Source organism: Carassius auratus, unplaced genomic scaffold, assembly GCF_003368295.1.
Source record: "Carassius auratus strain Wakin unplaced genomic scaffold, ASM336829v1 scaf_tig00034501, whole genome shotgun sequence".
In the NCBI taxonomy this organism is placed as follows: domain Eukaryota; kingdom Metazoa; phylum Chordata; class Actinopteri; order Cypriniformes; family Cyprinidae; genus Carassius; species Carassius auratus.
Genome location: NW_020526153.1, coordinates 7,501 through 294,757, shown reverse-complemented (window position 1 = coordinate 294,757; position 287,257 = coordinate 7,501). Strand labels below are relative to the sequence as shown.

Below are 287,257 nucleotides of genomic sequence, written 5' to 3'. Positions count from 1 at the left end.
GGAGCGCGTGTGTGGGCGTCTGAAGCGGAGGACAGTTCTCAAGGTCCCGAGGCTACGATATTTATAACCCTGCTGCTTCACCCTTGCTCTAGCTTGCTTTCTCTTGCCTCGTAGACGAAGAAGCATCTTAATCCAGGTCACTGCACAATTCTGAGAGATGCCAGGCTATTTTTAGCTTTCTGCATGAGAGGATAAGGTGCACATTTGTAGCCCTGCGTTACCACAGATTTGCACATTTTCCATGACCATGCAAATCCTGACATAACTAAAACAGGAGAGTGTGTAATTTAGCTTATATCACTATTGCTTGCTTGCGATGTTTAATTAGAATGTGTTGGTCCACTCGAGCCAGCACATCCCTGATGTAGTTGATTGTCCTACATTAGAACCATCTCTCCACAATCATCTTGGTAATCTGCATCCGATTGTTACTGGGTGGGGTCATCACTGCCCTGCAGGGTCCTCAGTCTGCCACATTGATATGAATGCTTAACACGAGCATAATAGATGGGTGATGATAGTGATGAACCATTAATGAGTGATCCCAAGGCCAGTATCTTCTTTGTAGAATCTTTTGTTGATTTGGCGGTAAAAATATATATATAAAAAACCCTGCATTTAATGCTAATGAAATTGGCACTATATTCAGTTTTAGAATTAATCACATTTCTGAGATTGTATTTAAATTTCAAAGCAGAGAGCAGAATTGGTTTAAAATGGTTTAACTTGTTAATATCTATTTTTTTTGCATCATAAATGTAAATCTTTGTTTATTCAATGTAATTTTTTTTTTTTTTAAATAGGAAATAACCATGTTTGTTTTTTTAGGCTACTTATTTACAATGAATCTGCAGTGAATCGGATTTCGTGGACACTTTTAGCCAATCTGCACATGACCCTGGTTCACACATTATCTAAAAACCCACAAGTTAAAGTGGATTCAGCATGAAAAAGTAGTCTAAAACGATAATCAAGTGTAGTTATATATGTAGTATATGTAGGATTGTGAAACAATGATTTCACTGCGGATTACATTTAGTGACCTTGTCTGTCAAGTATATGTTGATATAATCAACTCTCACCACATTTAAAAAAAACCCTCATGATTACCACAGATTATGCCATATCAGTGATTAATTTTTGCATTTGGTATTGACTGATTCGGTTATTTATTTACAGAGTTTAACTAGCACTATTTTCTTTATTAATCACAGACAATAGCCTAGCTATAGTAAACGTACAAAAAATATAGCCTAGGCCTATAGAATAACCAAGCATTGCATATCCACAAAAAATAAAATTAATTTACAAATAAAATGTTTGAGGGGATGTTTTTGAAAACAAATCAGTTTAGTACCTTATTTAAATATTTCAACAAATATTTCAACAAAAACAACAACACATTTTTTTTGTGTGTGTGCACATTTTCCTTGTATTGTATGAATCTAGGACCTTTATGTAAGATTATATAATATCTTTATATAAATTAAAATCATATTTTTGTGTAAGAGCATAATTAACATTCCCAGTGATAAAGTTGGGCTTTTTGTTGCAAAAAAAAGCAAACAGCACTGCATTGAAGTACAACAAAGGTAGCATTTTGTGCTTTCTTTTTGTTTAATACAAACAGATGCAACAGAATGACATATACTGTACAAGGGCGCAAGACAATATTGTTGCCTACCTTTTGAACAGATTCAGTTTGTACTTTCTTATAAGTAGAGTCAGAAATCAAACACATATAGAATTTTAAATATGTACAGAAAATTTCTATAGAAAGACTTACACTTGCTAAATTTACCTTTACGTAGCCTATAAAAAATGGCCTAAGCCAGGAACCAAATAAAAAAAAAACATATGACTGTTCACTCTCATGTGTACAGGCTATCCTAGAATATAATTTTCATACTTCAAAGATATATCAGGAATTACACCACGGAAAACCCTCGATATGTGTTTCAAGAGATTCTTATTATAATCTCAATACCAAAAGAGGTGAGACAAACAACAAAGGTAGAGCCAGTTCTTTCTGCACGTACAAGCCTGTGACGCGACGCGACGCAACGCGATGAGAACACGCCCTCAGAGATCTGCAGTCACGTGAAGACTTTAAACTGGCGCCATTTTCTGTGTAGACTTCTGTTCTGCAACAGCCGGCGTCGAGTCCTGCAACCCTTTTGTGTCTTCGAGAAAAAACTGAGGTGAGAAATACTGCATTTCTTCCAACGTGCTCGGGCTAAAACAAAACCTTGTATTCTGATTCTGTATTATGTTCATGTATAGTATGTAATGGTGGCTCATTTATTGCTTTTTTCTGGTGTTCTAATTTGAGAAATGTTAAAGTAGAAACGTTGTGCAGGCGTTTTTTATTGTATTCGCTCTTTTACTTCGAATGCAGTGTGTACATGGAGCTAATTCTGTCGAATTGTATTGGATTATTTGTTCTTCTTAAAGTACAGCGTGACCTAACCGTTAGTTCTACTGACCTACTTTAAACAAAGCTTGTGAATGGAATAACGAATTGTTATTTATTCATGCAATATTTAAAACCCAATTCGGTGAAGATTTGAAAACGTAGATTTCAAAGGGTTTAATCTGGTAAAACGTGTCTTTGTGGTAAAATGGCTGCAGCATGCTGTGAAGAAGACGGGTAGAAAATGGCGTTTCCTTGTTGCGCACTTAAAAAAAAATGTCGAGTGTTAAGCCGGCTGTTAATTTGAGTCTCTTCAGACCTTGTGATGTTTTAAAAAAAAAAATCAAAATGTATTTAAATAACTTTGTTTTATGATAAATATTTTCCCAGCAGGTGATTCAACATGTCTGACGAGGGAAAGCTCTTCATTGGTGGTCTGAGCTATGAGACCACAGAGCAGTCCTTGGAGGAGGCTTTCTCCAAATATGGGTCAATTGCCAAAGGTTTGTTTTAAGCAGTTTTTCATTGAAGTTTGTTGAAATTAAAGATGTCAAACACATCTTTATTGATTATGTTGTTGTTTTTGCTCCAGTTGATGTCATCCGGGACCGTGAGACGGACCGTTCCAGAGGCTTTGGCTTTGTGACGTTTGAAAATCCAGAAGATGCCAAGGATGCAATGGCTGCAATGAATGGAAAGGTAAGATCAACACCCTCTAAGGATGCAAATTTGTAAAACTGGGTGGAGGCCTAAAGTGAGTTTTCTAACCATAAAATGCTTCTTTTTGCAGTCTGTCGATGGCCGCATGATTCGTGTTGATGAAGCTGGCAAATCTGGTAGACGTTCTGGTGGTTTTAGAGGAGGTTCTTCTGGTGGTAGAGGGTTCTTCAGAGGAGGAAGAGGTAGAGGTTGGTATTCTTAATCTTGAAAGCAGTTGTATTAACCGATGGCTGTATTTGCATTTCAAGTATCCTTGGTGGCTTGTAATTATCATGACAAAGCTGGTAGACCACCTGGATGGATGCATGTTGTATTTCTTGCATGGGTTTTATTTATCTAACTTTGTTGTTGTTACACAGGTGGTGGAGGATATGGTGGAGACCGAAGCTACGGAGGTGACCGAAGCTTTGGTGGCGATAGGGGCTATGGTGGTGGTGATCGGGGCTATGGGGGAGGAGAGAGGAGCTATGGTGGAGGTGACCGATCCTATGGTGGTGGCGGATACTCAAACAGGAGTAGTGGATACTCGGGTGGCAGCGGCGGTGGATACAGGGATAACAGGTAAGGGATTGAAACATGGAACAATTTTGCAAAAGGAACATTTTTACGATCATTGTAGCCATGAACACTTTAAATATGGCAAATATTACTTTTGGTTTTAGAAGCCAGAGTGGATATGACCGTTCTGGTGGATCCTACAGAGACAGCTACGACAGTTATGGTACGTATTGATTGTTCAGAATTACTAATTTTAACTAAATGACTGCACCAGTATATGTCAGCCCACTTGTGGGGTTTTAAAATAATGTCTATAGACCCAAGCAGAAAAAGACAATTGCCATTTACGAACTTGAGTTCAGTCAACTTGGTTGCCTTTTTTTATCTTGGAAATGACCACAATCCAAAAGCTCATTTTACGAAAGTAGTGACTAAAGTCGGTTTTGTGCTCTTCTTCAGAATAGTCCATAAGACCTTGTTGGAAAAGAATCATGTCTTGGTGTCAGTTCACTGTTTGGAAAAGGATGTTCACAATGCTCCAGTGCCTTTACCCTTTTGCCTACTTCTTGTCCTCAGCTTCACACGAGTAAAAAAAAAAAAAATCCTGATTGCAAGATCATCCCTTCGCTGGCTGTATATAAAAAGATGCGCTCTTGGAAGACCTCTTTTGTTTTTACTTTTTTTTTTTTTTTGGTTCTGGTTCAAATGTTCTATTAAAGAGAGACTCCTATTTTACCGTGTCAAGTATCCGCAAGAATGTTCCTCTCATTGAGGAGCTGCCTATTATCCATGAGCATTCACTTCCTGTAAGAGTTTTCAAGCCCTGTGAGGCTACCTGTATCTGACATTTTACCTTGCGATTTGTGTAATAGATGCTCACAGAGGTTGGAAATTGTCCTTTTATTAATTTTTATTTTCAGAGTGTGTGTTTTAAGAAACTGTCTCTGAAACCATGCATGAAAATTATCCTGTCCAACACAGCCTGATAGCTTCTAAAAACCAATTTCCTCCAAGATCTTTGGACCAATTTCTAAATATCGGCTCACTGAAAGTGCTTCGAGGGGCATTTGAACAATTTTTAAACGGCACCTGAAAATATTCTAATCTGATCCTCCAATAGAAGCTTGATAAGCTGTGATGTGTTCTTTATTGCTCCTTGCCACCTCCATTTTGTGATTCATTCCTTTAGTGAAGCAAGGCAGGCATGTTGCATTGGAGTTCTCTCCGGCAAACCTCCTTGATGTTGCTAAAGATCTGTAAATATGAATTATCCAAAGAGTAAACCACTGAAGTGGGTCATTCTGCCTCGCATTAAGACCGTTGACCCAAAGTACTTTACTCTTTGACCAGTCTAAATTAATTTAAAAGTATGCTCAACTGTGGACTGAACATATGTCAAGATTTTGTTCCTCCTTTGGAAAGAAATGTGCTCTGTTCTGTATATCAACACCTCCGAATCCTTTCTTTTTGTATTAATCTGGATTCATGAAGCTCATTAAAGAAAAATGGTTGGAAAATGCTCTCTCTTGCCTTCGATATTAAAAAGCTCAATACAAGCCAAATGAATGTCTTGGAGTGGATAAGCTGGGGTTTTAGCATCTGGGATCCGAAGTATTTTCCATTAGACCAATAAAACTTCAGATTAGATAAGTTGTCAAAGATGAAACGTTGTGGTGTAGCAACCAATGGTTCTGAATAATGCTTCATTGGATCCAAGAGTTCTCTGCTAGCAATTACGGAAGTCAACAATGTCCTTGGAGAATGAAGTGTTGTGCCTTCCGACTCAAGAATCCTGAGATGAAAGCTGCTCTCTTGACTAGGTCATTTGTGGAGATAGGCCTGTAATGTGAGGTAAACCCTTTTGCTCTCCTGTACGCATCCTACAACCGTTATCATTGTCCATGTTTTCTTCGAATGTTGCTTCGACCAGTGATAACATCTCCAGAATCTGTTCAATCCCGATCCACAACCCACCCAAAAAAACAAAAAACACTTCCTGTTCCTCTAAAAAGCATGACAACTTTTAATATACATATATAGTGTGTGCTTGTGTTTGGTGGAAAGTATCTCATGTGGCCTCTGAAAAGAGTTAAAAGTCCCTGTTCTGATTGCAAATTTTGTCTGCACCAACTTTAAAGATTATTTTGGTCAGTTTTAAGTCGCCCATGTCAAAAGTTTTGAAGTTGATGTAGCTTTTTTTTGCCACATCTTGAGTGATTAACTATGGAAGCTCGCTAAAAGTTTGGCCCTTTGTTTTAAACGATAACAATTTTTTTTTATATATATATTTTTTTTATCTAGAAGTGTTTGTGTAGCATTATTTTGGAAGATATTTTAAATGCATGTTTTGTCCTATGATGTTTACATCTTCTGTAAACTAAAATAACCTTTTATTTTTCAGACTGACTCCCTGGATGTGTTGTATTTGAAAACTAGAGGAGCATGACCTTTTGAAATGACCTCATTTTCATGGCAAAAACACAGAGGTATGGATTTACTTGTAGAATCAAATTACTAATAGTTTGATGCGAGTAATCGAAGTTCTGTTAAAGATTAAAGTGATAGTTTACCCAAAAATGGAAAAATAAGACCTTTAATTATCCTCATGTCTAAACCCATAAGACCTTTGTTCATCTTTGGAACACCAAATTAAGACCCTTTTGATGCACCCCTGTGAGCTCTTTGACCCTCCATAGACCGCAAGGGTATCAAGGTCCAGAAACATATCAAGTTAAAACCATGCAAATGAAATCTGGGGTTCAACCATAATTTTACGAAGCTACAAAGATATTTTTTGATATTTAACTCCTCTATTCAACAATTTGTCTCCTGCATCACACTGATCCGTTGTCTGTTATTTGTGCTTGGATCCCAGTTTAAATGTTTACATTCAGTGGATACTCTCTAATTGTTAAGCACCGTACACTTGACTTGCATGCATGCTTGTTTGATTGTTTTTCTTTCTTATAAGGGCTTAAGTTACTTGGCTTTGCATTTCAGAGCTCATGGAAATCCCTGCTGTGCAGATGAACCCATCTCTCCCAAAAGAAAGCAGAGAAAGTGTCAAAACACTTGCAAGATGATCAGTCTTCGATCTAGATTTAAGTTTGATTTATTTTGCTGAAAGCAGTGTTTCTGTATAAAGGTGTTAACTCTAATTGTTGTGAGAATGACATCAATTCAATAAAGCTTTTTTACATCTGTTTTGTTCAGTACTTTGAATTTATTCGCACTGGTTTAGTGGCAATGTTGCAGTACACTTTTACCACAAGGCGGCAGTGGTGGCCAGCTATAACACAGGCCCAAGAAAATGAAACTTATTAGGCTTTAGCAGTACGAGATGGGATTTATAAAGTTTTAAGTTTTCAAATTTAGACAGGTTGGTTTAGTTTTTAAATACGATTGGATTAAACAACTACTGAAGTTTATCTAGCTTGCTGTTTGAAGGATTCTTTATAGGATTTTTTTTTTTTTTAGATTAAAGGCATCCTTTTTTATTTTAATATCCACTTATTTTGAAAGTTTAATAATTTTACCCATTTATTGACTAATATTGCTGATCGGTTCATTGATCAGTCGTTTTATTTTTCTGTTGCAGTTTAATCTTATGCTCTTGTGGCTTGTCTTGACATGAAACAAAGTGTGTCTTCATTTCTAGGTTTTTAGCAGTGAGCAGTAATTTTCCATCGCGATATCTTGTATAACAATTCTGAGCATTGAAATATTAGCACAAAGAAATATTCAATAAGTTACATTGCATTATCTCCGCTTTGTTAATTTTTGTTGGGTTCAGGTATCAGACAAACCACTGCTAATGGTTTTTGGTGTTTGGCATCTGGGGTTAGATCTAATGTTCCTGGTTTGGAGACTTGATCTAATATGTTTGGCATGTCGGATGACATGATCTGAAGAATCCATGGAAGATAGTGGGAAATATGTTTGTGTACTGTGAGGTAATATGCATTTCCCTTGTTTTTGGAAAATCAATTGCAACTCATCCACAAACAAGTTGACCCTCAAAATCTGTCTGGATTATATAATTTGATAATTAATATATCAAAATGTACTGATACTCTATAGATAATTTGTGAGTGGTGCCACTTGAAATACCTGTGCTGCAAAAGTAAAAGTGTATTCGTCAAATGTCAACCAACCATTTCCTACCACGAAAGGCATTTTTTCTAGTTTTAAAGGTAGTGAAATCGTTCAGCATTATACATTTCCTTTAGAAGCAAAGATGTCTGTTCTTATATTGAATTCTGGGCATGGAAGGGATCTACCTCTATGCCATCAGGTACAAGTTAGTTTCACTGATCCCCAAATCTGCCATGAGATGACTTAAAATTAAAAAAAAAATTTTAATATCTTCCAGACCAGGTTTACAAAGTTATTAATACATTTAAAATACAGTGATATAACCGCCACTTCGGATAACAGATTTCACTAGTGTAAAATATTCTGGAATACTGATATGACTGCAATGATAACAACAACTTAATTATGGCTATAGTTTTCTGTAGAGCTGCTGAATTGAACTTATTTCAAAATAGATCAGAATTAGCTCTCTTCGCTTATGTGTGTGCAAACACAAGGAATTTTTTTAAGGTGATTCTGATACACATAACACACATATTTGACATGAGAACAGAAAAACACTAATACACTCAATAACAAGACTTCACAATAAATAATGTGTATGAGTCTGGAACATTAGATTTATGTACAGACTTTACAGCATTATTTACTCTATTTACAGCTGTATAAATAAAGAGCTATGCATTTGTATTAACATAATCCTTGAGAAGGAAATAAAGAAGTAGAATGAATTACAGAACACAGGTTATGATTCATGTGGATGTACAACCTCTGCTGGGCCTTTTTCACGATGTGAATGTCCCACTTCAGGTCCTGAGGGATGGTGGCTCCTAGGAACCTGAATGACCCCACTGTAGTCACAGTCCTGTCCATGAGGGTGAGTGTGGGGAAAGTGTGGGGTTCCTCCTGAAAGCTACGATCATCTCCAGAGTTTTGAGTTTTCAGCTCCAGGTTGTTGTGACTGCATCAGACAGCTGCTCAACATCTTGTCTATAAGCAGACTCATTGCCATCCTGGATGAGGCTGATGACTGTGTTGTCATCTGCAAACTTCAGGAGTTTGTCAGTAGAGGTGCAGTCAATTGTGCAGAGGGAGAATAGCAGTGGGGAGAGAACATAGCCCTGAGGAGCTCCAGTGCTGATGGTGCAGCTGTTGGATGTGGGTTTTCCCAGTCTCACTAGCTGCTGCCAGTCTGTCAGGAAGCTGCTGATCCACAGACAGATGGAGGTAGATGAAATTTACACTGTTATTAACTGAACTGAACCAACACCGAACTGACTTGAGCTGAAAAATGACACTGTATTACTGCATAATTTGCATCATCTCCATAATTAAGTTTACGTAACTGATTTTATCTTACTGTTTGTAACTGTGAAGCTCTTTTGTCAGATTGTACACCATTTCTGAATAAATTATTAAATCTGGCAATTTAACCTGCCTTCGTTTACAGTGGACAGCTGTCATCAAATAATCCTTTCTACTTAAAAAAAAAAAAAAAAAAACACCCACAAGATGCTTGTTTTGATACCTTGTCACGAAAGTAGTCTAAAGGTTGTTAGAGCTGTGATTATCATCAACTTGTTGATTCACAACTAACACTGTTGGGTAACACTTTAGAATACTGTTTCTTACTTACTGCATAACTAATAAACAATTATTAAAGAACTAACAGGTAATTATTCATTAACACTTAACGTACTGTTAACTACTAAGGAAGATGTGTTAACTAATCAATTTGTAATACAATTTTATGATTGTGTTAAGTAACACTTAGCTAATCAATAACTAATGTATTCTGTCATATCTCCTGAATAACTATATTAATTATCTAAGGTTGAAGAAAAATAACTATGAGATAACTACTAATGAACATTTATAAACAAATACATTGAATTGTGACCCTTTCATGTTCATGTTACTAGCAGAAGTAGTAGTAGTAGTATGAAAATGCAATATTAATACATGCTACAAATTTTATAGAGGATTTTTCTGTGTAGTGAATTGTTTTTTGAGAAATCGGCTTCCGATAGGAAAACCATCCCCACTCCTGTGCCTTGCTTAGTTTTTATATTTTATATACAGTAATGTATGTGTGCCTCCTCAGCATATACCACATGATCTATTCGTTCAATTCCTGTATGTAAAATACAAAACACAGGTAACCAATTAGAAATTAATAAAGAATTATCAAATAATTCTGCAGGGCTTATTTCGAAACTGAAACAGTAGGCCTATTCTAAAGTTAAAATATTGGAAACCTGTTAGTAATTAATAAATAATTACTAGATAATTCTGCAAGAATTACTTAGAACCTCAAACAGTATTCTAAAGTGAAAACATAGGGAACCCATTAGTAATTAATAATTATCAAATAATTCTGCAGGACTTATTTCGTCACCTGAAACAGGCCTTTTCTAAAGTGAAAATATAGTGAAGCCTTTAGTAATTAATAAAGATTTATCAGATAATTCGGAAGTAATTACTTAGAACCTGGGTGAGTATTCTAAAGTAAACCTATAATTAAATAATAATTACTATAATTTTGACTTAAATCAAACATACACTCTAAAAAATTATAACTTTTTATAAAGTAATCATAAACTTTGTAAAATACAAGACAACTTGTTTACGATCTTTCAGATGAGAACATTCCTTAATACAGCATATTTTATTAAATTTTAACATGTATACTCCCCACAATTAAACTAATTTAACAAACATTTTATAATCAAAAGTTAAACATTTACAGTAGAAGCAAACAAATTGCATATTTCATTTCCATTATAGGTTTATAAGTGGACTGTAAAAAAGTTGTTGTTGTAGTAGTACTTTGTACTTGTCCTTTTGCTCAAGTAATTTTGAAAATGAATAGGCTACTTATAATTTTACTGGAGTAATATTGTATTGGGGTGTCTGTACTTTTACTCAAGTACTTGATTTGTGGGACACAGCCTGATTATTATAGTGACTACTTGCGTATAACTGTTCAGTAGTAGTTATTTCATAGTTATATTTCTTGAAACTTAACTAGTAGATAATTAATTGTAGTTCTTCAGGAGGTATGGCAGAATAAATTAGTTATTGACTAGCTAACTGTTAATTAAAACAATCATAAAATTGTATGACATACCGATTAGCTGACACATCTTTCTTAGTAGTTAACAGTAGTGAGTTAAATGTTAATGAATAATCACCTCTAAGCTTAGAGCTTCTGAAAGGGTGTGGCGCAAGTCCAAAAATACTACTGACCTTATTGTGTATCAGTCACTCCTATCTTCTTTCTCTGCTAATGTCTCCTCTGCTAAAATGACATACTACCATAACAAAATTAACAATTCATCTAACTCTCGCATGCTTTTTAAAAAAATATTCCTCACTTCTTTGTCCTCTTCCTCCTGCTTCATCTCTAATAGCTGACGACTTTGCAACGTTTTTTCATTAATAAAATTAAACACATTAGTGCACAATTTTCCACACCACTATCAGTCAAGCTCATATCACCAGCAAACTTACACTCATTTACATCCTTCTCTTCACTCTCTGAGGCAGAAGTCTCAAAACTCATCCTTTCTAATCACCCTACAACTTGTCTGCTTGATCCTATTCCATCTCATCTCCTTCAAGCCATTTCTCCTGCAGTTGTACCTTCACTCACTCACATCATTAACACATCCCTCCACACTGGTGTTTTTCCCTCATCATTTAGACAGGCACGTAAGAAACCCAACCTCAACCCATCTCTTTTAGAGAACTACAGACCAGTTTCCCTTCTTCCTTTTACTGCAAAAACACTTGAACGAGCTGTGTTCAAACAAGTCTCTACATTTCTCACACACAACAATCTCCTTGACCGCAACCAATCTGGCTTCAGAAGTGGACATTCTACTGAGACGGCCTTGCTCTCAGTTATTGAAGCTCTAAGACTGGCAAGAGCAGAATTCAAATCTTCAGACCACATTGCTAAAACTGTCCGATCCTGCAGATTTGCTTTATTCAACATCAAGAAGATCAAACCCTTTCTTTCGGATCATGCTGCACAACTCCTTGTTCAAGCTCTTGTTCTGTCCAGGCTGGTCTATTGCAATGCTCTCGTGGCAGGTCTTCCAGCCAATTCTATCAAACCTTTACAATGATTTCAGAAGGCGGCAGAAAGATTAATTTTTAATGAGCCAAATAGAAAACACGTCACACCTCTGTTTATCAATTTGCACTGGCTTCCAATAGCTGCTCGCATAAAATTCAAGGCATTGATGTTTGCCTACAAAACTACCACTGGCTCTGCACCCATTTACCTAAATTTGTTACTTCAGACTTATGTGCCCTCTAGAAACTTGCGTTCTGCAAGTGAACGTCGCTTGATTGTGCCATCCCAATGAAGCACAGTCACTTTTACGGACTTTTAAGTTAAATGTTCCCTTCTGGTGGAATGAACTCCCCAACTCAATCCGAGCAGCTGAGTCCTTAGCCATCTTCAAGAATCGGCTTAAAACACATCTTTATTTGACCATCTAACTTTAACACTCACTGTTCTAATTAAATTCTTTAAAAAATCTAACTACCTTTCTAATCTTTTTGTATTGTATTTTCTTTTCATTTATTATGCAATTGTATATGTATGTGTGTGTGTATGTGCAAAGACCTCTAACTAGCTTGCTCTATTCTTTTTTTATTTTTTATTCTGTTTTCTTTTTATTTATTATATTATTTAAAATCCCATGCTACGTGTACTGTGTTAACCTAACTGAGACTTGTTATAGCACTTATATATCATTGCTTTTTTTTTGTTGTTTTTTGATTGCTTCCACTGTCTTCATCTGTAAGTCGCTTTGGATAAAAGCGTCTGCTAAATGAATAAATGTAAATGTAAGTGCACACTAGGGGCAGTCTTGATAGTTGTGAGAATATCATTATCTGCAATTTTTGCAACTTGTCATTTTTACGCATAGTGGCCACTTTATCAGGTACAACCTTAACAAATAATCTCAAGTCTTTGTGGCATGGATTTAGCAAAGTCTGATCTCTCTCTCATTTATTAGCATTAGCATCTTTCTGATAAGACCCTTTTAAGTTACTTTTCTTTCCAGAGCGATCGATCTGATGTCTAGATTCAGGTTTGACTGTGCTGTATTTAGCTGAAAGTGGTTTTTAGCAACATACAAATGAAATTCCTATTAGACTTGTGTAAAAGGGTTACAAATAAGCCTTTATTTTAAAACTTGCACATTTAATGATTGGTGTAAAACTGAACCAAACATAAATGATAGAACGTGCATTGAACCAGACAACTAAATGAGTTTATCCAGCTTGCCCTTCCATGTTTCATATCGCTGCTGAGTAGGTGGTATCATGTTGTCATGAATCCATGCAAAGAAGTGGGAAATATGAGTGTACACCGTGAGTAAATCTGCATTTGTGTGGTTTTTGTAAAATGACACGATTCCCTGTGCAACGCCTCCGCAAACAAGTGGACCCCCAGAGTCTCCCTGTGGATTATATCAGTTGATTATTAGTATATCACAATGCACTGACACTGATACTAATAATAATTTGTGTGTGGTGCGACTTGAAATACCTGTGATGGTCCAGTTTTTCCCTCATTGCACAGAGTGTCAGCCGGGCCACAGTTTTCAGAGTCTATCAGAGTCACGTTTGCTTCTTTGAGCACATTTGAAGGAGACCCACGCTGGTAATCTTGCCAGCCCCAACCCATGACCATGCAGTCCTTTGAGAATTGTTCATTCCCAGGCAAAGCGATAGTATTCACCGTTTTGTTTAAAACTGCAGGGGTTTTGAGCTGGAAGAGAAGATGCAAAGTTCCTGATTCAGTCGATGACCGCTACATTTCATTCAGTGTTTTTAAAGATAGGCTATTAAAAATGTTATGCTGATCTTAAGTATATTTGGTAAATGTTAACAATTTCCTATCATACAATAATGTTTTTTAGGCATGATACCAATGCATTCGTTTAATCTTATGTTATTACCTTTAGAAGCATGATGTCATGACCTTTCTTGTTCATATTGAATCCTGGATGTGGAATGGGATCTACAGCTACACCGCCAGGTAAATGTCTGGTGTCATCGACTCCCAAATACACCATAAGATTACTAAAATAAATAAATAAATAAATAGTTATCGTAGAGGCCAGAGTAACAAAATGGTTCATATATATTTACAAGAAAGACATGCCTTTGGATGTTAAATATCACAAATTTAAAAGACTCAGATTTTCAGTAATATTATCAGTATGTCTGCCCTGATACCAGTGGATGAGAACAAAACTCGTTCTGAATTAAACTGTAAGTTGAAAAAACATTGAAGTGATAGCTACCTTATCTGAATTAGACTTGTTTCAAAATGTATCATCTTTACACTGAACCGAATAATAACACCATTTTTTTTTTTAGAGCTTTCCATAGTTAATTCTGCTATTTTCGTGTTTATTACTGTAAAGCTGAAATGATCTGTCTTATATAAAGCGCTAAAGAAATGAATGTCACTTGACTTCAAAGTAGTTTTTTTTTTTCATACCCCTTTCATACCCTTATAGTCAGTTTGTATACTCTTAATTTCTTTTTGATTCTAAAATATGATAATTTCACCTACTTTCTTCTGCAGTGGGCGGCTGTCATCACATAATCCTCTCTTACCAAAAAACCACCACATGTTGTTTTTGTAACGCTGTCACGGATGTAGACCATGTAGGGTCGACTGTGTGGAACGGAGACTTTACCACCAACAATGCCATCATCCATGGAAAAACCTAAAAAAAAAAAGAGTTTAGTACTATTCAATAGCATATTCTGGGACATATTCTGAATAAATAAATAAATAAATGACCGCTGACATGATTACATAATTGACTATCATTACTTTACTTAATTAGGATATTTAAGTTATCTCAACAAAAAAAAAGTACCATTTAAGTAAACTAATTGCGGAAACGTAATTTTTTTTTTACTGTGAGACTGTTTAATTACTAATGTAGACTGGATGTAAATACCTGGGGTGCAGGAAGGCAGCAGTAGCAGACAAGTGATTTGCCAACGGATGCTCATTGTAGACAGCTCAGTTACACTCAATGTGCACCACAGAGATGTTGGGCTCTGCTTTTATAGAGTGGCCCAAACCCGGAAGATAATAGCAGAAGCTGCAGCATGCTCTGCATTCAGCGTTTAAGTTAGAGACTGTTAAACGAAGATTTGATCATCATCAGCTTAAGTTGTTTCGCAACTAACACTTTGGTGATAATATCAGAACTTGATAGTAACAAGATAGTAACGAGAATCTCGTTATATGTAATGTTTGCAGCTTCTGGTACGTTGACTACCATAATTCATGGCCATTTTTGTTTTATGCATAGTCACCACTTGATCCGGTTCATACTACAAACCCGAGAATGACCTGATTTCTTTGTGGCATGGATTTAGTAAGGGGTTGGAAATATTTATTTTTAGAAAGTCTGGTGTCTGTTGAGATGGTAGCATGATACAGTTGCTGCATATTTATATGACCTGCACATTCATATCAATCTGCCCTTTCTCCACATCCCAATGGTACTCTTTTGAGTTTTGGAGACTGTGGGAGTCGTCTCAGTACAATGAACCTCTCGAGTGTGCGTGCATTTTTTATGCACTGAATGTTCTCTGTTTTTCCTTGTTGCTCAAGATGTTTCACAACTTGTTTAAGTGTCTTCGTCTCTTGTGGTGGTATAGAGACACCCTGACATTTAACTTCTTTGTGTGTGTTTTTTTTTTTTAATGGTTAGATTCCTTGGAGAGATGGAGATAACAGGTGACAGTTGGAGTGAAATTGAGTTAAAGATGGTTGATTTATCACTTGCTTAGTCAAGAAGTTTTTATGTAGCATCTTATTTAAAAAAGTGTTTTCCCCCTCCATCTTTTGTAAAGTATAAAATACAATTTAATTTTTCAGACTGATGGGAAATGGTGCATTTCCAATGTAGAGCTAACCTTTGATGAAATTACTTTATTTTTCATTGCAAAGATGAGAGGCATGCATTTTCTTTTAGAATCACTTACTATTAGTTTGATGTGGGTAATGGCCAGATGTTCTGATATGCATGATGCAATATTTGGCAAACAGAGACCTTTTGTGTTTCTACAGTAGCTGCTTGAGTAGCATTTATTTACTGACTATTTTGTTTAAATAAAATGGTTCTTCTTGTCAGTGTGTTCATTTAGCATTGATATCTTTCTAAGATCTTTTTGTAAGACCACATTTGATTGCCAGCCCCAACCCATGCCTATGCAGTCCTTTGAGGTTTCTTCGTTCTCAAGTTTTGGCAAAGTGATAGCATTCACAGTTCTTTTCAAAGTTGCAATGGTTTTGAGCTGAAAGAGAAGTTGCAGAGTTCTTGCTTGAGGTAATAACCCCTATATAACCCCTCTTCCCTAGTTGTTCAGTCCACTAAGTATAACCTTTCTGCTAAAAGTATAAAATATAAGAATTTTGACACCTTCTTTTACAGTGGGTGGCTGTCTTTACAAAATACTTTATTTACAAAAAATAAATAAATAAATAGTGATGCTTGTTTTGATACCTTGTCAGGATTCTAGACCATGTAGGGTTGATTGCGTAAAACAGAGACTTTACCACCAACATGTTTGGTTCTGCTTTTATAGAGTCATTCAAAGGACCCAAACCCAGAAAGAGTTGCAAAGCATTTAAGTTAGAGACTGTTAAACAGGAAAATACACTTAGCAGAATAATCCACCAGAAAATTTGACTATGACCTGGAAAACTGAGAATCTTCACAATCATATTTTTTGCATCATGTCACCACATTGAATTCAAAAGTAATTTGCATTGTAATGCGCCTACTGGGACAAAACGGTACAGTTAAGATAAGTTACGTAAACTCAAGGACATTTATAAATATGCAAATAATATGTTCAGTAAATAACTGTGCTAGCGCAGAGTTTGCGTGATCATCCTTCAAGCATGCTTGTTTAAAAATAATTGTTCAGCTGTAGAGTTCATTGGGCCAGAGGTTTTGTAGCTCCTTTTAGAGTCCTCCAAAACAGGAAATCCATTTTCATAGCTTTCATTACACGTCTTTGATGGATGTAGTAAAATGCACATTCAACAGAAACGCTGTTTTGAATATTTCGATATTAGCGATGCGGTCGCATAGTTCCTAAAGGCTGTAATGCTATATGCTTGCTTTAGCCATGCAAATACGCCAAGCAGTAGCACAGGAATGCCCATTAAGAAACTTCCTACGTCTAGACTGAGGTATGTTCTTCTCATACCTGAACCACAAGACGTTATTATAATTATTGTGAATGAAGCGCAACCAAGGTTTCTGAGAGAGAGAGGGATGGTGGGGAGTGGGTTGCATGCAGAAGACTGGGTTGTGAACAGTAATGGGTATTACAGGAGGAGGTTTGGAGAGGCCGAGCAGAAGGGGGGTGTCCAAAAGAACGTTTACCGGCAGACTGTCAGCTTTATTAGAACCAGGGGGTTGACTTTGGGATGGTTAAGCAATTAGACGTCATGACAGAAGAAGGGAATGAAACGAGAGTTGTAAAAAGTCCATCAATCACTACACAAATCATGATTATTAGGAATAAAAGGAAATGACAACAGTGTGTTTCCAAAGGAGAAGGTAGCACACTGCGAGGTCAGGATCTAGGATTGGGTTTGTGTAATACATTTAATCACCCACATCTTCTTTGAGGGATCTCAGTTGATATTTGCTGTTCCTAACTTCATATATGTTTTCCCTGCTATCTTGCATCGCCTTCAGCTCTAATCAGTATCTCTGCTCATGGTATCATCTACTCACACTGAGGACATGTCAAGTTATTTTGCAATTCTCAGAAGATCACCAGATAAAGCCTCCACCCACAGTGTTACGTGCGTTAAATTGAGTATGTGTGAGTACGTGGTTTTGTGCAAGTCTTTTGATACACAATACGTGTCTTTGACCCTTTGTATGGCTCCCTGGAGCTGATCTCTGTCCCGGTTGAGACCAAAGAAGACAGGAATTAAGAAGGCAAGACGAGCATTGACAATGAGTTCCAGACGTGGTTAAAAATCTATTTGTCTGAGCACTAAATTCTCCTTTTGCTGCTTCCCCAAAAGGACTTTGTAAGTTTATATGTCCCTTTACTACATTCATAAAATGGATCACGAACTTCTGTCCAAGAACAAAGAAAACACAGCACAACTTGTGCACTATATTGCTATAATGTGAGAAAAAAAACAGTTACATTTATTCCATTATTCACTGACATAGCTATTATATGGTTTATTTCGTCAATGAAAAGGGTGTTCATTGATGAGCTTTTTCCCCATGACTAAAATGAGACTATGACGAGATGACAAAAAGGTCAGTAAACAGTATAACTGTGTCTATGTCAACATGCAAAATTGTTGACGAAAAAAGTAGATACTAAAATATGTTTAAACTATTTATTTTTTTCCATTTTCAAGTTTGAGTTAGCTTGAGCTCTGTAGTTCCAATTCGCAAATCAGAGCATCTCTGTTAAAAGGACATATTTATATATTTATATTTTGCAATCTGGCAACCATGTGCACACGCTCGTTATTCATCGTGGAAGTGCCGACGTTTATTAGAAAGCACCGTCAAACTTACAAACAAGTAAGCTGAAGTTTCGTTATCTTTTCATCAACTAAAACTAAACTAAAATGCTCTGACATGTAGTCGACTTAAACTTGACTAAACAAAAAGAGGACAAGGTTGACTAAATATGATAATAACTAAAAAGTGCATTTGACACCAAGACTAAGATTAATTAAAAAGTCTAAGACTAAGACTTAATCAAAAATGGCTGATAAAATGAACACTATTTAAGTCTATATATGGCACACATTTTATTGTTTTATCGTTTTGGTGGTGCATGATGAATGTCCCTATGATTTACGTTTTCGTATGTGTGTTTCCTCATAAGAAGAAGCCATTTAATTTGAACTTGTTTTCTCAAATGCTAACTTGGACTTGCGTGCATTCATTTTGGCTCTTTAACTTTAAGAAGAGATGAATTTTTGCTTAAACCCTCATCCTGTCTCAAATAACACCTGCTGTTACCGTGCTTGTAGACCGAGTTCTCACGAGATGGATATGCAACATGGGAATACGCTCCCTGCCAACAAAATTATATCTGGTATTTTGATTGCGAATAAAACAGATGAGCATTTATTTTTAAATCTAAAAGCCAATGTACGTCTGACAGAAAGCAGAAGTGTTTTGCAGTTTGCTACATACCCACAGTGTGCTGACACTAGTGAACCCTACATTCATCCAGCACACAAGACCTTTGGTGTAACACATACACCAGAGTTTGATATCCCTTTTCACTTGGTCAGACAGCCAATTAAGTGCCTTTTCAGGATTACAGAGTATTTCATGAACACTGAGTCCCCTTGACTTGTGGTTCAGGGTGACTGTAATTTGCATAAGTGCTGTGGTAAGCTGTGTAGTGGAAGTCACCAGAGCTACCACAAATAAAGCCGATACCATTGAGAAAAAGTTATTTGGTATTGCTTCTGTTTCAAATCCTATTGCACTGCTTTAATACATTAAGCCATTATATGCACTGAAGACAAGAGATGAACAATGTATCAATACCATTTTATATAATAAAAAAACAACAACATTTTATCTGCATTTATTGTGCATGGTCATTTCTCTATTTTTACATCTAACGCTCACTTAAAGTGCACTATTAAAAAAAATAATTTAATAACACTGTAAGTTATAATTTAGATAACATCTAAAAAATATATAATTTAATATATACAAAATATGTCTTATATATAACAGAATTGTACAATTTATTATGCATGGTCTAATATCCTTTAAATGTCCTTAAAAATTCACCCAGTTACAGTTAGCTATTAAAACAATGATATTTAGTAACACCTAAATAAAATTAAGATAATATATATAAATATAATTTAACATTTGTTTTAAAATATATAAGTGAAATATTACAGCAAAAATATTAATTATTTATTAACTTATTATTTATATTTACTATTATTAATTATATATATATATAATATATACACCAATATACACATAATTATATATATACACAAACGCATTGATTTGCTTTTCAGGAGGACTTTGTTCAACAACCATCCCCCAACCCCTGGGGGTGTCTGAGACATTTTTATTATGGATGGGTGATTTTTATTTAATTTATTATGGACTGGAGCACAGCAAACACCAGCAGAGTGCCATTAAAAAGCTTTAAAGATCAAATAAACATTTTAATATAACGCTAATATTTAATATTAATATAACTCAATTTTTAATATAACTTTAATGTAACGTCTGAAAGAAGAAAGCCACAGTCACCTAGGATGACTTGAGGGTGAGTAATTTATGGATTTTTTTTTTTTTTTTTTTTTTTTGTGGTGAACTAACCCTTTACGTTAGCAGAATTGCACAATCCCAGAATGCATTGCAGCTCTGGAAAAAAAAAAAAAGAGAGAAACTGATTTAAATAATACTTATTCACTAAATAAGAATTGAAAGGAAATTGCAAGAAAAATAGTGCAAAGTAACAAATAAATGACTATTTCATACAAGTCTTCCATCAGCTACACGTGTTGAGTGCTATTTTGTATGATGTACAGACTTCCTGCACATGTAAAGCGTTTCAAATCACTCACTTCCATTACTTATGAGACAGTAGGCAGCGAGGGAGCTCACTAGGTTGTGGAACAGAGCTATTAAGTTTATCCGGCAATCCGCCTGACAGTTCAGTCATACATACCGAACCAGAAAATAAGATTTTCTTTTTTGAATAGGTTCTTCAGCGATACCTGGGATACATTCAGTAGCTATGACAGAGATGAAGCAATATGTGGGCTGCCAAAGCACACTGGGATGATTTTTAATGTTTTGTACATTTTTATTGCTTTCCTCTGGACCATGACACACTTTCTCTTATTCACCGATCTGTCTTTCTCTCTTCCTCTCAGAGAGATAAGACATCCATCACAAACTGCGGTTGAAGGTCTGATGTTACAAAATGAGTACATCAAGTGCATTTTTATTAGCTCTGGCAAGGATCGAATGTGCAACTGTGCATGATCTCATGTCTTTAATAATGGCCCTGTAAACAGAGAACCTGCTTCATCTGGTTTTTCAAACTGGTACACCGGGTCCAAAATTAACAGTCACAAGCACCAAATGGAGTAAAAACTGGCTTCTAGGAATTGGCTGGTAGGAACTTTAAGGAAGTCAAACTGTAAGATTGATAGTCTGATCCTCGCTGCCCAAGTCATGTGAGCCAAAATAAGTTATTTTACCTTACTGGAAAAATTTAATCTAGGAAGCCTATACTGTAAGTATCTTATAAGTAACTTGTGGTTATATACAGAATATTTTTTACATAAAAAAAGAAAGAACAAATATAAATGTTGCGTGTGTGTGTGTGTGCATATATATATTAGGGCTGTCAAATGATTAAAATTTTTAATCAAATTAATTAGAATTTTCAGTGGATTAATCATGATTAATCACTATTTGCAATTACACCTGAATCCTAACCCTTTTTTTTCTGAAATGCATACCAAAAGATAAATAACAGGACACAGATACATAATTTTCATGTATTGATTCATCAATATGTGGTTCTTTTTTTCAAAAGTTTAACATTTACTTAGATCAAATTTACCTGAGCACTATATCAAACCATGCCATTTAACTACAGATAGTGTAAGAGTTTTAGGTGAACCAGTGGTTAAATATAGCCACATATCTATGAAATTATGCATAGAGAAACTCGAAAGAATGAACTCAGAAACACAAACATGCGCCATCACATACGCAGCACTCTGGGCACTCTTGTTTTTGGGAGGTGTTCATTTGCTCTGCCACAATACTTTAGGATCGATATTTTCACGTTCTGAAGGCTTCAAGTGCCAGTAAAGCCAAGTAAAAATGCATATGCTTTACAACAGCTGTAATTTTCGCCTCATTGCATGTAGGCGTTCTGCGCATGTGCAGTGTGAAACACAGGACACTATAACAGGAAGAAGCTCCAGCATATCAACTACCAAAGTCGTCTCTGTTTATCGAGCTTGGCATGAATGTATTTGAGAGTAACTGAGGTAAAACCTTAAGCTTCTTCGGTGTTTTCGTCGTGGCGCTCGCCGCTGTTTTTTACTATCTTGAGAATTCAGAGAGCGACGAGACTTTCCTGACCTGAATAATTTGTCACTGCGCATGCGTGAAATGCGTTAAAAAATTTGACGTAATTAACATCAAACAACTAATTAACGCCATTAACGCGCTATTTTTGACAGCCCTAATATATATATATATATATATATATATATATTTGATAAAAATACTGCATTATTGTAAAATAATTATGGCAGTAAAAAAATATATTTATGGCTGGTAAATTTTCTCAATTCCAACACACTTTCATGGTGAATTATAACTATTTTTAATTTCATGAACTTGTGGTAAATTGTTATGAATTTGTAACCTCATTGGTATTTCGTCACACGCACACAAAATGGTTGGTGGTTAGGTTTATCATTGATCACGAGATTGGATTACTCAATTGTCATGACATTGGCAGGAGTGGCAAAAATGTGTTAATATATTATTTTAAGATCTCCTTGTTACTCGTGTTACATGAACTTACTATTACAATAACAATAAATTACACATATTACATGCAAATAACCCTAATGCCAACCATATAGTAAGTGCATATAGTTAATTACATTTATCTGACGCTTTTATCCAAAGCGACTTACTCTTGCTATATATGTCAGAGGTCGCATGCCTCTGGAGCAACTAGGGGTTAAGTGTCTTGCTCAGGGACACATTGGTGTCTCACAGTGGATTCGAACCCGGGTCTCTCACACCAAAGGCATGTGACTTATCCACCCACCCAACAACACCAATAATTAATATTACTCAATACTTAAATATGTGACCCTTGACCACAAAACCAGTCTTAAGTGTCAATTTTTCAAAATTGGGATTTATACATCATCTGAAAGCTGAATAAATAAGCTTTCCATTGATGTATGGTTTGTTAGGACAGGACACAATTTGTCTGAGATACAACTATTTTAAAATCTGGAATCTGAGGGTGCTAAAAAAATCTAAATTCTGAGAAAATTGCCTTAAAGTGACCTGTGACTTGTTCAAATGAATTCTTAGCAATGCATATTACTAATCAAAAATAAAGTTTTGATATATTTATGGTAGTAAATTTGCATGATCTTTACTTAATATCTTAATGATTTTTGGCATAAAAGAACAATCTATAATTTTGACCCATACAATTTTTGTATTGCTGAAAATATACCCCAGCGACTTAAGACTGGTTTTGTGCTCCAGGGTCACATATATTATTACACTGTAACAGGGACACCTTAAAATAATTTCAGTGAAATTTAACATCCATCAAATGTAAATAACGTAGAGATGTATGAAGCACAGGTCGCACAGAAGTCAGTTTTAAACCAAGCATGGCAAATTAGCAAAATTCCAGATCATTTATATTCCTATTTCACCTTTAAAAAATTTACAGAAAGGTCTGCACCTTTACAAAAGTTGGACCAGCATCTGTTCCACTGCTTGCTTCAACTGAAACTAACAAGGCTGGCATTGATCTAATCACACGGTGCCAAACGTTTTCAACTGTGAACATGTAGAATGTGTTCATGACTTGCATGCAAGTCCTCACTGTGGTTTAAGACAAAGATGCGTGTTACATTCACTGGAAATGATGATGCTCAATAACAGAAACTCCTGACTTTGCCAAAATGAAGCTTTTCTAGAAAGCCCTCGAGACCACGAACGGAGATCAACGACATGTTAGAGTGGAGAGGTATGAATTATGCAGAACACTTGGATGTTCTACTCTTCCGAATTTGATCCATAAAACATATGGTGTCTGCCCGCATCAAAGGCCTTCATTTTAAAAATCAATCAAATGATGACCAAAATGACATATTGCAAAACAATTCTCAGTCATAATCCCAAAGCCTATTGAATTAGCAAGACTCAAAGTCTCCAACAAGCCCCAACCTCTGCACCGAGACACACACACTAACTAAGGGAATGTAAAAAACGCAAAAAAAAAAAACCATCCCCTCGTCTTCCTGCAGATGTTGTTCTTCTAGAAGGTGTGGGTTGATTAGAAGCACAGAGCTAGGAGGGAGATGAGATAAGAGACAAACTGCCAAACTTTCAAGCATTGCACTTATGTTTCAACTTAATGCGATAGACATGGAGATGAAACACACTCATCTCAAAACCACAAGATAATGGCTCAGAGTTCAAAGGCATTGTGCAACGCGCATTCATTCCTGCGACAGACATACAGCAGCCTAAAAAGAGCTCCCTTTTGAGTTCACCATCGTAATTTGTAGTTTCCCCCTTTTTGTGTAGTTTGTGAAGCATTGGATCATTATGAGCCAGACTATGGAGAAAACAGTGGAGATAGGGCCTGAATTTATTGTAGGGTTGATTGAATCACTTATCTATTAACCAGACTGACTGTGGCCATGAGCTTGTAACTGGAGGCGTGAGAGTCAAGTGTTTTATTTTTAGAAAGTCTGCAAGGAGTCGCTGGCAATTATTTGGTAATGTAAGCCGATATTTTTAGACGGTTCTTTCATCATTGTTCGGACCAGGAGGGTAATCGTTTGTCCAGATGTGGTCTGGACCAAAAAAATGTGATCGGTAAAGGATTTCTATGTATGGAGGATAAAGCTGTCGCTAGTTAAGCCAAGGCTGCTGTACAGACAGCATACAGTAACCTATGACTCAAGCCCATCAATGACACATATCGTAATATATGTTCAAATGCTGGGAACTTGCTGGATGAGACAAGCTAATAATGTCAAAACTGCTTGGGTTAAATTCAGTTTGATAACATAATGTCGTTGGGTTGTGCAAACCCTGTCCCAAACCAGCATTTCCTTTGACTTTCATACAGGAAAGGCAGATAACAGACTAAGAGTTTCATGAACAAATCTTAAAATTATTTTAAACAAGAAAGATTTACTTGAGAAATAAAATGAAGAAAATGAGACATTAGTTATTAATTAAAAAAAATAATGGTTCTTTATTGGTTTGGATGGTTCCATGAAGAACTTTTAATGACCAAGGAACCTTTCCATTGCACAAAAGATTATTCATTGTGGAAAATGGTTCTCTAGATATTTAAAATGTTCTTAACACAATAAAAAAAATTAAGATAAAGTAATTAATTAATAATTAACGGCTCATTTTTGTTAATTTCATTTTTGGAACCTTAATTTTAGTTCATAGTGAGTACATACTGACCCCAAAAAACATTCAGGATTTCATGCATCATATAGCACAATATCAAGCTATATTTTGAAGGTTTATCAAAATATCAGGATAATTTTCTGGTTGTCAAACATTAGTGCAAGTTAGTTCTGATTAGTTTTATTTACCCAATATACTTTTCTCTTTTTTTCATAATGTGGACTTCACAAGTATCAAGTATCACAAGTATCTCCCACAAGTATCTTTTCATTTGAAACAAACAAAACCATATTTATAATGGAGTCTTTTACGTGGGAAATCCAGGGAACAGGTATTCTGGGTATTTGGACAGGAAGAGCAGATATTTAGGAATAAAACGCGAATGAGTGGAACAATGAAGAATGGATAATAGTATTGTTGGGGGCGGAGGGAGGGGTCAGGCGAAGCAGACAGTCTGCGTTGGTCATTAGAAGAAGGAGCGGATGGAGAAAACAGACTGAGGCCTTCAGTGGACAGTCGTCAAAGAGTCTGCTGATGGGAAGAACGCTATGTGCTTCAGTTCCTCGGCAGAGATCTCCCAATCACTTCCCTTAACCTTGTTATTGTCGTTACGATGGACGAAAACATGCTCTTATGTTTCACTTCATAATACATCAATCAAATCACACATCCTAGACTTTGGAATGCGGTGCGTGACGACGATGTGTTCTTAACAAATCACTTCATTTCAAAGCATTGACAGATAGAATACTTGGGATGATCCTTGAAAAAAATCAAATAAATGAACGATTGACTTTTCTGCCATTTTCAAGAATGATTTTCCGTTTGGACCATGACAAAGAAAAAAAGACTATTTGACTTGGAGCGGATTTTGTTCTTTAGTCTGTATTATAGGTCACTTTGGTAAGGAACTGTCTGCGAATGTAATGCTTTTAATATTGCTCTACACTTAAAAAGAAAAGCAATGTTTAAATTTGAAAAAGCGTATTGTTTATGGAAGCATAATTCAGTGTAACAATGTTGAGGCTAGACATCGGTCCGACAAGCCGTCACCATATGTAAGTGCTTCTGTATTTGATTTCAGTGGGTACTTCTTATTAGTAACTTTCTGTCCAGCGCACACAAACCTTTGACTAAAATAACAACTCTTGTCCCAATGGAAGGACAGTGGAGAATTCATTATTTTATACTGTACTTAAGAGACTTGTTGCCTCAGGCCTATAAAGCATTTTGCATGATCCGAAAAAGTAAGGCCTGTTACCGAGGAGAGGTATGTATTTCATTGGTGTTATTGTTATATTTTCCAAATTTTACTACGTAACTGTACCCCGTGTTGTCATTAGATGATTCATACCACAGATGTTTGGAATTTCTGCGTCTCACTGGATTTTCATTCCCATGTTGATTGGGGACAATGGTATTAGATATACACTGTGTCAACACGACGCGCCAAAACGTCCAGAGGCTGTCTACACTGGATGCGTCAAACCAAAGTTACAGAGCGCCAGATGTTTGGAAACTTCAGATACAGAGCAGGGCATCCGATTACATTCAGCGCTTTGAGAGCAATGCAACACATCCAGTTTTAGGCTCCATCCGCATTAATCCAGATAAGTTCGAAAACTGCATTTTTGTTTCAAAACAATCTTCATCCACACTCGCGTTTTTATGTGCTTTCCCAAAGTATGGAAATTTTGCAAAGTAACATCTTTAGCAACACTGTAAGTGCACAGCACATAACATGCCGGTATAAATATAGATGCATAAATAAACATGCATCATTGTTTTCAAATGCCTTCATTTTCGCCGTTCATTCTACCAATGCAAAATATAATTTTCAAAATTTTCCACAAAAAACACGTGGAATGCATGCAAATATACATAAATATATAAAAAATATGCATTTTTAAATTTGATGAATATGATGCTGGAATTGTAAATGTTGGTAAAGAAATTTGTGAAAAAGGTCAAAAGTTCAGCTTAAGCTAACATCATGGAATCCTTAAGAAGTCTCTATGAAGGCAACTTGAATGAAAATAGATAGAAAAAATTTTTTTAAAGTCAAAGTGTGAGAAAACGTCAGCAACCAAACAAACTTTTTCATACAGATAGTCATGTCTAAATTTAATGTACTGAATAATGAAATGACAAAATATTCTTTGCTAAAACAGGAACCAGCGTGTCTCTGGTGTGTTCACATTTTGGTTTAGTCAGCATATTATGTGGATCAACATCAGTCATTTGATCAAAAGGTTTCGAAACACTTTTTTCAAGGGGAAAATCTATCATGCTCGATCTTAGCTCATCAGAAACCTCAGATGCTTTCTTATCAGCATATCCTGTAATGATGATGCCGATAACTCAAAGGAAATGTACTGGGTAGAAAACAAAAACAGTTGCGTTCAAAAAACTTTTGAGGAAGTTCGATTGTATTGGTACATTAGCATACACATATGTAAAATGTAAACATTTATTTGATTCATTAAAATTTGGGATATAAATATATACTGATAAAACATATTTTATATTTATATCCATCAAAATGCACAGATACTTTCTAAAGGCCATCAATAGAGGAGAAGGATTTTTGCAGGCAGATGGTGTAGTTACAACATCTACCAGCAGGGGTTAAAAGGAACTTGCTCACTAGTAAAACTTGACCCCTGGGGCAGAAAACTGTAAGAAAACTGTGCCTCATTCAAAAATGATGAATTGAATAAAAACATACATATGTTAATGCTATTTGGGAATTTAACAGGGTGTAACTGTCTGGAAAGCAGTTCCAATATTTTTCAGGGCATGTTATAAAAATGGTCACGGAGGCTTTGGTTTGTACCCCCAACAGAGACGAACTGCTATTCGGGTGAGAGAAACTATCTTTCATTTATCCACATCTGAGAGTCAGATGAAGCATTGGGGGGGCTGAAAAGTTGCCCAACTTTAGCATAGAAAGCCTTGTTTTGACATCTGTCTAAGGCCTGAGAAAAATGAGCTTGGCCAGACGACTGGAATCAAATGAAGAAGTAAAATAAACTTCTGAGGCTAATGTCCTGTCATTCTCAATTAAGTCCAAAGCATGTCATGTCACAATGGAAGATTATTCTGATCTGATTGACACAAGGCTGTTCGTTCGGGTTTATTTTGTGCAAGAGCCAGAACAGAGAGCAACAACACAGGCAGGTTTACTCACCGTTTAACTAGGGAAGTGTTTAGGAGTGTACCTCATTTGTGCACGGGACAAAATGGGATTATGGGATTATTAGAGCATGAAGTAGGATAGAAAAGTAATTTATTAATACCTTGGGGAAAATGTTGTTGATACAGCAGGACAAAAATACTAAATATAGTGAGAGGATAAAATAGAATTTAAAAAGTGTGCTGTTAATAATAAAAAAGCCAAATGGTTTGTGAATACATTAAAAATTTAAATAAAATAAACTGTTTGATATAAAACTTTTAGAATTTAAATTAAATGAATAGTTATTTACTTTGTTGAAGTACTTTATTTCACTGAAACATTAATATGACATCAAAAAAGATTAATGTTATTTGGAAACCTGAATCTAAAATTTTCATTAAGTTTTACATTAAAAACCTATTACTTCTTAAATTAAAAAGAAAATAAACTGTGCGATAAATCATTTAGAAATTAAATTAATACATTTTCAATTTATTGAAGTACCTAACTGTGCTGAAACATTAATATGAAAACAAAATATTAGATTTTTTTTATGAACCCACATTATTACTTTTTTTAAATATAGTAATAATCATTAACTTACATAAAAATTAATAGATTTGTAGAATAACAATATAGAATAGTGTGCAAAAATTATGTAAAATTAAATTGTATGTAATTAAATGTAATTACTTATTATTTAACAAATTAGTACATTTTATTGAAACATTAATGAAAACATAAAATATTTTAACTTTTTTTTAACTTAATCCTCATACAAGTTATTCAGAAAACTCAATGGTGTGTAAAATAAAATAAATTTACATTAGGTTAAATTAAATGTAAATAATTTCAAAATTAAATGAATTAAATTATTTTTAAAAAAACAAATGCAACTGACAATGCTATCTGTCACATAATGCCAGATTATATATATATTTGAATGGCTATCAGCAGAGAAAAGATGCTCTTTGTGTCATGGTGGTGTAGTTACAGTATTTGCCAGCAGAGGCTAAAAGGACCAATCTTGGCAGCATTAATTGCTTAACCAAAAACCAACCTCTTTTTTTCTAGCTTTACATATTTGTGTTGTGATTTCAGTCAAGCTTTTCAAATGCTACCAACAAAGAGAGATAATTGTGCTCAGGCTGATCGCCGAGATTTTCACGCATAAACCAGAATAACAATCATGAATCATGTGTGCCAAGATGAAAGATTTTGGTTGAAGCGAGGCTGGCCACCTTTGGGAATACGTACAAGGCTCGAGGGCTTGTGTGTTTATTCCACTTTCATCTTCTGAATGTGTCCTGCTCTGATAACAGCCTCTTCCAGACAAACAAGCACTGTATCTGGATATAATTAAGTGAAGACATGATGGGACAGGGACGCACTGATCATTTCAGCAGACGCAGAGGTCAGGGGATGCCTGAGAATGAATATCCTCCACACATGCGTTCAGCATCTCCCTTAAGAACATTTATCAACATCCACACTTCCTCCTTTCTCCAGGGCCCAGTCAATATATCCCGACAACAGCCCAGCAGGCACTAGCAGCTGTGGCCCATCATTCATGCTTGATGGGGTACAAAATTTGGCACATTTTAACACCCAGAATGTACAATGTCTGGTTTGTGTGGCTATTTGCGACCTCACAATTCTGACGTTATTTTCCACAGTTTTAATGTAAATCGTACAATTTTGAGTTAACATTTGAATTGCGAGATGTAAACTTAGAATTTCAAGGGAAAGGTTGCTGTTAACTCAAATTCTGAGTGTTTATCTCACAGTTTTGAGTTAACAATGTAACTGTGAGATGTAAACTCAGTAATATATATATAAAGAAAATAGTCTGAATGAAAAAATGTAAACTCAAATTATGAGACACAAACTTAAAACGGAGAGAAATACATTTTTGTATTGTAAACTTGCAAAAAAGTTACAAAAAAATTGCCAACTTAGACCTTCAGATATAAACTCAAAACTGAAAAATTATAAATTTATAGCATTATAAATTTGCAGCTCTCAAAAAGTCAGTCTAAATTGTTATATACAAACTCAGAACTGCAGGAAATAAAATGAAAATTGTGTTATAAACTCAATTATGACAAACTTTGACAAAATTTTTCAAAAAATACACAAAGTAGAAAAATTATGCTAATATAGATTCTAAAATATGTTTATTTAAATTTAAATTCTGTTTACTTATGTGTTTTTTGTCCATCCATTTTATATATATTTTCAGTATTGGAAATTGAAGATATGTTCTTCACTGTTTACAACATATATTTAGCATATTTTTGGAATGTAGTTTGGAAAGAAATGTTTCTTGCATTACGGGTTTCAAGGTTCAGTAGTCTCATGATACCGTTTATGTTAACCACAAGAGTTATCCAAAAGAAAGATGTATCGGCCTGAGGATCAGACCAACAAACCCTCAAATTCTCTGCGAGGAACTTTGTATCCAAAACCCACTTAGCAAGAAAGGCTATTGAGAAGTGACACAAGTGTGTGTTTCAACTTCTGGACAACATACACATGTGCCCAGGTTGAACCCTAATCAGCTGGCTCTCCATGGAACAGCTTTAGTTTCTCGCAGAGCCATACACCAAGTTCAAAGTTGAGCTTTGTTTCCAATGGAGTTCCCCTTGCATCCCAGTCTTGTCTGGATGAGAAAAGTAATGGTAGAACGGGAAAATGGATATCACTATAATTCTCCAGCGCGTCAGGGATAAGGGGGACCTTAACCTTTTTAAACACCGGACAGGTGTTTTAGGGAATGATTTGGGCAGATTTCAATCAATCTTACCCGCTGGGCTGCCACACTAATTTCAGATGAGAAATTTTGGCGGGAAACAAATCATGCTGTTGACTGATTTTTTTTTTTTGAAATGCTTTCAGCAGGTCTTACATAAATGAAAAACACATTTTTTTCAGGGATCGCAGTGTCCGCGCTGAGCTAGAAGATTAGGAGACTTTTGAGAATAAAGGTGCTGGAGGAACAACCAAATTTTGCATCATTGGCTCCTGCACAGCTTCAGTAAGTTTTGCCTGAGCTGCCGTATTGTGTCATTAGGAGCATTTTCAACAAGGCCAACTTGCCTGCGGGAAGTTACTCATGAGCTTTTCTGTGCAAAAGGCATTTTGTCTGTCTGGCATTTTTGTGTTGCTATATCATCAGCTTTAAACCATCTAAAAAACACAGTTCATTTTTAACTGCCAGACTTGTGCCTTGGCATGATGTCAGTTCTATGACACCATAATCACAGTCCTCATAAAATAATGTAATTGTAATAAAGCATGCAATGGTGAACTTTTGAAAAAGAGAAGCAGAAGTGACACAATGTTTCCAGAATCATATTACTGCTGTAAAAAAATAAAATAAATAAAAAAATAAAAGATTAGGGTAAAATAGGTCACAATAGGTAGGATCAAGCATGTTAATGATATTATTTATAATTAAATTGAAAATTCATATTTGACTGAAAAAATTATTTTAAAATACATTCAAATAAAAAATATATATTTAAAATTATCGTAATATTTAACAACATTACTGTATGTTTAAACAAATAAATGCAGCTTTGGTAAGCATAAGAGACTTCTTTTGAAATCATTTTAAAAACTTTACCAAACCTTTGGCTGCCAGTGTGTAAATAGCATCACATGAAAGTGGAGGAAAGTATTAATAAACGCAGACCTTATGGCTTATGTGCATATTCAGAGCCGACCTTTATGAAGGATGATGTCATTTTTTGACTTTGAACGAGTTTGAACTTGTTTCTATTTAAATGGAAGCCAACAGGTTTATATGACTGAAATATTAAGACTGACAGTACGCTGTGCTCGGAGCATTCGTTTGACAAATGACATCATGTTGCAGTCACATTTTGAGCTTGTGCAAACCTATATTTTTTAGATATAGCTCACTGTGTAACTAAACATTATATGGGAGAATATTTCGAGCAACAGGCCAAAAAAATATTCTCTCACACAGAATTATAGTGATTGGAGTTTGGTTCTTGAAGTGGTGTGGGCACAGAATGAGTCACTTTGTGAAACTGTACCAAGCATGGAAAACTCCACTCGTACTGAGGTTGCTTGCGTGCCAGAAGGCTGGTGCAAGTCCCTGGTTTCTCTCAAACAATGGAAATTCTGGGCAACAAATAATTGTACTAAATACAATCAGAACAATCCTCATTTAATGCAGTAAACAGCATTGTTTTGAGCTTTCGCAATAGTTGACAAATGGATATAGACAGGATGTTCTTTTCAACTTTTTAGGCTAAAGATGAAATTCTCAATAAATCTTATAAAGTTAAAAGTGGCGTGTTTGTAAGAAACAAATCCATCATTGTTTGAACTTTAAACTGTTGCTTCTGGCCAAAATATGAGTCCATAAGGAAGTGAAAAGGCCATCCATGTTGTTCTCTCGCATTACAATCCAACAACATTTATTGTTTAGAACCGTTTTGGATTGTTCTTGCTTAAATGGTGCTTGGTCTGTGTATATTTCTCTCCCGATTCAAACAAGACACCTTTTTCAATGGAGGACTCACCTGGAAGCAAGGGTTAAAAGTTATGAATGTCTTAGTGATGGATTTGTTTATTACAAAAATGAAACTTTTCACAAGACATAATTGATATACTGTCATGTGGTTTACGATTATTGTTATGTTTTATCAGCTGTTTGGACTCTCATTCTGACGGTACCCATTCGCTGCAGAAGATCCACTGATGAACAAATGATATAATGCTAAATTTCCTCAAATCTGTTTAGATGAAAAAACAAACAAACTCATCTACATCTGAAATAGCCTCAGGTTGAGTCCTTTTTTTTTTTTCAGTAAATTTTCACTTTTTAAATGAACTGTTCTTTTAATAACTGGTGACAAAATAATATAGTTAATTTGTTTTTACAATATGTAAATTTGTGACCAGATTATTTTTGAAAGTAGCCATCATTTGGATAAATCCAATATAGCCTATTTAAATTGCATATATAGAGTAGAAATTGTATGCTCTTAATAAAAGAAAAAGTCAAGAAGTTATCAGGTGAATAAAATTAATGCTGTCAAACGATTAATCGCATCCAAAATAAAAGTTTTTGTTTACAAAATATATGTATATGAACTGTGTGTGTGTGTGTGTGTGTATGTGTATGTATATGTACACATACAGTCAATATTTTCTAAATATTTACAGGATTAACATGTATACATTTATATTATTTCATATTATATATACATATATTGAACATTACATTTTAAATATATACGTGCGTTTGTTGTATTTATATATACATAATAAACATTATACACACATTTTATGTAAAGGTCTATCAAAAATATATCTTGCTCCAAAAGAAGATAATGGGCTGAAACATCTGGTCTTGGTCTGCTTTTAAAACACCCTGCACTTCTGTCATTTTTTTACTTTTGCAAATGAAAAACAAAAGACATATTTTCAGATAGACCTTTTTTGATCCGATTGCATGTTTCCAGTGTTCGGACAATTTCAGCTACCTAATTACGTATTTCTAGCCAGATAACAGATTTTTTAGTTCATCAAAACTTTGCTTGTGTAGTTCACAGTGAGATAGGAGGACAACTTTCTACTTGAAATTTCTGTTTAAAAAAGCTAAATATGACTATTTAATTTACATAATAGATTCATAGATACTTTTTTTTCCAGATTATTAAAATTACCAATTACAACATGACTCAACATGGGTTTTGAAAATCCTTAATTTGAGGAGAATGAGTATGTGAAGTGCTTTTAATGATAAATAGGCTTTGAGTGTTTGTCTAGAGCTTGGATGTAATTGACCAGAGAGCCTGTTAGTCTACATTTAATGCTCACGCTGTGCTGCGTGAAGCTGTCTTAGCACGGTTTCAGAACGCTTCTCTCATTTAAGTAGGTCTTTTCACCTCACTCGCTATTAAAGTTTAGAGCAAGGGAGTGAGACAGTACAAAGCTTTTTGGACACTGGCCTTCCCCTTTTTCCATAGTGCTCGACCAGATGTTCAGTCACCTTGCATCCAGCAAGCAACTTGTATTAACGTAAATGCAACCTGCACTTTATTAGCACGAATAAAGTCTTTATTTGGTGGAACAAAGATGCATTGTGGTTTATAGTGATGCACAATGTAGGCTACTACTTTTTTTGCATGTCTGTTTATGCTTATGAAACTAATCTGATTAAAAAAAAAACTTATGCTGATTATAAATAATACAGACAAAGATGAGTGACACATATTTGATTTAAGACTAGATGATTGCGTAACACAAAAGTGGACATCCTAGCTTTGTGAAAACAGCAAGGACGCCATTGTGAAATAGCTTGATCTGTTTTTCTTCTTTTTTTTGTTCTCTGCTGTAATCACTGAGGGCTTTATTCTTTGATTTTGAGTTATGTTTATTGTAATAAACCAGTCATTGTTGGCCTATCCTCAATATTTTAAGTACTACCAGAACCTTGTAAGCACCTTATTTTTTATAATCAGTCTGCATGATCTAAACACACCTTTTCCTAGTTACATTGCTCAGTTCAAACGTTTAAAATCAAAAGTGATTGTCAATATTTGCATAGAAATGTCTACAAATTGTGATAAGGTCATTTTGGGGACCCCCCTTCGGCGACAAAGTGCAGTACAGCCTCCATGAAGCGACAACCCAGTGAGAGCAGCGACTGTCAGTGAGGCGAAATTGATCGCGTTTAGATAAAACAAGAAATACAGCACGTTAAATGCCCTGCTTTAACCCACCTCTATGACTTCTCCAGAAGATGAGAGTGTTCCCTGGAGGCTAATAGGCCCTGTGTCGGAGCTGTCCAAGAAACAATGCCGACTGATCTATTCGTCTGAGGGACGCGACGCGGATGTTTGCCTGTTTCAGGTGAACGGGGAATTCTTCGCGATGGACGCTCGCTGCGCTCATTCGGGTATGACCACGAATTATTTCACATTTTGTTTGCTTATGTCGATTCTTAAGCGTTAAAACGGGCTGCAAAGCTAATTTAGCTAACAGAGAGCTACAAACAGCGACAGAAATGGCACATCCTTCGTAGTTTTGCCGTTTTGCGATGTTTTGCTTCAATCTTTACGCGCCCTGTCATTATCTCCATGGTAACCGTAGTTACCGCCTAAATGTAGTTTAAAATACAAAGCGGTTCTAACTGTAAAACCATTTCAATATGTGATCTACTGCAAACGTTACGGACCGTCTCATTCTTGTTTAACGATGGAGTTAATAAGGATAATAATAATGGATGATAATAATGATGATTTCCTTACAAAAATTACATTTTACTACAAGAAAAAAAAACTATAGTGAAACTATGGTAACTAAAAATTTACCATGGTTTTACTACAATAACTATAAAACGGTGGTAACATAAATGTTAATCCGTCAATCCAAAAAAACAAACAAAAAAAAACTACAATTTTGCTATAATAAAACCATGGTTCATTTTCATAATGGTCGTGTTATCGATTGTAGTGGCGGCAAATAAGAAGTTACCACAATTTTGTAGTAGTGCTGAAAAGAGAACAGCATGCAGGTTAGGTATGTTTTGACACTGGGATGCTGGTTTATGCTGGTAATTTTTCTGGTTTATGCTGGTTCTTTGCCAGCACATGACCAGCAAAAGGACCAGCATAAACCAGCAAAGGACCAGCATCCCAGCGTCAAAACATACCTAACCAGCATATTCTGGTTTTTTTTCAGCAGGGTTGTGTCGTGATATAAAACTGATGCCTTTTTATTTTTTTATGTGGTTAAATGTAAATTTTTGTATGATTTTAAACATTCTGTCAGATGAGTAGAATATGTTTATGTGGTAAAATGCTTTGACTTTCAGGAGGTCCGCTGTGTGATGGAGATATCGAGGAGGCCGATGGTGTTCTTCAGGTTTTCTGTCCTTGGCATGACTATGACTTCAATCTCAAAACGGGGAAATCAAGCACAGGTTTACAGGTGAGACACTTTGTGTCGTTTTAGCTCATTAAAGGAATATTCAAGGTTCAGTACACATTATGCTCACTGACAGCATTTGAGGTGTATTGTCGATTACCACAGAAAATTGTTACCTAAGCAAAAAAAATCACTGTTTCAGTTACAATGGAAGTAAATTGGACCAGGCAATAACCATTATGTTAAAGTACACACTTTGTGGTTTTAGCCAAAAATATTGCTAAAATATTATACGTCAACATGGATATGAGGGAATCACTTCGTCATCTTGTCCAATCTTTCATGGGACCTCCCATACAAGGATACCAAGAATGATAGTGATGTTACTCTCTTACTTACGTGGAGTTAAGTGGGTAATTTGTTCTCTTTAATAAGAAACACATAAACTTGTCTTCTACATTTATATTTATATCCAGTAACGAAAAACAAAAGTGCAGAAATGGTTTAATTCATTTTTAAGCCATCACACCTCTATTCAACATTGCAGATAAAAAACTAGGCCTAGAAGTTTTTTTGGAGCAGTAGTCCAACTGTAAAAATGAAAAAGTTCTACCTTTTTAAAGGAAGAATAAAGTGCTTTAACAATAATCACATTTCACCCTTTGCACTGTTCACATCGTTTTTTAAAACTAAGGGATAATTATATGTGGTAACTGACATTATACAACAAATGCAGTTGAATAAGCCTACTCGGTATTGAATCCAGAAGATTCATTGAAGTTAAATCAGATTAAAGACATGATTATGTTTTGATAGAAGATCTATTTTGCTTTCTGCTATCATCGATCTTAAATGAAGCTCCAATAAAAGGAGCATTCTCTTTAATCAGTGAGATGCCTGAATGTTCCTCCTAAAAAAATAAATGTATACACCAAATTTCATTACTCAGCAGTAAAGGGGCAGTAGGCAGCCAGATGAACAAGTTAACTTAGCCAGTGATTCAGGCGATGATTCAGCTTCCCTGAAAACGCTTGTATTTTCGTATTAAAACCACATTTGTTGTGCCGTCACTTTAACTCGGTATGGCACCAAACATTATCTCACACGGTAATGGATTGCACATCACCAGAAACGTACAGAAGTAGGTGCTGCCAAACAGACAGACATTTGGAAAGTCTCGTTCCTAAGAATTAAACTGCCCTCATTTTAGCACATTTCAATTTAGCCAAACGTCTGCTTTTTTAAAAAGCAGATTAAATGTGTTCTCCCATGCTGCGAATATAAATAATAGGGCAGTTGGACGTGACAGTGAGCTTGGGCCAGTCAATATAAGGCAAAGACTATGTAAAACAATCCATAATTATGACAGTCATCCTGGGGGACTCGACACCTTGAAATGTTCAGTAATTAGACACCATTCCCACAACCGGTTAACATCCACTATACTCGAATATCAAAGTTCCTTCCTAGCTGTAGGCTTATACAGCTGTCCAAGCAGAAATAGAATCAGATGTATTGCATGCGTGCTTAGCTTTATTTCTTTGTCAAAATTTACAGTTTTTCTCTTTTCTTGTCTTAGCAACAAGTTTTTGAAGTGAAATTGGAGGACGGCAATGTATACGTCAAGCACGCAAGTGAGCTCTCGTTGCAACCTTTTGGCCAGGTCAAGGAAAACTGAAGTTGTTGGTTACGGCAATGTTTTGTTCCCTCAAACTAAAACATCTGCTTGGATCTCGTAATATTTGAAAAAGATGCAGAATTTTAGTTGAATAAACTTTCCTGTTCCCAGTGGAGCAGCTGTTAACATTTGTGACAATTTGTATATATACACTACGAATCAAAGATAAATTGTTCTTTAATGTTGTAAGCAAATTACTTCCAATGAACATTGTTTTCTGACATTTTAATTATATATTTTATGTTTTATTTCAATTGTGAATTTCTTAAAATGTAAGTTTGCAAAATGTATATGCAAGATTGATTGAACTCAGGGAAAATGGGGTTACAGATTTAGTTAGCTGTACATTTCAGCGGTTTAATTAGTCGTAGTTTGAGATTCAGAATTGTTAGCACTCCAGAGATGTTAATGTGTTTCTCTCTAGGGCCATAACAAATGTTTGAGGTTGTAACTTTCCATAATCATACTTTCTGAGATCCAGCCCTCTTGAGTGTCAGGTAGACTTTTACCACTGGGGGAAAAAATGAAAAAATATATTTTCTATTTAAGTTTAATGGAATAAAGCAATGTCAACAGAACATGTTTACAAGAGATCTTTATTTACAATCTGGGAAAACTGACCGAAATTGTAATCCACAATTTACACATAAAACTGGCTTTTGAGATTGCAAGATGGGAATTTTCATTCAGCATAAGAAGTTACAATATGAATTGCATAGGTTTTCAGGATGTGTTGTATGTAACTTGTTTGAGAAGCAAGCATGAAAAGCGATTTCCGAGAGTGCAAAGGCAACTATTCAACTCACTTTGTAGTGTAGTGGTAGAGTTATCAATGCACATTTTGTCAGAAGATATTCCTGGAAAAGTTGTAGTCTCCCTGAGACCAGCCAGACAGTTGAAGCAAGGACAAACACTTTTAAAAGCTAACTGGAGGCCAACAAAATTTTAGCACCATATTCATCCAATATCCAACTCCATCTTTCCTCTGAAACAGAAATGCACAGTATAGCTAAATATGCTACATGTAAAAGACCAAAGGTTACTTTAACTGGATATATTACAAAATTACAGAAGTTTAAATTTATTCAAGTTACAAATGTGACTCAACATCACTTACTCACATGTAAGTGATGTTGAGTCACATTTGTAACTTGAATAAATTTAAACTTCTGTAATTTTGTAATATATCCAGTTGTCTGGGATAAAAAAAAAAAAAAAAAAAGTTTTAAGTGTGTACTTGGCCTAAACGCAATGTGTTTTATAGTTACATATCTTATTTCTTCATTTGTCAGCCATGACTGTAAATTTTCTCCTGTTAAATACACATTATAACACATTTTTTAAATATTGCAATGTTATAGAAAAAATCTCAGATTTTAATGACTGATTACAGTTGGTCTGTTATGAGACTCAGCTACTTTGTGTTCAATCAAAAAATGTGCCACGGTATTATAAATTTCTCTATATTGGATTATTTCCCAAAGACTTTATTCTGTTCATCTAACTTTTATTCAGGCTGATTTTCCAATTAATCAACTTTTTTGGGGGGAGGGGGGTGGGGGTGGGGGTATATTCTTTCTTTGAAGATTTGAGTTTAGAATATTGTTTTAATATTGTTTATATTCTACCTGCATTGGGCCAGCTGTACATCTTTGGATACACAGACAAAATAAACATTTGCACCATTATCTATTAAAGCATACACTTTAATCCCTCAACTCAATTAACTTTCTGCTTTCAACCAATACAGAATACTGGAAGCATAAGGGATTAGTCAAATCAAATCAGAATTACCATAATGAAATCCTGTTTGCAATGCTAACTACAAAATATACTTCAAAAGATACAAATGTCCATCTTATGCAGTTCCACATGTTTTTTTATGGTCCATTAATTGTTGAAATCACACAGTTAGATTTGTGTTACTTCAGGGTGGAGTTAAAACTCTGCAACTGCATTTATGTTGCATTGTCAGCTGGCTATATGAGAGGAGGTTGAATTGGATTAGCAAACTCAAATTCATTAGGATTAGGTTTTAAAAAAACAGGTGCTATGTAATTTGAAATTCAGATATGCAATTACTAAGGAAATAGCCCAACATTTTAACAGACCTATGGTTGATTGGCTCATAACATAGGACATTTTTGTCAGGACTCTCAAGTCATTATTGGAACACAATATTGCACATTAGGAGACAAACAGAAAAAAAATACAACCAGTTTACTCTAGACATCATAGACTGAGATACTGTATTAGTTGGATTTCATATCAAAAGAAAGTTTGATTAGGCCAGCCATATGATCAAAAGAATGAAGAGGGCATTAAAAAATTAAGCATTAATTTGTGTTTGAAGTTAGGGCCATTATATTATTCTTTGTCTCACCACAGGTTTGTTTAGTCTACCTAGGCGATCCATTCTGTTAAGGGATGCTATTCTTGGCAGGGGTCTGTCATGCTTTGGTCAGACCAATAGTTGGCCAAATCACAACTGGAATGGCGATGTGGAAAAGGAGATGAGACAGAACGAGCATCTTTGCTGCCTCGGGTCTTGTTCATTACATCCAACAGAGTAGAATATTTGGTTGATGAAAGGATTAGCAGCTGTCACACTTGACCTCAACCTATACAGACCTGTCTCACCTATTTAGTCTATCATCAATGGAAGACACTGATCAATTAGAGAAAATTAGTGAATAATTACAGATTAAAAGTAGGACGCTCCACATAAGCAAGTTTTGACATCGGAAATAAATAAATGACATCAGTCTGTATGGGTATTGTAGATTATTTGGCCTAATCACTAAAAATAAATGTCTTAAACCATGAAGTAAACTTTGAGGAAGTATGAGAGGACAGTTTTCCATACACAAGTAGAAAGAGTTTAAATGTGTTCGGATAAATCAGGTGAGGATTTTGCTCCGCTAGGACAGAGCATCCAATATCACCCGGCTGGCCAAGTTTGGGATTTCCATAGCAGGTTTTTTTTAGTCTTTTTTTCTTCACTCTCTTCAACCCAAAAAACCTGCATGAGGATGGAAAACATACACTTGATTTTCATCAACATCTTGAAATTCTTTTTTTTAAAAGTGCACTCTGAGAACTCACCTAAAGAAAGATCTACTGTCTTGGTTCTGTCCTAGTAGCTGGTCTCCTTCTGTTATTGTTCGTGGCTCCGCGGTTCTGGCTCCTGCCCTGCTGGCCAAAAGGGTAGGCCACCATTTGGGTTGACCCTCTTCTGACTTGCAGTCCCTGTGACTCCCTCATCTCCCGTGCCATCTGTGTTAGTGTTAGGCCAGGATTTGTTTGCAAGCGCTGGAATAAGCTCTCACGATTCACAGTTCTTTTAGGGCAGCTGAACGTCAGTGCCACTCCAGAATCTGACTTCATCTCCCTGGAAAAACCATCTGAAGTTCCATCAAAGCAGCGGCCAATGGCAATCTCTTTAGCAACGCGTGGGTTCTGGTCAGTGACAGTGTATATTCCATAATTGTGTCCAAGTGGATCGACAGGAGCTAACATATTGAAAGCATGCGATTCATTGTTCTGAAGAACAGGGGGATGCTTTATCAGATACTCTTGGAGGAGACCATTGATGCCTAGACGACGACAGTTTCCTTGTGGGATGACAGAAATTAGTGACCTATCTACAATACCTTGATCAAAGAGCATCCCGCTGCACTTGAACTCAAGACAAGCAGCAGAGGTATTAGGATGGTGTAAGTCACGGGTACTACGAATGTCTCTAATGCCATACAACTGACCTCTTGTCTGAGGATGTGTCCCACCCATGTTTCTTGACCTTACCATGATTTCTGTAGCTCCATGAATCTTAACTTTGATGTAGCAAGCCCTGAACTCTTGTGGATTTGGCCACCAGGAAAGATAATCTCCAGTCCAAGACGTGAGGTCACTCTCCTCAAAGGGTACCACATTGTACTCATATTTATCTTTCTCGACACGGAAGAAACGAAAGTGGTTGGCATCAACAGGTGCATTTTCACATGCAATTAAACTCTGATAAGGATAGATTGGTCCGTTCGTTTCATCAAAATTGTTAGGGTTTGGTTTGGATAGGTTGATTCGAAAAGCTGTTTTCTTAAGTGCTGGATCCTCATGATCGGAGCGCTGGTAATCTAACTTCCCTAAGTACGGCTGAGACACACCAATAATGTTTGGATTCATTTTTGGCATTGAGGGGGCTGCTTCCAGTTCCTCACCTCCCATTATAGCTGTGACGTAAGCCGTGTATGCGTCAGCCCTCTGAGCATCACAGAAAGCTGGAAGACAAGCACCGTTTGGTCCTGTTATCACACTATCAAAGCGTCCCCAAGCCCTCGGATTTGACGAGTAGCCTGGCTTAGGCTCCAGGTTTATCAAGTTTATTACCACTCCTTCTAGTTGCTCGTTGGGCAGGAACTTGTCGCTCATGTACGCCCTCACTTTGACATAGCACCGGCGATTCTCAGGTACATCGAGATTGAACAACCTACGCTCCCTGATTTCCATATTCCCTATCAGGAAGGTGCGCTCCTCTCGTTTGTTCCTCCCGGTGCCAGCAATAGTAGTTTGTGTGGGTTGAAAGTTACTCTCCTCCTCCCAAATGCCTGTATCGGGATTGAGGGACCAGAGTTTCATAGCAGGGATGTGCTCCTGCATTTTTACATGCTCTGTATCAAGGAGAACCTGGACAGCACCAGTTCCTAGAACCTCCTGGTTTGCTCCATCTCGGAAATCTACTGAAAACATTCCATATGTCCTAAGAGGTAGCATGTCTCCTTCATTGTCTACAAAGTTGAGATCGCCAGGAGCGGCAGCAGCCATAGTAATATTGCGAGGGTCAAGGAACGTGACGCTGGCCTTAACAGTCCCTTCGTACACTTCCCCTGTGTTTTTATGGAAAGAGTTTGGAGGTATGACCAGTTGACCAATAGGGTCCTCATCTTTTATTTCACCTAGGTAAATGGTATTGCTTTCTGCAGCGTTTATATCAACAGGTTCCTGCTTCCTCATCACTTTTACATCATGATAGACAGAACCTCCTCTCTTGTCAAAGATAAAAACCTTGATTGTATCAATGAACTTCTGAGAAGGGTCAACAAAGTTTACAACAAAACGCTGTGTATCTGGAGACACCTGGATTGTGAACCCACCCTGATATCCTGTTGTACCTATCCGTTCCTTCCCTATGTAAATATGTCCAAAGCGCAGGGGTTCATCATTGTCTGCTGACACCACCCTTCCCCGTACAAGAATTTTGGGCTCCACACAAGTCTGGCAGCCACACTCACTAACGACTTTGATAGGCAGAGTGTAACGGCCACAGTTGATCTTTCTAGCGTTCATTTGTTTGACCCCACAGCAGAAGCCAGATCCATCCCTGCAACGCATGTCAAAGTCCAGCGATCCAGGGCATTTGTTGTGTGGACAGCGACCTGCATTGTAAAACTTGGAGTCTGTTCCAGGCTGCTTGCAGTCTAATGGCAATTTTATCAGGTGATCGCCAGGTGTCGAGTTGCATGCTGGTGTTCCTTTAGCTGTGAAATAAAAAATGTGAGATCAGTGTGCTACATTTTCATTTTACACACATTGCAAAAATAATGTTGATTTTCAGTAAAACATTGTATTTATTTGGGAAGAAAAATAATTTAAACATTTATTTATTTTATCCCAATGGCTTTTTTCTTCCTTTTCATAGATTTATGCTTGAAAAACAGAAAAAGAAAACTATATAAAATACTGTATTTATCTTTTTATATTGTTACGAAGTTACTTGTTTTGAAGTAAAAAGGATTTAGAAATATATATTTAATCAGATCATTGTGAACAAATAAAACTGGGTCACTCAACTTGGAAGCTTGAAAAGGAAGTCTGATGACTTGCCAAAATATTGGTTCTGTTTAAAACTGATGATCTCATTGTGTCACCATATTAATGACTGCAGTCATTATTGTCACATTACCACTCTATGGTAAATGCTGCTCATTTATTCAAAAGAGCACTGTGTTTCCTTTAAAATGACACTTATTGGAGAGAGCAACCATGTAATCTTATTTGAGGTTGATGAAATTTAATTTATGGAAAACTTTTCTCCTGTAGCTGTTGTTTAAATGCAAGAGTGAATACAAAACACATTAATCATCCTCCATTAAGAACCCTGCTGTGACAGGTGTTAGTGTTTCATTCAGCAAAGCACATTTTGTACGCCAAAATGATTAAAAAGCAAAGAGATCCCTCAGACAAAGTCTAGGACTGATTGCTTTAGCACACGTTTCGGCAGACTATTTCTGACAATCTATATCTTGGATAACAAGCATCATGGGAATTTTCATAATGTGTAGTTATGTGTGCAAATGTGGAAATGCATACTTGTCTGAAGATGAAAAAAAGAAGGATTTATTGACAAGGTTGGATTTCACATTAATATGGAAAGCGGGTGGGATTTAAGGATTTTAGTCTGCCCACCACGACTTCTTGCCAGTCATTCCTTGTTTACAAAGTGGTAATTTCTACCAACTTAAACATAATAAAATATTGCACTGCAGATGTCACTAGACATTATAGACTTTAATATTCCATTGGAGACCACAATATTTATTGAGGTTATATTTCTTCTTTAGGGACAATTTGCAAAATACTGGTAAAATACTGTTGACTGGTAAAATGGTTTTGCACTTACCGAAAACAGTGAGGACAGCTGAATTAGACTTTATGCTGCCTGTCAGACTAGTTGCTTTGCAGTGATATTGCCCTGACTGCTCTGGTTTCAGGTCTCGCAAAATCAGATCTTCATCATACTTGTATATTGTGCGATTCAGTAAGGTTCCGTTGTGATACCTTTGGATCGAACAAATACATTTTTATGTAACTATAAGATTAACGGCATTTGTCAGACAAACTATAAAGAAACTTCATTGCTTTTTACCAGTAATATTTGTCCGGTTTTGGCGATCCTGTGGCTCTACAGCAAAGGGTTGCACGTTGTCCCTCATAACGCACTTTGTCTTCTGGGTGCTTCTCAATATACGGCTTTTCTGGAAGACATAAAATACAGAAACTAACAATGCAACAGTGCATGAAATTATCAATGTGGGATCATCCATATCCAAAAGCGTATTCTTTTTACCTGAGGATCGTAAGATGGCCCGTACCCAGAGTTCATCAGTGCTATTGTTGGAAACAGGGAGAGTGACGGGTGCAAATTTATCCTTTTCTATGACCACTCGGGTCTGTGGGCTGGTGCACAGTCCATCAATCTTGAACTGGCCCTTGGCATCAGTGTGGGCACGGACAACCTTGGCTTGGCTAGCCAGAGCCACTGTTGCATTTGGCACAGGGACACCTGTAACACTGAAGACCTCCCCATGTAGTATTTGTCCATCACAGATACAGTAGCTACAGTCCTTACTGGGACGTCCACCAGGACAGACACGTTTGCATGCCACTGTAAAAATAAAATGTTTTTTATTTATTTTTTATTTCATTGAAGAAAAAAATCCATGTGTGTTTTCTAATGCACAATACCTGGACATGGATTTCCACACTTTTGGACCTCCACAGGTCGTCCTGTACACTGAATCTTAGTAGAAGATCTGTGACATGTCCTACGTCTTGTTCTGCGGCCCTTCCCACAGGTCACTGAGCAAGCACTCCACAAACCCCATTGGCTCCACACAGCTGTTTAATCAACATTTTGGGGGAAATAAGTGGTTTATTAGCAATCATAGTGGCAAGTTTTCAGAAACCATAAAAAAAAGGTGAAGATCATCCTACAAATGAAAAAAAAATCATTATCTTTAATTGTGTTATTTTACTATTTAAATATTGTGTACTGAAATGTCAGTGAGTGCATTCTGACATCTTTGCTAGTGTGATTACATTGATTTTATGATCAAAGACAGCAAATCTCTGTACACACAGAAACATGTTTGGGTTTAGCCAGCTAATTGGGCACCACATGTGTCATGTAAATGTCAGCAGGATGTGATTGCTCTCGAGAACTATGAGTGGGAAATAAGCCTCATTTCGGAGTTTGAGTGTCAAAATGATATGGGTAAATCCGAAATGCGATAAAACAAGTATTTGGCAGCATCTGATATAAAGGGCACACAATGAGCTTTTGACACCTCACTGCTCTGTAAAAATGTTTTAACCATTCTAAGATAAACCATGTTAACACTATCTAGGTCAGATTTGGAGATTAGCTAAACTAGATTAAACCAAACCAAAATATATTTGGTTGATAGACGTTTTTTTTTAGGAGAGTCTCTAGTAAATCCTGCCAGTCAAGTCTAGGAAATGCACTTTATATTAGGTAAAATGTAATTATTGTCTCCAAATTCATATTTGTTCTTTATTTACCTTCGCATGGCGGGGTTGAACACTCTCTTCGTTCAATGTGGGGTCCCACACAAACAGGCGAAAGAAGCAGTGGAAGAGGTTGTGTGCTCATGCATTTCCTCTGACGGACTTGGATGCCAACATCGTTACAGGCAGTGGCAGAGCAAGGCGTCCATTCACTCCAGTCAGTCCAGTACGAGTGGACTTGAAGAAACAAAACAAAGAAGATTTTTACACACTCATATGTTAAAATGCATATGCCTCCATATGGAATACACTTCTGTATTTTGATGGATTGTCTCTTGACTAATTGTACCTGGTGGACACTGGAATCGCACATGGTAGTTGGAACAGATGCGACCAAATGGCTGCTCCTTATTGATACACCAGAAGCCTTTTTCCAGACTGGAATGGACCACCTCCCCCGTGTCCGCGGCTGCAACCCAGTCCGTGGTACGGGCCTCGATGGCTACAGGTCGTGAGCAGACCCTTTCTCGGTAGTAGAAGCGGATGGCTTCTAGCCTCTCGTAGTCACCGTTTCCTCCTGGATGGTCGATATTGAACCAGGATGTCCACTCGGTTACACCTGGGTTGCACAAAACAAAGATCAGAGCAAGATGTTTTACGAGAACAGAATGCTCTTGCCAGTGACCCAAAGATGAAGAACAAGAGTTTCCAGATTACGTCAAAATTTCTGTTGATTTTGCTGGGTTTACTTCAAAAGATTACTCCAGCATTTTGCATCACATTAACAGAATACAATAAGTGTCCCACAAAAGTGCTTGTTGCTTTATGTCGGGAAATCCCATAGGAGGTATGAATTAAATGACAATATTTAAGGCAAAGACAGCCATCTACATTGTATAAGAGACAACATAGTCTCTTGCTTTAATTAAGAACATGTGTAAACTCATTTACACGTCCATGAGTCAATGTCTTATTGTTTCAGCATTGCAGTGGCTATATGTCTTCATCATTAAAGCTCACATTTTATGAAGACAGATGACTCCAGAAATCATTACATCACATTTTTTTAGCAACACAGAGACCCACAATGCGGTTTGGAACAAGCAGGACACCACAAATTAACTGATTGCATAAAGAGAGCATGTTAAAATATCCATAACTACCTGTGGTCTTTGGATCCACGAGGCTGTTGTAAGCCAGCTTTCTGTTCCTGTCGGTTTTGTTTAACCTCTGAAGATGTGAGCTGTCCCAGATGGGTCCTGTGGGAATGCAAACTTTAATACAGCGCACTCAACAAAGGTGCTACCAATGAAACGTTGGCTGCAACTAAATCTTGAAGAAACACTGACCTCCCCAGGGACTAACTAAATTTGGTCTTAAAAAGTTGGACATGAAATTTGTTTGATCTATTACAGTGCAATATAATTTGCAATGTAATAGATCAGAACAACTTATTCCTTGCACGTTCCTTAGGTTGCAGACATGTCTGTGAATGTGATCGGAAAATCCTGCTTGGCTTTGCAGTAAATGGAATGTGTGCAAAAGACATTCAATATTTAAGTACTGACTTTTTTTTGTCTATTGCTGCCACCAGAGTCCAAGTGCCCTACTTTTATCGGCTTAGCATCCATTGGCGTCCATGGCCCTTCTGAACCATGTCCAACCAGTTTTGAGTTAACACCTGATATCTGATCTCATGATTGGCCTGAGGACGACACATTTGGTCCATTTCTCCACTGTATCTGTTTCCGTTCCGTCTGGTCACATCAGGAGATGTTGCGCACATATGGAAGTACAGCACGCATGATGGTCTGATCCCCAACATCAATTCTCAAACTAATCTGGAGACACTTACTAGCTAGAGCCCCAAAGGAGAAGATAGAGTAATGGGAACAAACACATGGCGTCTCATGCTTTATAGATGAGACATTACCAGAAGATGCACTCCCACATCCCAGACAGAGGACAGTGGGCCTCCGGTGTTTCGTGCGAACTGTCCTGCCTGCAGAAGGTGAATCCCTGAACCACTTTCCAGAACTTGCTTATAGTGTGCTGTGATAAGGAAATCACAGACTGAAGGATTCATTCACCAATGTCATTTTTTTTTTTTTCAAATGTGATGTGTCCCACAGATGTAGCCAAGCCTAACATCCTCAAGCAAGAACGGCACAGTGTCTTTACAGTGAATTGTTACTGGCACTATTCGATGCTCACACACTGAAGTGCTTATCTGCGGCAGAAGTGTCAGTCACCGTAGAAGCTCTGCAGGACTTATTCCAAGCCACCATTACTGTTATTACAGTATATCCCTCTCCTATACTGCATTGATTTACCATGCAGGTTCAGCTGAAAGAGTGTCATTCCCAAAGTATTAATTTGCAGAATATGAGATGTCATTATTCCAGTTATTCACTTATCTTGAGTGGCCTTCTGAGGCACGGAGTCACTTTTCTAAAAAACATACTTAGCTCATGGTGACTGTGTGTCACTACGCTTTTCCTGGTCATGATGTTTCCCCATTTCCCCCTTTCGATAAAAAAAATAAAGCCGTTAGATGTGAATTTATATCTGAAGATCCTGAAGTGTAGACCTTTGCATTTTACTTGCAATTTATTACTACTGTGCCAAGAATAAAGCCAGAAAGACTATGAAACAACACGAATGCACACGACCACTTCTGTGTGTTGAACTAATTTCTTGCGCACCTCATAAACCCTCCACTGAAAATTTCAAAACTTAATTTTAGAGCTAATAACAGAGACTTGGACCATTGATATGCAGGCTAATGCAGTTATTAATGCAGTCTAACATAGTTTTTTACATAGTATTACAGAGAGAGAGACAGAGAGAGAGAGTTAAGTGTGTGAATACCTGCTTATGTGCATCTATCAGCAGTGTTCAGCAGCAGAATCTCTAATAGTGAATCTTTAAGTTGAACTCGCTACTGAGATATGTCACTTAGCTTTTCAACTGTGAAACTATTTTACTGATAAATCGCAGGGCAACAAGTTTCTGTTTAGTCTCCACATGAGCGAGTGCATGTCTTTTACTGTGTGCGCGTCTATGAGAGAGAACAGGAGAAATAAATCATGATGTTCGTGCATAAAAAAGGTGGAAAACAGAAATAGTTTGTCATTTTTTCCCTATTGTCTGTTTTATTTATTTGCTTAATGTTTTCTGGTGTTTTGGTTCTTTAACTCTTGTTAATAACCCATCGTATAACAAAAAAAAGATATCTCTTCATTGTGCTTGGGCACCCCTGGACTAGCTAGCATAGGCACGTGCCTAGGATGGCTATGCATAAATTACACAACCTCCATACTCAAGGGGGCGATAAAATTTACTTTAGTTGTTAGCAACATATATTTATTATTCAGGTAGCTAGTTAGATTCATATCAAGGACAGTAACTATAACAATATTACCACAGCTATAACGACAACAACACAGAGAACAATATAATTGAAATCACTTTTACATATATATATAAAATCTTGAACAATAAACCTTTATAACACCTACTAAGGCCACCAATATAATTAGCAATAACCACATCGCATACTGTAGTCTGCTTTATTCCAAGATAGAAGAAGCGTGTGTCTATGACCTCAGTGGAACCTTCTAATATCTGCACCCAGTAACAGGGCATTATTAGGAACAGATGTTAAAAAAGCATATACTTTGAAGTGGAAACTATAAGTTAACAACATCTATAAATACACACCTATCTATATATCATTGTCATCCCAACATAGAATGACACCCTGCCCTCCCATAACAAACCAAGTTTATTTTGGGAGATGGCTCTCAAACAAAAGGGTAATTTAAACTTGGTACAGCTATTCTGTGATTATTTTGTACCTATCTTATTGCCAGGGGTTTTACCCCACAATATAAAGTGCAGTATCATTACCCTTTTAGACTTCTAGCGTCACCTCATAAAGTCTGCACAGTGTCCAATAGCCTCAGACAATTAATCCATTCAAGCAAACAGTCTGTGGCCTTTTAATAAGACATTCCCCCTTTTTAATGTTCATTTTGGAGCATTGCTACCCAAGCCAGAAGCAAATCAAAATACATGTGATGGTTGAGTTTTAATAAAAGAGCTACGTCAAAGCTGCAGCGGAGTGGTTAGCGCACATGCTTTTTCTACAGGAATCATTTTTCGGTCTGTGCTGTCTGTAAATAAAAAGGTTAGACACAAAAACATGCCAAAATGTAGCTGGCATTCACCTTTCTGAAAGTTTTTCCCTTGTTTATCCAAAATGGAAAGGTAAATCATTTTGGCATGTTATGTAATCCCTTTGACAAAGCGCTATAGTGCTAACCCACATACTCGTATGTATTAGGGCGACTGTGATGGCTTTATTGCAGTATATGAGGTTGGTAACAAGTAGGGATTTGTTTGAAATCAGAGGCATTTCATTTAAGGCGGCAGTGTGCCCGGGCAGTGGTCTTGAAATTGCATTCCACATCCCATCGTGTTTTAATGAATGCAAATGAGAGCTCCAAAGTGGTTTTATCTGTGTGTTTACCCTGCGTCGGCAAACATGTGGAAGTAGTTTTGTGCATCTGGCACATGTCCTGGCTGAGGTGTGCTCGAATGGAAGATGGTGAGCTCTGTCTGATTGGGTTGAGAAGAAGATTAGGAGACAACGACTGTTCCATAGACTCTGAACTGGGATGCATCTGTGCTCCATTATTCTAAACTGAACTGCTTCATTGTCACTGCATAATAATGAAGCCCCAGCCAGATTTGTGTGTGTTTAAAATTATCTGGATTGGTTTTCCTTGTCTTTGAACCGTTTCATCCAGAAAGTGGATCTTAAGTGTCACTTTTAATGTTGAATACTCTAATACCCTGGAGAAGAGTAGTTTTCTAATTCAAAAGACACGAATAAGTCCTTTTTTAAAACTTGTTTTCTGTTAACAGGATACTTACAAATTCTTCAAACAATATAAAACTAGGTCGAATATTCTTAATAATTAAATCTTGAATATTTTTTATAGATCGTCATAAACTAACGTAAGTGAACTAGTGTTAAAGACACCTTTGAAAACAAGTCTTACAAAGCATTGCTTCTAGAGTAAACATATGTTTATATATTTTAACGAATTCACTTTTTCCTGCTGTGACTTTACCTCTCTATAAGGGGTGTAAAGTGGAGTAAAATCACGGTAACCAAGAATCGAGGTCTACGTTTGATAAAAATTAAATGGCGGCGACAGCACAACGACCAAGGACTCTAATGTTCAATAAACAACCATTTCCCTGAAATCAGTGCGTCCAATCAGAATTACGTTTTTTTTTTAAACATTCAGTTAGCGCTCATGTAGCGGCCACTCACGGAAAAGAGCTAAACTGAGACATCGCACATTACCTTTGATCCCTCTTTCCACCCTCTTTTTCACTTCAAAGCATCAGAAATCGATGTACCGGGCAGCTGAACTTCAGAGCAAAATGAAACATCTGGAGAATAAATCGTTTGAATGGAGCAGATTAGAAAGGGGCAATATTTACTTTGGAGCGTTGAAAATGGCTTCGGCGTGCCCTGGATGAAGCTGGCACGGACATGCAAGCTTGCAGCTCATTACCGGATGACTGAGCGACATCTGGTTATTCAAAACCAAAATTTGGTCCTAAAGGTTTTTAAAAGGCTTGACTTAGAGCTCAGCAATGTCAGGCGCTATTTTCTGTGCATGCTGTCTATGCGTGTTGGGAAACAGGTAATAAATTCCGTGGAGAGGGTGAGGTGGGCCAGAGACAGTGAATGTAATAGAGGCGGATGAAGCGGTGCTGCTCCAAATTTCAGTCTGGGTTGGTGGGCAGTTTCCCAGTATTCATGACACTCAGTCATTCAAATTATGAATTCCTCAACAGTCATAGGTTACATAACTTTTCCAGTATGAAGACTTTTGGGAGGAATCAGAAATAGTTTGCATTACGTTTAAATATAATGGTGCTTTGTGACACACTCACTATTCTGAATAAGACTTTTGAAAGGAAATTACATAAATAACTTTCTGTTCTGCTCTGTTTTAATGCCCAACTATTAGTACTGCAGTTGTTTACTGCAATAAATAACAGCTGGAGCAGTTAGTTAACATTCACATTCATCACCTACATCTTTTTGAATTTGCATAATTAGTAAAAACTTTACTTTCAGAGTGTCTTTTAATAGCAGTGAGACAAACAGAAGCAGTTCAGTATGAAAAAAACTGATTTACTAAACATCACTCCATCCATGTAAGCTGATTAAGCTCTTACAAACAAACAAGCTCTCACTGTTTTTTTTTCCCCTTAGTCTTAACGTGCTGACAGCTCCAAACTGTTACATAATGAATAACATCCTTACATGTTCTAATTAAGACAATTATGAGATTATTTAAATTACATTACCTTGTGCCAGAGACACTACAAAGACGGTAGACAGCGCCAACGTCCCGACTGTGAAGTCCCACATAGTGCCACAGCCACTGATGGCCAGCTGTTGGTAACAAAAAAAATAAATTAAAGACACACACCAAAAAAAGTTTGTCAAGTTCTTGAGTGCCTTGAGTGAATCTGTTTCCCCCCCGTCCTTCAAAATCGAGTCTGATAGTTTCGTGAACTTCCCAGAGTTTTAAAAGACAGGATGGAGTGGAGAGTGGTCCAGACCGGCCCCCTCCTGCTCGCCATTGGCTAATGCACTAACATCTGTGTTCTTATATCATTCCAACAGACGAAAAAGAACACACAGATGTAGAAGAAAGGTGAATGTTGCATCAGAACAGTGTTATGTTTGTGTTTTAAATCAAGATATTTTGGATCACTGGGTGTTTTATTATGTTCTGCCCGGTTACTTCATTTCAAGCATGAATGAAGACGTTGATGTAATGACAGCAGATGAATATAATAAAAAATCTGTTTATTTCACAATGGATTTTTCAGGAACACTTCAGAATAGGGAATACTTATTCACTATTAACTAAGACTTTTCCCTCAATAAATTCCTAATCTGCTGCTTATTAATAGTTGGTAAAGTAGATGTTAGGTTTAGGTATTGGGTAGGATTAGGGCTGTAGAATAAAGTCATGTAGAAAAAGGCATTAATATAAGCTTAAGTAGTACTAATCAATGGTTAATATTCTAGCAATATGCATGGTAATAAGCAACTAGTTAAGAGCCCCTTAAATAAAGTGTTACTGATTTGTCTTATTTTACTCACATGCATTGCAGGAATGTTCGTCCGACATTCAGTGACTCGACAGACAGTAAAAAGACTGTAATGTGTCGCACCTGTTGCATACAAAGGGAGTTGTAAACAGCCAAAAGGTTTCAAATGTATAACTGTCACAGAAACTGATCCATAATAACTATTTCACATTGCTTAAAGGTGAAGTGTGTCATATTTTTTCTTTAAAGGAAATAGTTTATCCTAAAAGGAAAGTTTACTCACCTTCTGACCATCCATATAGATGAGTTTATTTCATTGGACAATATTTGGATAAATTTAGCATTACAACACTTGCTCACCAATAGATCCTCTGCAGTGAATGGGTGCCGTCAGAAAGAAACATATCTCACTAATCCACAAGTTATCCACACCAAATGTACCGCACCAGTACATTTTCATTTTTGGGTGTCATATTACAGTAAAGATAATCTAAATGTAAAATCAGGAGAAGTTAATATGCATAATGAAACGTCCAATAATTGTTTTTAATTCTTCAGAATTCCAGATATGGTATGAATATTGTGCATCCCATTTTAATGTCATTTTCAACTGTTTGATGAAGTAGAGAAATATAGGTTTCAAACCAGAGTGCCACACAAAACGTTTATTGTTAAGTCCAAACGTTGAAGTCTAACTCATGGTTCATGAGCAAATTGTGTTTAACCATTTGTAAATATTCCCATGCATGCTACATGTACAGTCCTGTTCCACTGTCTAGGATCATGCACGACCAGCACATCCATGACGGGGAGATGCGTTCACTCGCCAGTCCATGGTGTCGTCCAACATTTCGAGTCATTTTTGCACAGCTGTTTTGAAAGCCTTTTTTGAAGCACAGCAAATATTTCACTAAATGGGTCTGACAAAAAAAATCAGGATCAGAAGTCAGAAAAATCGAAGATTACAGGGAATTGCGGTATCAAAACAGAATAAACAGCCAAGAAAAGCACATATTTCCCCCCAATTCGTTTGCAGTCTAAACAGATTTTCATATTTTCCTTTGTCACCATATTGAGTGCATATGGCTTCTTTTGCCCGTTACCTTTGTGGAGCTCTCTATGCGTGTTTAAAGACAATAAACATACTTTTTGGCCTTCTATGAGGTGGACAGAAATGTAAAATGTTTATTGGCAGAATAAGAAATATGATCTCCGGATGAGTTCATGTCCACCTTTTGATGATTATATCTGAGTTTACACAATGTCCTAAAATGGCCTATAATGTGTTAGTGATGAATCGGTATTCCTGTCCACATACTGTAACTGTTGTTGCTTTAGACAGAGACATTCCTTTATATCACCCACGCTTTTTCCTGACTTTTGAATAAATCTCTGGGAAGAAATAATATACTGTATGGTCTAAAGAATATCGTTGCTACCTCTTGTTCCCAAATATTGGCTAATGGAGCACATTTTCCAAGGTTTGGCTAAATAATAACATCCGTGGGTTTTCAACATCCCACGTTTCTTTAAACACCCGACTTTGGCATCTCAATGAATAAACTTATTTTTTAGAATACCTTAATTTATTCATTCATTCAACTAAGAAAACACATGTACATTGAGCAATGTATAGTAAAAACAAAAGGATTTACACACGTTTGCCATCCTGGGATTATTATTATACTACACAACCTTTCCAATAAAGTACAGATAAATAAATTTTGTAATTGGAGTAAAACTCCAGCAGAGATGCGTTGGGTTTGTAGGTGTGGTGCACATTAGACTGGAGGCACTATCAGGGTAATGCACTTTGAATATATCTGACATTAAAAAGACTTGGCGATTTTTGAGGACTCAACAGTTAGACACACTGTAAATGTCAAACATTTGCAAAAAATAAATAAAAATAATAATAATAAATGATTCTAAACCCATTTCTTAGGTCTCATTGCTTGTTTCTGCCACAAGATTAATTTAAAGAAAAAATTTAAAGGCGATTCCGATTTTCTTGTAATTGTGAGAAAAAAAGTGAGAATTGCGAGATATAAAAAACAGAATTATGAGGTTATAACTCGTAAAACGAATGATTCTGAGAAGAAAAGTCAATTCATTATTATGTGAAAAAAAGGTCAGATTTGTAAGATAAAAAGACACAAATTTATAATTTAGTATTTTTTAATCCCGTAACACACACACACAAAAAAAAATCGGAATCAGTATCGTGTGATGTAAACTCTAAAGTGTGAGAAATCTTTTTTCGTTTTTTCTTTTCTTAGAATTCCGAGTTTATACAGCCGGACTGTGAGATATATACTCAAAATTTCAAGACAAAAGTCATTCTGTAACAGAAACAAGCTTCCACAGAAAACTCACCTTAACTATCCAAGGTATCTAGTCATATTTGTCAGTAACTGAATGCCACAGAACAATCTAGAAAATACAAAAAGGGGAAAAACATCCTTGTTATTCAAAATACAAGTCTGCATAAATGGCTACAGTTCTATAACACATTCCGTGCCGGGGAATTCTGGCAGATTAAGTTCATATTTTTTCTGAATGTCATAGGGCAGGAATCGTCCCGCCAGAAAATGCTTTCCCGAGAACCCCGTTGCGCACTTTTTGGGAGCTGTCAGAGAAATGAGAACTTCTGGATTTATCCCATCTTTTGCTGGTTCGTCAACATCCCAACCTTTAGGAAAGAGATAGACAGAGTGAATCCTTTCTCGCCATCACAAGCCACTGGTTATTAACTGAAATATAGCAATGTTTCTATATTCTTCCAGATATGATGTGGAAAACTGGCTCGTAGAGATCATTCATCACACTACTGTCATGTGGAAAGAGAGCACAAAAATTACAGTGTGTCAGCCATTAGATGCAGTTTTCAAATATGGTCTCCCGATGACGTAACGGCTGTGAGTTTTCTTCAGTTTGATCATTTGACTGTTTCGCAAACACTTCAGGTCCGGTGCAACACATTTGCACATTAAGGTCTCTGGTCAGCTCATTTATCAGAAAAGTTGGCTGCATAAATCAGATTTCATCAGTTGAAACTCCTTTGAGGCATTAGTAACCCATTTTTCAATAATATCCCAACTATTTTGCATGCTTACAAAAATATATCTACACTTGTTTTTGTTTTTTTAAGTTTATCTAGTATTCCGTTTACTTATTCTACACAATTAAATAGCTAGTAGCTATTAAGTTTAGAACGTGTCAGTAATCAATTTCTCAACAATATGATGACTATTTTGCATACTTACAAAAATGTATCGACAATCTTTTATTTTTCAAATTTTTCTAGTATTCAATTTGACTTATTCTACGTAATTAAGTAGCTAGTAGCTATTAATCTTGAACTTGTAAGCAGGTTTAATCAATGTCTTAATACAGTATGACAACTATTTTGCATGCTTACAAAAAAATTCTCAACAACCTTTTATTTTTTAAAATGTTTATCAAATATTCGGTTTACTTATGCTATGTAATTAAGTAGCTAGTAGCTATTAGTTTTGAATGTGTTAGTAATCCATTTCTTAATATGATGACTGTTTTTCATGCTTACAAAAAATTTCTCAATCTTTTTTTTTTTTTTTTCTAGTGTTCAGTTTGACTTATTCTACGTAATTAAGTAGGTAGTAGCTATTAACAAGGGTAGCTAGTAGCTATAAGTCTTGAACTTGTTAGCAATCAATTTCTCCCTGATATTTTTACTATTTTAAATACCTGTAAAAATGTCTCGTTTTATCTAGTATGTGATTTGCAATCTAGTATTTATGATCTAGCAGCTATTAGCCAATGCAGCTAATAGCTATTAGCTATTAGCTAATGTTAAAGCCAAAGTAATTTCTGTGCCACTTCCATGACCAAACTAAATAAGTTTTCCCAACACTTGAACAACAACATTTAGTGCATAATCATGCAAATGAAAATTTTGTTGTATGCTAACATATGTGGCCAATCCGACTTTACAGTGCACATGCTTAGCTGTGAAGAATTACACAAATGATGTTCAGTGTGTAAAAACAGGCACTTACGATTTGTTTTTGATGTGTGTGTTAGCGAAGAATGCTAAAGCTAATGCTTTCATGTCTTGGCAAAAATAACCTAAACCTTCCTTTGAACAGATTGAGACCTTTTTCATGAAACCTTTTCTTTTTCTAGCAAGTAGCTACTGTATTTACTGAATGTTTTAATTGTGGTACTGCACACTAACGAATGCCAAGGGCAAAAACACAAAAATGTGTTTAATGAGCAAATACCTGAGGGCACGTCCACACTAACGATGGGTATTTTGACCTGTTTGAGAGTCACCAGCATCCCAGCGTAGGGCTCTTTGACCTCCTTGTGGTCGGTTTCTGGTCCCAGGATGGCGTCGATCACCAGATTGTAGGCATCATTTAACAGCTGGACCTGGTCGTGGGGTTAGACAGGATTAGATTAAGACTGACAGATGTCCAGAAGAGTGAACATCACATTGACATCTCTCTCCCGATGGGCTGAGCTTCAGTGTTCAAGATTGACACTTACCTCTGTTGGAAGGTAGGACAGGAAAGGGATGTCCATTTTCTCGCACTGAACGGTAAAGTCTTGGTGCAAACTCTGAGGAGAACGTTTGGGATAGAAAATGGTGGGCTCATATTCCTACATTAAAGAGAGATGAGGAAGATGATTATTAAATATGTCCGTTACTTGTGAAAAACAGATATGAAAATTGCCACTCATGAACTAGACAGTTCGTGATTAGATTTCTGTTTTTTTATGTAATATTTTGTCCCCCTGTGGATCTGCAGGGGGATTTTTGAGTTCATAAATCACAAAACATAATTACCTCATAATTTCATTTCAGAAGAATGTTAGAAGTGATTAATGTGGACTAAAATGTATGGTTTTGTACACTTAATTTGCTCGGGATGCAGGATAAAGTCCATACAGTCTGGATAAGTTGCCGGGTAAGTTCATTACAATCCTGCAGTTAAACTTAATGTATTTCTTACACAATGTTGGTACGAACACAAGAATCCATGCAGTTGTACGGTGGGAATGTATAAAACAGCTGCCATCATGTGATGACCCTCTATTGTTCGTTTTTTTCACTCCAAGTTTTTTATTCATTCTAAGAATCTCATATTGTAAACTGGCCAAATCTGGACTGGCCAAACTTCACTCTATCAGAAAGGAAGGATAACTTTAACAGAGCATACGTTTATTAGACAAATACTGATGCGCCATAAATCTAGCATCACAGAAGAAAATGGTGGATCATTTTTTTCTTATTGTTTTTTTTTTTTACTACTAAAATCTGGAATTGGAAATGCTGTAAGCTGAATTTGAATCCCAAATGACGAGTATATTCCCTAACTGTCAGGGCATAGTTTTACATCACATCTAACTTTTTGTCCGTTAGTCGATAAGCAAATAGCCCTTTGCCACAAAGAATACGAAATTAAGGTAATTTAAAAAGACTTGTGAAGTAATTTGAAAAACTTTCAGACATATAGACTCAAAATTGCAAGATATACACTTACAATTCTTAGAAAAGTCTGCATTGTGATATATATACCTGCAATTGCAAGGGAGAAAAATAAACTTGGAGGAAAAAGTTAGAATTGTGAGATATAATTTCAGAATTTTGAGATACAAATAAAATAGTTTCTAATAAAATCGCTAATTTTTATCTCGCAATTCATTTCATTGTGGAAATAGGCTTCCATACAAATGAGATGCAATGTTTCCTTCAATAAAGATGCATTTAACATCAACATCAACAAAAGCATCCGCACATCCATTTTACTTTTGTAATGTGGCGTATTTCTGGCTGAAACAGTATATTCAATAACAAACATTAAGGGCAGGGCTTGATTTTATTTATCAAATTAGATTTTGAAAAGTAGTTTCTATGTGACCGGAGGGGAGGGGCTAAAAACTAAGAGAACTTGATAATGTCATCAGAATAAAAATTTGTTTCATACGCCAAGCAAGCAATTATGTTTTGATGAACAATTACAAACTAAAGTAAAAATCTATACCGACTGGCCCGACTGAAAAGAAGAAAAAAAAACTTAACATTGAGCCCTGAATATGCAATGAACCATACACAATAATACCAGGAAAGCGCATTAAGAAAGTAAATAGACTCAATTATGATTTCTTGTTGACTTTAAATAACAATAGAGCACCCCATTGGTATCCATTGTTTCTCCGTGCCCTTCGGCACAGTGCTCTATACTTACAAACATGCGCAGATGGCGGGCACACACCAAACCAATGGAGCCATTCTGCTCAGGACCACAAACAACCAGCAGGGTGGGCTGCTTTTTACTCAGGGAGCTCAAAGGAAAAGCCTGGAAAAAGACAGAGGGAGAGAGAGACAGTTCATTAGAGAGGTAGACATCTCATTTCAGTCCTTTCTGCATTTTCAGAGGTACAGTTCATCAGAATAACCCAGCAACAGTTGCAACAGTATTAAAGAGCTGTGTAGACACTTCCACAGGATGCAGCCTTAAAATAACACACTTTCTGACCGGTTTCTAAACTGGACCAGTGCTGTTCAAATTTTCCGAAGCGTGTACACACTCACAAAACTAAGTCTGTAAAGGTGAGGCGTGTAATTTCTGTTACTAAACAGAACTGAATTGTTTTCAAATAGGTTTCCATCTGCTATTGGTCAGCCAAACGGATAACCACGCCCCCAGATGCACGCCATTGGTTGAGCTGTTGCTATGCCTGGCTGGTTGTGAAATATAAACAAACAACGTTTTGGTAGAACCACAGAGAAAGTGTTTATTCTCTTACCTTCTTTAGGAAACTCAAACTACAAAGGTCTTATAAGTTTTCTACGCATATGCTGGAATTGAAGACTGAAATATTTTATATTTTAAAGCCTTTGCAGTCAAGTTGTAAATATATTTGTTCCTCATTTACCTGATCTTGCCCTAAAGATGATGTTATGAACAGACTAATGAAGTAAAAGCAACAGTTAAGGTAATGTGCATGTTATATTCATCTCCAATTAACCGCTTCTGAAATATGGACCCCGGCACAAGCGTGGGAGTAATTGCAGACTTCCGAGAAAGAGAGGAAGCGAGACGCTAATGAAGCTAATGGCACTTTGGAGAGAAATGATCAGCTGACATGGATGTTCCATTAGCGAGCTGATGAAGTTTAGATTACATTATCATCGCTGGTTGTCTTAGTCACAGCGCCGGGTGAACAAGAGTTGAATGCGTGTCTGAGTGTGGAAAATGAACATCTGTCTCCATCTGTTGTCATTTTAAAGGGGAATCCAAGTAGGAAACTTTCCTATTGGCCAAAAGCGAGCTTGTCGATGAAGTTGATTATAATGGGCAGTGTCTGGGAGTGACTAACTAAAAGGTAGCAAAGCTGTTAACTACATTTCAGATGCGTGACTGTAGCAGTTTTTTTTAAAATGGTTAAAATTGGATTTTGAAAAGTGGTTTCTGTGTGACCGGAGGGGAGGGGCTAAAAGCTAAGAGGGCTTGATGATGTCATCAAAAAGAAAACTTGTTTCAGGGGCGGAGCAAAACTATTATGTTTTGATGAACAAGGTCTAACTCTTCAAGCACTTGAATGGAGAAATATACACACAGTTATTTTTTAAAACGCCTGTCTTTTTGAGTATACTTGCAATTATTTAGTTATTTATTATTATTTAGTGTTCCTGTAGCTCAATTGGTAGAGCACTGCACTATCAAGCGCAAGGTTCAGGGTTTGATTCCCCGGGAACACATGATATGTAAAAATTGATAGCCTGAATGCACTGTAAGTCGCTTTGGATAAAAGCGTCTGCTAAATGCACAAATGTTTAATTTTAATTTAATTTAAATTTAAAAAGACTAAACGTTTAAAAAGTTTTTCTTTTTTCAATCCTTTTGAGAAATGTGCAATAAATCATACACCGTAACACCAGAAAAAAATATTTATAGGCTCAATTAACACCTTATTTTGACTTTACAAAGTGCAACGTAAACGATTATCTGATTTGCGTAACCTTGCACGAATCCTTTTGTATTTTTATTTTTACAGAAAGTATTCTGCCAAGTATTTTTCGAGGTCATTTGTGTTTCAAAATTACTTTTGCAACACTGTTGCACTTTAGATTAATTGCACCATTAGACATTGGTGTATCTATGAGGTGTGTCAATATGCTCCCTGGTTAAAACAGTATACCCTTTCTAGAGCTGTCCCATTGCCAAAATCAAGTGCACCACAACATTCATGAGCAATAAATTCCCAGAATGCACCCTAAAATCAGTTAACATAATCAGCTAATGATAATGAATATATATTTTTTAAATCACATGAAGCTGTATGAAATAACATCCATTCCCTTTGTCTGTGTTCTGTCCATTTTTTCTTCTTCTCCTCTGGAAAATGACATGGAATGGAGTGTTCCTGGGAGCCGCTGCCAGTGGATGCATTGTTCATTTCTTTTACAGGTCTGCTGCAGCTGTGCTGGAATCCTCCATTGTGTCAACTCCTGCCAGGACTCTGGAGACGGCCGCTCTGATCTTCTCTTGTTCAGAGCCACTGAACCCCTAGATTTCACTTCCATGCTTCCAGCAAATGAGCTCTCTAGAGAGGGTCTTGACTAACTGCTCTTGCACTTTATACCCTAAACCTGACACACATTAACACCAGAGCTGTGTTTAATTTAGAAGTGTTTTGAAAATATCTTTTAGATTCATAACGGAGGATTTGCAAACAGGATGCAGAATGTAAATTTAAGGCAGAAGAATCAAAGTACAAAGAAATGTCATATAATGATAAGAGGACAAACCAAGGATAAACTTAGCAACACACAGCATGTCCGAACCAGATACAGTGTAATTTCTTCTGTCTACATTTATTTAATGTGAAACTGTTTGCGTATGCGATGTCGAGCAGGATTTTGAAGTAATGAGATTTCACAAGAGTGGCATAGTGTTACCAGTTTTGAAGAAAACTACACATTTAATAAAATAAAATTAATTGAAATAAAACTGCATAACTGGAAACCAGATATTAACTGACAGCCCTAAAATATTACAACTACATACAATTCTACATTCTATGTACATACACACACACACACAGAAACATCAACAACAGAGAAAAATAATGACAACTAAACTACTGTAAACAGACAACTAAAAAAAGAAAAGAAAAAAAATTAATTCATTAAAATGTAGAAATAAAAAACAGACACAGAGAACTGTTCGGTTAGAAAACAAATCTTCATAATAAAAATCTGTCTTTTTTTATTCTCAAAATGCAACGATTAGTTCTTAAAACATTAACTTTGGCAGTCCTAAAATGCTCAAATTAAAATGTAGAAAAATTCTAAAAACAGACAAAAAACTAATACTGAAATAAACCTTAGAACATTAGAGTGAAAACTGACAAAAACTGACGACAAAAACTAAAAAGATGAATTATAAATAAAATAGAAATAAAAACTAAATGAAAAGTTCAAAGCGAATACCTGGTGTGGCGCTGCAAAACTCACAGCCTGCTTGTCAAAATCTACACTTGAAAGAAAACATCAGTTTTATTAATTGTAATCCTTTTCTTTTCCCATTTATTCTGTTTTATCACGTAGGAATGGGAAAATACAGGAATGATCACAGACAGTGTTTTACGAGAGGTAATGTCAGTCTGCATTTTTCACTGAAAACACAAAGAACGTTTCATGAGCCATGGTGATAAAAATAACTTCCTGATATCTAAAGCAGCGAGTGATCACAGACATCAGCCTTGACGTAGCTTAACACCAAAGCACTTATCCCCCCGATGTAGACGGATGACGTTGATCTTGGCATCCACTGCCGAGGATAGTTTGGTTGTGAAATCACAATGTGGTAAAATACGACCAAGATTCGGTCCCCCCTCACACACACACACAAGCGTATACTGATGTAATGCTTGTCTCAGAGCTACCGGCCGGCGTGTTTTCTTTAGCTGCAATTTATGGCGACCTCACAGAGGTCACAGCACAGGAAGTTTTGTTGACGCTAACCGCGGCAGCTGCTGGTGACCGGGAGCCTCGGAGGGGAGGAAGGTTCAGTTTGTAAAACGCTTCTTAACAAGGGCTGAAAATTCACGCAAGTTAAATCAGGAAACAATTTGGGGCTTTAACCGACTCTCAGGTAGGTCAAGAGGAGCCCTGCGCTGCCTGTCAGCCTGACTGAATCCAGATGGATGGTGACCGCAGTAGTCTGGTTTGAGTTGGCCTGGCTCTATCGAAACGCTCGGGTCGCTCTGAGACGTAAGGCCCGAGACTGCAGGCCGGCCACAGACAAAAGACTTTCAACACCTTCAGTGACGGTGCATTGGATTTGTCACAAGGGATTTTTAAGGAGAAGTCAAAGCGCAGTTTGGAGGTGAATGAACCCGACTGGTGCTGATTTTACTGCTCAAGGCAAGATATAGCATGACCCCCCCCCCCCCCCCCCCAAAAAAAAGCTAAATCACCTTTTTGTAACCCTTTTTGTATAGAAGCTTATTTCTGACAAAAACAATAAAGAAATAATTGCTGTAAGTGTTGTGTTTCTTTATATATATATATATATATATATATATATATATATATATATATATATACAAAAACAGACTGTATTTCTCAAAATGTTGGCTTTCTATGAATTTCTTGGTCCCCATAATTGCAACTTTATATCTTTCTATGTGACTTCATATTTCACTACATGTATTTTTTAAGAAGTATTACTTTTCTGCGACTCATAATTGTTGCATTTCCTGTAATTGTTACGATTTCTCGTTATCACAAATGTATATCTTAGAAACTGTGAATAGACCTCACAAAGTGACTTCATATTTTACAAGTGCGCCTTTTTTAAGCGTTTCTCGTAATTCTGACCTTCTGAGACTTAATTGCGACATTTCTTGCAAGTGCACATTTATATCTCAGAAACTCTGACTATATCTCTTAGTGTGACACTATATTTCTCGCAATTGCGACTTTTTTCCTCAGAACTGCAACTATTTCACATAATCACTGTTTTGCAGCATTTCTTAAAATTGCTAATTTAGATATCTTAGTAATTGTAACTTTATATCACACAAGGTTACTTAATACTTTACACAAGGCTTTTTTTTTATATAGATTTGCAACTATTATATTTCGTTATTACAACTTTACTTTTAACTCTACGACTTTTTTGTAATTGTGACATATCTTATAATTGTGACTATTTCTCGTAATCGCTAATTTATATCTCAGCGACTGTGGCTATATACAGTAACTCACGATGTGAATTAAGATTTCACAATCAAGGCTTTTTCATAGATGTGCAACTTTATTATAATAACGACTTTTTGTAACTCAATTGTAACATTTCTTATAATTGACTCTCGCAAATGCAAATTTATGTCTCAGAGATTTTGGCTTTATAGTCTCTCACAATGTGAATTAATATTTAACAATTGCAACTTTTTATTAAAAACTGCAACCATTTCTCATAACTACAATGTTTTGTTACTTATAATTGCAATATTTCTTGCGACTATTTCTCATAACTGCACATTTATATCTCAAAAATGGTCATTATACTACATAACTACAGCTTTTAATCTCACAACATCATAATGTTCTTCATAACAGTGAATTTGTCTTGTAATTGTGACTTCCTATCTGACATTACGACTTTATGTCAGATACAAAATCTTTTTTTCTTCCCCGTTGTTGTCTGTTTTGAAGCGAAAGTGCCAGATTGCTATTCTGGATCATTCTTTAACCCCTTTTCATGAGAAACCCCCTCAAAGCAGCAGATGCGGTCAAACCCTCGGCAGAAACAGCGAGATCAAAGATTTCCCGCTGTTTTCATCATCAAATGCAGCAGGGCCTCGTCTCTTAAGAGGATTGGTTGAAGTTCGGCAAATGCCGACAGACGCTGGGAGCAGTAAATGCAGAGAGTTGTGTAAATCACAGCGATGCTTGTGTACAGTAAACACTGGATTCGATTGAGGATTCAGATCTAGGATGTTATCTTCCACTTCACAATAGTGTAATTTGTGTTCTCTTTACAAACCTTTGTGATGGCGATAGCGCAAGCATGGCCCCATATTTCAATCAGCTGCTGTTGTCCAAAGCGATAGTCCCTCAGAAGCTCCGTCTCAACGGTCGCCACCTCCGATTTACTATAAAAGACAGACAAAGAGACAAAACACAATGACACAGAGCTCACGACACGCATGGTATTAGCGTACCAGTTGGGACAATAAATAAATCATGTTTTATTTTTCCGGCACGAATGCTAACAAGTGCCAAGATGGAAACTGGGTGGGTTTGATTACATGGAAACCAAGGACTGCATTACAGCACCTGACATTTACGTGTGTATTCTGAGCACATTGTATTAGGCATGCCATCCATTCCAGGCATGGTGTCTCGCTGCCTAATGCCTGTTGAGCTACACTCAAAGCTTATGTTACTGGGAGTTTAATGTGGGCTACAGGGAGCACAACGTAATTGTAAAACCCAGGCCCTTACTTCACGACTCAAACACGGGGAGCCTTTAATAAGCTCCTGTATGGTCGTCACATCAGAGCCCCCTGCTGGAGGAACACAGAACTGCTGTCAGGATACTGATACTAAATTACAACTCTAGCCCTAACATTAGTGCATTATTAATCAACATAAATTTATCAACAACACAGTATATTTAAGTTAAAATCGATCTAGATATATTTTTATGATAATAAATGCTGTAATAACTGTTAATTGTTAATAGAGTTTTAAAGTGCTACCATTTTTTATTATTATTTACCATTTTATTTTAAAGGTTTCTCTGTGGTATATAAATCCTCAGCTGCTTATTATTATATTTTTAACATAAGAAAGTTTATAGGTTGCTCATATTTTTAACATAACAAAGGTAATAAAGTGTTGGGGAACAAAACCAAGCGAAAGCAAAAAAAAAAAAAAAAAGTGAAGAAAAAGTGAAAATTAAATAAAATATAAATATGCCTATTAAAAGAATTGATTTAAAAACTATGAATCGAAATGTGTAAATAAGTTGAAGTACTTAAATGACTAAAAGTAAAATAAAGCTATGTAAAATATATTTAAAAATAGCATAGAGAGGATAAAAAACTAAAACTTTAATGAAAGCTAAATATATGAAAGCTATTTCACAAGATTAATAAAAACTCTAATAGTGCTATATTATTGTTTGAATATAGTATGGTACAATAGTACTATAATGTGTTTTAGACACCTTTCTGTCTTGTTGATTTATTGTTGTATTTCAACCCGAGGCATTTTTCCAGGTTCGCTTGTATTGTTTTTGTTGTCTCTTATTGCTTTAAGCATAACAGAATAACAGAACAAAGAACCATTTATGAAAATGATTATACATTATTGAGCTCTCTCAGCTGTATGCACGAAGTTCCCTGCTTGAATGCATCTTTTTCCATTTCAAAGCGCAGCAATTTTCTAGTTCTACTAGTTCTCACAGACGCTTCAGAGTTCACTAACAAAAATAATGAGCTTGTTTTCTGCAAGAACTGCATGTTATATATATATATATGGGGGAAATTAAAAAGAAGAGAAACAGTAAAGTCCATATTTATATTAGAGATAGACAGATCGTTGGAGATCTCAAGTCATATTTTTGGCACTGGTCAACAGGTCACCAAGCGTTTGCTCAGCTCTGATCACTGCCCTAACCCTCCACATGGGGTACTCCAGCTTTCTGGCATTTACCGTCTCCAATAGAGCTCCACAGCCGTCAAGCCGAGTTTGCAGGGGGAGATTTCCTGGCGTACTGTGACACAGTGATATTTGTAAAGTTCAGCCGAGTCTAGCGCTTTTGATATTTCCGTTCCCATCGACCTATTCGGGGAAGTCCTGACAACCGTACATTTCCAAAGTTCTCTGAAAGGTTCCAGGGACAAGATAAAGCCCAGAAATCTCAAGCCTCAACCTTGTGTATGTAGAAACTGCTTTTGGCTGGAGAAGAAATACTCCACTTGAGCATTAAAACGATTCAAATGCATCCCCTGAGTTGTAAAGTCAAGGCTTCTTTGTGGTGGATCAACTGCAAAGAGCAGATCTCCCCACCAGGGGACAGCGTGGCTCAGAGTGTTCGCCCAGTTTCCAGATCACCCACCAGTCCAAATCACATTACATTAACTCACTTAACATTTATCAGTCTAGCAATTAACGCTTCAAAAGTGATGCCACAGAAGAACCATTTTTTGGTTTCTCAGAGTATCTTTCAGTAAACAGTTCTTAATATTTTTTCTTGGTGTGAATAATGACTAAAGAATGGAATGGTTCTTTCTACACCCTTAAAAATGTATTTTCCAAAAGCAGGTTTTCACAGTGACTCCATATAAGAACCACTTTTGGTTCCCTGAAGAGGTTTTCAATGAACAGCTCTTAAAGTTTGAATCCAATGAATATTTTTTTCACTATAAAGAACCTTTTGTGCAGTGGAATGCTTGGCCTATTCTTTAAAATGAAGGTTCCAAATGGAGGCCATAGTAGAACCATTTTGGGTGAACAGTTATTAAAAGAACACTTTTTATTGTGAAGAAAAAAATTTTTTTAAACCAAAATAATTTTTTGTAGAATCAAAAGGTTTCATGGATGTTAAAGGTTCTTCATCGAAACACAGATGAATATAGCCTTTATTTTGAAGCGTGTACAAATGGGGGTTTACACAGCAATGCCATAGAAGAGCCATTTTTTTTGGTTACCCAAAGAAACAATGAACAGTTTTTAAAATAACCTTTTTTTCACAGTGTAAAGAACCCTTTTCCACAATAAAGAACCTTATGCGCAATGGAAAAGTTCCATTCAGTGCAAATAAAGAGCCAAACTACCAGAGGCTCTGAAGTTGACAACAGGTTAGCGTTAGCATCTCCCCTAGCATTGCTATTCCACAGGGCTAGGGCTAATTGTTGTTGATTGCCTTTACAGCAAATACACAGATGAATGCACAGTTAAATGAACAACAGTATCAGCCCAGGCACCTGTCCCGAGTCTTCTTAATTCCCCACGCGGACCCGCGCTATCTGGGAGTGCTGGATTGTGCTGATCAGCTGTAATAACAACTCTGCTAATGAGGTTGTTTACCTCCAGTCGGCTAGCTTGCTCAACACACACGAGTTTTGAAATGGACGTGCCTGTTTGCAAGAGGATGCATGGATGTTTGTGTTAAGCATAGCACAAAATGGGGGATACTTCCTTTCATTTTCCCTCTTTTTCTTCATTTTCAACCACTGTAATTACTTCAGCACACCACGACAACTAAATAAGCACCTCTCTCGTTTAAATCAGAGGGCTTGTTACTTTTAGGGGACAGGAATCCGGTTTACAACCCGATGTTCTCAGTGAGGACTGATTTAACAAAGGAAATCAGGGGGTGAAAACGATATAATAGACAAGTCATGACTATGGAGAGTACACTGCTATTTGCATAACTGCCAAACTTAGCGTACGGCCCCTCCAGGCTCCCAAAATGTGATAGACGGAGGGTTATAGACGGGGGGTGGATAGCCTTTTCAGCACGGCTGACATCTGTTCATTTATTCGGTACAAAATCATTTTCACACAGTGTCGCATGCAGTTTTTAATGACAGATGATGAATGTGCGTCTTGGTGTGAATGCTGCTATGAGCGTTTGCTTGCCATTTAATGTAACATTTGAAATGTAAAAAAAAGTTGAAAAATTATGTAAGTGTGGTGGCATTTCCATCTTTTATAAATCATACATGAAACCTGCCAAGTTAATTATTTTATTTTTGAAATTAATGTAGAATTATATACATGCATACAATGATTTTATGCATATAAAATGTTTTATTATTTATTTTATTCTTTTATAAAAATACTACAATGCTATGTGTAAAATAATAATAATACTAAATGAATATTGAACAAATTATGTATATGTTTATATGTTTATATATATGTGTGTGTGTGTGTGTGTGTGATATACACTTTTCAAACTTGAGGTATATACGTCATTTAAAAGCTGAATAAAAAGCTTTGTATTGATGTATGGTTTTGTTATGATAGGACAATATTTGTCTGATATACAACAATTTGAAAATCTGGAATATTGGTGAAAAACAACTGAGAAAATCGCTTTTAAATTTGTCTAAATGAAGTTCTTAGCAATGCACATTACCAATCAAAAGTTAAGGTTTGATATATTTACAGTAGGAAATATGCTTAAATATCTTCATGGAACATTTTTGGCAATTGCTAAAAATATACCCCAGTAATTTAATGTATGTATGTATGTGTGTATAAAATGTAAAATCTAGCTGTATTTCAATTTCAATTTAACATGTATTTTAGTTTTAGTTAACGATGACACAGCCCTGATTGTTTGGACATCTAAAAGTGACCGAAAGCATCTGCCATCACCATACTAGAAATCTCAAGTCTGCAAGTACAGAGGTTACTCAAACTGAAGTTTCAACTGCCTTGATTGATTCATGGGAAAAGAAGGGGGAAAACAACAACTAATGATGTCGAAGATCCAGGAGCTGAACTCTCGTGTTACTCTTAAAGCAATTAAAAACTTCTAAACGCTCAAGCCCTTGCTGGTTCCTCCTTAATGAGTGTCTCGACTTCCTGCTCATTAATGACATAAAAGCCTGTCTGAGGCATTGGAGCAATGGTCAGCAGGGACAGCTCACTCTGGGGCGATGTCCACACAAGGGACAGGGTGGCCCTATTCGACCCAGACTAATGCTGGACCGTCCCCAATCAAATCTGGAACCCCAGAAATGGTTTGGAAGTAATGAGAAAAACAAAACAAAATGGTGTTAAAAAGTTAAAAACTGAATCAAAAGTACAATTTGAATTAAAAAGTATCACAAATGTGGAGAGAAAAGCGAGGTAGATGTGAAGGAAAAGATAAAGGTGAGCTTAAAAGAGCAGATATGGAGATCAGTGGTGACACCTGTAGTGTAAATGTGTCTGAGTCAGAGGAAATGTCGCTTTCCAAAGGTAATTTCAGGACTGAAGAACAGCGGGATGAAGCTGACACCGGTCTTGGCAGCGAGGAGCCTGGCTTCCCTGACATATGTTTAAAGAAGAGATGAAATATGCATCGAACGCGACACTCTTATTCTAAGATGAGCCTGCGTTTGACATTAATCGAGCAGGGAAGTGTTATTTTACGATGACGGAGAACATATTTAACGTGTCTTCTGTTAACATCCAAAGAGCTATGTCTTTCCTGAGCCTAGCCATGTTCGACGAACCTTGTATTAAAGTGATAAACAAATGCGGGAACATGCCGTCTTGCTCTTCACATTTTTCCATGTTGCCTTGCATTTATCCACTCAACATAAACACCGTATTTCAGAGCCACTTCCTCTATTCATCTCTGCCCTTATACCCGCCCAGACCTTTCCAAACACATTTCAAGGCCTTAACCGCTAAGTGCAAACAGTGCAAAAAAACTACAACAGACTGTATAATAGAAAAGATAAAACATCACTTTACCAACTCGTTGCCCTGAGGGAACCTCTAAAACCTGATGTGGCTGCACAGTAAGATAACAGCTCAGTGCAGAATGGCCAGGTCATTTATGAGCTTAAAGGTTTTCTACCACTGATCCTTCCTATAAAAAAATAGTAAAAAAAGTCCTTTATTCTGTCTCATCATTACAATTCTTGGCAACCCTGAATTGTCGATCTAAACTGATGCTCTCAAACTCAGTTCAAGGAGGGCCAAAGCCCTGCAGAGTTTAGCTCCAACCATCTCTAACTCAACTGCTTGGACGTTTCTAGTAATCGTGAAGGCCTTGATGAGCTTGTTCAGGTGTGTTTAATGGCTGGAGTTGTTATCTAAACCTTCTACAAGCTGCACGAATTTTGGCTGTCACAGACGAAAGATTGGAAAGGTAGAAAAAATGATTTCTTTGATCGTGGCTCCTAAACGGTGGTCTTTTGTCGTACAATGAGAGAGGCTCTTGCGTCTCGCAAAAATGATAGCCTGCGATAATTTTCTGACAGTGTCTGAAATTCAGCATGAGTGCTGCTACGACCCATGTTTACTGACCAGCCAGTAAAAATGTAATCATAAAAATTTGCGTATTAACACGACATGGCGCTTAAAACTTAAAACTGCTTACTTCAAGCTCTTTTAACCTACTCTCTCGCACATTTTTTTTTCAGCAAACATTGATATTTGGCAACTGCCAAACTGTGCTCCGTCATGCTCTTTGTGTTTACCACTATTGTGTGCTAATGATGTTTTATTCTTAAATAGTAACCTGTGTCGTAACTTACGTCGTAACAAACCAGATGCCATCATTGTACAGTCTGCATACGTAATATTTTTATTGGATCCATGTCGCACAGTGTGATTTGTAATGATCTTATAGGATTGCTAAAATCGTGCAGTGTGTAGAAAGCTTTACTCGCAAGTTGTCTTTTGCATCATTCACACGAACAACAACATATTCGCTTCTATTTTCTGAGCCGAATATGTCAGTAAGCTCTTCACTAATTGGCTTGGGTGACAATGTCTTATGCGAAGTTTACGCTTGAGTTGAAATGGTTTAACTTTAAATATTTCATTTCAGGGGAATACCCCGGATTTGCGTCAATCACATTGCCAGAAGTGAATTTGCATCTGTTCGCGTCTTTGCATTGACTTTGTATGTAATCTACTCGCACAAATAATTCAGTTCGCTTTTGGTGTGAACACGCCATGAACTTTCCTTTTAGCTTTTGTCATCAATGAAATTATTGACGTAAATCACCAGCGTTAACAAGAAAAATTTGTATAATTATTTTTACATTTTTAATTACAACATACTGACAAAAAGTATGATGAGAAAATCCAACATTGCAAAACATTGAGTGACAGTGTGCTAACAATTTTTCTTTAAGAAAACTAAAAATCGAGAAAGAATAGGACTGTTTCAAATAATTCACTCATAGTCAACAGTGTCAGGACCCTCTTGAATTGCATGAGCTGAAGCCAAACAATGAATGAACATCTCCAAATTGAAGGGCTTTGCCTGAGCCCCATAAACTCAACCAAAATTACACGACATACACTTAATATAACAATTTAAATCTGAACAAAATAATGCAAAACGCAAATGTTAACTGGTCAAAATATTGCATCCTGAATATGCTCTTTGTCTTGCGATGCACCGAAACGACAAAAAAACAAAAGCACGAAGAATTCACAACACTACAAACTTATTATTCTCATGATAAAATGTAACTACTGTATTTTACATGGTGAGGATTTCATATGAATTAGTCCATTGTGATTTGTTTGTACCATTTTTCTTTTGAAAAAAAGAAAGTGTGAAGGTCTACCTCTAAATTGAACTGTCAGCGGGTTGAGAACAAAGGAAATCATACCAACACACATGAATTAGACAAGAATATGTGTCGACAGTATAATAGTCTAATCATAATGTTATTTTAGGAGCTTTCCACATTAAACTGTCACATTATGTTTAATGTTAATACACACTGACTGAATTCTATAAGGGTATTTTTGTCAGAAGACAAAAACTATGACTTAAACTTTAAATACTATAAAAACTGACGATGTTCTTCAAGAAGCTCGTCATTCATATCAATGTTCAAGAAGAGCAGATGGTTACAGCAGATCTAGTAGGGCGTCATCATCTTGGCCTGGTGCATCGGAAAGAGCGTTTTCAGAGATTAAGATCCACAGTGCTGGATTTTTGGCAGCGGTGCTTGGACTGGTGACAGGAAGGCCAAAGCGACAACGATTTGACAGGAATTACAGGACTAATGTTCCATAATGCTGGAAAATTATGATAAATAGGTTCTTGCCAGTAATGTAATGACATCCATATTGTAGGTATCATCCTCCCCAGTTCTGCATAATCAAATGCTTTCCTCCCCTTCGCTCCAAGACCAAATCTTTGACCCATAATTCCTCCCTCTTCATGCATTTCAACTGTCCGCTCGGGTGTAAGGGATCCAGAAGACCAGGCACATCTGAAATGATAACAGGCCTCTGCCCAGCTGGCCAGCTCACTGCACAATGACTTTCATCTGGCCAGATGAACCGGTAAACAACGAGAGGCTACATCGGAGCTTAAATCGTTTTTTTGAAAGCATGAAAGCAAGGAGCTACTTTAATGCCTTGGTAAGGATCACGTTTCCGCCATTTCCCTGGGAAAAATCGATAAACGGGTCATAGGCACCGTCTCAAATCCTATCGCTGACCCATAAACTAATCTCCACAACACTTCAGATGGGCTTCTTAACTCGATTTTGAAACCCATTGCTGAGGCGGCTCGACTTCCCATCCAAAATTACAAGAATACATCAACCGTTCCATTTCTGGAGCTCTGGGAATCTGGTGGAGAGCGTGCAGTGCATGGACCTCTTCAAGAACGGGCCTGTTCGGCAGCCAGTCAGCTCCGGGACGGCTGCCCGTCACAGGTTTTTTGGTGACACGGAGGCTTGATTTTGATGGACTGCATTTGGCACCGGGGAGTGACTTCAGGAGAACTTCATTTGGAAGCTCTACTCAAAAAGCCGCTGTAAAATACGATCTCGATTCCATCGAGGAATGTTGCGCTTTAACACAGGCCGTTTAGTTCAAGTAGACCAGACAATGAGGAACTGAGCAGCAGTTCGGCTTGCCAAAGATGGAGAGACCACGAAATGTGATTAGCAGCCACAATCCATGGCTTAAATCCATTAGTTCCCTTCAGCAGCATTACATCAAAGTGGAACTTTTTCAACGGTCATGTGCTTATGTAATTATGGCCTCTGCCAGTTGGCAGTTTCTCAAGTAACTGTGCCCAGCTAGATATAGCGAGAGGACCACAGGAGACTGTGCAAGTGGAGGAAACCATGGTAACAGAGCAAGTCAGGTCACCGAACCGTCGGAGCCCGCAGACAGGTTGAAGGATGTAGAGAAGAGAGAGAGAGAGACTGGAAATAGGAACGCAGGTACAGCCCTTCAGGCCCAATTAAAACCAACGCATGGCTGAACTGGAGCTCCACAGCAAATGAAGAAAGTGAATATGCAGCGTTAGTAACAGATGCGTTTAGCCGTAGATATGGTTGAATAAAATGCCCCGTGATTATTTCTGAAGTGTAATTTCACAGGCTAATTTAAGGCAATAAAACAACTGTGACAGCCATCTGGAGTAACGCAGGATGCATGGAGTGTGAAAACACTGAATCATATCGCATGGATAAATTGTGGAATCAGTACAACTTAAGGTTAGGGTGTTATCTTTTAGCATTTTGGAGTGTAATCTAATAACAAATATACTTAGCTTTTTTGCGGGGTTGGATTTAAGTTTAAGGCTGTATGGTTATGCATAGCCTATAATCTTCTCATATCATTTTTTAGCGCTCACATACTCTATTTTTGTAACGTAGTCTTCATTAGAAGTCATTGTCGATATAAGATGGGGAAATGGCACGAAATCGCTTAAAAAAATTATGAAAAAAAGAAACATACAGCCTAAACCTAAACCCCAAAAAATGTTTTGTTCTACAAATTAGTCTAACTTAGCCTTATATGAGAAGTCATAATTCATGTGAGATGGTGAAATCATAAGACATCACACAAAAATGTAAAACCCAAATCTAAACCTAACCAAAGAAATGTTTTGTTTTTAGTCTTAGTCTTAGAAAAAGTCATAGATTGTAAGAGAAGTGTACAAATCATACAGAAGAACTAAGACAACCCAAACCTAAATCTAACTAATCTAAAAAATAAATAAATAAAAATTCTAAAAAATAAATAAAAATAATAATAATAAAATAAATAAATAAATAATATATATATATATATATATATATATATATATATATATATATATATAGATAGATATATATATATAGATAGATAGATATCAATTATATACAAATTATATCATAAGTTATCATTTGTACGAGATCAAAAAATCATATGAAAAAAAAAAAGAATTGCACAAAATGTTTTTAAGAAAAAACAACTCAATTCTACAACTAACCATTTTTTTCCCCACACATTAGTCTGACTTGCTCTTATGAAAAGTCATAATTCACAAAAGATGGCAAAATCTTAATAAATCGTGAAAAAAAAGCATGTCATACTAAAACATACAACCCAAAACATGAACCAAAAAGTGTGTTTTTCATACAAGTGAAGTTGCACAATATCATCATATTTTCACCATCTCCTAAGTATTATTGAGACGCATGTGAGTGCATTAGATTACATTGCTTCGCTATTTTTCTGGGAGAGAAGCAGCACAAACTCATCTTAAAGAAATCTGCCGTATATCTTCGTTAGGATATTGCCTTTCATATTCTCAGGGGACGTTCACTGGTTTCATTTTTCAAAAAACGAACTGGAACACAATGGTCTGAATAGACTGTAGAACATAAATAAAAGACAGCAGGAGCAGCTTCTGCGTTTCGCACAGACCTCAAGTGTTTCCTCAAGGAAATCGCAGATACATGACAAGCTAAGCGAGCCAGTGCTTTATAACTGACCCCAATCTGCCATTGCTATTTATGCAGTGATACTAATATGCTCTTTCCCCGGGCTTGCTCAAACAACAAATGTGTCATTACGATGCAAAACATCTCAAGTAGCAATATAATATAATACGAGTGTCACGAAAACAGGTCCAGCTCACATTTCACCCCAAAGTCCAAAGAAAAAAGCAAGAAATGAAGTTTGCACGAAGAAAAATCTACTATTTTTTTTGCGTAATTACTTTTTTTTTTTTTGCATTGGGATATTATTTTCAACACAATTAAACATTTTCCCCTAATTAGAGTGTTTGTTTCACTATAATATCAGAAAAAATAATAAAAGCTGAACCGGCCTGTCAACACGAGCCAATGAAAGTGCATCCTCTGAGACTCTCTCTCAGGTGGCCTATCCTTGTTCTGTCCTCTTCCTCTTGCCCAGGACATCCATAAACTAGACTGTGACTATGCCAGAGCATGAAGGCAGGGGTCCATGTTCTCATCTGGCTGCTCTGAGAATCACAATTTATCCTGAAAATAAGTCATGTTGAGAACCGTCAACAACATGCTCCGGCTTTATTGTGGTGATACGGCCATATGGCAAATGGAGGTTGTGTCCTCAGATGTTCATAGTTTGAAATTTGAGTTCCCATCAAAGAAAAACGCAATAAAACATCCCGGTTTAGACAGTTTCATAGCTTGTTTACCTATTCTGAAGCCTTTCAAACAGGAAACAAGTGTACGGCACAAAGCCGTGCCGAATAAAAGCCTCGTTTCTCCTGTCTGGGATTCTGCTGTTCCCCTGGTGAGAGCTTCTCAAAGGAAAACAAGCTCGCATTCATATTCCATCGTCTGATTGCATCGTGCGCCCTGAGTCCAATTCATAACTTTTATAGACATCTTTAATGGAGATTAAACCAGCAGTCTTACTAGGATGCCATCCTAGGGAGGGCATTTAAGAAGATAACTGAAGTCAGTACGAGAATATGAAATAAATTATGCCATTTTAAAATGTTAAAAGCACTATCGCCACAATTAAAAAACAAACAAACAAATAAAAACACAAAGAATGCATATTCATAAATCGGCCTACAGTTACAAAAATAAATAAATAAATAAATAAAATATGGAGATGGAGAACAAAGTTAATCTTAAATAAATAATACATAGGCATAATATCAATATTACATAATATCAACAATATTTTTTTTACTAAATACAAATGTAAAATTTATTTTAGAATAATGAATTAAAATTGTAAAAAAAAATTTTTATTACAAATTAAAAACAAATATATATATATATATATATATATATATATATATATAAATTATTATTCCTCTACGGGTAACATATAAGAAAAATTTAAACATAATAAGACTAAAACTGAAAATAACAAAAGGACTTAAAGTTACTACTAATAAAAATAAACTAAAACTAAAACTAAAAAAAATACAATGGCCATATGAAATCAATGTTATAATTATTATTCTTTTTTTCTGTTTTAAATTTCCTGATTTTAATGTTTTCATTTAATTGTAATAATCAAAAGCACCTCTAATTAATTATTATTACTATTTTCGTTTTATCAGAAACACAGCGTATTGACATTTTCTTCTTAAATAAATTCCGGTAAATATTCCTCAAAAAAATCCAGTGATATTCCACACACTAAATTACATTTTTATTACTGGATTCTGCAATTCCATCCGCGTTTTCCAGAAATCATAAGTGCCTATAATACTAAAATAAAAGTACTAATCACTTGACATCTTGCATTAATTGAGCCAGATCAAACGAGGCATGATCCAATCTCATCTTTGTCTCGTGAAACCTATGCCAGAGACATACTTTCCAGAAACAGTTTGGATATTTAAGACTGGCACCTTCATATTCAGACGTGCCCAAGAGATTTTAATTTGCAGCATTTCAAATTAACAGAGAGCTGCACTGATATACTTTCCAGTGACTAATGGTGATTAAAAAATAATTAACAACGCCTCTAACTAGGACGGGAATAGAAAAAAACATGCATAATTGAAGAGGAAATCAAATCCTACAGACAGAAAAGCAAAATCTTCCAGACGGAGTAGAAAGGATATGACTAAAACCGAGGAACGATGATATCAGTGGGAAACTGACAATGAATGATTCAAAGAAAGAAGGAGATGGCAAAGCAAGAGGACATTATTATTCGTTCAGGTGCCCTATGTACCATTATTACAAAACATCAAATTTAATAATCAAATAAAGTAAAAAAAAAAAATAAACATGAAACCACAAGAAGTCCATTTCATGAAAAGATGGTGTTCTTCTTCACAGTCTTCAATACAGTTTGGAAGTCACTCTGTTGTCTCAGTAAACTGTGCCAAGCAATAAACAAGTATCTCAGTTTGTTCATTCTAGCGAAACTAAAGAGTAATATCCCAAAGGTCGTGGATTGAGACATTTCGTCACTTTTATGAGATATTTGTGTGATGCCGCCAACCCTGTTTTTTCAGAGACCTCTAATAAAGAGAAAACAAGATGTAGCTGCTGGCTCATACCCGAACAATGAGTCCATTTTGCCTAAAACTGGAATTTTCACGCACAGAGAGGAGTTAAAAATGGCTGCCGGGGCTGGCAAATCCCTGCTTTGTTCCTTGTGTTCTGTCTTTGCTGGAACATCACCGAGGAGAGTCATTATGGAAAATGTGTGTTGTGTGGGAGAGCACAAGCAAGCCAAGCGCCAAGGTTTTGCTGCCCAAACCTGCCGTAATTAACGCAAACAGCAATGGATATATCTACATTTATGCATGTTACTATATAACTATTAGTAATTATGATAATACTACTATAGCAGACACCTTCCAGTTTTCGTTTTCAGTTTTCTTCCTGGTTTTGAAAGTTGCTGAATTTAGTCTCGTACAACTACGTTTTAATACTACCGATTTTCAGTAATTCAACTCAAAATGTGAAACTAATGTATTAAATAAATTCAGTGCACACAGACTGAAGTAGATTCATTCTTTGGTTCTTTTAATTGTGATGATTTGGGCTCACATTTAACAAAAACCCACCAATTCACGATCTCAGCAAATTACAATACTTCATAAGACCAGTAAAAAAAAAAAACATTTAGTGAATTGTTGGCCTAATGGAAAGTATGTTCATTTACTGTACATGTACTCAATACTTGGTAGGGGCTCCTTTTGCTTTAATTACAAATTTTTACTAATAATGCAAAGTTTGTGTTGTGTTTTATTTAGGTTTAAAAACAAAACCAACAACAATAAAAAAAGCTTTCTTTTGAGCTATTGATAATGTTAAAATAAAAATTCATATCAATACGTAGCTGCAGTTTGGTTTTCATAGTAAAATATGTTATATTAACATTTTAAAGCTACTTCCACAATGTTTCTGAAATATGTTTCTGTTTCTTTACATTTTATTTATAAGTGGGGTTTACTACAACCACAATTCAACATTAAATTCTTCTGTGTAACGCGCGAAGCAGAGAAAAAAACCAAGTGTAAAGCAAACATGTGTAGTGATTTAATTAGGTTTCAAAATAGCATTAACATTTTTCTTTGTAAACAAAGCTTATGAAGAGACTGGTTAGTGTTATTTTTAAATAACAGTAAAAAACTGTTTACAGTAAAAGTCCTGTAAACTGTAAACTACAGGTACCTCAAACATTTTATATTTCCAAAATGTGTATTTTCTCAAAATGTAGCTAAAGTTCAATCTAGTTTCTAAAGTACAAATCTATTACATTAACATTTGAAGGCGACAATGTTTTTTAAAATATTTTCTGTTGATTACATTAACTTTTACTTTTAGGTGTGGTTTACTACAACTAAAATGCAATGTTAAATGCTCCTGTTTGATGCACAAAGCAAAAAAAAAAAAAAAAAAAAGAACAGGCATGATGTAAACATTTAGTAATTTATTTTTATATAAATTAATAATATATTTAAGTTTCATAATAACACTTACAATAAAAAAGTCTCTTTATAAGATTTGTTCCTTTTTACATATTTTATTTATTTATTATGCATTATAAGACCAGTGAGTTATGACATGTGTTTTTTAGTTTACATTACTTTAAAGCTAGGGTAGTCGTTTTCAGAAAGGCTAGCGATAGCAAGTTAGCTTTGAAAGCAAGTTCCCCATTCTCCCTGCATAATCACTTTCCAAAACACATTAATGTACACAGGCAGACCATAGATAAACCTGCGACACACTAACCCATGCTAACCTTCTTAAGCCAGTTCAATGTACTTTAAGTTGAACAGACTTAAAAAAGTTGATTGTACTTAAAATTTTAATGCCGCAACTTATGTTTTAAGTGTTAGACAATGTATTTTTCCTTGATCCTTACTGTACCAGCAGTTCAGTCCGGTTTCTGTAGGAAAAAAAATTGTTATATTGTCCTTTTAAAACTAGCTCCACAACGTTTCTGAAAGGTTGTGGTTTGAGCACATTAGTTTTCCCTTTTTATTATACTTTTAAGTGCTCTTTAGTACAACCAGTGAGCAACGTGAAACACTTCTGTGTGGTGCTGCACCAGTGATGAATAGATCAATGCCATCTGTTTCTAGACCTCCAGCAGGGTCAAATAAATATATTCCTCCCAACACCAGGGCTGCCGAAGGCCACCACATGTTGATTGTTGAATGTGATTAGCAAGAGCGCTAATCAGCAGACCACTAGCGGCCTCGAGAGCAGGTCTCCTTTCACCCTCACCCACGGTCATTCAGATCACAAGACAGCAAGCTGCCTTTGGCTGATTCACATCAGAAAAATGTAGAAGATGAGCTTTAAATGCTTGGAAAAGGTCAGTGATTTCTCCTCTAAGAGCCCACTTGTTCTGACGTTAGAAAAAAACACACTTAATAAGACAAGCAGACGTTTTAACCCAACAGCACTTTCCATCTTTTCACAGATGAACTGTTTTCAGTGGTAAATTTAACTCCTTCCAATCTCACTCTGTCTTCAGTAGAGGAATGGATCACGCTGATGACTTATCAGAGGTATGCAAACACATACTCATAGTCCTCGGACCGAGAGATATGATTGGTAGAATTATTTTTTAATCTACCGTGTCTTTAATTAAAGGGATAGTTCACCCAAAAATAAAGATTCGGTCATTAATTTTTTTAAGTTTCTGTTTTCTTTGCACACAAAAAGTATTGTCATAGCTTCATAAAATTACAAAGCACTAATGTCGCATGGACTATTTTAACAATGACCTTATTACCTTGCTTGTTTTAGATTTCATTGCTTTCTATTGAGGGTCAGATTTAATCAAAAATATCTTAATTTGAGTTCTGAAGAAGAACGAAAGGTCTTATGGGTTTGGAACGACATGAGGTTGAATAATTAAATGACAGAAATTTCATTTTTGGGTGTACTGATCTTTTAAGGTTAATACAATTGTGCGTTTGGTCTCCCAAAATCCTGAAATTGTCTTCCTGAGAATAACCCACAGCTGAATTTATTGAATTAGATAATAAATGTAGACTAAGCATTACAACAAAAACAACATTTGCAAGCTATAAACCAAGTATGTTCGAAAAGCAGAGAAGGACATGGGCCAAATTATAACTTTGGGTTTCTAGACGGTCAGCTTTTGCCAGAGAATAATGGCTTTGTAATAAGCCCAACCGAGCGAGACGGTGAACCCAATTACACTGGAAAAACAAACAAGGGACAATTTGAGACTAGCATGTCGGTAGAAAACAGCTGAAATGTTGGCCATCCACATCCATCTACTTCACAAAGAGCTTGAGCCGGAGCAGAACAGTCCGGATGTTTAATCTGGATGAGTTCGCGCGACTTCGTTTTATCTGGCGAAATTCACCGCATAATTAATAGAGCTCAAGCACACATTCACATTCCCTCAGTTCGTGACTGGCCAACGGCTCCCTTCTCGTCCCTCATTCTCTCAGAAACTGCCATGCTGTCAAAAATGTATGTTGACTTCATGGGAATATGTTGCAGTCCCACTGTTTCTATGGTGACTTGGCCATATATGAGTCCCTGACTCGCAGCTGTTCTCCGCTAATGGAAATTGTACCATGTGCTCATGAAAACAGCTCCTGTCGATTCTTGTAACAGTTGATGATTTCCTACTACACGCTGTAATCCAAGCGTCACGCCTCACCGATTACACATCACATACCTGATGCATTTCCTGTGTGATTACCTCGCGAGACCCAAAATTACCCTTACCCCCCTTCTAGTTCTCTTTGTCCACCCCTGCCGGAATCTGGACTAGTTTTCAGGAGAAAAAGCACAAAGGAAAAGGTCTTAACATGAAATTCCCGTCTAAACACACTTAGCTTCTCTAATCTGCCGTATTTCTGAGTAGAACATGGCATTAAATGAGATCAGTGAAATGTAGGGCATCCTTGCAAAGATCTTTGAATGTCTATGAAGCACAAATGAAACAAAAGCAGAGAGGTAAACAACAGAAATGGAGGACAGTGACTCAAGGACATCTCAATCAAGCTCCATTTCCCAGTTCCTTGTTGAGGAGCACGAGCATGCATGGACAGAGGTGCTTTCCTCATAAACAAAGCCACCTCCCCCATCTCCAACATCTCACCTAGTCCGTCAGAAATAGAGGCACTTCATTACGCAGCAGCTTGGCAGTGAAGACACTCATTAAACACATCAGGGGGAGAAAAACCAAACACTGTCAGTCTTATCCAACAGCCTCCCCCCTTCACAGCCCCAACCGCAAGCAGTGATGAAACTCATTATATGCGTCAAAGGGAGAGAAAGAAATACTGTCAAGTCTCATTCAATGCCTTGACTGAACAGCACACAGATGAGGAAAAATCAACCAGTTTTTACTTCTTAATGAATGTGGTATGGAGAGATTTGGGCCTGTTTAACATAAAATAAGCTATGATCTATAATAGAGTTTTGATTTCACAAAAAACTAGCGGCTAGTCAAAACTGGTGAACCTAAAGTGGTTGTGTTTTCCTGTCCCCAGTCATTTTGGCTGAGATGTGTGCTTCTATCCGTCCTCTTTATAGCTCAGTAAATGGGGCTCTATATGAGCTGACTCAGGTGAACTAACTCTCGGATGGATAAGCAAAGGGGCTGAAATAAAAAACCAACATTAAAATCCTGCTCCCAAAAGAGAATAACAAGCACTTTATCTGCCACTTTGTTCCTTTCAGTGTCTTAATAATCAAGAAATGGATGTATATAACTCTGCACTTTGACGTATTCGCATTTATGAATCATTGTTGTCAACTTGGTTGAAATCAAAATAGACTCTATTTACTTTCATAATACATCTGCTGGTCTTATTGTGGACGATTCACTGTACATTATTCGACAGAAAAACTCTTTTATGAATATTAATAACTTGCTCGGGTCTGAAACGATGATCCTTTTCGGGGGACGTCACCAAGTCCTCCGCACCACGTTTGGAGCGCAACGCCATTCAACTTACTAGATATTTCTGTGTCAACTCTGTTTGTGCAGAGAGAAGATGACGGTTGATGGAAGCAAAAAATTAAGGGGTGCTTCAGTAGAGAGCGCTTGTTTTGTTTAGTCTAGAATTTGGTGTATTTTACATATAATACCGGATAACAAACGCCCTGTTTGTCGTTTAACCTACGTCCATCATCAGTGTGGGCGGGGCTATTCAAGTTGAAATGGAAACTAAGTGACCGTTACAACTTAGGATTTGATTAGTTTGCGAAAAAAATATGCATTGCGCATTATAGGGGCAAAAATTATTTTGATGTCTCATATATATTATAAGAAATTATGATACGCACTCATGAAAACAATCCTCTTTTTTCATTTTATTTTACATACATTATTCATGGGACAAAAGAGCATGGTGCAACCTGCGTCGTGGATTTGTCTCATATTTATACCATATAATATATTTAAGCAATCCCATACTGGCAAAAAGTGCAATATTACACAAGTGCTTTTTGTCCCAAATAGCACGAGTGCAAATGTGATACTGATTTAGACAACAGTTCTATAAATAAGTTAATTTTGTGTTTTAAACACAGTCTTGTCGGTTTTGGCTCAGTTTTACCAATATCCACCTTTTTCCTGTAACAGCAGATGTGGCAATTTGTAAATTGGCCGCTTCTAGCTATTTTTTAGCTGTCCAACAGCTCATTTTGATGCTTGATATTGAAAACTGATATGTCTTACCATATTATTTTAAAAAAATTTTTATTGAGCACACTGGTTTGTAGTGTAAACAGTTTTACCATTTACTGCACTTTGTTATTCTTATGGTTAGTCTCGCACATTCACAGAAAATGGCTTATTTCTGCATTTAAAAAATAAAAGTGGATAAAGCCACAACAGAACCGTTGTGCCTTGTGTGTCTGCAAGCAAAACGCTTGCTGTGTTTCGTTTATGAATGAATTCATGTGTTTTAAACGAATCGGGTGAACCAATGATTCAATGATCCTTTCATAAAGAGAGCCACTTACTTAATTCCTGAATGAATCCGCAGTTTGAACAAATCGAATAAACGAATGACTCAATGACTTCTCATTAAGACATTCATCGCCACCCACTGGCAGTTTTAGTTTCTCATATAGAGTATAATTTAATTAAAAAGCTTTAACAACATATAATTTGACAAAATGTCTAACCTATATTTAGAATTTTGAATTTAGTACTATTTTTACTTTTTTTTAATCATACTAATATTACTATTTCTCACTTTTTTTTTTTTTTTTTAAGTGTGCTGTTATTCCAAATTCTCTGGCTTCCTTACAGGAGTTATAAACAGTTTCAATTTGATTTATCAATTGTCCATTTACTCACATTTAAGAAGTTTTTTGTCTCTTTGTCTCTGGTCTGAGTCGTGGCCCAGTTTTTACTTTGAATAATTGTGCTCACGTGGGCTTTAGAGTTTGAGTCTAGCTGGATCACATCTGATCAGGATTGATGGCACATCAGACAATTTCTGGCATCAAAGCTGAAGTGACAGATGGTGTGTGACAGTATTTTGTGTGACCGGCTGAGAACAATGACCGTGGACACCTCTATGATCTTGCAAATTGATAGATCATTATACATGCGGACCCAAAAGGGTCAGCAAATATTCCTTTTGAACTGACTGAAGATATTCAGCCAATCGCACCTGTATCACAACTGCACAACATAAAGCTAAAGCGCACACACCTCTGTTGCATTCTTGACAAACTGAGTAAATTGAGTTTTCACCTCCATAATCTAACTTTAATGGGTACCACCATTAGAAGTAATACATAGCCTGGTAACAAACCACAAATCATGCAGGCTGCTCTGTTACTGCATTTGGAGTCTTGCCCTATAAATAAACCCCAACGCCCAGCAGAAACGAAACAACAGAGCAGGTGTGCAATCAGGTTGAACTTCCACACCTTAACAACACCTGTTAACTCCCATCCAGCAACTTTTTTCTTCGTGTTTTGCAACTGTTGTGTCGAAAAGGCCTGCAATTCTGAACAAAGAAGAAACTGTAAATATAACGTATGTGAGGGAAAACTAGCTGTTAACATTCCTTTTTATCTAAATGTGAGGTGACAGGTTAGTGCAGGGACCCTCGGAAGTAGACGGTTTGAAATCTGTCCTGTTTCTGAGCCAATCATCTGGCATATGACTTACCATTTTGAAACAGATAATAATGTCATGTCATTGGTGCATGCTAGCTAGCCCTTGACTAGCGGCTATCCTGAGATGTAATGCCAAAAACATTAGTGTTTCATCCACTTAAATTTGTAATGATAGACATCTTTAACTTGAATGTGCGAGGCTTCCAGTTGTCTCAGCTGAGCAAAACTGTTAACTGATGTTGAAAACTTGGCAGTTATACCATTTATTGCACTTTTAGCTATTTACGGCTAATGATTCAGAAGCCTCGCCCGTTCCCAAGAAATCTGCTTTGAAATGAGTGGATACTGTATGTGGCTTGCAAAAAGATTCATTAAAATGCTAATTTCGAATGGCGGTCGATGAAGAAAGATCCCATCGGTTCTTAAATCCAATTGTTTTAACCCAATGTTGTCTATCTTGTTATAGAAATGATAATAGAAAAGCCAATTGTTTGCATGTGGTTTTCAAGCAAAACCATTATTAGCTGAGGGTTTTAGGTTACAGCAGGAACATTAATCTCCCCTGAATCCACACCGTTAAACCTCAAATCCTTAAATCCTATTATTCCATCCTCCCTTAAAGTGTATAATTTGCTTCGTCTCCTGCCGACCACCGTATTTTAAACGCCGTGGGCTGGTGTGAAGAGCTTCAAGGGCCTCTCTTTCCCAGGAAAGCCCAGTATGGAAAGCAAATCTCGTGCCGCTCAGGCTTCTGATCAAAACACCATTTGTTCTGTATCATTTTTTAAATATATACTCTCCGGCTACATCTGCTATATCTAAACCTCACGAGGAATATGAGGCAATTTGTCAGATGTTAGATTACACTGACACTTTTATATTCTGATAATGCTTTAGAAAGCAATTCTGACATGTCATATTTCACTCAGCTCAGGAAACAGGCGACCTCTTGCTTGTTTAAAGAGCAAATCGCTGGCCATGGCGTTGCCATCACGACGTCCAGCAGCTAAAATGTCACATCACCTTTGTCGGCATGCCTCAATCGCCAACAAACTGCTGAAGAGAGAGCTGAAGTGGACTGTTCCTTCCACCTGTTTGCTTACAAGCCACATTTCCAGGTTGTTAAAGCACGCTGATCATAATCGATGCGTCTTATTTTGGTAAACAGGAAAGCTGAGGGGAAATTAAGTTAGATGCATTCTCTTTAGACAGCCAGGGATATTAGGCTACCGTCATCCTTCTGTGTCACAAATCGCATTCACGTAAAAGTTAGAATGAAATGATGGTGGAAATATTACTCACCCTTACTGGGATTCCCATTCAAATGCATTTAAACACAAACCTGTCTTAAAGGGTTTTGCATGTCCAATTTAAATCACATAACGAAAGAAAAAAAAAAGAGCTTACCTGAGATAACGCAGTGGCTCTATGGTCTCAGGTTCTTTCTCATTGGAGCTGTGATTCATCTTGATTGATTCAGCTGCGCTTATCTCTAGCAATATTCACCCTCTTATTGCTCTTTCTTTTCTCACTGTGTGCCCTGCTTCTGCCTACTGGCTGATAAACCCAGGCTCCACGCGTAGATCAGCTACTCTTGCTGGAAGTGTCAGCCAATTAAGAGGCAGGGAGACACCGGGAGTGCCATCTGATTGGCTGAGCACCCCTGATGCTGGAGAGCTCAGTCAAGCATGAACCGCATCCCTTTCAGATGTAGCATCCTCAGTATGAGAGTGTGTGAAATATCTATTTCAGTTCAAATGCTTATTCATCATGGTGCTGCTTTGGTGCATTATTTATGTAATACTACTGCTAATGCATATATTCATGCAGTGAGGTATTAATATTCAAGGTTTGACTAATTCATGTAAATTGTGATGCTGCTTGCATAGAATAACAACCAGTGTAACTTGTTAAAGTGCTTAATCCTATTATAAATATGCACGAATTGGCTCATTTGTATTTAAAATTAGGCAATCAGCATTGTTTAAAATAATTGAAATAATAAGTGTTCTGATAAAAACTGAATTAATGCAGATGGCTAGTTTAGCGCCACACTGCCGTTTAGAGGTCACATTGTGTCACTGCAGGCACCTTTTCTATTCTATTGAAAAGCTAGGGATATAATGAGCTCCAGTTCATCTAAAACTAATGAGAGGCATTTGTGGACAAGCAATTAGAATTCATTTAAATTATCCATTCCAGTACTCACCGGCCTCATGAACCTGATGTAGGGCGTCGAAATTACACGTTAAATGCTCGACGAGAAGTATTTTTGCTAATAGTGGATGACGGAAGTTTCCATGAAACGATTATATGTGTTCCCGAGATATTGCTTACTGGTATAAATATCTCGAATATTCGACGCTGGTCTCTCTTAGCACGTAATTAAAACGATGGTTGCAGAATCGAACTGCATTTATGGCGCGACGATGTGAGGGTGCCTGTTTCCCGCCACAGAATGAATAATAAATAACGGCATTTTCGAAATAATGTTTAAAGTAAGAAGAGTCAAAATGTGAGATATAAAGTTAATAGTAAATTATTATAATGAGATATAAAGTAATATATTACTATCTCTGAGGGTGAAACTGCTAAAACTGCTAGAAGCACCTTACTTCTACAATAAGTTCTCAACAATCAGTCAAGTCTTCTTAAAATTAACAAAAGCTAAATTAGGGATAAATGTGGATTTAATGGGGTACAGATAAAGACCAGAGGGCTGATGGTTTCTTCTTAGTACCTGGTATGTGTCCATAAGTCATCCCTGGACTCCACTTTGTATGGTCTATTATGACATCATAAATTAGAATGCTGATATCTGTCAGAATGTTGTAGAATTCAAATGCCTGTTTCAAAATACTTTACAGCAAGGGTGAAGGAACGTGAACCAAGCTCAAGGCCAAGCTCAAAGTATTCATGCAGCTGTTGTAAACTTAAAACAATGTCTGTTAAAAACGTTTTGAAAGGCATGGGCTACAAGTTCATAGCCGAGATTGGTGAAGGCAGTTTTTCCCAAGTCAAGCTCGCCACTTCGCAGAAACACCGCTGTAACGTGGCCATCAAAATTGTGGATCGCGTAAAGGCCCCTAAGGATTTCGTCCAGAAGTTTCTCCCAAGGGAACTAGCGATTTTGAGACGAGTGAATCACGAGCACATTGTGCAAATGCATGAGTTAATTGAGGTGGCTGGTAAACGACTTTGTATTGTGATGGAAGCTGCAGCCAAAGATCTCCTTCAGAAGATACATGAAGTGAAATGCATCCCAGAAGACCAAAGCAAAAACTTGTTCTCTCAGATGGTCAGTGCCATCAACTACCTCCACCAGATGGACATCTTCCATCGGGACCTCAAGTGTGAAAACATACTGCTGACAGCCGAAGAACAAGTTAAGATCACAGACTTCGGTTTCGCCCGCTCTGTTCAAGACCCTTCAGAGCTCAGTCATACCTTCTGTGGTTCTGCAGCCTACACTCCACCAGAAGTCATCATGGGAACACCATATGACCCAAAGAAGTATGATGTATGGAGCCTCGGGGTGATCCTATACGTCATGGTGACTGGATTGATGCCGTATGATGACACCAACTTGAGGCGACTTCACCGTCTTCAAAGCAAGTCTTTGGTTTTTTCGGACGATGCCGGTGTTCAGGAACCATGCCAAGTCTTCATCCGTACCCTGCTCCAGTTCAATCCTTCCACACGTCCAACCATTCAGCAGGTGGCAGAACATCCGTGGATGCAGAAGGGAAAAAGCTAAAAGCACACAAGCTAATAAAACAAAGTGTGCAAATGCAAAGAAACAGTGTTACAAATTCATATTTGGATAGTCCTAATATTTGAATTCCAGTCACGTCTGGGGAAAAAAACTATCAGTTTTGGGAGAACAGTCTGAGGCAGACTAGCAACAGATTAATGGGGAACTATAAAATAAATTACTCAAAGTAGGGGTTGACTGATGTGGGTCTTTGTAATGGCCCAAGATGATACAGCTATCTACAGAGCAAGATGGCCAAAGAGCAATGTACGTTAATACAATTTTATCCACAGCAAATAATATGTATACAAAATGGCAACTTATTTAGCATTTTTATTTCAATATTCATTCCTATTTTGTATACATATACTTAAGCTACAAGTTAAAGTGTTTATAGAAACTAACTTTAAATACTATAACTTAAAATGCTGAAAACAAAAAAAGTGTGATTCATTATTTTAATATTAACATTTCTTGGTTCTGTTAATAAAAATATACAATTTAAACTTATAACGTGGAGATTTCAAGTTGGGGAATAAATTGAGAACCATAGATACATTTGACAACACACTCATGTTGTTCTAAACCCATATGATATTTCTGAGAACTTCTTTCTTTTTAAAATTAAAGTTAGACGACTTTCGTGGTGCCTTTGGAACTTATTGGTCACTATGAATTTGTATGGCTAGTACAAATGCATGAATATAAAAATGAATTTCAATCAGATTTGGAACGTGAGAATAGTGCAAATTTTATTTTGTTCCTTAAAAACTTATTTCTAAATCCTTCCTCACATCCTCATTTTCACTCATATCAAATTAACATGTTGTCCGTCCAGACCAAAAGCCATTTCACACTCCATCAAACTCCTATCGAAAGTTTATTATATGTATTCAAATTAGATCACAGTAAAAAAAAACATTCACACACAAAACACACCCACACACTAGACGAAACAGGTTAAAATTAGTTTTTATTATAATTATTAACTGATAGAGCAGAAACAGATGAAAAAAAAAATTTTTTTTTTTCTTATTCTTAAAAGAGATGCTCCACAAACAATGGCAGCATCTCGAGGGGAAATGGAATGGTGTTAGTTGTCAGCAGCCGGCAGTAGTTAAAACACCAGTCAGAAACGGGCCTCTGTGTCCAAAACGTTCCACAAGATCACAGAATGGATAGTCTCGAGAAACGGGAAAACAAATCGACGGAAGCAGAACTGACTCGACGTGTTGATGGACTGCGATGACAAAGGACCCGAGCTGTCGTATATAACATACATAACTGTTTAGCTAAAATACCAAGCGTACTGCTAGCAAATCAAATCAGATGAAAGGAAAATAAGAGATGGTAAAAAGAAGACCACCACCTAACAGGTAGGACTCAATTTAGCTAAGATTGTGTGCTACATTCAATAAGCAGTAATGCTTTCAACCCAAACATTTCCTTTAAGGAAAGATTAAGCCGTGACTTAAGCGGCACGACTTCCAACAGGATCTAAAATCGTAGACAGGACATGAATGAACTGCGCATTAGACAAAAAAAATTGCATTTGAAACATACTAAATACGGTCCGATCTTAAATTCACAAGGCTTTGAAACTATTTGGGAAGGAGCTAATGGGATATCCTTCATTTATAGTCACATTTATAAATAACACAACATCCAAATATTACCTAGATGCTGTTATAAGAAAGCCTATGGGGGAGCACATCACAACGGTAACTAAAAGCATAAAACGTTTCTGCAAAAAAAACAAAAAACAAAGCTACCGTCAGGCTCATTTCATAAACAAATCACTCAAACATGAAGGGGTCTAGTAGTAGTCCTGTTGCGGCTGCTGCTTTTTGTTAGTTACATCCATCTCTGTAACCATCCCTGATGCACAATTCTTGGATAAATGTCTTTATAAGCTTACGAAGAAAAAAAAGAAACAACCCAGAGTATTCAAAAACACACACTACACCAGCAGATGTATAACCACCTCAACAGTATAACAGTTCCTTAAACTTCTAGCCTTTAAAAAAAGGCCATTCTGAAAAGGGTGGAATGAGTCCACAGTGAAGCTAAAAAACAAAACAAGCAATGTATTGACATCAAATACACAAACATACACTCCCATATCGGTTCAAGAGATGCTGTGGGTCGGAAAAACGTAGCTAAAGGTGTGTCGATGGTCCACAAAAAGTTCGTAAAACAATCCGTGGCATCAAGCAGGAACTCTGAGGTCCTGAGTCCTCCACTTCTTGTGGGAAAAAGAGTTCATGAGCCTCTAGAAATGTTAAGCGGAGGCTTTAGTTTCACATAATGGAGCAATTACTCCACCTGGAGGGCTGTGAATTGGGAGTTGTGGGTGATGTGTATTAGACCACTAAAGCCCATTGGGTAATGGAGGGATTCAGTAGACAGATACAAAGGCCTGTAGAAAAGGTCCTTGATCACTAATCCCAGTACAGTTCTCCTCTAGGACGCTCGTTGGCCTATGGGGTCTTACCTTGGACTGTACAACTAAGGGTCACGGAACAAAGGAGAAATAGAGAGAAAATATAATAATTCGTAAAATTTTTATTATTGCTTAACGGCTGGTTGTCTGATACTGATAACCACCCGAATGTCCAAAAAGACAGGATTATAATTCTGAGAAATTTGAGGGTGATTTAATCGGGGCATTATTTCCACGTGTTTGCCGTTTGGGAAATGGAGCGGGAAGGGATCATGTCCAAGAGGTACTCTCGCTGACGGTCCACCGGAGATGTTGTCCTGTGCACAGACAGACTGGGGTTGACGTAAGCCATGGTGACACCTGTCGGGGGAGAATTGCAGATTTTGAAAGAATGACCAAGAACATTTCTAAAAGATGTGAAGTGTTTATAACCTACCCTACATTTCAAGCTAAACCAACTGTGACTTTAAAAACAAGGTTGCAAAGTAACAGCGTTGATGGTAACAGGATTGACAGTTGGATATTTCACCAACAAATAAAAGCCTTATAGCAACAGACACACAAGGTGAAAGATTTACAAAAACCCATTTTAAAAAATCTGTTGTTTACTATGACATAAATCACGACAACAGGGTTGAAGACTTTAAGATTTTCTGCTTCTGACATGTCTAGTTTTGCAAGTAAATAGTTTATAACAGAAAATAAATATTTACTTATCTTTGAAAAGTAAAAAGGATTGTCACATGACGGTTTTAAGTACCAGAATACAAACACATTTTAATCATTTATAATGGTAACAGGGTTGACCATTTAGGATTGCTCACTTCTAACACAACTGAGAATGAAAGAAAAAGTGATTTAAAAAAAAGAGGAGATATTTATTTGTTCATGAAGAGGTGAAAAGATGAAGTCATAACAGTTTTTGGTTAATTGATTAATATAGTATAGAATTTTTATTAGTTTTTAATTTAGTTATGATGGTAACAGGGTTGACAATTAGTGATAAATAGAAAATAGGCTTTAATTTGTTCATGAAGAGTGAAAAGGATGATCTCCTGGTATGGTTTTTGATAAAATGTATAGTATTTAATTTGAATAAAATCAACAATTCTGATGATAACAGGGTTGACAATTTAAGATTGACCGCCTCTTAAACACCTATCGTCATGTATGATAGTAATAAATATAAAAAAAATATATATATATAAAAAGATGTATATGTATTTAGTTAAGATATTTACTTGTCCATGACATGTTGTATGACTGGAATAGTATAGAATTTGGTTACGGTAACAGGGTTGGTAATTTAAGATTATCCCATTCTTATGCACCTAATAATATAAGATAAAGTGATAAACAGCCTGCTCTTGCTTTATGATAGTTGAAATGATGATGACATATGAATAGTATGAAATTTTTGAAATAGTATAGAATTTAAATATTCAACAATTGTAACGATAAGGGCTTGACAACATAATTGTCAACATAAATTGTCAGGCTAAAACTAAGTCTCAACCAACTTTTACAAATTATACAGTTTTGTGTTTTTGTTGATGATTTTAGAAAAATGTGTAGCACAAGTTAACAGAAGCACATTTTTGCATGTTGGCCCTTTGCAGTCAATCAGGTACAGATACAGGAAAAGAAGAGACAGGGAAGGGGCAGACTTTGTTGTTTTTTTTTTTTTTTTTTTAAGTAGGCATCATCTACCTGCGGTGCCGCTTGTCTGTTTCCTCCAGGTATTGGTGGTGGGGTTTCTGCTGCTGGTGCCCTTTTCCCCTGCCCTCACGACATGCTTACCTGGCCTGCTGACCAGCGCGGCGGCCTTGACGGCATTCTGGAGCTGGGAGGAATTGGAGAAGCTGTGGCTCACTCCGCGTGCGCCCGCACTCACTGCCTGCTGTACGCTACGGGACAGCTGGCCTGGAGTCTGAGGAGAAAAACATGCTCAAGTCAGAAAACACCATGTTTGGGACGAAAGCAACTAAGACAGGAGTGTCCATTACCTGCTTGATGGTGGTGGTGGTGTGGTATCGACCGACCGACGAGCCCCTGTTGGTCTGCTGAGACAGCGACGTGCTCACCTGCTTATACTGCGGCGACACCAGCACGTGATCGGATTTAATCACCGGCGAGGATGAGGAGGAAGATGATGATGATGTGGTGGTGGTCTTGGAGACGGGCGAGGCGGCCTGCTGCAGGATGCGCTGCTCGATCTCTTGCTCCTGCTGCAGGGCTTTGACGAAGGCAGCCTTCAGACGGCTGGTGTGCTCAGCCTTCAGAGCCTTCTTTTGGTTGGAGCTCATGCACTGCTCACAGAGGATGGAGCCATTGCTCTTCTCCTGCCTCCAGCGAGAGGTGAAGTCTGTCTGGCACTGGACGCAAGTGAAAGGCTCCTTGGGTGCCGGGGTGGATGCAGACTCTGTCTGCGGCTGCTTACCTGGAAAAAAAAAGCAAGTGATGTTAGCAAGATATAGTGTTGGATGTTGTAAATACGCACTATTATGATATACCCACTTTTAGCCAATGTATCTAGCAGGTTCTGGACCACCATTTCCAGCCCCACCAGGTAGATGAACTCATTATTAGCTGCCGAGGGCAGGAAATTGAGCTCCGGTGCTGGGGGTTTAGGTGGTGGTATCTCAAGGAGGGTTTTCTCCAGCTGTTTTCGTAACGCAAGCTTGGCGGCGGCCTGACGGCTGGCAGGAGACTCATTGGTGCTGCTGCCCAGACCAGACTGAGAGCTCTTCAAACCGGTGGAAGAGGCCTGGACAAGGAAAAACATCATGTGAGTCCATAACCGCTTCCATTTATCAGTTTAACAACACCAAGACGAATGTGATAATACATAATATATATTTTATATTACAAGCTCTTTTTAAAAATAAAACCTTTTGTTCATCGCCTACTTCGCAAATTATATTTAATTTAATTTTAATTATAAATAATATATATATTAAGTATGATATAGCAACTATAACTAACAGAAACACAATGGTAATATTATTTGCTATAAATATATTAAATTAAAAAAATTGTATATACTTGCATATAAAATACTACACCTATATGATATATAAATTAATTATATAATAAATATGCATAATACAGCTACTGTTCCTAGTTAATTATCAAGAGATAACAAATATTATAAAGGTATATATGCTGATAATGCTAGTTTTCAATCTGTAGTCATGATAGTAACAGGGTTGAAAATTAGTGATAAAAAAAGAGAAGATAAATACTTGTCCATGAAGAGTTTAAGGAGTCAAAAAGTACATAATTTTAATAATCGATACTTTATGATGGCAATAGGGTTGACAATTTAAGATCGTCCAATTCACACCTTACACACCTAATAATATAAGATGGTGATTAAAAAAATTTTTTTTTATACTATAAATTACATTTTTTAACTACTTATAAATATTGAAAAACTTGATAAATTTGAAAACTTAAATGGCAAAAAGCAGTAAAAACTTGTTTATAGCGGTTAACATAAGTTAGTAGTTAGGTTTTTTAATAATATAAATACAATATTATATGACATGTATAACAAGTAGAAAAAATAATAATTATTTTAATATGCATTTGTTTACTTATAACTTTGAAAGAAGAGTTATAGTAGCTTTAATTGTATAAATACATTATAAAAAAACCCTGTATAATATAAAATATTTAGATATAAAAATGTTCTAAATACTATAATGTTAGTTTTAAACACTTTGCATTATAAATACTTTTACTGCATCCATTGTGTGTGTAAATGTAAATAATATGTAAATAATAATAATAATAATAATAATAATAATATTATATATATATATATATATATATATATATATATATATATATATATATATATATATATATATATATATATATATATATATATAAAAAATAATGGTATATAACAAGTAAATGGTGACCTGTGAGACCAGGACGTTTGCATTGGCCACACGGATCAGGCCCTGTTGAATGATCCTCTGGCCCTGCACCTGTACGCTGGGTACGGAGGAGCGTGCACCCAGCAGCAGAGGAGGGGGACCCGTCCCCGAGTGTTGCTGCTGCTGCCGTAGGGTCGCAATCTGCTGTGGGGTCACAGCGATGGGCTGTCACACACAAACATCAGAGAGAAAGGATTTGTAAAAAAAAAATAAAAAAAAAAGTCAAATTCTCTTTAGGGGTAATTAAGCCACAGCAGAACGTACCTGGGAGCCTCTGACTAAGGGTGGCATGACTACGGTATTATGGGAGCCGAGCTTGGAGACCTGCGCTCCACCTCGAACCAGAGGAGGAGGAATGACTGCCCCCGAGTTTCGGTTGGAGACCTGAAAACAAAACATGTGTTTTAGATTTTAATAACTCTTCACAGTTCAGCTTTTAGAAACATATTGAAACCATAGCAGGAACGTGCATAGACTGAACAGCAATGATCCAGAATAATAATTGTATTTTTTTATTCACTTCAGATTTTTTATTTGACTAAAATAACGAAGGAGTGGCTTCACAACAACTCTGACTGTTCTTGAATGGCCCAGCCAGAGCCCTGACTTAAACCCAACTGAGCATCTCTGGAGAGACCTGAAAATGGCTGTCCACCAACGTTTACCATCCAACCTGACAGAACTGGAGAGGATCTGCAAGGAGGAATGGCAGAGGATCCCCAAATCCAGGTGTGAAAAACTTGTTCCATCTTTCCCAAAAAGACTCATGGCTACATTAAATCAAAAGGGTGCTTCTACTAAATACTGATAAAAAGGGTCTGAATACTTTTGGACCATGTGATATTTCAGTTTTTCTTTTTTAATAAAGGTGTAAAAATGTCAACAATTGTGTTTTTCTGTCAATATGGGGTGTTGTGTGTACATTAATGAGGAAAAACATATGAATGATTTTAGCAAATGGCTGCAATATAACAGTGAAAAATTTAAGGGGCTCTGAATACTTTCCGTACCCACTGTATATTTTTTAATTATTTGTTTTTATTTGCAAACCTTTTATTTTTAGCTCATAATACTATTACCACTACTTACAATTATTATTATTTTAATGTCTTTATTCATTATTATGCAAAATATTCTCTTTATAATCAAAGTAGTATCAGTAGTAGAAACAATACCAGTAATACTTTTAATAATAATACTATTAATAACAATAATTTTCATTTTCTTATTAGTCATAACACTGAAGGATATTACACAAAACTGGATTAAAGATCCAAACACTATCTTTATAATTATATCTAATAATAATAGCAGTATTAGTAGCAGTACCAGTTCTACTATTACCATTTATAATAAATATAATAATAATAATAATAATAAATAATAATTTTTTTTAATTCGTTTATAACAAAGGCTGTCACACAAAACTGGATCAAAAATGCAAAATATTTTATCTATCTATCTAGAATACAAATCATTATTTTAATCATAATGTATGTTTATCATCATATCTGCGTTTCTTTATTCATTATCTCTAATAATGACAGTACTTGACACATGTTGTTCTGAACATGCACCATCGTGAGGTCATGTGCTCTGAAGTGTAGTACAGTTTGACACACTGACACTGACCTGTAGGGGTCCTTTATTGGACGAGAGGCTGCCCCTGATGAGAGGTGGAGGAGCAGCCACAGAATTGGTTGACTGCAAAACAGAAGAGGTCAGTGTCAGCTCAGATTGAACTTCAAGCATCTTTATCGTATCACGACTGTCACATTTTTTACCTTTTGCACAACATCTTTTTGGGTCTGACTCTGTCGGAGTTTCTTCAGCAGGACGAGTTTGGCCTCCTGTAGACGCAGTTCTTCCTGCAGCTGTTTGATGATGCGCTCACGTTCAGCCGGGCTGCTTCTCTGCACATGACATGGACACACACACAAAAAGTTGTGAGTAAGTGAACAGGAGATCTGATCAAGTGCAAATGATCTGTAGATATAACGTCCTGAGAAATCACATTACCATGAGCATGTCAGTGTCCGTCTTCTTAAAACTGTAGCTGACCCCATTCACACAAGGACTGGAGGGCTCATTGTCCGACAGAACAATGACATCATCTGGCGTCGGAGGTCGCTCTTTCTTTATGTCACTGAGAGACAGATAGAAGGAAACATGAGCAATGGCTAAAAACACACTGATTTAAGATACACTGTCCCTTTAAATGCTGGAATATTTAGAATCGCATATTACCAAAATGTTAAGCATAGGGGTGAGCAATATGACCAAAATGAGTAATTATTTTCCCCATTGTAACCATATTTATCACAGTATAGTTGTTTTTCCTTTAAATAAGGTCTTTTTTTATATATAGATGTTTGATACCATAGTAATGTCATAATTCTTTGAACCAGTATCAATATGATGATAAAAAAAAAAAAAGAACTCAAGCTTGCTGAAGACAAGTAAACAGTTGGCAATAAAAAAAAAAAAAAAAAAAACTAATTACAAGCAATAGGACGAAAAAAAAACTACAGCAGAACAAATAAATTAGAAATGCTACATACATTGTGTTTAGAGGGTGTGACACGGGAGTGGATTTTCAAACCTCTCCCGTCCCACTCCCACAAAAAAATAAAATCTCGTCCCACCCCAATCCCAGAAGAATGACTCCCACTCCTTCCCACATTGTGTTTTTTTGGCCGGAATCTGTCAATTACAGTAAGAAATTACTGTACAGATCACAGCGTGCCACTTTAGTTTCCAAAATCCAAAATGTAGGTTTTGTTTATTTTATTGAACTGGAAAGCCTGCTTAAAGGTGCTGTAGGGAACTTTTGTAAAAAAAATATATTTTTTACATATTTATTAACCTGTCATTATGTCCTGACAGTAGAATATGAGACAGATAATCTGTGAAAAATCAATCTCCTCTGGCTCCTCCCAGTGGTCCTATTGCCATTTGCAGAAACTCCATCGCTCCCGGTAAGAAACAACCAATCAGAGCTGCGGTCCGTAACTTTGTTTGTGTTCAAAATGTAGAAAAATGTATATAATAAGCGAGTACACCATGAATCCATTTTCCAAACCTTGTTTTTGGCTTGTCCTGAATCACTAGGGTGCACCTATAATAAGTGTTTATATTCGGACTATTTTAGATTGCTTCGGGGGTACCGCGGCGGAGTAACCCAGTACCTTTGTGATTCTTCATAGACATAAACAGAGAGAAGTAGCTCCGGCTACGATGTTCTTCCGCAAGACGCAAGCAGTTCTGTTTATTAACCGCTAGAGCGTCAAAATTTCCCTACCGCAGCTTTAAACAATGCAGCGCGCATTGTATGCACATAAAAATTTCATGTAAATCATCCATGCTAACGCATACATTTTATATTAGATTTTTTTTTCCATTTGAAAGTAGACATTTCACCCTCTATAGATATTTTTCATACACAAGAGCTTCGAAGTTTCTCGCTCAAGTTCAGAGACCGAGACGGCAGAAAGCGCATCCTGTTTGCTTTATTTTACAGAAGCACAATGTTTTGTTGTTATTCTGAGTACACACAAATAAATGTAGAGTCTTCACAGATTCTTAAGATTACGGAGTATTTAAAGAGCAAGTGAGCACACCGACGCCCCCCATCTGTCCTGCAGTGAACACTACGGTTTAGCTTCCACACTCCGCACACACACTTCAATAGCGCACATTTCTGTAGGTTAACATTAGATTAAGCACCCGTGTAAACTATATTACCACATAGACCAGCCATTAACGATCTGTTCATCACTGAATACATACACCATTCACTTAACCAGATGAGCACTATCATCACGTGTTTTTAACAGTCCCTCATCACGTGTATATAGTGAAATGAATTCTCTTTTGCTGCAATGCTTAAAAATGCATTCAACCTAGGGCTGCACAATTAATCAAACGCGATTTATCATGATTGTCATGCACATTTTGTCAGTAAAGACAAGGTTCCTGTGATTAGTGGTAAATCTCCATCACCTGCTTTCAGGTGGAGCAGGATTCACTACACAGACCCATAGTTCTCTGACAAGCTATGCAAAAACGCGTTCATAATCGCAGACGATATAATTGTATGATTATGAAATTGATGAAATCGTTCACAATAATGACAGCTGTTTGCATATCTTCTCAGTGAACTACGCCTCTGTGTAATGTTATTAAATGCCACTCCATCTGAGAGCACGTGAAAATACCACATTTAATAACATGTTTTAACTCCAAATTAACTTCATAACGTCAGCCGAGTGTTTAAAATAAATCCCTCTGTGAGATGATGTGGCTTCTTAATATTAAGGCACACAATATTTCATTGTATTTTAAGAAGTGATAAAGACTGTTGATTAGCATTTAATAACAGTTATACTTTATGATGAAAAAAATATTTAATAAAATAAACCATATATTGTCGTAGTAGTGTGTTTATTAGTCCCTTTGAATCAACGAAAGCAGTTAAATCTTCTGTTTATTCAGCTGCAGAGATTTCCTGGATTTCTTCTTTCGGGGCACATTTGGATTTTCAGCGTGAGAGCGCCCTCTGGCCCTCGGATGAAGATTAACTGCTGACCACAGAACCGTGCTTCACTGAAAGTAACGCATTACAACCACAACTTATGTCTAAATTGGGATTTAATTTTCATTAATTGTGCAGCCCTAATGCAAACGATAACATTTAATGACCGCCTAGCACACCATTGCAATGGAAGCGAGTAACCGTGTAAATAAAAAAAAAAGTCTTTACTTATTTGATTATACCACCAAGTGGCTTCATGCAAAAACTATTACAAATGTCCAAAAAATTGTAATGTAATATCATGTTTATAATGATTATAATTATAATCATAATTATATTACAATACTGGATCATACATATAAACAATTGTTTTATATTTTCTTATAATAAAAAAAAAATCATTATTTTTACTGAATTTTCCAAGACCTGTACAGGACACGACATGCTGATTTTAACATGCAAAAAAGTTTTGTACTGATTTAAATATTTAACACTAAATGTTTAACAATTACAATAGTATATATGTATATAGTTTACCTGTAAAAAAAAAAACTAAACCAAAAAAACTAAACACGCTTCTACTACATACTAATGGTCCATTGCTCTTCACCTAATGCTGTATTTTTTGCACTGCCCACTAGAGGTCATTCTCAGACCGCTGATTGCACATTTTGTCCTCAAACTCTTTTACTCAAGAAACTGTCACAAGTAGTATCAGAAGGTCTCATAAAAACAACATTTTTATGGTCATATTAGATACATGAGCAGCTCCAAATCCAAATCCAGCCCTATCCAGGAGAAATACTCAAGCAGTGTGGCGTTGATGTCTCTTAAGGACAGTAGTGCTGTACCCAGATGGGTCTTAGGCCCCTCCTGAGGGACGGAGGAGGAGGGGGATGGGACGGCTAGCAGCCAGGCTATTGTGTGTACTCAGTCCTCAACTTTCACTGCAAACAGGTCGCTCGCATATCAACAAAGACACCCGCTCTCATGCTCCTACTCCAGCCGCTGGTGGGTTCATGAGGGGAGTGTCAGAGAGGGCTACTGGGAAATCTGCTAGAGGCCTTCTGCTGCTTTTAGGATAAGGGTCACATACTAAACGCAATACTGCACTTGTCAATAGTGAAATCAGCCTCAGATTCGACACAAAATACTTGTTAATGTGTTGCTTGAGGTTGTTTATATGGCATTGCCAGGTGGTTTCTAGGGTTTTCTAAGCAGATAAATATGGTCTAAATAAGTCTAAAGAGTTTTGTTCGAAGCCACTTTGGTCCACAGATGTGGCTAAAATTCTTACGATACAATTTTTGTTTTTACATTTTATCCACCCACTAAGTTACAAATGGTAATTTAAGCTTGCCTCAAGAAACTTAAATCATGTGTATCATTTACACAAGTTGTGGTTTAAAAAGTTTTGTTTCGCTGTTGAAATGGAATCAGCAGCAAAAGAGAGCTAATTTCACTATATACACGCTGTTTCTGAGATTTACGTGAATGTTAGGATGGTACACAGAGTGTGGGAGCATTGAACAGAGTAATTTCTAACGCTTTATAGGCCTTGAACATTAAAACACACAAATTTGTATGCGTCAAAATACCAATCTTTGCAAGTATCCTCGTTAACACAGTATATTGGATCTGGCAGCTCTTAAAGTGACAGCAGTCTAATATTCCCGTTGTCTGTCGATCATGTTAAATTCTCACTGCTCTTGACTAAATCACTTTTGAAATTATTAAATGTATACAGTGAAGAATATAAAGTGATTTTATACATTAGATTATACAATGTAGCGTTTCATATATATTTGTTCGAATGTAACAGTTTTTCCTATTGAAAATGACTGACTGATTACTTGTCTTCAGTTAGCTTTAGTTTTCTTAAATCTATTTTTTTTATTTTATTTAGGCTTAAAATTGTATTTGTGATATTGACACTGGTGACAAGATTTATGAAATTTATATGGTATAAAAAATTTATATCATAAAGACTAAACAGGAGTCTTGATTTTGTAAAATTTGTTATAATTGTAATTTGTGACAATTTGAGAATGTGTGAATTGAAATTTGACCTGGTCACATTTGTGCGAGACGTGACGTCCATAAATTATTTTTTTTTTAAATACCTTCCAAGTCCTGTCAATGACAGCCAGTTTAGTTTTCTCACGTCTTTTGAAACCACTTGGTGGTATAATCAAATAAGTCAAGATTTTTTTTTTTTTTTTTTTTTACACGGTTACTCGCTTCCATTGCAATGCTGTGCTAGGCGGTCATTAAATGTTATCATTTGCATTAGGGCTGCACAATAAAAAAAAAAAAAAAACCTTCTAAGTCCTGTCAACGACAGCCAGTTTAGTTTTCTCATACATTTCTCAAACATCTCATATTTAGTTTTCTCAGTTTCTCTTACGTTACGCTACGGAGGCTCTCTTCTATTTGTTTGATTCTTCAGTATTTGGTAAACGTTCTGTCATTTGTTAGTCGGTATATAATACAGTAATATATAATACAGTGGTGTATGCCATACCTCATCTTATTTGTTTTGTTAAAGCCACAATATGGATTTTTTTTTTTTTATTAAAATATCCAAAAATCAGTAGAAGTACTTTATATTTTGCTGACTTGTGTACTTACATTATCCCAAAAGTTTCGAAGAATGTATAAATTCAGAGAAATAGCTATTTTAAATAGTGTCTCGTCCCTGGTCCTTTACGTCACCTGCCAATGACGTCATAACCCCCCGATTTGTTCACGTTTGTTTTGTTTTGTACAAACCATGGAAATACCAAAGACGCTTAAATATATTATGCGTTTTATTAGTCAGGTGACGACCGCATGCAGTAGCATTATAACAAGAACTTTCAAATTCATTTATTATGATAAAAACAGTGCAGTGATAAAACTTTGTTTATTTTAAATACACGCTCTCTAGCTGCCAAAAATTACATATTGTGTCTTTAATAAACGTTATGTAAGCTAGTTTGTAACTGTAGCATACTGTTTTATTGTTGTGCTTTTTAATTAAGAATAACAATGAATACATATTGTGTTTTAGTCTTAAAAAGTAAAAGGTGCATTGCAAAACAGATCAAAAAGATTGCGAAAGCATCCAAAGCTCGGCTTCTAACATGGCAAAAGTGGAACTCCCTTCACAAGAGAAAATAAATAAATAAATAAAATTCACAAATACTACTGATGAAAAAGAGCGTGTTTCATGTTAACCACTTTGGTTAAGATATAATTATAAACTATGATAAATGTTTATCGCCACGCACTGATTATCATTATGTCGGAGCAAAAATAAAATTACAATTGTAGCCAAATTATGTGCAACATGGAGAGGAGCAACCAGTGAGAAGAATGAGTTTAGAGCCCTGTTAAAGCACTGTGAAATAAACTGACTTTTTGGTCATATCGCCCACCCTAGAAGTAATATCACACAAAGAGTAGCAAAGTCCCGTGTTCGCTTGCTGACATGATGCTAGGCTGCTCAAAACAGTTGTTCATGCATTGCATAGTGTTTGTTCTTTGTTGTTAGGGCATTGCTAAGGTTTTCTCAGTCTAAAGAGTTTATTCCCAAGTCTTCAAGTCATTCTGATCCCTAGATATGGCTGAAGATCCTTTGTACCAAATGTTTATAATTCTTTTTGACTTCCTCGAGGAGCAAGTTTACAAAAAATTGCACATTTGGAAGTAGGCTATCATTCAACGCCTAAAAAGCATGACAGCAAGTATGCTATCCTTTTCTTCAAGCAGCAGAAGATGAGGAGGAAGAAGGGTCAGGAAAATCTTCCGAAAGCACGGCCCTTTTCAAGTAAATGGGCTGGAAGAAAGAACACGTATCCCTGGACAGCACTTGATTTTCCTTAAAAAGGAAACCGACCAATTGAACGCATCCGCTGAAAAACACAAGCCCAGGTTTACAGGATTCGCTATGACTGCTAAACGCAGGTTCTCATGACGTGCACAACCAGAATTGGCTTTATAGATATATTTATATATCACTTCCTGTGTATTAGCCAGCACCAACAAGATCACATGGTGCAAGAATTTCCCTCTGGTCACATGACTCACACCCTCCCTTTTCTTTAACTGTTCCTGCCAGTGTGGAAACCAAGGCAACGGCCGGCTCAAACCAGTTTGTGACATAGGCCTCGTTTCACAAAGTCAGGCAGGGTTCAGGTGCGACAGCAAACACTTGGGACTTCTTTCTTCTTCTGTTCTTCTAGCAGGGCAGGGTGCCACTCGAGGGGAGACCGGCATGCTGAGCAAGCACATATCGGAGTGTGGTCTTTGGGAAAAGTTGAGCGTACAACGGTCGTGTTTGTGGAGTGTGACATCTTTAACTCAACTTTGTACCCCTCCCCCATCCCGCATGGCATCGGGCCACCTCCTTTGTTCTTTATCATGAGCTCCACTCCGGTTCATCACCACTTCTGTTTGGCTTTTACATTAATCATGCATTCACCAACAAACAGGAACTGCCTTCAGTTTATCAGGCCATAAGTTTACCATCCAGTAAACATCCTGAGACGAAGTGTCAAGGTAAATAACCAACAAGTGAAACTTTAAGCAACCGAACTACAAATGCAATGGGAAGTTTTATGTTAAAGATGCAAAACATCTAGTTTTGTGTTTTTTTTCTACTACTGTTGAGGCAACAGCGGAAAACGGAGAGAAAATAATAAAGATTCATGTGTAATTATGATGATATTAACATTTTACAGTACAGCTTAATTTAACATTCAAGTTAATTACTACGCATACTGATAAATTAAAGTTGCATAGAATAACAGTTTCATGCATTATGAACGAACACTAAATAAGCTATTTTTATATATATTTAGATCACACATATGCCATCCATGCATATGCAAATCGAAATATTAGAATGACTTCTGAAGGATCGTGTGACACTGAAGACTGGGGTAATGATGCTGAATATTCAGCTTTACCATCACAAGAATAAAGCATATTTGAAAATATATCTAAATAGAAAACGGTTATTTAAAATTGCAATTATTTTCCACAGTAGCACTGTTCTTAATGCATTTTTGATCAAATATCTGCAGCCTTGTTGACAGTAGTGTTTTCACAAACAAACAGAATAAAATAAAAACTTAACTTTTGAATGGGTCTGTATGTTTACGATTAATCTAGATTAATAAAGGGTGTAAATGTAGATTTTTTGTGGATGCAAACATCATCTCTCATGCACTTCATCCTTTATCTGTGCATCACTAAACTTCATCTGTGAGTTAGTGTGCATGCTTCGATTTAATAAATTCTATTTGTGTGTTAATAAAAACTACAATTGAATTTATGCAAAACTTGAATCGTACACATGGTATTTAAACATAGCCTCAAGTTTTTTTTTTTAAACCAGCAAAGCACAAGCACCATCACAGTGAGCTCTGGCACTTCTCCTTTTTTCATCTACTTGATGCCTTGTAGACTTTGCATGTAGCAGATGTTTTATATTCAGAGCTACTATCACAAAGTCTCATCGGAGCAAGGAGAGGTTAAGTGTCCTCAACACAAACCTAAAAACGAACCGGCAGGACCAACATCACGCCATTTCTCCAGTTCACAAGCCACTACCACCGAAGATCAACAGTTGAGTTATTTCATTTAAAAAGAGGCTTGGGGATAAAAAGCATGCGTTTATGTTCAGCCTGCGATCTACCTCTTAGATGTGCTCATGTCCACAGGCTCATCGCTGGTCTGCACCTCCACCTTGATGGTGGCCTTCACCTCCCCGGCCCGCAGGATGTTAGCCACCTTGTTGGCCTGTTCGCTTCTGGTCTTCAGTCCATCTACAGCTCCAAGCTCTCCTCTCTCCAGCTTGACCCTCTTCAAGTCGGCCTCTGAAGCAGGGGCATCCCGCTCCAGCGCCCGCTTTTGACTACGTGTCTGACGCACTGCGTCTTCTGACATCTTCTCACCTGTAAAACAAGACCACGGAGTCAGACATATTCAGGCAGAAAGCCATATACATAACAGCTGTTTCTAGTCCAATCTGATTGGCTGAGAGCTTTTTCCAGCTTTAATTTGCCCTAATTGATAGACTTTGGAAACTATTCAAGCTGAACAGGTTTGTTTTGGGTGGCGTTCACACAGGTTCATCTGAAACCAGTAATATCAAATTATCTAAAACCGATCAGATATATTCATCCATCACCAATAAAACATTCTAGAATATCAAGGACCCAGATTTTACTTTGGACATCAAAAAAATAAACCAAAAAAATAAATAAAAATAAATACAACTATTTATTGCACCAGAGTAAAAAATAATAATATTTTTAAATAATAATAATAATTATTACAATTAGTGAATGTAGAAAAAAAATACTATTAAAAAAATACATTATCTAAAAATGATGATTGTGATGTTTATTGTACCACAGCAAAGAAAAATCTGTTAAAATCTGATTTTTTTTTTTTCTCTTTATAGTTTGACTGTTCAATTTCTAAACATCTTTGGCTCCCAGCAGCCAATAATTCAACACACAAATCATTACAAAAGCCCCAAAGTTTGAGGATGAGGGCATGCCATGCAATCAGTCCAAAAATGAATTGCACCAATAGTCCTATACTGTAGAGTTTGTTCCAACACGTGTACGTCAACCACATGACAAAAGATACTCCTCCCTTTTAATAAAACGAAACCAGTTCGCATCTGACATGGTTTTTCCCATTAACTCCTTTTTTTGGGTCACAACCCCCTGGTTGAGAACTATATGATGAATGCACCTGTAGAGGAAAGACAGATTTTTAAAGCCACAGAGAGGCACTTCTCAAAAGACAATCCACAGAATCAAAGTCCACAAAACAGGAAATACAATCAAGAAACTTAAACTGTGCCGGGTTGTGTGCATGCAAACCCCAACAGCCACTTACAGGAAGCAGATCCACTGGATACATCAAGGCACACACACACACACACACACGAGACGTGCCGACCTACCTGTCTTACATATGATATCAGCAATCTGATAGCAACACAGCTGACTCAACACCCAGGCCTGCTCTCATCTGCCATGACATCACTGGGGCTCCACATGACCCTTCCCAAGATTCCATGGAACACATCAAGCATTTCCCCAGAAAACCAGTTTGAACCGGTCGGTGGACGCAGCCGAGAAACTGAAGCAGGTTTTTAACCCCTTGAGGGACTGACTGGCAGCGAACGCGGCCACACATTCCAAAACAAGCCTTTCAGAGATGAGGAGGAAGTGTCCGCCCCTTTGTTGCTCAACCGCCACAGTGGTCTCGACAATAAAAGGTAGTCAATAAACCAACTGACTAGACAATAGCAGCGCATATGATCACGCTGATCCAAACAAGCTTATGCAAATGGCAGGATTTGAGAAGCTCGATCCTGAAGAGAAGTTTCAGTGTCTTTTGGTCCATGTGATTCACAGTTTGATCCACTTTTGGGGTTTGGGATCATCAGATAAGGCTTTTTAGAGAGTGCACTCACAACTTATTTTACAGAAGAAACAGATTCATTTATTTATTTTCTTAATCATGGAAATTATGACTTTAAGGCTTTTCCAAATCTAGAAACCACAGATTCTGAAGAGCATCACATTTTTTCAAAGTTGTAAATAGATTATTGGAATAGGTTTCGCAAGTGAATACTATTTGTGTTTCAGCTTCGATACGTTGATTTATGGTTTCAACGTATATATTTCAAAGCCTGTCATTCATTCAGCACTTATCGCGGCGGAGATACTATTGATGAGAACCAAGAACAAGGCCGGAAATGTGATTCGCAATGCTCAGGTGAAAAGCTATAGGAACACTATAAATCTGCAGAAGCATTTGAAATAACGCATCTGGATTTCCGCATTCAGTGGTGGATGGCGCGGCACAGTTTTGTTTACTAACGCAGATGATGCTCGCTGCGCTTTCAGCTTCTGCTGTCTCACTATGATATGAATACACAAATATCATCTCCTACTGCTCTGAGAGTCACTTCATTAGTATTTTACCATTTAATTTGAGAAAACTACAGTTATATCACATACACAGCAGCTGCAAGTTCCTCACGGCAACCCGTCAAAATAAAAGTTTAGTTTAAAATTAAGAAGCGTCAGAATTAGGGCTGGGACCTGTTTTTTTATTTCTCTAAAAAACGTTAGCAAAACATTTACCTTATGTGCGCTGAATATACGCGATGGCCGGATCAACATTCTGTCCAACGTTATATAACCAATCCAGGGGTTTTTCTGCATTGATGTTTTTTTTTTTGGCGGCTGTCAAAGCCTTATTTAATCGCTGTGCCTGACAGGGTGCGTACGAGAGAGAGCCCCGGCTGCGCGCGCACACTCACAGTCTTCAAACAACACGAGCACTTCTTGCTCTCTCTCTCTCCCTTGTGCATATTAATCAAAATCATCAAACATGATATAAAAAGGGCGAAACACCTAAGTTTCACGCGTGCTCGTGCACTCACAGTCTTCAAACTACACGAGCGCAGTCTTGCTCGCTCTCTCTCTCTCTCCCTCGTGCATATTAACCAAAATCATTAGAGACGATAGAAAAAGGGCGGAACGCCAAAGTTTCACATGGAGCATTCAGAGATTTTTTTTTTCTCCATGACCGGCTGCTGGCTCCCACTGTTCATTTTTATTTTATTTTTTTTGGAAAAGCATTCTCTGTATTAGCTTAAAGCCTTCAAGTTTACATTGGTTACTGTATTCTTTCAATTGCTCTAAACAAGTATTTTGGGTGACCTTTTTATTGAATGCTAGACATCAAGTTGTTGTTATTTTCATCTGAAAGAAGAACTTTTTTCAGTAAGCTAGGCCCTATATGTTCAGTAAGCTTGTTTCAGTAAGCTATGTGTTTTCAAGGCTTTATTGAATGCTATCTCTATACAAGTGCAAAGTAATGCATTCTTAGTCTTTTATATTGTAATTTTAAGAGCAATAAACATATATTGCAATGTTAAGGAAATCATGTTTTTTTCATTCAGATATGTAAATCAACATGTATAAATTGTTAGTAGTCAATTAATGGGGAGATAATCGAAATTGAATCGGTCTGAAAAATTAATCGTTAGATTAATCGATGCATCGAAAAAATAATCGCTAGATTAATCGTTTAAACAATAATCGTTTATCCCAGCCCTAGTCAGAAAATATTACTACTTAGCGGTCTTAAGACTTAATGCTACTACTGTTAATACATAAATCTTTATTTTTAAAAGAATAAAAATCACATTTGTTTTCTTTGTTAATTTCAACAGTAAACCTCTGTTGTGCAGCACTTTGTTTGCCAACAAATAAAAGGGTTTAATTTTCTAATTTTAATTTGAATAGGATAAATTAAATTATGTTTTAGTCCTTCATCTGATTACCAGAAAAAATAAGAAGATTTTATAGGGCCCTTATATTGTTCAAAAAAGGACCCTATACAAAAAAGAAAAGGTTTAAAATACAGGCCTGTGGCGGTTATTTCCTTTTTATTAATTCACCATTTGGAAACTGATGTTTACTGTTAATTTCTTTGGAATATCAATAGCATTTGTAAAAAAAACTATATCGAGAAATCGAATCGAAGGTTTGCGACTCAAAATTGTGGGCATCTGAATTGATACCCAGCCCTAAATGATATTGTTGTTTAATTGGTGACTTCTGCTCGGATACATTAAATTGAGCATGAAAGTTTCCTATAAATGCATTTTTAAAAATACTGAATCAAATGGAACAACCTTAATGTATTAGTTCAACCAAATACTATGGAAGTCCATGGCTGCCAGCAATTGTTTGGTTGCCAACATTCTTGAAAATATCTTTTGTGTCCAACAGAAAAAAAAAAAAAAAAAACTCATTCAGGTTTATAACAACTCACAGGACAGAGTAAATTATGACAGGATTTTTTGTTTTAGCTGAACGATCCCTTTAGTCTAATCAAACCGAATCATTCAGTTAGCTTTTGAATCAAATCCCAGTCATCTGAACAATTCACATCTAAATAGTGTTATCTAAATAGCTGGCTCAACCATTATAGTGTTAACATCAAATTCTGGACATTTTTTGGTGGGATCAGATATAATTGTCAATGTAAAGGAGCACTGACTGGACAGGGCTTTTAAAAGTAGGTCACCAAACCTGTCAATGTATACTGACGGTCAGAAATGCAGTCAGCCAAGTCCATTGCACAATCCAGAAAATCATTAGCTGTACTTAAATGATAATAAACAACATTTAACATTTAACACACAGTTTCACAAATTATCTCCAACTAAGAAACGTTGCATCACCAGTTAATGTCATACTGAGAACAGCACTGCCAGGTTTTCACACCGAGTGACTAGTTTAGTCATACACAAGCCACTTGTTCTGGTAAGGAAATGGACGCTTGTCTGCAAGGCACGTGGCTTGCAAAGCCTCATGGGAAGTGGATGGCATCAGATCTGTGCACCACTCATGCCTCAACAACAGGGTTGATATGACGAACCCAATCCCTTTTTAAAAGAATCAACTTGTTTTTACACTTTCATATCAATAGTGAAGCTTCAAACGGACCACAGTGTGACGCAAAACAGGAAGATTAATATTTTGATAACAACAAACATAATGCAGAAGATTATTTACATCTGTGTTTGGGTTTTGCTAATCAGATTTGAGATTGTGATGTCATTTAAACCACATGCTACATAGAGGTCGCGCAGTTGTTTGTTTACTAACAATTCCACTACAGAAATACTCGAACCTCGGTGACGTCTGCACGCGATTAAGTGCTAACAGCACAACATGGTGTATTGGATTGTCTCTGCTGTGTGTAAAACATGTCTGTTCATGCCACGCCGCGGCGAGCTGGGAGTGCGGTGACTATCCTCACGGGGCCTGATGAAGAAGAGTCGTCTGATGTAATGACCGCCCTTAGGGCGCAGATCGAGCAAGACAATAGGAGGCATCGCTAGAGCTGTACAACAACACAGCATGGTGGCAATACAACCCAAACTGGATCGGTACGTTCAGCTGCTCAGCAATAAGGATGACCCACTGGCCCGGGACAGATGGGATGGTCACTTGACCGGGTGCAAACTTGAACATCTGATTTTCAAGATCTGCTTATGCACTTTTAAACTTGTGTAAAATTATGCAGCAGATCGACAAATGAGATTTGAAGAATAGAAATGGAAAGAATGAACTGTAATAGCATCAATAAGAATGGGTTGCAAATGTTTTGCCAATTTATGCTCTTATTGGAAATTTTGTTTGTACATGAAATTAGAATGTAAAAATAAATAATGAATAAAAATTCTAGGTGTAAAATGGGACTGTTTTACATTTTACAAATGTAAGTCTAAAGTGATATATTTCAACCAAAAAATATCTTTATAAAAGAAAGGAAAAAAATGCATTAACACAAGAAAGAAAGAAAGAATAACAAATATATAATATAAAATATCATTTAAAAACTATAAATTAAAATAATATTGTAATTTAAAAAAAAAGAAGTAAATATTTAAATTCCAATTTTCATTTAAAAGAAAACAATTACAAATAAATGTAATTGAAATGTGTGTTTATAAAATATTTTAATTGAAATTTTTAAATTATTATTTAATTATATTAAATATATATAAATACATACAATTTTAACAATTTTTGAATAATAATATAAAATTATAAATTTAAGTTTGCTAAAGTTTTATATAAAAGTTTGACTTTTTATTGTTGGAGGGAGCAGTAAAAATGTTGGTATACTGTCAACTGAGCAAGAAAATCCCTTATTGAATTACTTTTATTTGAATATCAAATTGAATTGAATAAATGTATGTGTTTATTCAAAGTTTATTGAAAACTTTGCAAAAAAATAAAATCAAAATTCAAATCCATGTGTTGCCAAACCTTAATAACTGGTGCCTATCCATGTCCAAATCACCGCCATGATGCGAGTGACTGCACTGCGTTGTGAAGTGGTAACTTACAGGCCCAAGTAAAAAATATGAAAAAAGAGCACAAATATATGACTCTCTGCTGAATGAGTTACAATTCAAAGTTTAACACTGTAGTAAGGGTTTTGAAAAATCCTTAACTCCAAGTATGAGTAATATCGATAACTCAAGTTAGCCAAAAACTCTAAAGTCGCCGCAAACAGAGATGAGAACTGAGACACAGGTCATGCTGCACTGGACCAGTGTCTAAGTGCCTCCTGAGAAGGACAGTGGAGTCACTTTAACCAAGCTTGTCCAGCTCAGAAGGACTTCCTGATTGATTCACCAACACATTTCTGAAACCAATCAGATGATAAGCACTAAAAAACTAAGTCCCAGGTAAGTTTGCGGAGTCTAACATGCTACAGATGTTCCTCTGGATCTCTCACAACAAGCATGTCTTGGCTGCCAAGAGGGTTGAGTCAAAGGTGCCCCTGCAGGCTCCAGTCCTGCATATCAAGGGTTAAGCCCTGCCATTTTAACACCACAGACAGATCAGGCCACGAGGGTGTTACCTAACAAAATGGACGTCATTAACCCTGTATCTGCCAGAAGATCCACCTGGAGTGCCCCCTAGCAACAGAACGACACAGAAAGAAAGTACAGCCGATTGCTTTTCACGTGGGCACAAAGAATAACTTGTGCTGTAAGAACAGTCGCGAGCAGCCACCCCCTCTCCACACACACACACACACACACACACACAAGCATGCACGCGCATCTACCCATCCCCCACTGTGATCTCAAACAGACTAGAGTGCAAATGTACACTGACGCACACACTTATACTCTTCACTGGCCTTCAGATCAGTTATAGTCAAATTTGTAGATAACAACAACAACCAACACTGGGGCAGCACCAACATGTGTTTCATTTACAGTAATTACTAGAGAAGGTCACCACCTATGACTTGTTGAATTGTGAGGTCAACTTGTATTTTGTATTTTATTTTTAGCATTATGGGTTAATTAGCAGCATTTCAGAAGTCACGTTTGAGGTTAAATCGATTTTAAAGCTCGACCGCTATAGCCATGCAAACAGATGTTTTTTTTTTTTTTACATATTGGCACAAGTTGGTCAAAAAAAAAAAAAAAGTTGCATTTTGAAATTCCTCCTGTTGCTTTAGCCAAACACATTCAAGCCAATACGTATGTTACATGATACATGTTACAGTGTTGAATGTTAGTGCACATCAAAAGCATACTGAATATCTACACCGCGTTACTTGCTCTACATTATTTGTGGGATTTTTTTGAATGGGTTGCACAAATAATAACACTCTGATATAACCAGATGTTTTAAGCTCTTCGCTGATTGGCTTGTGTGCAAATGTGTCATGCAAATTTTCCATTCTTCCGTTCCACAATTTTGTACTTTAGTTTAGTTTACAGGTTATAGGACCTGCCATGAGAGGGCACACTACCAAAACAATAACATTCGCGTGGTTTGATGACGCTAAGAAAGAGCATGGAATGATGGGATTTGTTGCATTCTACCCAACTGCTGACAGCCATCAATCAGACGGAAAGATAAATCATGGATTTAACGCGAGTAGATTACATACAAAGCCAATGCAAAGACGCGATCAGACGCGTCCTCAAATGGGTCTAGAGATGCGATGCCCCACCTTTGTCGTGTATACCCCATAATTCTAATCTTGTTGATCGTTATAATAGCTTATGTTTTCTGTAAGGATACAAATCAAAACAACTCACCTATTGAGTAAAACAAGCGAGATCGCCATCTCTTTCTAGTTAAACATGCGAAGCTACTTCCGCATTTTTCCATGAAACTGTTGTCATGTGGTTTCTACATCAGTAAAGGCAGTAAAAAAAGGGTAACTAACGTAATTGACAGGTGACTGCACTGCCCCGTGTCACGGTTTAAAATGGGAATTTTCTCATGATTTACTAGTAGTTGAAAACATTAGAGATATTGTTAGTGATCAGCTGGACAAAATATATAACACTAGCTTAGTGGTTTTTGGATATTTTACTGCAAATATCTTACCTTTAGATTCACATTTTTTGGTGACACTATTAGGCAATGTATACATGACAATGATGTTCTAAAAATAATTTCTTTTAAAAAAAAAAAAACATTTCCCATAAAGGAGACAACATTGTCAAAATGATCCCCATTCACACAGATTCACGAAAAAGACTAAAAACGCTGTATTATGCATGCCAGCTATTTATTTGGTGATGTTACTTTGTAAAGAAACACTACGGGTCCGAGCACATACCTATAGACTAAGAGTATATTCACACCAGGAAAGACCGCTAGTTCACTTGTTTTGGTCTGGACCAAATACAATGTTGATTTTGTTTTTTTTGTTTGGTGCGGTTTGCTTTCACGCTGCCCTTTTTGCAAGTGAACCAGAAATTGTAAACAAAACCACACATGTGCTAAGGTCATCCATTCATTGGACAGAAATTCTCAAACAGGGAAAACCAGGAAGTTCGAAAACAGGCTAATCATGAAGATTTTCCATAGTGCTATTGTTATTATTTACAGATTTTTTTGTAATCAGCTGCAAACGCAATATGAAGACACTTTAACATCAAAAGAGACAATGTCAGCTATACGATGTTGTATCAAGGATTTTGCAAAGACGAAGAAGTCCTACAAGACGGTTAGGGCGGAAAGAGCATACTCTTATGTGCGTCTACCATGGCATCATGACAGTGGCATTGTGCAGAAGACGGATTAGGTATAAAGAAAAAACTGCGTGCATAGGAAAGCGATTGCAGGCTTTTGCGAGTGTAGGCTAACTGCGCGATCGTCCAAAAACACTGCCCAACCCCCAAATGTCAATGAGGCAGCATGTCTCCTTGGAGATCCAGGTCGAACCACGACTAATTTTTCAATGGCTGGCAAATGTTGTGAACACAAGAACCAACCAAGACCACCTCTTCAACTGGGTCTCGATTCAGTTGTAAGGTGCACACCAGAGTACGATTGCTGTATTGAGACCTGCCAAAAAGACCCGCACCAAAGGGGGAATCGAGCCAGAGTTCATTTCAATCGACCCAAACAAGACAGGTGTGAATACAACCTTAATATGTAATATGCACAAGCATGACTATTATTATTGACTAATATTTTATTTTGCAGTTTATAGAGGCAGTTTTTTTTTTTTTTCAGGCACCCAAAACACCACCGTTGTGTAAACGAACCACCAAAATGCAAAAATGCATTTACGTTTTTAATAGAAAACATTGTCGTGTAAACGCGCCTTAATTAACATGCTAAAAGACAGGAAATCCCTCTTTAAAGTCTGTGTGAACCGGAAGTCACTCGCTGTAAACTAACGGTTGGAGGGGAGTGGCTAAGGATTCTCCGCCCAAGCTGTCAAATTGACATCAGAGAAGAAATCCAATTTCAGAATGGACGCAAATTTCCAGATTTTTATTAAATATTACAAAAAAAATACAAACAAAAATTCATAACTCACATGGATTAATTGTTTATCACAAGACTAGGAATGTGCCCTAACAAAGTAAATAGTTTTCATTTTGATTTAATTGGATGAATGCAAACAAGCCTAATTATATTGTGTGGTTTAATTAGCATGCTAAAACACAATAAAACCTTCTTGGAAAAGCTGTAAATATCACATGCCTGACCATTTAACTACGCAACAAGACACATACAAACATCCTTAGCTCTATAAGAGGTATTCTATTGTTACAAATTCATTATGTATGAACAAATCCATACAGACAGTTCACCTTCATAATCCCGTTGTCAAACTTGACTAATCGGCTGAGGACTTAATTTAGATTGAAGCACTTATTTTGAATGGCAGCCGGATTCTGCAGTTAATCTTTCTGGTCTGTCGGGCCGAGAGCCAGATCTACAAGAACTGATGGGGGAAACAAGTGGTTCTGCATGCCATTTTAATCAAATATTGAAGTGTATCCCGTCAGACATGATTCTGTACTTCGCAACTGCATATTAATTTGCAGCGATCATTGTTCAGTACCACAAATCATGCAGCTTGTTGAAGAGAGGTGTTCTATAAGTTTTCCAAGTGATCAGATTTACTATTTGCAGGCGGACAATAAGACCCAGACTTACATTGAAAGACAGACCCGAGCCATATCTAGGACCACAATCGTTAAGAGATATTTCTTCTATACTGGGGCAAAATGCACCTATAGGAAAAACAAATAAGCCTCAGTGTGTCCGAGGTGTGCGAGGAGCCATTAATCTTCGCTCCTGGATGAATACCTTAACGGTGTATTCATGTCACTTCGGCACACAGAGAAATCCAAAGTTGCCACGCCAGCGAAGTCCAGCTTTGGAAAATACTGCTGGAGAATCTCTAGAAAAGCACAGACTTAGCTTCTTGGTTTGTCACAAGTTGTTTCTACACAACTCAATGCACTGCTGAAAAATAAGTTTATTCATCAAGATAATAGTTCTCCTCCTATCATGATCACACATTAAACTTCAATAACTTAAATTGACTGTGCCTTATTTTATAGTCACAGAGAGTTTTACTAGTATCACTGGCACTACTACTTACCTTGCCTGTGATAAAACTAAATGAACAAAATGAGAAGCAATTCACTTCTTCTTCACTTCTTCATATTTAGCCTATAATTGCACTCTTACATGTGAATTAGTTTAAAAATGGTTTAAATATTAAGATAGTATGAAAAAAACATAAAAATATAAAACAAATTATGAACTAAGTCAGTCAGTGGTTAAAATTAACTGTTTGGTTACCAACATTCTTCAAAATATCCTTTTTTGTTTTAAACAGAAGAAAAAACCAAGATCAACGTGAGGGTAAATTAAAATTTGACATTACATGATTTTTGGGTGAACTTTCCTATTAAGTCTACTAAATTAAGGATGCAGCACTTCAGATCACATCACTAGTGTGATCTGCTGATACCGATTTTTTTTCCGATTCCGATTTTTTTTTCCCAAAAAAACTTTTCTTTAATGCAAAGTTTTTTCTTCATAAAAAAAGTAGTAAAAAGTCAGTAATACAATTAGAACAAATCAAAACATGCAAACAAGAGCACAAATAAATGCTGAAATTAAAGAAATCAAATGTAAATTTATCAAATTTAATTTCTGTAGTTAATTGGAAAAATGTTTTATACAAATTAATGCTTACCATTAAAGCTCTTTTGATCTTTGATTAACATGACAGACAGCAGCAGAGATATTGGACAGCGGTCCCTTTAAGAGTTTATCCACCGACCCAATATACTGTTACACAACAAACGTTTTCTTTCTCAACTATTTAACGTTCCAAAACAGACTGGTTTAACTGGATACTCGCCAAGTCAGGCATTTGACATAATTTTGTATGTATTTGACCTTTTAGCACAGTTAGCCACTCATTTTGGTATTTGTGGCTCTCAAGCTGTTTGAGACTGATTGCGGCTTGTGCGCTCCACGAATATAGATCAGTGGTGATGCGTGTGCTTTTGGTGCAAGCACAAAACCTGTGGGAATGACTAAAATAATGCGCAGTGCAAGCCCTATTTAACCAGTGTGAATGAGATCTATGAGAGAGAAGCGGTCGTTGGAGAGAAGACAGCGAGAATGTGCGACGTTATTGCCCGTGCAGCTGGTAATAAAACTAGGGGTGCACGATATATCGGTCGATGATTAATGCGCATCTCGTCAGTAAAGCCGGTTCTCTAATCAGCTGTAAATACAAAAAAGGTGTGTGATTTCACAGAGCAGCCGCTACTACACGGAGCTGATCCAAATCCAAGCTGATAATGAATGTGCATTAATCATCGGCCGATATATATCGTGCACCCCTAAACAAAACGGATCGACTCAAAATCGGAAAGAAGTGAGACTAATCGGCTCGATTCCGATCCCTGGCCAATCATTCGGTGCATATCTAAAGGTATATTGTAAATTATAATAAAATTAGAGTAATACTCGATGCAAAATAATACAGATTTTTACCAAATACATTGATAAAAATTCAACAAAATTAAGCTTAGACATTGAGCTTCAGGAAATTATTATTTTAAATTATTCCCATTATGCCAAATAACCCTAACCCAATAACAAAACATGGAAAAAAGATAATTTATATATATATATATATATATATATGAATTTCTACAAAACCAAATCAATGTATTCAGATCTAGTTACCATTTCATAAGTATTTCAGTTTTTATGAAGCCCGTAAAACCAATTACCAATAAGCGTTTTATTATCTGACAGGATACCCCAACACAAAACCACACCTTACTGATAACAACAGTCAGCTGAAAGTGAAACGCTCAGACTCTAATACAATGGCATGTACTTTTGGTCTACAGCCAAAACAAAAGTGTCCTTCATTTTACATGCCTAGCTATATGTCTCCAGCATTCTTCCCCTGGCTTTCCTCATCGGACGCTTAACAGTACAAAGATCTCGCTGGATTGCAGTGGCCATGTGTCAGTGTCCAGTCCTTCCTGTTTACCAGCGGCCACCATCTCAGATACAGCAGCTCTGGTGTGTTTCTCAGGTGCAGATGAACAGATCTCGATGTCCAGCCCTCATTCCTGCTAAATATACTTAGCTACAAAACTATTATTGTTCAACAGATCTCTTATGGAGAACACAGCTGGTCTTCAGGCTTGTCCTTGGCGTGGTGTGGGATTCGGAGAGACATGCCCGTTACGACTCACTTGAGAGGTGCCAAGTGGCTTAGCTGGTTGCCTAATAGACACTCAACATGGTACGCCAGGATTCGACAACACCCGGCACATACTGACATGACATATTGGGATATTCTTGGTTGTAGGACCGAAATCCAAGCATTTGTAAATATTTTATTATGTACTATGATTATACTTGGTGGTTTCTCGTGACACCAAGTTAGTCCCACCCAATCTATTTACAAAAAGCCACTCAAGTCATCCTTCAGACAAAACAACTTAAGCCTCCTCCACCACCACACCCATGCAGACCAACCTTGAACTACACCTCTGCTCCACCATGAGAAATGGCTCAAGCATTTCGGCAGGATTGTGACAGCATGCATCATCAAAGCTGACAAACAGTGGACGGTCAGTTACACTTTTACACCAAGTCCAAAGTCTCAGAATTGAATCAACTTGCATTTCATAAGCAACAGCTGCTAAACTCATCTCAGGCCAGTTGGTGGACATTCAGTGGGTTCAAACATAAGAGCAATATTAACCAGAAATGAACAATTACAAAACAATTACGCACTTGTAATCGACACAAGATACTTACTACTCATTGCAGTTCACCAATTACATACAACAGTGGCTGTTTATGCTCAAGGCTGCATTCATTTGATCAAAAATACAGTAATACTGTCAAACATAATTTTTATTTTAACTGCAATTTATTCTTCGGATGCAAATCTGAACTTTCTGCATCATTCAGTGTGCCGCGATCCTTCAGAAATCATTCTAATATGCAGATTCGCTGCTCAAGGAACATTTCTTTTTAGCTTTTTTTGTGGGAATCTTTTCTGGATTCTTTGTTAAATTGCATTCATTTGAAATCGAAATCCTTTGTAACATTATAAATGCCTTTACTGTCACTTTTGATCAATTAGCCTACATGCATCCTTACTACAAATAATGGTTTAAAAAAAAAACACTTTGAATGTGTATAGGTTATATATATATATATAGAAATGCATGCAACTTTTGACATCACATTCTGATCTTACATAGATCAACTGCAGGAACTTTGAACTCGGCCCTTGGTCTCAGCCCCTGAACTGATGACTTATATGTTACTAGTCACAAACGTAACACCAGGAACCTATGACCACAATATGCAGAATAACTATTTATCGTTAACCCTTTTAAACCCATCAAAATATCTAAATATAGGGCTCACTGTAAATGAAAGTCTTGGTTTCACATGAATGCTTTTACATGGCTGGTGTAAATATCACATGACCAGTTTGTCCTCTCTGAAAAAACGTCCATATAAAGGGTCCGTAAAAGGAAAAATGTAAAACAGGTCATCATTATAAGAGATACCGCCACCATAATTGGTGCAAGTAATCTTTAAAGTGTTGTTTTTACATTTTTAAGACGTAAACATAAGTGTCATGATGTCATATTTGGTGCACATAATCTTTAAAGTGACTTTTTTTTTTTACATTATTAAGATAGAAGTCATGATGTAAACACATACAACTGTAACCAGTGGGAAGCCCAGACACTCATTTTGATGAAGTAACTGATTGATTCATATTACAATATCACATATTTCAATGGACTCTTAAATGTAATGATATAAAGTGAAAGTAAAAATGCCTTGGAGTAAAATTTTGCTTCAAAGTTTTCAACTTTCTTGGGTTTTACTGACTAAGCTATTTCAACTCTGTGGTCTCCTACTAATTACAATTGTGACCAGGTATAAAACCTATTTTCATACCTTATACACTTAAAAAATAGTTTCACTGGACGGTTCAAGTGTTAAAATAAATGTGGCCACGAATTTGGGTGAATATAAGACGAAATGGGTCGATTTAACTACCCACAAACCTGAATCTGTTCACATTTCTATGCACTCCAATCCAATGACCATAAAACACAGTATCTGTCAGATGATCTAAAGATAAAATCCAACACTTCCTAACTTCTTATGTTTAAAAAGGAGTTAGAGCTTAAGTGAAGCTCAGTGGCAACAAACCAACTAAAGCCCGGTGAGTTTAGTGCTGAGGAAGCAAAACTAGTTAGCTAACCCGGCTAACATTAGCTAATGCTGACTAACTCATCAAGCCCAATTAGCAAGCGAGCTAAATGACTAGTTTATTTCCCCCAAACTGAACACAATTGACAAGTTTCTTCTCTAAAGTGAACTGTTACAGCGCATTGCATCGGTATCGAAAGAGTTGAACGGAATCCGTCAGATGTATTTGATGAAACGGGTGGTTGAGTTTGTAAAGCCTGTGTTTAACTCAACAGTCCAGTTGCTAGCGAAGCTAATGTAAAGTCAAAACACTCTGAAAACGTCCGGTTATCACTCAATCGCTCTCTGTAGGAACTTACTGAGAAGATGAAACGCTTAGTGGTCTTCCGAGGGCACTCCACGCGTCTAGTTGTTGTTATTTACCCTAGTATTTTTGGTGTGAAACTATCCCGGGGATCCCCTTCTGTCTATCTGCCCTGCCCGATGCCGCTCCGGTCGCCAAATAAAGATCTTCGCTGCCTACACATGGACCCGAGTCACCGAACAGCGCATGCGCACTTAGCACTGGCCCACATCAACACATCTACGTGAAGAAGAGCATCCTCATAACGCTTTAATTACACAAATATTTACTATGTTAAATGGTTACCATAGAGACTACTAGCTTCAGACTAAGTACAATAGTTACTATAGGTAAAGTTGGTACTGTCGTTTAAAAGATCTCACACTGTACACTTTTGTAAAGGGAAAGATGTCAATTTTAGGATTTGGTTATTTATGGTAATGGTCAGGCAACAAAAAATGGTAATTTATTTCATAGGCTGTTGAATTACAGTAAATAAAGAAATAGTTTGTGACTATTAAATTGTAAAATCAAAGAGAACAGTTAAAATAACTTGATTATTTCAATTAAATTGAGACAAATTACTAAAAATGAAATCATTAAAAAAATGATGAAATGTTTAAATAAATTGGTACATAAAAACTGAAATTATTAAAAGAAAAACACACACACATAATTAAGTAAATACCTCTTAAGTGTCAATTACCATAGTACCATAATTTACCAAACTCTGCTGCTACATTTCAAAACAAGAATCAGAATCAGAATCAGAATTCGGAATCAGAATTCCAAATTCCATTACAGTTGTGGCAAACGTTTTAGAGCAGTAATTCTCAAAGTGTGGTCCGCGGACCACTAGTGGTCCGCCATCGCCCCCTAGTGGTCCGCGAAACGATGACCTAAACTAGGCAAGTGTTTGGAGCCAGACATTGATGTGTGATAAGCAGCACCACCCGTCTCATTAATATTCACGTTTAGTTTTAGATGGAAATCTCAAAATCTAGAATCCACAGATCTATTAGTTTTGTAATGTACTAGTTTTTGTTTCATGTGTAAAATCCCAGTAATTTCAGTGATATTGGACATAAAGGGGAACATTCTTTTCAGCATTTTATTGTTAACATAGTTACAACCATAGACTTCCTATACCCACCACCTCAGTCTTAAATTAATGGCTTTTTGGAATGGCATTAAGTGGGAACTAGGCTGTTACAGTATGTTTAATTGCAGTTTTTTTTCCACATGTGCAGTTTGTTGTTCATATTAAGCTGCAACTCATTTCACATTTACTTTTTCAAATTAAATAAAAATGTATATAATAATTTCTGATCATATTATTGCATTTGTGTTTGAATAATTAGTTTTTTACTTGAAACAGTTGCATATTAAACTTAAATTTAGCTTATCCTTCCTATTTTGTTGGTTTTTGGGGGCGTGTTAGAGTGGGATTCTGTTAGGTGGTCCTCAGAAAAAAATTGGAAGATAAAGTGGTCCTTGTGCTGAAAAAGTTTGAGAAACACTGTTTTAGAGTAATGTATAGTGGTTTACATATTTTAAACTTAAACAAAATTCTACAACGCTCCAAAATAATCTGGTCAATCGTACCCGACTATACACTGACCAACATCATCATCTTGTTTTATTAAAGTCGCTTCCAAAACTGCGGGACAAAAAGTTATATTCCACCAAGGGGCGCTCTATGGCTCACAAATATGAATTCTCCATTGCGCTGCAATCAAATTTAATCCAAGTTTTTTTGGGAACGTGTGTATACTAAATAGTATAATCTCTTAAATATATTCAACTTCATATACTAGTAACCGACGAGGAACTGTAAGCCTTTTGAAAAAATAGCAGGAAAATAATTTTGTTAAAAACTTTTACAGTAATCACAAACGACTGTGATTGGTCCATCCTGAAGAGCGCTGCGAAAAGTAACAGAAACCACGTTGCAACGTCGTCGCAAAGCAGGCTCTATCGTTGCCCTTATGTCTTATAAATGTTTGATATAAAATATATAAATCATGTCTAAATAATTGAATCCCATGAACATACCAAGTCCGTCAGTTTCCTGAAGTTGTTTCCGTCTGCCTTGATGGTGACCCAGGTAGAGCTCGTGATCCGGATGTGGGCTTTTTATCGACGAAATGAAACCAAAACACGTAAACTCTCTCCGGAGGATTTTTTAAAGTTCAGATCCGCACGCCAAGCCTGTTTCCTCTTCTCTTCTGAGTAAGGCACAGGCCGCAGGGCACGGACATTAATTCCTGATTTTTTTATGTCCTACACAGATGTTTTTTTACAAACTCTTCAGGGTTTTTTGTTGTTGTTGTTGTAGCAGCCTGATACAGGACATGAGCTCATGTTAAACTCTGACACCTCACGTTCACTGTCTGCGTATGTCAAAAATGACTTTTTAGACAGACCGGAAGCAGAACACCGGCAAACGGAAATAGGGAGACGTCGTATTGTTTTCCAAAGCACACTTTATGCGTACTGTCAGTAGTACAAACATATTACAATTATTTAAAAGAGAAAAAAAAAAACATTTAAATAGGGTATTAAAATAGGCCTAGATATGAAAAGTTTAAAAAGTTTTTTTTTTTTTTTTTTTTACAAGTTCTTTACTCAACTTTCATGTCGTTCTTTCAACTGTAGTTTGGAATTAAACTCAATCTTAGACGGTTTTTACATGTGGTTTCAAAGGACGACAACATCCAAAATGATTTCCCTAGTTTAATTAATTAATTCCCCACGTTTTAATTCATCATGGAGTAAAACGATCATATATATATACTGTGGGGTCGCCTACATAAAATGTTATATTGTTATAAAAATAATAACAATAATCATGCAGTCAAGCTAGCAGGTTTGAAAAGCATATTTGGATATCTACTGACATCTGTTGGTTGTTTTGAGGTATGAAAGCACATATTTTTATGTACAACCAGATATCTCGGTGTCAATAAATGGATATATTAAGTTGCGTTGCAAGATAAATACCGTACATTACATTTCAGAAAATAAGTACAACTAATTCAGTTAATAAATAGCTATTAATACTATTTAACTATGTCAAACATTTCATACTGATTACTATACAAACGTATTCTAAGATATAATTAGGCCTATGTGAATACAATTTAAATGTAACTATGATTAAACGTGCAATTTCATTTTAAAATCTTAAAATCTAAAATTTAATTATAATCATATATTATATAATAATCTTAAAATCTAAAAATCTTCCAGTCCTAATTACAGTTTTAAAGTGAAAGGAGGGCATTAACCTGGAAATAGATGGACGGAATAATATAAAATAATCTTCATAATCTTAAACGTCAGTTGAAAGATTCTCTTTTAATGGGATGCTAGTTATTAAAGGATGCCTAAATGCTTGGTTTACATTAGCCTTTACATTGGGTGACATATTAATAAAAGTTTAACGAGTCTTTTCATACAAAACGAATCGCCAAACACGTCAATTAATAAACAATTAAGTAATAAATAATTATTTTATAATAATTTATATTACTGGAATCAGATAAATAACACAATATCCCTGGAAACAAGCTAAATGTTCAACCACGATTCCTACTTTAGTTATTTATAGTATTTCAATTGTAGATTTTATTCGGGACGTTTTCTTAAAGAGATGACGTCCTTCTTTCACACCACTGGGGGGAAGCAAAGGTTAAGCTATAATTACATTGTTCAGTAAAGCCATAGCAAAGAGTTTAATAAATTATTGTAGTTGTAAAAATGCTCATCTATTTTGTAACTTTTCATATCTTACAATATCCCAGTTTAAGTAGCCTAATAACCTTAATCGGGTTAGACGCCAAATTAACGCGGATTTAAAGTCTCTACGATGGCACGAGCTAAGGATCCTTGATCACGTAATTTTCACAGCTCACAACTTTCAGAATTGTTTCTGGAGTTGTTTTCTACTGAAACCACTGAACGATTTGTCTCTCACGTCCTCGGTTTCCCTCCTGTCAAAAATTAAATATGGCACTATTATTACTAAAAGGACACATTATATGTCAGTTCAGCCATAGCCACTAGATGGCAGTATAATAAAGTCATTTAAAGGGTTGACAAAACCCTGATTATATTCTGGCCTGAACCTGACCTTGACAGAACGATGGATGTGCCCTTTAACTGAAATACATTGCATCAAATTCCAGCAGTGTGTTTATATAACTTAGTTTTGTATTCAACATTCAAGTCTGTTGTAAGATCAGTTTAAGCTAGCCTAAATAAAAATCAGCATGATTTTTGATTTCAAGGTTGACTACAAAAATATATAATAATAATAATAATAATAATACATTTATTTACTTAATAATATAAAAATAATCAAGCAAAATTAAACAAACAATATATGTTTCCCTAAATATATGATAAATATTATTATATTAAAGCAAAAAAAAAAAAAAAAGACAGAAACAAAGAAAAATCTCCAAAATGTTTATTATTATTCTTTTACGTTGTGTGTTGACTCGTAAAGTTTATCTTGAATTATTCGTGCCCCTCGGTTAATTAATCAGCTCTGTGGGTGGAAGTTGGATGAGAAACTTCTGTCTGTCCTGAACTTCCAATCCCGCCATTTCCACAGAACACAGACCTTGTGACACCAGGGAGGGGTGAAATCTCATTTGCATGTATTTAAATGACGCATGAATAATTTACACAATTAAGGCTTGAAAAAGGAACATCTTAGAGAGGTTTAGAAGTCACGTTGAGCTTCAGGCTGGTAGTACAAAGAGAGAAAACGGGTTTAAAAAAAACACACACACTTTACGGCTTCCTGGTTGAAACAAATACGACGGTCCATAATGGCGTGCTTGGCAGCTTCACAAGCATCTATTCACTAGAACCTTCCATAAATTGTCACCACATTAAAACGCCCCGCGCGACATTATGGAAGGGCATGAATAGCCTTGTAAAAAAAGGCAGAAAAAAAAATTGAAAACATACACAAGACAAATGTCATTTTCAGATGAAAGCAATCTCTTTTTACACAGCCCGCTTTTTCACACTTAGCCGCTAACCTGCATCTACCCCTGTTTTCGGCTTTCCCGCGTTTCTACAGTCTTGTTAATTTTATATGAAAGAGCATATTGGCACTTATCAGCGGGTGCCGCAGTAAAAGCGTTTAGGGTCAAAGCCTGAGCCGTGATTGGTTCATCCATTAGAAGAAGCGTGCAGCCTGGCTCTCCTCTCAGCCAATCAGATGCGCTCACCGTGCCATTGTTCCAAATGTTGGTGGTCTGCAGTTCTTTTATTAGACTCCCCCCTTATGATTTAACAATAAATGACACATAATTGAAGCTCCTGATAGAGTGACCCTTCCTCTACAATTTCAAGATTACAGACTACCAGACTCCAGAAAAATGCACCTCTGTGTGAATCAAACACGCCATTTGATGTTTTAACAAGCAACAGAAATAATAAATTCACAAATAAACTGGATAGGTGAACAGAATAAAAGTAAAAAAATAAAAAAAAAACAAGAATAAGGGTTTACTTATGAATTGCTAAAATGTAATCATGGCATTTAAATAGCCTACCAAAATATATGATATTTCCAAGTCCATCTGCGGGTTTTCAGATAAAAATTAATTAAACAATTGTAAGCTAGATAATTAAATCGTTATAATTTTGTAAAACATAAAATGCATGCTTGAAGGTCCTGACTTCTGATTGGTCAGGGATGTGGAACCCTTCCGCTAGTTTGACACAATGTTCTATTTCGTCAGTGACTATTTGTTGTAGCGGAAGGATACCATTTAATCTATAAATTATGAAATAATGTTTTACTAAAAAAAAATAGCGTACTTCATATTTTATTAAAACACTTAATTTTCTCGGGCCTGCTGAGTATGAATAGTGTAAATAGCGACTCATCTTATAACCGCGAATAATCGCGATAAAGCTATAGCTAATGTGGCTTTTCGTATTTAAAGAAGAAATTAATTTCTACATTAACTAGAAATGGTGCTGCATCATTCCACTTGTAAATACTAAAACTAGTTACTAATACATATCCACACATATTTTTAACTAGCAAGGTAGGAATATGTATATATGTGTGTGTGTGTATATATATATAAATATATATATAAATATATATATATATATATATATATATATATATATATATATATATATACAGGTGCTGGTCATATAATTAGAATAAAAGTGAAACTTGTATATTATATTCATTCATTACACACAGACTGATGTATTTCAAATGATTATTACTTTAATTTTGATGATTATAACTGGCAACTAAGGAAAATCCCCAATTCAGTATCTCAGAAAATGAGTATATATATATATATATATATATATATATATATATATATATATATATATATATATATATATATATATATACATACGTCTCAGTGCCACCTCCCCAGTGGATTGAGAAGAGGGCTATATGGGGACATGTATGTATATGCACCCGGGGGCGCGGGGTCTGACTGGTTTTGCATTAAAAAAGACGAGGTCCTGTGAAAGTCCTGCTCCCTCCCTGTGTGTGAATTCAATAGCTCCAGCATGGTTAGCATGACAAACTGCTCTTCAGATGGCGTTGGCTCCTCGCTCTTCAAGTTCACACACACAAACACACTCCCCCTGTTGACCCTCCACTCGCCCTCTCCTTCAGTCTCAAGTCTATTTCAGACGAGTCAAAGGGCATCTTAGTTCTGAAATTTCAATAATGCTATCTGCTGGGGATGAAATGTTTTTTAAGGTCATGATTTTGTTTGCTTTATTTATCTATTTATATATGTGTTTTGTGAGAACATCTGTGGCATTTCTCAGTTCAAACTAAAAATGCAACACTACTCTATAATCTATTCGAAATGGAAAATGAATGAATTTTGGAATTTTGTGTTCAAGTTTCTGTTAATTTTTTTATGGTATGTAAAATCGCAAAACGTGCATGAAATATTGACAATTTAAGATCATCTCAATTATTTTAGATTTAAATAATGACCTTTATTATTTGATGTTTGTGGCCTTTATGCTTTAGTTCTTTTCTGTATTTATTTGATAAATTGTATCACTTGTTTTGGTTTATGGTCCATATGATAGTTATATGCAACTGAGAATTCATCTCAAAATCGACATTCTCTCTTTCATCTGTTTTTAAACCCTTGTGATATAATTGCTTCAGTTATTTGGATCTCCTTAGTGAAAAACAATCATCATCACAAACTGCATTACAAACACTCTTATGTAAATGTTTTTTAATATATATAAAAACATTTTCAGATCAGTTTGTTCAGAAGAATAAACATTTATTTAACCACCACAAAGATTAAAGAAGCAGTAAAAGTCCCAAAAAAAAAAGTTTTTATTTTTTGTGTGTTTTTGTTTTTCTCATCTTGTGGAGGCTTGTTTTATTAAGGACGGGTGTCAATAAAATTATATTTAAAGATAAACATTTTATAATCGTTTAAAATATTAATAAATATAAATTAATAAAACTATTATAATTATTATTATTATTAAGCTAAACAGTCAAACTAAATAAATTCAGTATTTTTATTGAATGGTAATAAACAATTACAAATCATTTAATTAAATATCAACATCTAGTGAATTAAAAATATCTTATTGGAAAAGTTGTTAGCAAAAATTGCTGACTTCTAAATTCATAGCATTTAAAATTACATTCTCGACTCAAATTCTGTCAAATGATTTAATAGACCAAAAACTTAAAAATTATTTTAATTCCTATTGTTATACCTTTGTATTTATATAGATAGATAGATAGATAGATAGATAGATAGTTATTACATTTAGAATCTTAAATGTAATATGACACAACAGCCAAAGGATGCAGGACTTCACAGCCAAACTCCCTCCTCACCTCTCCTGACAAAGACAATGAACGTCTTTGGCAGACCACCAAGAACTGCTTTACTGGAGCTGCTCGTCCAGACTGTTTGAGCTCTGTCTCTGGGCAGAGGATGGCCGAGGGAGGGGTGACCAAGGGGACAAGAGCTGCCACCCTAATCTCTCCGAAAGAGGCTTGTTCGGTGTGGGTTTATCCCGTGGAGAGTAAGGGAATCTGCCAGGCTCAGTAAGCATGTATATCAGGCCGTCTCATGGCTCAATGGCCGCTCCATGGGTGGCCCCTCCTGGTCAATACCGTCGGACCCTCCGCCAGACCGGCCCAGAATAGGATAATCTCTCCTTTTCGCTTTCTTTCAGGCCAAAGTCTGGCCTCTTGGCGACTGAGTCACGGCCAGAGTGGCTTGGCCCTGATCCCGGGTCAGTGTGGCTGGGTGACCGAGGGGCAGATTTCAGTAGGTGCACTGGAGCGCACTGGACCAGCGCTTGAGCTGACAGTTAAAGGAAAACAATAGGCAGCAGGACTGATGTGTGTGTGTGTGTGTGTTTGAGTGGAATCCTCAGGTAATGAACACTTTCTGGCAGAGTGAAAGCTCACAGTGTCTGAGAAAAGCTGACAAAAGGCTCTTTTGACAAATAAGATACCAAATGAAACCCCCAAAATATAAAATTATTTTTTTCTTTTTTTATTGAGGCAAGGTGGAATTTGACCTTATTCTGATCATCAACTTGAGGTCAGTTCAAAGTAAATATAATATGAGGTGGATTTAAACTATTCATTTTATGTGTTTTGCAAGTTTTGCAACCCTGTTACTAAATAGATTTTTTTTTTTTTTTTTTTTAATAGTGCAATTTTAAAATAAGTAATGGTGTTGTAAACAACTGTAGAAAATTTAGATGTTTTGAAATTCACCATATAAAAGAATAATATTATTTCACAACTTGTGAAATACTTGGGTACCACACCACAATCATTCAGTAACAGGGTTGCATTACACTGCTGGGAATTAAAACGAGCTATTAATTAAAAATATTTTCTTTATATAATAATATATATCAAATATAATTTTGGTAACACTTTAGAATAATGGTCCATTAGTTAATGTTAGTTAACTACTTTAGTTAACATGAGCTTAGCAAGAACAATCCTTCTACAGCATTTATTAATCTTAGTTGATATTAATTTCAACATTTGCTAATGCATTATTCAAATCAAAAGTTGTGCTTGTTAACATTAGTTAATGCACTGAATTAGCATGAACTTACAATGAATAACTGTATTTTCATTAACTAATGTTAACAAAGATGAATAAATACAGTAATAAATGTATTGTTCATTGTTTGTTCATGTTAATTAATGAATTAACTAATGGACCATTATTCTAAAGTGTTACCATAATTTAATTTTTTTGGGCAAAAATTTTACTTGTTAAATGCAATCAAGAAGATTGTGACCTTTTAGGTGGGTTCAGGTCAAAAATAATTAAATGATATTTAAAAAGAGCTGTTTCATGGGATAATTATGTTGTATAATAGTTCAGAAAACATATTTTAATATTATTCTCACAACAAATCAATATGGGATGTGTGCCTCTAATGTTTTGAAATACAATTTGATGTCCTTTGAGCATTGAGTATCTAATTTATATCAAAAGGTCCAGGAAAAAACAAAAGAACCACACAGACAACAAGACCATTTTTTCAGGATTTATTTTAAACACTTAGATCTTAAATTCAAGGCGGTTAGAGATGAAATAGTTTACAGCACACCAAACGAAAGTATCTATATCTATCAATGTTTCTGTCTATATCTACACATCTGTTATTTATCCATTTATATGAACCTCTATCTGCACACCATCTATATGAATATCTACTGTAGATCTATGTATAAATATCTATCCATCTATATGAATGTCTATATATGTACTGTACCTTTGTCCTGTACATTTCAAAAGACTTAAAAAAATGAACTTACCTTTATTGTCCAAAAATACTTACTTGATGACAAAAAAAAAAGATTCAACAAAAACAACACAGTCTTACTGAAAAACAGTGATCTACTGTAATTAAATAGAAACCATCTCCTCTTGATTTGTCTGTGGTGATCAAGATTTAGTCCAAAACCTGAGGAGACACAAGAAAGAAAAAAGATAGAATTAGTAGCAGTTTCACTCATTACATTTAAGAAACACCTTGCACTTCCTATTATAACCTTCTTTTTTTTTAATAGCATATCATCATCTTTTTGCGAATCACAAAGCTGTTCACCGTATAGCGTCTGAACGGGGTGTGGCTTGAGTGCAGACTCGTATGAGAGGGGAGGGGCTTGAGAATTGATTGACAGCGTTCAGATGCCAGGATGCTCAGCGTCAAGTGTGCGGTGATGATGCTGTGTGTGCGCCACAGCTCGAGTGTGTTTACTGAAGGGGCGGGGAAACAGACTTTATCAGCCGTGATGTTTGACCCCGAGCCTAGAGCCAGACAGGGGTCAGGGGTCAGGGGAAGGACTGTCTGGGCACTGGGATTGACCCCAGGGCTGTGGGGGTGGGGGGGCTTGTTGGTTCCAGTCTAGGGTGCTTCATATCACCTCTGGGGATTGAGGTGCAGACAGCTCAACGACTGAGCCTGCTTAATCATCAGTGCGCAACGTCTAGTCTGCTTGGTCATGGTACAAAGTCAGAGAGGCCTGATATTGTGTTATGGAAATCAACCATGGCTGTCATCATTTTATTTCATTCGAATATATATATATATACACATGCATGCATGTTGTATATTTTACTGTTGTGATATATATATATATAAAACACTACTTATTTACATAGTTATTATATAAATTCTATATTAGTTATATATTTTTATTATATTATATACATATATTGGACAACAGAAGCAATCAAAACTAACAAAAGAGCAATGATACACAAGTGCTATAAGAAGTCTCAGTTTGCTTAAACGCAGTACACGTAGCAACGTTTAAAAAAATTATAAATAAAAAGAAAACGATAGAATAGAAAAAGATTAGAGCAAGCTTGTGTTTGAGGCCTTTTTGCTTTTGTTAATTGTATAATAAATAAAAAGAAAAGAAATAGAATAGAAAAATAATAGAGAAGCTAATGTTAGTTTTTTTAGTAAATGATTAGAGTGCAAGTCTAAAAGGGGAAAGTGTTTTTAATAATTTATACATACTTATATTTCGATTTTATATAGCTTTACATTTAATATATATATACACACACGCACACACACACACACACACACATTAATATTGTTTTATAGCAATCCAAGTAATATAATATAATTTCTACTTTGTTTACGGAAGTCTTACACGTGGGCTATTAAGGAATTATTTATTTTATTATTATTAACAAAAACATTTTTTTAAACTTAATATTAACGTCTTAATATAAGGCAACCATAAGCATAATAACCTATTTATTTTCACACATGGATATCCTTTCATGATTTGATCTATGCTAATTATCTTCAAATATCATGTTAAAATTAACAAATATATAAGACTAATTAACCAATAATTATTACAATTATTATTATTAATAACAGCAACAACAATCTTTCTCTTTTTATGTTTGTTTCTGTCCCATGAAATTACTTCTGTTGATGTTACCTGGTGTAATCAGGTTGATTCAGTCATATGAAGAGGGGAGTTTTGTCTTGTACCATTATTATCAGTATTATAACATTTTTCGTTTGCCAGACAAAAATACATGTTTTCAGTGCATGTACATGTTGCACTATTTGTGTACTTGCATTGGCTTCGACTTTGCCGTTTTATAATATTCTAATGCATTTGCCACATCCTGTCCTGCTTAGCAGCACTTCTCCCATCTGGATTGTTGTGTTATGATTACATAATTATGGGACTGCAGTAAGATCGTGACACTGTGGTGAATATGTGCCTGATTCAGTCGAGATGCTGTCTGATCTGTCTGTATATTATGATTTTTTGGACCCTGTCTTGCTCAGTGAAGTCTCAGTGGTGCTTAGTATCCGCCAGCGTAGCATAATTTGTATGTAAATGTATTCATATGAAGGCAAGCAGGGAGACCTCCAGCTTTGCTGGATCTTGTGTCCCAGAATACAGGTGTCTGTAAAAATGAGTCGCATCTCAGCAGTAGCTTATGAGAGGAAAAAAATGTGTGTATTGCCAGAACAGGTCACATAAACCCCCAATAAACTGCAACTGAAAGTAATTACATTCATCTAATGCGCTGTGATCCGCACTGAATAATCAGTTTTTAAGTTTGGAGCGTGGTATGTCAAACCTCCTCGTTTTTCATTTTCAGACAGGCACGTTGCAGGCAGCCATAAGGAAGTATCCAGGGGTCCTCATGCTATCAGTGGAGGGAGGGGAGGGAGGGAGCGTGATGGTCTACCGTACAGTACTGGCTGTGTCTGAAAATTTAAAGGGAATGCCTAAACAGGCAACGTTTTGTATAAAGGTAGCTCTAAAGGAAACGATATACTGCAAAATCACGTCTAATGATCTAAAACAAATTCAAATGAACTTAAGAGATAACTAAGGACATTTGTGTGTGTGTGTGTAAACAATGCTTGTGTAGAAAATGAATCATGTCTTTTTTTTTTTTTTTTATGAACTTTTAAATTTGGGCACTCTGACACATTTGAATTGGTTTAAGACCACATTTAGATTGGGTTTGTAAGCATAACATTTAAAAAATCTAAACATTTGCACCAGAAAATGAAACTATATAGACATTTATTCATGAACTTCCTTGAGAGTTCACACTGACACATCTGAACCTGGTGTCACACCACATTTAAATTAACTAATTTTTGTATCACCAGCACAAACCTAAACATTTGCATCAGATTTGTGATATTACTCTCCCCAACAAAGACTTTAAAAATATTGTTTTTATTTGTTATTATCATTAATATTCATTATACTGTGGTAGCCATTTTTTTGTGATATTTCTCTTTGTTCAATCATAAATTAAATCAATTAAATAATTTTTTTTTCAACAAGCAGAAAAAAATAAGCTTTTGGGCATATTGACGCAAATATTTCTGTAGTTTAAACACACACACGAACACACACACACACACAAAAACAACATGAAATTTGATGCTTACTAGCCTAATATAAATGTGGTGTGAAACCAGATTTAAATGTGTCAAGTGTGAATGCTCAGATTTCGAAATAAATGTCCATAAGACACTGCAATTATGGCTAAACGAAGAGAAATATTGCAGACAATGGCCGCCACAGTACGCCAGACACATAAAGCATTTCTCCCATCACAAAGACTGTCTAAATATAGTCTCGGTTAAGCCTGGGAACGAGTAAAAGTGTCAAATATTCAGTCATTCGATGACTAGACGACGGCCCAGCTGCTCTATTCAGCTGCAGGTGAGGAAGGACCCTAGAGGTCAAGGTCAGGGGGGTTGTGTGCTCAGACTTTTCACTACACCCCCAAAACAGATTTGACCAGCAAATAGAAGAACACACAAGATGTAAATGTTCATTTTACTGCATGCCTGGCAACCCTAAGGAAGTCTTTGCTGTCTGGATCTAAACATCTTCTCTTTCTCTTCCTGTGCATCTCTGCTGTCGTTGTTTCTTGCTCATCGGACTATAAGAAAAGGGCTCTGCTTTGTACATAATGCTTTGCGGAGTACACAGAGAAGATGTTTTTATCGCAGTGTTAAACAGGGGAACAAAGCCCAGTATGAGCCCCCCTTTATCAAGAGAGTGGTGTCATTGGGGACTGGATGATTTTCTCCACTGGTCCTGCCTGGTGTCTGTCTCGTATTCATCTGCTGGTCATGGTTATTCATAGCCTGCAGAATACCTGATTGATACTTATCTATAAGTATTACTAAAGTTAAATTCAGTAAAATATATCATTATTGAACATACGGTTTTATTACATATTCGTAAAGATAAATTGTATATAATTTTATTAAACAGTTATATATATTATATGTAATGTTATACAATATTTAACATGGGGAAAAAATAGAAAGAATATATTTATTTACTTTTTCCCCCATTTTTATAATAATTTTTATAAATAATTTTCAATTAAAAAATGAATAACAGAAAGTACAAACAGTTAATGTTTAACATGCTTTAAAATAAACATGCTAAATAATATATTATTTAATAATAATAATATATATATATATATATATATACATACATACACACACACACACACACAGTGCCGTGAAAAGGTTTTTGCCTCCTTCCTGTTTTTTGTTTTTGTTTTGCACATTTGTCACACTTAAAAAAATTCAGATCAAACAAATTCTAATATTACACAAGGATAGTGCAACTAAGTAGAAAATGCAGCTTTTAAATGATTTTATTTACTAAGGCAAAAAAAAAAAAAAAAAAAAAACTGTCCAAACCTACCTGGATCTATGTGAAAAGATTATTGCCCCCTTCTGTTAAATCATGAAAGAACTGTGAAAAACAACATTATTTTTTGAAAGCAGAGTTAAATTGTACTACCAGACCCAGGCCTGATTACTGATGACCTGTTGAATCAAGAAATCGCTTTAATAGAACCTGTCTGACAAAGTGAAGCATGCTTAAAGAACAACAAATAGTTTGGCAAAGAAATTCAAGAACAGATGAGAAACAATATAGTGGACATGTCTGGAAAGGATTATAAAGCCATTTCTAAGGCTTTGGGACTCCAGCGAACCACGGTCAGAGCTGTTATCCACAAATGGAGAAAATTGGGAACAGTGGTGAACCTTCACAGGAATGGCCGGCCTACCAAAATTACTCCAAGAGCGCAACAACGACTTATCCAGGAGGTCATAAAAGATCCAAGAACCTCATCTAAAGAACTGCAGGCCTCACTTGCCTCAATTAAGGTCAGTGTTCATGAATCAACCATACGAAAGAGACTGGGCAAAGTTGCATCCATGGAAGAGTTCCAATGCAAAAAATCCTTAAGCCTGACCAGGGAAGGTGTGTGTCCCGTTACATCTGACATAAAACCACACAGGATTTCATAAAAAGAAGATCATACCAACAGTCAAACACTGTGGTGGTAGTGTGATGGTCTGGGGCTGCTGTGCAGCTTAAGGACCTGGACGACTTGCTATAGTTGATGAAAACATGAATTCTGCGCTCTATCAGAGAATGTCCAGTCGTCAGTTTGTGACCTCAAGCTGAAGTGAACTCAGGTTCTGCAGTAGGATCATGGTCCAAAACAGACCAGCAAGTCCACCTCTGAATGGCTGAAGAAAAACAAAATGAAGGTTTCGGAGTGGCCAATTCGAAGTCTGGGCTTAAATCTGATTGAGATGCTGTGGCATGACCTTAAACCGTCAATTTATGATCGAAAACACTCAAATGTAGCTGAATTAAAACAATTCTGCAATGAAGAGTGCGCCAAGATTTCTCCACATCGATGTCAAAGACATGCCAGTTATCGAAAATGCTTGATTGCAGTGGTTGCTGCAAAAGTGTGGCACAACCAGTTACTTTTTCACCTTAATAAATGAAAGCATTATTTCAAAACTGCATTTTGTATTTACTCAGGTTATCTTTGTGTAATATTAAAATTTGTTTGATTAACTGAATCTTTTAAAGTGTGATAAATATGCAAAAATATGGATCTTATTTGCATCTTATATGATAAGTAAATCTGTGATTTTTCTGATATTAAAGTGTTATATTTGTAAAACTTATATTTGTATTAATATATATTTATATTATTGATCAATCTTGATGTTAAAACAAAAATGATACTTATTATCTAAATATATTAGATATTTTATTACATTTTTGTTATTTATATATATATAAATATATAAATTTTAAACACTAAAAACCTGTTTAATAGTATTTTAATAATAATAAAATTATGATTTTATTTTAATGATAGATATTTAAAATATTTACATTTCATTTGATTGTAACATGCCACATCAAGACAGTGTTTTATTACATATTTAAATAATAAATAACATCAAACCTAATATGTAAATTGTCTAGAGGCTAGTGCATGTGCTTTGACACATTCATGCGGCGCTCGTGTGGATGATGTAAGTTCAAGTCTGGCTAACAACATTTCTTGCCACCACTTCCTTTCTTCTCTCTTGACAGTATGTATCATTAGGCAAAACGGTTACAACTAAATGAAAACGAATGCAGGTCATTTGAGCTGCATGATCCCAGGCTCCTCCTCTTCCCTGCAGAATGATGCAACTATAACCAGTCATCAAGCTATGTTAACCTTTCTCATTCAGTGCACTGGACGTTTGCCAGTCTGATCGGGTTTAGTGAGCATATGCTTCCCTCCTTCCAGACAGGGCCTCCTCCTGCGCCAGCTTTATTTCAAACACCACATCTCAGACGAGTCCAATTCATGACTGAGTGATGCACAATTAGTATGCAGCCAACAGCTTGCCTCAAATAAAAGGACCCAGGAGCTGCGGCAGTAGTCCAGGGGGTAAACCAGCGCTCTTCCCCTCACCCCTCACGGTCCTGGACTCAAATCTTAACGGGACATCAGACCGTCTCCTGGCGGCTTTGGTGTGACGTGTCTTCCCAACCGGTTCCATACGCATGCTAGTTTAGCATCAAGCTAGCAGATTGTTTTCAGTCTGAGAATTCAAAATGCCTTCCGTCGGTTTCAGACGCTAGCTGGATGATGAACCTTGTATCTCTGTATTAGATACATGATGTTTTCTTCTTTTTCTTTTTTTAATCCGTTGCCATAATATTGTTCATCTGTTCTGTGGTGCCTTTTTGGTTGCACTTTATTCCTTTGTCTTTGTAGCTCCTCTTTTTGTTAGCATAATTATTAGAAATGTTTATATTGATATTTAAAATCCATTCTAATAACTATACTAGAGTTTCCTCATTTTCTCATCTCAGTTGAGAATATTGATATTTATCGGTATTATTTCAGACGTTTTAGTTTAGTCATATTGATGACTGGCACAACATAAAGGTGCTGGATTCTGCAAGGACCAGTTACTCTTCAAAACACTAACTACCATCACACACTTGGGTCACGAGCGGCTCTGGAACAAATGAACACAAGGGTTCGAGGGGGGTCAGCGAGGAGGAGGTGAAGCCCCAGAGGCGAGCGAGTGTCAACCCCAGCTGGGCGGACATTTTGTTGACATGCTGATAGGGATTTAAGCAGTGGGTGGGTGTGTGTGTGCATGCGTGTGTGTGCAAGGTGAGAGAATGAGCCGGAAAAGGGGGAAGGAAGGAGAGAGGCTCACAACAGCAGCGTTTCTAAGCTTGATTTCAGCGCGAGCTGAGACGATTAGGGGGAACAGGGAAGGACAAGGAAGAGGGGGCTCTCTGGGAAAGATGGGGACCAGTCCATTGAGACGCTGGTACAGGGATGTTGGTGCGGGCAGGACTTCTTCGGCTGAGCTAATGAAGCATAGGTGGAGATAATATTGGAATCTTCCAGAGGGTGGACTGGTGTCTTTGGCCGCCATTCAAAAACTTGGTTTCCCTTCGGAGAAACATGTTGAGAGGAAGAAAAGCCCTCCTTTTAAAGGGGTATCATTGTTTAAACTGCAGGAGACGGAGAGCGGGAACAAATGCAGTGAAATCGATGTTGCTTCCTTGCGACCGATGCTACAAATAAAAGCCCGTAGGCTTCATTAAAACAAGCTCATGATATTGTAAATGAACAGATGTTGAAAAAATACGGTTGCCAGGTTGCACAGAAAAGAATCCGCCTTAATAATCACCCCCTTATTTGCCAGTCAAATATGATTTGGGGTGTAGCGAGACGTCTGACCATACAAACCCCCCCCTGACCTTGACCTCTAGGGTCCTTCCTCACCTGCAGCTGAATAGAGCAGCTGGGCCGTCTAGCCAGCATACAACTGAATATTTGACACTTTTACTCATTCCCACGCTTAACCCAGACGATATTCAAACAGTCTTTGTGGGGAGAGTAATATTTTCTGTGTTTGGTGTACCATTATCTTTGATATTTTTTTCTCATTTAAGGCCCATTCACATCAAGAACTGTAAAGATAACTATATTAGCATCCCACACCAGCAAACAACAATGTTGTGTTTAGAATAAGCACTCACTGCAGTTTTATCATCTGCCACTTTAAATATTCAAGCTCTTTAAAGCAGGATGGATTCTGATTGGCTGGCAATGTTTCTATCGTTAATCAACTGGAAAAATCCATCCATTTGCATTTCTCCTCTGTGTTTTATAGTTATATTTGTGGTGTGGACTTCTCTGTTCTCTGTTCTCATAGAATTAGACCAATCCTTTGGTCATTTATGCTTTATTTATGCTCATCTTAAGCTTTATTTAGACAGAAAGCAGCTCAAATCATTTTTTGGTATATCTGAGTCAAATCAGTTTAGTTTGTGTAGTCTAAACTACAAATGAAATCTGATGTTTATTGACGTGATCCAAATGTGGTGTGAAATCAGATTAAAATGCATCTCAGTGTGAATGCTCACATTTAAAGTCATTTTTTTTGGAATTCAAAAACTATACGTGTATAACACCATACAAAATGACTAATTTTGTATGGTGTTATACAAATATAGTTCTTTCTGAATACAGTAATTTTCCATCACTTCCCTGCTATGCAGTGAACAAGTAAGTGGTTTAGGACACATGCAGGAGTGCAAAATGGGTTGTTTATGTTCTCTCATGTTCCTTGTGAGTTTAATGGTGTGTGCAAACCAGAAGCGAAGCAAATTGTCACATTGAGTTTTCGCTCTAAATTACTCACGAGAGGTTTTTCGCGTGACTTGTACGAATAAAAACATAATAATGCTCTTCAACATTTTCTGATACAACCACACATTGTCAAACCGAACACATCAATAAGCTCTTGATTGACTTGCGTGACGTGTCATTCAAATTTTTCTTTCTTGTCGAAATTTTTCAACTTGCGTGGAAGACACAACTGAGAGAAATAGCACACGTTCACAGCAAATGTGCCACCCAATTTGCATCTTTGCATCAACTCTGTATGTAATCTAGCCATACAATTAATTAAATTAGATTTTGGTGTGCAACAAGATGTCATAAATAAACAAAAACAGAGGAAAACTTGAACAAATGCATCAGATTTAAATCACCTGCAAAAGTGAAATACGGACAGTCAGTCTTAACCAAATGGGATTTGTATGCAGTGTGAACAAAACATAAAAGGTATAGTTCACCCAAACAAGAAAATTCTGTCATCAATTACTCACCCTCATGTCAATACAAACCTAGAGGACTTTCTTTCTTCTACAGACCACAAGAAAAGATAATATAACAGTAAGTGGAAGCCATTTAACATTCTGGACCTCATTGACTTCCATTGTATGCAAATATCTTGTTTCGTGTTTGACGGAAGAAATCGTCATAGAGGTTTGGAACAACCGGAGGGTGAGTAACTAATAAACTATCCCTTTAATGGCAGGATCTGAGGTACAGCACAAAAACGGGACACTAATTTGAAGTTACTTGTTCTAACCCTCACCCAACCTTACACTTCCAGTCTACATCTCTACATCATGTCCACAAAACCATTTGCTACGGAACGGTACTTTCTCATTCCCTCTCCTTCTCGCTGTCTGTCTATCTTGTTCCACGTCTCCTTTCTCTTCCCAGTATACAGACAGAGCCAAGCTGGTCTGAAGCAGCGTTTTGAAAGGGTGGGGGTGCAGTTCGGGGGCATTTTCATTACGGTCAAATCTCAGGCCCGGCTCTTCAACGTGGCCTGTGCCACCGAGCCGACAGTTTAATCATACAAACAGCACTCCATTCCCGTTTCCCGCTCTCTCCTTCACACACTCCACTCCTCGCTTCATAATTCTGCGCCCCACACACTCCGCACGCAGTGCTGTGTTTTGGGGGGTTTAAAAATGACATAATCAGTGACTTGGATAAACGCCTGTTTTCACTCTGTCTGTAATCAGCCGCGGTGGACGCTAGCGTGTTTTTAAAGGGCCAGTAGCTTTTTTTGGATATAGGTGGAGCACAATTTTATGCCTTTAATAATACTGGTATATTGTACTCGATCTTGAAAATAGATTATAAGCGCTGAAAAATAAAATAAAGAGTGAAACTTTGATATGCTAAATAGATATAACATACATATGTGTCTTAAAAAAACATGTTCTGTGATTCTTAACAAATAGCCTTTTTTAAATCTGTTTAAAAAAATGTGTTGCTTATATGTACATACATGTTCATCTGGATAATATTAGGCAGCCATTTAGCAATTTACTAGCTTACTAGAAAAACCCATCAGCAACTAAACAATTAAGTCTAGTATGCTATAACTGCAGACAAAAAAAATGTATAAAATGGTCATCTGATGTAAAATGCTACATCCTAGTCAGCTTTATTTAACAACTACAGAGAATTATTGTTTAAAAAAATGCAATAACTATAAAATGAGCTGCTAATGGACATCTAGTAAGTTGAAAGCTGTTAAAAAAAGAAGTGTGAATTTCATTTCCTTTATCTACTAAAACGTTAAGCATTTAGAAGTAAACCGTTAAGATCACTAGTATGATACATTTTCACAGCAAAATCAATTATTGAGGTCTGCTTTTCATAAACAGGACGGTAAATGCTGAAGGTTATTATACAAAAAGTTAATCAATGCTTTGTAGTAAAAGGTAAATCTGCTAAAATATAATGAAACGAGCTACTACGCTTAAGAATAAACCGAAATAATTGTGTTGCCAGATGAACTTAAAAGTCGTTAGCCTGGCTAGCCACTTGTCAGATCACAGGTGGAATAAAATCAAATCAAATAAATAAAAAAGCTGCATATCGCCTTGGCAGAACTGAGCAGTGCCAATAAATGCTTTTAGCAACTATTACTTCTGTGGGTGGACCACATTCAATCAATAACCAAGCAAATTAAAGCAGCGGGCACTCAGAGCATAGAAACCCCCTCATAACACTGAGACAGCACTGAAGCACGGCTAACATTAAAACATTAAACATATATAACCCCATCTCTGCACAGAGGGGAGCCACACCGCTCTCATATGATGCTACAGCACTTGTGGAAATGTAAAAATAGTCCGACTCCATTTCTTCAAGGCTAATCAAGAATAGGAGAAAAGCTTAATGCAAACAGGCAGGGAAGGGATTTTTTTATGTTGCCATATTTTATATTTTAATACAGCGCTGGAGCCAGGATACCACTCGTTTGAGATGTTCAGCCCAGTTATTAAGCTTTAAGACTTTCAGGCCTTCAAGGTAAGCGTGTAAAAGGTTTACAAGTTGGTATGTAAGACAGCCAGAAGGAATGTGGTTTTGATGTTGTGAGAACGACTGAAGCCTGGTAGCTATTACAACAGAAAATAAAAAGGTAGCACTAATAATTTAACTGATAAGCTCTAAAAGAAAATGAATAAAATCTAAAGTATTAAAAAAAATATGGTTTTATGTTGAACAAATGAGAACAATGAGAAAAAATGAAGTCTGGTATCGTATTGATATAAGTAATAAAATAAAATAAAAAGAAAATATTGTTTCATGTTATGAGAGAAGAAGAAAAAGAGAGAGAACCACTTACTCGTGTTGTTCAAACCAAAACAAAGTCCTACAGGTTTGGAATGACATGAGGGTGAGTAAGTGAGGACAGAATTCAGATCTGGCATGGCTAATCCTTTAATGGGAAAGTAACCGTGCACAGACAGGACAAAGCAAATCAAAAAATCAACATCTTGTGGCACCTAAATCTTGTGCCGTCCACCATAAGTCTACACCTGTACCGCAGGAGTGGGAGGTTAACATATCGCTGGGTCCTGGTGAAAACGTGGCCTTTATTCAGGCACCTAATGGGCGTAACACTCGCCCCTCTGTCCCCTCCTTTCTTTTGCCGCCTTTGCAGGCCACTAACAGGATTTACTGTACTCAGCCTCCCTGCCTAGCTTTGTGCTGAATTATGCATAATTGCGCTAGTGTACTCACACGCATGGCCAACGCTGCGATTAGCATAAAAGCTTTTTAGTTTTCCTTTTTTTTTTTCGGGTTGAGGGGGGTATTTTTGTGTTTTGAAGAGAACTTGAATTGCACAAGATTTGCAGCGTGTGTATTTGTTTAGGGGGGCCATGGGGTGTGGTAGCCTAGCTAGAGTGTCAGGCCATATATAATTTTGTCTGGCTCAGGCTAAAACATATGGGCTCCCCAGCTGTTGTAAATATGCAAATATGGAACGAACACAGACTGACTGACCCAGACGTACCACTCTGCTGCTAATATGCATTTTAGACATCAACTTGTCCAGACAGACGCATAAGCCACCCCCCTCACCTCAAAATGTAACTGCCCTCTCCGCCCAGTTTTAACCAAATCACCCCACCCACATGACATATCCCACCTATGAACCACAAACAATATGATATACGATATGATAACCAATATGAGAAACTGTTATTCTAGACAGCTAATGCCAAATTATCATCAATTATCATCCAATATGCTACTTTTTAAAAAGCTAACCAAAACTTTAAAAAAGAATGTAAAACCAATACAAACAGTTCAAAATTGATTACTCTAAATTCTGGTTGGATGAGCTCAAATGTAAAAACGCTAAAATATGAACATTCAATATTATTCTATTAATAGAGTTCCTTTAGCTCAATTGGTAGAGCTTTGCGTTATCAAGCGCAAGGTTGGGGGTTTGATTCCCCGGGAAAATATGATAGGTAAAAAATTGATAGCCTGAATGCACTGTAAGTCACTTTGGATAAAAGCTTCTGCTAAATGCATGAATTAAAATTAAATTAAATTATTATTCTGTTAAGCTGTTGGTGGTTGCTAAGCAACATAGCAACTAAACATTGTGTTATCCCTAACAGTGCCCCAAGATAAATTTGCAAATCGCATTTTATTCTACTCTGCATTTTTTTTTTTTACTCTTACGTGTTAATATAATGGTTTATGCACATCAAAAGGGAATTTAATTATTTGTGTGAGTAGCCTAGATTATGTACAAAGTCAATGCAAAGATGCAAACTAAATGACATGACTGCCACAAATGCGTGATTTTGGTATCTTCCGCACAAGTTTAATCATTTCAACTCGAGTGGAAAATGTATCAGTGAAGAGCCTATTGACATTTTTTTTTAATGTTTGTATGTTTTTATTCACTTGAGTAATGTGAAAAACATCCTGCGAGTAAACTAGAGCAAGTAACGCAATGCAAATATTAATTTTGCGTCTGATGTGCACACACCATAACACAATCTTTGAGAAAACCTTTTTGTACTTCCATATGGTCAGAGTCAGATTTTAACACCTTTTATTGATATGAAACAAAGTGGTTAGGGACAAGATTTACACAAAACTCTGATGATGACTACTGATATTTCATACGAGATGGTGAAATCGCAAGATACTATGCCCTGGCTCAAAGTGCTACTTTTTTATGGTTGTTTTTCCTATTACATTTACAAGGTTTAGGCTTTGGGTAGTACATTTTTATAAAAGCCAACTTCTACAATTTCTTACCATTTCACCATGTAGTTTGAATTATTAGGAATTCCAATTGTATCTAGTTGGTTTCGACTACTACGATGCTACAATTTCACGCTAAATTATGGAGGATTTTTAGGTCTGTGTGTTTTCGTAAATACAGAGCGTCTATTGAAAGAAAATTTATAATGAATAAAATATGACTCAACCAAACAACCATTTTATTAACATAGTTAAAAAACAAAAAACAAAGACACTGTACACAGACATCTCCCAGAGCACGCAGGCTAACTGCCTAAGCCCCTTTCAGATCTTCAGCTCCACTGACATGATTGTAATAAAACAAGTGTGAAGTTTTGTATTGTAAGAAGGAACACAATGTTGCCCAGTGAGCGTTTGTGTGAAGGGCGCGGATTGTCGGGTCCCACGGCACAGCAGTGCACCAGGGCCTACAGTGAGGAGTGCTGTGCATGCTAATGAGGTCATTATGGGAGGCTGTCTGGAACCGGGCCCTGCGAGTGAGGGATTTACGTAGCTAGACTACCCAGTCGCAGATGTCACAGATGGCACAGGCATCAGATGCTTTGTGTGTGTTAGCGCCATATTTTTCTCCCATTTCGAATGACAGAATGCTACCGCAGCTTAACATAAAGACAGACAGACTGTAAAAGGATACAAGCGATCAACGAAACAGGCGCATATGCCCTGCGTGTTTCAAAGGCAGCGTAAATTACTGGCCCGGCCAATAACGAGGGAGGGAAATAAGCATATGCAAATGCAATCATCTGGAATCTACATAGTCGCCCTTGATTAGGCAGATGGGCAGCGTTTAAGGTGCCGCCATCTTGGCACGGAGACAGCTGGCAGGCAACAGCGGCCATTTTGTCGAAGGAGCTGCCCAGTGGAGACGAGACGAATGGCGGGTATCTATGCAGTCGTCTGCCACTTTGTTTGTTTTACATAATACAAATCAAGACCTTTAACCAGCTGATGTTATGTAACCCACGCATACAGATTACTGAAATCTTTCCTTACCGAATCCAACTTCTCGTTGAGCATCCAAAGATACAGGAAATATCCACTGCCACCAGGCACTCCAGTTTTCGAATTGTTGGTATCTAGCTCGGGCCATGTTTCAGTTGTCCACATCCCAGTGGATCTGCAACCTTGTGGGATCAACTTTTTTGGAACTTCTCCATCTTGCACTGTGCTCGATTGGTCCGCACTGTTATTAATACGCATCAAGTGCCAGGGTCAAGGGTGAAAATGGTTACAAAGTGCCCAGGAAGGGTAGGCGCCAAACCCTTCACCTACAAATCAAGGCCAAGTCCTTTTTCCGAGCCTCTCGAATAGTGCGTCCATAAAAAAAAATCTGATAAAACCAGGTGGAAAAAGGATTCAAACTGCTCTCTCATCCCAGCCCATCAGATGTAGAGCACTTTGTGCATGCTCAGGAGGAGGACCACTAAAAAAAGAAGGCCTCTTGATTTAGCGTAAAAGAGATCTCTGTCAAGCACTCATTACAACAGTCAGGGGGAATGTGCACTTATGGCGAACTAGGAATCAAAGATGGGGGAAAGAAAGACCTTTGACATTCTTTTTCTACTTGTTCTCCAGCAGGCAAAGTTTTATCAAGTGATGCCAATCCTGTAAAGGCCCTCTGGCAGAACCACACAAGCAAGCACACACACACTCGGTGTTGCATGAAGAGCGTCAAGGCTGTTGGCCCTCGCTTTAGCTGATACGAGTTGACTGAGATTGGGCTGCAAGAGAGAGAAAGCCGAACACTCGGGCTCCCATGGCTCCATGGCTGGAGGCAGCGTTGGGCGACCCCTGGCAGCATCTCTCCTCAGTATTGATTTCTCTCCCTCCTCGCTGCCGAGGAGCCGGTAGCCGGCGGGGAAAGCGAGCTGCCTCGCCTGCCCACTCCGACGCTCCCTGGCTGGCCCCTGCCGTCTCTCAGAGACCTGAAGATGGAGAGTCGGGACCAATGGAAGAGAGCCCATGGCGGTCTGCAGCTGTGTTCACCTGCTCCGGGTTCACTCCTCCACCACTATCACTACTCCCACTCTCCGCTCGTCTTCCGACTCCTGCCAAAACAACAGCGAGGGAGAGAGAGAAAACAAGTTCAGCTTAACTTTCAGCATTTTGCCCATTGCAAATGTCAATCCACTGCTTTGATCAGGGAGATGTGCAAGGTGAATGTTTTGGCATCTGCTCTCAGTTAGTAATGTGAACTTTCTAACCTTGGAATAAAAAAAGCTGAGGCAGGAGATTTTTTGAGTTAAGGATGTCAGGCTGAAAGAAACTGTCTGCCAAGTGCACTTAGAGCCCCTATGCTGATGCTTCCCCCGTACAGCGGACAAAACCAGGACTTTAAACAGGCACTTAGTAAGCTATGCTACTTGTAAACACAGATCACAGATGAGGAGAATGTTTTCTTGTTTTTGTTTTTGCTTTGCCGTTCTCTGGAATTATTTAAATGCTTTCAGAATGAACCGTTGTCATGCAAATTAGTTCAAAAGGACATTCCATTATGGTCTCACTGTGCATTTAAAGTGTGAAAAACATTAGCTAACAATAGCTAACTTGACTAATAAATATCCATGTTTTGCATCTGTTTAGATGCACTAATTTCCAAAAATGTATTCATTTCCAAGGCAAGGAAATCATTATTTCTATGATATCTACAAACTTAACCTTTCTTAACCATGGGAACCTTGTTAACCATCCCACAATATTCCTATTTACTCGGCAGCCAAAACTTCAACTATTATTTCTAAACGACACTTCTGCATGTTGCAAACTGCTCAGTTTTGCCTCAAAATGACATTGTTTTAAAGTGGGTTAAGTGCCGAAAAATGGGGGACCGCTTCAGAGTTGGGGGGCAGGGTGCAACCGAGGGGGCAAGCTGCAGTGTTCAGACACAATAATACTATTCATTGGGTCCAGACATGGGTGTTAACACCCCTCTGGCAGCACACAATGGGGCTCCCTGGCATTGAGACAGCCTCACTGATATTGTTAGTTCAGGGCAGCGTTTGGCCGGCCGCGGGAGAAAGTGTCTGCATTGTGCCGGGCCGGCAGGACGGGCGGAGGGAGGTGAAAGGCGAAGAAAGAGAGAACAGTGTATCTGTCAGCTCGAAGGGAGAGGGCTGGGGCCAAAAGATGGGGGAATAGGAGGGGGCCAGGGCATGGCATTGGACTTGTGAATAAGAAAAAGAAAAAAATCCCTAAAAAGAAGATGGGGGTGAGAAAAAGATTGCACTATAAATATTATTGAAGGGGAGACAGGGAAAGGAGGCGGAGGGGACGGGTATGAAGGTTGGGGCTGGGAAGCCGCTTTCTGCGTTTAGGTGCATTTCATGCCTGCCATAGTTACAAAGCACAGGGGAACAATGAAACCGTGTGGGGATGGATAAAAAAAAATTATTCAGGGAGCTTATAAGGGAGAGCGTGAGAGAATACGAGAGAGCAAAAGAGGGAGGGCGCTGCTGCAGTCGCCTCACGGTCGAGACCAGGTACACCGCTGATATCCAACGACCGCGAGATGTACATCTCGCCAGCTTCCCCATCTTTCCTCTGTGTCCATATGGGGAGTGAGACAGAATGGAAGAAAGGAATAGGGAAGCGACGAAAATATATATAAATATGCATATCATATGAGGAATATATTATGATGCATCCCATGATCATCTCTGGTGCATTTTTACACAGTTAACCCTTGAATTCATCATTTGCTGAGACTCATTACTCATTACTCATTACTCATTACCCTTTTTTGCATTTGGTTCCCAAACTCTGGAATAGCCTTCCTGAAAACGTTCGGGGATCATACACACACTCTCTGTTTAAATTTAGATTAAAAACACATCTCTTTGGCCAAGCATTCAAATAATGCATCTCATAATCTTGGACTGCAGTTATATTTGATCAAATGCACATTACTATTCTTTAGATTGGGTTAAACAAATAAATTTTGCTTGGTTGGAACAGCAGCTACGCTAATTATGTTTTTATTTTCTTCTCTGTTTTTGCCTCGCAGGATTTACACAAGCTCCAGTCTGGATCCAGAACACCTGAGAAGAGATGATGCTGACCCCTCAGAGGACCTCATATGATGCCAACCCTGAAACAACATACAGAACTAACAAATGTTCCTGTAAGTTTGATTGCATCACAAAATAATTGCTGTTAAAGGGTTAGTTAAAATTAGGCTGCATTTTACTCACTCCTGAGCGAGCACCAACCTCCCGCTCTCTCTCGTGAGGCCAATAAGGAAGTGACTAAAACTGCAATTCATCAACTGGCCGCTTGAGGCTGGCGGCAAAAGGGAGTCAGTCCCATAGACTCCCCATGTTAAAATGCACAACTTTACAGCAGAAAAAAACATGTTTACAGCCTGGTGCAAAAAAATAGTTTGGTCTAAATAGCTAATTTTGCCCTTCATGACAACTATGAGGGGGGTGAATTTTTTTTATAACTCATCCGTTTAAATTATATTAAGACTTAAAGTTCTGCATAATTAAGGGCGTGGCCACTTGTGTGACAGGTGGATTGCCACTGCTGACACTGCTGTCGCGCTAGGTGGGCGTGGCTTCAGAAACTAGGTCCCGCCTTTTTGCCCATTTTTGATTGTCCGGGAGAGTAGCGCGGTGACCCGCTGCCAAGATGGCGATGGCCCACTCTGCATACTTTAGGCTTCAAAAACACACTTCAGGAGTCTACGGGTGACGTCACGGACACTACGTCCATGTTTTTATACAGTCTATGCTACTGAGGCATCCTAGGTGTATAATACTTTCTTCTTTCAGACGAATCCGGTTGGAGTTATATAAAAAATCTTTGATCTTTCAAGATCTATCATTGCAGTCGGCGGGTGTTGGATTGCTTCAGTCCAAAAGAAGTGAAATAAAAAGTGCCCATCCATAAAAAAAAAGTGTCTCACACAGCATAGGGGGGTGAACAAAGGCATCCTGTAGTGAATCGGTGCATTTTTGTGAGAAAAATGTCCATATTTAATATTTAATAATCACTTTAATCTAGCATGCACTCGTTGTTAACGGAAGCAGATCCCGGCGGATGACACATGAGGTCAGATTTGTGCATGCGCTGCAAAACAATGGTCACTAATTAGAAGTACAAAACGAGAATTTGTATAAAAAAGAAAAGAAAAATTCAGAGAATTTCGGTATAAGCCAAGAGGAGACTGGTTTTCCTTTGCTAAATTAAGGAAACTTTGCTTCCTATTATCCTGTAAACAAACGTTGGTTTTCACGAGACTCACCGGCGCATGCGCAACACTGCCCTCAAATGTCATTCCCCGGGAACTGCTTCTGTGTTGGTTGTTGGCGCAAGCTAGATTAAAGTTATTGTTACGTTCTAAATATGTATATTTTTCTTACAAAAACACATAGAGTCACTACAGGAGGCCTTGGTTCACCCCCAGAGCCGTGTGAGACACTTTTTTTTTATGGAAGTGCGCTTTTTATTTAACTTTTTTTGGACTGAAGAAATGCAACACCCACTGACTGCAATGATAGAGATCAAAGAAAATGTTTTATATAACTCCAACTGGATTTGTCTGAAAGAAGAAAGTCATATACACCTTGCATACCTTGGGGGTCATTAAAACGCAGCCTTATTTTCATTTTTGGGGGAACTAACCCTTTAATAGTGTTCAATGTCTGTTTGATTACTTCTTTAATAGATTTTTTCCGTACATTTCTGCCATATGTACATAAACTGACAGTTACCACTGGTAAGCTACTACTAAATATTTTAGAAACATATTTTTCTGTAAAGTTGCTGTGCAACGATTTGTATAGTAAAAAGCACTATACTAATAAACTTGAATTGAATGTCAAACTTAGTGTAACATTTGGCAAATTTGAATATGCTGAAGTATGAATGAGGTTTGAAATCTACAATGGAGGAAAAGGATATCATTGAATTTTACTCTGTTTATTATACAAAGTTGCAATATGATTTTCAAAGACTGGAATATAGAACATGCCATGTGGACTACTTTTATGATGCTTTAAGTCAGTTTTGGACAGGTTGTATGTAAAATAGTATCAAATATATATATTATATATATATATATATATATATATATATATATATATTTATAGATGTGGAATACTAACGATAAGAATCCAAGGACTGTATTTGCCAAAAATCGATTTTTACTAAAGAAAAACACAGTAAAGCATTGCCTCACTTTTATAACAGCAAGGCCAATCAATCTGCCCTTGTGAGTTCCTATGCAATGCTGCAGAGGTTTAAAAAGATCTCTGCAAAATCTATGATCAGACTCTCCACGCTACAACACAACTTCAAACAAAACTGAAAAAGCATCAGTGCACACAGCTAAAATGGCACCAGGTTTACCCTTGCACAAATAATGCACTTATATACACAAACACTTTTCAGAAGATCTCCGGTTTCACAGCATCTTCTGCACAACACCAAGCCGGCTTTTCAAGAACATTACTTCATGAAACACTACTTTTTGTTTCCCTTCTGGTTAACACAGAGCATTTGTTACCATGGCAACCTCACCTCGTCTTCAGTCTCTGACTGACGGTGGGGCAGTGGGGGCGCGGCCCTGCTGAGGACACGCCCCCTGGATCTCACTGCAGCCCATGAAGGAGAAACACAATGCGGTTCAGCACCAGTACTGGTGTGAGAATTATGCTTTTTACATTTTAATGCATTCACTTGCAGTGTAACTGAATGTTTACTGCAGTATGCAATTAAACAAATTAAAATACTTAAAATACTTAAAATACTTAGCTTAAAGGGATAGTTCAACCAAAAATACAAATTCTGTCATTAATTACTCTCACGTCGCTCCAAACCTGTAAGACCATTGTTTATGTTCAAAACACAAATTAAGATATTTTTTGATGAAATCTGGGAGCTCTCTGTCCCTTCATAGACTGCAATGCAACTGTCATGTTCAAGACTCAGAAAAATAGTAAATACACTGTTAAAATAGTCCAAGTGACATCAGACATCAAAAACAACAAAGATAACATTTTTCAACAATTTCTTCTCTTCTGTGTCAGTCTTTGATGCATGTTGATGACAGTACTATGACTCATTTTCTTTGCACAAAATAAGAATTCTCATAGTTTCATAAAAAAAATTTTGAACCACTGATGTCACATGGACCATTTTAACAATGTCCTTACTACCTTTCTGCGCCTTGAACATGTCAGTCAATGCAGAGTGACAAAGCTCTCAGATTTAATTTGTGTTCTGAAGATGAACGAATGTCTTGCGGTTTTGGAAGGACATGAGGGAGAGTAATTAATGACAGAATTTTCGGTTTTGGGTGAACTTTCCTTTTAATATCCAGAGAGAGACTTAAAGTGACAGTTCACCCAAAAACTAATTGTGTCATCACTTAATGAGTTCCAACCTGTACGACTATCTTTCTTCTGCATGAGGAACACAAAAGAAGATACACTGAAAAATGGTGTAGAAACAATTTTCACTTCAACAAAATTGCTAGTAATTTTCACAAATATTTACAAAGAAACCGTAAGTAACAAGTTAAATTAAATTAAGATATGAGTAGAATGACTGAAATAGCGTTTTCTTGTAAAATATACTTAATTCTTGTTTTATTTAAATAATGTTTAAACTGTTTTTGTCCATAAATTTAAAGTTTATGGGGAGCAAAAATGTCATTGTATTGACAAAAACAGTTAAAACATTCTTTACAATATCTTCTTTTCTATTCCAGAGAAAAGAGAAAGTAATAATGGTAAATAAATGATCCGGTAATTTTCCCTTTAATTCTAAGTCGATTGATTCCCTTGAAAAGGTGTAAACACTGTTGCTTTGTTTATCAAATCATTGCTCTTTTGGTTTGAACATGCTGACTAGTCAGCATAGAAACACTGGCTCAACCAATAGTGTGAGTTTTGGGGCATGGCTACATATTTAACCCAACCAATAGCAGATGAGGGGAGTGGTTCAGTAGACCAGTTTGAAAACAATCATTCTGTTTGATCTCACCAAAATGACACACTCACTTTTAACATTATGCGCTTGTAGATCAACACCACTGAGGTTTCCTTCTTCCACGGTGTATTGGATTCACGCGTAGCCATTATGTCTGACACAATCTCCACATCACAAAAGCTGCAGCTCGACTACAGCAGATCACAGTACAGTACACAGTCGGCTAAAGCCAAGCTGTGGGCATCAGTCGCTCTGATAACAGGCCGCATTATTGGGACAAGATGTTTGATGTAGGGGCCAGATATCCCCTCAGCACTGCGACATAGATCACAGCACCAACCAGCATCGGCTCTGGCTTTTCTAACTCCTTACTTAGACCACAGGGGAGCTGTTCCACTCTGCACATCAGTAGGTCTCCTCGCCACTGCCGTTTCATCTCCACGGCCCGAATGAATAAGTAACCGCGCACACAAGCTCAGCTCTAGGCTTTGATGTGACGAGCGCCAGTAGCTGTTAGCCAGGCTGGATGAACGGGGCTCTGCCGCTCAGGTCAGAGGGCTCGCTGGCTGGTGGGTTAATGTACCTCTGTGGCCTGTGGGTAGGTCCTTTGTCCCGGTGGAAGGGATTACACTGGTGGGAGACGGACTGGACAATGTGACCCTCCTGAGAGGGAGGGGCACCAGGATTCCCTGCCATAGAGACCAGTGGTTAACTTCTCACTCAACTCAATTACCTAAACTGAGTGGGGAGTGGAGATCTCGTGAGCAAGAGAACGTCTCAACCACCTGAAAGAGGAAAATCACTGTGGGATTAGTGAAGGCTAATAATATTAGCAAATAATGGATAATGTACAGTTAGCCGATCATTGTCGCAAAAGAGACACATATCCCTGAAGTATTATTCTGATGAGGTTTGTTTAGTGATAATGATGGGTTGACTGTACAATGGTGGCCAAAAATGTTAGAACACTTGGTATATTTAAGAGGCTTCAGTTGTTTTTGTTGAATTTGCCATTACAATACCCATAAAACAAACTATTGCCAGAACTACATGCGATAGAAGGAATCTGCTGGAACATTGAAAATGATGGACTGGCCCCCTCCAAGTCTTGACCTCAACCAAACTCAGCAAATTTGGGGCGAGTTGGAAAATAAACTGGATAGATCTAATGAACATTCAAAGGAAAGCCTTTGGCTTGAGTTGCAGAAGGCATGGGACAACATTAGTGCTGAAGTTCACAGAAAATATACTGATACTATGCCAGAAAGGTGTGCTGCTGTAATTGCTGCAAAATGTGGAAATACCAAATATTAAAAGTTAAAAGTAGATAAAAACAGTACGACGCGCTTCAACTGATGTGTGTTAGATCAGAGCAACCACCTGCATTTTTCATGAACATTACGAAATAAAATCATGTTTTGGAGGCTAAAAGTTCAATATTTTAAGATCTGTGAGGTGTTCTAATAATTTTGGCTATCAATGTTCATTATCCAACTACATTACATGAACAATAAATGACAGTAATAACAGTAATAATAATAAGGTAGTATTTCAAATATATTATATTCTAAGATTAATGTAAAATGTTATATGAAGACAATTGACATTTTTTTAATAAAATATCACACACATTATTTAATATTATTAAAAAATATATTATATAATAATATTACTAATTACTAATAGTGGTAATAATATATATATATTTTTAAAGCGTGAATATTTTTGGGTCACACTTTATTTTAAAGTTATTAACAAATAATCAGCTACAACTTTTGCCTCAATAAATTTCCTAATTTGCTGCTGATTATTAGTAAGGTAGTTGTTAAGTTTAGGTATTGGGTAGGATAAGTACTAATAAACAGCCAATATTAGTAATAGGCATGCTAATAAGCAATTAGTGAGAATTGGTCACTATACTAAAGTGTTATCGTATTTTCTGAAGTGTTACAATCTGCAGCAAAAACGTCTGGATCTGAGTGCCAGTGAAGAAAATAATGCATGCAGTGTCGAGGTCACATATTTCCAGAAACAAAAGTATAAAAGTATCTACACAACCATAACAATTTTATACTTTAAACTATGCCATCTTTTATTTCTGCAACACATTTTCATTCATTGTGAGAAAAAATGAGGAAAACCAAAAGTTAAGAAAATACACATACACACCCTTGAGGCACTCCCTTTACAAAAAGCAGATCACAAAAACAGATCTTCTCAAGCAGTGCAGAGCATGTTAAATCACACAAATCTTGTATCAACAGGCGAGACTATGTGACCGCTATGTGTAAAGACAGCCGAAAGCAGAGGCGCAGTAACAGGCGCACTTAAGACTCTTTATGGGCCTCAGTAGAGCTTTCCTACACCCACCACCTTCAATGCCTGACTAGCCCAGCTCTCTGTTAGCCGTATTGATCCCGACAGGGAGGAGGGGTGGGGTTTTTCTATACATACACTGTAACATAGCGCAGTCACTTGTCTATCCTCTCTGACCCCTTCATCTCACTCATCAAGGTTAAAGAACTCTCCAGAAAGAGGAAGAGGAGGCTCGGGTGTTACTCGTGCAGCGTGGTGGTGGAGAGAGAAAGAGGGATTTTCACGGTGAGCTTATCTGTCTTCATGAAAGTAACCGCCTCGGGGTGCCACTGTAACAGAAGCAACCTGAATAAGCCCCCACACCCAAACACAATCACACCTCCCACTCAATTCAACAGAAATAGATTTACGAAACAAGGCGACAGCAGATCGCAACATAACATTGTACATGGTAGGTTGCATCACAAGAAAAAGGCAGTGTTAATTGCTCAAAATACTGTCACAAAGTGAAAATGGAAAGTTTTTTGGCAGTCAGCGATATGCGTATCAGAACGATAATTAAACTTATGTAAAAATAAAAATCTCAATCATACATTTTTTTTTTTAAACAAACAAAAGATTGGTCTTCGGAGCACTCCCCTCATCTGCTATTGATTGTTTTAAAGGTAGCCACGCCCCCAAACTCACACCATTGGTTGAGCCAGTGTGCAGACTGGTTGGTTGTTCGAACAAATTTAAGTAAGTAACTAAACTACAATTTGCTTATGTTTGCATGCTATATTTAAGAAAAAATAAGCAGATATATACACAACATAAATGCAATTACAACTTACATCTGTGCAAAATGGCGTGAACAGTCAGAATGCTTAGTCATATTGTGAATATGCTCTTTCCACAACAATACTGAACATTTGGTGTAATATGTTATTTTAACCGACTAAAATTGCCACTTTACAATGCCATTTTAGCCAATTAAAAGTATACGACTTAATACTGACTACACTGAAAAAACATTTGGTGAAGAAACAATTTACGCTCTGAACTTTCTAATTTTTTTAAACAATTACAAATAGTAATTTTCTTTACCATTTATTGATAAAACACTCAAATAATCACTGAAAAGTCGTTTTATTGCAGTTTAGTTTAAATTTAAACTTAGTAGCGACAGGTCTTCCATATTATGATGCACAAAAGACCAAAGCACTGACTAGAACTAAAAAAATATGTTAAAATTAATGCAGTGGAATGATCTTTCTCCTGCTGAAAACATGTATGAATAAAATATGAATGTATATTAGTGATGCACCAAAATGAAAATTCTGGACTGAAACTAAAACCCGAAATTCAAGTTTCGACTTGGTCGAAAATTTTTACCAAAACCAAAAATAAAAGTTCTTTATTTATTTAATCAATTAATGTATCAAATTTATTTCATTCTCTCATAAAAAAATAAAAAAAAAAAAAAAAAAAAAAAAAAAAAATTCAGTGGAACATAGAAGTTGCACTTTGACATCTATTCAAAGCAAATGACAACATGGGCTGTCAAAAAAAAAAAAAAACTCATACACTATATTCAAATTCTTCAGAAGCCGTAAAATAACAAATGCATGAGGAAAAGATTAAATCTGCAAGTTGCTCAAACATCTTCAACTCAAGACTTGACAACACAGCTAAGAGCAAGAATAGGTTCCTTAAACAAACAAAGAAAATATGCATCCGTACCTTCTCAAAAGGAGGCTCGGAATACATTCGTTTTAATTGAAGCACATCTGATCTATTACACTGGCCAGGCACTAAACAAAAGGCTATTCTAGGCCCCGGGAAGCTTGCTACAGCCCCACGCCGAATTAACATGCTGTGTGTTTCCCTCATTGTGCTGGGTGATTGCCCCAATGCATCTTCTCGCTCAGCTAATTAAGTGAGTCTCTTCTTTGTCTTGCTGTACTCCAGGAGCTTCTGAATAGTAGAGGGAGGCAAGAAGAGAGAGGCGATGCCAGAGCCTGTGCTTGTTTATCAAAAGAATGGGGCTTATTGCAGGACAAATGTACCATAAAGGAGTGTAAACGGCGCAAGGTGGGTGGGGAGAGGCAGAAAGACTGTGACACAGTGGTGGAGTTTGTAATACGCATTTAACAAGATGGCACCTTCTATTGAAGACGAACCCCGGGAGAGACGCAGGGTCCATATTCGCTAATAGACTGCGTGTATGGGTCATAAACGTGTATTCAGACGGTTGAGGTCTACAGAAAGGGGAAAAACAAACATGCAATTAAAACTACTAAGCATTTTATGGGTGTTTCAACAAAACACTAAAAACCACTAAAGATGCGCACAATTTTTTTTTTAGCATTCCTCCATAATTCACATTCTATCTAGCCATCTATCTGAACATCCATCCATTCATCTATCTAAATATTAATCCATATATTTGATCATTTACTTATATAATCTTTATCTATCCATCATCAATTGATCTGATTATATATCCATCTATTATCTGTCTGATTATCTAATTATGTGAATATCAATCCATTGATTTGATTATTTATTTTATCACCCTTCTATCTATAGATCTATCTATCTAAAATGACTAAAAATGTATGTGTCAATATTTGGGGAATGGACTGATCTCTGAACAGCAGGTGTTTGTCTGAGCGTGTGCATTCACCAAGTCCTGGCTAGCTTGTTAATTTGCAGAATCCAAGACTGTTGGTCTAGAACTAGACAATGGCCCCAAAGTGACCGAAATTAGAGTCAGGGTCTTTTCTCGCTGCCCACCCCGTCTCCCCAGTCTGAAGGCTATGTGCACACATGAGTGCGGGTCCGTCTGTGTGCACACACCAAATAAATGAGTTGTGTGTATGCATTGTCTGGGTACACAAGCCCAGTGTATATATTAGCAAAGTGACTTGACCCTGGCAGACTCGGGCCACTGTTTTGCCTATTGCCGGGTCGTGGGAAAAAGGGGAGACCTCCTTTCACAGCTGCTCTGGCCGTTGCATTGAACCAATGGAGGCGCGGACCCTGCCGCCCCCCCTTGCCAGTCCCATTCACTTCGCAGCCTGCTGCCTTTTCATAACGTCCCCCTCTAAACTGCCCTCCCTCCTCTCTCTAAACCACCCCACCACCCTCATCTTCATAAATACACTTCACTATTGAAGCAGTGTATTGCATGGCAATGTCACAGAGGCCTTACTCAGCTTGGCTAGCTTTTCTATTCTTGAAAAAAAAAAAAAAATCAGCCGATTTTCTGCACCCGCTTTGGACATCGCCAGCACACAGTAGACACTTTAAGCAATCCACTGTGAGAAAATGTGGCTTTTTTAGCTTTTAAGCAATAAGAAACATCAATCTGTTTCCTACAGAGAAATATAGGCTTTAATTTATGTTAGCATATGCTAGCGCTACTAACAAAACCCTCCCTTTAATGCAACCTCCTTGAGCGCATTCATTTAAAGAGATTTATTTCCTATCAAGGCGTATAATGCAGGGGGTATAATTCAAATGAACTTAGAAAGCAAGCTATCAAGACCTGTATAGGAATTACAATCTATAAAGAATTTTGCCTTTCTGTTTTCTTCATAGACCAGAGGCTTTCAAACAAATGAAAATAACCATGAGTAATATATCCACAATTTGGTTTGGTTCACAGCATTCTATACAACGGTGAGAAAACCACTGCATAAATCTCTAAGCAAATTGTCATATAGAAACTTTCCGCCAGACGAAAGTACAAAAAGTACAGTTTATGCTGTTGTGTTGATGAACGCAACATTGTGATGCTAATATAGCTAGTATAATCACCAGTAAAAAACTTCACACCCTCAACTAGAAAGATTAAACTAGATTTTTATGTTTTCTGAGGTAAATGTGTGTTGTTTGCCAATGCTAACCCTAAAACTGCCACAATATTAGAGCTGGATGGACAACTTTACCAGTATTGGCTAAGTTGTTCTAAACAGTTTACAAAAATGGCTTGAGGTCTTTTGTCACTGGAAGCCTGTAGGATATTTTTGCCTGGGATTTTGTCTGCCAGGCAAAACCAAAATCATCTGATTGCTAAATTTTTTTTAGGTTTTTGAAAGAGGCCTTATGTTCACCAAGGCAGTTTATTTCAATAAATGAAAAATTAATTGAGAAATATTATTTCACATTTAAAATAACAGTTTTTACACGTTTCTTGATGTAGTTTACTCCTGTGAATGGAGCATAATTTTCAGAAGCCATTAATCCAGACTTTACTTTCACATGATCCTTCAGAAATCATAATAATATGCTGATTTGGTGCTTAAAAATCATTATTATTCATGTTGAAATGGACACCTTAATATTTAATGCATCCTTGCTTTGCGGAATAGAAGTATTTTTATATATATAAAAAAAGTAATGACTGCAAAGTTTGCAACAGTATTGTCTCTCCTAAACAAAATACAGAGGTAACACTGAAGTCACAATAATAATTTTTTGTGAGAAAATTGTCTTGATCTAAAGCACTTGCAATCAGGGGTTTCCTGCTTCTCCCATCCCAAGTTTACCCATAAACATTTGATGACAGTGGTTGTGTCCGTGTGCGGCATACACATTCTAACTGAATATCAATAATTCCTGATACATTTTCAAAGCATTGCACTAACAGCGCAATCTTCCGTGGCATTTACAAATGGTAATAGTGCAAGTCAACAGACAGAACATCTTGAAAAATCTATAGATTTCCGTGCGTGCGTGTGTCGCAGAGAATTTGTTTATATCTGCTGCTCTTCCCTCTCATATATGCATAATTTCAGAAAGTCTGCTTTGCACTGAACTACCGAAACTCGTGTGTGCGATATTGAGTTTTTCAATAAAAAGTGGGGGCTCGTCCGGGAACGCGAAGAGGAAGCAACAGCCCAGGATGAGGGTGAAAGGTGGTTAGCTGGTATGGAGCAAGGGGGTTCATAGCCACAGGGTGCTAAGTCCCCTCTGATCCTCTGTCTCTGATTCCTCAATTCAATTCTTCCTCTGGGCGATCGTGATCTAGAACTAGGCCAATGTCACAGATTGTTTTTCTGGCTTACAAATGAGAAAAAAAGAGACTCACTTGATTTCTCTTTCTCTTAAACAACTTGATACCCTTTTACTAGCCCATTCCACTGTTAGCATGTAAGCATACAGTTTTGAAAATAAAAGGTTCAAAAGCTGTGACTGAGGTGGTACTTTTTGTTGGTACACTATATTGGTGCACTTTTCTTACCGCAACTGTGTGAATTTTAGGTAATGTACAGCATAATGCATAATATATTTTTTAAAGTTTAGAGTTGTTTCTTCTGCTCAGTACAAAATAACGTTGATAACCAAAGAGTTTACAGTAGACATTAATTTACATAGTAGTTAGTTTTTTCTATACCATGGAAGTCAATATCTACCATAAACTGTTTGGATACCAACATTCCTAAAAATCTCTTCTTTTGTGTGCAACAGAACAAAGAAACAACAACTTGAGGGAGAGTGAATGATGACACAATGTTTATTTCCGGGTGAACCATCCATTCAAACAGCTTATTTAAAAAATAAGTTGAAATAATGTGAAAAGATTGCTTCCACAAAGATTAACAACCTCAAAGCTCACAGCAGGTCTGTCTTTAAAGTTTATGAGTTATCATTAAAAGTCACTTTCCCTACAGAGAAAATGAATGAGTTTTTATTTCTGAAACCTTACTGTTGCACATCACTGAAAGGTAGTCACTCTCTGCCAAGGGTAAAAGATCTCAAGGAAGCACTCCAATGGTAAAAAAGACTTCCATAGTCTATATATTTCATATGTCCTCGGCACAATACAATATGAAATTATATGAATGTGTAGTACTTCTATGGACTGCTTTCTGGCTTACTTGCGCCACACTGCCTTCACAAGAGTGCCATAAAACGGGCTACTTTCTTGTATGGTGGCGTTAGCACATTGAATACAGTGCGTGGGAGAGAGTGGGTGAGTTTGAGAATTCTGTGTTAAGGCAAGAGAAGAGAGAAAGAGTGAAAAAAGGTGCTCATTTCTTTTTCAATCTGTGTTTCACAATGCATGTGTGCCTGGAGAATTGCAGCTAAAGTTCACATGGGGGAGGGAAGGTACCTGCCCCCCATCTCGCAAAACCCACTAGAGTTGGGGAGAGGAGGGGGGCTGGAGAAAAGGACAGAATGAAAAAAGTGCCATTGAACTCTGACTTGAGATTGTGAAGGGAGAGAAAAAGAGAGGGTGTGAGTCTGAAGAGGGTTAGAGAGAGGACTTTAGGTGGAGGAGAGGGGGGTGGTGGAGGAGAGAAAGAAGGGAATTAGGAAGGTGAAGGACTGAACCACCCTCATAGCCTTTCCACATGAGCACACCTTATATACACACACACTGCCGGGACTCCTGCAATATTTTAAAGGGATAAGGCTCTGAACAAAAGAATTAAAATATAGATCACACAAACGGCCTTCCCATCTCTTGTCCGGCAACAGTGTGGAAACAAATTGGATCAGAGAGCGAGTGAATGAGTAAGGCGCTATACTGTCAAGATCGTAAAGATGCTCATCGCACTTGTTATGGTTAAAAATGGCGATAAAATAAACTACTATGATCAAATTCACATAATTTTTATTTATTTATATCCTTTAATATAATCCTCGGCAATGAATTTAAACTTTAAAATTGTATTGTACTAAGAATATTTATAGTTGCAGAGAATCAAATAGTAAAAAAAGCTAAAATTGTATATATATATATATATGCAATTAAACTGACCACAAAAATCTTAGCAGAAAAAAAAAAAATTGGTGCTTAATGGGAGAAAATACGAAGTACAGTGCATCCAATGCTAACCTCTCTCTCCTTGTTCCTGGAATACACATAAACATAAATTTGAGCTTTGAAATGAACGTGTAAGCCAATGCCTTGCAGGATACGGCTCTGACTGGAGTCATGTGATATAAGTCTGCTTTACTCCTTACCACCAATGAGCAAGGGCAAACGCTGTTGCCATAGTAATCCCTCCAATGTTTGCCATCCAGCATTTTTTGGGGAAAAAGAAACCCGTTTTGATGTCACGCGGAAGCCAGTTCACCACAATATCTTAACAAAAACGTTCCCTTGATATAGATACAGGATATGTGGTCAAAAACTGACTTAGCTTGAAATATGTACATTACCTGGCATCATCTACTCATGTTTCTAAAAGCAAATAATATACAATTATTTATGGTTATAGCATGCTTATATATGCTAATACTTGCCCATAAAGGACATAAACAAACCTAGTCCTACAAGTCAAATATGCAGCAACGGTGAGAGAACCTGTTACATATTTGTCTCTGAAACATGCAACCTCATGCAAAATGAAAGTCAAGGTCATACTGAGAGTGCATGAAAATGGCAAATCACTCACCTGATCCGAGGTCAGTTCATTTCCGTGTTTTATCACTGATTTCCAAGGTCTCCTTTTCCTGTAAAACCACAGAATAACACATCTTAGTGAATTCAGCTTGATTTCACCTCGAAACGCAAGCATTTTTGGTCTAGCTTTGACTGTTTTGGATATTTCAACATGATGTTATTAGCTATTTTATTTAAAAAGCTGCTTAAATTTAGCAGATCTTGTATCTTTGTGAGGCTCCTGTACTGATGATCATTCACAGAGCTACTCAAGCGGAGCTATAAATAGATTAACATTTTTAAAACACCTTTTTCAAGCATGCATCCACTAGAAGATCTTAAAAGGCCATCTGAATTCAGGTTAAAAATTACTTTCTTTGTCATGCACAAGGATTCAGAACACAATGACAGTGAAATTATGCAGGGCTCAAAAAGAATATAACATGCTCTAAAATAAATATAGAAAAGCATATTATGCAATAGAACCCAGATAAAACTTATTTTATAACCAGCAGAGAGTTTTGCAAATGTTTTATTTGTTTGTGTTGCCACATGTAATAATCTATGCTCAGTTTATTTATTTTTTACCAGGGGTCCACAGACCCTTGAGAGGCCCTGAAGGCACTCCAGGGAGTTCAAGGAAATTATAAAGCTATTTTCCCCCTTAAATTTTTATGACATTTTTGTATTATTTTGAATGAAATTTTTCTAATGATCAGTTCAGAATGATATAAAATCTACGTTAGAGGGTCACTATGTTATACCTACTAAACATAAAATAAATAGCTTACATACATAGCCTAGTACAAAACTTGCATTCAGAATATACAGCTCATGACAGGCATTAATGCGGAACGATGTTTGTAATATGAGAAACAAGACTTTTTAAACGTTTTCTAAAACAGAACAAACGAAAACAAATTTACCACATGACTAGCTGATAAACCTAACAGCGGTACACACACAAAAAACATTTCCTCACCTAAATTCATTCAGTTCATGTCAGTTATCAAAATTCGCGCGGAATTACATTTTAAAGTGACTTTTGACGGTTGACGGCTGTAAAGCGCGCGAATAAAGTTTAAAGGGACCTGAAATCTAAACCTGAAATGAAAACATTGGCTACTATTTAGGTCGGCTGTTCTTAATATTGAGATATATAGCCTACCTTCGGTACGGAAAAAACCCCCATATATTTCAACATGTAAGATATCTAAGCAAAAATCGTTTCAGTTATTGATAAATTCGACAACTTTTTAATCTAGTCAGCTGCTCATCTAAACATGTTTGTGCATCACTAGGCGTCGCGAATCACCTGAGAGATTTTGGTGCGAGACTGACAACAGTTTGGACACGTTGATGCCCAAAAGTGCAGTTTAGGTAGGTAGACGCAGACGTCGTGCTGTCCGTTTAACTGTAGGCTATGTAAATTAATAAAACGTTTCGTCAATAAATGAATAACATGTTTAAAAACGGATGTTTTATTTCACTATTTGGATATCGAATGCCACAGTATTGATATGGTTTTTTAAACGCCTGGGAGTCTGTGGTGTGTGTAAAATATTACCATACATTACAAATGGCCCTTTAAAGTATGCCAATGTTAGACTCCAAATAAAGGATGATTGTCGTTCCCATTTCACTTCTTGGATCAGAGGCCGTTGCTAAGATACCAACTCAGAATTCATAAGTTCAGCGGAGAGATGATTGGCATTTGCTTTTTGAGGTAAAAATGAAAACTGAATAACAATAGATAAAAAGTCCCGTTTTATTGTGAGTAACAGTACCTGTTTGAAACCTAATCTAGTTTGATTAAATTCAGAGAGCGGTCTGCAAGCAAAAGAACACCAAAATACAAGGAATCTGGGTTAAATGTGTTATGAATGCCTAAAAAAGAAAAACTTGTCACTAACACCAATTTTAATAATACAAATTTAACCCTCTAGTACTGTCACTAAAGCTTCCAACACTGCTGAAGCAAGCAGACTGTCAGCATAATAGGGAACAATAGAAATTATACACAATGCAAAGTATATAACCATACATTTTTACACATACTATATCTAGCACAACATGTCCAGTTAATATTTACAGGCTAAACCACAAAAGGATTTGACCCTTAAAGGGCAGTTTTCCAAAAGAGAATAGTCAATTTACAAACCAAATATATTTTATTACCACTGCACTGACTGTAAATGAACTGCCCAAATGCATCTAAAAAATTGATTTTAAGCCACATTCTCTCAGCCTATAGAATCGAAACACCACTGGCCAACTTTGAGGCAAAAACTGCATCTTGATATTTTATATACAACAAGCATTGTGTTCTTATATGTCTAAGATGTCTAATTATCATGTACTGAATGCATGTATGTATACTGTTTATAATAAATAAGTCTAAAAATTATTCCCATCTTAGACACGTTAAATGCATTATCAGAACCAAATAAAAGCACTGCATCAAAAACTGGCTCAGATATCCCCCCAAACCCCTCTTCGCAGCATCTCCCCTCATATATTTTTAATCTGCAGTTGTGACACTGGGATGCAGAGTTGGTTACATTTAATTCAGATTAGTATTAGACGTAGACAATAGCAGTGCTGCGTATGCCAGGTGCTAAGACAAGACTCCATCTGCTGGGGCCCCTAACGCAGGACCAGACACATATTAATGTGGGAAAATGTCTGGGGCGCCTCTCAGACAGGCCTCTCGCTGCACCTCAGACTCTATTTGTGTCAGGCATCTATTACACATCTGTGCCCTCCCCCATAAATTACAACATCTGATGATTTGTGTGAAACCGAAAAAAATATTTAAGCTATCAGCACTTAATGAGACCATCAGAGGTCAGTTTACTGATTCCGCATTACAGTATTTAGCACATTTGTAGTAGTCTATGCAAAATTCAGAAAAATACTCAATATGGAGATCCTTTTTTGCAATGAATTGTGGCTTTTATATTTAAAGATCCATCTTGAAGCTGTCATATCACTCACTAACATACACTTCAGCTTTGTATTTATCATTATCACAACCTAGGATCAAAAATAGCTGTGTGTGATGTGGCACTAACCAATCAGGACATAAATGGCCAAAGACGACAGCTTGTATGTAATATAACCGATAGACATAGGCCTATAAATACTAGAGTGCTTATCAGAGGCCTAGCAGTTTCAAAAATAGCAAAAAAATAAGACATTTGCGCACTGCATGTGTCATAGAATGATGTCATAAGCAGTCCGTTTAAAATAGCCTTGACATTTCATTTATGGCGTCATGAACGATTTGAGAATTTGGAACACAAACAAAATTCTGAGGGGAAAAAAACTCTACTAAGCACAATAATGGTCGAATTTTGACAGGTGTACAATGACGAGGTCAGTCTTTCACCCCTATTTTTGTAGTCAAAGTGAAGCAGATGGGATGAAATAGCAAACATTTTATAGTTTACATTCTATAATAAGGCACAAACACAGACTATTTCCTAGTTTAGCCATCACCATAAGACACAATGAGTGTCAAACCACACACACCTCCGAGGTTTGACTTTCCCATATTATATTAGGACCACGTGACCCACGGGATCCGACCAATCGGTCGAAACACCTCGATGAACCGATTCCTGTCATCCAGAATTCATACATCAACATCATCATCACGTCTATAATAGAATCTTGCCCCAGCTCAAGCACACTTGAGAATGAACGCCAAGTCCGTATCAGCCTGGATCTCAAGCGTTCGCGTTTCGTCAGCGTTCTAACGCCTCCCTGTGTAGCCGGAGGCAGATTCCACGTAAAATCCATGTCTTCCACGTAGCTTTAGGTATTCCAGTCCTTCCAGACCACTGAAACGCATTAACGCAGCGCCAACGGATTCGATGCTCTTTGTAGCGGACATCGCCGTCTCCCTCATACCCCGACCATCCACATCCCTCCGGCTTTCCAGCCTCGTTCCCATTCAAAGCGCTCCGAAGTCTTTGGAATTAGTTTATACTTTCGGTTCTCTAGCTTTATGATATCACATAAACTCATACAGCTAGATAACCAAAGAGAAAAACTAACCCATGTGTCTTAAAGGGACCGCCGCGTACGCCAGATGCAGCTTCTGTTGTGGTCACATGGAGCTATTGCATTCACTGCCGTGTGAGCAGCTCCGTTACATTCTCACTCACTCTTTCAGCGCGCGCACGCACATACACGTGGGCTAAATACTCTCGTATTATGTGCATTTAATAGTCTAAAGGCTATTGCGCAACGCATGCATTTGGACATCCAATACATGGCGATGATTTGCAATGTGTGTGAAACGCATGTTTTATTATCCAGCTGGCCTAGCGATGTCGGAGCTGAGAATGTTTCTAAAAATCCTAACATCTAAAAAAAGCATCCATTCATCATCGGATAACTCTTTTGAATTAGGATTAGCAACACAGTAAGGGTTTGATACGTCCACGCGCGTACATTCACCAATGGCACGCTGTAAAAAGACTCGTTTAAAATAGCACACATCCTGATTTATTTCAAATAATACTGAAAAAACACCTTGTAAATTATTGTTTGGCTATTCTACGGCACAATTAGCCTACATGTAGGCATTAGAGGCTATACATGTCCTGCTGGATGCATATGAGATTTAGGCTGTCGTTAACAGGCCTAAATTGGGTATCTATAGACCAAGCCTATTAAATGGCTCACCTCGTAAATTGAAAATTTGAAAGGTGTTCTGAAATACTTTACATTTCAACCTGGCCCATGTGAATAGATCTGAATTAAAACGTTGTATCTAACAGACAACCGCTTCTGGAATTGCAACTACCTCAAATGAAGCAAACAAATAAAGCTGAATTGCCTAAAAATAGCTACAAGGTTATTTAACAGCTCTTATGTTCAGCTAAAAACCCTTATCAATCAACCCCGGAGGAAAAAAAAAACATTGGGTTATTGGTTCTTTAAAACACCGCAACACTGATGTTTTCTAAAGAATGTGCGGATAAAATGTAAAAAACTTAGAGAGGTTCTCGTAATGACAACAGGACTAAAATACTTTTTGGGATCTTTTAGAGGAACTTTTATTTTTAAGGCTGTATTGTGAGATCTAGTATATCATCTCAATCAGCTTAATTAAGTCTGTACACATTGAGAATTTGGCGACTGGTTAGACTTAAAGAATACATAAATAAGAGATAAATACCCTACATCTTAATAAATAGGTAAAAACGCACACCCTGCCAAGCAAATTTAAAGGAAGTAACGCTTGAAATACACAAGATAAACATTAGCTAACTCTCAAACAACGTGCGTTTAATGTCACAAAAAGATTTACTCACAATTTCATTTCCCATCCAGCGTTTTCCAAAAACGTCCAGAACATCCATTTCATTCAAACGACAGCACTCACACAAAAAAGCGTGAGAACAAGTTAATCTCAAGGTTTACGGGGCTTACAGGCGTCTTTTCGATGCCTCCGCGATTTATTTGCTAAAGTAAAGCCGTTAAGATGGAAATAAAATCTTTATCGTGATATCTTAGAGCTGAAAAGCCCAGCACGAGGAAGCGCAAGGCTCCGGCAGCAGCACTGAACGGGAGGAGATTGAACTGAGGGGCTCCTCTGGGCAGGACCACGGGGGTCACACCGCCAACACAACTGTGATGTCACCAGCATTAACCATTAATGCTTATTGATACACATGGCTGAACAGGGCTGAGACACCCATGGGACGCGGCCGTGACCGAGCACTGCTCTCAGCATCCGAAAGACTGCTGCTTAACTATATATAATCTCCTTTACCTGCAATTTAATCTGTGAAATTATTCAAAATACCATTCAGACCAATAATGAGTTGAATGCAGCCGTGTTCTGTGATGAACATTTTCCATTTCAAAATTAAGAGTCATTCTGATGTTTTTGTAGGGCTTAGTGCCAAAAAGGTCACTAGTCAAAATGTCTAGGTGGTGTAACTATTTCAAGACTGTCTCACTAAGAGACTTATGTTATTGAAGAAATGTTTGTTGTATATCTTGAAATGGGATATTCGAAGTATATTTTTAAAATACATTTAAATAAAGAGGCGAGGCCGATTTGGTGTAGAAGAGTAGCTACGTTTTGAAAATAGTTTGACCGCCAAATCAAAGTCAGCGTGGTGAAGCCCAACCAACAATCAGGAAGTCATTTTGTTGTCATCTGAAAATAAAAGCGTAAAACACAGATGAACGACTGTGAGAAAAGTCTTAAAAATATTATCTGTTTTGACGTTTTTATGAAAAGGCTCTTTTTTGCTCTGGTCAAACGGAGTAACTCTGATAAACACACACACACTTTAAACTTAAAAATAAAGATTAATATCAAGCCGCAAATGACGTAGGCCTATTTAGCTCTTTTTTTGATGATGTTTACACGATTTGGTAACATTCAGATATACGTATCTAACACTAAACACACAAATAAATAAATATGATTACATACTATATTTTAAAAAGATTTCTTATTTTATCAACTCGGACATCCTTATTTATAATTGACCCTAACGCCGATTGGTTGCTTTGTTTGCCATTTGAATAACCGATAAACTGTTTAAATCCAGTTTGTGTTTCTTGTGGCGCGGAATATCACACTGCGTTCTTTATGAGGTGCACAGTAGAGATTCTGCAGTTGTGGTCTAATAATAAATAAAACCTTTACTGGTGTTGCTTGCAAACGATAAACACTGTGAAACTCGTTTAGCTACATAATATACAGTATGGAGCATGCGAGCAGAAAGGCTATTTACATTTTGCCGATAAAGACATTTTATTATAGGATTTTATTACAGGATCAAGACGAGGATAAGATGCGAAAGACCTGTATATTTAAACCTTTTAATGTATATTTACACAATTTGGCTGAGCCATAAATGTTAGAAATGGGCGTCAATATCTAATAACATATATTATAAATAAATACATTTTTATATAATAATATATAAAATATATAATAAATACATTAAATAAACATTTAAAAATATGTATGAATGCAGACAAGCAGATGGAGCCTCTATGTCTCCCTCCCTCTTTTCCTGTCTATCTCTCCATCTCAGACACACACACACACACACCTTATTTCCCATTAAAATATATTCCCCGGTTCATCTGAAAATGGGATCTCCCGGTGGCTCCATATAAAACGAAATAGACTGTTCCATTTAGCAAGAGGAAAGCGAGATATTTCGCGCGCACTAAAGAAACACTGCCGAGTAAAGCAATAAATGTGATATTTCGGCTGCTGTAAAAACTCGAGTCTGTGTTTTAAATCAAAGGAAATCAAGAAGAAGAGTTCTACTTCTATACATAATGCAGCCTTACACAAGCGCTTGACCTAAATGTAAAAAAAAAAAAAAAAAAATGAGAGCACTGACCAAAAAAATAGAAAATCTCAACAATAAATGATCATTAGTTTGCTACAGAAATCCACAGGTTAATTACAGTTAGTATTTACTGGTTAAACGAAACTATTTGAGCAATAATGCATTACTTAACCTACACACAACTTCGCTTCTGAGGCAAAATGTCTCGGATCTAAGAAAATCATCTTGGAACGACTGATTTATGTATTTATTTATTTACTATTAAACTCTAGGAAAGGACAGTGCAACGCATTGGGGGAATGCCTCAGTATAAATAAGATATTAAATATGTCAACGGTATAAATGTTTTCAGCATGTAGTTATGAAATAAGCGTTTAACGAAACGCTTCCAATATGTTGGAATATGTTTTTTTTATTTCCCCAAGATTATTCTCAAACATCTTCAGTTCATGGACTAACATTTTACTTTAACTTCAAGTACATAGCTTTATTAACATAGCTTTATTAGCTATTGCTAAAATGTTTTTCAGTTTTGTTTTAGGTTGTTGCATTTGTGCAGATGTAACAAACGAAGAGCTTTCACTCCATAGTCAAACTCTATAACTACCAGTTTTCTTTCAAATGTTTCATTTTAATTAGTGTATTTAAACTCACGGAATGTAGTGTGAAGACCTCAGTGTCCAGTTTTATGTAAATAAAGCTTGCCTATTATTTTTGCAACCAATAGGCCTTATTACAATAAAAATAACAAATATTGTAAGTTGTTTGTTATCGCTTATTCTAACATTAACCACCCTAAATTTACAACGACATACAAGATACACTCATGCAAATACCACTGTGAGTCTCTCTGTCTTCTCTCAACACCCGCCCCCTGACACACACACACACACCTCCACGTGATTTAGACACTCCCGCTCTTTGCGTCATGTCCTGTTTCAAATATGCGCTCCCCACCATGCTCAAAAATAGACTGTAACCCCTGCATACAGGCCTGTATAATACAAACAACGCAGTTTTCAGCAAAACATCGCACCTCTTCTACAAACAATCTTCTGTTCTTTTATATAGCAACACTAATTCCACAGTAACTTAAAGCGTTGTAATAACAATAAATAATTTATAGGTCTAATGTACAATAATGGGAATAACACTTCTAAGAGGTGAATTTTGCAATACGATTTGCAGTTTGAGACGCACAAAAGCGCAGTCTGAAGCCAACAGGTAGAAGGGATCTGTCCTTGGTGCTGAAGTTCCGATTATAGAAAAGACTGCAGGAGTTCCTCATCTTTCACAGTCACCTTGTTGATGTATGAGTTTGACATATAGGCTATAATTTTTTCCCCCACTGTTCATTCTTTTTTATTCATTCATTTATTATTTTTCAAAAACAACAACATCAACAACAAAAAAACTCATATTCGCTCCATTACAGGACTTCATAAATAGTTCGACTAGTAACAGTAGATTAATGCAAATTTGGGCTATCTTGCAAACATCAAGATCATTTAAATATATGTATATAAATTGAAACATTTCGTAAAAAAAATACTTAAAGACACAATTTTAATCATTTGGACATTGGCGAATTGCTGTTGGTATATTCAAAGATCAAAAATCGGTCCTATGGTAATATTTATATCTTTAAAGAATATATTTGCTAAAAACGTGACTGGAAGTGTGTATATTACACATTTGTTTCTTTAAAAATGTTAAAGTTCATTTTGCATGGTTAAGTGTTAAGTTCTACCGCTAAACACTAATACAACCCAAAATGTAAATTACATTTAATTCTCTTTACTCACAAAACTTAAACGTACGACATTTAAAACGTTCATAACTCATTTTATTCATTTGATTTGAACTATTTTATCTGTCAAATCGTTGTAATTCTTACCTCTCAGTGGACAATGATGACCTCTCATCTCTGAGTGCCTGGAGAAACATAAGTTATAATGAGAAACAACAAGCAACCAATGTTTGAGTTCTTCTCCAGTTCATTTGTTTACATTTTCACGTTAGATTTATTTTTTTTGATCTATTATTAACTACTGTACCTGTAAAAATGAAAATACAAAAAGAGTATAAGGCTATTTAATAGATTTTGCGTCATAACGACACTGAAAATATGAAGTCAAATGTTATGCTATAGTCTAGAGCATATACTACACTATGCACTTTACAAAGCAGTGTGTGAAAAGTACAACCACGTGCTTTTCTCTCTCTCTCTCCCACACACACACACACACACACACACACACACACACACAGAAATACACACTACAGCTCCATTTTAAATCCAAAAGCCTGACCAAGCAGCACTTTTATTGCAGGCAAGCTATACTTTTTTAAAAATATTAACATAACACTAATAATAATATCAGACTTAGTAATAACGTGTAAGCTACAACTGGGGGGAAAAAAACTCTTAAAATATAACTATATTCTTTCAGTCTGTTGTAGTTGGGTAGAATACGGTTTAGAAAAAAAAAAAAAAAGGTTTGGGGCCTTTTGTGGGGTTCCAGGGATCCTCTTGGTCTCTATTGTTGGCCGTTCCAAAGGCCTGATTAATTAATTTCACACTGTAGCTCCGGAGAAGATTTTCCCACAAACAAGTGACCGAAAAAAAAATTCAGTCCTAAAGAAAGAAGTCAACATCAAGTTCAACAACGTGCGGGCTGCTCATTATCATGACAATAACGTCTGGGAGCACAGGAGTCCCCTTAACAAGAGGGTCTGGCGTCAATACACAGCACCTCCCGGACCCCAGAACATTTTCCCAGGCTCCTCTAACAATCGCACAACTGTTTGCTCCCCGGACTCGCCTAATGATCACTTCATACAACGCTCAAAAGATGATTTAGTTAAAATACGCCACATTAACTCTGACGAATGGAAACTTTCATCCCTTAAAAAAAAAGCGTGAGAATGAGACTCTGTTAAATGCGAAATCTGCACACATTTATTTAGACCACAAACTTGTTTTAGCTATTTCAGCAAAACCACACTGTGGATTGTTTGATCAATTTACTGGCATTTGTCAACTGCCTTAACTTTACTTCACTGTATAATTTATTTATTTATTTATTTTTATTTTTTTTGTTAACTGTAGCCTATAGTTTACAGTTTCAAACTTGTTAAATTATATAACGGTAGTCTATACATGCATATTTAAGACAGGCTACTAAAACCTTATCGTTTATACATAACTCAGGTAAAACCGTGGAAGGACAGATGATTCAAATTTCAAATCAGAGAAGCTAATACACTTGACGGTAAAGATGCAATAAGCATTAGCCAAACAAAATGCAACACAACAACGTGGAAAAAAAACAACTTTAATATGTTTTATAATTGTTTTAAATACACTTACACTATAATTGTTTTAATACACTTTCGCGGTAGGCCTATTTATGTAGGCTAAATAACTTATAAAGCAAGTAACATGTTTTACTGTAGAATGTTTACATTATTACAAAACGTAGTCTGTATTTTCCCCTGGTCATTATTAATGTGTCAGTACAATTAAGTATTCACTTACCAAACTTGAGGTGATCCATAACACCATAGTACCTAATCCACAAGCAAATGTCAAAAACTTGTAAAGGCAGAGGTCTTTGCTGCAATGCATTTGTTCAAACCACGAACTATTCCCGAGAATCGCGTTAACACGCATCTACGTCACGAAAAGTACCGATGTCAAATAGTTACAAACAGTCATTGGCTTTTGACGATCAAGTGCACAACTTGATCTCCAGATTCCTGCCAAGTATCCAGTGCTACTATTCCGAGGACTACTATGATCGAGTCTGTCGTTGGTCCCCATGCGTGGACGTGTGCAGAAACTCAAGCAGCTCGCGCTTAAACGGCGTCTCGTCGTGAATTGATGAGTTAGTATTGTTCCAAAGTCTGTGTGCATGATCCATTTAGAGTTACGCCCATCTGAATTCTTTCGCTGTTTGAATTGGCATATGGGAAGACTAAGAAGAAAGCTCGCTCGGGTTTCGTTCTATCCGCGAATACGCGAAGAAATAAACGCAATTTATCCTCAGGCTAATCAGATTTTAGGTAGAGACGTATTCCGAAGCTTGCACGTAACAAGATACCATTGCACATCTATAGGCTAATTGTCAAAAGCATCACAGAGCTTGCAGGTGCACATGACACATTACAGTGCTGACGGCACCCGTGCCGCGCAGGCCAACAGAATGCGCAAAAAACACTTACGAAATGAAATGGCATTTGCGTGAAAACCCATACAACAATAGCAACAGTAGCATTCCTTTCCAGGATCTGTATCAGAATTCGACTAAACACAAGTATCCTAGGCCTATATCTTTAGCACTTCAAACATACCACGAGAACTTTAGTGTGCTATTTTAAGCATTTTATGTTCGGCTTTTAGTTGACAGTAGCTAACAGCTCCAAACTAACTGGAAATTAGAAGGCTATTTTTAAAAAAAATAAAGTCTACATGAGAAGTCATTTAATAATATCACTCAGTTTGACCTAAACCTTTTTTTTTTTTGACAGGTCTTTCTAATCTTTTATGAGTTTTATATAAGCAAAAATGGAAAGATAAACACTGAAGAACAAAAAGCAAATAATAACATTTTACTATGGCCTGTGACTTCTACCGAAAATCAATTTAAAAGCTTAGAATGTGTTATAACACAAAATCAGTGACATGATTATCTATTTTATAGCTAGTTTGGATAAATAAAGGCATATTTTTACATGGTCAAATCAAAGAGATACCCCTCAAACAGAAACAATGAAATTATATTAAAAAAGAAAACTAAACTGTTTACAAAATACAACGCAACACTGTTATTTTGAGTTGATTTAATCTCCATGACAGAGGAAAGAAAAACTGTGGTTCCATCCAAATTTCTTTCCATGCCACATCTGCCTATTATTAACACGTCGTCACTGAAACAACTAGAAAACAGCGGCACCCATCGGCATGACACTGCAACATGGACATAATATTATCATCATGAAAAGACGGAGCTTTCCGTTGTAGGACCGTCAATAATGCATGTTTACATGTCACGAGATAATTTGTGTAAAGCATAACCGCCTCAAAATACCAATATTATATTATAAATTGTTTTTAAGTCATTTAAAACAAATGTTATGAGCTGAAAAAAAAAACAAATAGGCTAAAGCAGATTTCTGAAATATCTTTAAGATATCCATGTACAGCAAACACTTAGATAGCCTACAAATAGGCCTATTACAATTTATCATATGAAAAAAAAATTAACGAACCAGCACAACTTCACCGTTTTCGTAGCAGGATTTCGAATCTGTTTCGAATAGCAATTAAACCTATTGGCAACGGCCAAACTGTACAACGTCATCATTTAAATTAATTTAGAACACACTTTTTTTTTATTTCATAGTCGTTTACAAACAAAATTCTGGCGCCTAAGCAAACCTCAGAAACAGGACAAGATAGATCATCGCGTATAGCTAATGATGGTATCTTGTAATTCATCGGGCTAATATTTAAATTAATGTAAAAAGCTAATATTGTGCTGTGGGATCACATTTTGCAATAACAATAAAGGAAAATAAGATACAAGACTTTAAATATTAAGATAAAGATTGTCTATTTTAAAAGGTAAAAGGCCAAAACAAGTAAAACAAACCATTTAAAAAATAAAATAAATAAAAATATTTTAAAAAATCATGTTTTTTTCTTAAATGCACCTTAATTTTTTTTAAATCTTGACGTTATGACAACTAGCCTACCGTAATCGAAAGTACAGTCTAATATGTAAAATGTCTGTAACTGAGCGACAATACTCCTTAAACCTAATAGCAAAATACATTTCAGCTGAGAGAAACGGAAATTTAGTTGACCGTGATCGTAAAATAGCATAGGCTACTCTTAAAAATAAAGGTTTTTAATGCCATCAATGGTTCCACAAACAACCTTAACCATCGAATCTTTTCATTCCACACAAGGTTCATTTACAGTGGAAAACGGTTCTTTAGATTATTAAAATGTTTTTCAAAAACTTTTCTTTTAAGAACTGTTCACTGAAAGCTTCTTTGGGGACCCAAAACTATGGCATCTCTGTGAAAACCTATTTTTGGAACCTTTTATTTTTTTAAGTGTGTATGCTATATTAGCTCTAAAATGTGTGAACAGACATAAGTGAAGTGTTGTGAACAACATATCACAACATTCAATTTGAGATAAAAAAAAACACCTATATCCAAATAACTATATCAAAATTAATGATATGCTTCGTACAAAATAAAACATTTTATCACAACATATTTACGGTAACATCGTAAAATGAGGCTGAGATTCTACAAACAATAATCAATACCAGCACTTCCTAGTCTATGTATAAATTAGTCTATATTTTTTATTATATTGTGGGAACGAAATGGTTTTGAAACATTGAGGTTTTCTTGAATTTTGAAACGCTTTCAATAACTCAACAATTCAATAATGGTAAAAGAATTGCAAACTCTTTCATGTAACAATCAATGAAAATATATAATCTGCGCTTTTGCTTTAAATGGCCTCATTTTACACAACATAAGAGCTTTGTCGATGGCAGAGTTTTAAAAACCAGGCATCCCTGTGTAGGTATGCCTTACAGGTTGCACTTGACCTTTTGCTCAAATTATACACGCTTCTGTTTGACCCCAGGTCCCAGGTCACAGGTCAAACACCAATTCTGAGCAAAAACCTATGGGCTGAATGATTTCCCTTTCCTAACAAATACCAATTGGCTGCGATCATTGTCAAAAGTCTATGACGAATACAGTTTAGATAGGTTACCCCTAAGTCGAAAATGTTGAAAAAAAAAAATACTGCATATGCACACAAAGTTTTTGGCAATATGGAAGTTTCTTTTAAAAAGCCGAGCAATGAAGATAATTTCAAGCAAAAACTATGCGACACATTCATCACAATAGCACACTCGTTATATTTACGATGAATGAAATCAACAGATTCTTAAAAGAAACTGAAGGCAAAAAATAACTTCATAAAAACAATAAACGAAGTATCTAAAAGATCGTAGGAAAGAGAAAAAAAAAAAATAGAATTTGACTCAAAATATTAGCCGGTTGTTTGAATGTAATCAGATTTAGTAGCCTATTCATAAGGATTTTTGTAGAACAAACATTAAGAATTGTCCCAATTAAAGTAAGACAACATTTAGCGAATCTCAGGAAGCTAAATTACAAACACACTTCTAACTCCACACAAGTTCAAATGAGTTTACACGAGTATACATACCCAAAGTTGTTGTCTTTATGGAGGGATGTTTCCACAGTGGCTGTTTCGTGGGAAAAGACTCGTCTGGGAATGTCACAGTCCTTTAATTGGAGCCGGACTGGATTTTATGGAAATGAGCATTGAACATCAGTCTTAACGAGTGATTGGCACATATAAGAAGAGTGCAAGGGGCATACTCATGTCTTTTAGCTACGCAATTCAGAAGGTCAAGTTCAAGCGCTTATCTCAGTTCTCTCAATGCGTGTGACCAATTATCATGCAAGTCTCGTGAAAGCCACGTGTGTCTGCAGCGCTGCACAGGGGGCGCTCAGCTGAAAACACTTCCACTGGCTGGACTCTTCATTTCAAAGCCTTTAGTGATTGAACTTTTTTCGCATTTTAAAAATGTTGGTAAGAACAGAAATGCGTTTTTAATATTTCATCAACAAATTATTAGTTCATTCAAATATAAATAAACATTAAAACATGTTAATCAAAGTTTAATGACATCACATTTGTTTAAACAAATGACAATTACCTGGAGTTCGGCCTTTTGGTTATCTGACCTGTATTCTTAAAGCAAAAGGATATTTATACTACAGTGCTTTGATGTTTAATACATTGAATTGCTTAACTAATGTAAAGTTGTTCCTTATTTTTTTGCAGGGTTTACCATTCTTTTTGACAATTTCGAGGTATTTGCCAACACCAAGACTACCAGTTGTCCTAATTATTCAGGATGATATTACTTGGTTTATAGACAATCTGGTTTTGTTTGTTTGGTTGCTTCCTTTTGCCAACAAAGACTGGCCAATTTCTTGACAAATGCATTTGTTTCATAGAGAAAAGGCTACTTTTTAATGGATATTCTTTTTTTTGTAAAAGATTGAAATTCAAAACTACTGTAATCTGCACTCTTACAAATAAAACTTCTTATATTCAACAATGAACAATCTTATCAAGAAGAATTTTACCTGTAGAGTGGAATGGAGTTTGGAATGTTCTGATGTTGTATTATAGCTTCTTCAGGGGTGCGTTCCCCAAAAGCAACCATGGTCATTACCAACAGAGTTAAATGGAACTTGCGAAAGGCTAACAATGCTTTGGGGAACAAACCCTTGTGAGTTTCTGCCTGGGTTCTTTAAGCACCAGATAGATGGGTTTCCAAGTGTGGGAAAAGGAAGTAGATGGGTTTTCAACTTTCTTTTTGGTTCTAATTGGAATGTTTAAGTTTAAACGTATCATAGCAGGAACATTTTAAATTTCACAATGAAACTTTCAAGGAAAAAACATGCTTGAGTGCATTATTTTCCTTTTTAATGGATGTTTCCTAGAACCAATAATGATAGGCTGATCCTAAAAGCATCATACACCTAGTACAGAGATGCCCAAACCAGGGCCTGAAGGCCGAAGTTGGCTCATGATGATATCAAGTTGGCCCCCATGCCACGTCATGCAATAAAACATGCCATTGGAGCGTATCTTCATTTCTAATTCACCTTTGTGTTTTAACACTTTTTTGTGTGTTTTCACATTGGAATTTAGATAATAAACTGGAAGTGTTTTAATTATTATTATAAATAAATTTGAATATTATGATATAATACAACACCTTTGGCCCTCAATCAAGTTTGTTGTTTGTCATGCAAACACTTTACATCATGTTATGATCAATAGGATATAGCAATTTGGCAGCAGTAACATTTTGAGAAGAAAACAAAAACATCAGAAGGATCAAAAACAGCTGAAAGCAGGATTCAGCCCCACAAGTGTAGGCTTAACAGTTGTTCACATTAGCATTTGTACTAAACGTAAAATCAACTATGGGCCCATGGTATCACCAAACCATAAACATTGAATGTCACCAATGTTGGCAAAAAATAGATTGGATGTTTATGAATTTACCAAAGTAAAGCTTGGGCTGAAAAGAACCTTTCCCATTTGAACCAAACTTTCTAATCCCATAAAATACATGAACATCTATATTAGAGCCAACTAAATTAATTAGAAATTCATTTAGACTAACCATCCACATTGTAAAGTGTTACACCTGATAACTATTGCACAGGCCTACTACAAAACGTTCAGAAAAGCCTGAGTTTGCAAGTTTGTGTCGCCACAATTTTTCTCCATTTGTCGTCGCACACGTCACCAAAATACTCCTTCAGCTGTAAAAAACACTCAAGTGTCATCACCACGAGAACCGCTACATGGGACATAAACTCATTTATTAAATTCACCAAGCGAAGATGGTTAGCATGTTTAGTTAATGTTACTTATTTTGCCGTTATATCAATTTTCTATTTTACACGACCACACAAACTGATCGATTGTTGTCTGTACGTTAGCTTCTAAGTTGATATCATGTTAACATTAATCACAGCTTGCAGACTGGTTCGTAGTATTTTGGATCCAGAGTACTTTGTCCTAACGTTACTTGTGTAAGTGACTGTGGCATTGCAGTTGCACCGATTCTGTGTTCTGGACCTCAGTAGTGTCTTTTTAGTGTTTTATAGGCGGTTAGCTGTAGCATGTTAGCTAACTAAGTTATCCATGCCTCCCCATGTCTTTGGGGTTTGTAATTGGACCACCTCCTCATTTTGACAGCATGCCTCCAGTGCTCATCTTGAGTGACTGGCACAGGCCCACAGTCAAGTAGCTTTGACTTTGTGAAGTAGGCTACTGTACAAATACTGTACAACGTATGTCCATCCGCCTAGCAATAGTCTCACCAATATAAATATCATTAAGACAGTTTATAGTTTAAATAACATATTTTGTATTTAATAGCTAATATTGTTGCTTTAACAAAAAAATAAGCACACGTTTTAACTTTAAATCTCTCCAGAACATTAATCGTAAAAGCTAATTTTGTTTGTTTTTAAACTCAGAAGGTATAAATCGTAATTATTTTCTGTGTCAATAGAAATGCTTTATACGTTTGTCTGTTTTAAGACGCTTATGGGAGTTCAGTTGGTGGTGAGCTTGCTGGCGGTCAGCATAATGCAAAGAATGGCGCCACATCTCTCCTTTGCACGCTGGCTCTTATGTAACGGCAGGTAAGCACGCACAACTTTATGATAGTCTGTGTAAATGTAATAAACATTGGTCTTTCTAATACCCTATATTGGTTTTCTCAGCCTTTTCAGGTTCAAACATCCATCTGAAGGCGAGTTGTGCGCCCTTGCAGGGAAACAGATTCCTAAAACCAGCAGGCGAGACAGGTGTGAGCTTGATTCAGTGCAACTGTTGCTTTTCTGTTGGGGAAAACTTATGTTTGACCTCTTGTTTCTTCTAGGAGACAAAAAGGACATGGACAATCCAAGCCACTCACAGTTCCAAAAGACATTGATCTTCACCTGGAGAGTGCTCCGGTAAATGTCTTGGACGCACTTGGTAAGTCTTCATCTGGGTTCTTGCACCAAAATCAGCTGTAAATAAGTTTGGTCTTGAAAAAAAGTTTTTTAGTTTTTTTTTACTGCTCCTCACATTTTTGTGGTTCTTTGTGGAGTACCAGATGCTAATTGACTTCGCCGTCTATGCCACAGGGATCTACCTCTTCACTGAAGGCTACTACAGCGTAGTGGATGCCAGCAAGGAAGTCAATATTGCTTCCATCTGGTGTGTGCTGACTGTTTTCTTCTGCTTGTATCCTTCAGCATTGCAATCATTTGGTTTAACGGACCTGATGCTAGCTGAGAAATTCAGATGTGACTTATCTCATCCTTAAAATGAAAAATGAGAGAATTACAACTTTGTGTTGTATATACAGGTGTTGGTCATATAATTCGAATATCATCAAAAAGTTGATTTATTTCACTAATTCTATTCAAAAAGTGAAACTTGTATATTATATTCATTCATTACACACAGACTGATATATTTCAAATGTTTATTTCTTTTAATTTTGATGATTATAGCTGACAACTAAGGAAAATCCCAAATTCAGTATATCAGAAAATTTGAATATTGTGAAATATTGTGTTGGCCTTTAAATGGTCTCTCAGTCTAGTTCTGTAGGCTACACAATCATGGGGAAGACTGCTGACTTGACAGTTGTCCAAAAGATGACCATTGACACCTTGCACAAGGAGGGCAAGACACAAAAGGTCATTGCAAAAGAGGCTGGCTGTTCACAGAGCTCTGTGTCCAATCACATTAATAGAGATAGAGTGGTAGAAAAAAAGTGTACATGCAATAGGGATAACCACACCCTGGAGAGGATTGTGAAACAAAACCCATTCAAAAATGTGGGGGAGATTCACAAAGAGTGGACTGCAGCTGGAGTCAGTGCTTCAAGAACCACTACACACAGACGTATGCAAGACATGGGTTTCAGCTGTCACATTCCTTGTGTCAAGCCACTCTTGAACCACAGACAGCGTCAGAAGCGGCTAAAGACAAAAAGGACTGGACAGCTGCTGAGTGGTCCAAAGTTATGTTCTCTGATGAAAGTAAATTTAGCATTTCCTTTGGAAATTTAGGGTCCCAGAGTCTGTAGGAAGAGAGGAGAGGCACACAATCCACGTTGCTTGGGGTCCAGTGTAAAGTTTCCACAGTCAGTGATGGTTTGGGGTGCCATGTCATCTGCTGGTGTTGGTCCACTGTGTTTTCTGAGGTCCAAGGTCAAGGCAGCCATATACAGGAAGTTTTAGAGCCCTTCATGATTCCTGCTGCTGACCAACTTGCCAAACAGCAAGGCTATGAGTGGTCATAAGTAATTCATCAATGGTTAGACAACATTAGACAAGCAATATTACAGGTGCATCTCAATAAATTAGAATGTTGTGGAAAAGTTCATTTATTTCAGTATTTCAATTCAAAATGTGAAACTTGTGTATTAAATAAATTCAGTCCACACAGACTGAAGTAGTTTAAGTCTTTGGTTCTTTTAATTGTGATGATTTTGGCTCACATTGAACAAAAACCCACCAATTCAATATCTAAACAAATCAGAATATGATGACAATCAGCTAATCAACTCAAAACACCGGCAAAGGTTCCTGAGCTTTCAAAATGGTCTCTCAGTTTTGTCCACTAGGCTACACAATCATGGGGAAGACTGCTGATCTGACAATTGTCCAAAAGACAATCATTGACAAACCTTCACAAGGAAGGTAAGCCAAAACATTCATTGCCAAAGAAGCTGGTTCACAGAGTGCTGTATCCAAGCATGTTAACAGGAAGTTGAGTAGAAGGAAAAAGTGTGGAAGAAAAAGATGCACCACCAACTGAGAGAAATGCAGCCTTATGAGGATTGTCAAGCAAACTGGATTCAAGAATTTAAGTGAACTTCACAAGGAATTGACTGAGGCTGGGGTCAAGGCATACAGACGTGTCAAGGAATTTTGCTACAGTTGTCGTATTACTCTTGTTAAGGCACTCCTGTAGAGGCGTCTTACTTGGGCTAAGGAGAAGAAGAACTGGACTGTTGCCATTGGTCCAAAGTTGTCTTTTTAGATGAGAGCAAGTTTTGTATTTCATTTGGAAACCAAGATCCTAGAGTCTGGAGGAAGGGTGGACTTTTGTCTGTGTGCATTGAATTTTAATACATGAGTTTCACAATTTGAGTTGGATTACTGAAATAAATGAAATTTTCCACGACATTCTAATTTATTAGGATGCACCTGTATTATTTTTGTCATCAAAAAAACTAAGGGTGCGCGATAAAAATCGTCAGATAATTAATGCGCATCTCGTCAGCAAAGCCGGTTATCTAATCAGCTGTAAATTCCATCAGGTGTGTGATTTCACACAGAGCAGCTGTTACTTCATGGAGCCGTTGTTAACTCACTAGCTCAGCAAATAAACGCTGATAATGAAGGTGGATTTGCGCAGCTTCTCAGTTAACAACGGCTCCGTGAAGTAACAGCTGCTCTGTGTGAAATCACACACCTGATGGAATTTACCGCTTCTTTTTTACTTTTTAACAGCGTTCCCTTCACCAAACTATCAGTCTAGTTGGGGCTGGCTGCCATTTGTGCTTTCATTGGAGCTCTCCTCGCATTTCCTGGTCTGTGATTGGCCCAAACTCACCTAGATGCTGTTCAGATGAACGCAGATCGTCCAATCATTCAGTAGGACACTCAAGTTTGTTGCATTAGAATTAGAATTAAACATGAACATAAATGACAATATTGCAATTATACAACGTTTGATTTAATAGCCCACAGCAATTTGTTTTGCCTTTTAGGGTCCTTTTGCACATGAGTTTTCTGTCTCCTCTGGTTATTCTTGTAATGTGAGTTAAACCCATTACTTCCTAGAGAACGCCCCCATGGGAAAGACCTTAGTTACCTTGTAAGTTGATTTGTAAGTAAATTTATCTGGATATTTCCAAAATGTATTTGCACTTTTGAATGCTTTTTGGTTTTTATATATACAAACATGCATCTATAAAACATTTAAATTGTATTATTAAAGTTAATAATTCTAGAATTTATTTTAGATTGTAATAATTGTTTATATTTTATTTCTCTTTTTCCAGACTTTCTAGTTCTGCCTTTAACTCGGTGGGTCTTTGGACGATCGTGGTGCTGTGTGTTTTGCAGCTACTGCTCACCCGCTATCACCTGCAGGCCTATCTCAATCTGGCACAAAAGTGGGTGGGGCAAATGAAGAAAGAGGCGGGGCGTATCGCTGCCATTGACATCCAGAGGAAGGTGGGGCTGAAATGCGACACAAAATGCAGAGTGTTACTTTTTACAACAAATTCACTTTAATAATGTAACAAATACGATGATGTAATGTTTTTAAACTCCTTTATGCAGGTGAAACGAGTTTTCTGCTACTTTACTGTGGTCACGATTCAGTATCTTATACCTATTCTGCTTGTGCTTTTCTCAACTTTAGCACTCAAATCTTTAGGTGGGTCACTACACTTTTACTGACTATTAAATAACAGCTTATATGTAAATTGACATCAAAATTGTTAATTATTAATTGTTAATGATTAAAATTCATTATTTTGAATAATTATTTGTTTTATTTATCAGTTTAATTTGTAATTCGTTGTTTTTTATTATTAGTATACTTAGTTTTTTTTACATTTCCAGTAATAAAAAAACCGTAACATGTTTTAAAATGAGATAACATATATTAAATGTATTAAAATACAAAAAAGTGGGAAAGAAATACAAAAAGTCCCCCAAAAAATAAATAAAAATAAATAAATAAATTACAATGTACCCTTCAGGTGACTGTTAAATATGTTTGTGTAAATTCTAGTACAATTATTTATTTATATACATGTACTACAAAATTTATTTTTAGTAAATATTATTTTAATTATTGATGAAATTATTTCATAATGTGTTTTAATATTTTTATTTTATATTTTAATATTTGTTCTAAATATATTTAACATTTAAAGTAAATGACTGAAATGTTTATTAAAATTAATGAATCTTATATGATTACTCAATATATTATATTATTATTATGCAATAATTTCTAAAAGGCTATTAAATGTTTTAAAATAAAAATAAATTAATAAAAAATACAGAAAAAGTGAAAAAATATTAAAAAGAATATTAATAACAACCAGTGAGATATTTAAAAAAATTACAATGTTTTTTTCATGAGGCCTTGGAGCAGAGACTTCGGGTGTAACCCCTGCTCCCATACTTCACACCGCCCCTCCACCCGCACCCAGACTCGAAGACGACGAGGATATAGAAGACATGGAGGAGGACATCCAGGCCACCGTAGCCCACCTGACCGAGCTGTTCACTGCCTTACGTGGGGTCCTCACACCCATTTTCTTCAGGGGCATCTTCGCCTTTCTCACGTGGTGGATCGCGGCCTGTCAACTCATTAGCAGCCTGTTAGCAGAACTGAAAAGTGCCCTGAAATAAAGCTCTTTCTGCTGAATCCAGTTATTCAACGAAATGAAGAACTCAACACAAACAGTCATTGCACATCTGATGTGCCAACAAGATGAAGGCGGGCTCTTCAGGACAAACGCTCCTCTAAACCCGTTGTATATTTTGCCAGTACCTGGTGGAAAGAGTGTTGGTACAATCAAAGAGAAGATGCTCATCAAAACACCATTATTATTATTATTATTATTTTTTTTACCTCGGGCATATCACATGTGTCCCTAGTTGTGGTGATCATTTCATTGAAATGCAATTGTAAGGGTCTGGTAACTCAGGGATGTGGTCCGAAATAGTGTTCCACCAGCACAATATGGTCAAGTGCAAAACCTGTAAAAACAGTTGGACCTGGTTGTTCAAAAATGACATTTTAGTTCATTTTGTACTTTTGCCTTGGGTGAATTTTTAACAGAGAGTTATGGTGTATTTTAAATACTGTGTTTGCTATATGGCTGATGTCGGGCCTAATCATTTTACTCATGTTTCATGAATAACTTTACAATTTGTTTGCCTTTTATTGAACTCCTGTTTTCAATCATAGGATCAGAGGAAATCATCAAGGATTCATATCATTTGAGATGGTAGGCTTAAGACAAGCTAATCATTTAACACTGAAACTATTTATTTATTCATTTTCTAATATCAACTAGCTTTCATTTGATCCAAAACAATAAACTGATCATTTAAAAATGAAACACAAGACTTGTGTTTTTTCATGATACCATTTTCCATTGTTTTATATATATTACTAATAGTAAAAAAATTACATTAGTTACTCAAAAAAATAAATATATATATATATATATATATATATATATTACAAAACAATAGCTATACTAATTAATTTAAAAAAATGTTTTAAGTATTTTTAATGATTACACAATGCCAAATATTGCTGGTTTAATTTGCATAGTTGATACATATTTGTCTATAACTGCTAATTATTTTTGCAGCGTTAATACCTAAAAAATTACTTAAAAATTAGTGGACTGTTCGGAAAATACAAAAACCTGTGCATGATATTTAACTGACTTGCAAAATTATATGAATACAAAACAATTAAACTTTTAACATTCCATTTTCAATTGAATGTACATATTCGTATATGATGAATTAATAAATAAAAGGCAGACTATGTCAAAATGACAAATAAATGCCGAATGTACATTTCTCCTGCTAAAATCAATACCCATATCCCTCCTCTGCGTTGCTCAAGCTTTTAGTGTTGTGTCTGAAAGATGACATGATTAATGGCTGATAAAATGTGACTTTCACAGTCAGAACAGACAACGTCCCATTCAAAGGGTCAGATGGTCATGTGTCTGACTAGTTTACTAGCTGGTAAGTAGGAATATGACTGGTTTGTGGACAAAATAAACAATAACATTCATATTTGTGCTCTTATTTCAGCCCTATGGAAAGATATTCCTTCTTTAAATTATTTTATGTTAGCTACATCTAAAAAAATTGGTTTGAACAGAACTTAGTTGTGTGTGTGCACATTGTAATTTCCTTTCATGCTGATGTATATTGTTATTGAGGGGGATATTTGATGCATCGAAGGTATATATTCATTAATCGCCTGGTGCATTTGTATCTATATCCTCTTGTCTCGCCACCAGACCGTTGCTGTCCCAATAATGTCTCATCACCAAATAACTCAGACAGATTTTTTTCCCCAGGTCGGGCTGGTTGATGACACGTCTGGAGGCCGTGTCTGGTTTAATGAAGTGGAGGGTGACGGGGTTGACATATCTATATAATCACATTAATTATGTGCATCTGTCAGGAGGCCCAGTCTGAGACCCGACTGTTGCTATAGGGACTGGACCGAGGACCATTCAGACGTGCCCCGCAGACTCGCCCCATCGCCCTCCCCCGAGACCTGCCCAGACGTGACCTCTGTAGCCCTCTTTTCAACCGTGGTATGGTAGGCTGTGCTGACGAGCCGGGGAGATGGCTAATTCCAGCCAATTTTCTGCTTTTTAATAGCTCAAGGGGTTCAAGATGGCGTGGATGGGTGTGTGAGAAATGGGATTTGAATATAAAATTGTGTGCAGACATAGCTGCAGTGTTTGTATTATTGTATGATGATTATAATACGTAACAGGAGAGATCTGACAAAAACAAGATATATCTGCTAGAATATCTGATATTAACACACTCAAACTGTCGACTTTACAGAGATTCAGCATAATGGAGATGCAGTTCATTTATTGTGTGTCAAACTAAGCTAAAAAGCCGTTTAAAATGGCGCTAATGATGATTTTTAAACGGCTTCCCGCCATGTTTAATTTGAAAGCAAAGGTAAACAAACGTTAAAAGTCAGTTTAAAATGTTACTTTGAATTCGCTAAGTCAATTAAACACTAAAATATGTCTTTCCAGACCGTTTTCAACAGTTTTACCTTTGTTGTGTCAAAATACGTTTACGTCTTTCATTGGGTGAAACTATGGAAAACGAATTATTTGTGAAAATTAAAGTGTTTATGAACGCTCAAAACGCTGCCTCTTACAACTACGTTTTCATTTATGTCAAGTTATTAGGTACAAGTTTAACCTAAACTTTACCATGATACTTCAATACATACCACATAATTGCCAAATATGCAAAGTACCTACAGTATCCAGGAAAGTTGTCAAAGAATTGTAGCCTTTTACCTTTTGGCGGGAAAACTTAACTGAAGTGGTCGTCATTTCTTTTTATACTCCCCAATCATCACCTCATTACATACAACTAAGAAAGTAAATTGCTAATTGGTTAATGTAGTGCTCCAGTCTGTTTCACCATTTGAAAGTTATTCTATTATAACTACCTTTTATAGTAATTTTCAATCATTACGTTTTAAGTCAGTATATTTAGGTAAATAAGAAAGCTTACTGAGGCCATCTAGTGGGCCCCAAGTGCCACTGATTTAAGAAATGCAAAGTGTTGGCAAATGATGACCTTATACACCTATATGCCTTAACAAATGACACACTACTCAAGATGTACAAATGCATTTATTTATTCATTATAAAATAAAGGTTAGGTTACAATGTCATGTCAACAAGAAGCATTCGGATGCATGATATGTTTATGTGCCCTCTTGTGGCCATTATAACAAACTTCAACTGACAATACTTCAGGAAGAGACATGATGGTATATGCATCATTCACACAAACTGATAACGCAAGCACAAGTGAAAAACATAAGCTAAGAAATTAAAATATTACATAATGTATAAGTAATGCCAGAAATAATGCAAATTAATTTGACGAATAATCAAGACAACATTGTTTTCTTTTTATTTTTTTTTCTTATTAAAAACCCTTTGGTGTGAAAGTAGAAAAGCGGTCTGTCCTGAGTGAAGATCATTTACATGAACTCTACAGTAATTTACACTATGTGAGGAAAATGAGGAATCACATTTCTAAACAGGGTCAGCACTGATGTGAATGCTGCTCTGGTGAAGTGATGGTATTAATAAAAAATAAAAATAATAATAATTGATTAATAAAAACAAGATTCATGTTTGTGTGTATTTAAACGTGAAGAATTTAATATTAATGAGGAATATGATGCATGTTGTAGAAATTTAGCAGGAAATCACTTGCTCACCAATGGATCATCAGCAGTGAATGGGTGCCGTCAGAATGAGACTCCAAACAGCTGATAAAAACATCTCAGTAATGCACACAACTCGAGTTTATCAACTAACATCTTGTGAAGTGAAAAGCTGCATGTTTCTAAACAAATCCAACAAGAAGGTTTTAATTTCAAACCATTGCTTCTGGCTAAAATACCAGTCTCTCTAACCATAATATTGCTTTCTCCACTGTTGCCTCGTCTGAATCAGGAGACAAATATGCACAGATAAAGCTTTGTTTACAAGTGAAAACAGTCCAAATCAGTTGTAAAGAAATCAGTGGATTCTCATGTAAAAGGACAGCAGGAGATGGACTTTTTCACTGGAGGAAGCATTGTTATGGATTACAGACTTATATTTTGGCCAGAAGTACTGTTTTTAAGTTATGTATTTAGTAAACAAACTAGCAGCTTTTCACTTTGCAAGATGTTAGTTGATAAACTCAAGTCGTGTGCATTACTGAGATGTTTTTATCAGCTGTTTGGACTATCATTCTGACGGCACCCATTCACCATCATGAATTTCTCCAAATCTGTTCTGATGAAGAAAACAACTCATCTAGCCTACATATTGCATTGTCTGAGGGTAAGTAAATGTTCAGCGAATTTGAATTACTGGGTGTACTGTTCCTTTAAGAAATGAAAAGAAACGGTTGTGGAGATTATCTTATCCATCCATTATTGGCGTCAGGTTGCTTCAGAGGCTGGTGGCTCTTCCCCTCTCCAGGTTCTCTGTTTGGGCCATGCTGGCCGGAGTAACCGCTCTTCTGCATCTCGTCCCTCTCCACAGCGGAGTATTCCTCTGACGGAGGGCAGCTGGTGGCCTTGGGCTCTTCCATTGGTGAGTGCTGCAGCGTGTGACAGCTGGGGGGCGTGGCCGAGAGCATGTGCTCAGGAGAGGTGCGCTCTGATTTGATGCTCAGGTTGAGGGAGGGGTGTGGCGGTGAGGAAGGGGAGGAGCACTGGGACGGGTACGAACAGTTTCCTCCTGATGCCATCCTGTGGACAATGACATGAGCATGATGGGCAGACATTTGAGTGTCAGAAATAATTAGATAATTATAAATTAAATGATAAAATAAAATATAAAATACCTAAAAATAAATGTACAGATTAAAAATAAATAAATTAAATATAATATAATAAATAGTCTATGATTAAATGCATGGTAATTAAGGCATTTCTCACCCAGGGCTGATCATGGACTGGTGGGTGTCCTGATGAGACAAAGGTTGCCAGGTATTCATAGAATTGCGCTGATAACCCACGGTGTAACTGGGGTTGCTGTATTCTAAACCAGAAACTGACTGTTAGTGCTTCCCTTTAAGCAGAGAATATATGAATAAATGTTCATTGTGCACAGTGATGTTTGTTGATAATTAGAATTATTTGAAAAAAGTGTAACATGTCGCATGACAGTACTTTTGTCCCTGTAATATAATTTTGCAGTAAGTGCTGTGAATAAGGATTGGGCCCCCACCTGAAGCCCCGTAGTTGCCCAGACTGTGCCCGAGTAAGCCTGTCTTCCCCATCGCCATCATGTGGCCCCCAGCATGCATACTCTGATAGAGTACTCTCTAGATGGGGACCAAAGGAAAAGAAAAGGTAAATAATTACCAAATTATCAGTATATTAAATATCAATATCATAATGAAAAAAAGTTATAATATATTGCTACATTATATATCATATCATTAGTTACTGTACATGCAAAAAAAAATCTCAATGCTATGAAAAGACATTATATTTTTATGAACTAATGATACTGTAATATATAAAACCAATATGACAAACATTACTGTAATAAATTAAATGTCTTAATTATGAAATGTCTATATTTAAATGAGTGCTGTCAAACGATTAATCGCGATTAATCGCTTCCAAAATAAAAGTTTTTGTTTACATAATATATGTGTGTGTACTGTGTATATTTGTTATGTATATATAAATAGACACCCATGCATGTATATTTTAAAGATTTTATTATATAAAATATTTATATATAATATAAATAATATGAATATAAATATATACATGTAAATATTTTCAAAATATTTTGATATTATTTATACCGCATGTGTGTGTATTTATATATATATAATAAATATACACAGTACACACACATAAATTATGTAAACAAAAACTTTTATTTTGGATGCGATTAATCGCGATTAATCGTTGACAGAACTAATTTAAAACTTTTACTCATATAATTATTTTCATAATTATAATAATTTCTAAATTGAAAATGAAAAAAATAAAATAACTTTGCATTAACATAGTAAGTACTTTATTAAATAATAATCTGAAATTCATATGACAAATATTAATAGCCTATTATAATTGTATATACTTTAATGTATATTAAAATGTGTAAAATAATACTAATATTAATATTATAGATGAGTAATACATTGTTTTCTATTATGAAATGTCTATATTTAGAAATGTCATAAAACTTTTCATCAATAATTTCATTTAAATGTACATGAGTAACTGCTCTCTTACACTTTTTATGCCGACTGTCAATGATTCATTTCTAAAAGACTGATATATAAAGGTAAAGCTGCCTCTTCCTCTGTGCTAAAGTTAAGTACAGTGACGTTAAGTTCTGTTTAGTGACAAAACAGTCATTTCAGTGCACGAGTGAGTACTTTTGTAGACTCTCTCACAGCATTGGCCAGATTACTGCGGGTTCCACAGAGTCCACCGTGAGCGTCGATGCGCCGTCCATCATTGGCCATATTCAGAGGGGGCGGAGTCTTCATCTCCAAGGCCCTGCTCAGGTTGCCATGAGAGAACATCGAGTAGCCCAGACCTTCATAGTCATATAGGAAGTGAAAAACAAGATGTGGTTGAAATGATTTTTTCAGTTTCTCTCTCCTACTCTCTCTATCGTTCACTGAAAGGAGAAGTTTTCCTTCTCAGAAGACGTTTATTCACTATCTAGCTTGACACCTGGAAACACTTGTCATGATGGCTCTGAATGTCTTGATAAGGCTACTTTCAAAGAATGCGTTTCATGTGTCCTTTATACACACAATTAAATCATAATTTTAAACATCCTGCATAATTTAACACAATTACAGGTTGGTTGGCAATTTAAAAAATAAATAAAATAAAAAAAGGTTCTCAAGTGACATTTTCCTTGATTTCGTTGCCAGTACTGTTGCAACTGATTTACAGTTATTAATAATAATAATAATTTAACAAAAAATAGTTTTTTGTTTATTTCACACTTTATCTAAAGCAAAAATAAATATAACAATGTAATATTATTTTTGTCAATAAATAATATATATAAATAAGTAAATATATATTTATATAAATGATCAATAATTTCTAAATAGCTTAAAAATAAATAGCATCTCATATTTCATCGCAACTTTTTGAAGTCAATTTCTTAAATACACTTTTAAAAGTTTTTTAAATATTATTACAGCTGACATACAGTAATTTTCACTCAAAAATATAAAAATGAATTGTTTATTGTCACTCTTCATCTTCTTGATTATATCACAGTTTTTAAAATTATATTTTTCTTTTAAAATGTAATCTTTGTCTGAATATATAAATGTTTAAATGTATGTTAAATAAATAAATAGCATTTGAAAAGTACACAAAATAAATAAAAGCATGGTAAATAAATATTGTATTATATATAAAGCGATATTTTTTAATTATTATAAATTAAACATTATAATATTACAAATATTCTGAACTAAATATCGAATATTATACATTAAAGTAATATTATAAATTAAAAATTGATACATTTTATGACATATTATAAATTAAATATTATGAATATTATAAATTAAAATAATATTGCAGACTTCAGCTTGCTTGTATAGCATGGATTCTGACCACAGGTCACTTTGAGCAGAACATTCCCATGCAGCACTGCTAATAGTAATATGGAGATGAAGAGGCACAGCATCAAAAAGTCCAGCAGGTGTGACATTCTGCTCAGAAACCACAGCTCTGTCTTCAGCTACTGTTTCGTACGAGTGTCTGTATGTGTGCGTGGTTGAGAGGGTGGGCTGTTTCACATATGAGAACTTCCTGTGCGCAAGTACTAAAATACTCCACTCGGGGACCGTTCCCCACTGCCTTTCTGTGTAACCCCATTTGATAATGGCTATAATAAGTACGATACGGTAAACAGTTTTAGTGGTTGGCCTCCACAAAACACTTAGCGCAACAGAAATATGGTTTAAGCGGTACATATACAGTAGTTTATGTAGTAAAAGCCACACTATGTAACAATTTTTTTTTTTTTTTTTACAATTAACAAAATCGCAAGTACATCATAAATTACCTGTTTTTTTGTATGTTTGTTTTTTTACCTAAACCACTTTAGTAGGCCTGTAATAATTATTAATATGTAAAGTTATCAGGGTAGATTTCGCAGGAAACTTTCTGGCGTATTTTCATCATATCAGTAAATCTGTAGATCTGCCGATTGCTGTATGGAAGGTGGATGGGGCCAAAAGTATTTTAATGGTACCTGGAAAATGTGATTGCACGGCACAACACGCACAACAACCAAGGAAATTGCTGTATTTGAGACTATATTGCATATGTGGCATGGTGGTATGTTAGTTTATACAGTACCTTTTAAAAGTATTAATTTTTTTCAGGTTTTGTTATTTTGCCGCCTTTTGTTAAACTGCTTTAAATAAAAAACATTTTTATCCCACAGCAGTCTACACTCCATACAACATATTGACAAAGCAAAAACAGAATTGTTACAACTTCGTAAATGTATAAAAATAAATAAAAATAAAATGAAATAAGTACATTGCGTAAGTATTCATACCCTTAACTTCGTACTTAGCTGAAGCACATTTACAGCCTCCTCCTCCTCTTTTTTTGTTTGATGTCTTACTTCCCCTTCTGACCCCTAGACACTGAGGGGAACGTAACAACAAGCTTTGCTCATCGGCATTGGTCAATTATCTGCCGTTCTTCTCTTCACCTCTTCAGCTTTTCACCCCTGTCACCTTGGATGGGGGCAGATGCACATTTTCAAGTTTTTACAGAAATATTTGATTGGGTTCAAGTTAAGGCTCTGGCTGGGCCACTCAAGAACATTCACAGAGTTGTCTATAAGCCACTCTTGGTGAGTTCTTAGGGTCATTGGCCTGTTGGAGGGTTAACCCTCTGCCCAGTCTGAGCTTCTGAATGCTCTGGACTAGGTTTTCATTAAGGTTATCTCTTTGATTGAGTGTTTCTTCTACTCTGACAAGTCCCGCTGAAGTACAGCCCCACAGCATGAGGCTGCTAACACTTTACTTTTGGGATGGTACTCTGCAGGTGGTTTCCTTCAAACAAGAGAATCTTGTTTTTCACAGTCTGGGGGTAATTAAGAGCTTTTTTGCAAGTGTGTTTGCATGCATCTTCACTGGGGAGAAGTTTGAGTTTGGCCACACCGCCACAAAGCCCAGATCTGTGGAGTGATGCAGTGATGTTTCTCCTTCTGTAGGTTTCTCCTGTCTCCACATATGATCGTGAAGCTCAACTAGAGTGACCATCAGGTTGATCAACACTCTAACCAAAGCCCTTCTCCATCAATCGCTCAGTTTGGGCAGAAGGCCAGCTCTTGGAAGAGTCCTGGTTGTTTCAAACTTCTTTCATTAAGGGTAACAGATACTACATGTTTCTGTGAACCTTCAATGAAACATAAAGCTTTTCTGAACTCTTCTTCAGACGTGTGGCTTGACGCTAACCTGTTTCTGAGCTCTACAGGCGGGTTTTTGCTCTGATATGCGTTATTAGCTGTTAGGCCTATTATTAAGGCATGTGTGCCTTTCTAAATCATACCCATTCAATTGAATTTGCCACAGGTTAACTTCACTCTAAGTGTAGTGACATCTACAAGCATTATGAATGCCAATGAGCTAAATTTCAACTGTCCCAGATAAGGGTGGAAATACTTATGCAATAAAATCATTTTTTTTTCTTCAAACCATTATGGTGTATGGAGTGTAGATTGATGTGGCAAAAAAGAAACTTAAAGCAGTTTAACATAAGGCTGCAACATAACAAAACTTAAAAAAAAGAGAAGGGGTATGAATACTTTTGGAAGGCATTGTATGTTTATAAACATCAGACATAATGTTTATTCATGAAGGTTGTCATAATCGTACACTGGAAAGCACATGTGCAAAACTCACTAATTATATTGGTTCTTGAGATATAATGCATCGCTATATTGAGTGACGTCAGTCTTGTGCTTTGTTTTAGTTGTTTAGTTCAACATTCTTTCTCAGGTAAAAAAAAGTCTTAATTTATATTGTTACATTAATTGACTCTAGTACAGTAGATATCACTAAAGCAATGGCGCAATAAACTAAAAAAAGGATTACTATGTGAGTAAATCTACTTAAGGTAAATCTGCTTTAAAAAGTATTACATGTTCGAACACGACCAGAATGTGCGCGCGTTGAGACACAAGTTCAAATTTGGTAAAAACTGTGCGTCTTTACACATACCATAGAAACACGGCAGAAACTGACACCTTAACATGACCAGAATGTGAGTGTCATTCAAAATACACATACAAACAATGCGTCCAAAATGGTCGCATTAACACAACGAACCTTTCCGTTTAAAGACTTCTGGCCCCGTCTGCCTTCCATATTGCTATTCGCAGTGGAATTAGCTTGAAACCACAACTAAACCGTGAACTAAAAAGAGTATGCAAGCAAAAAGCAAAAGCGACAGTACCCATAATAAATCATGAATCATCCACATAGTTTGCATCACATCTGCTATGTATTGACTAAGTACACAACACAATGTTTAATAATAACAATAACACGTATGTAATAACAATAATATGAATAACATCTCACAGTAATTATCACAACAATGTTCCTTTTCAAATAACTTGCCGTTTTAATGCTTCAACGGCTAGAGGGTATTACTATGTTACATACTATGTTTACTGCGTAAAGTTTACATAGTGTACCTTTAAATATAGCCTTTATTTTAATAGTGAAGGATAAGCCTATGTTATAAAATATTTGAAAATGGCCATTTGATAAGACATGGACCTTACCTGCATGTGGTCCCATGAGAGCCGGATGGGAGTTGGAGCTGACAGAACCGGTTGAGCCCGGTCTGGTACACAAAGGTTTGTAGGACGGAGTCCGATGTGAACCAAGGTTTGGATTGGAGGAGTTGCTGTAGCCGTTTTCGGTACTTGCACCCATCACTTCCGAAGGCAAGAGCGAAGGAGCCTATGAGTGGATTTATAACATTACTTTAGGCATTCCTGTCAGATAAACACAGGCATTTGGGTAATTTCCATTCTACTAACATAGTAACGTTGGCGAGCAATGGAGAGGTCCATGCCATCGTGGTATTTCTCCGTTCCCATCGTCACACTGTCTTCCTGATCGAGCTCTGAATTATCCAGCCCCATTCCTTTCCTTCTCAAAGTCTGGAGCACTCAAAGAGAAAGAGAACGAAAGAGAGGGCAAAAGAGAGAATTTGGGGTGAAGGAGGAAGAATTGGATCAGACATCGACTGAATTCGAAGTCGAACACACACACACACACATACACACACATATATAAAGAGAGAGAGAGAAAGAAGTCTCTTATGCTCACTAAGGGTTGCATTTATTTAATCAAAATACAGTAAAAAAAAAAAGAAATATTGTGAAAAATTTAAAATTTTGAATGTTTTCTATTTTAGTATATTTTAAAATGTATTTTATTTATGTGATCAAAAGTGAATTTTTAGCATCATTACTGCAGTCTTCAGTGTCACGTGATCCTTCAGATATAATTCTAATATGCGGATTTGATGCTTTTGTTATAATTATCAATGTTGAAAACAGTTATGCTGCTTAATATTTTTGTGCAGAATGTGCAATTTTTGTCAGAACTCTTTGATAAACAGAAAGTTCACATGAACAGCATTTCCTTTGAAACAGAAAACTTTGTGACCTTTTAAAAGTCTTTACTGTCACTTTTGATCAATAAAAAAAAGCATCATTTGCTGAATAAAACTATTCCATTAAAATAAAATAATTTATAAATAATATGAAAACATAATGTAAGATAAAGCTTTTTTTTATTTGCCAGTACTTTTAAATGTACATGCATATCTACATGATGTTCAGTGCAAAACATCTCCAGCTTCATTTGTAATTACAAACTAATTGTGGGACTTTGTTTGGTTATGTGACAATTATATTAAGCACAGTAAAACCGTAGCAGTAGCTCATCTGATTTTGGTAACATACTAATAATGAACACACTTCAGAAGGGCGAGATTTGGCATGTACCTCCAGTATGTCAGTGTTTGTGCGGCTCTCGTGAGGTTCGCTGTATTCGGTGTACTTTAACAGCACTTTGTCCATATCGGTGCTGGCGTACTGGAAAAGACGGTTAGTGCTGTTGAAGATGATAAGAGCGATCTCGCAGTCGCACAACACGCTCAGCTCGTAGGCCTTTTTCATCAGACCAAATTTGCGCTTGGTAAATGTCACCTTGAAGAAGAGAACAAACCACAGGACTATTGTTACAGAAACGTCTGATAGATGCCACAAAGCAATAATGGTTTGACTTCTCACGCTGTGTATCGTTTTGGAGTCTTTTTTTGGACATACGTTGTCTTCGCCCCATAGCAAAGCCCATGTTTCACACCTCAAGGTCTTTTGCCCTGGATTAAAATACCACATTCTTATGTAGAGCAAAAGTCTACCGTCTAACATGGACCTTTGTGTGAGAATGGCGAAAGTGTAAAAAAACATTACATAATTGAATCACTGATGGTATGAAAAGTAAGCAAGCCCCATTTTTTTTTTTGTCAGATATATGAACAATAAAGATATATAGATTAATATACAACATGAAATCATATTCAATGGAAACGCCCTTGGTTTTATTAAAAAAGGTTGTTTTCATAATGTTTTATATTTAAAAAATCAGTCACACTTTATTTTAAGGTCCAATTCTCATTATTAATAAACCATTAACTATGACTTTTGCTTCAATAAACTCCTAATTTGTTGCTTATTAATAGTTGTTTTAAAACATATAGTTCCGATCCTTGATTCTGATTGGTCAAGCCTTTGTAAATTACACTACAAACATACACCTTTGTTTACTTCTGTGTTGCTTGGCAACCGTTTTTTTTGGAACCACAACTGTTTCTGAGGAACTAAATTTTTTGGTTGAAGTATTCTGTTTTTATTTATATCACTACACTTTATTTGCTCTGTTTTCTTTTCTGAAACCTTACTACATATATGGAATAACCATTTTATAAAAGCAATAACCCCCAAAAGGCCGTGGTTTACAGTGAATTTATAACAGCTAATGGGCGTTGCTTCGTGCCTAATGATGCCTATTAGCTGTTATAAATTCATTGTAAACCACAGCTTTTTGGGGAATTTTTCTTTAGTAAGGTAGTTTTTAAGTTTAGGTATTGGGAACAGAATGCACAGAATATGTGCTTTATAAGTACTAATAAACAGACAATATGTTAATAATAGGCATGCTAATAAGCAACTAGTTAGTAGTGAGAATTGGTCCCTTTACTAAAGTGTTATCAAAAAATCTTGATCAAAATTAAATATTGATTTAAATATTGTTCTGTGCGGGTGAAATATTACAAAAAAAGGGTCCTAGATAATAATACAGGATAACATCCAGCAATCAAATCCTAATTGTTAAAATCAAACACGCCTTACATTATTTCCTACAAAATATTCAGTTTCAAGCAACAAAAAGTCTAGGCTATATTATAGAAATAAAATATGTTCAGATGCCATTACATGTATTTTAACAGCATGAAATAAAACAAGTACAAACCTGTCGGTTTCGCTGGTCAAGAATCCGAGAGATCTGTATTTTCTTCCGCCCCATGATGCTTTGTGTTCGGAGCGGGGGTTTTCCTAAATCAGCAGGACAGAAGGAAAAATGTTATTTAGTAGTAGAATGTGTGTCATTTCTATTTGTTTGCACCATTTACAGCATAATAAAGAAATAAAACAAATAACATTTAACATATAAAATTATATAATGAAATATAGGCTACATATTATATATTGCTATATACATATAATGAAATGTATGTGCACAATTCATTGCCTGTCATATTGCTGCAGTAACATCAGTACATGTATTGCTTTTGTAAATATAGTGGGAACTGCTCATGTGTGATGTGTTCAGCCAATACCAACTACCAACCCAACTTCCCAAAGCACGAATTACAGACGTTTGTGTACTTATACCCTCCAGAGGGTCAGTTGGGAGTAAAGTTAACCCGTGCGCCCAGGCTAACACCCCCGCAGTCTGGGTTATCCCAGCACAAACATGAGCATTTCCACAGGGCATGGGTTAAAAATATGTCATCTCCATTTAAAGGTAGAATGAAGTTTGTATTAGCGTTACAACCGCACTTAAAATAATAGTGCGTTTCGATGAAGGGAAAGTTCCTGTCCACCCACTGTTCTCTCATGAGCGAAACGGACACCAACAGTTAATTTTAGGGGCTGGGGTGGGGGTGTGGGGAGAAATGTAAAGTTTAATGGATGAGGTACAACAGTCATTGGAAACTGACAGGTTTAAACCAGATGGGGAACATAAGTGATGTGTTTCACAGATCTAGAAGGAGCCTAGTAAGATGCTAATAGCTAAAGCTAACTCTTCATTTTGTTTTGGCTTCAAATAAAATAAAAAATCTCCACTTAGCACATCTGCTTTGCTATTTTCATGCACCTTTGATCATTAAGTCACAGTAGAATGACTATTTTTAAACTAAATTCGTAGTAGCTAACATTTTTGTAAGTTACGGCATTGTAGCTAGAATCTGCTAAGGTATTCGCTGTATTAAACAGCATTGAGATTCTAGTAGCTGACATAGAAAGCAAAAAAACTTTAGTAGAAAATATCTTCAAGTACCTAAACAAGAATGATGCTTATCTGATGTTAAAAATAATCACAATTCATTGTGTTTTTCAACTGTACTGTATTGTAGTATAATATACCCTGTAGTTGCAGAAAGCTACAGTATTGGGTAAAGTAATTTGTTTATATTACTACAGCACCTATAGAATTACCACAAAAATGTATTCAAGCACTTTACTATAGTATGGCTCAAAAACACTATAAGTATTTATTATAAAAAAAATAAAAAATAGTATTTTTTCATGTAACCGCTAATGTAAAAGCCCCAGGACTTCAGCTATGCTTTTTTTTCTCTCATATTAGGCTTATGTAACCTCATCTATTTTTAAAATCTCAAAGCCAGAGGTTTACGGAGAGAGTGATGCTGTTCCCACGATCCATGAGTGCCCGTTGCCCTCACACCCTCCCTCTGGCACACAGACGGACAAGTGGAGGAATCCTTGTTTTGTGCCATTATAACCATATAAAGAGAATACCAGGATGATATTCTCCATACACAGACACACACACACCTAAAAGGCTTTGACAGGTGGCCTGCATCACTGTCGGGCAGTTGGTCATGAGATATAAATGTATTGCGAGGAAGTGAGAAGCATTTGTGACAAGATCGCTATCACCAAACAACATGTTGGGCTAAGTTTAAAGTTCCTCAAATTTGTGAAAGCCTTTCCTCGTAAACCAATGCGACTATAAGCATCAAGATGTTTTGTTGTTGTTTCGAGCTTTAAGTCAGGTTTTAGGAGACTAATCAACAAACTGATTGGTGATGCTATTGTAGACACAACCACAGACAGAAACATCATGCCCAATACACTCATATTCATAACCTTTTTTTTTTTCAGTTTTGGCGAACTGGTGGCAAATTTGTATCATTTCATTCGTAACACACTGATGGTGGCTTGATTTGAAATAGCAAGCGAACAAAAAGGTCTAGCTTTTCCACAGATACACACACACACACACAAATCCACAAATAAATAATTTTAAGTTCTGCCAAACTGCCTGCGAATTTATACATTTTCATTAATCTGCTTACAGTTAATTTCAGAGGTGGACCTTTTCTAAAAAATAATTTTCATATTAATTTAATCATACAAGATTACAGTAATTTACTCCAATCATATGAATACTTATGAATTCTGAATGCAAGACTGAATGTTATATATGCACACTATTTTTAATATATACTGTATAAATATTCTTGATTGTGTGTGTGTTTATGTGTGTATTTTAACAAAGGCAACCTTTGCTGAAAATCCAGTACATTTACGCCAAAAATAAATTATTTCAAGAAACAAGAATACTATTTAATTTTACGAATTCAGATAGTTTGCACACTATTAAATAGTGGTTAAATGTTCGAAACACACACTGCTCAACTTACTACTTTTAAATAAGCTAATACATACAGAAATTTATGAACTACTTCAGTTCAGACTGCATATAAAATAAAATGAAAAAGTAAAAGATGTTGGAATAATGCAACTGTTGAACTAAAGGCCTAGTTTTTGCACAGAAAGAAAATAATCTCTTATGGCAATCTGAAGCTATTTTTAATTGTGGCGAAATGATCGCGAATTCGTATGATCCCATTCGTACGTTTTCATTGATCTGCTTACGCCCAACTGATGGTTAGTTTGAGAAGTGGACCTTTTCTAAAAATCATATATATATATATATATATATATATATATATATATATATATATATATATATATATATATATATATATATATATATATATATATACACACATTTACATTTAAAAAAGAAAACCAATTTATTTTACACATTTAATTAGCTTGCACGGAATTAAATAGCGATTCAATGTTCAAAAATGAAAGACGTAGTATGTAATAATGCAACTATTGCAGCTCTGGATCCTGTCTGCCCTCGGTGTACACTCAGCTTCCTGTGAGATTCTCCCAGAGGCCAGACAGTGGAAAAGAATACACACAAACAGTGGCAATGGTACGCTGACGGGCTCCCGCAGAGCAGCACTCGCTCTGGGGCCGGAGGGGACTAATTGCTGGGTCCCTCACGGGGCCAAAACCATCAGAGCTCCAACAACAAACACCTCTGTCGAGACTAGTCGAAGCTGTTTGGGCAGGGGACTGAAAATAAATGAGCTCTAGAATGCTAGAGCAAATAATAATTTGCTAATGGCCCTTCAAACTGTTTCAAAACCATATGCAACTGGCACCTGTAGAATACAGACAGTTCAGCTGTTGGTGGCTGAAGCTAATGGTTGGTATGTGCATGTATCGGTGGGATGAGAAACCTGCGTGCGCCAAAAATAGCAAGTAAGATTTGTATTTGCATACCAAATAACAAGAGCAAACGGTCTAAGAAGCTCAAGGAGCAAAAGAAAGGCTCCATATGCTTTCGAAATGACTATGGCACACCCTTATCAGTTGTTTTGGTGCAGTAAATGCACACCAAGTAGGTTAATGTCAATATATGAACTGGATGCATGGTTTCTGTATTTTGCAAAATGCAACAAGGTCCCTGGGGTATAAATTTACATCCTGGTGTAACAACGTCTGTTAGATTGCAAAAATGTGTTTTGTGGTGGATTTCACCCTTTGACCTTTGTTAACTGTTTAAGTGGTGAAGCATACAACTGCAGAGCTGGGGTTGATTGTCAGAGAGTGCGTATATTACAAAAATTTACATTTAGAATGCGATATTTGCAGATTTGGACAATAAATTAAAAAAGAATTTGCAAACTCAATAAATATAATTGGGTATATTTGGTATAATCATTTTGAAGTAACACAGAAATCTGCATTAAACCTGTAAATCTGTTGAGAAAAAAGCAAGCGTTAACAACACTTTGTGGAATAAATAAAGCTATGCATTCGTTTCTCATGTTCTCAAGGTAACATGCTGGCTGATGGTGGCTTGATTAAAACTAGTGAGCGCAAAAAAAGGCCTCATTTTCTATGCTTCAAATCTTTAATTGTATATACATATTTAGCAAACTATTATATTATTTAGCAAAATTTGTTTTGTTTTTAAATAATGTTTCTATACTTGTACAAATTATTATAATATTTGTATATTATTAATATGTATAAACATTATTAATTGTAATATATTATTTATATTTATAAATTACTAAATAATAAATAATCTTATAACCATTATTAATAATATGTCATTAGGATGAATGATAAAATATGAATTATATTATAACACTATATTATATATATATATATTATATAGAGAGCTATTGCAATACCAATTTATATTTATGTGTGCATGTTTGTATATCAAAATCATGTCCTATTTATGCAAATACTGTATTTTAATTCGTTAGTTAATACCATATATATACATACATACATACATACATATACACACACACACACACACATACAGCTCTCTATATAATATAATCACTAGCAGCCCAAATTAAACCATCAAGTGGTCACATCTTATTTGATTTTCTATTAATTTACTTGTGTTACGGCTACTGATCATGTGCCATTTAATTTAACTATATATATAACAGTTTTATACTATTAAAAAAGCGATCTTACCTGATTTTGACAATTAACTCGTCGGCTGGAGTCGTTAAGAAGAGTCTGCAAAATAAGTTGAATCGGCTGAATGGAGGAGTTGGTTGAGTTCACATCACCTGATGATCGTCGAGCTTCTTTTGACAACAGCGCATCTCCAGCTGTTCATACTGTAGCAGCGGCGCTCAAAGAAAACCACGCCCCCTCGGCGTTCCCATTGGCTGCAGACGACGCCAATCATCTTCAGCTGTTCCCACAGCAGCGGCATCGGGCAGAAAATACCACGCCCCCTCAGCGTTCTAATTGGCTGAAAGAGACGCCAATCATCAGCGCCTGTTCACAACATGGTCAGCAGCCGCCTACTTTAGAGTTCTGCATCCGCCTCTGTCGAGTTTTATTGGCTGCAAAAGACGCCTTTACTTTTATTATGTCTTTCACTTAATAAAAACCTCTTCAGATACTTTACATACACTTAAATATTTAGCGTACAATGGATATAGTTACATTTTGTAGCCTAGTTAGAGTGAATAGCGAAAAGAGAAAGATTAATAACACTGTCGTTTTTTTAACCACATTAAACACTGTAAAACGTGATGACGCTATTAAACCGGTTTAACTCATATTAAAATTAATAACGCAATAGAGGCATGCCGATATTAAACTGAACTGAAAAAAGCATTTATATTCTTAGTTAAAAATCAATGCATTAACATAATTAATATATTAAAATAATAAAACAATAACTGTGTTATTTTGTTCAATTATAATGGAACATAACTGTGTTATGTGCTGGCAGGAGTTTTAGCCTTTAAGGTCCAAAGCAACATTTTCTGAGCAAAACTTTTCATTAAAAAAAAAAAGATTAAATAAACAGAAATCAATTCATAGAAATTGTATAAAAATTATGAAACTTCTTTATAACTTTTAAATATAGTTCACTAAAGTATACAGAACCTTTAATTTTTGTATGGTCAAATTTGCTTTACATTTTAAGGGGACAATTATGAATAAAAAAAAGGCATATATATATATTCCCATTCCCACACCATTCCAAGAAATGTTATATATATATATATATATATATATATATATATATATATATATATATATATATATATATATATATATATACACACATACATACACACACATAGCCAAAATCTATAAAACAGTTGGAATTTAAATATATATGCATTAAACTTTAATACATATGTTTTATTCACTATCATTATTTTTTTACAATGGTAACCACCTAAAAATATGTATTCAAATCACTCTAAAAAATAATAACATATTCACAATTTCATACATGGCACAATACTTCATTCAGAGGTCATTTTAGCAAGTTTCCATTTCTGTCATTTATCTTAGCAGCTCTTATGAGCCCACAGACTACTTCCTAAAAAAAGTGACAATGAGATGCACAAAAGACATCTACTTCACGTGCTATTAAGAGGTTACCAATATCTCTCACTCATGAACACAATGGCTTTAGTTTTCCCCTCTGAGAGTTTACTGATGCAAGAAACAGCAACCTCATGTCATGCTCCCGAAAGTCCCTCAGCATCCCTCCTGCAGGAAGATCCCTCCAGTCTGGAAGGAGCAGACACAAACATTGATTTTAAGGCAAAAGGGTCAAAATTCAACTTTCAATTAACAGAGATCATCCCAGTTGATTAATCACAGTACATTAAGACTTAACTAAGTTTTCAGAAACATTACATTTAAATGAGGCATATGAGCAATTTTGTAATTAAATATGCACTTGCATACATTTGCAGAAGAGAAAACGAAGCACTGTTTAAAGCCAAGTTCAAAATTTTCTTTTAATTTTGCTGACATATTAAAGGTTTTCTTATATTATTTTATCACTTCATAAATAAATGCTCGAAAAAAATACTGTCAACAGACAGAAAAGATTCATTTCATATCAGTGGAGATTTCTGGCTATCAAAATCAAAACAAATGAGAAAACGGCTCTAAGAGATATCTATTGTAACTCTGACAGATAAAATGCAACAAAAGTTATGAAAGCAAATTAGCCCAAAAATCACACACTGACCAATTTTGCCTGTCTCTTGCCTAAAAAGACTTACTGAATATTCAATATAATTTATGGAGAAAATTAAGATTTCATCTAGGGTTGGAGCATTGTTTAAATTAAATTAAATTAAATTAAATCCGACTTTTATGTCAATTTTTTCTTATTTTATGTTAATTAATGTAATTAAATGTAACCGAAGTCAAAGGTCTAATACGATTTCTAATAATCATAATCATATTAAGACTTAAAGCTTCATTATATTCATCAAAGTAAAGAATACATTTTTCTTTGTAGAACATTAAAATGTTCTCCTCTTCTACTAAAGTTTCTCCTCTTCTGTAAAGTTTCAAACTAAAAACAAAATATTTATTAACGTTAATGTTTCCATTAAGAACATTGAACATCCATGGAACCTTTCCATTTCCACAAAAGGTTCTCAATAGTCAAACACGATTCTTTACATTATTAAAAGGTTCTTCATATTAAGAAAAAAAAACTATTTATTTTAAGAACTGCTCACTGAAAGTTTCTTTGAGGAACCCAGAATGGTTCTTCATTTGAGAACCTTTATTTTTAAGAATATAAAACCTTTTTAAGTTACCAGAACCTTTATATAAAGTCAAGTGTATAATGCATTTATAGCAGTTCATATAATTACTGCTCCACATAACTGTGTCTCATATCGAATAAAGGAAAGTCTGGAAAGTGTCAAGTGTCAACCTTTTTTTTCCCTGAAACTTCTCACTTCTGCTTTTGACAACATCAGCGGCCTGAAGTTTTTGTACATGTGGTGAGTCTCTCGGATTCAGAAATAGCCTCTCTGGTCAGCGTTCATGTTCAGGCGATTCTTCAGGCAATGGTTTTTTTTTTAGTGTCTGGCTTATCGCGTTCAGCACAGCGGCAGACCTTGAGTTCCCATCAGCCCATTCTGAGAAAAAAAAATACCCCACCTGCGCATCGAGGGTTAAGGTAACAAGCAACGTTTCACCTTCATGCCAATAATCTTAAATATCATGCTTATAGCATTTCGATTCATAAATAAAATGTTCCTGATAAAGGCCAACCATAGGCTAGATGCTCTTTCTATCTTCAGCACTGCTTCTACACCTGTAACGTACAAAACGAAGAGTGAAGATGTTAGTTTTTCCCTTTTTCATCAGGATATTGCTTGTATAGAATGTCATTCATTTCAGAGTAATTTATAACCAAGCACTAGCCCTCAGAAATCAGAAGATGTGATTGGATGTGGGCTATTTTTCAAAAAGCTTTTCATTGCCTTTTAACTGGGTCCAACAGAGTGCAATGCTTGTCTCTAAGGCAACGAAGTGAAGCTTTATCAGTTTTAAAAGGCAGCAATTACTGCCTCTATTTGCACCACTTTCAAAACACACACACACAAAAAGCAATGCAGTCAAAGGGACTCTTACCGTAGTGTTCTCAAACTTTGGTCCATTCCTCCAGATCTATACATCTTTCTTGTTGTGTATTTAAATTTTGGTGCAAAATAATCATTCTTAATATACATACTTTTGTCAATGACACTACAAATATGCACCGGTTTAAGCATCTTGTCATGCAAGTAGGCCCATTTCACTCAGACCCACCCAAACAAAAACCGTTTGAGCATTCTAGCAAGCTCGTTCCTTAAGTTATTTGTTAAAGGATAAGAAATACTACAGTGTGAAGTAACCGCTTTAGACAAATAAAAAAAGAAAGTCCTTGCATGATGTTGTTTTTAATATGTTTTTTTAAATATTTGTATTATAGGCCTGTTTATGATTAGCCTATATATAGCTACAGCATAATTTTAAAATGTCTTGCACATTTTATTTGGGAAATCTCGATCAATTTTTCAATTACAGGTGTTAACAAACTGCCATTTTAAACTTGAGGCTTCTGGTTTCATTCACTTCCAGGTGTTTGTGCAAAACAGCCAGTTAGGCTGCAAACTGGTATTTCTTATTATGTAATTTCAATTCATCATTATAAACACACTGGTTTGCAGGGTAAATAGTTTTACAGCGCACTGCTGCTACTTAGCGGTTTATGAATCTGAGATCTTGTGCATTCAAAGAAAATATCTTCTGCGTTGCAAGATAATGTGAAAAATACACTAAAAATGACTATTTATAACTTATAATATTCCTTTACTATTCATATATCCCTTTAGTTTGTATTATTCTGGACAATGTTTGTAAGTCGCTTAGCACACATAGGCTACATTACAGAGACGTCTATTTGACATTTGCATTTACATCTGCAAGACATATTTTTTGAGTGTTTGCTCATCTGCAATATGTCTATGGGACGTTTCCTATCAGATGTCAAATACACTTTATTAGTTTAATATGAATATACAGTTGAGGTCAAAAGTTTACATGCCCCCTTTCAGAAACTGGAAAATGTGAATTATTTTACCAAAATAAGAGGGATCATTCAAAATGCTTGTTATTGTTTATTTAGTACAGACCTGAAAAAAGATATTTCACATTACACATAGTCCACAGGAGAAAATAATAGTTTAATTTACAAAAGCGACCCTGTTCAAAAGATTTTGAGTACTGTGTTGTTAGCTGAATGATCCACAGCTGTGTGTTTTTCTTTAGTGATAGTTGTTCATGGTTTGTCCTGAACAGTTAAACATCCTGCTGCTCTTCAGAAAAATCCTTCAGCTCCCACTAATTCTTTGGTTTTCGTGTATTCGAACCCTTTCCAACAATGACTGTGTGATTTGGAGTTCCATCTTTTCACACTGAGGAAAACTGAAGGACTCATACGCTACTATCACAGAAGATTCAAAAGCTCACTGATGCTCCAAAGAAGAAAAAAATCCATGAAGAGATTTGAAGATCAGGGTAAATGTAACGTATTTTATCATCTGGGAAACATGTAACTATCTTCTATATCTTCTAAAGGACAGTACTAAATGAAACAATATGATATTTAGACAAAATAAGAAACATTTACACATCTCCATTCTGTTCAAAAGTGTTCACCCCCCTGCTCTTAATGCCTGGTTTTCCCTTCTGGAGCAGCATTTTGTATGAACCCTCTTATTTTAGTAAAATTATTAACATTTAGCAGATTCTGAAAGGGGGATGTAAACTTTTGACCTCAACGGTATGTAAAACCGTCTTAAAGAGAGATGTTCGTCCATAGCAGATGCTTTCCAGATCAAGTAATCTTTAACAGAAATCTTGAAGACGTATGTGTGCTACCTAGGTTTAGATAAGAGTGATTGATAAATAAATAAATGTAGCATATATGTTTTAAAATATAAAGGTTAAAAACTGTAAAGATACATAACAAGAAGACAAAAAAAAATAATAAAAATATAAAACAATATTTTCCAACTAAATTTGGTTATGCTTAAGGTACGAGCAGAATGTTGTATGAAAAATAGACTTAAATTAGTGCACTACACCTGTTGAATGCTATGAACGACAAAAACACGGAGAGGTATTAGCATTCCTTTGGAGAAACGTTCTCAAGAGCCAAATAAGGCTCTTATAGAGAACGAGCCAGCTGCTGCCTTGCGTGTGCGAATAAATCCAAATAAAAACTCCATTGTTGCATGAAAAAAGTTTTTAATCTGGGGATTTAAAGTGGATCACATGCTCTGACTGAACAACAGCGGCACGAGAGCACGCGCATTCCACAGCAGCCTCTCGAGCATCGTTTGTTTTCCTTGTCAAGAAACCCGCAAACAGAAAACAGAGTGGGAAGATATCGAGGAAAAGTGGGAGAACGTCATTTTTCAATGCACTTTCGCAGCTTTGCCGGTTTGTTTACATAGTAAATCGGACATTTAATCACTGTCGGACATGACGCAGTCCTACAGTCAGCGTTCTCTCGTGGTCCTCGCGTTTTTAGGGATTTCGTCCGCAATAATGTCCGTCCTGTCCGTCATTTTGATCTTCCAGCTCCAAACGCAACAGGCTGTTATAAAGGATTCTTCTCCTTTAGGGTCGAGTGAGATCACAGCTGTGTTAAAGCCCGTTTCCACGGTCCTTTCAGCCCTATCTCTGACACTCAACTTGAGCTCTGTTGTTGTGTGTTTGCTTCACAGCTATTTCGCTACTGAAATATGCCGAGGAGAACCAGATACACAAAGGTAATGGAGAAACTTGCTTAATTAAGTAGACACTTTACCATAGATTTGGGTACAGAATTTCAAAACAAATGTAAGCATACCTTTAGAGCAAGTTTATGAAGTGATAAAACAGCTGTAAAGAGCTTAATAGAAAAATAATTTGGACTGTTTTTGGTTGTTGGACGTTAGTGGAAGATGTTCATAGTACAAATCTGAGAACTTGAAGATAATTTCTTGATTCATCCACTAAAAATAACCTTTAACGTGAAAAAAATTGAGAGAAAAAGAGTTAGCTCTGTAAAAATGCTTGGAAGCTCAAATATCTAAGTATTTGGGGGCCACACTTGGTAAATGACATTTAATGGACTTTTGAATTTTATATTGACCTCTAGAACATCTTTCTCAGATATAACCCAGGTTTATCCATTTTAAAATGTATTTTAATATAAAGAACAGACAGAGAAAGGCTTGTTGCCAATTCTAGCAGGTCTTGAAATCAGTTTGTTAGTTTTGCAAATCGAGGCCCTGCTGCTCGTCCACACAAGAAGAAATGATCCCAGCTTTTGCTTATATCCTAAGGGCCGACTGGTTTCTACTGGATAGCAGGGTTGTCCGGCATGTGACAATTGGACTGTTTTGCCTTGGAGTTTCAGTTTACTTAGCTGGTAAGTGGAACACAAAAACCACATGGAAGTCATGTCATGAATTATACTCAAAACCTTTAATCATTAAGAACAGTATATACACATTTACAGAACAGTTACATTGACCTTATTACAAAAAATGTGTAAAAATTGTAACCAAAACTCCAAAAGCAGCTTATAAATATCATATGTCAATACCGAAAGATTTACTTAATTTTTAGTAAGGAAGCCCATTTCTGCCTCAGAATAAAGAAAAACTGACTTTATATCTTGCAATTGTGATGTTTAATTTATCTCTCATAATGTTAATTTATGTATTAATGCAACATTAGATCTCGCAATGGCTACTTGCTACTTTATATATCCTACTGTATATGACTTTATTTCTCATAATTTGACTTTAAATGTTGCAGTGTGACATCTAAACTTCCCTATACTTTTTTTTTTTTTTGCTAACTGATATTAAATTCCATAATTGTGTATTAGAATTTTATAATGTTAACTTTACTTCAGTGTTACATTAAATCTTGCAAATGCAATATTTTTCTTTGCAGTTGCAACTTTAGTTTTTCCAACTGTGACTTTCATCTCACAATTTGACTTTAAACCGTGCAAACTGGGACTTTATCCTCCGGTTTAAGCCTAGGCTCAGACTAAAATGCACGTCTGGGCTGACCGCACTGACTGATCTTAAAATTGGTCAGATTCATTGTTTTGTCTCAAGATGCACACCACCAATGTTTTTATCCAAGACATATTTCTAAAAACTTCTTAAATGTCCTAATTGAACTATGGCCTTATCCTGGCTTAACCTAAACCCTCTCTGTGAAACTGGGCCTATATTGCATAATACTCCTATCTCATTATATGTATTTATTTCTTATTTTAAACTCAGAATTACCTTTTTTATTTTGTAATTTTGTGATTTGACGATGGGCTTCCATATTTTAGAGTAGCAGTCATCATTAATATGAAGTGGTGGCCACAAGCGAATATGGTATATTGTTTTATCCAGATCTTCATCAGTTGTGCTTTTCTCCTCCATCCTTATGCATGCCATGATCCAAAGCTCTCTTCCTGTGAAAACAACAGTACATTAGTTTATATTCATCATTCAGATGACACAGCATGGAGGTATCTGACATATTTCATTTTTTCCCCCTCACAGCTATGTCTATTTACATGTTACTGGTGTTTGAAGTTGAGACGGGCATAGCCAGCGTGTGCGTGCTTTCCTCCGGTGTTCTCGTCCTGCTACTTATCGTGATTCACTCCTCAATACGCGCCGCACATACAGCCAAACACTTCCACAATGAACATGCCCACACCATGTACCACAGCAACCCTGAAAACATCGCTGGCATCCATACGTTGAACCTAAGCACTGCGGAAAAGCCACGGAGGCAGCACAGCTTAGCCAACCTGCACAGCCATTTCATCAACCCCGCTCACATGGATCCTAAACCGCAGTACTCGGCATCTAACGGCCCTCGCAGTGATAAGGACGGCTACAGTAGCGGTGGGAGCAGACGGACGCACCGGACACTTTCGACAGAGTCCGGCCTGTTTCAAGCCCAGACCAAACCCTGGAACGGAGTCAACAGTGAGATGAGATCTGTACTTGCTAGAAAAGCCACGATCAAGGACTCAACTTTAGTATGAATGGTACCACGCATCTAGTTTGATGTTAAGATGGGCAGTATATAATACAATATGTACTGTCATACATATATATACACCTAGACACTGGTGGAATAATTCAGATTTTTTGTTTTTTTTGAAAGTCTATTATGTTCTGTAAGCCTGCGTTTTTTTTGCCGAACATTTTTTAAACGTTAACATTGTGTAATATTACTACAGTTTAAGTAATTGCTTTCTGTAGGATCATGTGACACTGGAGACAAATTCAGCTTTGCATCACGGATATCTTAAAATAGAAATTAGTTCTTTCAAATCGTAAACGTATTTCACAATGTACTGCTTTTTCATCAGATTATAGCATCTTAAATTATTTCCGTGACATTTCAAGCAAAATATGTAAACATGTATTTTTCGTACACCTAATATCAACTTACAGGACAGGTGTTAGAAATCAGACTAATTGTTAAAATGTGAAATTACTACTGAAATACTTGAGAATTTTCGTGTAGCTGTAGGACAGTGAATTGTTCTCTTTTTTTTTACTAGAAAGACATATTTTGGAGCAAAACAATACAACTATAAAGGTTAAGAAAAATGGCATAATGGAATAACTTATAGGAGAAGCTGATCTGAATCGGTATTTAACATTTCTGTCATAAATAATAATAAAAAAAAATTACTGAAATTGTGTACATAAACTATCAAATTTACACTAACACTGCATATCTGATGTAGAAAAAAAAAAACTAAAATGAAGTTAAACAAACCTTGGAGAAAGACTTCCATGAGTCAGGGAGGTGTGACTGAGGTGTGTGTGGGTGTATCATTTGGATTAATTGCAGGTTTCACAGCACTGAAGTGACATGTATGTTTAAAAACAGAAAAGGTGAGCAAATTAAAAGTGAAGCAAACGAGCAAAGAAAATTTACAGGATGTCAATGCCACATTTACATTTAACAGTGACGTCATATATAAAACTACAAATAAATAAATAATAATAATACAAATGCATGTAGTTGCATTAAAATGGATGGTGAGTACAACCTTCGACCCTGTGAGCTGCTGATCTGTTCCTTCAGTGAAATGGCTTGCCGGAGCAGACCATCTATATTCTTGAAATAGAGACTACTGTTCGTCATGCTTTTAACTGCACTGAAAGACACACACACACAAAAACAGACATGAAGTACATTTAATAAAGTTCTATATAATGGAAATAATCCATTTGTGTAATGCATATCTTACCTGCATGCATATTCAACGGAGTAGATTGCCCCTTGACTTTGTTCCTCCCAACTCTGCATGTCCGTCTACAAAATCACAATTCATCACGGCACTTCAGTCAACTTGCTAATATGATAACATTAAATGTATATATTTTTTTGTTTATAATACACTTTTCTCATTCTCAAAGTGGTACAAAAATAAAAGAAAATACAATAAATAACAACGATAAAGCAAAATAAGTACAATTATTCTGTAATTACAACACTTAGGTCAACTTGATAATACAATAATATTAGAATTAATTTGATTTATTATGCAATATTTCTGAACCCAAGTGCTACAAAAATACAAAGACAATAAATTAAAATAAAACAAAAATAAATACACAACATGCATGTCTGTCTACAATAAATCAGTACAACAATTCAGTGCTTGCTTAAGTAATAATAATTATTCATTTTATTTATAATATGCTTTATCATACCCAATGCACTACAAACAGGCTACATTAAAACACAACAATATATCATATTTAACATTAGACAATAAATAACAACAATAAAACATAGAACCGAATATAATAAACTACCAAAAAAAAAAGCTTAAGTAAAACTATTAAGTGTAGGATATTTTGAAAGACAGTTGCTTGCTGTAACAGGAAATAATATATCAGTGATATATTACACCATATGGCATTGTTTTCCATTAAGAATAATATATTATAGTATTTTATAATTTACTATTACCATTTACAATGTAAAGTGAGATACTTAAGTGAAACCTGTGTGATTCTAATATAGCAGGTCAAATGTTAATAATTCAGGCAAATCTCTTAAAAATAACCTAATTACAGTGTTTCTGCATTACTGCAATATAGGCTAGGGAACAAATGTAACCCATTAAAACAAGGTCACTTACCTTGTGTTGCACGAGCTCTGGTAGGGATCTCCTGACGTGCTCCTGTAACCTATAAAGCGCTATCGACGGTTCATTGGCCAAAACACACATACTCTCTGTGAATTTATCAGTCACTGTAGCAAAAATAAACCAAAGATACAATCAGTATCTCTTCATCAGGTTCATATTAAATCATGTGTAATCTCAAATCAGATAACTGACGCGCTTAAAAAGGGCGTCTAATCAATTCAGTACGGTAAATTACATGTTAAAGATAATGTAAACACAAGTACACGGAGTCGTCCTCGATTATTAAACATGAATCTATACACATCAAAACTCTGACTCTATCTATTGTACCTCTTTTTACTTTCAACTGCATTTCTTGATCCTCCATTTTTATTAAATATTAACGTATGATATAAATATCTTTCTGTGTTACCAAAGAGCAGCTGTTTCCCTAAAAGTGTGCTTCCAAAACATCATCCGGAGTAACAGCAGGACAATATCTAGTTCCTAGCCACTAGTTCTAAAGATTACGATTCATCTGAGTGAATCAAATCATTTGAATCGGTTCACCAGTAAGAATTCATTGAATCATTTAACAATTTTTTTGGGGGGGTGGGGGTGTACTAGAACAGGCTTAAACACTAGGTTGTTCGAAAAACATTATTTTTCACAAATGTTACATTATTACAACACCTTTCTCCCCACAGCTCAAACAGTTACTGTATCAAATGAAGGCCCGCCTTCTGAAATACGAAATGTGCTGTGATTGGTTAGCTGTGCCAGTGTGTGTTGTGATTGGCTCCACTCAGTGCCTGGTCGGGAAATGTCACGCCCCTTACCATAGCCGCCTGTTAGCTTCAGTATCAATATGCTTCAAAATCAAATAAATTTGAGCGCGATTTAAACCCTTATTAGTGATTGTAACCACTCTAAGTTCATTTGGCTTGGAAAAACTAATGTCTCTGACATAGTGATAACACTCATTGACTTGTCTAGCGCAGCTCAACCAGATCTTGTCCCATTCTTCGATATTTGTGATGTCACAAATCCTGGAAAATATGTTGTTGTATGAATCTGTTTGGTATAGTTTTTTTAAAAGTGTTTTGTGTTAAATTAAAATATCTCTTTTTGAAACGGACTTTGAACTATTCAGATCTTTTTTATGCTCAAACAACAACAACATTACAGACTAACTAGAATTGAAAAAGTGAAAAAGCATAACAGGACCCCCTTAAGGAGTGAACTAAAACGATTCCTGAAAAGATTCGTTCAAACCCCCGACTCGTTCACGAAACCCACTTCAAACTGGTGTCCCAACTCCAATTGTTCTTTAAAAAAAAAAAAAGATGCGATTAATTTTGCAGCCAAAAGTAAGATACATATTATGAGAAAAGTAGCTTACTGTTTCATACATGTCTCAATAGACTTTGAATGTGCGCTTTTTCAAAGCACTTGCAAGACTTCAATTTCAGTTTCACTTTGGCAACCGAATCAGGAAACAAAAAGCAGCACATAGCCTACGATCACACGAACCTGTGAAGTTTAAGATCATGTAAACACTCGAAGGTAAGATTCTCATAAGTCATCTGTTACTTTATATTAGCATTATTAACTTATTCTGCATAATAATTGGCGCTATGTTAATTAGTTATTTCTTTATATTTTCTATATTGCGTACATTTAAAGCAGGTGTAATGATATGTGATAATGGAAAACCGAAGTGATGAAAATGCAGTAAACCACTCGACCACTCTGACAAATAAACAACGGGGGAATGAGGTCACAGTTCGACCCGCCACTTTAGACAGTGAGTCTGCCACCTCCTCCTATATATATATACTGTGGGCAGATTTCCGTGCAGTCATCTAATAGTCTTTTTAAATTTAATGATGTCTTGCAGATCTCTCAATTCATCAGCTGGCAGCCCATGGTGAGATTTCACAACTGGAGTTACATTTATCCAAAGGTATCAATAAATATAACGTATAACACTTGCTGATATAAATAAATAATGGAATGCATGCATAAATAAGCAAATAAATCAATGAATGAATGAATAAATATGTATGTATATATTTGGGTAATCTTGCAGACAGTTCTCTACTTAACAGTCAAGATGAGCGAGGTTTCACACCATTAATGTGGGCAGCTGCTTTTGGAGAGATAATGATGGTGGAGTTCCTCCTTCAGAAGGTGAGAAAGACACTTTTTTTTTGTAGCCACTAAGTTTGGACTATATATATAATTTATTTTATATTATATCAGGGAGCAGATCCAAAAACACTCGCTAGAGAACGAGAAAGTGCCTTGTCTTTGGCCAGCGCAGGAGGATTTGCCGATATTGTTGATATTCTCCTTCAACATGGTGTCGATGTTGATTCCTATGACTGGGTATGAGCAGTTTAACTATTTGGAAAATGTTGGTAAAACTTTACAAATACAAAATACACTACCATTATATACTACAGAAACATCTAAAATCTTTCTTACTTTCTAACAGAATGGTGGGACCCCTCTTTTGTACGCAGTTCGTGGGAATCACACAAAATGTGTTGAAGCTCTCTTAAGTAAGTCTTCACAATATTCGTGCATTTTAATATTTGTGATGATGAAATAAAGGCAAGTTTGTGTTTAGGATGTGGGGCAGATATCACATTTGAGGCAGACTCTGGATACAGTCCTGTTGCTCTCGCTGTTGCACTGGGCCACAAAAAAGGCAAGAGTCATTCCACACTATATTAATACAACAAATGATACATTTGAATTGTATTAATGAATAACTTACAAGTCTTTCAACTTACTTGCAGTGCAAAAACTGCTTGAAGATCATATTTTGAAGCTCTTCCGGGAACCAGTTTCAGAAAACGTGTCTGTAAACACATGAAGCTGAGGACTGCTCTTACAATACCTTACAATAATCCTGCATATTTTATAGCTTTATTTTGACATAGGAGATGTAAAAGAACAATCGGTTTTGTATTATTATTATATTTTTTTTTATTAAAAAACAATTTTAAAAAATGTGTAGTTCATGTGTTTTGACTTAATGTGAATATAATCCATAAAGTCTCTGTAGAAAGAAAGGAAATGAGAGCAAAAGCAACATCCGTTCATGCTTTTCCTGCGAGTAGGTGGAAATAAAATTCCTCATCCAGAGGTGAAAGCAAGACAAGTTGTCTGGCATTCCCGCCTCTTCATACTGTGCTTCCTCTTTGTCCTTTTCTCAAAACATTACAAAAATTTCTCCCCCAGGATATCCAACATGTAAACAATTATTCTTCCAAAAAAGTCAGCACTGTTTTCAAACACTATTTTCAGCCTCTGAACCAAAGGGGCATCTTGAATGGGAAAACTGTGGGTGAAGAATCAAGGATTTGATAAGCTTGGGATAAACGGAAGACATGGGCAATTTGGCCATTGGCCAGGAAAAGAGGGAAAAAAATAAGCTGTAGTAGGTTACTGTACTAGAAAACTCCACTGACTGTGAGGGACTTCAGAAGACACTCAATCTGAGAAAATATGGTGACTATATACATGCATATATCCAAGCGGATGCAAAAATAACAAAAGGTGGTGATTACTGAAGGTATAATAATGAATAATATTGCAGATATCTGGAAGGATATTTGTAGACAGTTGTTATCCTCCGGATAGAAGTCTCCAATATGTTTAAGATCCTCTTCTTTGGCAGAACCTGTAGAAAACAAACATTTTAAATGTCTATTATTAATTTTTTATCTCTTTTTTAAATTAAAATTGTTGGTCGTCATAGAGATGATGCCTTGGGCTGCAGTTCAACACAGTGATGATTTTTTTAGTGGTGAATAAAACTAAGTTTATCCATGAATCAATTTAATGAATGTCACTTGTTTTGTACACGAAAGAATGCGTTTTTTTTTTAAGTAATCTGTTGAATATGATTCAAAAGACTAAATAAAAGCCATTCATTTTGTGCCCCTTGGCTTAACTATGTAAACTGCAGAAAGTGTCAAACTAAAATGGATAAAACTATATCATATAAAAAAATAAACAAATAAATAAATCATAATAAGGCAAGGAACATATTATATTAAGACAGCAAATATGGTGTCTTTATTGGAGGAAAAAAATATTAATACAATTTAAACAAAAATAAAACAAAATATCAAAATAAATTCACGGAATTATTCGCAATGCTTCATGGGAGTGGGCGCTATACGTTGAGCTTTTTTTTTTTACTTAATTTTTTTTTACATTGAGCTATTTTGCCGCGATTTCGGGTTTTCATGGCAACAGCAAATAGCATTTGTGGAAAGTTACCTACAGGCTACTTAAATCGTTCTTAGAAATGAATTAAAATGACAGCAAATTATTCCATTACCATCCCTTAACAACCTCGGAGCTCATGGTAAGTCTATCTTTTAAGGTTTTACCGCTAAACGCTAATATTGTTGACTGACCTTGTAATTTGCAAGATTTCCCTGAAAAGCCTCCTTGGAATTGTAACCTGAGCTCGGACACTTTCACAGGCTGTGGAAACTCCAAGACAACCCACTGGGATTCACCCTGTTTTTAAGAAGAAGTTGGTAAAATGGGTCACGAGCATGAGAAAACGGCACGGAGCGTCGCACCAGCTCGGCTGAAGTAACGTCACCTGGTCAGAATTCCAGCACGTGTCCTCATTAGAATCAAACATGAACTTCTTTCCGAACTGCTTGACATCTCTGTTCAGCACAGAACTCACCCTGTAGGACAGGAAAACTTCCTTTTATGTTTGTATCTACTGCGTGGTTAGAATATAATAGCCAACAAAGTGTTTTACAAAACATAGTTCATATAAATATTGTAGTATTTAGTAGTAAACCCCCACGTTTTTCTACCTGCTTTGCGTGTTGTTACAAATCAATGACTCTGCCATCTTCAGATCGACCTTTCAACTGTGTGTGGGCAGATGAAGGCATGCGTGATTTCACGACAGTGAGGGCAGCGTGCAGCTCGCTTCTCTGCCGCTAGATATCAGTGTTACTCCTTAATTGCTAGTCATGAAGGCACGTTTTCTTACTTGTTCAAGGTTCATGAAACCTACATATCATTTATCAAAATCTTTGTAATTATCATAGACTGTAGAATTATGCACAGGATAACCACAGTGTCCATTTTGGGCTCAAATACGATATTTCTTCTTTTTTATTTTCTAAAGCGTAGTTAGAAATAGGATACCGCTGTTTAAAATGGAGAAGATATCTTTTGATGCTGATGTCAAAGTATGCGCATCCAAACTCCAAGCAGCCAAATTAGGCAGATGCCCACATGGATAGGTTGCATGTCATGCCTTGATACTTGGAAATTAAATATGAATATGACTTGGCTGGGCTAACATTAAATTCCAGCGTGGATACTGCTTCTGCTTTATTTTATTATTATATATTTTTTTGTATTCTACATCATTTTGGTACTGTGCTATCACTAGATGACAAAAATCTGGAACCTGAAGCAAAACCTGGTTAGAAATACAGACTTCAGACCTGTTTATTAATTATTTAATTCCTTTTTAAATGCGTTTGTGTATTTGTGAGACTTCACAGAATGTCAACTCTTGTCTCATCTTGCAGCAGTTGCAGCTTTAATCTAAAACTGAGGAGTTGGCTATTTTGGGAATACATGTTTGTTCTTCCTGTAAAAACGAGCAAGATCAGGATGAGAGTGATTTATGAGATTATAAATAATCTTTTCCATGTCTAGCTTGTTTGATTGGTCTCAAGATTATGAGCAGATTGGCCCAATGAAAGATTGCAAATTACATTACAATCTCAAGATCACAATTCAATGTCAGCTCAATTTTAAACCAAACTAAACTTCCAGCTGCATTAACTTAATGTGTTAGTTTAATGTTCATTTATTTAATTCAGGTAGACTCTAGGTATCGATTCAGGTCAACCGAGGGCTGAGTAGCTAAAAACAACAATCACAGCACAATCAAATTGTTCAATATTTCACTTAATTTGTTTGCGTAGAAGAAAATCTATATTTAAAACTGATTACCTTAAGACCTCTAGTAATTCTTAGGGTGTACATTATGGTGAATACATTGTTAACTTACTCTTTAAAGTTCTCACTTGTGATTGTTTTCATATTATGTTTTTGCGTTTTCCGTGAACTGTGCCGATTCTGATTTGCAGCCTCTGCAGTTTTTAATCACGTTACTGTTTAATTTAACGTGCTTGCAATGTCACACTTCATTCCAGCTCAAGTACAACTGATACCCAATCATTTTTAACCACTTTATTAGGGACAGTTGTGTGAGGAACTGTTTCATTCTTTCTAATATATTCTATTCTTTTTTTTAGGATGTTTTTTTTTTTTTGTCTGAGCGAGAAATGCCCAATGGAGGCTTGGTTTAGCTAAAGGTCAACTATTATTTTTTTATGTGTGACCTAACAGGTCAAGATTTCTTTGAAAATCAACAGCAACAACAAAATATGTTGTCGATTCCAGCACAGGATTGGTTAGTAAAGATTTTAAGGCGGGGCTTAGTTCTGTTGCAAGCTTGCAGTCTTGTAAAGTTTTGCCAAGTTGATTTTTACTGGGGGGATCCCAACTGAAAAGCGATCGGGCTACTTTTGAGCTAGTTTTGAGTAGCAATTGGGCTGATTTTGCTGTGAAAACCTGGCAACCCTGGTCCTGTATAGCCATTTTACAGTGACATTTTTTTTTTTTTTACTGCTGTTCATTTTCAATCATTTCTCCGTTCTAACAACCACCAGTCAAAGGATGATATATGGATGGGATTTCTTTTTGCATGCCATTGGTTGATATAATATTCAAAGCCAACCAACTACTGTGAATGCCATTTGATGTGCCACAAGGCGCTCTGTTATTTAATAAGCTGAAAATGCTTCCAAATAGAAGACACATCTGTTTGCTCTGGAGCAATTAGATGTGTCTGAGCTGTTCCATGGTTTTTGGCAAGCCTCGCACTTGTCCCCGGCACCAGAATTTTCTGCTTCAATATTAGCGCGACTCATAATTAAATCCTTTAGGAGCGAAGCGTTTACATAATATGCTCGGCTGCTTCCGATGCAGTGCAGTCGCTTCTGCTTTATTCGCTTACAGCTGCAAGCAAAAGATTTTGATTATTGTCTCTCTTCCAGTCTTAGAGAGGTTGCCAGTCATTATTCAAGGTGAACATACGTGCTCCTGCCAGCACTAAATTAGAAGGAAGATTGATGGACCGGTTTGGGGACAGAGATTGACAAGACAAGGAAATATTCAGCATGTGCTCTAATGGACTATTGTAATAAAATGCTTTCAGTTGCTTTCAGTTACTAAGCACAAAGCACCTACTTTGTGCTTAGTAGGTGCTTATTTGCTATTCATTTGGTGAAAGCAGGAAAAAGCACAGGCAAGATCTCGTTAATACCTCTTTTTTGTTTCTTTTATTCAGGAATGAGACTAATTGGAGGAATATTTTAGGTTCAATACAGGTTGCGCTCAATAGACAACAGCATTTGTGGCCTAATGTTAATTTTGATTCGATTTTGTTTATTGTTTTCTTTAGAAAAGGGATAAATTGAAATTAATTAAATTAACATCATGCCTTATTCTGAGATGAATTTTCACCCTGAATATTCACCCTAATTTCTTTGTTTTTGATCCTGAGAAAAGACTTCATCTTACACATAGTTTCAACCCAGAGGAGAAATCTCTTGCACAACTGGAGCAATGTCAGCTTCGTCTCTGCAGCATAACTGCAGGGCTTACTATCACCTATTGGCAAATGACAGACCTCAGCAGCGTTGTCCTGTTGTCAGGCCATAGCACTTTGTCATGGTGCCTTGTGAACAGAGCAGTAAATCCCCTTGGCTATTGGTTCTACTGTAAAAATGACCTGCATCAGCAGAGTTTGTGAGGTGTGCCCACTTTGGTTTAAATACTCCACTGGCGCTCAGCCTAAATCGTCAAAGGTCTAGTAGAAGAGCGACTGCTATATTGGAAATTTTTCAATGCTTTTTTTGGGACTAGTTGCAAGTTGCTACTTTGAGCTGTCTATCTAGACAGGATTATAAGTGACCATGAAGAAGAAGCATCTATGGAAGCTTGTTTCTGCCATAGAATTGCAACAACAACAAAAAGAAAAAACGTAATATCAGCTTTTTAGCTTACAGTTCTTTTTTTCACAGTTGTGAATTGTGGGAAAAAGTTTGAGGGGAAAAAACTCAGAATGTCGAAATATAACCAGTTACTTATTGGTTTGTCCTTAATGCAAAAAACAAAACAAAAACCTAACAAAACAACAACAACAACAAAAAATAAATAAATAAAAATGGTAATGTCGGGTTTATATCTTGACATTCTGAATTTAACATATTATTTTTTATTTTACATTTTTAGTTTTTTCGCCACATAATAAAAAGTTATGACTTTTATAGTTTATATCTCGATATTTTGAGTTAATATACAATTTCTAACAATTGCAAGCTTATATTACAATTTTGAACTGGAGTTTTTGTGAAAAATTTCCAATTGCCTTCATTATTTCTATATTTTTATCCCGTATTTGAAACAAGCTTCCATATTCTCTAGATGCAAAAAGAAAAGAAAAAAAATGACCAAAATTATAATAAAGTTAAATCTAGTAATGCACCTGCTATGCATGTTTTTTATGCTTATTTGAATATTATTTTGTTTGCCGTGTTAGTTGTGTTATTAGGTTCCATTTTAGTTAGCATGCCTTGGAAGGCAATTGCCTGCCTGGGATGTAGACAGCCTTTACTTATTTTAGAATTCATGGAAGTTACCGACCAGGACATAAGAGGTCATTTGTTGTCATGGTGATTCAGTTTGCGTGTTGTTAAACCCTTCGCGTGGTGCATGGGAGTAAGGAATGTGTTGCAGATCAAATGAAAAATAAACATCTAGAGTGCAAATTAAATTAATATGAGTGCCATTTCAAAGCACTGTTTAAAACATTATCAAGGCTGTTTTACTTAAAAAAGCCCTTTCCATATAAAAGACACATCATTTACCGGACACATTAAATTCAAAGGTCATGTTGCTACATGAACAAATTCATCGCCGTGTTCTTTTTGAATGTCCTTTTGTGTGCTTTTAAGCCCTGTGTTGTATTCCATTACTAGTTTCTCCCCAGTGTGTTTTCTTTCTCAATGCCTTGAATGAAAACAGCTGCCTCTCATGGTCGCCTACATCCGTGAGAGACAAAGGTGTGAATCCTTGCTAGTTTCACGCTGGCTTGATGCCTTTTACTTGCACTTCAGTTTATCCCCGCAAATTGCTTTAACTGCTGTTCTCACATGGTAACACCTTGAATTAAGACAATTCCTTTCTCATTAACCTAGACATACACATATCATGACCGCAGTGAACACGTGGGTGACTCAATGTGCTCTCTGCATGAGATGTTAGTGGAGGAATCTTTGAGAAACTGATAATACCATTATTGTAAGTACTCATTGTGAGTCTGTATATTTGTAGGGGTTCAGAGAGGTGGTGGTCTTGAAGTCCAACAGCTGCCAGAAGGGACTTCCTCATGTCTGGGTCAATTCAGTTGCTGCTAGTTTAATTCAAGCTCCAATATTGTCCAATCCAATTGATTTCGCTCTCAATGGCACCAATTTCACCTCATAAATGATCCAATTTCCATGCAAACTCCATTCAAACTCTTTCACTTTATATCCAATTCCTTCAGCTCATCCCCACATAATAGACGTCTACGCTTTCATCGCAGCTCCTCAAATAAGAATGATGAACCCTTCAGACACTTGGACCCGGTCTGTGACTACATTTCGCCTAGCTATGAAACACAATATCTCACATTTACATGTGTGCAAGTAGGAACCACATTTGAGGAGGCTTTTTTGATGGGACATTGGCCAGGTATAAATATGGACATTCATGAATATTGTGATTAGAGCTGGGTATTGAGTTTGATATTTTTAGGCATTGACTGAATTATCGAAAATGTCTTGTCGTTCAGTGCCAAATTTCTGTCTATAAAACATCAACAAGCTGAAAAAATAAAACAAATTTTTTTTGGAAACTGATTTCATAAAATTGGTATTGAAAAAAGTATAATTCAGGAACTGATATTGATGTCTGATGGCATTTTAGTGCCACGTTAAAAAAATTAAGATTTGAAGATTGAAGTCAAAATATTTTGAGAAAAAAAATCTAAATTATGACAATTAAGTCTAAATATTTTTAGTATAACATAAAAATTGTGATAAATATAAATATTTTAAGAAAAAAGTAAAAAATTAAATTGCAGCAATTACAATATTAAAGTTATAACATTTTGAGATTATAGCCTATATATATTTTCGACTTCTCAAAATATTTCAACTTTATTATTGTAATTTGAACTTTATTCTCATAATTTGAACTTTATTCTCAAAATATTTTAACTTTATACTCACAGTTTTGACATTACTCTCAAAATATTTTGACTTCATTCAAATATTATGACTTTAATCTTGTAATCTTATTTATTTATTTATTTTTAAACTTGCCACTAAAATACTGTTGTATGATGTCAAGGAATTGGTATCAAAATACTTTTTTTAAGATAATTTTGACTGTTTTGTTCCATAGACTTACCTCTTAATATTACCAAGCTACTATTAATGTCGGAATTAATATTGACTTCAATTTCAATCAAAATGACCCAGTCTCTGCTGAAATGATGGTAACGTATGCCAGACATCTCCATTTTGTCTTCATAAACACCAGCCCTTCCTTACAATAGACTGCTTGCTTTCAGATGTGCCGACGGCTTGAACTAAGACCCTTCCCTACATTTTTAAAAATGTTTCATGATCCAGTTTATGTGGATGGACGTCACAATATGCAAGACAAGATCTGTTGCTACATCCAGCACATTGGTACTTAGCTTAGAGTAGAATAGAATAGAATAGCTTAAATTGCTCTGTCTTCTTTTATATGCAGCTCAAGTTGAATGGTTGAATTCATCTGATCTTAGCATGTCACTGAGCTAACCCAGCCATTTAACATAGCACTGGCATTTGGGTGGGGAGTCAGCGGATCAATGGTTTGGAAATGTCACTGGATGGAAGATTGTATATGGAAATTATTTGCAAGTCCATTCCTTATTCACAGAGTCTTACACATCTGAGTCATGCTGAGCAATTTCCTGGCAGTAGGATGGTAACCCCCTTGTTGAACCAAAGACCAGAAGAATGCCTCCCTCGTTCCTGGTATCTTAGCAACATGCTGAACATCTTTCAGTCTTCAGATGCAGATATGTAAACATTGTTTCAGGTGAATTTACATAACGCAAAGACGTTGAATCCTGATGTTGACACATAATTAGATTTGTCTGAGTGCTTCTCATATGTTAAAAATATTGTGTGCTGAAGGGAAAACAAACTGAGTGTTGCTGGAAGAGTGTTTGCTTAACATTTTAGATAAATTTGAAGGTTTCAGCAGTCTGGAGAAAGGTTTCTATTTGTGAAATAGAGCAGTCTCATCTTGAAAAACAGAATTGAATTTTGGAAAGCAATGTGTTTATATGAATACACAAGTGCTGACTTAAATTACCTTTAAAACCAACACTGAATCAAATGGAATTGCTGCCTTGTTACTGTAAACATATTTTCATCCAATTATGTCATATTTCAGACTGGATTTTAATAGGATTATGGTGTGGCAATCCATGGCCTACAAATCTGATGTCTTGGAACTGGATTAAGGCAAGAAATTGGATTGCCCTTTATATATATATATATATATATATATATATATATATATATATATATATATATACAGGTCCTTCTAAAAAAAATTGCATATTGTGAAAATGTTCATTATTTTCCATAATGTAATGTTAAAAATTAAACTTTCATATATTTTAGATTCATTGCACACCAACTGAAATATTTCAGGTCTTTTATTGTTTTAATACTGATGATTTTGGCATACAGCTCATGAAAACCCAAAATTCCTATCTCGAGAAATTAGCATATCATGAAAAGGTTCTCTAAACGAGCTATTAACCTAATCATCTGAATCAACTAATTAACTCTAAACACCTGCAAAAGATTCCTGAGGCTTTTAAAAACTCCCAGCCTGGTTCATTACTCAAAACCGCAATCATGGGTAAGACTGCCGACCTGACTGCTGTCCAGAAGGCCATCGTTGACAAGCGAGAGCAGGGCCGTGCACAGACCTTTTGAGGGGCATGTGCTGAAACTGAAAAAGGGCACCCCCCTCCCTTTTTTTATATCAAGATTATTTAGTAAGTTTTTTTGTCAGTATTATTTGTAGGGTCCTGTGTTTGTGAATTGCTCTTGTGTACTTAAATTGCATTTATAGAGAAAAAAAATACTTGACTCATACATAAACATACAAATTAGCTTATAAAACCAAACAGAAACCAAAATCTTTTTTTATTGAACTTTATGCACTTTTTTAATTAACTTTGCAAAGAAAAAAAACATATATATATATATTCTTTTTTTAGCTATTATGTTTGGTTTTATAAGCTAATTTGTATTATTTGGTTAACATGATTATGAATGACATTGAGAAGAGGTAATTTAATTAATTATGTCCAACTCATTTCCAGATACCATTACTATAACATATCCAACATGTATCCGCTTACCTGGCAAAAATTTGATACTGTGGTGGACCAAGGATGTTGGTCTCTTGAGCGTCTCTTATTCACTACACTTTCCCTAAAATAAGCCAGCAATGAAAAAATAAATAAAAATAGTGTGAAAAGTACAGTTGCAGTGAAAAGCATTTCTGAAGGATCACGTGACACTGAAGAGTACTGAACTGTAGTAATGATGCTGAAAATTCAGCTTTGATCACAAAAATAAATTACATTTTAAAAAATATTCAAAAAGAAAACAGTTATTTAAAATTGTAAAAATATTACACAATATTACTATTTTTGCTGTATTTTGGATCAAATAAATGAAGCCTTGGAATGAATCATGAATTACATACTGCATGATAAAATATAAAGATTTCACAGTGATCTTCTGTAATTTTTTTTTTTAGTTACTACTACATTACTGTAGTAAAACCATGTTTTACAACGTTTTATACATGTGAGGACGAACGGAGAGTATACCATAACATGATTAGCCTAAATGTTAATAAATTAAGTGTGTCAGCAATCATAAATCAAAGAAGAAATTTCTTAGAAATATATGTTATCTAGGTGACGAGGATCACTCGTCGCTTTGTGTAAGTTCCAGTAAGAAACAGCACGGGGGCGCACCTGTTATGATTTTCCGACGGTAAAAACTAATTATATGTTGTTGTATTACTTATCAATATATAGTTTTTGACCAGCGAATGTGAATTTTTTTTTTTTTTTGTCCGTCATTAAAACGGCGACAGCGCCTGCCGCTGCCGGCATCACATTACATTTTCATCTACAGGTTAAAAACTAGTTTTTGTAGCTATATAGACGGAGCACTCAGTTTTTCCTGTGGTAAAATGCATTTGGCCAAAATCGCATTTTATAAAAGATGAAATGCTACTGTATGCACAGGCTATTTAAGTGTTGGCTATATATTGGCTATGACTAGATGGCAAATGCTAGCCCTCTCTCAGGCGATGTCCCACATCTCTCAGTCAGTGAGTCAGTCAGACATCAAATAAATAAAATATGAGCCTTTGTAAACATGTTGTTTGAATAAGTACTACTAAACACTAAGATATTTATTTACCCTTCGCAAAACTTTGTTCAGCTCAGCTGTTGTCTACTGTGCGGCTGCTGTGGAACTTCAGTTGATTCAATGAATATAGAGGGGGCGGAGTTATCAGCTTACTGACAGCTTGAGGATCGAATAAGATTTACACAAGCTCGTTTTAAGAACTTTCATTTGCTAAATATTTGTAAAACAGACAGACAGGCGTAAAGGGTAACCAATAGCATTGATAAAAAAAAAAAAAATAAAAAAACACCACCAAAAAAAGGGCACTTCGGAGTGTAAGGGCATGTGCTCTGCACAGGTTGAGCCCTAATTTCTGAACAAATAGGCTGTTCCCAGAGTGTTGTATCAAGGCACCTCAGAGAGAAGTCTGTGGGAAGGAAAAAGTGTGGCAAAAAACGCCGCACAACGAGAAGAGGTGACCAGACACTGAGGAAGATTGTGGAGAAGGACCGATTCCAGACCTTGGGGGACCTGCGAAGCAGTGGACAGAGTCTGGAGTAGAAACATCCAGAGCCACCGTGCACAGGCGTGTGCAGGAAATGGGCTACAGAGAAGCAGCACAGGACTGTTGCTCAGTGGTCCAAAGTACTTTTTTCGGATGAAAGCAAATTTTGCATGTCATTCGGAAATCAAGGTGCCAGAGTCTGGAGGAAGACTGGGGAGAAGGAAATGCCAAAATGCCTGAAGTCCAGTGTCAAGTACCCACAGTCAGTGATGGTCTGGGGTGCCATGTCAGCTGCTGGTGTTGCTCCACTGTGTTTTATCAAGGACAGGGTCAATGCAGCTAGCTATCAGGAGATTTTGGAGCACTTCATGCTTCCATCTGCTGAAAAGCTTTATGGAGATGAAGATTTCGTTTTTCAGCACGACCTGGCACCTGCTCACAGTGCCAAAACCACTGGTAAATGGTTTACTGACCATGGTATTACTGTGCTCAATTGGCCTGCCAACTCTCCTGACCTGAACCCCATAGAGAATCTGTGGGATATTGTGAAGAGAAAGTTGAGAGATGCAAGACCCAACACTCTGGATGAGCTTAAGGCCGCTATCGAAGCATCCTGGGCCTCCATAACACCTCAGCAGTGCCACAGGCTGATTGCCTCCATGCCACGCCGCACTGAAGCAGTCATTTCTGCAAAAGGATTCCCGACCAAGTATTGAGTGCATAACTGAACATAATTATTTGAAGGTTGACTTTTTTTGTATTAAAAATACTTTCTTTTATTGGTCGGATGAAAAAATGCTAATTTTTTGAGAAAGGAATTTTGGGTTTTCATGAGCTGTATGCCAAAATCATCAGTATTAAAATAATAAAAGACCTGAAATATTTCAGTTGGTGTGCAATGAATCTAAAATATATGAAAGTTTAATTTTTATCATTACATTATGGAAAATAATGAACTTTTATCACAATGTGCTAATTTTTTGAGAAGGACCTATATATATATAAATAAAAAAACACTATTCTTATGACTTCTCGGTAGCCACACATTTGAAGCAAGATTTGGAGACCGACAAACCAACTGACTCAACTGGGATGCAATTCATAGATCAGATTAAAGTGAACAGACAGGTGTGTAATAAACCCCAGCATCCCAAAGTCACAAAAAGTTATTTTCACCAATGAATTCTTCAAAGAGAAATGTTAAAGGGCTATTCTGGCAACAAAGAACAATTTAATTTGTTATGAGAAGACATGGCTTCATTTCTTTATTTCACCATGACAAATGTTGCACCATGACTATTTGAGGCTATTCTCCATGCGGAGGAGTGCTTCATTTGTTGTGTGGTGTCAAATACGTCTTATCTTGTTTTGGAAAGAATGGAGTGCACATTATGTTCAATGAAGGTTGATATCGTTTAAATCGTTTCCCCATAATGGAGTGTGTTGAAACTCATGTCTTGAATGGCCAGATGCACACTCAAACAGCATGCAGTACACCTGCATGTTGTTATCTGGTTGGCATCTCTTCTTGAAACTAATTTGTTGCAGTAAAAGGAATGCTTGACTGTCAAAGGTAAGAAGCTGTGCATGCCCTTGAAAGTTTGGGATCTAGTGGCATGTAAAAATAGGCTCCAAAACTCATTCAGGATCATCAGAGCATTGGCAGGGATACTTCAGGAGCTGTGTAAGGAGCTAAACATCTCCCTGGAAGCAAGGAAGTCATACAGACTTGACATGAGGGTGAGTAAACAGAATTTCCATTTCTGGGTAAACTGTTCCTTTAAAGATAGAGGTGAGATTTAATCTTTTGATAGGTTTACTAAACAACCATAGCAATCTGTGCTGTTCTGTGATCCGGAAAGTCACAAACGGCTTCTCCAGGCTTATCAGATTCCGGTTTGCATTTCATACACACAGTATCTTCTCTCTACTTTTGATACCTATCGTCACTTATAGTTATGGATGCCTTGAAACTCTACAGCGCTTTGTTGGATCGTGTTTTTTTTTTTTTCTCCTCCATCCTTCCACTTTTGATAACTTCTCATTCTCAAGGTGAACGCTCACAAGTATTCTAGAATCCATAGACTCATTACTATGATAGAGGATCAGAGTTGAAAACATTATTGTTCAGTGAAAAGGACAAATAAGTTTGACACTGGGGTTGGGTTTAAGAACCGATTCAAACCAGCACACTCAATGAAACTTGAGGCTCATTCTGTTGCCTTTGATATGATAAGTTGTCCTTCAGAGACGCAATTTAGGCCCCACACAAACCGGCGAGATGCATAGCGTGTTGCTCTCACACCATTTAAGACTAAATTAATCTCCCCTCGGGCCATGGGAATTTTCCTTTTGATTGGGGTAAGCAGACTATACACATGACTAGCAAATCTTTGACCGAATGCCTCTTCTGGGTTATGGTACATCGTCTGGGGATAGTACAAACAAAGCAAAATTAGTAAATTTTTCCCTTGGCTCTCAACCTGGATTTTTGTCTTTTATCATGTTGGTATTGAACAAGTATGTGTTGTGGCTTAGTCAATCATTTCATTTTTTACTCTCTATGTGAATTTAGGAATGTCCTAATGGGTTGTGCAGGGACAGTGCCAATTAGCTTTGTAGATGAAAGGGTGATTCAGATGAGCGGTCAGGTTAACAAAGCAGTCAAATTGAAATGAGGAAAAAGAGGGAACAATCGCACTGTCATGGTTTTGAAAAGACAATTGTCTTTTGGGGGTGTTTTGGACATGTGATGTGACAGATCGTATTGTTACAGCATCAAAAGCCCCTGAGTAACTCTCAAATTCACGGGCTTTATCTCTGAGGGCAACAACATCCTGGTACCTTCAAATTCCAGAGGATACATGCAGCATATATTGACTAAGCTGTGTGTCTGTTCTTGCTTTTGACCTTGTCAATTTAGGGATAATTCACCACAAAGTTAGAGTTCTGTCATCACTCATTCACCCTTATGTCATTCCAACCCTGTATGATGTTTGGTCTTCCATAATGTCTGAACTGCTTTCTTCAGTGCGACCAGGGGTTTTCAAGTTCCAAAAAAGTCCATGACATGATATGATTGTTCTGTGTTAAGCTGTTATGTATTGAATCTCGGGCCCTGTTCACACAAACACAGGTATTTTTTAAAAAACAGCTATCTTTATGTTTTTTGGCCATTTTTTTTTTTTTTTTTGCATTTGGAACTTTTTTGAAAACTCTTGCTAGGGTGAAGATTTTCAGAAACTCTGGTTTCAGTGTTGTTGTGTAGCTGGTAAAACCACCTTGGGTAGATTTTGGCTTGTGACAAAAGAGTGTGCAAATTTTTCAGGCTTCTGATTGGCCAACATTGCTTTACTGTGAGGGTTATATCGCCACCTGTTGGTTTGGCATGCTCCTGACGTCACTTTCTAGCATGTTTCTGATTTTTTTTTTTTTTTTTTTTACATGGACAAGATTATTATTTTTTTAAACAGTGGTGTAAAAATACCCATGTGGACCAGGCCTTGGTCAACCATTCATCACCATTTACATGTACTGAATGAAGAAGAGCAGCTTACACACTCTTCTATAAACATCAGTTCAACAAAGTCCTACAATAGGCAAAATTCATGAGAGTGAAAAAGTATGCCAAAACTTTACATTTTAGGTGAGCGATCCCTTTAAGACTAAAGAACATCAAGTGGAAACAACTTCAACAGTACTTTATGCACTTCAGAAATGCTTCAAGGAAACACTTGAAAGTAATAAATTATGTTCTGGATGAAATCTTATGTAGTTTGGTAAGAATCATAATATTTATTAGCTTATTTTAGTGATGTTACACAAAAGGCGTACAAGTTGCTGGTTAAATCTAGAGCTAAGCGAGAAGCTCCTGAAGAATGAAGTGCTTCATTATGACTATATTTCAAAGCTGCGTGATAGTTTTATAGGCTAAATCATACTGAATCTTGACTGATAGTCACCATTCACTTTCATTCAATGGAGAAGAGGAGATTCTGCTATAAACATCAGTAAAAGCAAAGAGGGTGAAAAAACGATGACAAAACTTTCAATTGTAGGTGAACAATCCCTTTAAGAGAAGAGAGCATCTTGGTGTGAAGTGGAAAAACAACTTCAGAAACCCTTTATGCACTTCAGAACACTTCAACAAAAACACTTTTCTAGTGAAGTGAAAACAAGAGCAAAATACTTGAACAATTCTGTGTTGCATCATACAAAGCCTGTGACTGAAGAACATTTGACATTTTCTTTACATTTTCCTGTGCAAAACTCACCGATGCTACAATGCTAGGGTGAACTTGCAGATGGTTGCTGTAATGTGTTAGAGAAATCTTATAGGTGGGTGAGAAAGATTGTTGTTTTTAACCTGTTTTAGTGATATTGAACTTAATGGCTAAATCCAGGTTTTGGAGAGAAGCTCTTGGAGAATGAAGTACTTGTATTTTTTTCAGGCTGTTGTGCTCTGGCCAAGCATAACTGACAGAAGTGTTTCCTCTGAGACAAGCAGCCTGAATTGCTGTGGCCATCCCCCCGGCTTTCACAGTTTCTAGCCTTGCTGGCTTAATGGGCACTACTGCTCTCACAGAAGCTGCTTACCGAGTCCATTCCACGTCTGAAAAGGACACAGTTGTGCAGAATCACAGAGTGTTTCCCATTAACACTGAGCTTTCCCTCACAAATAATAGGGTAAATCGGTGGAAATGGTGCTTTGGGCTTTTTTTAGGAGCTCTTTCTGCCCTGTTCTTGTGAAACGTCAACCTGACAGTTGTCTGGTTGCTTTCATTTCATGATAAAAGTGTAAACAGTGAAATCCTTGCTCGCTCAGGTGTCACTCTTGTCAACAATGTGTTTTGTCAAGAGAATCTGAACCTCAGAAAATTTCTTTCCAGATGTCCTATCGCTGCTTACCTCAATCCCGTTTTATTTGCCAATGTCCTTTCAGACGGTGTGGTATCTGTTTGCTTTACTTGGATTAAAGGTGTATATCAGGGTTAAAACAAGTCAAGCTTTATCCACAGCATCTGTGGCTTGCTTTTGATAGCCACAGATAATTTCAAATAATCTCTTAATTTGCTTCAACAAGCAAATAATTGGATACCTTTATAGGCTAATTAACATCTGGTTATGTTTGCCAATGTATTTTTTTTTCCTCTTATGTCAACCGTTCTTTTCTAATGTCCTTGTACAAATTAATTGATTTATGTCATAGGAATTTACTAAATTGGCTATAACTAGGTTAGTATGTTTTTCTCATATCAACACTTGGGATGCACCAATATTTAAACACTGGGAGATACAAATAAGCCAAATCAAATTAATGTTAATTCCATTCAATTGCTGATAACTACAAATAAGCAGACATTAGATCTCCATTATTTCACCTAAATAACTTAAAAATAAAGTGCTAAAAACTAAAGTCATTTCTTTTTTTATTTTAGACATCACAGTTTATACTATAGTATACATTAATATATTAATATAAATTTTTACATTTGCTAACAATTAACATGGATATTACTGTTTTTAAAGATTTAATTGTAGGGTCTAGATAATGGCAAAGGTTATCTACGTGTAAAAATTGGTACATATAATGCACAACAAATTATAAATTATCTAAAATATTGGCTCATACCAGCTAATGATTACATTTAACATTGTTATTGTGTTTATAAAGATACAATTTTAGTGAACTTTTAGATGATGACAAAGGTCATCTAAATTAAAAAATTGGTAGAATTTTTTTTTTTAATCTAAAGTATTAAATACTTAAATACTTTTTAAAGTATTAAACAATGTGCATTTTACCATTTATCCTGGTGACTTCCAGTGTAAACGCATTACTGCAGATATGGATTTTTTATTTTTTAGAAATTGACACATGAATTTTTTTTTTCCTGTAGCAATTAATAGCATCTGTGCCATTAGAGATTGACTTGAATGTGGAAGACTGTATGAAGAAGTGACACAAAAAGGGATAATTTGTGATGAAATCTCGTTCTGCCTTTTTTTAGATAAGCAATTTTCCCTTGGGCAGAAAGCAATAGGACATCTGGTTGCGGCTCCATCAAGGAGGCACAACAACAGACATATTTAATGTTCTTTTTCAGATTACAGGGCTCCATATGGAAACACATCTGTGTGACACGGAGCATGTTGTTAGTGCATCTTACAGGATATACTACATCCCTGCTTTCACCTCTCAAGCTGAAGAATGTAATGAAGCTAGAGAGGATTTTTATTATGGGTATTTGTGTTTGTAAATAGCTGTAGGCATATATTTAGTCTTTCTATGATTTGTAACTGTGTTTTTGCTCCCAGTGAGAGCACAGAACGAGTGTATGCGTGTTTATGGGTGGTGGAATTAAGCTTTTACCCTCTGTGTGTTAAACAACTCAGCCCAAGGACACTCTTTGATCCCGACATTGTCTCGGCCTGGAGGAAAGGAAGCGCGTTTGCATAGCCTGATGAGTTAAATCTGCCAATTATAATTTCTTAGGCTGACATCCACCCACATGGTTTGACTTTTCCATCTGCTGTAAGGCCTGGATGTGTTTTGTATAATATATCCAGTGCGATGCTTTGTGTCAGTGCTAAAGATAATTGTTTATTATGCCCTGAACACTTTTTCATTATTCTCTTAAACTTATGTCATTTCCACCCCCTCAAGTTGTTGTTAACCTCCATGATTAATTATTTGTTTATTCAATTTATGTACTCGCACTGTTCATTTCCATACAATGAAAACATGCAGCTGTCAAGCAGTATTTTAGTATAACTGAGATACTATTGTAGTTTTATTTCTTTTCTATTCTTTTTTTTAATAGGTTTTTTATTATTATTATTATTATTATTATTGGCTGCTGTTGAGTATTCAGTTGTACATATTGGATTTCTAGCCCAATTCCAGAGAAGTTGGGATGTATTGTAATATGCAATAAATCAAGAATGTTATTTGTTAATTCTCTTTAACTCACATTTAATTGACAAAATTAGTCAAGTCAAATCACCTTTATTTATGTAGCATGTCTAACAATACAGATTGTGTGCAGCCTCACAGTATTAAATAGAAAAATAGTGTGTCGTAATGCAAAAGGACAATAGTAAACACACAATTTTCAGTTAAAGGCAGTTCATCATTGAATTCAGTGATGTCGTCATCATCCAGCTCAGTTCAGTATAAATGGTAGCTGTGCAATCAAGTCAAGGATATAGCTGGAAAATAAGTGTCCCCAACTAAGCAAGTCAGAGGTTACGGTGGCAAGGAACCAAGGTTCCATCGGTGACAGAATGGAGGAAAAAAAAACTGTTCTCCTCTTGCCAGATGAACCAGCGGTTGTTCCAGCAAAGTCAGATTGTGCGGAGGACTCATCTGGTTCCTGTGGTCTTGTCCCAATGTCCCGAAGACAAGGTATTCACTGGGGTTCTGTCTCTGGGGCTCATGTAGTTCTGGTCTCAGCTGACATTCAGAGCTGCTGCGGTCATAGGTCCTGTTATACCCTCTGGGCTGGATCTGGGTGACTGCAGTGACCATCTGATCTGGATACAGACTGGATCTGATGGCTATGGTGACCTCGGAATAAGAAAGAAACAGACTAATATTAGTGTAGATGCCATTATTCTAACAATGTAACAAATACATTGTAATGGGAAGTGTTTCCGATTCCGGCTGACCTAATTAATGCAGCCTTACAATCCTTTAATGAATTTGAAAATTAGAAATGTGTTAGTGTATTATGTATAAGCCAGGTTGAAGTGATGAACTAGATATGAAGAGATGGGTCTTTAAACTAGATATAAACTGACAGACTGTGTCTGCCTCCTGAACAATGTTTGGTAGATTTTTCCAGAGTTTGGGTGCAAAATAGGAAAAGGATCTGCCATCCGAAGTTGATTTTGATATTCTAGGTATTATCAAATTGCTAGAGTTTTGAGAATGCAGCGGACGTAGAGTACTATAGTGCAATAAGAGTTTCTATACCATTCAGGGCTTTATAAGTAATAAGCAATATTTTAAAATCTATACGATGTTTAATAGGTAACCAGTGCAGTGTTGACCGGACAGGGCTAATATGGTCATACTTCCTGGTTCTAGTAAGAACTCTAGCTGCTTCATTTTGGACTATCTGGAGTTTGTTAATTAAGCATGCAGAACAACCAGCCAATAAAGTACTACGAATTGATGGCGATCAGATTGGTACGATATTACCGTTCTAATGCAGTTCCACTAATGCCAACAAAGTTTTATCTGATGCGATACTGATGCAGCTGATAGCTGCATGATTACAATTTTATCTCTAATAGTATTGATTTTGGAAGTAAAGTAGTTCATAAACTCATCACTGCTGTGCTGTTGGGAAATGTCAGCACCTGTTGATGCTTTATATTTGGCCACTGTATTGAATAAATAACTGGGTTATGTTTGTTTTCTTCTCAAAGAGATAATCAGATCTAGCAGTTTTTTAATGCTTTTCTGTTAGATAGGGTACTTTCCCACCATGCAGTTCGAAATACCTCTTGTTTTTTGTTTTTTTTTCAGCTGAGCTCCATTTTCCGGGCTGCTCTCTTTAGGGTGTGAGTGTGCTCATTATACCACAGTGTTAGTGTTTTCCTTGATCTTCTTTAAGCATAAAGGAGCAACTATCTCTAAAATGCTTGAAAAGAGAGAGTCCATAATTTCTGTTACTTCATCAAGTTGTTCTGAGCTGTTGGATATGCTGGGAAGTTGAGATAGATTAGTAAGATTACTTACAAAGCGGTCATTTGTGGTAGAAGTGATGGTTCTACCATACTTGTAACAAGGGTTAGAATTTACAGTTTTAGCCATATGAAGTTTGCACAAGACTATATAATGATCTGAGATTTCATCGCTTTGCTGCAGTATTTCAACACCATTAACATAAATTCCATGTGACAGAATTAAATCTAGTGTATGATTTCGACAATGAGTCCTGACATGTGTTGTCTAACCTAATTAGAGTTCAGAGCTGATCCCAATGCATCTTTTTCATTATCAATATAGATATTAATCATCAACAATTAAAACTTTTTCTGCAGCCAGCTCTAACTGAGAGAGAAAATCAGCAAATTCTTTAATAAAGTCTGCATGGTGTCTTGGTGGCCTCTATACAGTAGCCAGTACAAACATAACAGGGGATTTATCATTAACATTTGTTTCTCTGGATAATGTTATTTAGCATCATTACTTCAAACGAGTTATACTTGAAGCTCGCCCTCTGAGAAATACTGAAAACATGGTTATAAACTGTAGCAACACCTACCCTTTTACTTTTTGGATGCGGCTCATGTTTATAACCGTAATCTTGGGGGGTGGACTCATTTAAAATAATGTAATCATCAGGTTTTAGCCAGGTTTCTGTCAAACAGAGCACGTCTAGGTTATGATCAGTGATGATATTGTTTACAAAAAGTGCTTTCATAGAAAGAGACCTGATATCAGTAAGCCAAGCTTTATTATTTGTTTCTCTGTATTATATAAAAAATTTATTTTATTTTATTGTATTTTCTAGTTTAGGGAACAGAGACACAGTTAAAGAGACACATTCTCTAAAGTGTGATATCTAAATGAAAAGGTCTCTATGTGCTGAGAAATAACTGACTTCTGTGACGTGAGGTGGCTAGCAGACAGTCGGTTTAACCAGTCTGTCTGCTTCCTGACCTCGGCCCCAGTTAGTCAAGTGGTAACTCTAAGACTAGGCCATATTTCAAGATAGAAAAGCAGAACCAACCCAGGAGGGATGAAGACCATGGGGCCCTATTATAACGATCTAAGTACATGGTCTAAAGCGCACGGTGCAGGTGCACTCAGGGCGTGTCTGAATCCACTTTTGCTAGTTTAACGATGGGAAAACGGTCGACACACCCAGGCGCATGGTCCAAATGATTTACCCTGTTATCTTAATGAGAAATGGGTGTTTTTTGGGCGTAACATGCAATACAACCAATCAGAGTTTATAAGAATCTCCCATTGTCTTTAAGAGGCAGTTGCGCTCATGCCATGGCGGATTTGCAGAACGCGTCTCCGAGAGGAAATGGAGCTGCTCGTGCGCGGGCAAATAGGTAGCCTAATTCTGATACATAGGGTGAATACTGGTAAAGTGGGACAATGGGTAAAGTGGGACAGTTAAGCTTAATAATTTATATCTTTACATGGATATGTTTCATTTACTAAAAATCAACACTGAGCTCATCAGTAGCAAGTATGTGATAAAAAAAAAAAAAATTCTGTGGCTATGACATCACTTCTTGGGTTTTTTTTTTTTATGATATTTTGACACTGTCCCAGTTTGCCAATAGCATATTGTTAAATTGGGACAGGGTATTACTGGCAAACTGGGACAGCCATTCAAGTCATTCTAATGGAGGAATTGAGTTACCTTTTTATATGTCCCTCATACATTTAGTTATTTAGCTAGATATTTCAACAAAGACTGACTTAAACTACGCCAGCTCTCATGCATTCACCGTGAGACACACGCAATTAACACTTAAAAAAAACAAAAACAAAGCCTACCAAACAAAAAAACAAAAACAAGAAAGATGGAGGGTACAAGCTCGGATGACCAGGACATTTGCAATATTTGTAAAGCCAAATTTGGTGATGCAAATGATCCAAAGAAGACTGGATCATGTGCATTGTTTGCAAGGACTGGTTCCATGAGACGTGTGGCGAGGAGAATGGCCTCATTGAAGACGGGGAGGCATTCACTTGCACTGGCTGTATTGACGTGTAGATCAACCTACCATACAGAAATTAAATTAAGCCTGTGTGCAATCAGTTAATTCCTACAAGAAGAGATGTTAATGAAGGTTATTATTTTATTTTTTTATTTTTGTATAAAATAATTTAAACCCAATATAAAATTTTGTGGGCAGGAGAGGGAGGGGTGGGTTGAATTTGTTGTACCTGCACCCCTTCTTAAAAAAAGTGATGTTTATATTATTGTTGTTGTTGTTTATATTGTTGTTTATATTGTGTATTTAACTTATAAGGCCTACACTTGAATAACAACTGAATGTCATCCATCCTGTGTTTAATGTTTCTTTCTTTTTTATTGTCTATAGTATAGTAGAGCTCCTAAGCTATTTAGAATAGTATCATATGAGCGGCTAAGACATGTAGATCATAATAAAAAAGTATGCAGAATATAAATTATCAGAAAGTGTCCCACTTTACCAGTATTCACCCTACTGACTATCCATTATGACATCTAGGCATTTTTATATTAATGTAGCCTACACAATAATATTATTTTGCATTTGTTATCCTTTAGTTCTTAATATTTGGCATGTTTGTGTGCTGATATGTGTCCCTGTGTGTATGCAAAATGTACACGCTGTGTGGACCCGCCTAACGCTCTTTAAATAACACACCTCTTTTTTAGGTCAGCACGTCCATGGTCAAACAAATGGGTGCAAATGCATTTGCTATTTAACCTGTTAACTGTCACTCACGTTTTTGAAGATAGACTTGAATGTGCATGATACAAACCTAAATTTTTATAATTCATGACTGAAAACATTTTGTAACATGATTTTGATGTACCATTTACATGGTAATGCAATGTCTGATTTTAAAATGGGTTTTGAAGGATGAATTTTGAGATTTTATGTTTTCAAGTGATATATAACTTCTGATGATTTCTAAAATGTGATAGAGAAAAAGGCAACGAGGAAGTCTTTTTTTTAAACAAAGGTCAAAGCCCCTTTTGTACTGTAGATTTCTGAGGGTGCACTCTTGTCATAAATTCATCTATTATTTTTCCTACATAATGTTTAACAAAAAATATTGGTAAAATATATATTTGGGAGTCTTAGACCTTTCCAACGATACATAGTTTGTCAAGATTAGATTAGATTTGATTGTAATATAGTATAGTCAACGTAGGCGTCCCGTATACGGGACGGGGTGACATTTAACAGGTTAAACAACGTGGTGCAGGATGGGAAAATGAGAACTGCATAGAGCTGAAATTAACAAAAAAATTGCACCGCACCTTGGGCCCCATTGTGCCGGTAATATGATAGGCCTTCATCTATTTTCAACAGGTCAGGTCTGCTCCAAAAACTCGTCCAATTGTCTATGAAGCCTATGTTCTTCTGCGGGCTCCACTTGGACATCCAGCCATTAAGTGATGACAGTCTGCTATGTATCTCATCATCATGGTAAGCAGGGAGGGGACGAGAGCAGGGTTGCCAACTCTCACGCATCTGGTGTCTTGAATGTTATTTTTAGTCATCTCCGACTGACAAAGTCAAACATCATTAGCGCCGGCGTAGATAACAAACGTAAGGAATTTATGTTTAGCATTAGCCAGCACATTTAAATGGTATGATACAAATCATTTCAAAGCAACTTTACAGAAGATTAAGTTTCTACAAAATTTAGTAGTAGCTTATCAGTGGGGACTGTCAGTTTATGTGCATATGACCGAAATTTTCAGAAAAATTAATACAAGACGTACTATTAACATCAATTATTATATGATGCAGTCACACTTGTAGCAATATTTGTTAGTTCTGTTGTTGATTCAGGGTTGGCATCATCTGAGGTCCTCTGAGGGGTCAGCATCATCTCTTCTCAGGTGTTCTGGATCCAGACTGGAGCTTGTGTTAAAATCCCGTGGCAAAACATAGAAACAAATAGAGACATAATTAGTAAGGTACGCAGGAGCTAAACCATTTAGGGGCTTATTGATAAGTAATAATAATTTGTAACTGATACAGAACATATTAGGTAGCCAGTGCAGAGACTTTAAAATTGGGGCAATATGATCATATTTTCTTGACCTGGTAAAGACTCTAGCTGCTGCATTTTGGACTACCTGTAGCTTGTTTATTGAAGAAGCAGGACAACCACCAAGAAGTTCATTACAATAGTCCAGTCTAGAGGTCATGAATGCATGAACTAGCTTTTCTGCATCAGAAACAGATAACATGTTTCGTAGCTTGGCAATGTTTCTAAGATGGAAGAATGCTGTTTTTGTAACATTGGGGAAACATGGTTTTCAAAAGACAAGTTGCTGTCTAATATAATAACATCCAGATTTTCGACTGTAGAGGAAGTAACAGTACATCCGTCTAGTTGCAGATTGTAATCTACTAAATTCGGTGTACTGTTTTTGGTCCAATAATTAATATCTCTGTCTTATCCGAATTTAATAGGATAAAATTATTGGTCATCCAATCTTTTACATTTTTAACACACTCTGTTAGCTTAGATAATTTAGAGGTTTCATCTGGTCTTGTTGAGATACATAGTTGAGTATCATCATCATAATATTTAATCACTTTAAACAACAGAAGTGACAGTCAGAAAGAGATTAAACAGAAAAGCTACACACAGCTACAATCACAAAGCACTCAGCACCGTGGCATATAAGAACCAAAGAAAGTACCACGGCAGACAGTACCAAAAAAAGATTTCACTGACCAACATAAATGTATTTTGTAAATATGTACAAATTTTGTTTTTGACGGCTGCAACACATTCCACAAAAGTTGGGACAGAGGAAAAATGGAAGTCAAAAGGTTGAAGAATATCCAAGTAAAAATGTTTTGAAACAGTTCATATTAAGCAGGTGTGTTGGTAATAGGTCAAGCTATCATTTTTGGGTATAAAAGGAGCATCTCAGTCTTTGCATTCAAAGCTGGATCATGGCTCATCACTTTGAGGCTAATCACTGTCAAACAACGCAAAAATCACATTTCACAAAGCAAAATTGCAAAGAATTTAGATCTTTCACCAGGTACCATACATAATACTGTGAAAAGATTCAGGGAATCCAGAGAAATCCCAGTACATGAAGGGCAAGGCAGGAAACCTCAGTTGAATGTGCATGACCTTTGAGCCCTTTGAGCCCTCAGAAGGCATTGCGTAAGTAACCATCAGGTAAATATAGCCACATGGGCTCAGGAGTACTTCAGAAAACCACTGTCAGTTACCACAGTCTGCTGCTGCATCAAGAACTGCATCATGAATATCTGTTACTCTAGGAGAAATCTGTACATCGATTCTATACAGTGATGACGCTGGCCAATACTACATTATTTATTCCATGGAAATCTTCTCAAATCTCGTTTGCACACCAACATGTGTTATTCCAGGTTGTTGTTGTGTCTCATAACAAATTTAGACCTGCCAAGTCTGAAGTCTCATAATCTAAAACCAGTCACTATTCATATTCCATATATAGGCAACAGAAATAAAACAATACACATACCTCAATAACGCAGTGCAGCTTTGGTAAAGGGCAAAGTCTCGGCAAGATTAACACCAAGGAGTATAATGCCTGGGTTTGTTTCTGTTGTTTATTTATTTTTAATGTTTATGCTGGGGGATACTGTCACTCAGCTATTTGTGTAGCGATGACAGTTAAATATATTTCCAGAGGTTGTTTTCGAACCAGCAATCCTTCTTTTTGATCATGTGTGCTTACCTGAATTATAGACTGACGCAATGATTATTATAGACCGGCTGACTAAAACAACAGTGATGATGACATCAGACAGATCCCATTGCGCTGCTGTTTATGCTTTATCTATTTTTATGAAGACTGTCAGACATGGAGTTGATAAATGTCATAAGCTGAAGCAGAGGGGCCGGTGATGGAGAATACAGTTAAACACCACATTTCATTAATTTAGCTGTAGTTTTGATTCCTCAACTCCGATCTAAGATGAACTTATGTTTTTCTTGACAAGTTGAGCACAATACAATTTGTGATACTTTAAATTAGCTTCATTTAAAGTATGCAAGACCTTTTTTTTCAAGGAAACATATATTTTTCAGTTTTTTTTGTGTGTGACAGTCTAAATTAGATAAAAAAGGGCTTTCAAGATATTCATGCAAATATTACAATTTTGCAAGTATAAGCAATGGGTTTAATTTGATTAAACTATTCATCTGCGGTATATAAATACATTTAAAATAAAATATATTTTTTTAATTCAATTAAAATAGTAAAATAATAAATAGTAGTAACAAAATTAAATACAAATATTTTTATTATTTTATTTCTTTATGGTTCACTGAAAGAAAATGGTCTAGGATTTACTTTGAAACAGTTTTCTCTTGGAAACTGCAAGTCATTTTTTAAATATTATTATTAAATAATTACAAAGACACTGCTAGTAACACGTTAAATTAAACATAGTTTTAAAGTAGAAATACTAAAATAGCGCTTTCTTGTAAAACCTACTCCAATAATCTTATTAACATCTTGTTGATAACCAAAATCCTTGTCCAATGCCTCATGAAAGCCATGAAGTCTTTAGATTTGCATGACTGACACATTATTACATATACTTACCTGCTTTGGAGCCTGTGTAATTGCCAATTAGGCAAATTGGTAATAAGTTGTATGTCTTTTGTGATTATATCCCTTCACATTGGACATATTTTCATTTACAATGCTCCAGTAATGTGTAGATTTTTTTAGATATTTTTTTTTAGCAGTGCACAATAGAGCACAATCACGAGTAGTCTATATAGGTATGCAATAAAAAATCCAGTAGACCCATCTTGCATGCAGAATCATCCAAAATGCAAGGCAAAGGCAAGCCATAATTTCTCAGCGCTGTAGTGTGTTTATCATTTACACCCGACGAGTCTCCGCATTTCACCCTCATCAATTATGGATCAGCTGGGCCCCCATCCAAGCAGCTTCATTTCATTCTCATTAGGATCTTGTGCTGACACTCTTCTTTTCTCCACGCTCCATGGCTTTTCTCCGTGGCTCCCATAAAGGTCTTTAACCAGGCAGCCAACGCAGCATCATTACCAAGCTTTGTTCCCCCAACCCTCCCCCTCGAGCCGATGGCAAGTGACCAAGACGAGATGGGCGACCACCGTTAAGTGCTTATGTCAGTGGTTTCTGGGTCAAAGAGCCGTGCGGTAGGCCTGGCCCCATGCCAGAGTCACGTCAACGCCCCCCTGCCAGCTATAATGGTAGTGACTTTAGAGAAACATAAGGCTGTGGAACTGTAGATTTCTTCTTTCCTGACACTGTCGACAGTCGATAAATGGAACTGAGGGGAAATTCATGGATTTTTAAACCATCAAGAATGTCTTCAGTTCAAAGTCTCTACAAACATAGCAAACGAGTATTCAAGCACAATTTTGTAAATTATTATAATTTTTTTTATGTAAATCCAGGGACCCCAAATCCAGACTACTAAGGGCTATTCTAACATTATTTTATGTTATTTAATATTAAAGTTTAATTTGTATTAGCTGTTATTTTTGTTTTTATATTTTACTTCATTTTATTTGATCATCTTTGAATTTTTTTGTTCTATATTATAATCTTACTCTTATAAAAAGCATTTTATAAAAATATAAAAAAGATGTTTTACATCTATTTTATTAGATTGTTTATTTTATATTTTAATTTTATTATTTATTTTCAGTTTCACATTATCATATTTTGATTTGTTTTACTTTACTTTAATTTGTATTTTATATTTTATTATTTATTTTGTTTATTGTTTTTAATTTTGTATTTTTTGTATTTTTATTTGAATTTATTTGTTTCTTCATATATATATATATATATATATATATATATATATATATATATATATATATATATATATATATATATATATATGTATATGTATATATATATATATATATATATATATATATGTATATATACATATACATATATATATATATATATATATATATATATATATATATATATATATGTATATGTATATATATATATATATATATATATATATATACATATACATATATATATATATATATATATATATATATATGTATATGTATATGTATATATATATATATATATATATATATATATATATATATATATATATATATATATATATAATTTCTTTTTTGTGCTGTATTTTTTTACATTATGCTTTTCTTTTCTACATTTTATTTTTCTCTTTTATTTTATTGAAAAATGGATAACAACTTGCTTTACGCTAACCTACTTTTGCATTTTTTGTGTTTTGGATTAATTTATAAAGCTAGTTTTATGCTGTATAGAGTCAAGTGAACCAACTGACAAAGCAGGAGAACCAGTCAAAAATATATATGGAAATCTACCAAGAAATATCCATATGTTTTATATTTCTGTTCACAGACCCCCTGCAGTTTCATAGACCCCCAGGGGTCCACGGACCCCCAATTGAAAACCAGGTTTTAGAGATCCATACCCTTATTTTGATGATGCTATACAATAACAGAATAGTAGAAATGTGAAATATTCACTATATTAAAGAAAGTTTAGCTTGTTTTTTATATTACTACTCATAAGTTTCACTGGATAAAAGCATCCATGAAATGCATCAAATTAAGTAATCAGAGAACATTTTAACGTTGTATTTCAACAACATTTTCTCCAAGCATCACATTATTATATGCATCTAACTCCCCAGATGAAATCAATGACAGCTCTGTGCCTATTTTTGAATGGTTACATCTTGTTTGCCGCCTTTTAACAAAGTGCTATTTTCCTCCGAGATGTTCTTGTTACGACTTTCTATGATCAGACTTGCAGCAATGATGGAGAGGGAAGTGTTTGTGAAACAGAAATAATATTAAAACAGTCAGCTGGCGACCCATTGGAAATCATCCATATTGTGTTGTTCTCTTTGAGGGCCACTGCGAGGAGTCCTTTGTTCATTGACCGTCACATTGTCAGCTGTTTAAATAATGGATTTGTGTGCCAGTATATATTACGCCTTGGCCAGCGTCCCTTGACAATACCGTTTTGAGGGAGTCTGGAACAATGGGGCATATATTTTTGGGGAACTATCTGTTATAAATACAGATATGTATGTCACCAGGGTATTTTCTCCTCATGCGGTTAGTCAGAGAAATCGTATTTCTCATGTTCATGCTTTTTTTCGGGTTTGCTATAAAGCCGTTATGAGCCAATTAGCCTAGTGTTTTAAATCCCTGCCATTTCCCTTCAAAGAGCCCTGCTGCCAGGATTATATTTAGCTTATGATTGGCATTTATTCAAACATCCTGTATAAGAAATCATCTCTTTTCAATGAAGTATAATGGTTATTGTGTCCCTAATGTATGCTAATGATCAGCTGCAACATTTGAGGGCTTCAAGGCGAAAAAAATAAAGAGAGAGTGTTTTTCCCTCATCTGTTATGTTCATTATAAGATGAGGCATCACAACAGGAACACCGAGACGCACCGCTTTGCGGTTTGTTGTGATTTGTTTACACAGGAACATCTGTAATCGGATGACAGTGATGAATGTGATGAGCGACTGAACTGGGGCCGGTGTTAAGTGAGTGGGCTTCTATAGGTCGGGTGAAATGTGTGTCGGTGGACCACGGCGTGGCCCCTAGGAACAGATTTGCAGCATCTCAAGGGATATCATTATTCTGTCATAAAACAGGGGGCAGGTCAGGTTCTCCAGAGCTTTTTTTTTTAAAGGCTCCTTGGGATGCTCAGATGATTTATTCATCTGCAAACAGAAGAACTGGTACATGGGTTGGCTTACCAAGACAATGGGTATTCGTGTGGACATTTGTCAAATAACTGACAATGGGAAGATAATCTGGCCCGTGCAATAAATATACACGTATAAAGGCACAATGAACAACGTTGTTAATAGAAATCATTAAAACGAATTGTGTATATAACCCTAACTATTAAATAGGCATCATATTTGAATTTAAATGGTTTTGGCTGTTAAATCCGACAAAGCTGGGACCTTTTTGGTATTAAGAATAAAGGTTCCCAAATGGGGGTTGCATAGCAATGCCTTAAAAACCATTTTGGGTTCCTTAAAGAACCTTTTGGTAAACAGTTCTTAAAAGAAACAGTTGTCTTGGTTCAAAAATCTTTAGAACCTTTTGTGCAATGGAAAAGGTTCCATGGATTTTAAAGGTTCTTTTTGGAAACCAATGACTCCATTACAATGATTCAATTACAATAAAACAAGAAGACCTAGAGAATATATTGTAGCCTATTTAAGATAAATAAAAAAAGAAGTACTTTTTTGTCAGTGGATTGCATACTGTTCTTATATAAATTGTGAATGATTGCTTTGGTTACCACAAATTGTTTGTTTGCTAACGTCTATTTGACACAATCTGATTTTGTCGTCATCTAACTTTTGTGGCACTTGGTCATTCAAAACAATGTTTATAAACACTAAAGTTTAAAAATTGAGAATTAAAAAGTGTTCTGTTGACGTATTTTCACTAGGAACGTTGCTATGGTCACCACCAGGTATCATGACTTCTATATATTTAGCTTCTATTTAGCACATTCTAACTACTTTCAATAATTTAATTAATTTATACTTATTTTGTTGTACTTGGTGGCTTGAAACACTGTTTAAATATGCACATGTATATGCATACATTATGTAAGGCTAGAAACTTTTACAAACCACATACTTTTTATGGAATAATTGAATTTTACTACAAATACCATGGTTAAACCGTGGTTAGTGTAGCAAAACAATGGTTAATTGAAGATTACCATGGTTAAACTACATTATTACTACGTTTTTAACTAACTTTATTAGCTACTGTCCTACCCTTATGAAAATTAACCATGGTTTTATTGTAGTAAAACTGTAACCATTTGTATAACCACAGTTTTACTAAAAATACCATGTTTAAACAATGACTAGTGTAGCAAAATCCATGGTTAATTTGTGGTCACCGTGGATTAACTATTGTTACCATGTGTATGTGTGTGTGTTAGCAAATTGTTAATTTTCGTGAGGGTATGCTTTTTTGGTTGTAAAATCCTGGATAATTTTCGTAAGGGACTGTTGTTGTAACTTCGTTTAGGTGAATTCAGATAACTAGGAGTCAGATGAACCCCCAAATTATCCATATATAGCCTACACCTCGATATATCTGCCCAAGCAAATGACCAAACAAAGGACGGAATAGCTTAAATATTGTGCAAAATCTTGTCCATCCCCCCACCGAAGTCCACAGAGAATTGGCCATACCGTCTAACGCACTCTCTTGCCTAAGCATCTGCTCCGTTCATTTGGTGAGGGGGGAACCGCTGTGAGCCTCCGCTCGCGCTTTTGTTCAGTGTCTCTCCTCGCGACCGGCGAAGCGCGCGCCGTTTCGAGCTCCTCTCTGGACTCGGGCTGAGGAGAAATACCGTGCTTTTTGACCGATTTTTTTAATGAAGTGAGGAGTTAATTTCAACACGTTTCTGAGGCTGAACAGATTTGAATGGTTGACCTCGGCGACTGTTATCATCTACTCCGCTGAATCTGAGGCGACGCGGCATTCCTCTGGACTTTCTGAGGCGACGACGCGCTTTACCTCGGAGAAGGTGAGAACGAGCGACGCTTTGTGCTTATCGCGTCTCGCTTTATTATTAATGTGTAACGTGGTGTAGGCTGTTTTGTGTCAGGACAGGCTATATACAGCCCCCTTGCCGAGCGCAGTACCTCACTGAGGACAGTCAAGGGGACAAAACCAAGAGCACGACGATATTGAACGGCTTTTGGGAACATAAGACTATTTATAAACCATGTTTTGATTGACATCATGATGAAATGTTGAGTATATGAAGAGTAGAGTGCTATCTTATTTCTAAAACCAGTTAATCACTCATCCTTTCAAATATTAAGTGGTTTGCAAAGTACTAGTGGGTTCAAATGCAATGTTCTTGTCCTGTTTTCCCCAGATCCACTCAAGTGAGTCATTTTCTTTGCCTTGATATAGCCCCCCACCTGCAAGCTGTCATCTGCAGTAATGCCTTGATGTGAAGTGGTTGAAAGAAATCCCATCAGAGACAGCGAGCGAGAATTTGGGGAGCGAATTTAGTTTTTTCTCCTTCGCAGAGTGTCAGCTGGATGCTGTTTAAAGCTGACAAGTGCTGAGCGCTGCCAGTCTTGTGCCCGCCTCGACGACAGCGTGCAGCTGGTGGGAGACGAAGACTGAGCCGAATTTCTCTTGGCATTCTGTCGTGACTGACTCTGTTGTCTCTGTTCGGTCTGAACCCCCGAGTCTCTACCTGACGGAGCACTCCAGGTGCTTCTTGCATCAGTCTGCAACAAGTCTCTGTTCTGACAAGAGAAAAAAAGTGCAAGAGAGTGACTTGTGAATGTGAAGATGTGTGTTATTTGTCAGAGAGCATCAGGGATAGAAAGTGGTGTGAGCAGTGGCTCCGGGTGCCCTGGGGAAATTTCAGGTAGCTGTTTGCAGCAATTGGTTACTGTGTGGCAAGGTTTGTAGAAGGTTTCTCTTCTCTTCTCTTCTCTTCTCTTCTCTTCTCTTCCCTCCTTTGGAGTTTATCCTATGGCGCGCTCACACTGGGAGCAGTTTTGCACCATAATTTTTGTTGAGCATTTCGGTGTTGAGAGTGATGCAACAAAGTTGGAGTCTAACTTATGCAAATGAGCCATCCAGTGACTACCAATGAGAGCGCATACTGTCAGATGTTGCGGCATATTAGGAAGTAACGCACAGCATTTTGGCAACCTCCAGCAATTGCTTTTGTTTGGCTTTAGTTGTGTAATAACAATTATATGGTATATTCAATTTATACTGGTATATTCAATTTTTAATAGCAAACCTGAATATCCATTTTTTATATACTGACAAAAGAAAAAAAAATCACTCTGAAATTGCTAGTACATTTCAAGAATAAACAACAAACGAACAGCAATATACTGAATTAAACATGGAATTCAGAAGCAGAAAGATTGTAGTTTTAAAGTGGTATTATATTGTGAAATGTATTCCACTAATGTTTTAAAATGTTTATTTTTTATTTTTTACAAATGTATTTTTAAATTGTAAATTGTATTATAATGTATGCCTAAATTAACTTAAATACAACTTTAAAAAAAATAATAGATTACATTTTTTAGTGTTATTAAAATTTTATTTACATTTATTTCCTTTTTTTATGTATTTTTTTATTTTTTATAGAATTTTAATATCAGGCATATCTTCCATAGTTAAACATTGTTTAATGCAGTTTTTAGCAAATCTCAAAATGAATAACTTTTTCATAATATCCATTATTATGGATGCCTAAATTAACTTGCAGCTTTTAAAATGATTGATTTTTTTTAGTTTTTACAGTTATTTAATTAAATTTAATTCACTTTTATTTATATTTAATCTATTTTGGACAAAATAATATTGCCCGTTTATTGATTATCACCCTACCATAACCATTACTTTCCCGTATTGGCCAGCATTTTAGCCCAGGCTGTGTTGCTAAACTCATACCCTGTCAGCCTCAAGCAACCCCGTGCTGCTTGCATCTATATCAGGGTGAGTGCTCCGATACGGCGCCTCCAGGTTCAAAGACCTTTCTTTCTAAACCAAGCAGCCTTTCAAGTTGGCTCCAGAACCTCGTTAAATCTCCTTGGGGCATCCATTCTGCTCTTTATCTGAGGACCCTCTTCTTCTCCCTGTATTATTGTAAATGCCAGAGGAGCGCCTTTGAGCATGTTGTCTCTTGAAGAAAAAAGTGGAAATTTCCTCTGAGCGCACCCGTTTTGGCATTGGGTGACTTGTAGAGGGCACTTGATTGATTCTCACATTTGAATAATGCGCGTTTCCGCTCGACTGCGTAGTTTAGTGCCAACAATCGTACGAGGTGGGGGGGTTGTGCTGACAGGTGGAATTGAAATTGTACTTGAATAGCATCCAGAAAGCTAAATGCATTCAGATTCCAGGAGAAAATGCCCTTGTCGTAAATTAACACGCGCCATGTTTAATGGACCAAGTCTACTAAAATGTGTCTGGAAATTTTTGGTATTAGGGAAACATTGTGCTAGTTTTGAAGTCCTGCCTAAGCCGACTGCTGATTTGTGACAAAGGCTGTGTTTAATTATGCAAAGTTAATGGCCTGTTTGTGATTGTGTGGTGAATGAATTCCAGTATAAGTCTTAATTTATGTGCACAGTCATCCAGGTTGGTGTCTTACCTTGTGTGCGCAGTCTTGATTGACAGCTGACAAGAAAGAGTAGTTGTGTCTAATCCCATGAGCCAGAGGAAGCGGTTGGCAGCAGCTGTCTCTCCTACATGTGTCACCCGCCAATCTGCCAAAGTCTGAATATTTATCGGCGCCCAGACTTGGAATACATTATTCAGAACGGGCATTTGCCGCCTTAAACACCATAAATGAATCATGACACCTGGTCTGTGTTTTGCTGGTTTTTGAAAATGGGACTGCAAGAGTTTAACTTCGTTGAGGGAGAAGAAAAGATTAATTTTAATTTCTTCTCAGCCCTAATTCTTTTTCTGTCTTGAAAAGGTTCCATTTGGCTGGCAGGTCCGCTCAAGACAAAAACACACTACCTTGTGGTTTAAAGATTCATTTAGAAAATGTTTTATCGCTCGCCTTGTGGGAGAGGTCCAGAAGGAAAAGAAGCCTGATAATTATGCCAGCAATTTGCACGGTGCTACTCGGTCCTCCAAATACAAGCTTCTCACTCTCTTGTTCCCTGGTATTTTTATCCTCGGTTTTCAGCACTGGACAGCTCCCAAGCTTTGGCCATTGTGCACACAGCTGCTGGCTGCTAATAAATGAACAAGACCAGCAGCATCGCTGAAAATGATATTTGCTCCAAGAAGAAAATGGCCTGTTGGAGTTCTCCCTCTTTGTGTTTGCATTCGGGGCGACGCCAAATCTGACAAAAGATTGATGAGTGGGGGTTCACAGGACAAATAGCCTTGTGGCTCCAGCTTCATTCATCTTAGACTCACAAGTGCTTGGAATTTTGCATTCTCCATATTCGTGTGCTGAAGCGATATGGGATTAAACGGATACTTTAAAAAAAAATTATGCCATCTTGTACTCACTCTCAAGACATTGCAAAACTGCATGAACACTTTCTTTCTGTGGATCACAAAGTAAGATATTTGGAAGGGGTGCAGTGGTTTTTAGCTCCGTTTTAGAACCGTCACAGTACGGACATCTCGGTTCAGTGCATGAGGCCTTACAACAAATACAGGCAATTCACCCCCAATCCAGAAGGGGGTGTCCACAGCAATGCAACGCTGTTTGATAACTGGCCGCCAGCAGAAGAACAGCGAATATTGCCAGTTATGCACTTGAAAACCAGGCCTTTTAGACAGTGACCATGTGCTGACTCTGAATGTGTCTCTCGCAGTCTGACAAAGGAATATACTTTAAATGCTTGTGCACTTAACTGTTTGTGAGGTTTGTGCTCATGCATCCTACCTCTTTTCCTTCAGCACAAATCCAATATTCCATAATATTTCCATATTTGCGATGCAATGTATCTGAATGCAAAAATATTATTTAATTTGTAAATTTATAGGCTTTGTACAGCAGTTCCAACTGTGAAACAGAGGCAGACGCGCTGATGTTTGGTTCACTGTATTTTATATTGTTAAAGTACTTACTGCGCTGTCAAGTTATCAATGCTGGAACTGATGTGTTTTGTGTGTGTGTGTGTGTGTGTGTGTGTGCTTCTTCAGTGGTTTCCTTATAGCAGCAGAATGAACTTTAAACACTTATTGTCTTATTAATAATGCATCACTGTATAAAGGTCTGCTTTAATTTGATACACTCACAATGAAAACAAAACATTGTGCTCACTGCCATTTGAGTTTATGCTTATATGCTTATATGAGCATATAAAGGCTACATTACGGGTTCGCACCGTTTTTTCCCCCTTGTTTATCTGTAAACTAAATCAATATATATTTCAAGAATGTATTCCTTGTATGTATAAATGTACTGCAGATTATATTTTTTACATAATGTAATAATATTTAGTATTTTCAAAATAAATAGAAATTTGTACTACTGTCTGTTCAAAATTCATAAAAAAAAGAACCTAGATTTTTTTTTCTTTCTTGTTGCACCAAGATCATATCGAACCGTGACCCCCGAACCGAGGTACGTACCGAACCGTGATATCTGTACCGTTCAACCCCTAATACGTGTATATATATTAGCAGTGTGTATAGTATATATATATATATATAGTGTGTATATATATATTTAAGTTAGACTAAGAGTGCTTTCACACTTGGCTGTCTTGCCTGTCCCGAACCCGAGTTCGATTGCTCCCCCTTCCCCCGTTGGACTGCGTTCATATTATATTATTTGGAACCATGATTAATTTGCATCATCAAGCCAGCAGCTGCTTATCCCAAATATATCCAAATAATACGTCGTTAATAGCGGTTCACTTCCGCGATTTGGTAGGTTTGTGTTCACATCAGCAGCGAACCGTACTGGAGTTCACATGAACCGAACCCCAGACCACCCATTTTAAGTGGATTCAGGTTCATGGGTGCGCATCTGAGTTCAGAAGACAGCGTTCACACCTTCCGAACGAACCAAACTCTGACGTCACTCGAACCTGTTCCTGAATACAACTGAAAACAGTACAAACATGTCCGACATGCAAATGGTCTGCTAAGGGCTTCATAAAGAGGGCAAAATGTGTGTTTACGATACTGAACCACATGAAGTGTAACAAATAAAAGTATGGGAAATCTAAAAGTGATCTGACAACTACTATAGTTTCAAATCAACAATAGTACACTAACAGTATTATGAGTCGTTTCATGGTTACGATCATGTTCAGCAAGGGTGGCTTGAAAATTAAAGCCATAATATCTTATATTTTATTATAAGTATCATATATTCTGCATCATACTCACAAGAAACAGTTCTTCTAACCACAAGTTAAGAACTGTAGTTTAAACCATACAAATTTGCGAATGTCTGTTGGAATGATCTTTTCATGAAAAATATGCATGCTTTAAGCGTGCAAATCTGCATCATTGTACTGTAAATCAAGAAGATCTGAAGTGAGGAAACCCAATCGCTCTGCATGACTTGCATTTATTAATCCTCACCCCAATTTCGTCCAAATCCCCATATACCTGGTTGGACCCCATCGTTCTGTTTCCATTGTCAGGCTTCATAAATGTAATCTGCACGTGCCATATCATTCTGTCGGAGATTAGTTTGCCCTGACAATGAGGTTTTCTCCTTGCCATATATTTCAATATATCATTCATTAACATGGAAATTACTTTTATTGAGGTTCAGATTGTGTCGAAGGGTTCATACTATTAGGTTGCATGAGGAACAGTTCATTTTTTCGGTTATTGATTCCCTCTGCTTGATGAGAAGCATGTGAGCACTTATTTGTTTCACCGACAGTGAGTGTAATTGGATAGATGTATGTAGATTTATTGGATTTCGGTGGACGCAGATACAGTGCATTGTTCTGTAGTCTTTCACAGTCACTCGTACACCTTCTCTTAAAGGGACAGTTCACCAAAAAACCATGCATCGTGTCGTTTTTTATTATTATTATTCTTTTGAGGAACACAAAAGAAGAATCTCTCTCTTTATTATTTGCATTTACAGTTTTTGCAATTACAATGCAAGACATGACAGTCGGAAAGTTTATGTCAAAACCGCTCTTGTCCTCCTGGAATCGTATCAGAGCTGGAATCAACCCCTCCACCTTGACAACCTCACCAGACTGAAATATACACCACTGACTGAACCTGTACGTCTCAATTTGCCCAGTGCATCTCGGGTCTAAAGTTCTCACAGCAGGATTCATTCACTTTTAGTGGGCTGTAATATGATTTCCAATGCCACACTTGAGCAGCTTAACACAAAGGCACAAATTACAGCTTTTATAAGATTTGTGTGTTGCCTTACATCACTGACATGAGTCGGGATGTCATTTTAAAAGCATATGCTATTCCTGTTTTTTTTCTCTACAGATGCCATGTTGTCAATGAAGTGAAAGATGGTGCTTTGGATTCGCAATTTCCTTTAGAAATATTACACTGCTATTAGTGATGGGATCAAATCAGCAGGCCTTCAGTCTAATTGTCTTTGAGAACAAAACTGTATGTTACTCTCCTACTGTTACAGACACAATACTGGAGGAAGGGGATGTGGCACATTGATATAGCCTTGCATGCTTTGAAGTGCGCTTTATGTGCACTTCTAGTTCCCAACTTCAAAGTACCCACTTTAATGTCCTCACGTATATAATCATAATCCAAAGCAGCATTAAAGATGCATTTCCTCCCAATTTGTTCATTTTCTGCACCTCTGAAATGTGTTACCTTTATTCTCATTAGTTAATTCAGAGTGACTTTCTTCAGCGCTCTTCTGGGTGTCTTTTACTTGTGCCCTACAAATGCATAATATCAGAAGGAACAGGTCTCGGTATCCACCGCTGGTCGGCTCTGTGCCATTTCTGCCCACCTTTGGCTTTGTGTAATTAACAGGCCCTAGAATTTATCTCTGTCTAGGTTTTAATTATCTACAGCCAATACTCCAAACTCTTTGACTTTTCTTATTGCGCCAATGCCAAGTGTGCTAGACTATACGGCAAGAGGAATACTACATTAGTATTTCGTTTTTTAATTGATCAGGGCTGTTTAAGAGTTTAATTGTAAATGTTGTTTCAAATGAGCGACTTGTGCAACATCCTTCATGCAGATCATGCATTGTGTTATGCGTTACAAAAGGAAGGTGATTTTAAAATACTGACTTTGTTACCATGATTTTGTATGGCTAACAACTGAAAAATGTATGTATGTAGTGAAATATTAGTATTTTGTAGTGGAGTGATCTTTTAAAAGACATCTATAACCCAAGTTATAATAAAATATATTATAACTTACCTTTTTATAATACCTTGTAAAAATAACTTCCCTTGAAACAGTGTTGTAATTGTTAGCTAAATCCTTTAATTTTTTATTTTAGTTGATTGAAATAATGCTGAAAAAAAAAAGAGAAAATGTAAACAAAATTAGAAATGTTGCTTTGCATATGAACTTAAATAAAGAGTTTAAGTAGAAATATATAATAAGCAAATATGTCTATATAAAGCCTCTATAAGCCTGGAAGAGTCACCGGTTTTATAGAATGGCACTTGAATCACAGAAAAGTACCTTACATTTGACAAAGGAACCTTTTTATTTTCTTACATTTTGTCATAAACACCACCAACCCTCCTGCAGTTTTGCTCTTTGATTAAATGTGTGAGTCTTCAGTGCTAGATCTAAATTCCACCTCATTTTCAGTGACCTTCATTATTCTGACAGGAAGCGATCAAAACGGGTCAGACGGGTTCTTCTGTTTTTCCCGACCATGAAGTAAAAGAAAGGACACTGATGAAGGTAATTAATGTATCCACTTTGTTTGTCAGTCGGTTTCATACTGCATTAAAAGCAGCCTGATGAAGAAAATCTACTGCCCACATCTTCCTGTCAATCAATATGGAATAATATCAGAACCAGATCCAATGCAGAACTGGTTTCTCATTACTCGATCGGTGTTTAACTGTTCATCTCAAAGGAAAGCAAAAACCGAGTGGGATACAATGGGGCCAATCTGTGCAAGATTTAAAGCAGAAATGCAAAGCTTATTTTATAAACACGCTTAACATGAATTCTTCTAAGCCTGTGTAGTATTTGAGCTCAAAATACATTTTTGCGGCACGACTGCAGGATGCTTGTAATTCACTTTCCGCCATGTTGCGCTCTCTTTTGTTGTTTACTGATGAGTGAGAATTAATTTGAGCATCTTCAGTGTGGCAAAGAAACAGATTCATCTCCTTCTGGTCATGATGAGAAGGTCAGAATGTTGCTTAAGGGAGTTTAGCGTCTGAAATGCAATCACGCTGCTTGATTACACTGGCATTCATCATCACAGCACAAAAAGATACCGTCCTTGTTTCCATCTCGCAATCAAAGACGTCTCTTCATATAGTAGGTACTACACATTCATAAATTCCTGGTCTTGTAGATGGAGCGACTTTTGAAATGAATCACCCACGCTGTTAGGGACAATCAGTGCAAATGGGCAGGATTTGAACAAAAAGCATACACTTTTTGGCATCATCTTTCTGTCGGGATTAATTATGTCTTTCCTTTAGTAGTACGCTGATAGTAAAGGTCAGAGCTAAACGAATGTCTTCAGAGGGTTTTTTTTTTGTGAATCAAAACCATACAGTGCAACCAGTGTTATCGGATTTATGAACTAATGACTCTCATGAGACAGTTCTTTTAAGTGAATCAGAAATCTAGTGCTTGTCAAGTGTTGTCAGATTCACAAACAACTCTTGAGATGCTTCTTTTTAGTGAATCAAAAAAAAAAAAAGTAGCACGACCAGTGTAATCTTATTCATGAACGAATGACTCTTACGAGCTGGTTCTTTTTAGTGAATCATGAACACATTGCAACCAATGTAACTGATTCATGTACAAATGACTCTTATGAGCTGGTTCTTTTTAGTGAATCATAAAACACAGTGCAACCAATGTAACTGATTCATTTACAAATGACTCCTATGAGCTGGTTCTTTTTAGTGAATCATAAACACAGTGCAACCAATGCAACTGATTCATGTACAAATGACTCCTATGTGCTGGTTCTTTTTAGTGAATCATAAACACAGTGCAACCAATGCAACTGATTCATGTACAAATGACTCCTATGTGCTGGTTATTTTTAGTGAATCATAAACACAGTGCAACCAATGCAACTGATTCATGTACAAATGACTCCTATGTGCTGGTTCTTTTTAGTGAATCATGAACACAGTGCAACCAATGTAACTGATTCATGTACAAATGACTCTTATGAGCTGTTTTTTTTTAGTGAATCATGAACACAGTGCAACCAATGTAACTGATTCATGTACAAATGACTCTTATGAGCTGGTTTTTTTTAGTGAATCATGAACACAGTGCAACCAATGTAACTGATTCATGTACAAATGACTCTTATGAGCTGGTTCTTTTTAGTGAATCAAAAACATACAGCACGACTAGGGATGTCTGATTCACAAACAAACGAATCTTTTGAGAGGGTTCTTTTTAGTGAATCAAAAACATGCAGCACAACCACTGTAGTCCAATTCACAAGAAAATGACTCTCTTAAGGTGCTTTTTTTCAGTGATTAAAAAAACATACAGTGCAACCAGAGTAATCTGTTTCATGATCAAATGACTTTTATAAGCTGCTTATTTTTAATGAATCAAAAACAACAGATACCTACAGCTCAAATTGTGTAGTCTGATTCACAAAACAAATTATGAGTCAGTGACTCTCATGAGAATAATTTTAAAAGATGATTTATTGTATGTTTTATAACATTAGCAGAGATGAATTTTCATCATGCAAATGGGGATTGTAGCAAAAAGTACACCATTTTTGTGTAATCTTTCCCCGTTGTCCTCAGTGGTAGAGTCCGGCTGAATGATGTGTTTGCTTTCCTTTAGTAGTGCGGCGATAGGAAAGGTCAGAGCTGAATGGTGTTCCTGAGGGCCTTTGTGTGTTTAGTGATGTTATACTCATCCCAGCTTTCTTTCTCCAATACCACCGTGTTATTCCTCTTACCATCGCTATTGGTGGGAATTGCACGGCCTTTTAAAAGGAAGTCCCAGTGCTAAGCTCTATGCTAACTCCAACCATAACAAGCCATTTTATGAAGCTTTTGTCAAACTTGTACATGCAGAATAGTTTGTCTGGACGCTCCCTTCATGTTCCTTACGTTTCCTCCCTCACTTTTTTGCAGCCATCACCATTGTTGGTGTTTAATTAGCCTGTGGGGAGTAGCCCTGTCTTCGAGCAGGATTATGTATCACTGTGTTGGGAGTAGAGCTGTTCTCTCCTCATTAATTATACACAGCATATCCAGCAAACCGTCCAGTTGCCTGGCCAATAAATAAATTAAAGCCCCGTTATGAGATAATAAAGTCGACATGAAACTCAACTGCTCACAGTGGTCTGAGTCAGGCTTTTAAAGTTTTAGACTACCAGGATGCCTGAACCAACTTCAGACTATGGTTACTCCTGCTGTTGTTTACACTACTTCTGCGCTTTTGACCCCCCGAAAACAGAACCTCTTTTGGTTTGAAAACTCTGGGGTTGCGTTTCAGTTTAAACCAACCAAAACGTGGCTTGGCGGGCCACATTCTCTCTGCGTATCCTTGGTGACCGTGTAAACAATAACATCATGCTAATTGTTGTACCAATAAATATGTATGGGTTGATTCCCTATTGGACCGCTCCGAGCATTTAAATAATAGGGAATCTACCTAAAGATGTCTATGGCTGTTCCTGCATGAATGGTCATGTGACATGCTTTTTCGATGGTGTGGTGTAGACCAGAGCCGGATTATCCATAAGGGCACTTGGGCCAGTGCCCAGGGGCACCAACCATTCACAACAACTAGCGGGGCACCACATGACAAGCTTATTTTTCGTAAATTGTTTTATTATTAACTTGAAATTCTTGAAAGACCATACATAACTCGTTTATGAACACTAACTTCTCAATAATAATAATAAATAATAAGTAAATAAAGATTACACGACCACTATCAGTCCCCCCTTCCGTCCCCAATCTGTCAGAGTTGAGTTGGTCCACAACAAGTACGCACAAATTTGTCACTTTTTTTTAACAGCTACAGAAAGATAACTCGCTGGGTGTTATTTCATTTTCTTTGTGGTGGAAATGCGGCATAAATGAATCAAAATGGACGGACGTCAATTTAGTGCTTTTGCAAAAAGAAAGTTAAAGAAAGACAAGGACGCTAGACGTTTAGCTACAATTCAAAATGTTCCAGGGATCGAAAGTTTTTTTTAAACGAGTGAAGAATGTGCTCAGGACGACAATGACACAGAAGCGATTCCTGTTTCCCGTTAAAGTTAAAACATTACCGTCTACAGCCGCGAGAGCCCAGGGGCACCACACTGTCTTACTACGGCCCTGGTGTAGACAGAGATCGTTTCGGAAATTCAATGAAAACGCCAGTGTAGACGAGGATCGTTTTCATTTTAAAACGCAACTTTTAAACAAAAACGCACTAGTGTAAACAGGGCCTCAGTCTTTCATGCTTCAGATTACACTGAATAGATGCAATAGGTGCAAGAGCTACAACTACATCTTGTACAAGCTTGTCTTATACATATTATATGTTCAGAAAATATTACCATATTTTTCGTACTATAAGTCACACTTTTTTTCATAGTTTGGCTGGTCCTGCGACTTATAGTCAGGTGCGACTTATTTATCAAAATTAATTTGACATGAACCGAGAGAAATGAACCAAGAGAAAACATTACCGTCTCCAGCCGCGAGAGGGCGCTCTATGCTGCTCAGTGCTCCTGTAGTCTACACTGAAAACATAGAGCGCCCTCTCGCGGCTGTAGACGGTAATGTTTTCTCTTGGTTCTTTGTTCTAAATAAATGCGACTTATAGTCCAGTGCGACTTATATGTTTTTTTTCCTCATCATGACATATTTGACTTATACTCAGGTGCGACTTATAGTCCGAAAAATACAGTATACGGAAAATACTTAAAAAAAAAACCCTCAGGTAATTCAATATCAAAATGACTGAAGGTATAACACAAGTATGCTACAGTAGTATTAACTATAAATGTTCTGTGAAACAACGACAGCTTCCAGACTGTCGCCATGATGCAAACATGAAATATCAGACATACAGTATTAGTTACAGGTTTTTTACGCTTGGTTATTCCCATTTGTAATTGGAGTATCGCTTCCGTCATGCGCTTTCTGGCTGTTAGTAGCATGAGGAAATGAACATTAACTGGAACTCCTTGAGAACATCTGAAGCATCAGTAAAGCTCGACACGCTCCCATAAGGGGCTGGAACAGTTGGCGTCTCTGACAGGATGACATTCATCAGACCCGTTAGCGCTGGATTGTTTCAGGTTGCGCAGGCAGAGAAATGAATCGCATGCTGTCTCCCCGGGCGAGCTGCGTGAAGGGTTTGGCGTGAAAGTGGGACTTCAACAGCGAGAGATGATTAACACAGATCTCTGCTTGAAAAGTTCTTACACGGCGTTGGCAGAGGAGAAGGTGAGGGACCATGTGACACAGCACATTGAGGTTAGGGACTGGTGAAGGGCAAGGAAATATTCCTTTGTTCGATTTGCGTTCAGAGTTTCAAAGTGCAAGCGAATGCTGTAATACACAGGGGTGTCACAGTGTTGAGGTTTAGTCTTAGTCAGTCATTGCAGTATCTCTGCTGAAAGCTTTAAGAAGTCCCCCTCTCGAATAAAATTCTGAGTTGGCTACAAATATTGATCTTTTCAGTGACCCTAATGTTGATTCTTAAAATCCCAAGATTGATCAATTTGGCTTTCGCCAGACTTGTAAGAATATGTAGCCCAATTCACAAAAGGAAGACTGGTATGAACCAGTTCTTTTTGTTGAATAGAAACAGCGCAACCAGTGTAGTTTGAATCAGCCAGCACAAACAAATGACTCCCATGAGCCAGTTCCTTTTATTGAGTCAAAAGCGTACAGTTCAGTGTAATCCAGTTCATAAATCACACTTATCACTAAAAAGTATTGGCTTATAAAACATAGAGTGTGACCTGTGTAGTTCGATTCATGAACAAATGACTTTTATGAGTCTTTTCCTTTTAGTAAATAAAACAACAAAACAAAAAACAGCACGAACTGTGTAGTCCAATTCATGAACAAATGACTCTTATGAGTCTTTCTTTTGCTTTTAGTACATAAAAAAACCCCAGCACGAACTGTGTAGTCCAGTTCATGAACAAATTACTCTTATGAGTCTTTTTGTGTGAACAGTGTACTCAGATTCACAAACAAATGACTCTTATGAGTCTTTTCGTGTGAACAGTGTACTCAGATTCACAAACAAATGACTCTTATGAGTCTTTTGCTTTTAGTAAAAAAAAAAAAAAAAAAAAAAAACAGCACGAACTGTGTAGTCCAGTTCATGAACAAATGACTCATATGAGTCTTTTCCTTTTAGTAAATTAAAAAAAAAAAAAAAAAAAAAACAGCACGAACTGTGTAGTCCAGTTCACGAACAAATGACTCTTATGAGTATTTTCCTTTTAGTAAATCAAAAACAACCAGCACCAACTGTGTAGTCCAGTTCATGAACAAATGAATTAACTTATGAACCAGTTCTTTTTAGAGAATCTAAAATATACAGTGTGAACTGTGTATATTTGAATACAAATGAATGCCTCTTATGAGCTCGTTCATTTAAGTGAGTCAAATACATAGAACTTGACCAGAGAGTGTAGTCCACAAATAAAAGACTCATTTTGAGTCCTGAATCAAAAGCACACATTGCAACCTGTGTAATCTGATTCACAAACTAAAGTCTTTTTAGTGAATCTAAAATATACAGTGTGAACCGTGTATTCTAATTCATGAAGGAATGACTCTTATGAACAGATTCTTTTGTATGACCAATGCAGTTCAATTCATTAACATATGAATCATTTTGAGATGCGTGTTTGCAAATAGATAAATGCAGTGCAACCGTGTAGTCCGAGTCACAAACAAATGACTCTAACGTGTCACTTCTTTTTAGTGAATCAAAAACATGTGGCACAAACAGTGTAGTCCGACTAAGAAAACAAATGACTCATGAATCAGTACATCTTACAATGAATGATTTTAATTAGTCTGACATGGTGTCCTGTTTATTTTACAACACTAGCAGAACCATTTGACACATTTATTCATTATATGAAAGCAAATAAATCAGAACTGAATCCTGAAATCTGTACTGATACCCAGTCTTAGCAAATACACTGCATTATTTCGGTTTGAAAGAACTCCAGCTAGATACTGAGGTATCAAAATATGTGACCTCCAGTGCAAAATGAAATCCTGAAGGCATTTCATGTGCTTTTGTGCCACACTGCACTTACCTTATTCAGTGATGAAGGTTAACACATTCTTACACAAGCTTGAATGCATTGTGGCGATAACTAAAGTTGACCCGCGAGATGAGGACGCTAATAATAATATTTCTTTTCCGAGTGTCTCTTCGGAAATCTCTCCTGCTCGTGGGGACCAGATTCCTGTCACAGCTCCTCAACTGACTTTCTGTCTCCGTATGTTATGATGGAAATAATGGAGTGGGTGGGAAGGATGGTGGTTGGTGTAGCTGGGGGAAATCTGAGCGAATCCCTCGCCGTGTTCCCATTCATCAGACTTGTGCTCCACCATCAGACACACTCATATGGTTCTCAGCAGGAGGGCAAGAGACAATCCCGACAGATAGAGACTGTGCATCATGTTATAGACAGCACCTGTCACAACCTGTGCTACAAGCCCAAGGTTTCTCGGTGAAATTACCTTCTTGGTGCATTCCTTAAAAAAAGACAGTTGATGAAGATGAGGAAGAGCAATTGACAGCTGGCATAAAATCTTGAGTGCGTTGCTGCATTAGAACCGTCCTCTTAGACAGGAAGAGACAAACTGACAATCATGATGAAAATAACCTAGTGGGTTTTTTTTATGTTTGGAGGGGGGATATTTAAAAAAAAACAATTTTTACTATAATAAAATAAGAAATATAATAATAATAATAATAATAATAAAATTAGATATTTATATATACAATTATATGTAAAATATTGTATTTTTATATAATATTCAATCATATTTGAGAAATATTTACAGTTCTGATGTATTCGTGTTTATTAATGAATATAAAGGTGTTTAAATTAGTTATTTGTAAATGGTAATAGTTATATAATAATGTACCACATTGTTTAGACTACATTCAATTAATTCATTTATTTACCGATTTATATAAATGAATAATTAGTATTACTAGAATTACAAATACAACTATAATGTAATTATAAAAGTGTTTTTTTTTTACATTTTTCGTGACTAATTAATATGGTATAAATATAATGTCATTATTTTGTGCAATTTTAAATACCACGTACATTATGTAGTATGTAAATAATTACAAATATTGTAATATAAAATTAGTAAATAAATTTTTTTATATGTTTGTCATAAATGTATTTACACACAAAAAAAATTAAAATAAAATATATACAAATAAATAAAAAAATATATGAATAATATTAATTAATACTCAATACATGTAACAATAGTAAAAAAATTTTTTAATTGTTTTTATATATGTATATGTGTGTGTGTGTGTGTGTGTGTGTATACATATATTTGTAGCTCCTTTTGTGCTTTTGTGTTCAGTTATCATCGTCAGTAAGCGCTGAGACTAAGTTTATTGGCATGGTCACATTTATCGTTGATTTTGCGAAATTCCTGCTGGGAAAATCCAGTCATTCCCATGGAATCCACATGATCAAGAATTTTGCAAGAGGTGAAAGATTTCACATGGTGCATTGATAAACAGAAAGCTTCTGTCTTTGTCCATCTCTACTGACAATAAACAATAGACCTGTTTTGTCAAAAAATAAAAAAATGAACACACCTTACACAACCTAATAATGCAGCTTCCTGTAAATAAGTGTTTCTCCAGCGTGACACAATTACAGTAGACAACAATGGGAGTCCAAATGTCAAATCAGCAGCCTATTAAAGACACATAACTCATCCACCAGCGCACCTCCTGTGAATATGCAGATGTCCGGTAACAAATCATCACGTCCGATTTCCTAATCTGAGGAATACCAGTGCAATTCTTCCTCCAGTCCCACATGCTTGGGGATCAGGCAGCAGTATTATGAATGAGAACATCTGCCCGACCCTTCCACACTCATCAATAACACTGTCTCTTTGATCAATGCTGCGCATGTGCCATGTGTGCTGCGCCGCGCCGCTCCGCTAGCTTTATATTGAGCTAATTAGGCCAGACCTGGAAACCTGTTGTGTGATATTTAGTTAAAAGTGACCAAATCACAGCAGTGTTTACTCTTTAGAATAGATTTTTGGTTGTAAGCAATGGTAATAAAAGCAATCTTTATGTAGTCTTAAATGGTAAGTGTTTTAAAAGTAAAAGTGTCAATATATAAAACTATATATGTGTGTGTGTGTGTGTATGTGTATATTCTGGTTTATGTTTTTTCCAAATTCCATTTTAATTTCTGGATTCTGCTCTTTTTCAGTTGAAATTTCTGGACTCCTTTTTAATGGGTAAATAAAATGTCATTAATCAAGCATGTCGAATTCATTAAAATCAAGAAACGTGTACAATTTCACATCAATTTATTAAGTGCAATTTCACATTTTTTTTTAAAAATATATATTTTTATTAGCTTTTTTCATATATTTTTTTCATATATTATTCATTTGTATTACTTTTTTTGCATTTTTTTTTTTTTTTTTATTAAAATTTTTTAATTTTACTTTTAGATCACTTTTGCCCTAACATGTTTATCACATTGATTTAAAGATGATAATCTTGTACCATAATGATATTTATCTAATGCCATATTAAAAATCCAAAGAGTAATCAAATATATTCCATTCACTGTAATTAGTAGATGAAACATTCCAAATGAGATTTCAGACGGAAGCATAATAAATTCATTTAAGTTTCACTCCTCTGAAAATTATTCTCTGGAATTCCCTTTTCTTTGTTGGTTGAAATATGATATAGCATAACACATGAGGTGTTTTTCTTCTATTTTGCTTTAATAGAAAAACTCCATTGAATCTAAAACTTCCTTTTCTTCCCTATCTTCCAAATCCCATTTGGCTTGCATATAAGGAGTCAAATTAAAAACTTTATGTCAGGTCCTAAGATTTTAATGGTCATCCGTGTGATATCCTTCCTGTGTTGTAAAGTAAAGAGGCACATAAAATGATAGAGAGGCGTCTTTAATATTCATTCGCTTGAAAAGCAGCAGTCGGGATACAGTAAAGAGATACTTTAAATGAGGACACGGCGTATTGAATTATTCCCTGCTCAGATAAAACAGACTCTGCACATTGTTTAAAAAGATGTAGAGCTCTGAATAAAGTGATATCGCAGCATTTCGATTCGTTGAGAAACCACTGTTTTCATGTTTGCCGATTTGTTCATTACCATTTTTGTCGCGAGCAACTGTGATGAAGCCCTTGAGATGCGTTTGCATAGAATTTTTTCCTCCTTTCTTGCTCCGTTGTTGTTTTCCGGACACGAAAGAGTTTTGATGAGTATCCCAAAAATGTGTTTGAAAGACCTTCAACTTCTGTTTCTTGACACAAACCATGACAAAATTGTGTCTTAACAGATGGTAAGGAAAAGTCAACACAATAGTGCACGTGTGCTCTGCTACAAACGTCTGTACTTATATTAAGTGCCAGGAAATAAACCAAGAATGAACTCCCTAAGCTAATGGTTTATTATTTATTTATTTGTTGACTTTTCATTTTTATAATTGCATTTGTATTATATTTTTATAATGTATGTATTTATATTAGTTTTTCCATTTACTTTTTATTTGTTTTATAAATTATATATAGTTTATATTTACATTTATGTATTTATTTTCATTCGCTTGTTATATGTATTAATATTTAATTATAAGTAATATTTACATATACCATTTGTATTAATATTTATTTTTATATGTATTCATATTTTTATTTTTTATTTCTATGCATTTATTGCTTTTCCACTTATTTTAATATGCTTTCTCATTTATTGCATATTTGTTTTATACATAATTTTTTATATTAATTATTTTTATATATTTACTTTTATTTACTGACTTTTTATTCTTATATTTATTAATGATTTTTGTTGGCTTTTGAATGCATCGCTTTTTCCATTTATTTATATAGTTTTATTAGTTTTTAATTGTATTATATTTTTTATATTTACATTTATTTTACATTTAAATTTTTTATACTGTTTATTTTTTATATTTGTTTCATCATATTTTTATTTTTTTTATGTTTGCATTTATGTATTTATTTTTATATACACTGACCTTTATTTATATATATTGTAAAAATTTTATATAATATATATTTTTTTATATATATATAAAAAATATTTATTTATATAAATTGTATGCACTATTTAACAAATCGAGGGAATGAAATTGCAATCATGTGCACGTTTTAGTACATTTATTTATTTTTTTATTTTTTTGGTGCATATTTCCATCAGCTTTTATCTTTAATGCAAAGAGTATTCCACGTTTGTGTCTCACATGGTGTTTTCAGAGACTATTGTTTATGCACCTATTGGAAAATCAATCATAAGGACTTTAACTAGGACAAGTCTGTAGATGCACAAGCTGCAATAGGTGTTTTCTTCAGCACACATTTTGAATTAACTTGTTGGAATCTTTTAAAAGCCGCCCCCTCTCTCTTCTCCTCTCCCTTCACCCCCATCTCATCTCTGATAGCAGGCAGAACTGATAAATACATTGGAGACTGGGATTCTGGTCACTAATTATTTTGAGACTCTTTTGAACTGTTTAAATCCAATTACTTGGATTTCTTTGCTGTGTGGCTGCAAAAAAAAAAAAAAAAACATACTGAGACAAAAACTTGTATTGACACCCCAGCACAGAAGATTTGGACACAGAAGTCTGGTTAAATTGTGCCCCTGGGAACAAAAGCCAGCAGTCAAGATTCTCTCAAAACAGCCAGAAATAGTGCCCTGGATTTCCAGTGACTTACTTGCGATGCATAAGGTCCATAAGACGGCATGCTTTGTCGTATAGTTCACCTAAAAATTACATTTCAGTCATTCAAAACCTATGTGATTTTCTTTATACAGTGGAACACAAAAGAAGATGTTTTGAAGAATGTTCATGTCGCTCTTACCAATGAAAACAATGACCAAAGGCTGTCAGGCCTCAACACAGGGTCAAAAATGTGATCCTTATGAATTGTACACTATGTAGGAAACACTAAATTGAACCATTTGAAACAATAATCAGAAAAAGTATGTGTATATTTAAAAAAAAAGTTGTCAAGTGTCACATTTGAGATGATTTCTGATAGCTTGTTATGTAAATCAATGAGATTATAAACCGGTTAACAGACTACTTACATAAAATGCATGTAAATATCAGTTGTCATCTTATATCTCCCAGTAATAAGTCTTAGTAAGATGATTTTTAAATGCTTAGTTTTTTAATCAAAGCTCTATAGCATTTGTTGTGAGAACGTTCCTCAAAAGCCTGATGTTTCATATTTTACAGTCACATGTCAGCATGATTTTTCTACGAAATTATGTATGGATAGTCAAATAGTTAAAAGTGTTCATATTAAAATATTTATAACAATATAAAAGTTCATCTTAAATTTACTTCTAAAATCCATCAAGATTTTACAGGAAATGATACTAAAGCGCTTTTTACTTGATAAAAAAGTATAAATGATCAATCAGACGACACAGGGCATGTCGTAGATTAGGTTTTTCAGCAGTTTTGAGGTATTAGATTTGTATATCAAATATGATACATTAGGCTTTATAGGGTGAAAATGAGCAGCATGAACAATCTCCTAAATATCTCCTTAATAAGAAATAAAAGCTTTGGAACAACACGAGTGTGAGTAAATCATGCCAGATTTGATATTTTTGGGTGAACCATCCTTGAAGCGAGCAATGAATTGTGCTCCAGTGCAGTACAAAGGAATGCTGGGAAAACCCAAGACGTTGCGTTTATTTTGACAGTGTGGCGGTTAGCCATAGGTCCTCAAAAATGAGAAAGTGTTACGTTGTTGGACGCTCTTATTAGGTTTTACGTCAAAGCGCTGGAGAGAAGTAAATAAAGAGCTGCAAATGGAGCTCACGCTGCTGTCGATGCTTCTGAATCAATATGGCACCAGGGGTCCGTTACGTCTGACTGAGACAAAGGAATATTGGTGTGACCCTTACACTTTTGAGCGATTTTTGTTCTTTCGGAATTTTTTTGTTTCTCTTGTCTGCTTTCTCACCTTTTGTTTTCTTTTGGAAATCCCCCTTTAACACCTCCGACATCTCCGGCTTCATGACTCATTAAAAGCTTAAAGTGTGACTATTTTAATGAGCACTAACACAAACGGATCTCGATAAAGCTATTTGAGTGATAATCTTGATTCCTTTGCCTTTCTCTTGTCTTTTTATGCTACCCTTTTTCCCTACTAAGCCATCACTTTGTTTCTCTTGGATTGTTTGTCTTTCCGCTGCCAGCTGTTTGTCAATGTCGCTGAGAAAATTGAATCCAAGCGCTTGCCGCAGTAGATCTCGATGAATATATATAATGCATTCTTTTTATATTTTGTTATGTCAGCAGCACGGTGTCAAAGTAAGATCCGGTTAGACTTTATTTTCTGCCCGAATCAAAATTGCAATTCAATTTCTGGTCCGCTTCTTTTTTAGATGTTAAATGTTTCGCTGCTCACTCAATGTGTTTAAGCCGTTATTTACCTAAATCTTTTCCTCCAGTGAGATGTTAACAGGATCTTTGAGTCACTGAACTTGAGAACTGAATCATTTTGAATCATAAACGGTGATTTGAGTTAACAATCTGCCGAGGGGTAATAATAACGGAACAACTGTTTTAAAAAGTAATGTTCACTATTATGTATCTGCATCACGGATTTAACAATAAAAATGACGTTGTGCATCAAATCCATCACTTTCCTGTTAAAAAAAAGAGAAGATTTTCAATAGTCAACCAATTTGCAACAGCTGAATGTTATATTTTTGACAAGTCAAACTTATCAGTCTCTCAGTAACATGTAATTTCGAAAGTCTCCAGCTCATTTTATAATGATCCAAAAATCACGTTCTAATGTCCGCCAAAACTTTTACAACTAAAACCTTTGACACTCATGGGCATCAGTCCCTTCACTTGGAAACTTACCGGCTGAGAAATAAATAACCATTACCTTTCGATCCATCTGTTTTCAAATCCACATTGTTTGAAACCCACAACATCAATGTCTGTCAAAAAATACCATGCAGAATACACTGTAGTATTTACTAGAAACAGCTCCTGGGAGTACACACATTTCCTGAAAAACACACACTATTTTGACTCCACCATCGATTTCCGAAAGGAAGGAGAAAATGCCAGCCCTGAGCGGTTTCAATATGCTGTCTGTCAAAGACGGTAACATATATAATACTTAAAACACATGTGCATATGAAACTGTTCTTCACTCACTGGAATAGAATCAGAATGAGCAGGGAACACTTCGTTCTATAGAGAATAAACACCAATCCAATTGAACTGTGATGGGTTAGTGAACGTTGTTGTATGTTATATTTTGACGGACACTTATTATTATGATTCGGACATTCTTGATTGAAATATTTTCAAGAATTGTCTGTTTTTTTTGGCAATAGATTAACTGTTAAATGAAATCCTCTTGGGATGAGTTCCTGTCGTCATCCAATTGGACTCATGTGCTGATTCACTGATAGGGAACTCGACAGGTGATTTTCATAAAACTCCTCAGTTATTTAAAAGATAAGGCAATTATGAAAGTTTGATAAAATTTGGTAAAACATTTTTACATGAATGGTTACATTTAATTACTCGTTTGAGGATTTTGAACCATTTGACTCAAAAGAACAATTAGTTGATAAACTAAACATTGGTACTTTTCTTATGAATGATTTTTTAAGTGATAATGACTTAACTTTTAGTTTTTTTCACGCATGGTTATATAAACTGCCTTCTTATCTCCCTTTCTCTCTTTCTGTAACCTTTCTTCCCTCCAAATCTGTCACTTTGTTTCTCTTGGATTGTTTGTCTTTCCGCTGCCAGCTCTTTTTCTCCCCCCGAACGCATGTCGCTGAGAAAATTGAATCGAAGCGCTTGCCGCAGTAGTGCTCGATAAATATATTTATAATTCATCCTTTTATATTTTGTTATGTCAGCAGCACGGCGTCAAAATAAGATCCGGTTAGACTTAGCTATTTCCTGCCCGAGTCTTCTTGCTTGTCGTATCAAAACTGCAGTTCAATTTCTGGTCCGCTTCTTTCTGATGTCAAATGTTCACCCGACGTGTCATGAATTCATGGAAAACAATTCAAAGCTGTCGCACAGAGCAACTATTCAGCGTGAAAAAACATGCGAGTCGGTGTAGAGAGGCGGACGTGTGCGAATGTCATTTTCAGGGTGGCTGGACTCTGTCCCTCCCCATCTGTCAGAGGTCAGAGGGGAATTCCTTTGTGTTTTTGGTGGGATTTCGATTAGTTTTGTGCGGGTTTTTAGGGGGACACGCAGTTGGCTCGCCATATGCTTCCCAGTTAATAGCTGGGCTGAGTCGTGTTTTCATAAAGGGATCCGGAGAAGTGGAGCGAGCTGAATGGATAAAAGCTGTTCTGACACCTGTTCAGAGAGCCCTGCTTGTATAAACACTCGCACACACCTACATGCTCCATTGTTCACGCCAGTTTGTGGGATTCAATGCACCAGCAAGACAAAGCTGGCACTGGCACTCCAGTGGCTCAATCACAGTGTGTGGCTCCCACATTCGATAAACACAAACAACGAGTGTGCGTGGAATTACACCGCTTGTACTTACAAGAATAGTTCATCAACATCATTTGCAAACCTTTGTGTCGTTTCCAAACTCGTACCACTTTCTTTTTTCATTAGAACCCGAAAAGTGGCGCTCGTTTCCATATAATTGAAGTGAATGAAGTCTGAAGAAGACAAAAACACCTTAAAGCTATCATCAAAACAGAGCTCATGCCGTTATATTCTCTTGAAGCCCAAATGACAGGTTTTCGTGAGGAACAAACTTAAGCTGAAATTAGCGGAAACCTTCCCCTTCAGTGAGAGTCTGCTTCATGAATGCATTATCAAAGTTATTCATTAGAAAGATTTGATGCAAAAGAAATTCATTGGGTCTGAGGAACAATTTTCAATAGATAATTGCTTAAATTTCTGTCTTTTTTATCCCACTCTAGATGATTAGCCTAGATTGTCAATTTTTTTTTGTTTGTTATTTTAGAGCTCGACAGCTCCAGTCGTCATTCGCTTTTATAATATTTCAAAGCAATAAAGTGGTTCATATGACATATGTTACCATGGACCACAAAACCAGTCATAAGGATCAATAAAAAATAAAAAAAACTTTCCATTGATGTATGGTTTGTTAGGACAGGACGATATTTGACAGAGACCTGGAATCTGAGTGTGCGAAACAAAATCGAAATATTGAAAAATCGCCTTTATATCTGTCCAAATGAAGCACTTAGCAATGCATATTACTAATCAAAAATCTGATTTTTGTATATTTACAGTAGGAAATTTACATGATGTCTTCATGGAACAACATGAATATCCTAATGATTTTTGATATAAAATATAAATGTATAATTTTGACTCATACAGTGTATTTTTGGCTATTGTTACAAATATACCTACACTACTTATAACTGGTGTCGTGGTCCAGGGACACATACAGTATATTCCTTTTGAAGGTCAATTTTCAAAAGGAACACACTAAATGTAAGTCATTTTTTAACTAAGTCCTCCCGTCCAGTGAGAGTTTATGAACAAATCATCATTGTGATCTGGATCTGCTGTCTCATTAGAAAGATTTGACTCAGAAAGGACAGTTTGTTCATGATTGGGACTTTGCTACTGTACATCTCTCATGAGTGATATTCCAGTAAGTAATGACTTGTGTTTTAGTCTTGTAAGGTGCTTTTTGTTGTTTTAGAGCTTGACAACCATAGTCGTCACTCACTTTATTACATTTAAAAGCAAGATAGAGTAGAGTCCACCTAAAAACCTGTCACATTTACATAGCGCTTTATAAAATACAGTTGGTTTTGTATTAAGCAACTTAATAACAAAATAACAGCGTGAATGTTGTAAAGCCCGTCAATTATGAAACCGATTCAGTCACAGATTGAAAAGCAGCTCTACAGAACACAATATTGTCATGCAACTCATGTTTGGTTGATGTGTAGTTAATGTGTATATCTAGATTTTCTAAAAGTTATGAATGGTTTACTCTAAACCTGACTGACAAACAGATTTACGTCTCTTTGGGACTTTTTGACTTCAAACTGGAGACAAACCTAACCATTTCAAAATCTCACAAATATTACAAATTTTCTTTGCACTGTTGGGTTTGATGAGTTGTGTTTTTTTTTTTTCAGTATTTTGCACATGTAAACACAATCAGTGAAAGGAAAAAAGGATAGTTTAATAAAAGCGTTTCTCCTGCCAGCATGCTGCATATCTCTCAAACCCTTCTTTCTTGTTCTGTGTGCTCTCTTTCTTTCCCATTACAAGCTTTAAAGGCACGTTCACACCAATGACCATAAAGTTTTATTAATCTTTGAACTCTACAATAAACAATAGCATAGTCCACACCACAGCTAAAACAATCACAGATGTACGTTATCGTTAAAGTGACAAATTTTTGAATTACTAAACCTGTAGTTCATAGAGTTGATGATGTTTTGCTTAGCATTTTTCTCATGCCAAAAATTCAAACTTGGTATAAAAAGGTGCCTTCATTTATAAGGAAGATCACAAAAGGATCCAGAAACTTGGGTGGTATCGATAGGCCTCAATCTCTCACATAACATATGCCGTAATCTTTGCCTGATGTCTGCTGCAATGGCGTTTTCTCAATTTCTGTCTTGCATCTACAGAATTTGGCGACATAACACAAGTTTCCTGTTGCACAAAGGTTTTTTTTTTTCTAGGTTTTTCATGTGTGCTCTGGAAAGCGTGGCTCTGAGTTCAAAGCCAAAGTTTCTGATGCGCGTTTCCTAGCTGTGAGTCAAAGCCGACAGTCTGGGAACTTTGATTAACTCGGGCATCTTTACAGTTCCCAGTCAGAAACAGCCAGAGCTGGGTCATGTATATCTGCTATTTGTTGTTGGTCATTATCTCCCACAGCGGTTCCGTACTGAAACCTGCCGAATTTTTGCGGTCGACTTCATCCGTGCTTTTTGTTGATCGGTCAAGCACGTGACGCTCAAAGTACACACATGTCATTTGTACTAACTTCTCGACGTCTACATGTCTCACGGTGCTTTTCTAGTCGTTTTTGATTCCACAGGGAGCAGCCAAAGGGACCTTGATGCACAGAAGAGCAAGTTAAATATTTCTCGTTGTCGTCTGTCAAAAGTGTCGGCGCGCCTGAAAGCGCAAATTAAAAGCAGGAAATGTTTGAAATTGCTGTTGCCAAGCTCTCTCTATGTAAGCTCTCTTTCACCTCATTTTTTCAATGCTACAGCTTCGGCTTCACTGAGATGGAGAAACTCGTTTCTTTCGGTCCTCTTGGAGATGAGTCAGCTCCCTCCACCAGTTACGTGGTTATAGCCAAGCTCTGGATGGCCCGTCTGAATGAAGGAAAAGGTATAGTCAATCACTTATAGGTAGCAGTTGGGAGGATGTCTGATGCCACAATTTGTCCTTGATGTTCTTTCTAGGATCTATAAAAAGCAAATTACTCAACGGTGCTTGTTAACTGAAATCAATATTTTCCTTTCATTTGGGTTTAGATGAATGAGTGGTGGCTTAGTGGTCCGTACGTGAGATGCACTGAGCTTTGGTGCTCATTTGGGAAATGCAAGTTTGAATCCAGGTTTCAAACATCCCGAGCCCAGCCTTTTTCTGTGCCCCTCAATTTTTTGGTATTTTCAAAGTGTGCATTTATACATGCTTTCTGTGTGATGTCTTGGTTTGCATACTATCTTTATAGTTTCTTACAAAAACACATGCACACTTGCATAATATTACCGCCTTTGTAATCGTTAACATTTTCAGTAACTGTAATTTAATTACACATTTTTTTTCTCTGTAACTGTAACTGTTATATTTACATTTATTTTGTAACTAAATTACGTAATGCCATTTCATGTAACCACTGTAGTTACTTCCGACAGTGTATGTTTAAATTGGAAGCCAGTGTATTACAGTGTGCATGCATACATGCACTTTTTACATGTAAGAGTTTGCTTTTTTGCACTTTAGGTTTACATACTTCATAGAAATAGTATAAAGTCCTGCATAATAGCACACTTTGACATGCTCTTTTCAATACTTGCACTTATTCTGATCTTGCGTATTATATTAGGGTGCACACTCTTGCATACTATTTTCAGTGCTTGCAGTAATTCTATAACTTTGCATGTTACTTTATACATACTATCTATATTTATGTATATTTCTCAGTTTGCATTTTATCTTTTCATGCATATGTAATAGAAGTAGTCCTTCATCATAATCCTGCATTTTGGCCTACTATTTTCAACATACTATAATTTGGGATGCAATCATTCTAATATTGCATACTATTTCAGATATAAAATACAAAGGCAAATTGAGCCTCTAAGATTTATCAAGTTTATTTATTTATTGAGTTGTGTCTTCTATTTTTACACCACACAGACATGATATTTCAGAAATATTTACTGTGCCGAAATCTCTCAATATAGATGCAGGAAAAAACACTTTATTTATTTATTTATTTTAACTCAGCAGGGTTAGAGACAGGTCTCTGAACATCATAAGGACGAAAGGGATACAAGTGAAATGAACAGACATTTTGACACTCTCTTGGTGAAAGCGAACTCCCGTTCCTTCATTCGCATGCTGGCAGCATCCTGCTACATTAAAGGCAATCAATGCTCATTGAGATCAGGGAACGGGATGTGTGAAAACCACTTCAGCTCGTGTCTGTGGGTGACGGCATCCGTGCACTAGCGCAGTGTTAATGTGTCGACCGCCTCTGCCCGTCTCCTGCTTAATTGCATCTTTTCATGTCAGTTAAAGAGAATACACACACACACACACACACAAAACATGCGTAATGCTGCCAGACGAATGCAGGACACACCTGCATGTTCATATGCTGGAAAGACCAGTAATGGGGTGGGATGCAGACTTTTGTATATCAATCCACTCGAATCCAATTTTTGACTAAGATGCCAGCAATGTGTGCAAACATCTTAAATATTCATCCGTTCCGCTGGTCAGGGAATGGAGTATCCCCGGTGTTGTGCGTCAGACCATATGGTGTGCTGGAGTGACTAGTCTGAATGCGTCTGCAGAAAGAGTCTCGTCCCAGATGGCAGAAGCCTCAGCTTCAGTATCCTGCTTCTGCGTGCCACTCTATATCTTCCAAATCACAGACTGGTTCATATTCTCATTTGTTCTATTGAATGTGTAAATTAGAGTTGCTGTACTTTTTAATTGTGGTAAAGGTGTTCACACAATCCCATTCCAAAATTGTTACGAAAGTTTTTTTTCTCTCTCTCTCTCTCTCTCTCTCTCTCTCTCTCTCTCTCTCTCTTTCTTTCTCTCCATTGGATTTCACCCATTAAATCCTGCCTCTGTTGATCTTGGTAGTTTATTAGTATCCATTTTGGATCATCTATTGATCGTTTATCCATTGTATTTTTCACTGCTTCATCTATCTATCTATCTGTCTGTCTGTCTATCTAGCTTTCTGTCCGTCCGTCCATCCATCCATCCATCCATCCATCGTTTACACTTTTGTTCAGTTCATCTACCATTCGCCGTTTGTTCTACCAATTTATCGTTCATTTGTTCTGTTTATCATTAGTTCTGTTGTTCTATAATTCACTCATTCGTTTATTCTGTCTATTGTTTGTACGCTCTGTCTGTCGTTTGATTATTTTATTTGTCGTTGTATTGTTTTCTTTTACTTGTTCTGACATTTTATCATTTGCTTGTTCATTCATCCTATCATTTGTGCGTCGTCATAACGGTCGTTTGTGAGTTTTTCTGTTGTTTACTTGTTTTGTTCTGTTTTGTTTGCTCATTCTATCATTCCGTTTATCATACGGTCGATTGTTATTTTGTTCTATTGCTCTATTTTTCGCTCGATTAGTTCTACCTATCATTCTGTTGTTTTATCTATCTATCTATCTATCATTTTTCACTCATTCCTTCGTTGGTTGGTTCGTTTATTTCTATTGTCTGTCATTCTGTAGTTCTATAAATCTGCCGATAATTTGTTTTATATACACTATTAATTGTTCTATTTTTCTATCTTTCGATATAATTTTATTTTACGTAATAATCATTCTTTTGTTTGTATCCGTAGCCATTCTGTCTATCATTCTTGTGTTCTTTCTATCGGCTGTTCTATCCATCTATCGATTTATCATTAGTTTTGTTCTTTGTTCTGTCTGTCATTCTATTGATCGGCGTTCTGTATATAGTGTATATATAATACACGTAACCATCCACATAATCCACAAAAGTACTCAGATTGGTTGTAAATGAGATGGTTGGTAAATAGAAGTATTATTGTGTTAAAGTGCAGTGCATGCTACAGTACATTGAAGTCCAGTTGGTAAAAATTGTGGTAGTGGTGGAGTTAAAGTGCATGGTGAATGGTATGCACAGAGTGGTGTGCTGTGTAAGTGTCAGTTCTGAGTGTTCAGCAGCCTGATAGTCTGATGGAAAAAGCTGTCCCTCAGTCGGCCTGTGCATGATCGGATCCTGCGTAACCGTCTGCCTGAGGGCAGCAGAGAGAACAGACCATGGCTTTGGTGGCTGGAGTCACTGATGATCTTGCAGGCTTTCCTCGTGCACCACCTGGTGTAGATGTCCTGGAGGGAGGCAGTGTGGCGGGTACTTCACTCTACCCTTTGTATATCTCTGCGATTGCTGCAGGTGCTGTTTCCATACCAGGAAAATCATCTCAGTTAAACTGGTTAGAGTTGGTAGAGTTTCACAAGAGGCTGCTCACACTGAGAGTTCAGAGCTTTCATCAGTCTGCAGTGGCATGGAAATGAATGCTGGTCTGTTGTTGTTTTGTTTAGTCTTCCTTTTGTTCTTCTCTTTTCTTCTCAACCCCCAGGACCAGGTCACTTCCCAGAGTGATCGACACTTCCTGTCTGTGTTGACACTGGCGTCATCGCTAACAGAGACTGGGTGACCCACCATCTGTATCAACCCAACAATAATAGACAGAATTCACCATTTTAGTGCTCATATTGTGGCGCATATGGTTTTCTTTTGCTCTTTTCTGTTGCACACAATCACACCGAAATGAATGGCTGTGATTCATTTATTTGCTTATTTGGTGCATTTATGCTGCCCCTCAAGGCACAATGTGTTTGTCTTGCATCACAAATGGAGATCTGTGGGTTTAGACGTGAGCTTTTAACCCACTCATGAATTGTCTTAGAGAAACGCCATGATTTGTAGAGACAAAGTGAAAAGTTACAATAAACGTTGCATGGGAAGCCGATAAAAGACCCGCTTTGCAAATGTACCATGTAAAAGACATTTACAGGAAACTCTGGGGAAAAGGATGCTCATATCTCCTGTGTGAGTGTTTTAACTGAAGTGTGGCGTATATGTGTGCGTTTATGAGGGAGCGACACTTTGGTTTGAGTCATGACTGTCCAGTAACTCACAGTGGCAAGGCTGCCAATGACGGATGCATTAAGATGTTTTGAAACTGCTCTCCTTGAGTTTTTGCCCATAAGAAAAAAGAAAAAAAAATCTAAGAACATTCTTATTTCTTTCTCAAATCATAATACATGGAAAGTAAAAGATTTTTCATAAGTGTCCCAATTCTCAGTTGTTGTTGTTTTTTATTTTGTCCAGAGAAAAACACCTCCAAATTAAAACCAAAACACCAAATAAATAATTAGTGTACATATTAATTTAAAATAGCAATTTTTATTTTAATTAATTTGTAGATTAATAAAAAAAGTTTTTATTTTATTTTATATAAATGTATTTTACACACATTTATTTTTATTTTATTTTCTTTATTTATTTTTGTTTATTTATGTATTTATTTTATTTATTGTTTTACTGACCATTAAACTTTATATTGAATTATTTATTTAACAGAAACTTTTATCCAAAGCAATTTCCTCTCTTATTAATTAGGAATATATATATATATATATATATATATATATATATATATATATATAATTGTATGACCTTATGAGTATTAGAATATTAGTATTGTGAATGGCCAAACAGAAAAGAATTATAAAAAAAAACTAAATATAAAGCTATAATTCTAATATATATATATAATATTAGTATTTGTTTCTAAATATATGGATACACACCTGAATATATAAATACTAATTATGGATGTATCATACGTTTGTGTGTGTGTGTGTGTGTGTGTGTGTGTGTTTACATTTGTGAACCAGTGTATTTCCAAGGCTGATGAATTGGCCCATTTTTTTTAATTCATATGTTTTACTGTATATTCAAAACTTACATTTATATTTTTAGAATTGTATCTATATATTTACATTAACTGGTATATAGTAACTATTTACATTTGTTTATTTAGAATTATAACTTTAAAATCAGGATTTATCAATATAAATATATTCAGATTGTCTATCATTTTCTCTCTTGTCAGTGTAACTCTATGGGATTTCTTTTGGCTTGTTTAATGTCCACCAGGTAAAAACTTAACTTAGTCTCACATGGACAAACCCCAGGTATGGGCAGTATTGATGCCTGCTTTAGCCCTAACAAGACTCAGGATGAGTTGACGGAGGCCGGAGGCTGTGGGAGTCTACAGAGGTCTGGCATGATGTTTTGTCAGGCTCAGAGAGCCCAGGCTGGGCAAGACAACAGCAGGATTAGCACATGCCAGCGCACAATCGCCTTCCCACAGTGAATACGAAGTGGGCAGCATCGAAAATCATGCTTTTCTCCTCAAAAACCTTTGTGAGAGAAAATCTTTGACGATACAAACAGATTCATGGACTGAGCTTTAAGGGACTCAATGTGTCTGTGTGCTTTTATACGCCAAACCTTCCACCAGATCCTTTATCTACAAGCGTGTCGGCTTCCTTTTGTTCGAGTATCGCTTCTTTTAGTATGTGTGTGGGTTTGTCTTACTGTTTGTTTGTGTACGCGTTTGCTCGCCTACCTCCATGTAGGAGGTTTTCGGCTTGTCATCTGTCACCTGCCTGTGACAGCCAGCGAAAACTGCAAAGCTCCAACCTGCAGATACAATTACGAGATAGACTCCCATGATTCCCCACTGAGATGGAGATTTCTGCAGGTCACATGATCAGGAATCGAGCAGAACAATGCACAAAGGAAGATCCAGCTTTGAATGAATTAACATGCTGTCTATTTAACCCATCAGATGAGAACAAATTAATTTTGATTAATCGACTGTGTGGCCGCAAATGAACTGACTGTCTCATTCATTTTGATGCGCTGGATGGATCATCTCTCTTTTTGTCCTTGTGCTCGTCTTTGACTCAGAGCAGGTGAATTGTCTGCTGTAACGTACACTGGTTATCCGTGTCCAATCTCTCAGACAGAGGCTTGTGTTTCGCCCTTGGCCACAGCGAGTCCGATCTGCAGCATCTATTATTTACTACTGGCTCTTTGTCTCTCTCACACTTGGTTTGTACTAAAGACTTTCTGCCTGTAATAATCCAGAATGGGCCTGTCAGACATTCATATACTCAGTGACCCTAAAAAAAGCAAACCTGGTTGAGGTTTTGGATTTGTGTAATTAATGTAAGTTATAAAAGCCGTTCTTTATTGAAATGTAGTTATTTGTTATATCTAGCTCTGTTTTGTTGCAAAGTCTTATTATGTGCATCTATTCACTTTTCAGACAAAATCAAAGATAATTAAATTCGAGAATACATTATTCACAATATTCTGTATGGGAACTCAGGTGGTCAGGCAGATCGTTCTCTGTGTGTCTGTCTGTATTTCTTTTGTTCTGTCTATCATTCTCTCTGTTTGTCTTATTCTGTCTATATCTGTTCTGTCTAACTGTCTGTATGTTGTTCTGTTTTTCTGTCAGTCTGTCTATCTATCTGCTTTTCTGTGTGTATATTTGTATGTTGTTTTGTTTAACAGTTGTTCTATTTGCCTGTCATTTGTTCTGTCTATCATTCTGTCTGCCATTGTGTGTGTTGCTCAGTCTATCTATTTGTCTGCTGTGTTTTAATCTATCCTTCTCAATCTTTTGTTGTGCCTGCCTGTTTAATGTTCTATCTTTCTTTCTGTCTGTCTGTCTATCTATCTTTTGTTATGTCATTTTGTCTGTCTATCTATCCATCTTTTGCTCTGTCAATCTGTTCTGTCTACCTGTCTCTTATTCTATTCTGTCTGTCTGTCAGTCCTTTGTTCTGTCTGCCGATCTGTCCGTCTGTCGCCTGTCATTCTATCTGTCAGTCCTTTGTTCTGTCTCTCATTCTGTCTGTCATTCTGTATGTATGTCAACCCTTTGTTCTGTTTGTTAATCTGTCTGTTGCTCTGTCAGTATTTTGTTCTTTCTGTCACTCTGCCAGTCAATTTGTCTGTCGTTCTGTCTGTCAGTCCTTTGTTCTTTCTGTTGCTCTGTCAGTCCTTTGTTCTGTTTGTCACTCTGTCTGTCATTTAGTCTGTCAATGTGTCCTTTGTTCTGTCTGTTGCTCTGTCAGTCCTTTGTTCTGTCTGTAGATATGTCTGTCGAACTGTCAGTCCTTTGTTCTTTGTCATTCTGTTTGTCAGTCCTTTGTTCTGTCTGTCAGTTCTTTGTTCTGTCTGTCAATCTGTCTGTCAGTCCTTTGTTCTTTCTGTCATTCTGTCTGTCAGTCCTTTGTTCTGTCTGTAGATCTGTCTGTCACTCTTTTGTTCTGTCTGTAGCTCTGTCAGTCCTTTGTTCTGTCTATAGATCTGTCTGTCGAACTATCAGTCCTTTGTTCTTTGTCATTCTGTTTGTCAGTCCTTTGTTCTGTCTGTCAGTTCTTTGTTCTGTCTGTCAGTCCTTTGTTCTGTCTGTCGTTCTGTCTGTCAGTCCTTTATTCTGTCTGTCGTTATGTCTGTCAGTCCTTTGTTCTGTCTGTCGTTCTGTCTGTCAGTCCCTTGTTCTGTCTGTCGTTATGTCTGTCAGTCCTTTGTTTTGTCTGTCGAACTGTCTGTCATTCTGTCTGTCAGACCATGGTCCTTTATGTCGCTCCGATAGTCCTTTTGTTCTGTCTGTCGATCTGTTTGTCATTATGTGTTTATCTATCCTTTGTTCTGTTCATGAGTCTGTCTGTCATTCTATCTACATGCCTGTGTATTTTTCCAGGGTTCTGTTCGTCTGTTTATCATTCTGTCCATCTTGATCTTTTTTTCTATCTTGAGATTTGATCTGCTTGCTTGATTTGCAACTGATTTACCACAACAATAACAACAACAACAACAAAATATGCTTGCTTTTAAAAGCTTCACAAAAGCAACCTTGTTGTTCACTACTGTTTACATCCTGTAATAATGCTGGTAAAAATGCTGTTTTTTTTTTTTTTTTACTTCAGTAATAACTGAACATTTTTGTGCTTAACATACATACCCAGATGGTGGATAAGTCAGGTTGAGTTCAGAACAAATGTTTTTTTTTTTTTTTTTAACAGGATATAAAGAGATTTGAGAGGCCTGCTTTGAATACTGTAACCTATCAAGCCTTTGAAAGGGTTACTTGGTTCCTATAAACTGAAAAGAGTGAAAATGCACTTGCAGTCTTTGATCGTTTGAACATAATTAGTTTTGACATGACCAAAATGTATAATCAATTCACTGTTCTCTCTCTTTTTCTTTGTGTTTCTTCTTTAGGATGCTGGGGGAGCTCCGCTTGACTGTGCTCCAGTCTCTCCTGGCTGTGTGTCTGCTCTTTACCCTGGAACATGGTGAGTCATTCTCTCCTGAATCTCAGCATTCATCTACTCTTATCCATTCGGTCGTGGGAGTGTACTTGTCAATCGCATGCCCTCGTTGACTCAGTAACAACTTTTCCAAATCTCAGAATGTCCAAAATCTGCTGCTGAATTAGTGCAATTTTCACCCACAATAGATGAAACTAGTTCAACCTACACTCCTAAAATGAAGGTTCTTTATTGGCATTGATGGTTCCATTAAGAACCTTTAACATCCATGGAACATTTCCATTGCACAAAATGTTCTTTAGATTATTACAGTTTATTGATATGGTTTACTATTCTGTAACCTGCATTTGAAAGATTCTATCCATCTATCCATCTATCTATCTATCTATCTATCTATCTATCTATCTATCTATCTATCTATCTATCGATTCTATCCATCTATCTATCTATCTATCTATCTATCTATCTATCTATCTATCTATCGATTCTATCCATCTATCTATCTATCTATCTATCTATCTATCTATCTATCTATCTATCTATCTATCTATCTTTTGTCTGTCTATCTATTGTTCTGCCTGTCTAGCTGTGAAACTCAATGATGACCTTTTTTATTTTTATTTTTATTTTGGACCCCACTGACCTTCATTGGATGCACAAAAAGTTCAAAACACTCTTGTTTTACATAATTTTTTGTTCCACTGAAAAAAAGCAGGCCTTCAGGTTTGGAACAAGGGGAGTAAATGATGCCAGAATTAAAACATTTTGGGGGAACCATCCCTTTAAACAGGTTTTCTCTTGTCCTTTCATCTTGTGGTAATTACCGTCACAACCCTTTCTCACCTTTCCCACTGATGAGCCTTTTTGGACATCGCTGATAAATCCCCCTCGGCTGCATTCGGCCCTCCGCCGCTTCCATCTGCAGTAAATAGGAATGCGCGAGGAACACTTTCATCTGCAGAAAGCCTCATTTCCTCACATTGCCACCTAAAGACTTGTCATCACTCACTCTAATGCCTGCAACGGCTCTCAGCGGCGGTGATACGTGCCCACGTGCCGTGAAAATGGAAGACGCTGACGCTGACGCATAGCTTGTGCCGACTGAATCCTACTCCGTCAAAAACCTTTTGTAGAAGCAAATGCTTCATGCTTCACCATGCAAAACCAGGTCCCAAGTCAGAACTTTTGGCAAGGCTGTGTTGCATGCACTGTTTCACAGACCGGCCTCTTCTGATTTCAGACACATCGGGTTCTTATCGTGCATTTGCAGGGTTGCAGGCCGGGCCATGGAGTCTCTTGGTCCCTGACCCGCTTGCTGCCATCTGCACCGGTTGCTTGTAGTTGGGTCTGGCACTTGAGAACAACACTCATCTTTCTTTTTGAGCTTCATCTGCGATGAGTGAGACAGGCTGTGTATAATCTGCATGAAGATTTCCTCATCCTCTTAGCTTCACTCTACATCGATACCGCTCTCATGGGACGCCCATGGTGTAAATAAGGACACTTTGTCGCCATGAGTGTTAATTATTATTATTATTATTTTTTTGCAGAATTGTTGCAATAGTCAACTTTATACGTGGCTAACTAGTTTGCAACATTTGTCTTATTACATTTAATTTAACATCAATCTATTTTAATTTAGTTAAGACTTCTCTTTAATGCGAGTCAAGTCACTTGGCGGCCATCTTTGAAGTGCAGCTTTTATCTACTATTTACTAATTTGTTCCTTCACTGAACTAAAACATGCACATGATTACTATTGCATTCCCTCGATTTGCTAAATCGTGCGCACGATTGAGAAAATTGAGGGAACAAATTAGTAAATAGTTTGGCCTACAATAGCCTACAATTTGTTCCTGCATGCCATGTGCGGGGCTCCGTAATATTTACTTTTTAACACTTTAATTTAATTTAATTTAATTAATTTAATTTAATTTAATTTAATTTAATTTAATTTAATTTAATTTAATTTAATTTAGCATGAAAGTGTGTAGTTTGTGTGTAGTTTTGTTTTTTTGTGAATGAAAGCCACTAAGTGGTTTACTCATATATATATATATATTTATATATTTATATATATATATATATATATATATAATGCAATAAAAAATATTAATACAACAAATTGGAAAATTTGATTTGAATTTTATTTAGCATGGAAACAGGACAAATGTGAAAGTTTTTTTTTTTTTACATTTATTTATAATTAATTTTATTATATAAAGATTTAATGATTCATTTTTATTTAGTTAGTTATTTAGTGTTAAAACACTTACAAAGGGCAGTGCAAATGGTAAAGGTTTTTTTTTACATTTATTTTTAAATAATTTAATTTGATAAAGATTTATTTATTTACCCTGACACCGTTTGGTTTTCTGCTTGTAAGCCACTGAGCCATTTAATGCCTCTAATGTTCTTTCTCTTAAAATGTAAAATGGGAACATAAAAAATTTACTTTATGCCCAAAGGATTGAATTGTCACAAAAATTGTATTAATTGATTCACAGTATTCAATCAGTCTGCTATTTCCATAAATAATTAGTTTCAACCTTACCAGTGCCAACTAATTTTAATGTTACAGCACTCAAATATTTAGCCATGCATAAGTCACGCAGCTGCTGCCCCAGTTTATGTGGGTATATCTTTTTATGTGAAGGGGACTTGGGTAAAGTTGGATCCCCATATCGCACTAAATAAATGTGCCATTACCTAGCAGAGAGCAGGAAATATAGTCAAGCCTCTGGACTCAGAGTATCTTTATGTATGTGCGTGTATTTGAGCAAGAGACTGGAAGGAAGACAGGAGATATTGAGCTCAGACACCCTGGGCTCGGTTAATATTCATGGCGCTGTGAATATGGCGGGAACCTCTGGGGGGTTTCCAGGGGAGAGCATCTCATGCGAGACGCTTTCAGAAAGGGAATGTCATTAGGACGGCCCGCGTGCATTTGCCACTGTATTAACACACCTGTTCACTTTGAATCCAATGATTCCACTTCTCAAACACGGTTTTGGAGGCAGCCGTGTCCGTCATGGAGGAGGATGAAAGACACCATTTGAGGCCCCACTTAAAGGCACAATATGTAAGATTTTTTTATTAAAGTATCCAAAAACCACTAGAACAGGGTTATATATTTTCCTGACCTGTGTACTTACATATCCATAGAATCCATAGAAATAAGCACACATAAACACCACCGGATAATGTCTGTCACTATTAAGACCAAGGTTGTGTGAAGAAAGTAGTTGGCTTTTTCACTTGACAGTATCAGGCACATTTTTCATTTTTATTTTAACCCCCCCCCCTCCCCCACACACACACCTTTATTATGTTTTCCCATCATTAATTGTGGTGTTCATTTCATTTGGCGTGGTAATAAAAGGCCCTTTACTTCATAAATTCCCTCAAATATCTGAAATGAATAAATGAAATCGCTCCAGAAGGCACGGCTCGTCAGCATAACCCCGGCCCGCAATCGATCAGTCATTCGGTGGCTGCTGGGTAATTGAAGACAATGGGGCCACTGTCAGCAAGCAGCCAATTACATTACCCTTCGGAAAAAGAAAGAGAGAAGGAAAAAGGTCCATGTAGGAGATGCGTTCGAGCGCTGTTGCCTTGTGTTTCCTGTTCTGGGTTGATAAAGGCTTTTGACAGCACTTAATGCATTTCAGGTGTTCAAAGACGACGGCAAATAGTCACAATACATCAAGCAGTCGCTGTATTTTTCGCTAGTCTTTGGCCTTATAACCCTCTGCATTTTACCTTCTTTTTGGCTCGACCTCAGACGGATGAGGAAAGATTAAAAACAACGGCAGAATTTCAAACAAAAGGCCAATCTCCAGGGGGTTATGCTTGTAAAAACATTTCCATCTAAATGCAGATTTGGTATATTTCGCCATGCTTCTTACATTCATTATTTACCCATGTGGGACCCAAGCAATTTTTTATTCCTTGACTCCGAGGCGTAATTTGGTTTTTAAGGAGGTATCTGCATTTGATTTCTGTTTATTTAATGTGGCAAATTAGATCACGCTTGCAACACAAAGCATTACAGACGAAAAAATCTTCACATGGTTGGTGCGACTGTATCCGGAGAGTGGCATAATTTACTATACACCTGTTTAAATGCGGCTGCAAAACGTGCGTGAATGCAATTAGAGGTGTTTGCGTGTGGGCATCGAGGGCCTGGGGAAACAACGTCATGCTCCGCAGTCTCGCCTGCTTATGTTCTCCTCAAGCATGAATTTGGCAGCAGGAAGGTAATTCAGAGCCTTCCCCTTATCGTGAGCAATCCTTCCCTGGAGATGGAGGACGGAAAGGAAGAAAAGCGTGAGCTTTGAGATGAGATCCAGCGGAACGACTGGAGAGGACGAGTCGAACCCCCTCCAGAGCAAATAAATTATCATTTATAATCTAGTGATTTCAGCTGTCCTGCAGCTCCTCAATCACAGGCAAACGAAAGCTTTTGATAATGTAAAAAAAGAAAATAATAGATTAAAATGTTGTCTAATTTCGTGATGTGGCGATTAATCGCAAATCAAATTTGGCTTTTAAAATTACTCCCAAAATATAACTTGAAGTGTTTCAATTTTTGTGTATATCATCAAACAGACATAAAAAAAATTTAGTTTTAGCAAGAAATATTTTTTATTTGATAAAATTTATTACTTATACACTTTTGTACCATGAGGGTGAGTAAATGATGACACAGTTGTGCCTTTTGGGTGGGTGAACTATATCTTTAATAATTCATTTTATTCATTGTATTTTATTATTACTATGGAAATAATGAAATGACTTCTTTAATGAAATGATAAATAATAAACTAAAACTGCAGGTAGGTGGTGGTAAATGTCTTAAAGGGGGGGTGAAATGCTCGTTTTCACTCAATATCCTGTTAATCTTGAGTACCTATAGAGTAGTACTGCATCCTTCATAACTCCAAAAAGTCTTTAGTTTTATTATATTCATAAGAGAAAGATAGTCTGTACCGATTTTTCCCGGAAAAAACACGACCGACTGGAGGCGTGACGTGTGGGCGGAGCTAAAGAATCACGAGCGCGAGTAAGCTTTTGCGTTGAGAGCGTGTGGAAGCTGTGAAGGCTGAAACTGAACGAGAGCAGCAGCAGCAACGACTCGCTCCGAGCGGGGCTCGAACCCGGGTCTCCGGCAGGTGAGGCGGACGCACTAACAAGGAGGCAGAGATATTTTAAGCAGTTTTACTCACCTCCAGCGGTTCCAACACACGATCGTGACCCTTTTTGTTGGGACTTCATTATCCCTTAAGAAATAAACGATGTGCAAATCCGTCGTCAAACTGGGCCTTGTTTGTAAAACAAGCATCTTCGAAATGCAGGGAACAAACACAAACACTTGCACAACTCCGTTGATGCTGTGTAAAAATAAACTCCATCCACTGGTCCCTTAATGCTGGGTTTTTTTTTGGTAATCTGTGCAGGGTTGTCTTGCCCTGGCAACCAAAAACACACTCCTTTTGTGACATTTCGCGACGCTCTCGCTCTGATCAGTGAATGCCTGTGCTCTCTCAGTGCTCTGCTCTACAGGAGCGCGCGCTCTTTCCGGCAGAAGTGCCCTTATAAGGAAATTCCGCTCCATCTAACGTCACACAGAGCCATACTCGAAAAAAACTTTCCGAAACTTGTGACAAACCGGAAGGAGTATTTTTGGAACAAAAATACTCCTTCAAACGTACAACTTAATTTTTGAAACTTTGTCCATGTTTAGCATGGGAATCCAACTCTTTAAC

The 287,257-nt window shown here is 36.5% G+C and overlaps 13 protein-coding genes, 1 long non-coding RNA gene and 1 pseudogene across 31 annotated transcripts in view; 7 read left to right on the top strand and 8 right to left on the bottom strand.

The window, feature by feature from the left end:
* Positions 1-2,105: 2,105 nt before the first annotated feature.
* LOC113081497 (cold-inducible RNA-binding protein B-like) lies at positions 2,106-6,834 on the top strand. Of its 8 annotated transcripts, none has more exons than XR_003282232.1 (8): positions 2,108-2,201; positions 2,804-2,916; positions 3,006-3,112; positions 3,204-3,321; positions 3,493-3,694; positions 3,796-3,854; positions 6,033-6,117; positions 6,632-6,834. XR_003282232.1 is itself a non-coding variant. In XM_026253563.1 (7 exons), the coding sequence occupies exons 2-7, from the start codon at positions 2,817-2,819 to the stop codon at positions 4,219-4,221; spliced, it is 600 nt and encodes a 199-aa protein (XP_026109348.1). In that variant the 5' UTR covers positions 2,106-2,201; positions 2,807-2,816; the 3' UTR covers positions 4,222-5,621. The 8 variants fall into 8 exon arrangements, 4 of the variants coding, with proteins under 4 accessions (XP_026109348.1, XP_026109349.1, XP_026109347.1 ...); XR_003282235.1 differs by having other exon boundaries at positions 3,789-3,854; XM_026253563.1 differs by lacking the exons at positions 6,033-6,117; positions 6,632-6,834 and adding an exon at positions 4,208-5,621 and having other exon boundaries at positions 2,106-2,201; positions 2,807-2,916.
* A 6,098-nt stretch (positions 6,835-12,932) lies between these two features.
* LOC113081496 (duodenase-1-like) lies at positions 12,933-35,065 on the bottom strand. Of its 4 annotated transcripts, none has more exons than XM_026253559.1 (5): positions 34,939-35,065; positions 14,334-14,490; positions 13,711-13,834; positions 13,299-13,520; positions 12,933-13,209 (listed from the first exon to the last, which is right to left on the bottom strand). In XM_026253559.1, exons 2-5 carry the CDS (start codon positions 14,480-14,482, stop codon positions 13,012-13,014), a joined length of 693 nt encoding a protein of 230 aa, XP_026109344.1. In that variant the 5' UTR covers positions 14,483-14,490; positions 34,939-35,065; the 3' UTR covers positions 12,933-13,011. The 4 variants fall into 4 exon arrangements, with proteins under 4 accessions (XP_026109344.1, XP_026109346.1, XP_026109343.1 ...); XM_026253561.1 differs by having other exon boundaries at positions 14,378-14,490; XM_026253558.1 differs by lacking the exon at positions 34,939-35,065 and adding an exon at positions 14,731-14,907 and having other exon boundaries at positions 12,934-13,209.
* On the top strand, positions 34,680-38,874 carry LOC113081498 (Rieske domain-containing protein-like). The gene is made up of 3 exons (XM_026253566.1): positions 34,680-35,114; positions 36,033-36,148; positions 37,665-38,874. The coding sequence occupies exons 1-3, from the start codon at positions 34,943-34,945 to the stop codon at positions 37,761-37,763; spliced, it is 387 nt and encodes a 128-aa protein (XP_026109351.1). The 5' UTR covers positions 34,680-34,942; the 3' UTR covers positions 37,764-38,874.
* A 1,827-nt stretch (positions 38,875-40,701) lies between these two features.
* Positions 40,702-53,571, bottom strand: LOC113081486 (cartilage intermediate layer protein 1-like). Its single transcript, XM_026253548.1, has 11 exons — positions 53,275-53,571; positions 52,467-52,554; positions 47,231-47,326; positions 46,417-46,686; positions 46,122-46,304; positions 45,285-45,437; positions 44,887-45,204; positions 44,686-44,794; positions 44,440-44,597; positions 40,869-43,297; positions 40,702-40,785 (listed from the first exon to the last, which is right to left on the bottom strand). The coding sequence occupies exons 1-10, from the start codon at positions 53,278-53,280 to the stop codon at positions 40,881-40,883; spliced, it is 3,798 nt and encodes a 1,265-aa protein (XP_026109333.1). The 5' UTR covers positions 53,281-53,571; the 3' UTR covers positions 40,702-40,785; positions 40,869-40,880.
* Positions 53,572-55,207: 1,636 nt separating this feature from the next.
* LOC113081492 (yjeF N-terminal domain-containing protein 3-like) lies at positions 55,208-86,861 on the bottom strand. Its single transcript, XM_026253554.1, has 6 exons — positions 86,682-86,861; positions 65,273-65,381; positions 59,459-59,569; positions 57,756-57,869; positions 57,488-57,638; positions 55,208-55,914 (listed from the first exon to the last, which is right to left on the bottom strand). Exons 1-6 carry the CDS (start codon positions 86,738-86,740, stop codon positions 55,718-55,720), a joined length of 741 nt encoding a protein of 246 aa, XP_026109339.1. The 5' UTR covers positions 86,741-86,861; the 3' UTR covers positions 55,208-55,717.
* A 1,151-nt stretch (positions 86,862-88,012) lies between these two features.
* On the top strand, positions 88,013-89,067 carry LOC113081495 (testis-specific serine/threonine-protein kinase 6-like). The gene has a single exon (XM_026253557.1). It carries the CDS (start codon positions 88,117-88,119, stop codon positions 89,029-89,031), a length of 915 nt encoding a protein of 304 aa, XP_026109342.1. The 5' UTR covers positions 88,013-88,116; the 3' UTR covers positions 89,032-89,067.
* Positions 89,068-91,053: 1,986 nt separating this feature from the next.
* On the bottom strand, positions 91,054-123,152 carry LOC113081481 (transcriptional repressor p66-alpha-like). Of its 3 annotated transcripts, none has more exons than XM_026253543.1 (11): positions 122,972-123,152; positions 105,636-105,894; positions 97,438-97,564; positions 97,203-97,331; positions 97,051-97,122; positions 95,683-95,802; positions 95,401-95,583; positions 93,989-94,238; positions 93,478-93,911; positions 93,182-93,401; positions 91,054-91,831 (listed from the first exon to the last, which is right to left on the bottom strand). In XM_026253543.1, exons 2-11 carry the CDS (start codon positions 105,884-105,886, stop codon positions 91,698-91,700), a joined length of 1,920 nt encoding a protein of 639 aa, XP_026109328.1. In that variant the 5' UTR covers positions 105,887-105,894; positions 122,972-123,152; the 3' UTR covers positions 91,054-91,697. The 3 variants fall into 3 exon arrangements, with proteins under 3 accessions (XP_026109328.1, XP_026109327.1, XP_026109330.1); XM_026253542.1 differs by lacking the exon at positions 122,972-123,152 and adding an exon at positions 120,933-121,108; XM_026253545.1 differs by lacking the exon at positions 122,972-123,152 and adding an exon at positions 120,933-121,108 and having other exon boundaries at positions 93,272-93,401.
* A 7,447-nt stretch (positions 123,153-130,599) lies between these two features.
* On the bottom strand, positions 130,600-176,731 carry LOC113081493 (uncharacterized). Of its 4 annotated transcripts, none has more exons than XR_003282230.1 (5): positions 176,525-176,731; positions 171,152-171,189; positions 161,928-161,985; positions 145,276-146,330; positions 130,600-130,918 (listed from the first exon to the last, which is right to left on the bottom strand). It is a non-coding gene; the product is annotated as an uncharacterized LOC113081493 (long non-coding RNA). The 4 variants fall into 4 exon arrangements; XR_003282228.1 differs by lacking the exon at positions 176,525-176,731 and adding an exon at positions 172,796-172,870; XR_003282229.1 differs by lacking the exons at positions 171,152-171,189; positions 176,525-176,731 and adding an exon at positions 167,242-167,371.
* Positions 176,732-178,700: 1,969 nt separating this feature from the next.
* Positions 178,701-184,544, top strand: LOC113081482 (transmembrane protein 161A-like; annotated as a pseudogene).
* A 4,076-nt stretch (positions 184,545-188,620) lies between these two features.
* On the bottom strand, positions 188,621-197,917 carry LOC113081483 (myocyte-specific enhancer factor 2B-like). Of its 2 annotated transcripts, none has more exons than XM_026253546.1 (8): positions 197,842-197,917; positions 196,311-196,514; positions 195,336-195,458; positions 195,075-195,255; positions 190,663-190,826; positions 189,489-189,585; positions 189,197-189,299; positions 188,621-189,007 (listed from the first exon to the last, which is right to left on the bottom strand). In XM_026253546.1, exons 1-8 carry the CDS (start codon positions 197,893-197,895, stop codon positions 188,671-188,673), a joined length of 1,263 nt encoding a protein of 420 aa, XP_026109331.1. In that variant the 5' UTR covers positions 197,896-197,917; the 3' UTR covers positions 188,621-188,670. The 2 variants fall into 2 exon arrangements, with proteins under 2 accessions (XP_026109331.1, XP_026109332.1); XM_026253547.1 differs by having other exon boundaries at positions 190,681-190,826.
* A 10,173-nt stretch (positions 197,918-208,090) lies between these two features.
* tmem221 (transmembrane protein 221) lies at positions 208,091-211,631 on the top strand. The gene is made up of 3 exons (XM_026253550.1): positions 208,091-208,621; positions 209,180-209,265; positions 210,413-211,631. Exons 1-3 carry the CDS (start codon positions 208,332-208,334, stop codon positions 210,904-210,906), a joined length of 870 nt encoding a protein of 289 aa, XP_026109335.1. The 5' UTR covers positions 208,091-208,331; the 3' UTR covers positions 210,907-211,631.
* LOC113081489 (BLOC-1-related complex subunit 8) lies at positions 209,358-213,493 on the bottom strand. Of its 2 annotated transcripts, XM_026253551.1 has the most exons (6): positions 213,370-213,493; positions 213,031-213,143; positions 212,131-212,195; positions 211,930-212,037; positions 211,653-211,738; positions 209,359-210,321 (listed from the first exon to the last, which is right to left on the bottom strand). In XM_026253551.1, exons 1-5 carry the CDS (start codon positions 213,404-213,406, stop codon positions 211,675-211,677), a joined length of 387 nt encoding a protein of 128 aa, XP_026109336.1. In that variant the 5' UTR covers positions 213,407-213,493; the 3' UTR covers positions 209,359-210,321; positions 211,653-211,674. The 2 variants fall into 2 exon arrangements, with proteins under 2 accessions (XP_026109337.1, XP_026109336.1); XM_026253552.1 differs by lacking the exon at positions 211,653-211,738 and having other exon boundaries at positions 209,358-210,321.
* Positions 213,494-214,360: 867 nt separating this feature from the next.
* Positions 214,361-215,961, top strand: LOC113081487 (DNA-binding protein RFXANK-like). The gene is made up of 8 exons (XM_026253549.1): positions 214,361-214,584; positions 214,705-214,825; positions 214,919-214,984; positions 215,111-215,211; positions 215,284-215,409; positions 215,519-215,585; positions 215,654-215,734; positions 215,826-215,961. The coding sequence occupies exons 2-8, from the start codon at positions 214,726-214,728 to the stop codon at positions 215,900-215,902; spliced, it is 618 nt and encodes a 205-aa protein (XP_026109334.1). The 5' UTR covers positions 214,361-214,584; positions 214,705-214,725; the 3' UTR covers positions 215,903-215,961.
* Positions 215,962-216,047: 86 nt separating this feature from the next.
* LOC113081491 (nuclear receptor 2C2-associated protein) lies at positions 216,048-217,924 on the bottom strand. The gene is made up of 5 exons (XM_026253553.1): positions 217,878-217,924; positions 217,652-217,742; positions 217,458-217,563; positions 216,645-216,712; positions 216,048-216,372 (listed from the first exon to the last, which is right to left on the bottom strand). Exons 1-5 carry the CDS (start codon positions 217,913-217,915, stop codon positions 216,250-216,252), a joined length of 426 nt encoding a protein of 141 aa, XP_026109338.1. The 5' UTR covers positions 217,916-217,924; the 3' UTR covers positions 216,048-216,249.
* Positions 217,925-247,424: 29,500 nt separating this feature from the next.
* The window catches only part of LOC113081494 (neurocan core protein-like), a gene marked incomplete at its 3' end in the record, with an annotated part of 44,915 nt that continues 5,082 nt past the window's right edge, over positions 247,425-287,257 (top strand). The window contains exons 1-2 of the mRNA XM_026253556.1: positions 247,425-247,486; positions 281,441-281,514. Coding sequence (XP_026109341.1) covers positions 281,442-281,514 — 73 coding nt within the window. The remainder of the gene's footprint in view (positions 247,487-281,440; positions 281,515-287,257) is intronic.

What these genes read in the sequence shown, in the direction of transcription:
- LOC113081492 (XM_026253554.1), bottom strand. Translation starts at nt 86,740, where the DNA reads ATGAATCACAGCTCCAATGAGAAAGAACCTGAGACCATAGAGCCACTG. An exon ending in GAGCCACTGCGTTATCTCAG is followed by an intron (nt 65,382 to 86,681) that starts GTAAGCTCTTTT and finishes TGTCTTTTATAG; the next exon opens with TAAATCGGAGGTGGCGACCG. An exon ending in TGTCCTACCTTCCAACAGAG is followed by an intron (nt 57,639 to 57,755) that starts GTAAGTGTCAAT and finishes CCCCACGACCAG; the next exon opens with GTCCAGCTGTTAAATGATGC.
- LOC113081481 (XM_026253543.1), bottom strand. Translation starts at nt 105,886, where the DNA reads ATGTCAGAAGACGCAGTGCGTCAGACACGTAGTCAAAAGCGGGCGCTG. An exon ending in CGGACACTGACATGCTCATG is followed by an intron (nt 97,332 to 97,437) that starts GTAATGTGATTT and finishes TGTCATGTGCAG; the next exon opens with AGAAGCAGCCCGGCTGAACG. An exon ending in CCACCACCACCATCAAGCAG is followed by an intron (nt 93,402 to 93,477) that starts GTAATGGACACT and finishes TTTTCTCCTCAG; the next exon opens with ACTCCAGGCCAGCTGTCCCG.
- LOC113081496 (XM_026253558.1), bottom strand. Translation starts at nt 14,785, where the DNA reads ATGAGCATCCGTTGGCAAATCACTTGTCTGCTACTGCTGCCTTCCTGC. An exon ending in GCTGCCTTCCTGCACCCCAG is followed by an intron (nt 14,491 to 14,730) that starts GTATTTACATCC and finishes TTTTTTTTTTAG; the next exon opens with GTTTTTCCATGGATGATGGC. An exon ending in ATGACATCATGCTTCTAAAG is followed by an intron (nt 13,521 to 13,710) that starts GTAATAACATAA and finishes CTTCTCTTCCAG; the next exon opens with CTCAAAACCCCTGCAGTTTT.
- LOC113081487 (XM_026253549.1), top strand. Translation starts at nt 214,726, where the DNA reads ATGGAAAACCGAAGTGATGAAAATGCAGTAAACCACTCGACCACTCTG. An exon ending in TCGACCCGCCACTTTAGACA is followed by an intron (nt 214,826 to 214,918) that starts GTGAGTCTGCCA and finishes GATGTCTTGCAG; the next exon opens with ATCTCTCAATTCATCAGCTG. An exon ending in TGCACTGGGCCACAAAAAAG is followed by an intron (nt 215,735 to 215,825) that starts GCAAGAGTCATT and finishes ACTTACTTGCAG; the next exon opens with TGCAAAAACTGCTTGAAGAT.
- LOC113081498 (XM_026253566.1), top strand. Translation starts at nt 34,943, where the DNA reads ATGACTTCTCCAGAAGATGAGAGTGTTCCCTGGAGGCTAATAGGCCCT. An exon ending in CGCTCGCTGCGCTCATTCGG is followed by an intron (nt 35,115 to 36,032) that starts GTATGACCACGA and finishes TTTGACTTTCAG; the next exon opens with GAGGTCCGCTGTGTGATGGA. An exon ending in AATCAAGCACAGGTTTACAG is followed by an intron (nt 36,149 to 37,664) that starts GTGAGACACTTT and finishes TTCTTGTCTTAG; the next exon opens with CAACAAGTTTTTGAAGTGAA.
- LOC113081491 (XM_026253553.1), bottom strand. Translation starts at nt 217,915, where the DNA reads ATGGCAGAGTCATTGATTTGTAACAACACGCAAAGCAG. An exon ending in TGTAACAACACGCAAAGCAG is followed by an intron (nt 217,743 to 217,877) that starts GTAGAAAAACGT and finishes CCTGTCCTACAG; the next exon opens with GGTGAGTTCTGTGCTGAACA. An exon ending in GAAATCTTGCAAATTACAAG is followed by an intron (nt 216,713 to 217,457) that starts GTCAGTCAACAA and finishes TGTTTTCTACAG; the next exon opens with GTTCTGCCAAAGAAGAGGAT.
- tmem221 (XM_026253550.1), top strand. Translation starts at nt 208,332, where the DNA reads ATGACGCAGTCCTACAGTCAGCGTTCTCTCGTGGTCCTCGCGTTTTTA. An exon ending in GGAGAACCAGATACACAAAG is followed by an intron (nt 208,622 to 209,179) that starts GTAATGGAGAAA and finishes TTATATCCTAAG; the next exon opens with GGCCGACTGGTTTCTACTGG. An exon ending in AGTTTCAGTTTACTTAGCTG is followed by an intron (nt 209,266 to 210,412) that starts GTAAGTGGAACA and finishes TCCCCCTCACAG; the next exon opens with CTATGTCTATTTACATGTTA.
- LOC113081486 (XM_026253548.1), bottom strand. An exon ending in GCGATTCCAGTGTCCACCAG is followed by an intron (nt 46,305 to 46,416) that starts GTACAATTAGTC and finishes TGTTTCTTCAAG; the next exon opens with TCCACTCGTACTGGACTGAC. An exon ending in GTGTGGAAATCCATGTCCAG is followed by an intron (nt 45,205 to 45,284) that starts GTATTGTGCATT and finishes TTATTTTTACAG; the next exon opens with TGGCATGCAAACGTGTCTGT.
- LOC113081497 (XM_026253563.1), top strand. Translation starts at nt 2,817, where the DNA reads ATGTCTGACGAGGGAAAGCTCTTCATTGGTGGTCTGAGCTATGAGACC. An exon ending in ATATGGGTCAATTGCCAAAG is followed by an intron (nt 2,917 to 3,005) that starts GTTTGTTTTAAG and finishes TTTTTGCTCCAG; the next exon opens with TTGATGTCATCCGGGACCGT. An exon ending in CAGAGGAGGAAGAGGTAGAG is followed by an intron (nt 3,322 to 3,492) that starts GTTGGTATTCTT and finishes GTTGTTACACAG; the next exon opens with GTGGTGGAGGATATGGTGGA.
- LOC113081495 (XM_026253557.1), top strand. Translation starts at nt 88,117, where the DNA reads ATGCCTGTTTCAAAATACTTTACAGCAAGGGTGAAGGAACGTGAACCA.
- LOC113081483 (XM_026253546.1), bottom strand. Translation starts at nt 197,895, where the DNA reads ATGGGGCGGAAGAAAATACAGATCTCTCGGATTCTTGACCAGCGAAAC. An exon ending in TTGACCAGCGAAACCGACAG is followed by an intron (nt 196,515 to 197,841) that starts GTTTGTACTTGT and finishes CTCTTCTTCAAG; the next exon opens with GTGACATTTACCAAGCGCAA. An exon ending in TTGCTCGCCAACGTTACTAT is followed by an intron (nt 195,256 to 195,335) that starts GTTAGTAGAATG and finishes ATCCACTCATAG; the next exon opens with GCTCCTTCGCTCTTGCCTTC.
- LOC113081489 (XM_026253551.1), bottom strand. Translation starts at nt 213,406, where the DNA reads ATGGAGGATCAAGAAATGCAGTTGAAAGTAAAAAGAG. An exon ending in GCAGTTGAAAGTAAAAAGAG is followed by an intron (nt 213,144 to 213,369) that starts GTACAATAGATA and finishes TTTTTGCTACAG; the next exon opens with TGACTGATAAATTCACAGAG. An exon ending in CAGAGCTCGTGCAACACAAG is followed by an intron (nt 212,196 to 213,030) that starts GTAAGTGACCTT and finishes GTGATTTTGTAG; the next exon opens with ACGGACATGCAGAGTTGGGA.